Below are 243,793 nucleotides of genomic sequence, written 5' to 3'. Positions count from 1 at the left end.
AAAAAACTAATATGGTTTAAGTAATGGTCATATTGTGTTACTGTTGGTGTTTCCGGTGATGTTTGGATTTATTTTTTTAATCGGTTATTAATTATTTTAATCATATTTTTTTAATATCTTGACTAAATTACCCTTAATAGTAGGAGAAAATTACAAAAAAATAAATCAAGTTAATAAAAATAATACAGCATCAAAGGATAATTTAGGAACATAATGATTAACTTATTCTTCAAATAATACTGACTTGATCACCATAAAAATTACTGGGTTTATCTTACGTATTTTATTTAAAGTATTTCCATTTCTTTGTACTCACTTATTATTGTTGTTTACTCAAATACCCTCATGATTGGGACAAAACTGCAACAAAATCTTCTGCAAGTAAAAGTAATTAAAAGAATAGCAAAGGGTAATCATGGATTTAGAAGAAAGAGGAGATATTCTTTAATGAACTAATAGTATCTCCTTTTTCTTCTGAATCCATGATTCTCTCAGAACCGTGTGATTTGGGATCTCCATTAATTTCCTCCTACATGTTTGAGATTTTTAAGCAACGCAAGCAAAATTATCCTCTGTGTCCGCAACCACATAGTATAATTTCTTACACCATGAGGTAATTATCTCTTCTTTTTTTTAATTAATAAAAAATCAATATCTTATTGAAAGGCAAGAGACGTACTTGTCAAATGTGGGCTCTCCTAGATTTTATACTATAATCAATTTATTTAATTACAATTATATCTCTGACTTACCTTAAGATATTTAGAGCAACCATGTCCATCACTTACCTTAAGATATTTAAATTTAATATGGCCTCCGATCCCTATATATTCACCCCCTCCCCGTCCATACAACTTCACTCATAACCAAAACCTTCGAAGAGCAAAGCAGCATACTTTTCTGCAACCTTAAATTCTCTTTTTTTTCTCTTAGCAAACAAATTTGTTTCAAAACCCTTTTGATTTCTCTTAACCGAAGACTCATTTTTTGATAGCTTTGATACCATGGCTCCTCATATTACAACTGCCCTTGCTAACAGCACAAACTCTCTAGTCAAGCAAGCTAGCTTGTCGAGCTGTGCATATGTTACCTTTTTGGCTGGTGATGGAGACTACTGGAAGGGTGTTGTGGGGTTAGCCAAGGGGCTGAGGAAGGCCAAGAGCAAGTATCCTTTGGTGGTGGCTATCTTGCCTGATGTTCCTGAGGAGCATCGGATGATACTTGTCTCTCAAGGGTGTATAGTGAGGGAGATTGAGCCTGTTCATCCACCGGAGAACCAGACTCGGTTTGCTATGCCTTATTATGTCATCAACTACTCCAAACTTCGTATCTGGGAGGTCTGTATGCATGTCTTGGACTTACTTGCTAGTTGTACTTTGTGTTTCTCTTGATGAAAAAACAGAGGATCACTGTCAATTTCTTTTTTGCTTATTTTTAGTCTTCATATATATATATATATATAGCTCATAACCTTTTCGTCTTTGATTACAGTTTGTTGAGTATAGCAAAATGATATATTTGGACGGGGACATCCAGGTATTTGACAACATAGACCACCTGTTCGACATGCCTGATGGTTACTTCTATGCTGTGATGGACTGTTTCTGTGAGAAAACATGGAGCGACAGCCCTCAGTACAAGATTGGTTACTGCCAACAGTGTCCTGATAAGGTCCAGTGGCCTGCTGAGATGGGTCCTAAGCCCCCTCTGTACTTCAATGCTGGCATGTTTGTTTATGAGCCCAACTTGTCCACTTATCATGATCTGTTGGAGACCGTCAAAGTCACCTCCCCCACCCTCTTCGCTGAGCAGGTAAATATCATCTTTGCTTTGTTATCTTGTCAAGGACTTCTTAGCTGGAAAGTTTGATGTTTAATTTATTTATTCATTCTTGGCAGGACTTCTTGAACATGTTTTTCAGGGATGTTTACAAGCCAATTCCTTCGGATTACAACCTTGTACTGGCCATGTTATGGCGCCATCCTGAGAACATTAACCTTGACAAAGTGAAAGTTGTTCACTATTGCGCTGCTGTGAGTATTCTCCAAGCTCATATAAAAACCATTTTACATGCTCAAACAATAATCTTGTCCTTTTGGACATTTAAGTTCTACAATTCTAATAATGTTGTGCATTGGTTTACAGGGGTCTAAGCCATGGAGGTTCACTGGAAAAGAAGAGAACATGGACAGAGAAGACATCAAGATGGTGGTCAACAAATGGTGGGACATTTACCAGGACGAATCATTGGACTACAAGAATACTGCTGCTGCTGCTGCTGCTTCTGCTGGAGCTGAACTGCATCCATTCTTGGCGGCTCTCTCTGAGGCTGGTGTTGTCCACTATGTTACCGCCCCATCCGCCGCTTAGTGCTTGTAAATTGTGGAGCTACTAGTTTCAATCAGTCCAATTGTAGAGGAAAAACAACTTTTCTTTCAGCTCTTTTTGGTGGTTAACATCCCCTATATTGTTAACAGGGATGGGATATTGCTCTTTTGAATTTTCTAGGAAGTTTATGAGGACCTTGTATCCATCCTATAGTAAATAATATGAACAAGTATTTTCTTTGTATACACATTTCTTTTATCTTTTCTTATGTTGTATTGAAGAAGCAATAATGGGATTTGCTCTGACTAACTTCTATTTTTCTTTCATATAATTCCATCTCCAACCCTGAATTAATTCTTCATTTCATTCGAATCTTAAGAGATGGGACCTTGTGAATGGTGAATCTTTTGATTTGAAGATGGTACTGTTCGGGCCTGTGAAATGGCCTGTACTGGAGAGTTTCATAGCCGTGCTGCCTGTCCATCCTAAGTGAATGTGGGGATGCATTTATGCCCTGCTGAAAAGTAGTTTTGTTTAGTTTTTTTTTTTGGGCTGGAAAGTGAAGAAAATAAATTTTTGAGAAGTAATTATTTATTGATGTTTGGTAGTATTATAAAAAATGAATGAAAATGAGTTAAAATAAATTGTTAGTAGTTTTTTTCAAGTAAATAATAAAAGAATAAATCGAAAAAAAAATTAATTTAATAAATTATCTTAAATAAAATAAATAACAAAATATTAAAATAATAAATATTAAATGTAACAAATAAAAATGTTGAAAGATGATGAAATTAAAAAAATTACAATTTCATAAATTATTTTGAATAAAATAAATAATAATAAAAAAAATAGTGACTAAATTTGATAGATAAAAAATTTCAATTAAAAATATGATAAGAGAAAAATAAATAATAATCATAAAAATAAGAATTAAAATTGATATAAAAATAAAATTAAATCAAATTCTAAATGATAAAATTAAAGAAAAAAGATTCAAAACAAAACATATAATAATCAAAAGTTTGAGGATCAAATTTAATATAATCAACAAATAACATGATCTTTTTAAATTTTTCAAACTTCTCGCCAAAAATAAAAAGAAAAATACTTTCTTGAAAATCAAGCCATATTTTTTTTGAGTGGAAAGTATTTTTTGTTAACCAATTTTTCTAATAACAAATAAACAAAAAAATTTAAAATATAATTTTTAAAAAATAAGAAACATACGGTGTTTAGTGTCTTAAAATATCCCAATGAAGCAGCAGCTGATCCCTTCAAAAACATGGTTAAAGGTGTGCATGAGTGTTGCAACTTGCATGGATGCTCTCTGAAAATTCCAAGAAGAATGAATACGTTCCAAGGTACAAAGCACCTAGAGATGCATCAGCCTCGAACAAAGACTTGCATAAGCAAGCAAGCATGCAAGCAAATGTAGGATAATTGAGTTTTGCCTTTTCCTGAGGATTTTAGGACGCAGGATGATCCATCTGTTTGTTTTAATATTTTAAAAGTATTTTTAAAACAATTTAAATATTTTTTGTTTTTTTGTTTTAAGTTAATATTTTTTTAGTGTTTTTAAATCATTTTGATGCGTTGATATTAAAAATAATTTTTTAAAAATAAAAAAATATTATTTTAATACATTTCCAAGTAAATCATAATTCTAAACACACTCCATGAAAGATAATTGGCTTGAGGATTAAAATCAGGAGCTGTTTTTCTGCCTTTTCTTTTATTTTTATCAACGACTTCATCTGTTCTCAGCCACTGAATTCAAAACTTAAAAGGGTAAGGTTTTTATTTGATTTTTTTAATTTTGGTAGGGATGACGACTAATTGAATTAAACAAGTGGTCTAAATTTTGTTATTTTAACTTAAAAGCCTTCGATGAAAAGTCTTTGTATAAATTTTGGACTCTTCCCTGCATTCAAAAGAAAGAGAGTCGCCATAACAATTTTTTATTTTTAAATTATTTTAATGTGTTTGTATTAAAAATAAAATTTAGAATAATAATAATAAATATTATTTTAATATATTTTCAATTACAAAAACTTTTTTTTAATAAAAAATATAATGGTATATTCCAATAACTTAAATCTAGTCAAACCGACAATCTTAGCTAGCAGAAATCAAGTCCATGATTTTCTTGATTGAAGATCGAAAATTAATGGTGCTACCAAATAAAGTAAAGAAAAGAAAAGAAATATTATCGAAACTGAAGGTCGGTTATCCTAAGGTCCCACTTCTCATCAACTAACATAACCAGAAAGTTCGTCAGAATAAATAAAAGCCTCCCATCTACTCCCAATAAAGAGTGTTTGCCTGCCACGTGGAGTTTGTGGGTCCTTCCTTCATTCACTACCAGGTATATTCTTGGTTGGAAAACACAGGCCTGTAGGAATATGCCAAGTGTAGAAACCGGGTTTGCTGCCTTTAGCCGCGTTGGGCTTCCCTGTTGTGTTTATAGGCTTATAGCTGTGTGGCTAATATCTTCTCACTATTTGATGGAGAAAAAAGGGATTCTTGTTTTTTTCCAACTAAAAAATTATTCGAATATATTTTTGATGTAAAATATTTTAAAATTATTGTTAATTAACTTTTAGCCTCGACAAACACAAAAAAAAAATAATCTAAAATCCGAAACCAACTCAAAGAAAAAATCTTTTCAAGCTCAAATATATTTTTCTAAGCATTTTCAAATTAAAAAAAAAACACAATTTAAACTTTCATCATCATATGAAACTATTTGATACAAAATAGACTGTTTTGGTGACTAAAATTATCGCTTACAACAACTTTTTATCTTTGTGTCAGAATTCACCGAACCTCTCTCTTTTATAAAAAAAATAGTGAAAAATTAAAAAATTAAAAAATAAAATAAAAAATGTAATTTTTTAATATTAAAGGGAATGGTCACCTAGTAACTTAAAAGGATAAGAGACTAAAATGATTTTTTTACACAAATTTTAATCTGCCTTTATTTTACTCAAGTTTTTCACTTTAGTCCTCGGTCTTTCAATTCAACATTCACTCGCAAAAAAATATACAATTGAATATTAATTCGAGCTAAAAAGTCTAAATTATGTAAAACAAAAGTTCATGGATCAAATTAATTTTTTTTTTTAAAAATCACTAATCTAATTCACAATAATATGTGAGATGGTGAACAATATTTGTGATATAGTAAAAGAATGAGCTCTTAGTGTGTGTGTATGCGCGCGCGCATATATATATATATATTATTTTTATTTTTTAATGTGTTTATATAAAAATATGTTTTTTATAAAAATAAATATTATTTTAATATATTTATAATTAATATAAAAAGGAATCTTTCGCACAATAGCACAATACAGAGCACTACCACTAGCATAATGGTATATTCCAAGAACCTTGACGAGCAGTGATCAAGTCCATGATTTTGTTGATTCAAGATCGAAACTTAATAAAGTCAAGAAATACTATCCGAACTCAAGGTCCCACATTTCAACCAACTAACATAACTAGAAAGTAGGCCCCCATCAACTACCGATAAAGACAGGCGTGTCTGCGCATGCCACGTGGAGTTTGTGGGTCCTACCAGACCCCCTCCATTCACCACCTGGTATGTTCTTGGTTGGTAATCACAGGCCTATAGGGATACGCCACGTGGAGAAACCGGGTTTGCTGCCTTAAGCCGCGTTGGGCTTCCGTGTTGTGTTTATAGTAAGACCCAGGGCGGTGGTAATTGACCGGGTGTAATAGTTATTTTAATTACACATTTACTCTTTATTTTTTATTTTTATTTTTTATAATCTCTCTTCTGACCAAGTACCCTCACTATATAATAAAAATATTGTTTAATATAATAAGGTAATAAAATCAAGATGGAAGGGTATTCTTCTGTTTAGAAGTGAGATTCTATGACTCGATGATTCAATATCCGAGGCAGTAAAATAATTCAAATATTTTACTAAAATAATGTTATTTTTTTTAATTTAAAATTTAAAATGACTGAATTGAGACTTATAGCTATGGTTTTAAGAGATTGTTCTTCATTCAAGGAGTTAATCTCTCCTTATTTTACTCTCATATACTCCCTCTCGATTTCTTTTTCTTGGGTAGCTGCTCCTTCGAGGCAAATAACCTCAAGATTGGGATAAATCTCGGCAAAATCTCGTGCAATAAAATATAATCAAATGAATATTTTGGTTGAAGAAGAAAAAGGAAATAATATTTAATGGGCTTTATCTTGCACCGACAAATTCCATGATTCTCTCGTTCGTATCTTTGGGATTTTATCCTAAACCTCGGAGGTTACAATTGGAAACAAATGATTCGCCATGTTTTTTTTTTTTTTAATTAATATATAAATGAAAGATTCAATATTAAAACAAATAAAAATAAATTCAATATCTTATCTAGAAGCAAGAAATGGACTCGTCAAATTAACGTGGACTCTCTTAAATTTTATACTATATGCTTCTCCAACCCCATAAAGATTATTAATAATTATGTGTTCATACTATGTATCTTTCACCTACCTTTCAGACCAAATGCACGCTCGAATTTCTCTAGCTATATATACCCCCCCAGCAGCACAACTAATTCACTCATATCCAAAACTTTCAAAGTTCCAAGCAGTATAGTTCTCTGCAGCCTTGAATCTTCGCTCTTTTCTCTTAGTAAACAAACGATTCGTTTCAAAACCCTTTTGTAGCTTATCTCGTTTTCTTGATAAATTTTATACCATGGCTCCTGATATCACTACTCCTCTCGCTAACAACGCCACCACTCTTGTGAAGCAAGCTAGCATATCAAGTTGTGCTTATGTTACGTTTTTGGCTGGCGATGGAGACTACTGGAAGGGTGTTGTGGGGTTAGCCAAGGGGCTCAGAAAGGCCGAAAGTAAGTATCCACTTGTGGTGGCTATCTTGCCTGATGTTCCCGAGGAGCATCGCAAGATTCTTGTTTCACAAGGGTGCATAGTGAGGGAGATTGAGCCTGTTCATCCACCGGAGAACCAGACTCGGTTTGCTATGCCTTATTATGTCATCAACTACTCCAAACTTCGTATCTGGGAGGTCTGTATGCATGTCTTGGACTTACTTGCTAGTTGTACTTTGTGTTTCTCTTGATGAAAAAACAGAGGATCACTGTCAATTTCTTTTTTGCTTATTTTTAGTCTTCATATATATATATATATATATATATATAGCTCATAACCTTTTCGTCTTTGATTACAGTTTGTGGAGTATAGCAAGATGATTTATTTGGACGGGGACATCCAGGTATTTGACAACATAGACCACCTCTTTGACATGCCTGATGGTTGCTTCTATGCTGTGATGGACTGCTTCTGTGAGAAAACATGGAGCAACAGCCCTCAGTACAAGATTGGTTACTGCCAGCAGTGTCCTGATAAGGTCCAGTGGCCTGCTGAGATGGGTCCTAAGCCCCCTCTCTACTTCAATGCTGGCATGTTTGTTTATGAGCCCAATCTGTCCACATATCATGATCTCTTGGAGACCCTCAAAATCACCTCTCCCACCCTCTTTGCTGAGCAGGTAAATTTCATCTTTACTCATGTTATCTTGTTAAGAACTTCTTGGCAGGAAATTTTGATTTTTGATTTATATTTTTCTTGGCAGGACTTCTTGAACATGTTTTTCAGGGATGTTTACAAGCCAATTCCTTCGGATTACAACCTTGTACTGGCCATGTTATGGCGCCATCCCGAGAACATTAACCTTGACAAAGTGAAAGTTGTCCACTATTGTGCTGCTGTGAGTATTTATCCTACTCTTATATAATAATTTTATTTAATTCTTACTTTAATTATGTCCTGCTGTATATTCTAATGGCGTTACACATATATTTGTATGCAGGGGTCTAAGCCGTGGAGGTACACGGGAAAAGAAGAAAACATGGACAGGGAAGACATCAAGATGCTGGTCCAGAAATGGTGGGACATTTACAATGACGAGTCCTTGGATCACAAGAACACCGTGGTTGCTTCTTCTGGATCTGAACTGCAACCAATCTTGGAGGCTCTATATGAGGCTGGTGTTGATCTCCACTTCACCGCCCCATCCGCTGCTTGAAGCTTTTGGATTGTGTGGAGCTCGCTATTTGCAGTACTTATTAGTCCATAGTTTGCTTGCTTGACGAACATTATTTATCTGTGAGGAACTTATATCCCTTGTATAGTAATATAAGAACGTGTTTTTCTGTGTATACATGCTCCCACCACTACTAAAAAAGTAGCCTATTAGCAACTAACTAGTCCGTTGTTGCAGATAAAATTAAAATCTGTTGCTGCTGATAAAACTCAGCAACGGAATTAGCCTTCTGCAACATCATAGGCCAATAAATGCTAATCGCTACAAGTGGAACGGGATCTATGTTTATGAACTGCATGGTTCCTGAAAAGCCTACTGTTATTTCTATGAAATTAGCTGATAACAAGGAAACTACTGTCTTCTGCAAATGTTCATCTATCAATATTCGTCCAGATTTCCGTATCTCTGCAATTAATTACATGAAAGTAGTATATAAAATTGTTTTAAATAATGAGCTAAACCGAATTATTTGTTGCCCGTTTTCTAAATAATTAATATGGCAGGCTGCCTGCCTAGCTGTACATTCTTATGGGGGAATAAAGATTCTGAAAACTAAATATTTTTCTTGTCTGCATCAACATTTTTTTATTAAAAAAAATATCAACCATTGATTTATGGGACCCATACTTGCCAAATTTTCCTTGATCCATTCAGAGCATGAGATTTTTAGAAAATAATATTTACCGAGAATATTCCATTTTAATTAGTATTTTATCAAATATTATTACCATTCTTTATATAGAAAAATACTAGCCAAATTAATGGAAAAATTGAAATAAAAATCTTTCTTCTGAATAATAAAATAAAATAAAATAAAATTTCTAAACTGAAAAAAAAAATCTAAAAAAACTAGGTTAACATTACTCTAAGAATGGAGGCTTGTTATTCTCATCTTTGTCTCTCTCTCTGACCATTCTTTTAACCTGAGGAAAGAATACAAGAGATTAGCCACAATGAGTGCCATTACATTTGTAGCTTCTGTTACTATTCTCTTGGTAGCCTCTGTAATCATCTTCCCCTCTGATGGAGTCACTGAAGATATTCTGGCTGCCATTTGCTCCCAAACTCAAAATCAAGAAACTTGTGAGGCCATTTTAGAGAGTGATCCGCGTACCAGCTCAGCTGACCTCCCTCTACTGTCTCTAATATCTCTCGAGCTTTTATCGAAACAAGCTGATAAAAATCACAACAGTTTCGTGATAATTCTACAGATCCGGATTTGAAAAAGTCCCTTGGCAATTGTGGGACACATTATAATGATATGCGGGGCAAGATCAAGGTGGCTCACCAGTTGTCCCAGAAGAGACAGTACAAAAGAATTCTTGAATTAGGCCAGCTGATAAAACTGACTTACAATTGTGAAAATGGGCTCCCTTCAAACTCACCAACATCTGGCATCACTGAAACTATGCTCCTGACGAGCCAAACTGCAGTTTATGTCAATCAATTTCTGATTACTTATTTTAGCCAGCAGCCCTTGAACCTTGTTTGATTGGAACCTGTACAAGGGTCATCATGGAAAAAATATCCTTCCACCATTTTAATTGGTAAAGTAAGTTCCTTTTGTTAAGTATTCTTGTTGTATTGCTTCTGCCAACAAGAACTTGTTGGTTCCACTGTTGTGTTTCTGTTCTCTATTGAGAGTCAGATATCTGCATATTCCTCTTGATCGATGTCCTATGATTGCTTACGGGCTTAATCAAAGTCAAGTGATTTCTTCAGTTATTGCACAAATTTGCATGCTCATTATTGCTACTACAACAATGGGATGATTATTTAAATTTCGAAATAGGTATTTGAACCTATCTAGAACACAGAAAAGAAAATGAAAAAGGAAATGCTAGCTTGACATATCTGGAAATGGAAAGCTCAATGAGACCCTTTACCTGTTGTGAATTTCTGTCAGCATAATACTGATGCATTCTTTTTTCTTTTTTAAAGCAATGCAAACATGTAAAATGATGGATACGATAATGGAATCTTTTCACATTAAGGAATTATAGAATGGTCGAAGTTAGATAATCCAGTTCTAATGAAGTGATGATGACAAAGAATGACCATGATGAATTTGTTTGCAGAAACTAGGGTGTTGAAGGTATCATGGATAAGTGGCACGATAACTTACACTGCCTTCACCACTATAACACATGCAGAGAATTACATAGCTATAACAATGTAGTCGGCTTTGCAGAAATTTGAGAGTTCTAGGGAGAATCTGCTTCAAATAAATTATGAGAATGAAATAGAATATATGCCTTCATTAAACAATGGTATAAATCTAGGCTTAATAAAAAGTTTGATCGAGTCAGACTAGAGTAGACTAGTGGTTTAAAATAACAATAATATAAGATCTCATAGTTGAATCAGCTTCAAATCCTTATAAGAAATTATATAGGTTTTTTTTTTTAATATGAAAAGCCACTTCATTGGTTATCAAATTATTGGATCTCCTAAAATTAAACTCAAAAGTTATTGTTTAGATCAATTTTGTTATTTTTCCTTGATTATCTCAAATTTCTTATTTGTTTTTGGATTTCTTGCCTATAAAATACATTATAAACCTTTCTAGGAGACGAACTTGGTTTGTTACAACCCGAATCCTGGGTCTATGACCGACAATGCAGGAGTAATGCCTTGAGAGCACCACACCTACATTAAACCTCATAACATATATATCATAAAATAAATTTTATAAAATTATATAGCATTTCATAAACTTTCAAAGTATCATTCAAAACAAACAAATCATAATCCATAATATTTATTACAATATCTCAAACCAAACTACAAATAAAAAATATAATGGTGGAGAGTCTAAGACATCAAATCAAAGCTAAAAGGAAAGCCTCGCGGAAGCAAGAAAGACATACCGATAAAAAACGAAGAAGCAAGAATGATCAACAAAGTCAACCTGCTAATAAAATCTAAGGACTTGAAAATAATATAAAAATAAAAGGGCGAGTTCAACCAATTCAGTGAAGAAATACATGTCAGAGATCTGACAAAGCCATAGACTTAGATAACATACGAAACTTTTTTTTTGGATTCGAGGAAACCCCACCCCCCGAAAAGCGCACTTTGTGGGCCCAGGTGAGCGAGTAAAACCCCGACTGTCCCAGGCTCTTACAAGAGGTGCACGCCCTGACTCGAACTCGAGACCTGCTGTGTAGATCTCAAACTCTTTATCATCACGTTACGCCCCTTGGGGACATACGAAACCTTAGGTTCTAATAACAAATGATGTTTGTGGCCCCGGTCACTATGGAAGGATCAGTCGCCACATATTGGTGTCTCTCTAATCAGTTGGGTATATAAAATATTATATGTATATATAGACTAACTACTTTATGTTAGTATGGAGTTCGTAATAAGATCCCGGTATCAAGATATAACAGATATTCATATATTTATCAAAGCAAATGAATATTATATCAAATAAAATTTAATTCAACTGAATGTGAACGTAAATTCAAGAAGTGATGAATACTTGGAAAATAAAGCAACATATATAAATATTCAAGAGAATAACTAGTTGTACTTGTTATATAATAAACATACATATCTATTTATATCACATACATATTAAATATTATTCCACTCACTCGAAAAAACATAGCAAAAAACAAATAGATGTAGAATCGGTGACTACTGAGGATCGCTAGTAGGAACATTACTAGAACTTATAATGGATACATAAAAACAATAAAAAACAACTATGAACCAAAAAAAATAAAAGAATAAAACTCTAAAATTAAAGATTAAATTGTAAATATAAAACTAAATGGACTCACCTGATTGATTCTGAATATATCTCAAATCAATCAAAACATATTTCAAACTGATAAAACCTAAAAATACCGATCAAAACTCCACTGCTTAATCAATTAATTGACCAAAATGACAAAAAAAGGTTTTATTAGAGAGGCAAAGATAGTGACATAACCACATTAATAGATATCCACTACCATCCTAGCATCAAAACATCACATAAATAACAATATTACAAACACATTAAAGGGAGTGTTGCCTGCAATATCTCCATATATAACCATATACTAGGAATCAAAATCGCTTTCTCTCTCCTTTTTTGTGTAAGAATATCTTCTTTCTTATAACCATAGTTATTATTTATATTTTAAAGTTAATGATTTGATTAACGAAGTGTTGGCCAAATATATAATTTCTCTTGCATATGGGGCTTGATCATGCTTTCCTTTTCCTTTACTTGCAAGATTTTTGAAACTCTTAGATTTTATTTTTCACTAGATTAATTTCCCACCATGAGAATATATATATATATATATATATATATATATATATATATATATATATATATATAATCATCACAATCTCTTTTATTATATCACATCATTATATATGTTCTTGTTTTAAAAGCAGAAAGATGGCATTTTCTCAATGTTTCTCCTCTGTTTTTCCTGTTCTAGCCATCTTCCTCTTGACCAACCCTACCTTGAGTGAAGCCCAAAGCACCCAAGATTTAATCGACAGAGTGTACGTGTCGCCAGATGGAAGAGTACGGTTTCTGCAACAAGGCATTCCATGAAAACATGAAAACCCCTGCAACAGACTATGTTGGCCTCACAGCAATATATAGCAATAGACCTGGCAATAAAATTAAAACGCAAGCAACACCTATGATTATATCGTGCTTCTCGTGAAGAACACAACTAACCCTTCAACGAAGGGTGCTTATATGGCATGCGAGAGTGCTTATGGTATGGTGAAGTCGTCCTTCCAGACTGGCTTGCAATATTTTAACAGTAAAGATTATGCTGGTATGCTTAAAGGTTGAACATGATATACCAAGAACACAAGCCAACTGTGAAGCTCGATCGTTTGAGCACACCGCCAACTCCAAATCCTTTGGCTGATAGGAACAGGCAAATGAGGATTCTGATTACCATGGCCTTAGTCACTGGGCATGAAATGCCGCATTGATGTTGTTGTCATTGCTCTATAATATTATTGTTTGTAACAGCATGCTAGCAACTCGATCTTCTCTAGTTCAATCTTACACGCAAATCGATCTTATGGGTGTAATTAATCCCAGAAAATAATAAAATTTGAACCATTCATTTATTTTGAGTCTTTCTCTTCACGATTTCTTCTCTTTTTGAGTTTGTTTTGGAATTTGATTTAACAACTCACGAACCAAAACCCATATAGCTAGGTGGATCATCGAGTGAGTTCTGAAAACTGTGCTCTGCATTGTGACAGCCCATCAATGAATATGATCACAAAATAAGCTTCGATGCTGTCTTAATTATTGGTCCAAGCCCATTTTCCTAGCTCGCACCAACTCTCTCTCTCTTACCAAATCCCTCATTTTCTGAAGTTTAGTCATTTGCTTTAGGACAAAAACAACGTTTTCACTGGTTTATTTTAATATTTTAAAAGTATTTTTTAAATTAATATTTTTTTTTATGTTTTTATATTTTTTTTATTTTCTGATATAAAAAATAATTTTTAAATAATAATAATAAAATATTATTTTAATGTATTTTCGAGCAAAAAAATACTTTGAAAAACAACTGCTACTATACTTCCAATCATCCCGTTGCAGTTTAACCTAAACCATTAAACTTGAGATTTCAATTAAGAAGATATTGTGGTTGTTGTTTTTTTCAAACTTATTTAAAAATATATTAAAATAATATAATTTTTTAAAAAAATATATTTAATATTAACACATTATAATTACCTGAAAACACTAAAAAAATAATATAAAACAAAGAAAAAATATAAAAAAATATTTTTTTTTAATATTTTTAAAACATAAAAACAAACAAACTCGTTGTTCAAGGCTAGCTAGATGTTTTAACAAGAAAAAAAAATGTAATATACAACATTTGGGATAATATAATATAACTTGTTTAATTCAACACATATTATTAGAAAACATTTCAATAAAAAAAATCGTACATTCATACATACATTGATCTCTAATTTGCATGAGGAAAAAAAATAATGAAAGAATTTAAGTATTATAATCTATGTCCTGCTGTGTGACTGTATCTCCTTCCTTTTAAGAAGCGCTGCATTCTGGAGGAAGTCCTTGAGGAAACCTCTTAGCGTCTGTGCAGTAATTGTATATCATGTAGTTTTTTTTGACCCATTCTAGCCTCTCTTGACTTGTTGAACCAAGCTCTTCTGAAAGCCAAGCGTTGGTGGTGGAGGAGGCTGCAGCAGCAGAGGAATTTGTACCACAAGAAGATGCACCATTGGACCAGACACAAGCATCCTTAGCATTGAAGTTCTTATAAGAAGCAGTGAAAGGAGCTTTTGACCAATCAGTCTTCACTAAGCCACCTCTTGTAGCCCAGTCATCTGCATTCCATAAACTAGAGTAAATTCTCATTGGCTGATTCTTTGGGAATGGAACACCTCTTGATTCCATGTTCTTGAATTCTCTAATAGGGGTGCCATCTACAGAGAAACTGGTACAAAAGAGAAGAAAATGTTACAAGAAATCATTAATTTTGAACTCTAAATTAGCCTGGTAACTACGGATTTAGTTATGGGATAGGTAGGAGTGGCTAGCTTACATGATTCTTTGTGGGTTCCAGAGGATGGAGTAGGTGTGGAAATCAGTAGTTGGATCAAACCAGAGGTAAAATTGTTGCTCCCTGTTGCCTTTGCCTTGGCTAAACACATTGGTATGGAGAATGTAAGGATCGCCACTCAAGTTCCCCAAGAACTCGAAGTCTATCTCATCCCATGTTGACCCTTTTGATGACAACTGAAAATATAAACACACAGATTAATACTAAGAGCATATGTTAAACTTTCTTAATCAAAACAGTAATTAATTAATATCAAGAAAACTTACATAATAGGCAGTTACAGTGCCAGCGGAGTTGCCAGGGACAAGCTTGAGTTGCATATCAATCTTTCCAAATAAATACTCGTTCTTGGATTGGAATCCTGAGCCAGAAGCTTTGTCAAGATTGAGAGTAAGAAGCTCACCATTGTTGAGTATCTTAGCACGGCCATCTCCCCATGTAATATCAAAGTTTTGGTAGAAGTTACCAAGAGATGACCCCATCAAAGAACTGACTGTAAAAGAGACCAAGAACATTAATAACATCGGAACACTTGAAGAAGCAAGCAGAAAAGCCATGGATACAATGAAATGCAGTTTAGCAAGTTGTTTGGAAGTGAGGAGATGTGTATTGTGCATGTCTTGGTGGGAATTTATAGTACGAGTTTTGGTAACTGATGAGTTGTGCATTGATAGGAAGGAAGTGTGTAGGAAGGTTCATTGCAGCTGTGGCCAGTTGGACAAAGATAGTAATGAATTGAGTGTAATCAATGACATGCACAGACATAAATTATGATACGCGGTTTTGCATGGGAATATTTGATAAAAAAAGAAAGAAAGATGGAGATTTGGTGACACCAGATGAGGCCCAGTTTTCTCAATGACATGCACAGACACAAATTATGATACGCGGTTTTGCTGCTTTTGCATGGGATATTTGATAAAAAAAGATGGAGATTTGGTGACCCCAGATGAGGCCCAGTTTTCTTCCAGCAGCAGTCACCTGGTTGTTGCTTTGTTGGTCCACCACTTCCTATCACCATGCTTTTTTCTTACCTAAACCCACTACCGTCACCATTGAGTCGGTGGTGGTAAGGATTGTGTATGGAGTCGTTAGCATCAAAGCTGTTACTGTGTACACGTAAATGATATTTTATTAAACTAGGCTGCTAAGCACGGCAAGTTGACCTTGTAATTCACCGATCCAGTATCTAGCCCAAATTAAATTTTATGTTAAATTAGTTTCCTAGTTAACTCGGTTAAACTTCATCTAGCTAGTTAATCTAATAAATCCTAATTTTTTTTATATTTATTTCAAAGTATTAATCAATTGAAAATTATTTCTAAAAATGATTTAATGAAATATTTTATGCAAGAATAGCATTCCCAAAATCTAATATTGAGAGTAAATTCAATTTATTGCATCCCAAATTTTTCAGAGATATTTCGGAAACATAATAGATTCTAATTTGACCATCGTTGCTGTAAAAGTCCTCAGAGCACACATGTCATCCCCATGCAACTCATCTATCCAATTTCTAACAAATACATGGCTTATGTCCTTGGCCATTCTTTCCTGTTTTCCTCAGTGCTGATGCTCTTCTTGATTCATTCTGCACAATTTGATGTGCAAACCAAAGAACTGCCGCGAAACTCAGGACCATAACCTTTGCATCAAAATTTTCAATGACAGCATCGTGTCTCCATCAATAGACCTTGTTGGCCTGACTCATCTGACTATTGGCCTAGCTCTGAAAAGTACGACCGAGACCTGTGTTTATACTCACACTCCTTAATCAAGCTACTACTCCAGAGGTTAGAAAGGTTATTGGTGAACGTGTAAAGGATTATCAGCTAGTTGTGGAGGGTTTTCAGCAAGCATCTATGGACCATGGCCTTCGCTGGAAAAAACAATTAAAGTATATGATGGCTAAGGAATCAGCAACACCAGCAGCAATATCTGCCTTTGAAAGGGGTATGCCTCCTGCTTTCCCAGTGAACCCATATTTCTTTTTAATTGAAAGGATTAAGCAGTTGGACATTCTCATCTCCGTGTCTGATTTTGCTGGGATAACATCTTTGTGTCAGTACAGGCACCTGCTGAAATCCTGACTACTTCGTTGAAATTGCAAGTGTGTTAAGGCAACAAAAACTTTTTTGGAGGATGGGATGGATCAGTATCTTTTTTTCTCCGCTGTTTACATCTTTTTTTCTCGAGTCATTAATCAACACTACCTTAATTCATGGCTCTACAGATTTATATAGAAATCATTCATGTCAAGTTGTCAAACTCCACATCTCATCTGCTATAATGCTATAGTCCTTTACATGCAGTCTCTCCTACAATCATTTTCACCTAAGATGAACAAGAAAATGATTTCAGGCTTTCAACTCCTGCTCATTTCCTAGGACTTCTTTAGCAGTCACATTCTCTTTATCAGCGCAGACTGAACTAACCATTGAACCAACTCTTGAACACCGATAGCGCAACCGATCCAGAATTTATAGAAATCCTTAGTGAGTATATGGCTATGAAGATGTGAGTATATGACTAAAGATTGCCGTGCAAGCATTTCTGAAGGTATCTACAGGAAATTACAAAGGACTACTGAAAGCATGTGAATCGACAGCACTGAAGTATCTATCCGTTTTGCCGAAGCAGCTTCACCTTTGCCCCCTCCAGACCAATGGATGAGTGTGAGATTGTCTTTGCACTTCGATTATTTTTATTTAATTAGATTATCTCAATCTTTCTATTTATTATTCTTTGTTAAATTTATTATTTAATGGTCTTTCTATTTTTTATTCTTTGAATATAAATAATACATCTAAGTTTAAACCATATTAACCAACTTATTTTTATTTTATGATAAGTGATAGCAAACTTATTTTTGTAATAACAATGAATCTCCATCAAATCTTTTTTTTTTCTTTTTTCTTCCAAGTTTGTTTTTCAATTTGTCTACTATTATTGTCTATAGTTTAAATAAAATTATTAAACTACCTGATATAAAACTTTTCTTGCTTTTTTAAAATAGCACCGTCGTCTCAGCTTCCTTCTGTACACTCAAAAATTTGACCGGCCCGTAGAACTACATTACTTGAGAGAATGCAATGAAACAATGGCTGGTCATTGAAAGAAGCACAGTTCTTCAAAAACTCCACTAGCATAAAACTTGAATCAAGATACATTATGTTAAAAACTGTGAATCATGAATTATTTTAAAACCTATAGGGATAATTTGTCAATTTCTATTACAGTAACAATATCTTACACAACCAAACATACATTCTCTTGACAATTACAGGATTAAAAATCTGAACACCAAACAACCTAGCACGATTCCCAATTTGAAGTAGAGTGCTATCCAAAAAGCTGCAGAAATCGATCCATCTCTTAAGCCTGCCACGATTCAGCAGACAATGTTACATCGAAGAAAACCCAAAGATTTTTTATCATTATGTCTTACAAAACACGAGTTAGGACCTTACCTTGCTAGCAATGTTGTTGGAGAGCCAGTCCAGTCCCTCATAGAGACCTTCACCAGAAGTGGCACAGGTGCTCTGGATATACCTGCAATAAACACACAGCTCAGTCAACATCCATGCATATTTATATAGCAGCAAACTATCAAGAAATTGGCGATGGAGATGTTATCAATTACCAGTGGCGTTGACGGAGTGAATGAAGACCAAGCTTATCTGTAATTTCAGCAGCATTCATAGCATTTGGAAGATCTTGCTTGTTTGCAAACACAAGTAGCACAGCATCCCTCAATTCATCCTATTCAAACAATAAATTTCCATTATTAAAAAGCATATAGCCACAAAAGCAAAAGTAAGAAGTGAGAGTTAAAGCTTATGACTACCTCATTCAACATCCGGTGCAGCTCATCCCTAGCTTCAACCACACGGTCACGATCATTGCTATCAACCACAAAGATGAGCCCTTGAGTGTTTTGGAAATAATGCCTCCACAATGGTCGGATCTGTGCAAATTAGAAAAGCAATTTGAGAAAAAATAATCCTTATACCAAACATGAGATATGAATACAAGATATTGTATTCTGAGTTCTGACAGCAGAAGTTGAGTAGGTGACCCTGTTCATAAACTGGCAATTCTAAGTTCATGCTTCCAACAACTAGAGCTAAAATTAAATCCTTATTTGATCAGCATAAAAGACAAGACAACAAACACAGAAATAGCTTAGGACTTCCAAACCATGACAGAGAGACTGGCAACTCGATTATTCAACATCAAACAATTTCTTAAACATCTGTAAGGATGCTATTACGGTCTGTGCAAACACAAATAAATGCATAGGGAAACATTTAAGCACTATCATTAGTGATTGTGCAAAGTGAAGACCAGATACTCTCAGAAAGGCAAAGGAAAAATTGAGACAAGGTGGCTTTAGTAATGTAGCTTATGAATTCGTTCATGACAAGCATATTGATTTTTGTTGCTTATAAATGAATAAGAGTAATATATAAGCATACCCATTTATGATTGCTATTATATAGTTTATGATAATGCTATATAGTTTATGATAATGCACGCCACAGCTGGGATGTCCTTTCCTCACAAAGATAAAGGAAAAAACTGAAAGACAAGGTGGCTTCAGTAGTGTAGCTTATGAATATGTTATGTGCTGGTGGAGGACCAACTAACCAGCATAAGACCGTCCATAAGCACAAGCATCAGCGAAAACTTCAACCACTCACAGCAACAAACAATGAAATATAAGATGGCTCTAGTCATTATAGGTTATGTTTTTGTTGCATGCTAAAGAAAAGCATCTAATCAGCACGAGACCATTCATAAGCACATATATATAACCAAAGACAAACTTAGACAGCAAAGGTGTGTGCACGTGCTTACAATTGTAGAATTTCAGCCATGCAATGGATAGCTTCCGCTCATAAGAAAAAGAAAAAAAAAATGTAACACTAAGTAGCTAAATCCATGTAGCTTATGTTTTTTTTATGTTCTGATGAAGCAATATCTAATCAGCACAAGACCTTCCATGGCACAATTTACAATCAAAGACACCAAGTAAAAACATAAACGCACATCATGTCAGGTTAAGTCAATGATTAAAGCTGAAATATTAATGAATCAGCAACTCAAAAAGATAAAAATTAAATAGTTTTCCTAATGCCACCATTATATTCAAAGTTCTCATCACAGTATAGCAGAAGTTTCCATACCTTGTCCTGACCACCTACATCCCAGACAGTGAAGCTTATGTTCTTGTATTCCACAGTCTCCACGTTAAACCCTACAATGAAATCCACATATAAGCATCCCTTACCCAAACCAAACAAATTCAGCACTAAAACAACCCCGAAATACCAGTAATATTTCGAGAGCATACCAATTGTTGGAATGGTGGTGACAATCTCTCCGAGCTTGAGCTTGTACAAGATGGTGGTCTTACCAGCAGCGTCAAGACCCACCATGAGAATTCGCATTTCTTTCTTGGCAAACAGACGGCTAAAAAGTTTGGTGAATGAGAGCCCCATCTTTCCTTCTCACCTGCATCAAAAACAAATCAGTAAATCAAAAACTCCAAATTCAGACTTAAATAAAAGAAAAATCATCTCACAAATCATAGAAAAATCAACAGATCCAAAAGATCCAAACTTTAACAAATTAAAAACCCCATTCCTTTCAATTCCTTCACTTCCCTTCCATTATTTCATACTAAACCCAAGTTCTATAGATTCATGATCTCCCTTATGCTGATACCAACTAACAAAACAAGCATAAGGGTCGTCAAAAGATTCAACAAACATCCCAAAACAGATCTAATCTATCACGGGTCAGATCTATGAACCCTTTAAAACAAAAACAAAAAAACAAACTTTAGAACCAAAATAAGACCAATCAAGATCTACAGTAATAACATCAACAATATATATATAGAGAGAGACGACTTACAGAACGAAGACGAAGAGAGAGGGCAGGATCTACTAAGAAGCTGTGCAGAGATGGGAGATGAAAGAAATGAGAAAGAGAAGGGGATATTTATCTATGTGCGTATAGAATCTAGCCATGGACGTGAGTTAACGCCGTTAATGACGTTAGTGTCAAAGTGAGATTCAGTTTCTGGACCGTACTTTTATTTTGGGACGGTGGATGTATTATATTTCTAATTACTAGTTTCATTTATTATTTAATTTGGCAGAAATATTAAATTTTACCATTGTGTTTGTGTGCATTATTTATTTTTATTAATGTATTTTAAATTTAATTAATTATTTTTTGTGTTATCTTTGATTACTTAGTAGCTAACTTCTGTCGATTTTTAATATTAAATTGAGTTCAATTGGTAAGAAAAAAAGAAAAGAAAGAAAGGAAGGAAAATGTTCATTGATACCTCTAACCATGATTATAGAACCTTAAGATTTTGATCACGAGTAAGTAGTGTTAATTGAAACTTCTGACTAATAAAAAAAATTAAATTAAGATTTAGAAAAATTATTTTTTTATATTAAAAATAAAATTGAAAGAGGTATAAAAACAGTGCGGCATCAAGAAAATAATAATAAAAAATAAATAAAAAAAGGAAGGAAAAATCATATTATGCTTAAGAAGAGATAAAAGAGTAAATTAGCTAAAAAAGAGGGGATTCTCTTCTCTTCCGGCAACCGCAAACAAAAGGGAAGATAGGAAAATTCTAAACACCTAATTAAAAATCAGAGAAGCAGAATAATCAAAGCAGAGGGGTTGCATAGTCACGATAACAAGGAAGAAATTGAGATTCGAAGACTTGAATAATATCTTATAGGGGATTCTAGATCTACTTCAGCAATTTCTTGCAATTTGAATAGTATTTCAAGTAGAAATCATGAATTTTAGATTAGAAATTTAGAAGAAATACAAATTAACTATGAATTGATTTAGATTGGGTTATGCTGGATATTAAATCTATTGGAATTGATAAAATAAAATAAAAAACATTGAATCGTTAATAACGCAAGTAGCTGGCCGGCCAAATAGGAAAAGTTAGGCTCATGATGTAGAGAGGCACAAACTGAAATTTCTCTCAGAAGTCGGTTCTTTCCATGTTACTTTTCCTGGTGCCATGAACAGAATCTAGATGTAAATACATGCGTGTCTGAAGACTGGCAAGCTGTCAACACGGGAGATGTACATGCATTCGGTCAAAGTTTTACAGCATTATTGTAATTTAAAATGGCAGCCGCCGGAATCAAGCAATGGCTGGTCAATGAAAGAACCATACTCTACAAAAGCCCCAATAGCATGAATTACAGAACCTGACTTGAATCAAGATACATCATGTTAAAAACTGTGAATCATGAATTATTTTAGTATCTATTAGGGATAATTTGCCACTTTCTATTACGGTAACAATATCTTACAAAACCAAACAAATACATTCTTCTCTTAACAACCTCACAGGATAAGGAATCCTTGAACACCAAACAACCTAACAATGTCTCCCAAATTGAAGCAGAATGCTGCCCGAAAAGCTGCAGATATCGACCCATCTCTTAAGCCTGCCACGATTCAGCAGACAAAGTTACATCCAACAAAACCCGAAGACTTTTTATCATTATTTCTTACAAGACACGAGTTAGGACCCTACCTTGCTAGCAATGTTGTTGGAGAGCCAGTCCAGTCCCTCATAGAGACCTTCACCAGAAGTGGCACAGGTGCTCTGGATATACCTGCAATAAACACACAGCTCAGATGACATCCACGGATATTTACATAGCAGCAAACTATCGAGAAATTGGCGATGGAGATGTTATCAATTACCAGTGGCGTTGACGGAGTGAATGAAGACCAAGCTTATCTGTAATTTCAGCAGCATTCATAGCATTTGGAAGATCTTGCTTGTTTGCAAACACAAGTAGCACAGCATCCCTCAATTCATCCTATTCAAACAATAAATTTCCATTATTAAAAAGCATATAACCACAAAAGCAAAAGTAAGAAGTGAGAGTTAAAGCTTATGACTACCTCATTCAACATCCGGTGCAGCTCATCCCTAGCTTCAACCACACGGTCACGATCATTGCTATCAACCACAAAGATGAGCCCTTGAGTGTTTTGGAAATAATGCCTCCACAATGGTCGGATCTGTGCAAATTAGAAAAGCAAATTGAAAACAATTCCTTAACCATCAAACATGTGACATGATAAAAATGAAATGCCCAAAATATTTAAGATAGAACGACGGAAAATGTCTCCTGGGTGACAGACAGCACATGAGCAGGTTGTTTTTTATATACATCATTCCAATTCAACTTTAATTACATCCTTAATTGATCAGCATAAATGATAACACAGCCAAATTCAATGTAAGCACAAATACATGCATTGCACGAAATATAATCATATGCATTAACAGCAGGACAGTGGATATAAGATTTATGATGATGTACACCGCACTGTTGAAAGCTTTCCTCACAAAGACAGGAGAACTGAAAGACAAGGTGGGTTCATTAATGTAGCTTACGAATATGTTATGTGCTGGTGGAATTCAACTAACCAGCACAAGACCGTCGATAAGCACACAAACAACCAAAACTTCAACCACACAACATTTACAACCACAGACAACAAAACATCTGCCATATCATGGGTTGTCATTCCTCATTCCAACAAGAGGAAAAACCATGAAAGACAAGATGGCTCTACTCAATATAGCTTATGTATTTGTTGTGTGCAAATGAAAAGGCATCTAATCAAATTCAACTTTAACTACATCCTTGATTGATCAGCATAAAAAAAATGCAACCAAATTCCACCTATGCACAAATACATGCATTGCACGAAATATAATCATACACATTAACAACATGAAAGTGGCTATAAGATTTATGATGTACACCGCACCGTTGAAAGCTTTCCTCACAAAGACAGGAGAGCTGAAAGACAAGATGGGTTCATTAATGTAGCTTACGAATATGTTATGTGCTGGTGGAATTCAACGAGCCAGCACAAGACCGTCGATAAGCACATAAACAACCAAAACTTCAACAACACATCATTTACAACCACAGACAACAAAACATCTGCCATATCATGGGTTGTCATTACTCATTCCAACAGGAGGAAAAACCATGAAAGACAAGATGGCTCTACTCAATATAGCTTATGTATTTGTTGTGTGCAGATGACAAAGCATCTAATCAAATTCAACTTCAACTACATCCTTGATTGATCAGCATAAAAAAATGCAACCAAATTCCACCAGTGCACAAATACATGCATTGCACGAAATATAATCACACGCATTAACAACATGACAGTGGATATAAGATTTATTATGTACACCGCACCGTTGAAAGCTTTCCTCACAGACAGGAGAACTGAAAGACAAGGTGGGTTCATTAATGTAGCTTACGAATATGTTATGTGCTGGTGGAATTCAACGAGCCAGCACAAGACCGTCGATAAGCACATAAACAACCAAAACTTCAACAACACATCATTTACAACCAGACAGCAAACGCTTGCTCATTCCAACAAGAGGAAAATCCATGAAAGACAAGATGACTCTACTCAATATAGCTTACGTATTTGTTGTGTGCTAATGGAAACATAGACTACAAAGGCATGTATAAGTGTGCATCTGCAACTACTAGTAAAAATTCAGCAACACAATTGTTAGCTTCTCCTTTCATACAGAAAAAGGAAAATGGCAACATTAAATGGTTAAATCCATGTAGCTTATGATTTGATTATGTGCTGATGGAGCCAATCTAATCAGTACAGGACAGGCACATTTACAGCAAGAGACAAGCACAAACACTTTGATACATATAGACAACAATTTGATAAATTTTAATAATATCAATGACACATATGGACAACAATTCGATAAATTTTCCTAATATTGTCATTATAGCCAAAGTTCTCATTACAATCTACAACATGTACATACCTTGTCCTGGCCACCAACATCCCAGACAGTGAAGCTTATGTTCTTGTATTCTACAGTCTCCACATTAAACCCTAAATAGAAACAGACAATTAACCAAACAATACAAGAGTGCACGATAAATTCAGTACTGAGATAACTATAAGGTACTGGTAAATTTCCATACCAATTGTAGGAATAGTGGTGACAATCTCTCCAAGCTTGAGCTTGTACAAGATGGTAGTCTTACCAGCAGCATCAAGACCCACCATGAGAATTCTCATTTCTTTCTTGGCAAAAAGACGGCTAAAAAGCTTAGTGAATGAAAGCCCCATCTTTACTAAATCAAGCCTGCATCAAAATCCCAACAATCAATCTTCAAAAAAAGATGCCTTTAATACCTTCCATAACATTCTATTGATCACGTCAATCAATCAAAATAAACAATACATGCAAGCAAGAAAGATCTTAACCAACATTTACAAACACAAGAAAAAACTTTTCTTTTTCATACTGTTTCACAAACAACATGTTCAACCTATCAGAGAATTTAAAAAAACCAGTAAATCAAGAGATCCAAGCTTATATACATGATAAAGTCTTCTTTTCAATTCCTTTATTTTCATTTCAATATTTCACACCAAACCCGAATTTTATTGATTCATGAAATCTCTTAAATCAACACCAGCAAACAAAACAAGAAAAAGGGTCATATAAAAACTCAACAAACACACAAAAAACAGATCTAATCTAACATGGGTCAGATCTATGTACCATTTTTAAGAAAGAAAAAACAGACTATACAACCAAAACAAGACTAATCTGACCAAAGCCCAGATCAAGATCTACAATAACGATATCAAAATCAATAGGAACAGAGACATGGCGATGGCTTACAGAGAAAGGGAGGGAGGGAGAGGGCAGGGTCTACAGAGAAGAGAAGCTGCCCAGAAAGAAATGAAGGATATGGAAAAGATACGGGCTCTATTTATGGATCTTTGCTTGATGGAAGCGATGAGTTAACGGCGTAGTGATTTAACGAGGTTAGGGTAAAAATTGATATTCAATTTGTAGACCCCACATTTTTTGGTTGATTTTCGAAGGACCGTCTATCTTCGTGTTTCATGCAGTTTTTTAAAGTGATTGTTTTAAAAAATATTTTTTATAATTTTGATATAATGTATTAAAAACAAAAAAGATCTAAAAAATTAATTAAAAATTAAGAAAAAAAACATTAAGCGTTGTAAAATATCACAACAAAAGAAGTATCGAAGAAAAAAAACCGAAAAGAAAGGCATATTGGAAGGTGGCAAATATGTGTGGCTAATTAGAAGAATAAGGCACTGTTTATTTTTGTTTTTAGATTATATTTAAAAGTGTATTTGATTTAAAAAAAATACAATATTGATGTTTTTAATGGTTTTAATGTTTTGATATTAAAAATAAAAAATAAAAAAATATTTAATATATTTTAAATAAAAAATATTTGTAAGTCATTACCAAACACGTATTGAATAGCCATTCTCATCTTCCTGTTGGTTGCCTCACTATATATTTAATTGATTCTGTCTCACGATAACTTGGCTTTATCAACATCTCAGCCAACGAAAGAGACATTCATTTGCGTAGCCGTAGCTTAACCAATGAGATTCTGTTGCTTTCTTAATGGGTTTTTGTAACAGTGTGGTTTTTGTAACGGTGTGTTTGGATGAGATGTAATTTGTGTTTTTTTCTAAGTAAAAAATATGTTTTTTTAGTTTTTAAAAATATAATTTATGTTTAAAAGATGTTATATTCTTTTAAAAAAACCATCATACCTCTAATCCAAATATATTCTTAATCATAACTGTAAACTCTCTCAAAACTAATATCTGAAAATATATATATGAGTTATTAAACATCTTGGGAGTGTTTGAGTTCTTTAGTTTTATCAAAACAAGTTTATTTTATTTTTTTTATATTGATTTAACCAGGTTTAGATTAGATTTGACTAGATTAACCGAACTTAATTAAATCAATATTTAATTTAATTTAATTAAAAATCTAAAATGAATCAAGTTTTAGAATTTTTCAAGTTAATTTATTAGGTGGTATTGAGTTTAACAAGTATAATTTTAATATTAATAATAAAAAAAATGGTAAGCCCTGTTTTTGGAGTCCATAACCTTACGATTGGGTCTGAAATCAACATTACCTCACTGCCAATCCAAGGATGATGATGAAATTGGAGTCCATAACCTTACGATTGGGTCTAAAATCACTTGGAATTTCTATTTTAATATATTTAGATTCTACACATTTAAAATTTTATTTTAAAAAACAATTAATATCACACTTTCAAACACTGTAAACTCGGTAGAAAAGATATGTGAGCTACAGAATCAAAGTGAGTATTGATAGAATGAACATCATAACATTTTTCATATCAGATCTGCAATGAAAGACACTGCTATGCAAGTTGGGATGGGATCCAGTGCATAGAAGCAGCTGATTCGACTACAGCCTCCAAAGCGCCGTCGATGGCTCACTCTTCCTTCACCGCATACTCCATTTGATTTCTTTCGCCGATATTGATCGGCAGCCAACAAGGATGATACCTCCATGCAACCTATCTAATTACTCTCTAGAGACTTTTGACAATGGCACCAACCGGAAGTATGGCGCAGCCTTTGACAGAGAAGATTTTGCATTGTTCTTGAAATTGTAAACATGGCAACAATAGTAAGTTGGATTGCCCTTCTAATAAGGAATCTTCTCCAAGAACCACAAGCAATTCTCCTGTACACACCTCCAGGAAAATTCATTATCTTTCGCCTTCTTGAGAAGAATGATTGTCACTGAAATTGGATGTGTTAGGAAGCCACTAGTCATATATAGCAAGCACAGCAACTATTAATAATCACTTAATAGTAACCATCTAGGTGGTGGCCCAGTGATAAAAGCTTGGGACTAAGAGGTTTGCTCCCTCTGTGGTCTCAGGTTCGAGCCCTGTGATTGCTCATATGATGACCACTGGAGGCTTACATGGTCGTTAATTTCAGGGCCCGTGGGATTAGTCGAGGTGCGCGCAAGCTGACCCGGACACCCACGTTAAACTAAGAACTAAAAAAAAAAAAATCACTTAATAGTAAATAATTTATCGTTCAATCGCCTATTATATTGTTGGTCAAATTAAATTTTTTTAATATAAAAAAATAATATCTAGATATTACTAATATGTTCTACAATAAAAAAAAAATTAAATGATGTGGAGTTGTTCTGATATGACTTGGTCAACTTGACAAATATAAAAATCACTTAGACAACCCGACTCGAAAAAATTTCAAACTGACATCATTTTTTTTAATGTCTAGATAGCATTATATTGGATCAACTCGGATTAATCTAACAAATTCGTAATCTTAGTTCTAATACCGTGATAATTTTATAAAAAGCAAATTAAAATAAATTATAAAAGTATAATTCCTAATCAACTTAATATTAAAGAATAAAATTAAAAAAAAAATTAATTAAAAAATAACCAAAAAATAACTTAAATCAACTCGGATTAACTTGTTAAATCTACAACCTATAGCATGAAACTATGATAACCATGTAAAAAACAAATAAAAACAAATTATAAAACTTAAACCTTAATAAATTCAAAATTAAAAAAAAAGTAATTAAAAAAGAAAAGAAAAAAGAAAAGGAAAAAAAATAAAAATAAATCAAAATACCATTCCGTGAAACAATGTTTCGTGAGAAGAAAAACGATGAATTCACCTTTTATTATCTTTTATTTAATATGTGTAAAACTTACAAAAACCATTATTATTTCTTGTTCATTTTATTTTATTTTCGGGCAGCTTTTGTTCTGGTCCGTTGGCTAAGGACAGGTTGCATTCCATTAATCATGGCCCAACACTCTTTATATTAAACCCTTATTATTTCTAAGTTTTTTTTCCAATACTTTTTTTTTTTTTATCATTCTCCACTTAATGAAAATTAAATTTATTTTTCAAATAAATTTATTAAGTATATTTCTTACATTTAAAAAATTCTTATAACACTATAATATTTTAAAACTTGAATAGATCTGATAAATTAACTCGAGATCCAACTAAATCATAATTTATATTAATCTGAGTTGAAAAAAATAAAATAAAAAAACTTAATTGATTCGGTTTAAAATCAAGGTTAAATATTTTATTGAATTTTTTTTATTAAAATAATATTTTAAATTTATTAAGATTAGTTTCGTAATATGTGTCTTGTCCTAAGTTTATTTTGTCTTAAAACTATTTTTAACTACAAAATTAAAATTTTAAAATTAAGAAAACAATAACCATAAAAACTACTTTTAAATCATTTCTAGGCCAACTAAAAAACCATTTCCACGTAAATTTTACTTTACTTTCCTACGACAGGTCACTCAGACACCACTTGTCATCTCTAGTTACACTACACGAGTAACTAACACTTTATCCCATTTTTTCCCACTGTTTTCGGCTTCCGGGCATCATCAAAATCTAAACTTCAACTGTTTCTGCCATCTGGGTACTCTAGTTTTTTGTTTATCAATGCGGTTCCGTTTGATTCCATATAGAAGTTATTTTTCAAGCTCTGCTGCAATAACCCAATGTCAAATTTCCTATTTTGCACGTCTTGGCCAAATAGACAGAGCTCGAAATATATTTGATGATTTACAAAGCAAAACAGTTACTTCTTGGAATGCAATTGTGGCTGGTTACTTTCATAACAAACGGCCAGCTGAAGCCCAGAAACTGTTTGATAAAATGCCTGAGAGAAATACGATTTCTTGGAATGGTTTGGTTTCCGGGTACGTTAAGAATGGAATGATTTCTGAAGCGAGAAAAGTGTTTGATAAAATGCCTGAGAGGAATGTGGTTTCATGGACCTCGATGGTTAGAGGGTATGTGCAAGAGGGATTGATAGATGAGGCTGAATTATTGTTTTGGAGAATGCCGGAAAAAAATGTCGTTTCTTGGACTGTGATGTTGGGCGGTTTGATTGAAGATGGACGTGTTGATGAGGCTAGACGGCTTTTTGATATGATTCCAGTGAAGGATGTTGTTGCTAGTACTAATATGATTGGTGGATTGTGTTCGGAAGGAAGGTTGAGTGAGGCAAGAGAAATTTTTGACGAGATGCCTCAAAGGAATGTGGTTGCTTGGACTAGTATGATTAGTGGGTATGCAATGAATAATAAGGTGGATGTGGCTAGGAAGTTGTTTGAAGTAATGCCGGATAAGAATGAGGTGACATGGACAGCAATGTTGAAGGGGTATACGAGGAGTGGTAGGATTAATGAGGCTGCTGAACTTTTTAAGGCAATGCCCGTTAAACCAGTTGCTGCTTGTAATGATATGATAATGGGGTTTGGATTGAATGGGGAGGTGGGGAAAGCGAGGTGGGTGTTTGATCAAATGAAGGAGAAGGATGACGGGACATGGAGTGCGTTGATCAAGATTTATGAGAGAAAAGGATTTGAATTGGAAGCGCTTGCTTTATTTAGTTTGATGCAAAGAGAAGGGGTCAGGCCAAATTTCCCATCCATCATAAGTATTCTTTCCGTTTGTGGTAGCTTGGCAAGTCTTGATCATGGTAGACAGGTTCATTCACAGTTGGTAAGATCCCACTTTGATTTAGACATATACGTCTCTTCAGTTTTGATCACGATGTATATCAAGTGTGGTGATCTTGTGACAGGAAAAAGGGTGTTTGATAGGTTCTCTTCAAAGGATATTGTCATGTGGAATTCCATTATTGCTGGTTATGCGCAGCATGGTTTTGGAGAGAAAGCCTTGGAAGTTTTCCATGAGATGTTCTCTTCAGGTGCTGCACCTGATGAAATTACCTTTATTGGAGTTCTCTCAGCATGTGGTTACACTGGGAAGGTTAAAGAAGGGCTTGAAATTTTTGAGTCAATGAAATCAAAATATCAAGTGGATCAAAAAACTGAACATTATGCTTGCATGGTTGATCTACTTGGCCGAGCAGGGAAGCTAAATGAGGCAATGAATTTGATTGAAAATATGCCTGTGGAAGCAGATGCTATTGTTTGGGGTGCTTTATTAAGTGCATGCAGAACCCATAAGAATTTGGATTTGGCTGAAATTGCGGCAAAGAAACTTCTACAGCTTGAGCCTAGCAGTGCTGGGCCTTACATCCTGCTATCAAACCTCTATGCATCCCAAAGCAGATGGAAAGATGTTGCAGAACTGAGAAAAACAATGAGAGCAAGGAATGTGAGCAAATCACCTGGCTGTAGTTGGATTGAAGTGGACAATAAAGTGCACATGTTCACTGGGGGAGGCAGTGCAAGCCATCCTGAGCATGAAATGATAATGAAAAAGTTGGAAAAATTAGGTGCATCTTTAAGGGAAGCTGGATATTGTCCTGATGGTAGTTTTGTGATGCATGATGTAGATGAAGAAGATAAGGTGCACAGCTTACGGCACCACAGTGAGAAAATGGCTGTTGCATATGGACTTCTGAAAGTGCCAGTAGGGAAGCCTATTCGTGTGATGAAAAATCTCCGAGTCTGTGGGGATTGCCATTCAGCAATTAAATTAATAGCTCAAGTAACTGGGAGAGAGATTATTTTGAGGGATGCTAATAGATTCCATCACTTTAAGGATGGCTTGTGTTCTTGCAGAGACTTCTGGTAATTACAAGCACCTTATTAATGGATTGATGCCAACTTTGGTCGTGGTTTTTGAAGCCAAAATCAGGATAGAAACCTTTCATGGGCTCCTCCTTCAGAGATTTTGGTGCCAAAAGATGTTGTATGGAGCAATCCTGCATTCAGATGATTATACTAGCAATCATTTGAATGCTGATGACTAAACTAGCAGCATTCTGACAGGAGTTCTTAAAAGCCATTATGAAGTCCAGGTACGTAGTCATACATACATTTTCTCCAGAAGAGCAGAAAAAATTGAAGGAAAAAACAATTTCAGAAGTTTTGCGTGTTAATTATCTAGGCTACAGATTTTGATGCTTTGGTGCATCTTTTGGATGTCTGTGCCTACTTCCTCATATTTGCAGTATTCGGTACATAAAGAACTGTCCTCCAATAAGCGCAATCAATACTTTTAACACTGGAAGTTTGCAAGAAATAGAGTGGACAAGCAGCCGCAAAGGATTAAAAAGTGGAAGTCTTACAGTTAATCTGACCATCTGAGATTTTTACTGTTAGGTGAAATTAATTCATAATCCATCTTTTAATATCGTTGATAACCTTGAATATGAAAGATTCATCAATATAAAAATGCAAAATTAAAGCCCACCCAACTGAGCATACATGCAACCTTGTACTCAGCACAAACTTTTATGCTTGTTTTTCCTTTCTTCTTCCATTTTGTTTAGTAGTGTGTTTTCACCAAACTTTTATGACTTTTGTTAATTGATCAGCTCCTGCCTTTTTATTGCAAGGTGACTTTGGTTGCATATTTCTACAGCCCTGGTCCAATATTCATAGAAAAATATGTCATCCAAGTGGGGACCTGGACCTGTTGTAGCTTGTGATGCCTTTTAATTTGGTCCAATGAAGATGACTGAAATGAATCAACTAGGATGCTTCCTTTCAAAGTTGCTATAAACAAGTGGTTGATTACATAACGTCATAGTATTGCGTCATTCAAGAATGTTTTTTCCTTTTGCACAATAGTTACTCAATTGTCTTCTCTGACAAGTGTCTTTGTTGTTCCTGTTGGGCTCTGTGATATCTGAAACTGTACCTGTTATTGGCTAAGCACTTTGATCCTCCAATATTTTTATCTTTGGAATTGCTGATGAATGAGGAGCATGACTTTTCAAAGCAAATAATAATAATATGATGAGACAAGTATCTAGGAAACACTGAGCATCATTTTGGCTGCCCCAGCACAAAAGAAAAGGGTGCTTTAAGCAACTGGCATGAATTATTGGTGGCCACTGTGCCGGTGGGCAAGAGAAGCATCATAAACTAATGTCTCATATCTCTTCCTGGTCCAAATTTTGTTTTGAAAGCTTTGACAAGCTGTAAAGCCTGCAGCCATTTCCACAAAGTTCTTCCAAATTTCCAAAGGTACTGCCCATAGAGTTGCAGGCTACCAAACTAGGCCTTGTTTTTGTTGGAAGGAGGTATCCACTTCTAAAGTATCTCGGACTCGTACAAGAATACAAAAACGCCACATGAGCTCTCATCGATCGAGGATCAAAAATACAAGATGAGCTTTCATCGATCAAGTGTTAACATGGCCTAGCGTTGCCACTTCAAAGAGTGAAGCTATCCCACTACTTGGAAAATATCAGAAGGAAAAAAAAAGTCTTAATTATTTCGTAGAGCCAAATAAACAAGAGAGGCAGGATAAAATATTTATGTGATAATTCAGCACAGCATTAATGCTAACAATCTAAAAGCTTGACCATCTTCTCACCATGAAAAAGACAAAGAAGAAGAAAAAGAAAAGGCCGCCCGCCCTTATCTCTACAATGAAAGCTTTAGGTCCAAGTCAGTGCCTTCTTCTCCCTTATCCTTCTTCTCTTCATGCTTTCTCTCGGAAGGACCAGCTACCTGACTACTATCCTTGCCATCCTCCGAGAAATCTTCTGGCTGAAATGATGGATTCCAATGCACAATGACTCTCTCTTCTTCCGCTTTCTTGATCTCCTCTCTCTCTTTAAATATTCCATTTGAGTTTCTTCTTATATGATCATGCATTTCTTTGTTGCGTCTCAGCAAGGCAAAGAACTTCTCCATCTTCTCTTCATCTTCATCTTCTTTCTCTCTTTCTTGTTCTGCAATACACTCCATCTTCCTCTTCTTTGTCTCCCTCTCCATGCCTTGCTAGCTTTAGCTATTTCCTCAAACAGAAACAAAAACAAAGACAGAAGCAAGCGTAAGCAATAGACTATAGAGCATATCTTAGCACATAAGCAAGTAGGCTATCCAAACCACATTAATTCTGCACTTATAGCTAGTGACCACTGAACCCAACGACTAGAAACCGTGTGAGTTGACTCGATGGGGTACTGCGCGTATCATAAGAAATCTGTGACAGAAATGGGCTTGGGGCTTCATATAACATTACAATAAGTCAATAACAAACTAACCTAAAACGGAAATAGGTCTGTAACAGTGCGAAGTACTATTCACACATCCATTATGCGCGGCAGATTGGAGCATTGTTATTTTATAATTTATTTTTTATTTTGGTCCCTAGTTTTTTTTTTCCCAACAATTGAGTCTTTTAATTGCAAAATTAATACGCAATTGCTTCATATTTTTTGGATAAGGACAAAATTGAAAGGAGACGGACCAACTTAGAAAAGGCCCTGGAAATAGGTGGTGAGTTTAAAGTTGGTGCAAAAGGTACAATTTAATCCTATAATTTCCAGACCTGGACCTTTTTGACCCCTTATGTTTTTCTAAATTTTATTTTGTTACATAACTTCATTTTTATTATTTTTATTCACTAGTTTGTGGAAGAGAGAAAGTTTCGTTGGATTCCGACATAGAGAGAAAAAGTCATTGTTTTCACATATCCTAGCCTCAAAATTGATTGATATTAGTGTCCACAAGTTTCATTTGATGAAAATAGCTTGATGATGGTTATTTAAAATATCAATATTACCTAAAAAATAAATTGAAGTCGTGGAAGAAAAATATAACCCGATTTGATTTTGTGTTTTGTGATCGTTTTTGGGGTTTCTTAGGTTAATCAATTTACTTCTAGATTTAATCCAATATATGTTCAATTAAGATCCAATCAAGGCTCAACCAGAAAAAGAATAAGGGGAAGAAAATGAAATAGATAGATCATCAACTTATTATAGTCTTGTTCATTACCCGAGCTGTAAATTTCACGTGTTAACCCGAGTTAATATAGTGTGTCGTTGTCTTTTTATTTCACCCTCTTAATTTTTTTCGATCTATTCCTTTGACAGTTCGTTGTTTCATATTTAAACTAGGGTTAGGCAAGGTTAAAACGATGAAAACATGAATTGTTTTTTAACTAGATCGTCATTTAAACTAGGTAACCAGTTAGCTCTTAACCTGCTAGATTAAACAAGTCACACCAAATTTTTTTTTATTTATTAATGCTTATAGTGGTTGATTAATTTAGTTTTATAAACTGATCGAGTTTTTAATTATCATTTCAAATATTTCATGGCTTCCGAGTAGAAATAACAATACTCATATATTTTTTATGCAATTATTAGTTTTTTATCCTACCCGCATCGAAGTACGGATCCAAATTCTAGTTTGATTTAATGTGAATGCATTAGTTTACTTAGACATCGATGCTCTACTCGGAACTCAATCAGAAAGAAATAAATTTAGTTTAGATGTACGATAACTGATTGAAGTATATTCTTATCAAGAAAAATTCTAATAATAATGACGACGGCGATGACGACGGTTTTCTCTTATCCTCTAGTAAAGATTGGATGATGTTGTAGTGGGTGCTGGGCCTGGAAAAGATTAATGGCAACAAAGTCGCTGGCTGCTGCCCATGATGGATGCTTTCTGCATAACTTCTAAACTTGATGCAAGCACCATGACACTCTAACAACATTGTGTATATTAAGGCTCTTTTTCTTCCGTGGTCTGTGCTTTCTTTCGATTACAGATTTAAAAATGTTTAATTAACTAATAAACATTATAATTTTACACGAGCATTAATGAAAATTCTCTTGAAACTTTGGTTTTTTTTAAAAAAAACTGTAATTTACCACAATATCAAATGCCCTCCGAGTCTTCCTTGGGGGCGGGCAGACTTTCTGTGAGAATACTTTGATGGCTCTGCCTCTCCTTAATTTACACGCTACAAGTCTCTTTGTTTTGTTTTCCTCTTGCTCATGGCAAGTATCCATCACAGTTGCAACTAATCAGCTATTGTCATGCGATGATCTAATACTTTGTTGGTAAGATAGCTTTGTGGTTGTCGTCTTTTAAGATGAGCACATCTTGAAACCGAACATGAAATTTGTGGAGCAAATCAAGTTTGGCTTCAGGCAAAGCTGAACTCTTTGAGAGCTACGATTAAGGGTCTATTCGGCCAGTTGTTAGCTGTTCGTCATCAAGCACAGAATTGTGAGATAAAAGCAACACCTTCCCTAATAAGAAACTTCCAACTACTTTCTTAGGAATCTGAAATTGCAATGGATAGAGATCGTTGGCATTAATAGATTCAAGAGAGGAGAGTTGGATCATATTTATTGACCTCCTTTGTATTCACATGGGCAACGGATGGTGATCTTAAGCCTTTGGATTTATGTCGTACACCTAACTGGCGAGCCAGAGTTGCCTTCTATAATTACTCAAGTTTAATATTCGTCATACTCGATCTAAGGAAAAAGACATGGATTCCCTGGATCGATCATTTTTCATGAGAACCTTCCATTTTTTACTTGGAAAGAATTTATCGGTGCAGATCTTATGAGTTTGATGGGGGTTAACAATCGAGTTTTACTAAGTTGATATAGATTGGTTAGGTTTCGATTCGCATATTCTCTGATTTAACACAATTATAGGCTTTCATGCAGAGTTAGCCGAAATTAACGCGCAAAAAAGATACCTTTCAACTCAAAATAAAAGAGAAATCCTTACAATAATGTGGTGCCTGCATTCACATTATTACTGCTGAATTTTAAACATTATGCTGTTCACACGAATATCCTTGCAATGGGCCACGCTAGGCTGGCAAATCCAAAACTGCAATGGGTCACTATTCAACTTTGTTGACATGAAAGTACACAGTGTAAAAGCATCTCTAGGGGAGGGAGAAAAGAAGTTCGCTCGATGAGCCAAATTAGTAATATAGCTTTTCTTAAATAGTATAAATATTGCATCTTTTCATACATGCATTCCAATGAAAAAAAAGCTATTTAAAAAAATCAATTGTGTTTTAATATATTTAATATTATAAAACTATTTATTAAAACAGAAGAACAGGGTATGCAAGGTTAAGGGATCAAACACAACTCAAGTCCTGAAAGTAGAGCACATCATGATATTGGAGGATACAAAGCAAATGATTGAAATTTATGGTTTCTCAAGAGCATGGAACTGAAAATCTTACATCAGAAATTGTAAGAAAAGACGGGTAGAGATCTTCAAAGCATTTCTCCATGATTTTATGGCAATTTGAAGCTTTTGAGAAGAGGCTTCAATCGCCCTTGACAGGCCATTATTTTGCTAGTCGAGGCAGCTGGACTTGGTAGCAGAAAATCAAACAGGGAAACATGTTGGTTGCGCATTTCAGTAAATTAGTGCCAACTTTACATGATATTCAAAGCATTTATTTCTTGCAGTCCAGATAGATAGACTATTGTATACAGCCTGTCATGTATCTAGTAGTTCTCAAACATCAGATTTATTGCCTTTAACAAGCTTCAGTCGTCTATCCACCGAACCCCATGTTTTGCATAAAGATAATATGGTCCAATTGGACCTCTACCTCCCACTTCATAGAGTTCTGGTGTTGCATGGTTCTTGTCTATTTCCTGTAGAATTGGAGTTAGAATATTCCATGCAGCTGCAAGCTCATCGCTTCTCATGAAGAGATGGTTGTCTCCATCAATGACATCAAGAAGAAGATGCTCATATGAATCGGGCACCTCCGCACTATACCTAGAGTATTAACATAAAGAGTATGCCAGACATCAAATTATAGAACAAAGTGGGTGCTGAATTGGCTTTGCTTAAGAAAATATGAGTTCCAACAGAACAAGTTTTACAACATGAAAGTGCTTACTTGTCCTTATAGAGCAAGTTGAGTTCAGAAGCATCCAACTGCAAGCCTAGTCCTGGAATCTTATTATTAATCTTGACCAGGATAGCTTCATCAGGTGCATCACTCAGAATCAGCTCATTAGTAGCCAGATCAACGTTATGCCCAAGGCGTTCACGATAAAGGTTTCCTGGGACATTATGGAAATTTATACGTATCTCCACTCTGCATCATGTAGTTCATCATGGTGAGGAAACTCAATATAGTGTAATAAAATAGTACACAATTTGCTTTCCCTGGTGACTATCACATAAATTAAAGACCACAAATTGCATGTGCATATATATACCCCACATAATCCCCTTGTTTCTCTAGCTTTATTCAGTACAAAATTCGAGAGTTCAGCTATGTACACCTGAATGTGACAGTTTGGATTCCTGAACCTTCGTGTTTCAATTTGAAAACACCGAAGAGCCAAGGAGAAATCAGGCAATCTCATAATTAAAGCACCATGGTTTTTAAAATTTAAATCTTCTACATATTTTATCTACAGAAGTTTCCCAGAAGATGCTGATCTGTCAATTCCTAACTTGATGCAAACTTCAAGTAAGCTCTCTATTCCAAGAGATTAGACTATATACTTTCTATATCTAAATCAGGTTTTGGTTGCCTTTTTCTTTTTCTTTTTCTTTTGGTGAGAGATCCTGATTGCTTTCTCAAGACCCATTTGGAAGACAAATCACTAAACACTAAATTAACTTCAAGGCTGAGTCAAAATCAAGTCTCAAGCAATGCACAAAAAGTAGGCATGACAATTGGTGCCGCAATTAGACAACAATCCAGGTCGAGGAGCAGGTTACATTTTAGCAAAAAGACTGATGAAGCTAAGAAGTTATATCACTGTTAATTATATAGAACACAAATTCCACAATTAATTTTTCACCTGTGTTTGATGAGTCCCAGGCCAGTTTTAATTAGAAAAGGCACACCATCCCAGCGTGCATTATCGATGTATAACGCAGCAGCGAAGAAGGTTGGTGTCAAATTGTTTAAATTTACTTTGTCTCCAGAAGTAGATTTATATTGACCAAGAATGACATCACTAGGATCCAATCTGCGGATTGATCTTAGAACCTTGACCTGAAAAGAAGCTTTCAATGTGATAAGATGAATTGATGTTTGTTTTCATGATGCATGCATCTAATGATCAATTACCTTTTCATTTCTAATATCTTCTCCATCAAGACTTATTGGTGGCTCCATGGCAAGTAATGCTATTGTCTGAAGTATATGGCTGTGCACTATGTCCCTAATGATCCCATAACCATCAAAATACCTGCATAAAATAGTGAAAAATATCAAATATTGAATTTGGAACCTATGGTTGCCATAATTCACTTTACAGAGCACTCTAGCAAAGAAATTATTGATCATGGTAACCTTCTTGTCTGCGAGTGTAAGTCTTCTGACAAAATGATCTGAATTATCAAGAACGATTTAGTGACTGAGCAGTATATTCAAGAAAGGTGTTTCGAGGTTCATCACATCATAGATGTCAAATAAATTGATAAGATAAATAAACTGACCTGTATATTGCGTATATAAGTTCGGCTCCATAATGGCTCAAAGACCAGATTAGAGAACCTTAACACTGTGAGGTTCTCAATGAGGTTCCTTCCTAAGAGATGATCTATCCTGAAGTGCACAAAATTTAAGTCATACATCAACTAAAGTGAATAGTTACAAAAAGAAAACATGATTATTGAATGAATATCAATAAATGAAACAGGTGGCATATTCAAACACACAGAACAGATAATGTCAACCAGCACCTGTATAACTGCTTCTCCTCAAACTTAGAGAGAAGAGACTTTGTGAATTGTTGAGAAGACAGTGCATCAAACCCAAAAGGTTTCTCAATTATTATCCGATTCCAGCCCTTACGAGTTTGGGCATTATCAGCTAGACAGGATGCAACATCAAGAAGTGCTTCTTGTGGCACAGATAGGTAGAATATCCTGTTTGCTTTAGATCCCCCCTGCGTTGGTTACACTATTACAGAATCAATTATCAAATAGTCCAGTTAAACTATTGTACAGTCAACAAAAACCCTCCATAGCAAGAAATCAAATTTTAAGGTGAAAGCATGCGTCGTCAGTATACGTATACCTCAATTTGCTCCATTCTGGCATTTAGCTTTGACATCCCGACACAGTTATCATAACCTCCATTGAGATAGTAAGTTTTGCTGAGAAAAGCCTCCATTTTGTCACCACAGTTCTGTCTGAAACATTTCCAAAATTTGATCATTAATGCAAAGTTGAGCGTCTGTGATGCATGGATAACCATGAGACATAAGCATACGAGCAGTTAATTATATTCTTATCTCTAGCAATTACTTCAATTTACAGAATATCTTAATAGGCATCGTCGTGGCTGGTATTACCAACTCAATTGACAGGCCTCGGGTTTGGATATCAAATATTCTCACTATGCACCGCACTTGTTACCTAAAGCTGTGAGATTTTATGGATAAGCCACTCACTATGTTTGTATTAGTCATTTCTCAAGGAGGCTCAGAAAGACTGAAATGGTCTTTCAAATGAGTGTGGATCAACTTCAAATTGGAAGAAATAGTTACACATTTTCACCATTCTGGCACATCGTTTGAAAAAAAAATTGTAGGCCACTTGAGTGCACACAAGAAAACTCGTAAGGTGATAAAAGAACCATACTGATGATCAATGCGACAAGTCAAAGTTGAAGCTATAATGGATCTCAGATCTTCGTCTGTTAAATCCTTTCTTGAATAACCGAAGATGACAACATCCTGCATCCACAGAACCAGTCAAACTGAGAGAAAATACAAGTGCAAACTGCAGTAAAAGCTAAGTTGGTTAATTCATGTATTTCTGCCTTTCCCTTTATGATAGAGGCATACCCACATACCGGGTTTAACAGATAAAGTAAAACAAACAAAATGTACACAAAAGAAACATAAAGTATTGACATCAGAGTAAACCTCACCTCAGGTAGAAAGCCACTATAATACAGAGCAAATAATGCTGGAAAAATCTTCGCCCTTGCAAGCTCACCAGTAGCTCCAATAACTGCAATGCAGAGAGAAGGCCCTCTACCACCCTCAGTCGCATAATTCAAGGAATGACTTCGTGAAGGCACCACATTTGTGAAGGGATCAGCTTGAAGCTCGTGCAATGAACTTTCTTCAGATTTCGAAAGTCTTTTAGTCTCTTCAGCAGAATCTTCACGCAGGAAACATACTTTCACAACAACTCACATTGACACACATACACACCATTTTGGTACCAATCATCACAACAAAACACAAACTTTCGGTGCAAAAAAATCACAACCACGAAGCTACACTCAACATGCAAACTGTCACACAACTATTCAACCAATCTACAGTCAAGAAACAAACTTTCACTACAAATTCAACTAAAATTAATAATGATCACATTCAACAATGCATCTTTATACGAAACACAAACTCTTTCTTTTAGTATGATGATTTAAACACAAGTTCTTACTATAATGAACCATTAACACAATATTTCACCGCAAACTCAACTAAAATTGACAACACATTGTACTCGCAAGTAACAATGAATAACTAACCATCTGGCAAACTTTGATTCTTAATAGTCATGAACTCCTTCAAAGGTCCAAACTCCCTATTCTTTTTCCAGAGATTGAATCTTTCAATCACCCATAGCTTTAATCCACAAAAACTTCTACATAAACCAGCACCTCCTCCAGAATTCTTTGCCACCACCTAACACAAACCACAAAAAGCAACAAACTTCTTAATATACTCAAATGGACACTTACAGAATCCCAAAAAGTGTAAAGGCAAAGTATCACTAACCTGCAAGCTACCAGCAGAGACATTAAGAGAACTTGAGCATTGAGGAATGGGTCTAGAAGTTGAAGAATCCCAAGAGGGTATTGATGAAGTTGGAAAAGAAAGTGACATCCTTTCTGGGTTTTAGTGGGGTTTTGACAGTAAAGGTTCAGTTCTGTTAGCCATGATAAAAGAGCGAGAGAGTTGAGGATGGGTGAAACTGGTTGTTGTGGATTAGATTAATGTAAAGGGAACTTTTCCGGTGGTTGATTGGTTGTTACTCCGATGGGTGTGTGGATCCTACGTGGTGATGTAGTACAAAACGTGAGCAAGGAATTACAATGGGCTGTTTGTGCTTGTGGTATTTTGGAAGGTTAGTGATGATTTTTTTTTCTTGGATCTTAGTAGTGTGGCTACCATGGACATAGTTGTAAATCGACCTAGTAGGTTAATCGATGATTCGTTAACGTTTTATATCAATCAATTCTTTTTATCAAATCAAAATTATTTTAGTTAAAAAAACTAAATTGATTTATAATTTTATGGGTGGACTTTATAAAACAGAAACATTCTAAAAACTTTTTGATAGTAATTTCTTTATCCTTGCTAACTTGACTTGAATGTCACAAGCAAAAAAAATTGGGTTCGATGTAGATGATTTCTCTAAAACCTTTATTTGCTCAGAGTAGGAAGATCCAACCATCATGAAAAAGTAAGAAAAATTGAAGATTTGAGGTTTCATTAGTGGTGTTATATATAGATGAGTACTGTGGTAGTTTTTATGGTTGTTGTTTTAAAAAAGTTGTTCTATAAAAAGTACTTTTAATTGAGGTTTGTTTGATATTTATATATATTTGGTTAAAACTGTAGATGAAATTAAGGTTGAATAAGAAATAGTTTAATATGTTTGGTAATTATAATCATGGCACTGTTCACACGAACAGTGCCCATGTGAATTATCCAGGTTGGTAGATGTGAGAAGCAACTCTCAGATGTTTCTTAGGAACCGGTGTTTCAACAAAAAAATATGAGTCCCACATAAAAAGTCAGTTGTGTTTTAATGTTACCAAACATGATGTTTACGCGGTGAGCTTTAAAAGCAGAAGTTTCCGTGTAAATATACACCTTCTAGTTTATTGTTTGTTTTATGGTAAAAAAAAGTGTTTTGAGATAGATTTTGTTTTTTAATATAGAAATCATTTAATGTACAAAAAGCTACTATAAAAGCAATTTTTTGTTGTTTTTTTTTTAATTTTTGAACACTCAATTTCACTATTTAATTAAGAAATACTCTAAAAAAACGTGCGTAAAACATTGTTTCTTATGCCACTATTTATCAAGCAACAAAAATCTTCAACTCTTGGTAAGGCACCGATGAAATAAATAGCTAATATAATCTATATAATTAATTTTCATTCTTAAATAATTTAATGTACAAATGATTTCATTCTCAATGTATAGAGCAATTAATCAACCCGCATGCCTCCTTGTCCACGTCATGGCCTCATCCATAAGGTCGGCTGCATATTTAAGCATTGATTAGTCAACAAACAACCACAGACTCTTATTTCTTGCAATTTGCAAATATCTAGATTAATAAACTATGGTTTAATCAGCTGACTCCATGATTGAGCCAAGTTGATGATCGAAATATAATAAGATTAATTGAAAAAAAATTAAATTAAAAAAACAGTTAATCTGACAACATTTTGATGGTTTTTCTTTTCTTTAATGAATCACAGGGGATGGTGATCCACTATTATTTTCCTCCATTTTTGATCAATCATTATCCATTCAAGGGAAATTTTATGTTCTATCATTTTGCACTCCCTGATCATTTTAAAACATAAAAAACAGGGGAAAAAATGTTCTTTCTATTCCTTTTATCTGTCTTTTATGTGTCAAAACAGTGATCGAACTCTATAGCCTTTGCAAGGACGACCTGGCCTCTCTGTTTTCTCTTCCTCAGCACCAAAAAAAAAAGTATTCTAAGCAATAGTCTAATACATTCCAGGCATTGCCTACGTGATGCATGGAGTCTTCTGTTCTTGTAAATAAATAAATAAAAGTAAGAACTAGAGCCTATATATAGTTCTGGGGAAACCTTTGATCTAGCCCTTAAAGAGATTATTGCATCATCAGATCATGACTTTAATTAGATTATACCAATTTAATCTCTTAAACGTAATTAAAAAGAGTGATTAGCCGCTTCTAATGACAAACAAATCGACAAGGGTTAATTTTATGGGTCACGTTATGGACTGTCCCATTATATATATATATATACTCGAGGAAACTGACAAGTATCAAAGTGTTGAACTAATGGAGCAGTGTCCATAGGTCACTAAGGCTGGAGTTCCTACGACGAATACCTTGGATAACAACTTATGCATCATTAGCAAAAATCACAGCTTCTTCGAGGGCCAAAGCTTCCAAATCCTTTAATTGTTTAAACTACAGGGGTTGAAATGGAGTACCGTTGAATCTACAGGGACTAAGCATAGCTCACTCTTTGGCCCCATCTCATAGCAGCAAATAAATACTCAAACCAAATAAAAATGGATAGAATCATTTGAAGCTAATCTCATTTGATATTAAAGTAATGTGTTATGATCAGCTGAATTGAAGCTAATCTTGTAGGGTTTCGTTTGTGTATTTGTGAATGTGTCTAGATTGATGTGATGGACACCCATGCAAGCGATTGCCCTAAGACAAAGCAGCAGTGGTGGCGGTGATGAAACGGAAGAATATGAGCTGGTGACGATAAAAGCAGAGAGATTTGATGCAGAGTCTGCAGAAAAAAAAACACGACAAATCACTGGCTAGCAGAAAACAAGAAAAAAACAACAACACTCGCCGTAACTTTTATTATTCCTGCAGACCAAAGTGCCTTTTGCACCTGCGATTGGTCAATGAATGAATGAGTACACAACTTTGAAGACACCTTTCACTCCATGTGGAGCATGTGCCAGCCACCGTGCCTTTCCCCACCATTTCTTAATATTTGAGAAATAATTTTGGACCTAAACCATGTATTTTCTTATAAATATGTCATGAATCCTTAATCCTAGGTGTATAACCTATAGTTTGAGTGAGTGAGTCCACAACCCAGAAGACCCTGAGCTAAGTCCATCCTCAAGCACAAGTACCCTTCTACTCTGCCTGCTAAGAAGGTAGATTTTTGCCTTTATAGTAGTCACAATAAGTGTTATAAGATAATGAACTTTGAAGACACAGCAGGTCGTGAATTATATATATATATATATATAGTTAGTTAGTCCTTAAAACTATGGTTAAAGAGATTTGAAATTTACTTTATTTGAGGAAATTATTGAAACACAGTTACTACCCTAAGATCCAAAGCTTTCTTTTACTTGACAGTAAATTGTTTTCAAGTTAATTTGTAAATTAATCAAAAATATCATTTTTAAATGATTTTAAAATTGCATTCTCACATTATTGTGCCCGGTGATGACTTAAAAAATCTAACTAGCTTGGTTGCAAGACTTGTATCTTAGATAATCGATTAATCTATTGGTTCTATTTTTTTTTCTGGCTAAGATGGCAAAAAACGAGTGTTTGATGCTTGCAAAAAGTCATCTTTAATGAATTTAAAGACTATCTGATGATTAAGTTAATGATTTCTTGAGAGAAAATAAAGTAATATTACATAGAGATATTTTAAAAATAAATATACAATAAATAATGAAAATTTTGAACCTTTTTTATTAAAAGATTCATTGTCTATTGATGGAAATGTAATAGGTTATTAAATAATTTTTACACACTATTCTTTACATAACATTATGTTGAAGGAAATATAATGCATTTTTAGAAGACTTTTATACACCCAATGAGTGTAAAGATAGTAAGATCTAAAATATATTTGTACATATAAAAATAAGCTCTTTCTTTAAGTAGAATTCAAGGGAGTTGGGTCTTTCTTTTGGCTGCGTCCAAGAAAGATTAGGTCCTTATCTTGATTGAGTTTAAGAAAAATGATTTTTGGGTGTTTTTTGGGCCTGTTAAATCTAGGTTTACCAGTAATACAAAATTTAAATCTCAAAATTGCAACTCAAAAAATTGAGATTGAAAACAAATTTCTATTTAAAAAAGACTTGCAAAACTCATGGTCTAAGTTATAAGACCGGGACAAACCGATAAAAAAAATTAAAGAGAACTACAAAATCAATCCTTCTTTTTATAAGAATAATTTATATATAAAAAAGGATAACGAACTGTATTAACTTTTTAAACTCGTTATCCATGTCATATTAGATTAGAAGAACCACAAATAAAAAATCGCGAAGCTCAATTCTCAACAAATCAAATGTCGAAGGATGGAATTAAAAAAAAAGTCAATCATACAAAAAATTATAATTAAAACAATGAGGGTGAAAAGATATAGGCACCATCTATTTATTGATGTGTAATGTACGTGTACTAATAACTTTTTTAAATAAAAAAATATTTTTTTTAACTTAGAAAAATACTAGAATATCCTCAATGAACTTAAAAATTATAAAAAATCAATGTGAAAAATACATGTCCTGTTTTTTTTTTTTGTTAAAATAAAATAGATGAAACTAATGTATTCATTTAACAATCTTTTAATGTCAGGTGAATCTATGAAAATGATCAAACGACACCTACTACCAAGGTTTCCAATTTTTCCACGTAAAAGCAAAATAATAATTTCACTTGCTAATCCACAGTAAACTTTGTTTTGCTCTACAATGGAAAAAACCAAGTACTATATATCTCGTTAATTTTTCATCTCTTCATCTCTCTCTCTCTCTCTCTCTCTCTCTCTTATAAACTGATGGGAATCTTTATCAGTTCTTCATTAGTGTTAAATCAACTTTTTTTTTTCAATATATAACCCTGGTGGTTGAGTCATTCATTGCCCCTTTTTTCTTTCCTTTCTTACTTTCCTTCTTTTGAAGATTACGGGTAAGAAAATTTATGAAAGGTCTTATCTTTTTCTTCTTTTTGAATTTCAAGATAGATGCTTTTTAGTCCCTTCGTTTTCTTAGATTTCTGGGTTTTGATTGTTTTCTTTATATATATGCTTATCTGGTGGTCCTTGATCAGTTGTTTCTTGATTGTGAATCAACTTGAATTTTGAGTTCAGGTGGATTAACAGTGGTTTTTCTCATCTGGGTTTTTTTTTTCCTTTGAAAGTTGTGATCTTATTTAGCTGGGTGGTACTTAATTGAATTTGAATTAGACTATCAGATTTATTTGCAGAATCTTGACATGGGTTATTAGTCTTGTTCATCTTCTTTTGATCAATAAAGATATAACTTGATTCCTTTGTTGTGTTTTATCTTGATTTGAGGCTATTGGTTCTGCCACTGTAGTACTTTGGATTGCCAGTTTTTTCTTACAAAGTTACAGAAAGTTGTGAAACTTTGTTTCAGGAGTATAATTCTTCAGGTTCTAGTCATTTAATGTTTCTTAATTGAAATGCATTGCCATGGTAGCTAAATTATGTCTACAGCATGTAGTTTCAGTAATTTTTAAGCAAACATTGATAGGATTTTCGGCTTAAGGAGTGAGTCAGTTTTCGTTTTGTCACTTGCTATAACAAAGTATTAAGGCATTGTAATTTGTTTTAGAATGGTGATGATAATTGTAAATGTAGTAGTTCTATGTTCTATCATTCTTAACTGATTCTAATAGTGTGGCTGACGAACTCAATTTTTTGTGTTGTTTCCTGCAGGTGCTTGGATTTCAATTTAATTTTCATGCTATAGTAACTTTTCGATCAAGTAAATCTTAAAAAAGTGAGTTGTTAATGGGGTCTGAAGGACTTCCAGCTGTAACAATCCATGTGACAGGATTCAAGAAATTCCATGGAGTAGCTGAAAACCCAACTGAGACAATTGTTAGTAATCTAAAAGAGTACATGAAGAAGAAGGGCATGCCAAAAGGTGTGGTCCTGGGGAGTTGCAATGTTCTTGAGGCTGCAGGACAAGGCGGAGTTTCTCCACTTTACCAGACATTTCAATCTGCCATAAACTCAAAGGATTATGAATCTTCAAGTCCTGGAAGAATTATTTGGGTAGTTATCCATATATCTTTTGAAATCATTTCTCAGCTTCGTGCATACTGCTTGTCTGACTCTTTCCTAGGTCTTCGGTTTTCTGCATGCCGCTTGATTGTGTTTTTGTGACATGGTTCATTCAGCTACACTTCGGGGTCAATAGTGGGGCAACAAGATTTGCCATTGAGCATCAAGCTGTCAATGAAGCTACTTTTCGCTGTCCGGATGAGATGGGATGGAAACCACAGGTTAGACTTATCATTAAGATCTTTTATTTTAGTTGTTCCGAGCCTTTACATTTTTCTTTGTTCTGTCTTCGTTTTTAAGAGTTCCATTGTTTTGGTATGCAGAAAGTACCCATCATTCCTTCAGATGGTGGAATTTCACGAGTTCGAGAGGTATATTTGTGTTTCAATTCACTCTTTCTTTTCCCTTATTTCTCAGGCAAGCTGATGCTATGTCGGCTGGCAAACATAAATAATCAATCCATTAGTGCTTTGTTTTTTGGTATCTTATTATGATATATTTTTTCTCCTTTTCTTTGGAATTGGACCGTGTTTTTGGTATCCAAGGCTACTTATTTTCCATGACATCCTATCTTTTCCATGGCACCTAAGTTGCAGAATGTGCCATGACCAATCTTTTCTTTTCAATGTTCCTTTACTTGTAAAGCAGAGGTATTAAGAGCGTGTGTATTGATTTTTAGTTTAATAGAAGCTGCCTTTTCTTAATCTTTTTTTATTTACTACAAGCTGCCTTTTCTTCTTTGATTGGAGGCCCCAACTTTGACTTTGGAATGATGTGCTTTATTCAGTTTGAAAGCTGACAAGACTTGGGACTTCCTCGTCACTATGTTTACGGTGTCAAACTGCTATCGATTGATTGTTTTCTTGGGGCACTTTTTTATTGTCCATCTATTTCTTGGAATGTTTTAGGGCTGAACCATCACAACTTAAACTGTCTTGATACTAATTCGCTGTCCAATTGCTATTGGCAAAGGAAACATAAAGAAATTTGCAGTGACAGTGGATATCGATCCCTATATTTCTTCTCTTTGCAACTTTTTTGGCATTAAGAAGAGAGATTGGATGAGGGGAAGCTTATAACTATATTATATAGTCTATGTAAACTAGAATCTATTTTATTATATATGGGAGTTGCCTTGACAGAACCAGATTAAGTAAATGAAATATAGAGAAAACTATCCTCTCTTCTTGCAGCGTCTTTTCTTTTCTTTGTTTGGCAATTTTTTTAAGCTGGCAGATGCTTTTTGTTGCAAAAAATACCGTACTGGGTTCTAATGCTGCTGTTAGGTAGGATGTGGAGATATCTGGATATCTTTGAATGCATTGTAAAGATGCTGCTACTCTCACTAGAATAACTATTTTAGCACTTTGTTTATTCTTACCATTGTTCTGCTACACTTACTAAAAGGTTTCTTCTTTTCGCCGCATGCAGACTACTCTTCCTGTTGAGGAGATCACAAAGTCCTTGGCAAAGAAAGGTTATGAGGTGATGACATCCGATGATGCAGGCCGATTTGTGTGCAACTATGTTTACTACCATTCCCTTCGGTTTGCAGAGCAAAATGGGACAAAGTCTCTCTTTGTGCATGTACCTCTTTTCTTGACCATAGACGAGGAGACGCAGATGCAATTTGCTGCTTCCTTGTTGGAGGTACTTGCTTCTTTGTATTAGTAAGATCTGTTAGCATCCATCTTGCTCTTTATCACCACAAGCATTTGAGCTTATCCTGTTATCGACAACAATTGTTAAGATGAGTGCCTGTAATGAAATGTTCAAATAAACAGATGAGTGTATGGTGAATGAAAAAGGTGTATTTATGGTTGCACAAAGACTTTTCATGTACTTTCTTCGACCTTTTCCAAAAGGTTTTGGCTACTGATTGAAATGTTCTTGAATCTCAGTTTACTGTGTGAATTAATAAGATTCCAATTTGCTATTATCTTTGTAGCAATGCACATGTTACTTGTCTACTACCTCCACTGACTTGTGCTTTGCTCCTGAAAAGTTAAAACAATTACTCAATATCTCGATCAGCGATCTTGGATATGAGCTCCATTGGCATCTAAGCACTAAGCTTACTCAAATTACAACATAATATTAAAATCAGACAGCTGCATGCTTATTGCTGCAATGTTCGCAAGTTACATAATTGATACATCAAGTAATCAATACGTTAAAATTCACAATCAATTCTTTGAAATCACAACCTTTTCTCTTTTAGATCATAACCCGCATTGCAGTTTTGTTGAGCCATCATCCCAATTATGTTACTCGAAGAATTATACAAACTGCTTGTCTGTCTTCCAATATCAAGAAGCACCACACTGACCCCTCCAGCAAGTCGAAATTGTCGACTGGTTTGATTTGCAGTTGTCTTCATGGGATTCTCAGCATGGCATACTATCCTACGTGGAAGGTTGTTGCCAATGTCATGGTTGCTAATTTTGGTACAACTCCATCATCGACGGAGAAATTTGCCCAGTCTCTAGCTCACATGGCACTAATTACCATAGTCAACCACCACTATCATTACCCCCGAATGTATGACTAGACCCAATAACACAGTAGCTGAACCGATCTACTGTGATTTTTTTCACAAAAAACTTTTGTCAAGACTAATGATACTATGACCAATAATATATGTATGGCCATTTTTCAAAGAAACAATATTTGGAGGTGGAAAAGCATAAAGAGATGATGAAGATAAAAGAAATGTATCAAAGTTGTACAACAAATGAGAGGAGAGAATGCTGTTGATGATTATTAGAGGGGGAAAAGGGTTTTAAAAGCTTTGTAGGAGAAGAAGTGCATGAGGTACCTGCCCTTGTAATTTCTTGAATCACACCACGAACCCTCCAAAACAAAACGTAGTTGTACCAATTAATTAAACTACTTTACTTAGAGTAATTAATTAAATTATTTTACTTTAGACTTAATCGATAATTTATGAAATTTTTGTGGAAAATTTGATAAAAAAAATTTATGGTGGCAAAATTAAAACTACCTATATAAAGGGGTTCGTTTTTTATTAGGTTTGCCTCGACAAAGTTTTTTTTTGGTGGAAAAAAGAAAAAATGGTTTTCATGGGCAAATCTTTAGACATGGTTATGCTTGGATTAATTGTAGTCTAAAAATTCATCAATACAATTGGATTGGAAGACTTGAACTGATAGCCAATAGTCACCGCACTTGTTTGATGCAACTCGATCTTCAAGAGGTTTCATATAACATGGATCAGGGTGCAATTTTCTTGAACTAAAACCTCTAATTCCATGTTATGCAGTGATAGCCTTCTCTTCTTTGACAAGTAACTACATCTAGCTACTTTTACATACAGGTCTAATACAAATTATTCTGACAGTACTGATCTATAGTGTTTTGCCCTATGTATTGTGGGATTCCATCCAGCAAGCAAGAAATTGGCGGGATGGTAAGATTCTGCATTGCCCCATAAGCATTCCAGCAAAATGGATCTGCCACAAATTGGCCATGAGCAGGAAGCAACTCTATTTCTGCTAACTCGAGGTTAGTGCATGGGACTGAATCACTGCAAGCCAAGTGCAAGGGTGGACTCCTAACATCATATGTACCCTTAATGCTTGTGTACAAAATATCAGATATGTGAACTGCACTTGTTTGGTTAGTGCAGTTCTTGGTCTGGCAGTAGTATTGGTCTATGATTATTGGATTGCGGACCGTTTCCATGTTAATGTTGTGGAAAGAGATTTTAGATACAGAACCATATCCTCCCTGCCATGTCTTAATCCGGACACCATTATCAGAATGCTTGATTACCGAATCTCTCACCGTGATGTTCGACACGCATGCCCTCGAGTTGCCGATTCCAAGGCTGCCAATGCTGCAGCAACAAAATCAGAAACCAATTGTTGGCCAAGTTTTTTGAACATCTCTTGATAGAATGCTAATAAACGACTCTGTCAACTCATTAAATTCTATTCCTTCATCGCTGCTAGGCCGATTTCCCTCTTTTATTTTCGTGGAATTTGTTGCCGGGTCTAATTGATTAGATTAGGGGGTTAATAAGCATTAAAAATCTTGGTCCACCATAAGTTGAAGCTAGTAAGTTGAAATTTGAGCTTAAGTATCCCTTTGAAGGCGCCTAACTTTTGTACTCATCTTTTGTGAAGATAGTATTAATTTTGGCAAGAGCTTAAACTAAATATTACCTTATGCCATGGCTTGGACCACAGGTAATGTTCTTTATGTCGACATTATGACAACCAGCTCCAATTGATACACAGTCATCACCTAGAGTAGAAAACAGAGGAAAATTGGCATGCACTTAGAGAGTGATTCATAGAAAAGATGAAAAACAACTCTCAAGTGCAAAAGGACATGTAATCAATTACCATTGGATATGACTGAATTGTATATTTGGACATTGTTTGTGTTCTCTATGTGAATCCCATCTGTATTTGGGCTTAGAGGTGGTGATTTAATGCTGAGCATTTGTACAGTGACATCTTGACAGTTATCAAACCGAAAATGGAATTGGGGACTGTTCTTCACTTCAAGTCCTTGGACTATCAAATTAGAGCTCATGAAAAACCTCATAGCCTGCATTTTTCGATAAAAATAAAAGGGTATAGAACTTTTCATGAAACCCTTGATGAAAAGAATGCATTGGTTTTGTACTTACAACTGGGCTATCACAAGGGCCAGGAAGTGTTGCGCCATTAGGCCCCTAAGTTCAGCAAGTTAGCTAGAGAAATTGAAAAACACAGAACTACTCAAGAAAATAATTTACTGACCAAGAAATTGAGTAAAATGGCTTACTTTGTGAGGCTTGCAGGGTAGATTCCACCATTTCTCTCCTCTGCCATCTATAACACCACCTCCTTGCATTGACATTCCATCGATCTTGTAAAACACTAGCCATTGTCTCTTGTTCGTCTTACTTGGCCATGATTCAGGCCCATCTGGTGGCATTATAGTTCCATCAATCTTCTCATTACAGGCAAAATACTCAATCAGTTTTTTCTTCTGCTCATGAAATTAAGTACTATATTGAAATTCAATTCAATAACAAATTTTTTACCTGGAACACAAGGCTAGTTTTACAAGGTCCGGTAAAGACAGTAGGCTGTATCATGAAAGAATAGTCATCAGGAGCAAGTAGAATGGCTGGTTCATTCTGAAAGCAAGCAGTGTCCCAAGCCATCTTGAATGCTTGTGTATCATCTGTGTCACCATCACCAACAGCACCAAAAGATAGTACATTGTAGACGTTGGCAAGACTTCGAACAAGATTAGGGCTAGGACCAGGACTTGGAGAATCTGTATAGTAACTTGGACTGGCAGCCTGAGGAGCAGGGGCAGGAGCAGGAGCAGGTGGTAGTGAAATGAGAGAAACAATGTGCAAGTGTTTTGGTTTAGTTTTTCCATGAACTCTTCCTTCAATGTATGTAAAGAAGAAAGCGAAGGCCAAAAGGAGAATTTTAGACAATGTCATGGTTGCCATACTTGATGAGGGAATAAATGTAAGCACAAGAAAAAAGATGGGCTACTTATAGAACAAACAGATTCAACTTGAGTACAATAGAATAGAGGAGGCTTTGGTTTTGATTACTACTAGGTGTACCCAAGTTCATGTTCACGCTCTGGACATTGAATTCAAAGAAGACAAGTTGAGTTTTGAAAGATTATGGAACTTTTTTAACGAGTGGAGGAAGAGATTAGGAGGAGATAAAAGAGAAGCAAGGCACCCACGTTTGAGGGAGTTGAAAACAGTTAAATGACGTGTGTTGTCTGCGGTGTGTGACCACTTGAATTACTATTACAACTTGCTAGAGGACTGGACTTGGTGATAAGGTGGGGATTACGCGCATGGTACTTTGGAATTATTTCAACTAAGGATGCGTTTTATACTAGGAATTCTCAGTGGAAGCTCCTTCTGGGAGGGGTTCTTGTGTATGATACAGTGAAGGCATGAGACCGACCAGTTCTGTCAAAGAACCATCTCAACTCAATAGCTTAAGCTGTTAGGTGAGGTTCCAGGATATGATTTATATTATTCTTTAACACACCCCCTCAAGTTTCAAGCCCTTTTGGGCTTGAAACTTGCACAGGTCCACATTACCTTGTGCTTGATTTTTATCAAATAAATGGGGATGGTGAGATTCGAACTCGTGACCGCTTGGTTATCAAGGCTCTGATACCATGTCAAAGAACCATCTCAACCCAATAGCTTAAGCTGTTAGGTGAGGTTCCAGGATATGATTTATATTATTCTTTAACAAGTTCCATTTAGAAATGACTTTCCTTTTCAATTTGTAAGAGGTGTAATTGGATTAATTTGCACACAAATTGAGATTGAAATGGAGATAACAAGTAGGGAAAAGACTTATCTTTTTATACTTTCTGTTAACATAAAGTATAAAAATTAACTTCAAAACTATATTATAAACATATTTATTTTATTTCTTTATTTTTATCTTTTGTTGTTTTTGGTTAAAGAATACGTGAATTCTAATTATCTTGTTGAAATGAAATAAGAGTTATATATAAGATTAATAGAAAATCAGAACATTCATATTCTGCTAATTTTGAGTTTAACTTGATGGACTCAGCGGATCAATCCGGTTGACCAAGACAAAATTCATTGATTTTGTTTTTTTAAATGATGTCAATTTACTGTTTTCTTTTTTGTATTGGGCGGCAGGACACAGTCAAAAGGGGCTTGAAATAGTAGTATTTTATCTACATCGACTGATAGCATGCACCCATTAGTCTATTATCTAGATACTTCTCGAGACAGTAGCTTGTAGCATTTCAGTTTTTCTAGTTAGATTTGTCCAAGTTTTTAGTAGTGAAGGATTAAAGTGATTATGTTTGGTTATTGGAGTCATTTGGATAGCATTTGGTTAAAGACAGTGAAAATAGATAGGAAATCCATGTATTTCCTGTTTTAAAACTAAGAAATCCGTTCAAAAACGCTACTTTAAAGATGAATTTATTTTATCAAACATTCTTGACCCGGCCTTATCCCGAGTTGACTCTAAGGACGGGTTTTACAAGTATGATCTCAGTCAACATTTTTGTTTCTGCCAGGATTGATTTAGAAAATGTGGAGAAACAAATCATAATAATAAGAAAAATCATTCAGGGTTTTGTAGGTAACAACTAGCCAGCTAGTATTACAGTTCAATGGTCATTATCATTGCTAAACAAAGTGAATGACCTGGGAAACATGCAAAATTAAAGAAAACCTGGACTATCATTATTCCTTTCAATGTAACAGTCTGTCCTCATCTCCTTGTCATCATTCTGCCTCCATCTTCCACTTGGCGTTTCTCCAGCCGCCTTTCACAATATATAGAACTGGTGATCTAGTGAGTTTATATTATTCAGAGAGATCTGACTTCCACTTCGATCAGCAGAATATTAAAATGTCTGTAGCAATGCCATGCATGAATCTTCACCTCTCCTAGGATAATCATTTCTTCTTAAGACTTAAAAGACTCTCTCTTCTCTACAACTTGGATAGACTCAAAGTGCCATTTGCTTTTGAGGTTCCCAAAATGACCAATCAGTTGAACTCTCATCCAAGCTTCATGTGGTGGGCTCGGGATGATGCCAAATTTAGTGAACCTCCATCAAGAACACCATCTTTAATTGGTATCGAACGTATTCCTCCAACAAGAAGACCGTCTCCAGTTGGTAGTGAACATGTTCCTCCGACAACAAGAGAGTCATCAGTTGATAGTGAACATATTTCTGTGATAAGCAGACCGTCTTCAGTTGGCAGTAACCATATTTCTGTGGTAGGAGACAGTGTGATAACATTGCCAACTCAAGGCACCGTGACACCAGCTACAACAAGGGCTAATACGCCTGTATTCTCAGGCGGGGCATCACCAGAAATAAGACGTAAGATTGCGAATGCATCACCTGAGACAGCTAGGCATGTCGCACTGAGAATGTATGAGAGTATGAAGAGGCATGGATTGAGAGAAGAGGCTGGCAAGGTTGTTGGTAAGGAGGAAAACGAGATCGAGGAAATAAAAGAGGGGGGAGTTGATAGGGTTAGGAGGAAGAGTGAAGACCTTATGGGAATGGATTATTTGTTGAGAGATGGCTTTGTTAGTTATCTTCGTGATATGGCAAAGATTACACCCCCTATCCCCCAACAGGTAATTAGTTTTCTCTATATATCCCTTATCTTGTAGGGTGGCTCCAGGATTATCAGAAAGGTACCAGATGACGCTAAGAATCCTAGCTAGCTCTTGAGTCTAACCATATCTCACAGTGATTTCTAAAAAGTCTAACCATATCTCACTGTGATTTATAAGAAGTTAATGAAATAACAAGTAGCAACATTCTTCATTTTCCTCGGAAGAATCAGAAGGAAACTTGTGTTCACTAACAAGGGTCAGTTTTGCTCTGCAGTCTGATGAAAATCACAAGGACTGAAATGTAGTTTCAAAGGTTGCAGGTCTGTGAACATGAAGCATTCATTTGCCTCATTTCAGATCATGTTTCCATCCATGGTCTGACAGACTCTTAGACTTTATGTTAATGTCCTTGAATGCACTAGCATTACATTTTTGTAGATGAATGATCTGCTAATAAGGTGAACAACCACATCAGTTATTTTTCTTGTTATTGCTAGAAGTAGACAAGAATGTGAAACATTAGATTAGAATCTTCATTTTGGATGTCCTGGAGCTTCTAGTTTTGTCTCTTTCAGTTCATGATGATCTTACAATTTTTCTAAAGATGCCTCAGAATTTGACTATGTTTAACAGTTGAACTTTGTTAATTAATTAATTAATCAAAAACTTGATGACTTATGAGTTGATTCTACCCTTGTTATTTAGATGTCTTTTATTTAAGAGACAGACAAAAAAAATCATAAAAAGATTTAAAAGAAAACTCCTATACCGTTTTCCTAATGTAACAGTGTCAGGCCTGTACAACCTGACCATTGACACACACCTGGTCAATAAGCATGTAGTTTAACAGAAACTGGGATGTGTTGCAGGCAGTCCGGTTTTCCAATATAAAGTTGACAAGGAAGTTTCGGGTTTCCGATGGCACATACGAAACATTTGGAAATAAGGTGGTGGCATGCTTTGTTGGACCCATAAAGACTCTTCTGCAAGAACAGGATTCAACATGGTTGCAGGTTCTGAAGGGCGTGGATGGGTATATTATGCCTGGCTCAATGACCCTTTTACTTGGTCCACCAGGTAAGCCTACAAAACCAGATGAATGTGACAAGCTAGGAACTTCATGGTGGAAGTAGTCAAAATTTATGCTCTCATCAAACAAGTTACAAAGTAAAGTTGATAGTAAAAAATCTCAATTTTTTTTTCGTTTCATGCAAACCATAGGAACGTAGAAAGACACTGAGCAAGGATTGTTGGTAATATCCTGAGCACAATGACACTCAATGTGTTGCGGTAGAACAGAAAACTGGAATCTTAAGACTGTCACAAAGTAATTAGCATAGTTTACGATGCTTACACTGTTTGATGTTCCTTTGCCAATGAAATCTTACAGGAAGTGGAAAGAGCAGTCTACTTGAAGTCATAGCAGGGAGAGTAAAAGTGACTAAGAACTTGATCTTGGAAGGAGCAGTGATGTACAATGATAAATATGCCTCTGAGATTTCTCTGAGCAGACTTATTGCATACATAAATGGCCAGCTTAACAAGTAAGTTTCCTGTGACCAAACAACAAAATTACATGAACATGTGAAATGATATGTTCGGAGACAAAAGCAACAAGAAGCAGATAAGCATTTCACTTCAATCTTGTACAATTGCAGGCACATTCCATTTCTTTCAGTTAGGGAGACACTCGAGTTTGCAAGGGACTGTACTCAGGGCATTCGGCCAGAGAACTTTACTCCTAAGATGAGAAAATTCTTTGCACATGCACTTGTGGAAAGGCAGGATCCTGTACTAGAGTATGTGCTTGAAATTCTAAGCTTGAAGGAAATACAACACAAACTAGCAGGAGAAGAAATTTCTGACACTGACCGCCAAAAGCTCACAACAGCCGAGTTAGCTCTTGGAACATATTCTGTCATGCTTTACGATCAACCATTTTCAGGTTCTGATTTAGCGGCTACATATGATCTAGTGGACACCATAAGAACCATAAGCAGGATTCAGCAATCTTCTGCAATCATGTCACTCACCCAACTTTCACAGGAGGTGTTTGATCTTTTTGATAGGATCATATTACTTGGTGATGGGCATGTCCTGTTCCAAGGTCCTCGTCAAGATGCTATCCCTTACTTTTCCAACCTTGGGTTAGTCTGCAGAGTATGCTTAGTTAAAGCTGAGTGAAATTGATTCCTACATGCATAAATAAAATTCTCATAACAGCAATATATCCAGCATAATGCTAAAAACCAATATCTTTCATTTTATAGGTACACTAAGCCCTCCCATGTTGAGTCCAATGAGTTTCTCGAAGATATTGCAGCTGGAAATGGTTACCAGTATCAGGAACAAGGAACAAGACCATTTACGCTAGATGAACTTGTGGCGTGCTATAAGATTTCAGATCACTACAACGATATAATAAGAATTGTTGATGAAGTTGACGTGAAGTATACCTATTGGGTAGAAAGTGAGCCTGGACTAGGATTGTCCCTTAAGAGACCATCCAAACACCACCTCTCAGCTCATGCCCAGTCAAGTCGAGAAACAGGTAAACAAGCTAGTTGACAACGAATCAGGAAACTGTTGGTATAAGCTCTGTGCAATCCAATTTGACACTCATTAGAACACACCATACTTACAAGTTGAGTGGTTGCAGAATTAGTAGTTGCCAAGCTCTCCAGAAAGGTAGGACATTCAGGGGGGATAGAGAGTACAGGAAGAGTACAGATTGGAGATGTAGTCACAGGAATATCTTTGAACAAAGAAGAAATGCAATACCTTTCTGTTGTGCCCCAAAGAATCCAACACGAACGCGCCTCACATGTATACTCTATGTTGAAGCAGGCAAAAGGTTGCATTCGTCTCCAGGTGGAGCGTTACAAAGAAAAGGTAAGTGCAAACCACTCAACAACAAAGAGGACCAATGTGAGGAAAATATGATTATTAAGCCCCATTAGTTAGTACTATGGCAAAAAATTACAGCATACTTGATATGAGAAATCAATCACAACATTGCTTGATATGATATGCCGGAATGATCTGTTATGTAGGAAGAGGAGTACCAATCCCAATGGGAGCAGTTTCAAAGGCCTTTTGTTCAAACATGGTGGAAATCCACCAAGACTCTCGTCAAAAGGCAAATCAAGATCACCAAAAGGCTTCATGCTTTAATCAAATTAAGGCTTCTCCAGGTTAATACTACCATATGCTCCATAGCTTTCCTGCTCACGCAGATTAAAGGAACTTATCTGACCATGTCAATCTACAGTATCCACAACGATTTAGAGTATCATACGTTCTGCATCTTACTTAGAAACTAATTCATCCTTGAACTTTACAGGTAGTTCTGCTAGGCATTTTTGCAGGAACACTATTCTACAAACTAGGGGGTCAATACAACCAACAGAAAATGAACTCAATAAGGGCTCTTGGGTTTGTATCCACAATGAGCATAATGCTCATAAACCTGGTGCAGCTTCCTCTGTACATGCTCCAAAGGCCAATCTTTTACAAGCACAAGGCACAGAGGTTCTTCAGAGTTTCATCGTACATAGTTGCCAATTGCATAGTCAATCTCCCACAGACCCTCCTAGAAGTACTCTTCGTTGAATTCTTTTCCTCTGCTGAATCAATCATGGCTCTCATATAACCTAAATATCCTAATCCTTGCAGGCATTGATATACACTCTCTTTGCTTATTTTCTTGCCGGGCTATCAATGGCAGGAAAAGGGTCACCATTATTTGCATATCTGGCCCTCCTATTCTTAGTGGCATACTTCGGTTCATCAGTCTTCTTCTTTCTAAGTACCATCTCTTCAATTCCAGAGGTTGGGAATGCTTTGGCAGGTACTGCATTTATCTTGACAAAAGGCGTTCACTATTTATTTATGTAGTTCTCCATTATCTACTATCCATCTAATACCTGAACAGCATACTTTCGTTACCATGCCAACTTTTTCTCTTTTTCCTCACATCAGGACTTCTAAAGACATGAGGCAAAGGTCTTCATGCTGTATTTAATGAAGGCAATTCAGCCATTCACAAACATGTGTCCTCGACATAAAGTCTTGGGGGAAAACTGCCATGTTGATGCAGTCAGAAAAAAATAGCCATCTAATGCAGTTGCATTTACTTTCTTCAGGTCTTCTAGTCTCAATCTTCCTACTCTTCAGTGGATTTGTGATCTACCCATCCAACATGCCAAATTACTGGAAATGGCTCATGTATGTGAACCCAGTTCACTGGGCTAACGTCTCCTTCTGCAGGTTCCAATTCATTGAGGGTTACCCAGATCCTTGCTCCAACTACCTTGGCCAACTCCCATTTTGTGACCAATTCCCAACAATGACAGTTGGGAAAGCATACCTGGCCTTTCATGAGCTTTCTGAAGATTCTAAGAGACCTTGGCTACCTTATGTCATTCTGCTAGGATGGATTGCCTTTGCTAATATCTTGACACTATTAGGGCTAAAGAACATAGAATTTGTGGAGACAAGCCAGTCATTGCCCTATGTCAGAAAGTCCACCACGGTTTACAATTATGAAGAAGATGCAGACAGTGAATCTCAATCTAACTACAGTTTCAGTCAGAATTCTGAAAAATATGATGCTTCCACGTATCCTTCACCGCAAAATTCAGGGACAATTTACAGAAAAATGAAGAACAACGGCACAGTTGATGCATGGATGGAGGAATTTCGTGTGGATATAGAGAGGAACGGGCTAGGAATTCCTGTGGAGCCAGTGACTCTCCTATTTGAGGGTTTGTCATTCACAAGGTGAGCTTTATCATCCATTTGAAACCAAAACTCCATATCTCAGCTCTTTTCATGGTGCTCCTAAACCATCTCCAACTTGGATTTTTTTTAACTAATACATGATCATCTAAAATATTAAACCTAATAAAAAAACTTTGAAGTAGAAAACGAAAAGGATGGTTCCTGCATTCCATTTATATGTATTGACATGATAATTCATCCATCAGGTACAATGAGGGAAATAAAGAAAGGAGCTCAGTTTTCAGCAATATCACAGGCTATGCCGAACCCCAGAACATGCTAGCTTTACTAGGTGGTACAAGAACAAATAAGGCCACACTGCTCAAATGCCTGGCTGGTAGGGTCCCTTGTACAGGCAACCTACAGGCAAATGGCTTCAGACCAGGAGCTCCCTTTTGTCGGTTAATTGGGTATGTTGAGAAGCTTGATGCCCATCAACCTTACCTCTCTATACGTGAATCTCTTCAATTCAGCGCTGCACTCCGTCTAGGAAAAGAAGTTGGCTCCATGATGCGTAACATCCATGTTGAGCTGGTCCTCAGCCAGCTTGGTTTACTTCCGTATTCGAACCAACTTGTAGGTTCCCTCTGCGACTCCACTGGAAAGACATTTGAAATAGCCAAAACGTTAACAATTGCAGTTGAGCTGGCTGCAAATCCAGGCATTCTCCTTCTAGAAGAGCCAATGTTGGGCCTTGATACCACAGGAACTTCGACTGTCCTCAATGTTCTATCTAAAGTGTCCCGTTCTGGTCGAGTCATTGTCGCCTCTCTTACACATGCTAATGGACGGATACTGTCCTCTTTCGACCTGGCTCTCATCTTAACAGAAGAAGGGCATCAAGCATATTTTGGCCCGGTAGGATATAACTGCAATGAGTTGCTGGAGTATTTCACATCAATCCCGAAGGCCCCTCGTTACTCTGAAAATGCAACTCCAGTTAACTTTGTTATGAGAGCTCTTGGCTTAGGTATACGAAAGGGGCAAACTCCGCAAATAAATTACGCAGAGACATATCAAACTAGTTTTTTGCAGGAGATCAACAGCAAAACAATCAGCAATGCAAAGAAATTGATCAAGGAAAGAGCATCAGAGGATCAATTTTCTACTTACTCAGCTCCATATTCACGGCAAGCCATTTGGGTTTTGTTAAGAACACAGAGATTCTTGTGGAGGAATGTGCAGTACACATATGGTAGACTTATAGGCTGCATAATGATTGGACTCTTGATGGGATCCTTGTACTATCAAATTGAATACAAGGACACATATGGTGCAACTTCACGTATGCTATACATATACATGCAAGTTTTACTCATCGGAGTGATCTCAGCCAACAATGTTATTCCCCAGATTGGCACAGACAGGTTAGTCTATTTCCGGGAGAAAAGGGCTGGAATGTATCTTCCAGTATTTTACCCGGTATCATGGGCAGTTGGTGAGATCCCATATATTTTCATTGCTACACTTGCAGTTGTAGGGATAGGGAATGGTATGGCAGGAATTGGAACAGGATCCATGGCAGAATTCCTACAGTATTGGTTAGTACTCTTCATTTTTACTTTGTGTGTAACATATTTCGGGATGATGATAACTTTCCTAGCACCACTGCCAACACTAGCAGCATTTGCAGTGTCAATTGTGACATCAATGTGGGTGTCAGCTTCTGGTGTAGTTGTTGTCCTATCCGACATAAGGTTCTACCGATGGATGTATTGGAGCAATCCATTCCAATTTGCAATGAATGTGATGACCTCTATCAGTTTCTACTGCAATACAAAGGAGTGTGCAGCAAATTGTGGTTGCCCAAGGTTTCCAGATGGTTCATATGTGTGGGATAAATTGGCATTGTTAAGAAGCTTGGATCATGGAAGGATGGATACAGACATACTCAAATTGTCTGCAATGTGTGTACTGTTTGCCAGTCTAGCCTTCATCTTCTTTATTGTGCTGAAGCACAACTCACCTCCACAATCATAGATCCATTGTAAGAATCAGATGGAGGCAAGTTCACTGAACAAGATTCTCCATGTATATTTTTTTAAAACAATATTCATTTAGTCTAGATGTATCCTTGTCCACAACCCAATGCCTGCCTAATCTCCAATGGAAGCTGGCTAGAGAATGTGCATATTTTGATACCATTAATAAATCCAAATATAACCACTAAAGCCAAAAGCATTACATGAGAAAAACAGGAAATGGATGACATCTACGAAAGATCACTAAAATTATTGCAATCCACAAGAGACTTACAAAGGAGAAGATGAAATCATATTCAAATTCCAGTTATTGTAATATATAAGCAATTAACATTTTTACACAGCAAAGCATACCTTGATGCAATCAAGGAACTATGCAAACGATGATGATACATCAAGTAGTTGATAGGTAAAAATTTACTTTATCATAACCACAAAAGAAAAAAAAAAAGCAGTGCCCAAATCAGAAAAAAGACCTATCCCCAATCCACGAACGGAAGAGGCGGATAACCACCCTCTGGAGGAGGCTTTAGTGATGGAGGCAGGTTACCCCAGGACATTCCCATGCTCTCTCTCACCGCAACACCTGCTAATCAGGACAATGACAAAATTAAGCTGCAAAATCAGTAACGAAAAGAAGGAATTTATAAGGCTTAGATATAGCCAGCATAATTGTCCATTATAGGAAAACAGCGACAGTGATACAATGCGATTCACACCCGCATCATCATCACTAACATATATATTCTAAAAATTCAATCTTTAAACATGGTTCCATGCAACACAAGATTCAATCTTTAAACATGGTTCCATGCAACACAAGATTCATTCTTTAAACATGGTTCCATAAAACCTTGAATAAAATAACCAAGTAGATTCAACAGCAAAAGATCATGAATTAACAATCCTCCAAAGCTTAGTTCCAAACGTACCTGGAAAAGAACTGCCCCCAGCCAATTGATTTCCAGGCATAGTTGGTGACTGAACATTATCCTTGAAAGCAGTTCCTAAATGTCAAAACAAACACATCCATAGACACTAAAAAGATCCCATCTTTTTCCATGACAGATTAATCACTTAATTCCCAGCTTTATAATACTCCATAAAAGCAAAAATTTTACCTTGACTAGTAGCAAAATTAGTATGCAAATACTTGCAAGAATCTCCATAAGGACAAAAACCCTTCAAAACCACCAAGAAGCACCACCATTTTAAATGAAAACAAGAGAACACATCAAAGAATCCAACCAACCCAAGATTGATCATAGCAAATGCAAAAGAATTGAACTCGTAAATTTCAAGAAAATATAAAATATAATAATACCGTTTTGACAAAGCGGTTGCAGAGTCCCTTAACAAAGCCACCAGCATCAGTGTTATTGGAATTGAGGGTGTTGCTGTTGCTGTTTCTGCTGAACCAGAGAGATTTGGCGCGTAAATGAGAGGAGCTTTGAAGATGGCGCTTTCGAGCATGTGGGGTGTCTTGGAATTGCTTGTCGCAGTAGTCGCAGTAGTATTTCCCTACGGGCATTCTTTCTTTCTTTTTGTCTCTACAGATTCAGAGAAAGAGAGCTAAGCAGCCTTTGCTTTTGCTGTGCTGCCTGGTTTTAACCACTACTGCTCATTTGTTTGCAGGAAGAAGACAGGCTAGGTCCGGTCTCCTCTTGGGCTTTATAGTCCTTTTCTTTTTTATAATCTTTTTTTAATTCTCGGATCATCTTTTTTAAAAAAAATTAAGGTTTCAATTTGGATGGAAATTTTTTATTTCACTTAAATTTTTTAGGGATATTTTATCATTTATTCGTATAGATTGGGAGGATTCTCTCACTTTGTAGATAAAAATATCCCTTAAACCACTAAGAATTTTTTCTTTTAAAATTTACAAAAATGATAATTTTATTTTCAAAACAAAAAAACACCTAGAAGGAAAAAAAATCTGGAAAAATAAAGATTTCTAGCATCCTGAGAAACTTGAATTGTTCTATCATCATAATTACATTGAAGTTATTTATATTCTGCACAATATATATATAGAAGTATATTATAAGAACATTATAACATAAAGGTATTATTTTATTTAACATCTAAAAATATATTCAAATCAATTTTAATGTTATGTAGACCGTAATATTATAATGTCATTAGTATGCATAATATTATAATATTGATTGATTAAAGTGAGATAATTTTATATATATTTGGATGATTAGATTGAAAAAATGAAATGTCGATTTTAATAAGTATAAATTAACATAAAAAAATATTTCATATTTATATAGTATTTGTTTAATATTGTAGTAGTAATATTTTTAAGTGTGTTTTTATGATTTTGATATTTTAATATTAAAATTTTTAAGAAAATATAAAGGAATTATTTTAATATATTTATAATTAAAAAATGTTTTTTTTTTTAAAAAAAGACATATGGACCCCACCCTCGTTAAGAATTTTGGCCTAAAAGTTTAAAAGGTTGGAAAGTCTAGATTTTGAACTAGGGTTGTCCCCTGTAAGGCTTATATATTATTGTCCAAACATGCCTCTCATTGGGTCCCACTGCACATCAAAGCATCCTTGCCTAACCCTCCCTCCCATCCCAGCACCCATTGACTTTACGCACGGCTTTTTAGCCTCTCTTTCTTTCAAGGGTAGAATTGTGTTTTCCTTTATGATGGCTGCCTTTGAATGTGAGAACTGTTGTACTTTACTTGCCCTTGTATGGTGCTCAATTTTGTCAAAATCTTCTTTTTTTTTCCCTTCAAAATTCCAATTATTTCCATCGTCCAATCAACCAAACCAAAAAACATAAATAAATAAAACGCAAGTTTCATGCAAACCAAAAATAAAAAATAAATAAATAAGCACTTGTCAATGCTACTCATTTTTGCTCCCATTGCATTTTTCAGTGTAATTTTTTTATTAACATAAATGTCCAGACTAATTTGTGTGTATCTCGATTAATTTTACAGGCTTTGAAATTAACGACCATGTAAACCTTCAGTGACACTGAAGTTTGTGAGACTCGAACTGGTTATCTCTAGAAAGTAAATTTAAAATTTAATTAGCTGAGTTACACCCCTCAAAATTATTTGTCAATATAATTTATTTCTTCTAAAAAAATATCATGTATTATTTAATATGTTTGTTAGATATTAAAAAGTCAATCTTTTCGACTCATAATTTTTTTTTGTTGTTATTGATGGAGAGGACTATTCGAAATTATAATGGACTTGGATCCACCAAGTACAAGGCATCAATTGTGAATAAAATGGGTTGATTCGAATTAATAAAAAAGAAATTTAAGAGTTTCTTTTGAAACTTTTTTAAAAAAATTAATTAAGTTTTTAATTAGAATTTAGAGATTTAATTAGTAGTAAATTGATCAAATTAATTATAATTTAATTTTGTTAAAATCAAACTGAATTTAATAACATTTGGGGAAATGCATTAACCATAAAAAAAAGAGAAAAAAATTAACTAAATATAACAAATACAAGGAAAAAAGAGAGGACAAAACACACTAAATAAAAATAGAAGGAGAAAGAAAGCACTTTCTATAGTGTATTGTATTGGAAGGCATCTGCTTATGTTATTGCCCACAAAAATGGATCTATTTTCCCCACTTTCTCTTTCCATTGCCTGACCTCTCTTCTTCCTCCTCTTATTTTCCAAAACGGCTTTATTGGTATTATTTTTGTTGCCTGTGTTGCTTTTGTTTTTTCAAAGTCTGCATCTATTTTTTTTTATTCAAGCATGCAAAGATTGAAACTTTTTGGGGATTTTGAGATAATTTGTGTGTATTGGCTTCTGGGTTGTGTTGGATCTTGTTGAAGCTTTGATTTTTGTATCCGGTTTGGTTTGTCTTGTGTTTTTGGAGGGGTAATTTTAGATTTTCTTTGTGGATTATGTTCATGGGCTTTGATTTTTTTTGTTTAATTATTGTCTTGGGAATTTTTTTGGGATGATTTGTTTGTTTTTATTGTTAGATCTTAGTGGACTTTGTTTGCTTTAATGTAATTTTTTTAAGTATATTTCGTGGAGATCAAAATACTTTTACCGGTTTCATTTGCTGGTCATTTCTTCAAGTGATGTTTTCTTTTGATGTGTTAATTTATCTCCTGTTTCTTTGTATTCTGCTGTGTTGGTGTTTGAGCTTCTTGATTTTGAACCTGGGGAAGGAATTTACGTGTAGAACCTGACTTGATCTGTTTTGTTATGCGTATTCATCAGTCATTAATTTTTATGCAGTGAAGTGGATAAACTTTAGAGTGTGAATTTATTGTTGAAGTACTAGCTTTTTGTAATTGACCTTGAGTTTTATTTCGTCGGTTTTGGTTTAGTTATGTTACATTGTGGAAGATGAATGGATTGATATCATGTGTTTTGATGCAATTTCAATCAATTAGTTGAGAGTTCTAACATTTTTCGATTGCTGCAGGTAATGTTTAATTCCACTGAAGTTCGAGAGTAAGACAGAATAATTTATTTTTGTCTAACAAATGGCTTCTGCGGGGGTGGCACCTACCTCGGGTTTGAGAGAAGCTGGTGTCCATAATGCTGGCGTGGACAAGTTACCTGAGGAAATGAATGACATGAAAATTAGGGATGACAAAGTATGGTGATTAGCACATCTTTCCTACTTATCACTGGTTTTGCCACTTTTTTTTGTTGTCCTTAGTGGATTTTGGATATAGTCTCTCAACTCAGGCATGTATTTTCAGGACATGGAGGCAACAGTAGTGGATGGTAATGGTACAGAGACAGGTCATATTATAGTAACAACAATTGGTGGTAGAAATGGCCAGCCAAAGCAGGTATAATTGTCCGCCTTCTCCATTAATATCTTCTAGCAAGTCAAGAGCCCCTTGCAATTTGAGGGTAATTTTCAGGATGTAGCGTGATGGGGTTTAAAATGACTGGCCCAATTTGCTTCCTGACTGGGAGAAGTTCATTTCACATATTCCATCCTATACATTATTCTCCGTTTCTAATTAAAGATGATGAATCAGCAATTTAGTTTGTTTATTAGGGGATGTCCCATTCTCTTGTGTTGTATTATATTTCTTTTTATCGTAATCAATATGTCTTTCTTCTATTTAAACTATGCAGACAATAAGTTACATGGCTGAGCGTGTTGTTGGGAATGGTTCATTTGGAGTTGTTTTCCAGGTATGCTGTCTTAGACTATAGTGTTTTGCTGAATATTTCTCGATAGTGTATTGCTACATTCTTTCTAGATTGTCACCGAGTACTCATGTTTCCATTTTGCCTTTCTGCATACTTGGTTTTAGGCAAAATGCTTAGAGACCAGTGAAACTGTTGCTATAAAGAAAGTTCTTCAAGATAAGAGGTACAAGAACCGTGAGCTGCAAACCATGCGTCTCCTTGACCACCCGAATGTTGTCTCCTTGAAGCATTGCTTCCTTTCAACGACTGAGAAAGATGAGCTTTATCTTAATCTGGTTCTTGAGTACGTCCCTGAAACTGTTCATCGTGTGATTAAACACTACCGCAAGTTGAATCAGAAGATGCCACTAATATATGTCAAACTCTATACATATCAGGTATGGAGCTATTCAATTGAATTGGGTTTTTACAGTGGTCTGTGCTTAAGATGTCAAAAATTTAGATATCCTTGTTCTTGTGGACCCATTTTCTTCTTTTTACTTCTTTTATCCATTACTTTGTTATTTCTTTCTCCCAAGGCACCTAAAGTTTTTGCCTCAATACTTGAAACAGTATCATCTCGGAGGTATTGTTTATTAGAAACATTGGCAAGATGTTAACATGTTGATTCTTGGCAGATATTTAGGGCATTGTCATACATCCATCGTGCTATTGGGGTGTGTCATCGTGACATTAAACCTCAAAACCTTTTGGTAAGATTTTGTGTGCATTTTATGGCTTATACGTGTATATGTTTAGGTGTATTCCTCTAGTCCACCATCACCAATTTATCATTATTTTCTTTTTGGGGAATGAAAACGTACAATGTATATGTGATACTTTAATTGTTGTGGAACCTTAAGTAGTTCTATACATCTTCAACAAAAGTTGATTAAAAAAAATATAAATATTTGGTTGTAACCTGTCTTATGCAAGTAAAGTGGTCATCCTCCTTGATTGGAGGACACAATCTTTTGTTTTGTTTATACACTCATTTATTTGATGTCACCAAGCATTTTTTTAAAGTTAGTTTCAAAAATTTTCTTGATGCAGGTGAATCCTCATACACATCAGGTTAAATTATGTGATTTTGGCAGTGCTAAAGTCTTGGTATGCTTTGCTACTTGTTATTTTTTACTGTTTGGTCTTCACATTTGCTTTTATTTTTTTACTGGGATACTGTTTCTTCTGACAGGTTAAAGGGGAGCCAAATATATCTTATATCTGCTCTAGGTATTACAGAGCACCTGAACTTATATTTGGAGCAACTGAATACACCACAGCTATTGACATCTGGTCTGCTGGCTGTGTCCTTGCTGAGCTATTGCTTGGACAGGTAGGAAGCTTTTGTAGACAAGGTTTTTTTTTTTATTATTTCTTTCACATTATGATCTCGACAACAAGCTTTAATAAATGTATCGATTATGTCAGCCTCTATTTCCTGGTGAGAGTGGAGTCGACCAGCTTGTTGAGATTATCAAGGTAAGTTTAGTATCTTGAACCTTCTAATTGCTCTGTCTACACATTAAGTGGAGTTTTTTTTTTTATCACATCAAAGAAAGTTGTCTACTCTTTGGTAAAATATACATTTCTTCTGGGACTGACATTATCCTTCATTGATTTTAATTCATAAAATGCTCTATTTTCCAGGTTTTGGGCACTCCAACAAGGGAGGAAATTAAGTGCATGAACCCAAATTATACAGAGTACAAATTCCCGCAGATTAAAGCTCATCCTTGGCACAAGGTATTATAAATTCTAGATTTGTATTTTGTGGTTCATGCTATTACCTTCTTATCATCCATTAACTTCTGTTTGTTTCATGCTTAGATATTCCACAAGCGCATGCCTCCAGAAGCAGTTGATCTGGTTTCAAGATTACTGCAATACTCCCCTAACTTGCGGTGCACAGCTGTGAGTGTTTTTCTGGAATAATACTCTGCTCCATATGACCATATAATTTTGTGAATGTATCATAACCTTCTTTAAATTTCTATGTTTCTTTCCCTAGCATTGCTTTTTACTATTTTACTTTGAAAGCCTGATGTTTAGATAAAACTGTCACTTGAACATGGACTTGTGTCCGTTGCACAATTGTAACTTTGTTACTGCTTGATTTTGATCACTGAAGCTTGTTAGATATTTTTACCTGGTGTTGATTATATAGAACGGAGCTTGTTAGGTGCTCATTGTGATCACTTCCTCTGGGTTTGTTTAATTTTTTGTTTGATTCGAAGCTATCTTACTACTATTTGCTTACTCTGGTTTCAGTTGGATGCCTTGACGCATCCCTTTTTTGACGAGCTCCGTGACCAAAACACCCGCTTGCCAAATGGGCGTTTCCTTCCACCATTATTTAACTTCAAATCTCATGGTATGAAATTATTATAGAGAAATTTTTTTTTCACAAATCTGAGTTCATAATTCGTTAATCTCGTGTACTTACTTTTGTTGTTTCTGCTGCTGCTGATATTCAACTAGAATTGAAGGGGGTGTCAGTTGAGATGTTGGTCAAATTGGTACCCGAGCATGCAAGAAAACAATGTGCCTTTCTTGGTTTGTGATTTTATGTAATGTTACAAACTCAGCAAGTGTTGTCCCAATCTGGAAAGCTATGATTGTTCTCTCGTATCTATGCTGCTTGGTTCCCTGTGCATCTTTGTTGTATCCCATTTATATTATGTAAACGCAGATTTAGAGACAATGGTACTTGATGTTTGCCCTAGCCTCCATTGGCGGGCTGATTACTCTCTGTACCTTGTAATGTTAGTGAACAGCTAAAGATCAAATGTGAGTTATAGTTTTTTGTTATTTTTTAGAAGTGTTTTTTTGTTTGAAAGTTTAATTAGAAATATATTAAAATAATATTTTTTTTAATTTTTTAAAATTTATTTTTGATATCAGAATAAAAAAACACAAATTATTTTGAAATAAAAAAAATTATTTTTTTCAAAGTATTTTTTTTAAAATGCAAAAATAAATAGCCTCTTAGTGTTGATGAAGAGGGCTTCACAGTTCTCATCTGTTTCGACAAACAAGTAGCTAGCCAATGTTTGTGGTTATATGCTCTTGGACTGAGTTCTTCGAACTTGGATGCAAACTGTGGACAAGGACTCCAGTCCTGTGGAACAAAGATTGTTAAGAAAAACTTCGAATGGATTACCGTAAACCTTGTTATCCTGAAAATGTACATTGCCACCCCTAACATATATATATATATATAAATGCCAGATTTTTACTTATTGGGGGTGAATTTCAATCTTAAACTAACCTTAAATTGATTTATACACATGGTAATTGAGATGTCGATTGGCTGGAAAGTGCCTAACAGCCATTTTTTGGCTTCTGAATAGAGGAAAATGCATTAAACAAAAAGTAAATTTTCTGTAAGCAAATGAATATGTGAGAGTGAATATTTTTTTATTGACACATGCACATGAGAAATATCCATAGAAGAACCTTGCATATAATTACATATTTTCCACAACTTGATTGATTTGATGACCCTTTTGGCCTCTTTAGCTCCCCCTCTCTTCAGCTTCCCATCTTAATCATTCCTCATTGTAGCTGTCATACATTAATCACTCTCTCTGTACCTCTGAATCCCCCATGTAGAAGCAATCCATTTGTCGTTGTCATCCATTTCTTTCTAAAAAAGTTCACACCTTTGACCTCGAGTTTTCTCTTGTGAATCATAAGATAAACATTCCATAGGTGCCTACAAGTGGTAAATCTTTAATTTCAATCTTTTTTCTATCTGGGTTTTGTTTGTTATTTCATAATTCAATGAATTCAAGCACCAGATTTAGCTCCAGATTCTGACCTTTTTTTGTGGGGGGTTGTGTAGCTGGTTCTGAAGATCAAGACTTTTGATTGCAGAAGTTGAGATTTGTTACCTTTTTATTGGATGCGTGATTGCTTATTACTGAATTGAGGTTTGAGATTTTTCAGATAGAGGAGGTGATAGAGCAATCTTTCTTTGATTACTAGTATGATCAATGGATGTTTCTGGATGTGAAGTTATTGACGATTTTTTTTTTTTCATTTTTTGATTTCTGAGTGCAGGAATGTTCTGCTCCTGCTACAGGGAAGACTGAGATATGTAAGCTCTAATCCAATTCTTTGTTTGGGTTTTGACAAAATGAATGAAAGTAGAAAAGAACTGTAAATTTTTTGAATTTAGAATATTTCCTTATCTGGGAATGATAGGCTTAAACAATGAACTTAAATCCCAAAATCAGATCTTTCTCAAATTGAAAAGATGGAGATGTGCATAGAAGATTCATCAACTGTAGTTTATGAATTAAGATCTGATAGCTCATTAATCTTAGTATCAAGATTCAGAACATATTTTAATTTCTTGCAACATTGGAAGTTCTGATTGTTCTAGTTTCTCTGAAATATTTTGCTGGTTTCTGATTTTGCATATTGTTGATCATGGCTAATCAAAGTGTATCCAGGTCAACGTTTTTCCATATGGAGAGAAGGAAATGAACTGATGAATATTTGTTATTTGTCAGTGTTTTTGCTGATCATCTAGCGGGACTTGCTCAGTTGTTGAGAAATCAAGATCTGTTTTTGAACTACATGCAATGACTGAAAATAGGAATGCTAATGCAAAACCCTCAAATGGGAAGCCTACAGGAGCTGCCAGTCCTTACGCGATAGATTTGGATAACTTCACCAAGCGCTTGAACATGTTGTATTCACATTGGAAGGAACACCATAGTGACCTATGGGGTGCTTCTGATGCTCTTGCTATAGCAACACCTCCGGCTTCTGAGGATCTCCGGTATCTGAAGTCATCAGCACTGAACATTTGGTTGGTTGGATATGAGTTCCCAGAGACGATTATGGTCTTCCTGAAGAAGCAGATCCTTTTCTTATGTAGCCAGAAAAAGGCTTCTTTGCTTGATGTTGTGAAGAAGTCTGCCAAAGAGGCTGTGGGTGTTGAGGTTGTGATACTCGTGAAGACCAAAAATGATGATGGAAGTGGTTTGATGGATATCATTTTTCATGCTGTCCTAGCTCAGTCAAATTCTAATGGGCATAATACTCCTGTCATTGGGCGTATAGCAAGAGAAAGTCCTGAAGGGAAGCTTTTGGAGACATGGGATGAAAAGGTAAAGAACGTTAATTGTGAACTAAGAGATGTAACAAATGGGTTCTCGGACTTATTTGCTGTCAAAGACAGCACTGAGCTTACAAATGTAAGGAAAGCAGCGTTTTTGAGTTCTTCAGTAATGAAGCAGTTTGTGGTGCCAAAGCTTGAAAAGGTCATTGATGAGGAGAAGAAGATCTCCCATTCTTCATTGATGGGTGACACAGAGAAGGCAATATTGGAACCTGCAAGAATTAAGGTAAAGCTGAAGGCAGAGAATGTCGATATTTGCTATCCTCCAGTTTTTCAGAGTGGAGGAGAGTTTGATCTGAAACCGAGTGCTGCAAGCAATGATGAGAACCTCTACTATGACTCTACTAGTGTGATCATATGCGCAATCGGGTCTCGATACAACAGCTACTGCTCAAATGTTGCAAGAACTTATCTGATTGATGCCAATCCGATGCAGAGCAAGGCATATGAGATCCTCCTTCAGGCCCATGAAGCAGCTATCAGTGCATTGAAGCCTGGGAACATGGTCAGTGCTGTGTATCAAGCAGCGCTCTCTGTGGTTGAGAAGGATGCTCCCGAATTAACTGCAAACTTGACGAAAACTGCTGGAACTGGAATCGGCCTTGAGTTTCGTGAGTCAGGGCTTAGTCTTAATTCCAAGAATGATCAAGTTCTGAGACAAGGGATGGTTTTCAATGTGTCTCTTGGCTTTCAGCATTTGCAGGCAGAGACCAAAAACCCAAAGACCCAGAAATATTCTGTCTTACTTGCAGATACAGTGATTGTTGGTGAGAAGTTCGCAGATGTGGTGACTTCAAAGTGTACTAAAGCTGTTAAAGATGTGGCATACTCATTCAATGAGGATGATCAGGAAGAAGATCGGCCAAAAGTCAAGCCTGAACGTAGAGGGAGTGAGACCACCTTGTCTAAGGCAACACTCAGGTCAGACAACCATGAAATGTCAAAGAAGGAGCTACGAAGGCAGCACCAGGCAGAGCTTGCCCGCCAAAAGAATGAAGAGACTGCGAGGAGGCTTGCTGGTGGGGGTTCTGCTGCAACAGATAATCGAGGTGGTGCGAAGACAATCGGTGATTTAATTGCATATAAGAATGTCAATGATCTCCCCCCTCCTCGAGACTTTATGATTCAGATTGACCAGAGGAATGAAGCCATAATATTACCAATCCATGGAAGCATGGTTCCTTTCCATGTTGCCACTGTGAAGAGTGTGTCTAGTCAGCAGGATAATAACCGAACTTGCTACATACGGATAATATTTAATGTGCCTGGCACCCCTTTTAACCCTCATGATGCAAACTCCCTTAAGTTTCAAGGGTCAATATACTTGAAGGAGGTTTCGTTTCGTTCGAAGGACTCTAGACATATAAGTGAAGTGGTACAGCAGATTAAAACACTACGTCGACAGGTAACTTCCAGAGAATCTGAGAGGGCTGAGAGAGCGACCTTAGTTAGTCAGGAAAAGCTTCAACTCTCATCTTCCAAATTCAAGCCAATGAAATTGTTAGATCTATGGGTCCGTCCTCCTTTTGGTGGTCGTGGAAGAAAATTGACTGGTTCACTTGAATCCCACACAAATGGCTTGCGCTATTCAACTTCAAGGCCTGATGAACGTGTTGATGTAATGTTTGGTAACATTAAGCATGCATTCTTTCAGCCAGCAGAGAAGGAAATGATTACTCTCCTGCACTTTCATTTGCATAATCACATAATGGTGGGGAACAAAAAGACCAAGGATGTGCAATTTTATATCGAGGTAATCGATGTGGTCCAGACAATTGGAGGGAGTAAAAGATCAGCCTATGACCCTGATGAGATCGAGGAAGAACAACGCGAGAGGGATCGAAAGAATAAAATAAACATGGACTTCCAGAACTTTGTGAACCGGGTGAATGATGTATGGAGCCAACCTCAATTCAAAGCACTTGACCTTGAGTTTGATCAGCCTTTAAGAGAGCTTGGGTTCCATGGGGTTCCCCACAAAGTTTCAGCTTTCATAGTTCCAACATCGAGTTGCTTGGTTGAGCTGATAGAGACACCTTGTGTGGTGATAACTCTGAGTGAGATTGAGATAGTTAATCTGGAGAGAGTTGGCCTTGGACAGAAGAATTTTGATATGACTGTTGTCTTCAAGGACTTCAAACGGGATGTCCTTCGAATAGACTCTATCCCCTCTACATCACTGGATGGCATAAAGGAGTGGCTTAACACCACTGACCTCAAGTATTACGAGAGTAGATTAAATCTCAATTGGCGACCTATACTGAAAACTATCACTGATGATCCGGAAAAATTCATAGAGGATGGTGGGTGGGAATTTTTAAACATGGAAGTTAGTGATTCAGATTCTGAAAACTCAGCAGACTCAGACCAAGGGTACATGCCTTCAGATGTGCAATCTGACTCAGGTTCCGATGATGAAGATGATTTAAGTGAGTCTTTGGTGGAATCCGAGGATGATGAGGAAGAGGACTCTGAGGAAGACTCAGAGGAGGAGGAAGGAAAGACATGGGAAGAGTTGGAGAGGGAAGCAAGTTATGCTGACAGGGAAAAGGGGAATGATTCAGATAGTGAGGAGGAGAGAAAAAGAAGGAAGATCAAGGCATTTGGCAAGGCTCGAGAGCCAGCTCGAGCTCCCACTCGACCATCAGCTCGGCCACCAGCTCGGCCACCAGCTCGAGCTCCTGCTCGACCATCAGCTAGGCCGCCAGCTCGGCCAGTAACCCGACAACCTGATAGAAGAAATGTGAGCAGCGGTCTTCACAAGAGACCCAAGCTAAGGTGACCAAAGGTGTCTATGCCTCTATGCCTTGTTAAACTAGCAGCTGCAGCTCTGTAGGTGGTAGTTACATAATCTAGCCAGAATAATGTCTCTTGCAAGGAAGCATATGTTTCGGATTTCTCTCCTCTCTGTTTCTTGGTATTGTTATTTTATATGCTCGTTGGACAAACTGGTTGGATTATAGACTCTTTACTTGTAAACTAGTTTTGAAACTCACAGCCATAACAATTCGTTTACTTGTAAAATAGTGGAATCCAAATTCAGAGCTTTCCGTATATTTTTTCTGCTTCTTTCCATTTTTACCTTGAATCTCCTGCTTGTGAATGCACTCCTCGGATCATTTCCTTTCCAGCGATTAGAATATGATGAGTTGCGTTTGGATCTTCAAATTTAAATTCCACATTTTGGTTTCCTCAAATGTTACTGATGGCATCGGAGGCAAGATCAACCACATGTGGCCAAAATGGGGACTCCTGTACAGTTGGTGGTGCTGAGCGTGTTGTGTGTAAAACCCCTCTTTTTTTGTCACAGAGATGGAGGTTTCTTTGTCACGCAAACGGATACACCAAATGCGAAGACAGTGAACAAGAGAAAGCATTGTTCTCGAAATGGGTTCTCGCACAAGAACTCAAATTCATACTTTATTACTATATAATTATCTCTTGTATATTCTCTCACCTTTCAAAATCAAAATCATATATAAAAAAGAAACACAACATAAAATCTGAAATTAAACTGGAAAAAAAAATAGCTCAAATAACATCTTTCAAACTTTGAGGTCTTCACCCTTTTATAAAACTAGACCTGTAAAATTATTTGGAAAAAATTAAACCTAATTCAATCATCAAATCAAAAATGGTATTTTCTTGTCAAGATGTTCCTCTGATGTGAAGAGATCTCTTCTTAATCTTAGCTTTGTCTCATTGAGTAATAAATGAATTTGCTAAGCTTTCTATATAATTCGTTCATGAAAGATCCACACCTGATTATTCAGAACTATCGTATTGTTTGAACTCGCCCACATCATTATGTTTCGCAGCAAGTCATTGGTTCCCATGTTCTGCTTTCTCTGGTTCATAGCATGGCATGGAGCTGTTTTCTGTTTTGAAAGAGTTGATCTTATTTTACTTACAGATTTGCTGCGTCTTTCAATCCGTGCATCCATCATGATAGTTGTCTGTTTTGCTATGCTAAACATGAAATCAGCAACGTGCTCATGTTTTCAGAGATGGGTATGGCTGCATTTGTTCAAGGCTTTTTTTCCCAGTTTTCTCTTTGATTTTATGATGGATGAAGTGTTGCTTTCTTTTATTGTATACTATTTCCATTATTATGTGTCACTTAGCTTGGATAATTAAATTATTTTTAAATAAAATTTGTATCTTACCATTACCCTATTAGTTCTTTACTCTCTCTCCTGTTTAAACCATTGTGATGAGGTCCATGCATGCATCAAAGATAAGAGGCGGTTTGGGTTTTGGGACATCATCATAACATCTTAACCAGGCACTCCTTGCCAAACAAGGATGGAGATTAATGCAAACATGAAGACTCTCTAGGCACACATCTTCTGACCCAGATACCATCCAAGGAGCTCGTTCTGCCACACAAGTCTAGGAAATTGTTCGTGCAATCCATGGCGTAGCATTTTTTAAGCTAAAAACAACTACTGGATCATGGTCTGCTGTGGAGGATTGCATTACAGTGCACGTAGGAACATCATGCAAATGAAGTTGATAGCAGAAAGATACTGATAACAGACGCAAAGATTAAGTTTGTTAGGAATTGATCTTATTCCCAACAGAAACTACTTAACGACCAAAAGGCAATAGATAGATAACAAAATCGTAAAAACTACCACTACCAATGGTTCTAACCCCAAGTAAAAGGCCTGCATTCTAAGGCAGCAGCTGTTGCTACCTGCTAAACAGATAATAAACATGAATAACAAAAGAACACGAGATTTCCTATCAAATCTACCGGAACTTGGGTCTCTTGGGCATGCTACCAGGGACGGTCCTGGGAGGGGGTCTCGGGGCGGGTCTCGGAGCGGGTCTGGGGGCGGGTCTCGGAGCGGGTCGAGACTTCCCAAAAGTCTTCACTTTCCTTCTATTCCTCTCCTCCTCGCTGTCTGAATCGTCACCCTTTTCCCTGTCTGCATTGCTTGCTTCCCTCTCCAGCTCCTCCCATGTCTTACCCTTTTCTTCCTCGGAGTCTTCCTCATCATCCTCCTCCTCATCATCCTCAGACTCCACAAGTGATTCACTGTCAGAGACATCATCTTCGGACTCGGACTCAGGTTCTGCATCTGATGGTATGTAACCCTGGTCAGAATCCTCTGAGTTGTCAGAATCTGAATCGCTAGCTTCCAAATTCAGAAATTCCCACCCGCCATCATCAATGAAGCTCTGTGGGTCATCAGTGATTGTCTTCAGTATCTGTCGCCAGTTAAGATTCAATCTGCTCTCATAATACTTGATGTCTGTTGTGTCAAGCCATTCTTTGATGCCATCAAGTGAAGTTGATGGGATGGAGTCAATCCTGAGAACGTCACGCTTGAAGTCCTTGAAGACAATGGTCATATCAAAGTTTTTCTGTCCAAGACCAACTCTCTCCAAATTGACTATCTCAATCTCACCCAGGGTGACAACAAGGAAAGGAGTCTCAACTAGCTCAACCAGGCAGCTTGAAGTTGGGACAATGAATGATGTGACTTTGTGGGGCACTCCATGGAAGCCAAGCTCTCTCAAAGGCTGATCAAACTCAAGGTCCAGTCCACTAAATTGGGGTTGGCTCCAAAGGTCATTCACCCGATTCACAAAGCTTTGAAAATCCATATTGATCTTATTCTTCCTATCCCTTTCCCGCTGCTCTTCTTCAATCTCATCTGGGTCATAGGCGGACCTCTTTCCACCTCCCAAAGTCTGGACCACATCCATCACCTCAACATAAAACTGCACATCCTTGGTCTTCTTGTTTCCCACCATAATGTGGTTGTGAAGATGGAAGTGCAGGAGAGTGATCATTTCCTTCTCTGCGGGCTGGAAAAATGCATGTTTGATGTTCGAAAACATAATATCCACGCGCTCCTCGGATCTGCTTGTAGAAAATCGGAATCCATTAACATGAGCTTCAAGAGCACCAGGCAACTTTCTTCCACGGCCAGTAAAAACAGGACGAATCCATAGGTCAGTCAACCTTATCGGCTTGAATCTATTCCCTGCAAGCTGTAGTTTCTCCTGGGTAACCAAGGTTGCCCTCTCAGCCCTCTCTGACTCCCTGGCCACAACATGCCGTCTAAGTGTCTTGATCAGCTGTACCACTTCACTTATGTGCCTAGGATCCTTTGAACGAAAGGACACCTCCTTCAAATAAATAGCCCCTTGGTGCTTCAATGAATTGGAGTCATGCGGATTAAAAGCTGCTCCAGGAACATTAAAAATGATTCGAATGTAACAGGTCCTGTTGGTATCCTGCTGGCTGGAAACTGTCCTGATTGTGGAAACATGGAAAGGCACCATATTCCCATAAATAGGCAAAAGCACAGCCTCATTCTTCTGGTCTATCTGAATCATTAGGTCTCTAGCAGGAGGAATGTCATTCACATTCTTGTAGGCAACCAAATCAGTTGAAGTCTTTGAAGCAGCACGATTGTCTCCTTTAGCACTTCCTCCACCAGCAAGTCGCCGAGCAGTTTCTTCATTCTTTTGGCGGGCAAGTTCTGCTTGATGCTGCCTCCGAAGCTCCTCCTTTGAGATCTCCCCGTTATCAGACCTCAATGTTGTCTTAGACATCAAGTTCTCCCCGCCATTCACCTCAGCTCTAGCTTTAGGTTTTTGTTCTTCCTCCTCGCCTTCGTTAAAAGAGTAAGCCACATCCTTAACAGCTTTGGAGCTCTTCGAAGTCACCACATCCGGATTTTGATCACCTGCATTTTCCAGACCATGGAGAAGAATGAGAATTTAAAAAAAAAATCAGAATTCAATGTAATAATAGCAGTTTAGAATGTAACATTAGGGGAAAAAAGCATTTTAAGGAATAAAAGATAACAAAATTCCTCTATTGTCATAAAAATTGATATGCAATTGGGAAAAACAATAGGGTGTAAATGAAGAAAAAGCAGCAGAGCATCATGAGATTACCTACAATAACTGTATCTGCAAGCAACAATGAAAAATTCCGAATCTTGGGATTATCAATCTGATTTTGCAAATTCTGAAAACCAAGAGACACATTGAAAACCATTTTTGCTTTCACAACTCGATCATTCTTGGCATTAAGATTCAGTCCCGACTCACGAAACTCAAGACCTATGCCTGTCCCAGCTGATTTGCTCAGATTTGGAACCAATTCAGGAGCTTCCTCCTCAACCACTGACAGGGCAGCTTGATAAGCAGCGCTTACTTTGTTCCCAGGCTTCAAAGCACCAATAGCAGCTTCATGTGCCTTGAGAAGAACTGCATAAGCCTTGCTCTGCAAGGGAGTGGCATCTATCATTAGAGTCCGGGCAACATTTGAGCAGTAACTGTTGTATCGAGACCCAACAGCAATAATGATTACACTGGCAGAATCATAGTACAGGGGCTCATCATTGCTTGCAGCACTAGGCCTGAGATCAAACTCTCCTCCGCTCTGAAATATTGGAGGGTAGCATATATCAACATTATCTGCCTTCAACTTTGCCTTAGCTCTAGTGGGATCCAAAATGGCCTTCTCTGCCTCGTCCATCAAAGCAGAATGGGTGATATTTTTCTCCTCGTCAATAACATTCTCAAGCTTTGGCACCACAACATTGTTCATTACACTAAAAGTCAAAAAAGCAGCCTTCTTCACATTAATGAGCTCATCAGCATCCTTAACAGCAATCAAATCAGACAACCCGCTAGTTACATCAGCAAGCTCAAAGCCCTCACCCTTCAATTTCTCAGCCCAAGTTTCTAAAATAATTCCTTCAGGAGCCTCTCTCGCTATGTGTCCAACAACAGGTGTGTCTTTCCCATCAGCACTCGACTGAGCATAAATAGCATGGAATATAGCATCCATCAGACCAGTCCCATTATCAGTCTTCGCCTTCACATGCATCACAACATCAACACCCACTACTTCCCTAGCAGGTTTTTTCACAACTTCAAGCAAAGAAGCCTTCTTCTGGCTACACAAGAAGTGAATCTGCTTCTTCATAAAAACCATTACCGTCTCTGGAAACTCATACCCAAGCAACCAAATATTCAAAGCTGACGATTTCAGATACCGTAAGTCCTCGGAAGGTGGAGGTGTTGCTATAGCAACAACATCAGAAGACCCCCATAAATCAGCCTTGTTCTCATTCCAATTCGAATAAAGCGCCTTGAGCCGTGTTTTAAACTTCTCCACATCAATAGCATATGCATTTCTTGCAGCATTTGAAGGCTGCCCGGTTCCATTCCTCTGATCAGCCATCTTTAACTGTAGTAACTCTACAGCCAAACATCACAAATAATCAACACAAAGGGCAACAAACAAAGTCTTGATCAAACTTTAAGCTTACAAAGACATTCAACCAACTTCAAATTAGATTACAAATTTATTTTTTTGAGAATAAAAAAATAAAGATATTCAAGATGGATATGATAGTAACTACGAGAATAATTACTATAGAAAAATCTCTAGGCATATACAGTTAGCTCAAAACCTTTTAGTTTGGCAAGCTGAAAATAGAAGAAAAGGTTATGCATTTCAGTTCATGCCCAATCCACCCCCTAAACCAATGGTCACAATTAGCGTTTTGATTCTTTCTTATGATGTAAAACTAGCAAGTTCAAAAGATAAAGCAACTGCAAAACTTAGTCACCAGACACAGATGAAACAATAACAACCCTTGGCAAGAGACAAAGCAGAGTCACGAGACCTTCAAAATTCAGCCTCTTGCATACTATAACCCTGATAAGCCAATGACCAATTCTGTAATTTTTTTATTAAAAAAACCCTTCAAATTACAAGCCGAAAGGCCAAATTTTCCGCCTTGATAGACAACACCCAAAAGCACCCCGAATCAACTTCAATTCCACTTCAAAACCCATTAAATTACAAGCCTAAAACCCAATTTCTCAGCCCTAATCGACAACAACAAACCATCAACACATAAAAAAAAAAACAGTCTCAACTTCAATTCCTCTTCAAAACCCTAAATCCCTTCGCTACCAACCATTTTTCACTCAATAACGACGAAACAACACCAACCCACGTCAATTTCACTCAATTAAAATCCGAGATCACAACTTCCCCAACTTCAAAACACTATCACGTACAGTAAAAAACGAACAGAAACCCTATAAAAACTCACCTTCTTTAAATCCCTCGCAGCAGCAGTGCTGAACCAGAGCAATCTTCAATCAATAAAGCGAAAAAATTCGCGGCCAATTCGGCTTATAACTCATGTAGCAAAGGCCCTACAAGAAAGGAAGAGAGTGAGAGATAAACTAGGGTTTTGAAACGAAAGACAAAAACATAAAATGTAATGATTAGACATGAGAAAAATCGATTAAAAAACAAATATAAAAACCCTAAAAATTAGCTCAATAAAGAGATTTTGAAGAGTAAAGGAGAAGGAGGGGGGGAGGGAGGGGGGGGAGCTTACAAAAATTGATCGAAGAAAATGAAGATTTTTTTAGAAAAAAAATTGAGAGCGCGAAGAGACGTCGAGCTTTCTAGAGGAAAATATATGGGGGGTTTTGTCTTTCATATTAAGTATTGGGGGTTAAAAATATTACAAGGATGCCATTCCTTTGGTATGGTGAATTACTTTTGTGCCCTTGGGGTGAAGGTGGACGCGTTGGGTGACCACAACACAACTGTAAAACCGACCTCGACTACACAAAAAAATAATTTCACAGGTGTGGATAAAACTATGCATGGATGGATCTCTGTCTGTAAATTATGAATTGTCCATTTTTTATAAATAATTTTATTTCCTTTTATTGAGTTGAAGGGAGGGTAGCGACGGTGTCGTTTTTTCGTGAAGGAAAATAGCGGGAAATAGAGGAGAGGTGTGTTCTTTGTGGCGGGAAGGGGTTGATTATTTGATTTAACTTTAATTAAATCACATTTAGAGTTGTGGGTCGTGCTTGCATGTTTAGGATTAAATTGATCTAATTGCGTGTTTAGGATTAAAATTAATTGATCGTGTTTTCTTTTATTTATTTATATGTAAAAAAAATCCTTGGTCTGGGAGCTGGTTTATTGCTTTCCTTGAGTCCTCGTAAACTACTTGTGATAGGATTAGACAGACATTGAGTGTTTTAGTCTTAAGAATAAATAGTCAAATCCTTAACAACAACACCTTTATTTATTTGTTCAAATATTTATAGCAAGCACACTGGTTCTACATTAATATATATATATATATATATATATATATATATATATATATATATAAAGAATTTTCACCCTGCCCATGCATGAAGCGACCTACCATTTATTTTATATCATGCAAGGAATAACAATGTTCCAAGGAAGGCATGCATGTGACCAACAAGACCTTTAATCCTTAACAAGGAACTGTCTCCTTATAATTTTATTAAATTAAATATTTGAGTTTGAATCTTATCTTAAGAAAATAAATTTAATGATGAGTATGCAATTGATTATATTTTTATATTTATTTAGTATGAAATAAATATAAAAACCAATAAATTTACAGCCCTTCTTTCTCCCATGGTGATATATCAAGAGATATAATCAGGATATGAAAGATTTTGAACCAGTAATGGAATGGAAACAAGATCCTATAACTTTTTTTTTTTTTTTTTGTATGTTCCTTGTGAAGGCTTGTTAATGAATACGTGACTAAATAAAAATAAAATAAAAATGAATGTGTGATTTTTATAGAAATTAATACTTCTTTAATTAACTGGGGTAAAACAACTGTAAGTCACTAGCTAGGTGCGACGCCACAAACATCGATCATGCAGTCCTTTAAAGAATTCTAGCTAGCAAGGTCGGTCGATCCCGCTACAAGAGCATTATTAGGTGATTAAAAATAAAATTAATTAAAATAATAAAAATATGAACATTTTAAAACAACACGAGGGCAGTAAACCAGGTTGGAGAATGGCCTGTGCTTGTTTGTTTTAGCCTAGAAACTGTACTTGATTTTCTATCTTTTCATGTTAATTTTCCAACAGGCTCTAAAGAGGAACAACTGAAACTTACACAGTCGACATCACTGCGTATCCTCAGAATCAGTGGAGAACGCCCCCTTGAATCTTGATCGTGAATATTTAAGTTTACAGGGCATTTGTAAATCCAACGAAAGTAATGAGAGCAGATTTGATGGAGAACGAATGCCCTTAATTTACAGGCAACGAGTCTGCGTTGTGATGTTGCAACCAAACCAGGGACTGAGCCCTTGACTGCAGTAGGCAAATCAGGGAAACTTTCATTATAATAAGACATGTATTCAAGAACCGCGACGACGATCAAATGTTCTTTGCCTGGAACGAGATAAAGGGATGCCTCGTCGAAGCAAGTTGGGTGCTACTTGTCTCGACTTCAGAGCTGACAGGGCTCTTGTGTTTGCGGATGCCAGTGGAGAATATTGCTACTGTTCATGCGATGGATGATGAGCTCGTAGCATGTTATGCTTTGTTGGTATTTTGGCAGCCTGATGATAAAAAAGCAGTGAAGAAGAAACGGGATTGCGTTTTCGAGTGCCAATGAGCAGTGGTTTCCAAGGGATTTGAAGATAAAAAATAATAATAATAATAAAAAAAGTCCCTGGCAAGCAAGACTAGAAGAAAGCCTTCGATCATTTTGGTCTTTTCATTCCTGAATAATAATAATAATAATAATAATAATAATCAAAGTCTTGTTTGCTTGGATTCTGATTTCTGATTCGGCTGCCTCCAATAATCTATAACTGGTGGGCTAAGGACCATTGGCCAAGGAGTTGAAATTCTTAAATGAAATTATTGGCAATGATATGCTTTGAGAAAATAACATTTTTTATTCTCAAAATAATGTTTTGAAACATTTTACAATTCTTGCAAGAGTTAATTGCCTTCCCCATCCTTTAAAATGACCATCAATATACTTTTCCTCTCCTATTTTGAAAAAAAAAAAAAGGATTTTCATCATAAGATTAACGAAGTTCACCTTTTTCTTCTAAAATCTTTGAAATCCAAAAATAGCCTTTGTTTTTTAAATATAATGGAAAATATTGCACTTTTATTTTATTGCTTACATTTCCTCTTTTGAAAAAAAATATTGTAATTTAAAAAAAAAACTCTTGCAACTAAGTCTCTCTCTTTTTTCCCTAAAGAAAAGCTTATGTTTTTTTTTAATATTCATGTAATTTATTCTTAGAAGCATAGATACCCTTAAATAGTATCACCAAGCTTTTATGTATTGTTTGGTTATTATATTGGATCACAAGAGATAGAAAAATATAAAGGTAGAGATGTGTTTGGTTGAAAAAATAAAAATATAAAATATAATAATTATCGAGACAAATTTCAGAGTTAATTTCTGTACTTTCAAAATAAGATGAATAGATAAAACATTCTCTAGAGATAATATTTATTACTTTTTATTCTTAAAACATCCATGTAAAAAACTTTTAATTTTTAAATTGTTCAGCTAAAACATGTAATGATAAAAGTGGTTGTTATCGTAATTTTATAACCTGACCCGGGGTAAGGCCAATGTCATGAGTTAGGAGGGACAACTCGAGTTAACCTAAAAAAATAATTTAAAAGGATCAAAACGACTTTGTCTTGAACAATTTTTTTTTCCATAAATTTTTACCCTCGGGTCGCGGGCAGATCGAGTTAGGTCGGGTTAATCCCTCCTCTATTTTTCTTAAATCCAGAGTCTTGGGTCCACTTGTCGTGTCCCTCTTCTATCTAATTATTTTTTCAAACATGTAAGTTTTATTATGCATAAATTATATCTTTTTATATTTTATTATGTTTTATCCAATATTAACAGAACAAGATACAACGATAGTCACTTTATCTGATATAATATATTCTATCTTTATTTCTTATTTTGTTTTGTCTCTTATATTCTCATTATTTTTATCTTTTTTATTCCAAAACAATAATTAAACCCTAATTTAATTATTATTAATTACATTAGCGATAAATTTTTGAGTTTCAACTCCGAGTAAACAATTATGTCCTCTCTAAATCTATAAGAGAAATATCAAGGTGTATCTTTAAAATTATTTGAAAAATAGTTAATCTTTATTGATCACCAAGTTAATATGAGAATACCTTAACAAGTTTCTAAAGAAAACATAAGCAATGGATCAACCACTTTAATAATTTCCCATTTCATGAACTCACCCAAAGTGACCATAATAAGTATACTGTAAAAAAGAGGGACCATATGAAAAACAACCACCATTCTCATTTATGAACAGTTGGAACACTAGTGCATGCTTGTGGGCACAGTGCACATGATGATTTGAGTAGTTAGCTGATTGGATAAAGTAACAAAACAATTATTTCAACTTCTCCTCCTCTTCCGCCTCGTGGAATTCGCCTACCACCACACCCTCCACCAAACACCAACCAACCAAACCCTCTCTCTCTCTCTCTCTCTCACAAGACACAACCTTGCTGTTGTTTGGTGAGTTTCAAATCTTCTGTTACAAACAAAACAAGATCATTCATTTCATTAATTCATTCAAGATTTTGTTTCTTTGCTGATATAAAAGCAGAGGGTTGCAATAACATAGCGCTAGCAAATTATACGTTGTTTGTTTTGTAGATCATCTTTGAATTGTTGAAATGGCAAGAAAGAAGATAAGAGAGTATGATTCCAAGAGACTCCTGAAAGAGCACTTGAAACGTCTCTCTGGTATTGATCTCCTGATCCGCTCTGCTCAGGTACATACTTACCTCTAACCTATTGATCTCTCTTTTTATCCTTGTGTTTTGTTTGCGTCGTGTCGAGTTTTGGAAATGATTTGTTCTGATCATTTGGTATTCTATGCACTTATCAAGTTTGAATTTGATTACATTGATTGGAATTTGGATCTTATCTGATTAAATTTTGCAACTTTAGCTTGATTTTGGTTGGATCCAAACTGGGTTTTTGACATGGTTTCAATCTTCTACTGGGTTTTTTGAAAGTTCTGTTTTGGAGGTAGTGATTAAAGTTGGTAACTTTAGCTTGGTTTTGATGGAAATTCTAGTTGTGTTTACCCATAATTGCAGTTTCTTTTTTACTTGGTCTGTTGAAAATTCAATCCTGGTAATGGGATTGGTGTTGCTTTGGATTTGATGTTGCAAGTAACAAGATAGTTTGTTATTGTGTCTAGGTGACAGAAGGTACAGATTTCACGGAGTTGACGAACCAGGAGCCATGGATTTCATCTACAAAATTGGTTGTGAAGCCCGACATGCTATTCGGAAAGCGTGGGAAGAGTGGTTTGGTAGCTTTGAATTTAGATCTAGCTCAAGTTGCTGACTTTGTGAAGGCACGCCTTGGCGTTGAGGTGATTATTGGATCAAGTTGCATGGCAAATTCTTGGTTTTGTTTGTGTGGTTAGATATTTTATTGATGGACAAATTGGATCTGGTTTATTAGGTTGAGATGGGTGGCTGTAAGGCACCAATAACTACCTTTATAGTCGAACCATTTGTTCCACATGACCAAGAGTTTTACTTTTCAATTGTCTCTGAAAGACTCGGCTGCACCATTAGCTTCTCAGAATGTGGAGGTATTGAAATTGAGGAGAACTGGGATAAGGTATGCCCACAATGTAAATCTTCTTCATTTCTTCTCATATTATTACTTTTGGATCTCATTACTGTTAGAATTTAAATACTGACATGGTTTTGGTTTTCTGGCCTTGTGCAGGTTAAGACCATATTCCTCCCTACTGAAAAGCCAATGACACTGGAAGCATGTGCTCCTTTGATTGCTACACTTCCTCTGGAGGTGAGTTTGTTTATATTAAATTTATCGACGATTTAATAAATTCTGGTGATGAGTGATCCAGCATATTTCACTAATCAAAATTATTATAAGGTTAAAAATCTGATTCTTGCTGATAAAAAATAGTTTCCTAGGTTTATTAATTGATGGTGCATGTTTAATGCCTTTAGATTCTAGTTACTCTTTGATTTAATTACAATATCCTCTCTGATTTATTTAAAATATCTTAGTGTTGAAAGTTCTTGTTACCTGGCATTCTGAATCGTTTCATATATATTTGGAATTTGCTGATACAACTTTAATACTATATCTCAGATTCGAGGAAAAATTGTTGATTTCATCATCTGTGTCTTTTCTGTGTTTCAAGGTGAGCGTGCTCTTGCCACATTCATTTAAAGTAGGAAATTACATGACTTTGTGAACAAAATTCTAATCACATGCACTTGAATCTTATTAAAATTTATGGTATATGAAACAGTAGAATAGAAACTAACTATTTTTTTATCGAGGATCTGGAAAGGGTTGAGAATAATCTAATACTTGCTTTTATATGACCTCGTTGCTGACTTGTTACACCAAATATTATTCATGCTAGCAATAAATTCACTTCTGATTGCTTTTCTTGTACTTCATAGATCTGGACTTCAGTTTTCTAGAGATGAATCCATTTACACTGGTGAATGGGGAGCCATATCCACTGGATATGAGAGGAGAGTTGGACGACACTGCTGCTTTTAAGAACTTCAAGAAGTATGTATACATTCACACCCTCTTTTCAGGAAACCTTCAGTTGACATGAGATTGTAGTTAAGGTATATTACTAATATATTTTGTCTCGCATCCAAAATATTTTGGTACATTCAGGTGGGGTAACATAGAGTTTCCTCTGCCTTTTGGAAGAGTTCTGAGTTCTACTGAAAGCTTCATCCACTCACTGGATGAAAAGGTAATTACGTGAATGCCTGTTTCACCATACTTTTAATTGCCTATACCTTCAAGCATGGACATGGAATCCATGTGGACATGAATTAGATGCATTAATCATATTCATGTGTCTACAGACAAGTGCATCTTTGAAATTCACTGTTTTGAACCAAAAAGGAAGAATCTGGACGATGGTAGCTGGAGGTGGTGCCAGTGTCATATATGCCGATACTGTAGGTGCTCCATGGCATATGCTATAATCTACCTGCCTCTCATCTCATTTTTGGCATTATTTGATTGGTTGGTGCAAGGTCTGTGCTTGTTGATTTTACTTGTAAGACTCTTTTTTCCCCATTAACTAGGTTGGAGATTTGGGCTATGCATCAGAGCTTGGAAACTATGCAGAGTATAGTGGAGCTCCAAACGAGGAGGAGGTCTTGCAATATGCAAGAGTTGTCATTGATGTAAGAGACAATAAATTTAAGCCTTTTCTATTTTTGCATCCTTGCTCACAATTATGCTGTCTCTCATATATTCTGTAACAATATTCCTCGATCATTAATGTAGTGTGCAACTGCTGATCCTGATGGTCGCAAAAGAGCCCTTCTCATTGGAGGAGGCATTGCTAACTTCACTGATGTTGCTGCTACTTTCAACGGTATCATACGAGCATTGAGGGAGAAGGTTTGTCTAATTGAATCAATTCAAACTGCTGTCAATGGTTTCCTGGTTTAGGTTGCCTGTTTCTACGTTTAACTCTTCCTCTTCTCGTAGGAATCCAAGTTAAAGGCAGCAAGAATGCACCTCTATGTCCGAAGAGGCGGTCCAAACTATCAGACTGGTTTGGCCAAGATGCGCACTCTGGGAGAGGAAGTGGGAGTACCTCTTGAGGTACGAAATGACTATTTTTTCTGTAGTTCTTTGGGCATTAGATTTCTTTTGAGTTTGTGGGCTATTGGTTTTTGAATTTAGATAAAACTGTAAGCAGCTGAAATGCATACTGTTAATTGGAGAAAAGTCACTTCATCTTCAGTATTGTTTAGTAAAATTGAAACCCAAGGGTCCTAAGTGTCACTGGAGTTTTTAACTATAAAGTTCAATTGCCCACAACCTTGAAAAACATGAATTAATTCGAATAAAACACAAGATCCTCTATGTGCTTGGAGAGTTTTCTTTCTTTTCCATTCCTTCACTTTTGAAGAATCAGATCCGGAAATCCTCTGTATTTGTTATATTTGAAGCTGAGCTGTGCCAATTTCTTTTGTTTTCAGGTTTATGGACCCGAGGCCACAATGACAAGCATCTGCAAGCAAGCCATTGATTGCATCATGTCTACGGCATAGTCTCACAACTGGTTTTTCTCCTTTGTCAGCGTGAATCAAGAAAATGTGTGTGGCAAGGTGTGCTGAGAAAATAATTTAGTGTAGAAGGCGCAAGCTGGATTATTGCAGACTTAGCATCAATTTTTCCCTTATGATAAATAATCTTGAATCAATGTTTTGAAATATGCATGACACGATTTAAACTCTGTATAATTGCATATTATCAATTTATTGTTGGAGCAAGTCACTTTTGTTATTTTCCTATGAAATTCCCAAGCCACATCTCTTCATGCTTTCAAATCTTATATTTATTGAATTTATTCTCATTCTTCTCCGATAAATTGTCGCATCATAGCATAGCAGAGTCTTGCCTGCTTTCTGTTGGTTCTCAACCCAATGGCTCATGAGAATAGAAAGTGGCTTTCCAAGTCTAATTTATGTTTGCCGACAGACACTGGTACATGAGGGTCGAACGTGCTTGTATGTTGATTCATATGGGCTGGATTTGTTTAAGGAAAAAATATGTTTGAAGGGTTCTGGGAGAGTAAGGGAATGTAAAGGTGATCTTATAATAGGTCCTAGACTCGAAGTTCACCAGGGAGACCGAGAAAAGTTCTTGCACTACCACCAAACTCTCTCTCCCAGTTTTCTAGCAACAAATACCACCAACCCCATTTTCGTCTGGCCAGTTCAGTTTCCTGTCATGGCTACAATATAACTTGTTCCTCCTTCCCCTCTCTGTCAAAGCGGGTAGCAGCTGGCAAATGATCATGGCAAGGGAGTGGTAATGGCAGTGCAGTTCGTTTCCGATGGACTTTCCCTCCAACAAAGATCCATACCAACCTAATATTTTACAGTTCATGTCACAAATTTACGAGCTGCCTTCCTTGCAGTGAAATCCTTTTGTAGAAATGTATTAGTAGTGAGTAAATGCGAACCATGGAGTAGGAAAATGGAAGGTTGCATTAACGACAGAAAAACAGAGGTCTTGCATTTGAAGGGCCTTTATAGCTTCTAGTTTTTGTTAGGTAAGGCCCGCATAAATTCAAAGACTAATGCCTTCACTTCAGGCTTAAATTTACAGTTCATAACTTTGTAGGCAGCTCAAGTCTTTGAGAAATGGAAGAATCTCGATACTCAGAGGACCACGTTGCCCTTAAGTGTAGGCTGTCGTAACTTCCAACACAAGATGCTTTAATGCTTTAATGTTACAGACCAGAAAGCTCCCATTTGCAGCGGTTGGTTAGTAATTAATTAGTATTTAAGGATTGTGAACTATGATTCTTGAGAATTAGGAATAGAAGACAAGCTTCAATAATGTTCAGAAAAAGTGAAGGTTATTGAAGTATTTTTACATGATTTGAGCTGGTGAATGGATGATGGAGTAATTTTTTTGACAGTGATGGACCCAAGACTTCAATTTTGTATCTACATATGTAGTAACTATCATATCCAACTATTTTCCATGTTTACTACTATTTGTAAAAGAGTTGGTCATACACTTGCTTAAATTAGAAACCTCGGGTACTATAAGATGGGTGGGGATGGCTAGGGTTCTTTACATTGCAAGTAAGAGAGAAAAGTAGAGAGTGTCTATGCCAAGTGTTGAGAGAAGTGCTAAGATGGAGAGAACTCAAAAGATGCTTCTGATCCTTGCCATTTTCATGTTGGTTCTTGCCTCAAATGTTGGAGCAGGAAGGAAACTGAAGGACACCAAGGAGAAAGTTGACCACCCTCAGAACTATCTAGGGGGCTTCGGTACCAGTGGTGGTTTTATCCCAACTCCTAATGGCCCAGTCTTTGCATTTGGGCCATCAGGGTTTTGCTCTTACCCTGGGGTTGGTTGTGTCAGGATCCCAGGTACTGGTGTCATTGGCTCACCACCATGAACAAGAGGCCTGACCTAGTTTTGTCTGGTGGTCTGGTTTGAGGCTGTCATTCAGGGGTTCGAACCTGATTTAGCTGTGGAAGTTTCAATAAGTTTGTTTCTCAGTTGATGTCTTGTTCTTTTGTTTGGTCTTGTGTGATTGTTTTGAAGATTATGGCTCTTCATGCATTAGCATCTACGTTTCAGGTTTGCGAGTCTATGTTTCTGGTCTATCATTAGCTAGTTGCTCTATGAAGAGCTTGCCTTTCAAACTAGTCAGTACTATGTAAACAAGTCCTATCAATAGATGATCCATGTTAAAGTTATTTCTAGTTCTTGACATCCTCCTTGATGGTGTTGTCTTTGAGGCATACCCCCCCCACTTCACAGATCTTGACAGGCAAGAAAAGAGAAGCCTTTTCTCTCTTCTCTGTGTTATAATCCATACAACATCATGCAGACACTTGACTGAAAAAAAGAGAAGAAAATCACATGAAAATACACATCCCATTGCCAGTTACAGAATTGTTTCAGGATTCCTTGCTGGATGGAGCGGAGCCATGCCTTTTCTCCTCTCTATAGACATATGATTTTTTCTAACCTTGCACGAACAGTTACAGTTAAATAGGAGGCTTAAATGCATAATGCACAATTGCATACCTAATTTGGGTCCAATTGATCTCAGATACGGGTTAACTAATCAATTTAAATTTAAATTATTTTTTTAAAAAAATAATATGAATTTGATAAAAAAAAAATATATTTTTAAAATCCTGAGCTAAATTTTAAATTAGCATATTAATAAGTTTAGCTATATTAATCGAATGAAATTGTGAAACATCTTAATTATATCTAATTTTTTTAATATGTTTTATAAAATTTTTAAATATTATTAGTAGTTTCGTACTGTTGTTTTTTTTAAAATATTTTTAATTAAAAATATATTAAAATAATATTTTTTAAAAAGATTTATTTTTAATATTAATATATTTAAAATTTAAAAAAATAAAAAAATAATTTTTTTCAAAAAAATTTCAATTTTTTTTTTGAAACGCTCTAATTCCAATCCTAGAGTCAAGTGATTACACGAACGACTAGTCGTCCTTACACCATTTCCCCATAAACATATGCCCTGTCCCCTGCCTGTTCATTTTCTTTGCAACTCTCGATCAATTTCTGTTTGGCTTCCCGAAAAAGAAAAACACCAAAAAACCCATAATATTCTCTGCATCAAAATCAAAATCTTTCAACTTCCCATGAACATTGACAACAAGAACAAAAAATAAGAAGCCCATTTTGATTTATTCACAAATTTGATCAAAATCTCTCTGCACAGATCAAAAAATGGATGATACTTGTGCTGTTTGTGCTGATACCCTTGAATGGGTTGCTTACGGACCATGTCTCCATAAAGAAGTCTGTTCTACTTGCATCATTCGTCTTCGTTTCATTTGCAATGATTTCTATTGCTGCATTTGCAAATCAGAATCCAACACCATCTTTGTCACTAAGGCTAGTTATTTCATCTACTATGTGTCTTTTTATTCCTGGGTTTTTATCTTTTGCTGAAAAGTGTCGGTCTTTTTGTTGTTTATGATGGTTTTAATATCTGGGTCTTGATTTATATACTGTGAAGTTTTGGTCTTTTAAATTTTTGGGTTTTGGTTTTTTGTAGGCATTAGGGGATTATACAAGGATGATAAGTGACTTCAAGGGTTTAGGAGAAATTAATGGAAGTGAGGGTAAAGCAGGGGAGTATTGGTATCATGAAGGGACAAAAGCTTATTTTGATGATTTTGATCATTATAAGATGATCAAAGCTATGTGTAAGTTATCATGCAATGTTTGCAACAAGAAGAATGGAGGGTCAAGGGAGTTTAATAGCGTTGAGCAATTGAAGGCTCATTTGTTTCACAGGCATAGTCTGTTTATGTGCAGTCTGTGTTTGGAAGGTAGGAAGGTGAGAGATGTTTTTCCTTGTATCCATATTTTATGTGATATGATGATTTATTGTTAAACTTTGCTTCTTAGCTTGGTATTTGAAGAATGAGCATCAATGGAGAGTTGAAATATGAGATTCTGAAATGGTTTATGTTTCATAGCTTTATGAGACTATTCAATGTAGAATGTACTGTAGGATTTGATTGTCTCGTATCAATGGAAAATTTTAATTCTTGATCTCTGCTTTGGTAGCCACACTTGTGTTGTCTGACTTAACTAAGTTTTGAACCAGATATTTATAAGTGAGCAGAAGTTATATAATAGAGAACAATTGACTCAACATGTGAGGACGGGTGACTCAGTGGTTGATGGCAATGAAAGCGAAAGAGGTGGATTTACAGGACATCCTATGTGTGAGTTCTGTGAGAATCCTTTTTATGGAGATAATGAGCTTTACCTGCACATGTCCACTGATCATTTTACTTGCCACATATGCCAAAGGTAAACCCATGCATATTTCCTTAGAAAAGTATTCAAGTTATTTAGCATTTTGTTCTATCAAATGTACACTTTCATATGTCCAATTTATTTTGTTCAATGCAGGCAGCATCCTGGACAATATGAATACTTTAACAATTATGATTACTTGGAGGTTGATTATATTTTGTTTGCACATTTCTTAGTCACTTGCTTTTTACTGTATGTCATGGTTACTCCTAGTTTTTTAATTAACATACGAGACTTTATGTCTCAGATCCATTTTCGTCAAGAGCATTACTTATGCGAGGATGAGGCTTGCCTTGCAAGAAAGTTTATTGTTTTTGCAACTGAATTCGAATTGAAGGTGATATCTAGCAGAATTCATGATGCACAATTTTGTTTTGGCTGTCAATATTTAAAATTCAGTTTTTATGTTTTCTAGAGTGTACTATATGACTAAGAAGACTTGTGTATTTCTGATATTGGTAGAGGCATAATGCCATGGAACATGGAGGGCGCATGTCTCGTTCTAAGCGCAGTGCTCTACTTCAGGTGTGTATGGATCTTTTGAATTCTTGTACGTTACCAATGTTGTCGGCTTTTTCCGTGTTCTTCATTTTATGTTGAAGTCTACCACACCTGAGCACTCTGTAGCCATTTGTGATCATTTAATGATTTTTATTCTTTATAATGTTGATAATAACATGCCACTTCCATTTTCTACATCCAGATACCTGTGAGTTTCCAGTTTCGGCAAATTAATGAACATGATCGGCGTGGTGGTGGTCGTGGTAGTCATTCAAATTCGTCAGGCTATCAAATGAACATGGCCATTGAAGATAGTCTTGAGCCTGCCAATGCTGAAAGGTCTTGTGATATTTCTTCAAATGCGCAAACAGTTTCTACTCATAGAGAGGAACATGAAATTGATATGATTGTTAACCCTTTTGAGTCATTAGCCACCACAGATTCTGAGCCGCCTTCAAGATATCATCATGTTTTAGGATGGAACACTAGCAGAGCACCAATGGAAGAAACATCCTTTCCCCCACTTCCTTTGGCTCCAAGAAGCAGCCAACGGAGATCCAGAAATGGTTTGGGAGGGTTGAGTGGGAATACAATGGCTGCTCACCTCAGCCGCCAAAACATGGTAAAAGTTCTTAATTCTTCTCGGGCTTTGCCAGCAAACAATCATCCTAACTCAGTAGCTAGTATTTCGTACCAGTCAAGACCTGTGTCGGATTCTAGGGTTTTATCTTCATCCAGATCTCCGAGTTCATCTGTTCTATCTACTTACACGAGCTCTCCTCAGGCTGGGTCATCAAGGGCTAATGGACTTCTTGTATCTTCTAATTTTGCAAGTTCATCAAGGACTTCAAATAGTAACAGCAAGGTCAGCCAAGCTAGCGCTGCTCCAAATCCTGCAGACAGGACTTCTCACAAATCTCTTTCAAGTTTTCCCTCTCTGTCTGCCACTCAAGTGGACAATATGTCTACAAGTGCCTCACCTATGCTGAAGGTTGAGGATGTTCAATCTGCTAATAAGGCTCTAGTGGAGAAAATTCGTGCTGCATTAGAATTTGACAAGGACAAATTCGCTGCATTCAAGATAATATCCAGAGAGTATCACCGTGACATAATTGATGTTGCAGAGTATCTTGCCTATGTGCATCAATTTGGCCTGTCACATCTTGTCCTAGAGCTGGCTAGACTTTGTCCCAAAGCTGAGAAGCAAAGAGAGCTTGTTGAGATTTATAATTTCAATGTGGGGGGGAATGGTTTGAGCATTGACAATGGTCCATCCAAAAGCAAGAAATGTTCGAAGAAAGGCAAAGAGAAGTGTGATGATAATGTTATCAGTGTCTCTGAGAACATTTTTTCAGATAGTCTTAGGGTGGAGATCTTACCAAAGGATGGGAATTGTGGTGGAAAAGGCAAATCAAAGATTTTGGTTGACAAACAAGCTAACTTGGATTTGTCAAGGGAGCCAAAGAGTGAACATGCTGCTCAGGCAGCTGGTGTCAGCTTGAAGAAGAATGTGGGGGCCGGGGGAGGAGGGAATAAACCTCGGAAAAAAACCACGAAGTTCATGAAGAACCGTCTCGGGGGTACTTCCACTGCCTCACTGCCAGATGCTAGTAATTCTGATGCTGGTATTGATGAAAAAGAAGAGAAAGCAGATGTGAACAAAGATATAGCTGTGGTGTTGCCAGTTCATGGAGTTTGGAAAAATGGGGGAGGTCGAAAGCTTGTGGTGATGACCCAAAACAACCGCAACCGATGAACTTACATGGAGGCTTGGTGGAAGTGCCAGTTTGTGAGTATAGAAAGAGCCAGCACCAGACTTAATTAATGCCTTTTTGTGTGGATATTAGGGCATGTTGCTACTAGCATACATATTGTCAGTACATTAGATGATCAGAGGTTTATCTCCCTCAAAAATTAACTAGGAATGTTTCAAGCTTTTGGAACTTTAACTGTTTTGTTTTAGGAAAATGGCAAAAAAAACTTGGTTCCTTTTTCCTTTGCCAAAATACAACTTTTTGAGTACAATTTGGTTGAGTTGGAAATATCATATTAATATACTATTCTGCGTGTGGAAGTTCAAAAGGAGGATTCCTTGCTTGCATTATATCCCATTAGATAGCCCTTTTTCTTCCTTTATTCGCCGCAGGAAGAGATTCCTTCCAGCTATGCTTACCTCTAACGAAAGGACTGGAATCCGAGCTCCTATACAAAATCTTGAATACAGGTTTCTATTATATATAGCCTATTAAATCAAGGACATTAAATTCAAATGACCTTTCTTCTTCGTTAGCCAATGTGCCTACGCATATATCTACGTATTTCTTTCTTCAACAGAACAGATTAACTTTCTTTTTTAGCATATGCAACACTGTCTCAGCAAGCAAATAGGAAACTACTATTCCTATTTCCACCGTTCATCTTCTATTTAGACTTGGATTTTTTCTCCCTTTTTATTTTTCTTTAATTCTCTTATAACTATTAATCTTTCCCATTCCCATCACATTTTTTGACTAGATCACTGTCGAATCATGACTTATCTTAGATGGATTTTAAAAGATGGATTATTTAAGCTCATAAACAACCAATATCCAATGCCACACAGAATAATAATGTCGTCACTTCACTTGCAGGAACCACAAATCATAGTAGTAGTTCTTGTTTAGTAGATATATATTATAAATTATAAGATGAATGAGCGTGAAGGCGGGGATAGCTCAGTTGGGAGAGCGTCAGACTGAAGATCTGAAGGTCGCGTGTTCGATCCACGCTCACCGCATTCTTCTTCTTTTTTCCCCAGCGGTTACGCGCTGGCGGTTATAATTTAATCAGTTAGTTAATAGCGTTTTTTCCCGCCAAATCCAGTTAGCATCGTGTCGGCTTATCCCCTTCCCGCCTCAATTCTAGATTCTTCGAGCTCCAACACCCTAGCTAGAGTGGTAACAGTTTCAACAAGAATAGAAACAATCCGGCCACCCGTCACCTTCCGGGGAAATATTGCCACCACGCCTGAGCTAGTTTGGCAGTATGATAATGGTTGCTTTTTAAATAGCTTTTCGTGCCGAAATACATGCCAATGATATCTTTTTATTTTTTAAAAATTATTTTTGACATCAGCACATCAAAACGATTCAAAAAATACAAACCGCACTCAATTTTAGCCAAAAAAATAATTAAAATTTAGTCAAACACAGGTTCAACCGCAGAGCCAAACAGGTAACACTAGTACCAGTCCATAATATACTACGGTGGTTAGCAGCTATTTTGATATGGACCGACTAATTAAGCTTCGGAGATGAGAGAGGGAACACCCTCAAAAAACCAAGCCCAGAAAGTTAAGACCCTGACAGAAGGAAGATAAAGCAACATGCCAGCCCAAGAGCAGAAGAACTTTAAGATTATCTTTGGGTAATTCAATTTATCTCCCTAGGAATTTTCTTTTTTTAATTAATGATCCTTTCGTTGTTCGAAAGGAGGAAAAAGAATAGTTTTTCAGGTAATACAGGTGGATGTTAATTCACTGTGAATTTCTTGCTAATCCAGTATTAATGTAGCTCTCTTAACTTCACACCTTAATTAATCTGTTTGATTTAGAAACTGTTTGGCATGCGGTGTACGGTAACAAAAACATCATTTTTTTATATAATGCAAGCAGGCACGGAAGATTTCTTGAGAAAGAAAACGTGAAGGCATGCCTGGCCTTGCCTAGACATGATTGGAGTTAGAAGAGTGAGTCGGAAAGGGATAAGCTCCTATATATCCCACTCATGATTAGAGTTAGAAGAGTGAGTCGGAAAGGGACTCTGTTGATGACTCTGAATCATCTTAACGTGCTGAGATTCTGTTTGTTCTTGCCAAGTTTGCAGAGAAACATGTCTTGAAATTAACGTGGTTTTCATCTAATCATTTTAGCAGCGATGCATGGTGCATGAGCGAGATGATGAAGAAGGAATTCATCTGTTGCCATGTCACCACCTGTTTTGATATTGAGTTTACCTACTGCCTTCCTTCCTTGCTGACGCACCAAATTCACCAACCCGCATCACACGTGCTAGCTGTTTCAGATTATTATTTTTTTAAGAAAAAACGTGGTTTAATCACACACTTATAGTTGGCTTGATAAAAAACGTGTTTTTTAAGAAATGTTTTAATTTTTTTAAAATATTAAAAATACTTATTTTATCTCAACCTGTTTAATTCATAATAGGAGAGTGTTAATTAGAATAGATAATTAATTAGTTAAATCAGGTGGTATCATAATATATAGTCTTTGAATAAAATTGAAGATTTAATTAACCAATTAAGTCCTTCCCTTTACTACATTTATTTACCAACCCATTTAAAAAACACAAATAATTTGTAAAGCGATTATCTATCTTCACTTTAACCACCAACCAATAATTCTAAAAGACTTGTCACGTGTTAAACCTTTTCTTAATTTCAAGACCAGATTATACAGAAGAGAACCGTTTCTACTTCGGACCTGATTGGGAAACTGGATTACATTATAGTACTATGATGTTATCTGTTTTTGAAAAGTATTTTTTTTAAAAAAATATATATATAAAAATAATTTTTTAATTTTTATATCAGCACATCAAAATCATTAAAAAAATATTAATTTAGAATAAACACTTTCATACACTATTTGTGTATCCCAAATGGTTAAAATAGAAGTTAGAGCAAGATAATGATGTGTTGAATCAGTTTTAAGATGTATTGTGATATTTTATATAATCTAGGAAAAGTTTTGAAAAATAACACATGTTATAAAAATATTCAAAAAATAACATAATTTTAAGATAGCCACGATTCAAAATATTGGTTTTGTAACAATTGATATTGGAAATAGAGGTTGCTTACTCAATAAATTAAAATTGAAATTACTTAACATGTATAAAAATTAACATAAAATTATATAAAGATTTAATAGTCAAGAAATAAAACGGGATATAAATTGATATGCTAAGAGAGAGAAATAGCTAGGGGAAGAAAAAGAAGGGATAAAAAAATATAAATTACTAGAAACACACTGTAATTTTGTTTTTTTCACACCTGGTAATATTAAAAAAATCTCAACAAGATAATTTTAAGTTCTAACTATACAATAAAAAACCAACAAATAACGTTATAATTAATTAATTATCTTCTTTGGGGTTAACTAACCTTAAAGTATCTTAACCTAAAATTAATCCTAAATAAAACCATTAGCTAATAATGATCGCATTCTATGGTTTTTCATGACACCACCACAAAAGGTTACTATATTCTGTCATGGAAGTACTTCAGTCAAAGGATTTTCTTTTATTAATTAAATGCTTTTCTTCTTCTTCTTCTTGGCAAGACAGCATGGAAGGAACCGTCTTTCCTTTCTTTTCCCATGTGCAGACCGTAAACGCGTAACTGCATTCATAACTCTGAGTGTCGGCAGGCAGGGAAAGAACATGCATGGTTTCATGACCCCAGATTTGGACCTAAAATAAGAGGCATGGAGACGTTATTTGGAGCCATGCATATGCTCTTGACTTCACATTATATTTATTAAAATGAGAAATATTTTTAATCACCTTGGGATTCACTTGCACATCCTTTGGATCTTGAACTGTACAACATTTTTATATAAATTTGATTTGTATTTCTTTTCTAAAACGGATCTAGGGTGTAGATATTTTTTTAGTGTTTACTGTTATGATCTGAAAAAATAAATTTTTAAAAATTATAAATTGTATTTTTTATTTCTTATTAAATATTATTGATTGAAGCAAGATATAAAAAGCAGACATGTAAAGAAAGAGAGGAATGATTATAACCATCTAGATAGTGGTTCAGTGGTAAGAGTTTGAGACCAAGATGTTTGTTCTTTTTGTAGTTTCAAGTTCGAACCCTGTGGTTGCTTATATGATGGTCACTGGAGACTTACATGGTCGTTAACTTTAGGACCCGTGAAATTAGTCGAGGTACGTGCAAGCTGACTCGGATACTCACATTAAACTAAAAAAAAAACTAAAAAAAAAAAGAGAGGAACGATTATGGGTTGAAAGTCTAAGAAACAAAAAACCAAACCCACTTTCATTTTGAGATTCGGTCTCCATGGTTAATCAATACCTCGATTGGCTAATACACGGTGGAGGTCGGTGAAAAAATCAAGGAGCCATCTCTTCACCAGCTCTCTCTCTCTCTCTCCCCCTCGTAATTTATCGGTGGGTTTGTTCCCTGTCATTATCTCCACCGACTCAAATCAATCCTCACCTTCCACTTTTCATATCCAACAGCTAAGATCTCTTACATTCACAAACATGGACCCCACTCAACATCCAATAATAGACCAAAAATCTTAAGACACCAGCATGAAACTGAAGGTCCACTTGTTGTGTTCTGTCTATAAATAAGGAGCCAAGGCTTGAACGTAAGACCCACCAAAGAGTTCTTTGCTCCTGTAATATCTCTAAGATCTGTTGTTGCTCTGCTCTGCTCTCTCTTGAGTTTTCTCCTCTCATTTCAAGGGTACATTTCTTTATCTTGATTTCTTATTTTTGTTGTGAAATAAGATGCTATATATTGAGTTTTGAAGTTTTAAACTTGATGTAATGTCAAAGGGTGAAAATGACTTGGCTTTTGGTTTGATTTGAAGTAAAGTTTGTGCTTTTCTACATGGGAATTTAGATTTTGGATTGGTGATATTGAATTTTGATTCTCTTAGTTTATTTGAAGTGAATTTAGATCACTTTTAGCTTATTCTTTTATCATCATGAAAACCCTTATGGGCTTTCTTTGTAATCATTTCTTGATCTAGGAAGATGGTTGTTTATGCATCTCTAGAGATAAGAGTAGCTTTTGTTGATCCTCTAAGTATGTCAGAAGGTCTTGCTTAGTTTGATCTTTGTTTTAGGCTTTTACATGATTTGGTTGAAATTCTGTTTGGGCTTGAGCGATGGGATCTTCTTATTCTTGCTTTAATTTAATTCGAAGAAAATTGGCAGTGTTAGTGATACTTTGAATTTACTGTTGTTAGAAGATATTGAAATTTGTGTGTGGTTTTCCTGCTCTGCAGTCGAGAGAATGGAAACCTTTTTGTTCACTTCTGAATCTGTGAACGAGGGTCACCCCGACAAGCTCTGTGATCAAGTTTCGGATGCAATCCTAGATGCCTGCCTTGAGCAAGATCCAGACAGCAAGGTTGCATGTGAGACTTGCACCAAGACGAACATGGTCATGGTCTTTGGAGAAATCACCACAAAAGCGAATGTAGATTATGAGAAGATTGTGCGCAGCACTTGCCGTTCAATAGGATTTGTCTCTGATGATGTTGGTCTTGATGCGGACAAATGCAATGTCTTGGTTAACATTGAGCAGCAGAGCCCTGATATTGCACAGGGTGTCCATGGTCATCTTACAAAGCGCCCTGAGGAGATTGGTGCTGGTGACCAAGGTCACATGTTTGGCTATGCCACCGATGAGACCCCTGAGCTTATGCCCCTTAGTCATGTTCTTGCCACCAAGCTCGGTGCCCGCCTTACTGAAGTTCGCAAGAATGGAACCTGCCCTTGGTTGAGACCTGATGGCAAAACACAAGTCACGGTCGAGTACTTGAATGAAAATGGTGCTATGGTTCCAATACGGGTGCACACTGTTCTAATCTCTACGCAACATGATGAAACTGTTACTAATGATGAGATTGCTGCTGACCTCAAAGAGCACGTTATTAAGCCTGTCATCCCTGAGAAGTATCTTGACGAGAAGACCATTTTCCACCTCAACCCATCAGGGCGGTTTGTCATTGGTGGACCACACGGTGATGCTGGACTTACTGGTCGTAAAATTATTATCGATACTTATGGTGGTTGGGGAGCACATGGTGGTGGTGCCTTCTCCGGCAAGGACCCTACTAAGGTAGACAGGAGTGGTGCCTACATTGTTAGACAGGCAGCAAAGAGCATTGTTGCAAGTGGCCTTGCTCGCCGATGCATTGTTCAGGTCTCTTATGCTATCGGTGTGCCAGAACCTCTGTCAGTTTTTGTTGACACATATGGGACTGGAAAGATCCCAGACAAGGAGATTCTCAACATCGTGAAGGAAAAATTTGACTTCAGGCCTGGAATGATAGCCATTAGCTTGGATCTTAAGAGGGGTGGCAATGGCAGGTTCTTGAAGACAGCTGCTTATGGTCACTTTGGAAGGGACGACCCTGACTTCACATGGGAGGTAGTGAAGCCCCTCAAATCTGAGAAGCCCCAACAGTAAAAGTGGCATGGCCTGCGATCAATAATTTGCTTGCTCTTGGCAGCATCACTGAAACCCAAGAGTCTTCCAACTGTTTTCTCGCCTTTTGTTTTGTTTCGCTGCTTATTTTATTTATTATTTCATCCGTATGCTTTTGCCATACAGTATAAGAATACATGTGGAGTCTCGAGTCTTAGTTAAACAAGAAGAGCTGCCTTGATACTTCATGAGATTGTTTAAGAAGAGAAGAGAAGAGAAGAGAAGAGAGATGTAATACTGTAAAAGGATGAACTACAGATAAATGAATTTCACTGTGGAATAAGATGATTGCTCTAACTTCCATTTACCCGTTCTGTTCTCTTACAAATTAATAGATTGTTAGCAGACACTAATGAAATATTATCATATTCCTACTCAGTTGCTAAACTCTTTTGTCCAAAGGATAGAAGAAACAGATTGCTTTCCAACAATTTCAAACTAATGAAAAGATTTTCAGAGCTAATAAAGCTCCTCTGGGAAGATCATCCTGGCAGCCTGCTGTGCTGTGTGTATATATCCAAGCATAATTAATCGTCGCGAGGGTAACTTTGATTTTCGACCAAAAATAATAATTTTTTCTCGAGAAAATCAATTGCCCACCTTCTCTTCAATCATTCCTTGAACTCATTTGGATTTGTATATAGGTGGAGAGCACCTCATGAAGATATTTTCCAACTTCCACTCACAATTAACAATCTCTCACCAACACCATATACAGTTTATCATAAGATAGTTCTTGCGACAACAACAAATCCTGTCTTTCCCGATTAAACTTTTCGTCGAAAATAGCACTTATTAATTTTATTGGGACTTTTACCGACAAGATTTTGTCATGAAAAAACTCACTTACGCAGCTGTTATGGAAAGTTTTTCCCAAGAATTATAGTGTAACTCATAGCTAGAGTATAACCACGTTACGAACCCACCAGTCTCGGTCAGTTGCTTGCCTTCTTGTCAATGCTGATGAGCTTGGCCCAAACGGCAGGTTAGCTCGGGAATTTGCTGATCTGAAATTTAATCCGGGTTGGATTTTATATTAAACTAAGTAAGAGTTGATTCTGTAAAGTCCGGTTTAATTACTTGGTTAAACACCTAGTTTTACTTTTTAATTTCCTTTTCAAAATTTTATTAAAAAAATTCTTGAAATATTGTGGTTTTGAATTAATCTAACTAACTCATCTAATTTATAATCTAGATCTTGAACAGGGTAATAAACCAGGCAGAGTGTAATAACTTTGCTTCTTCTTAACATATTCTTTGCAATGGAGATCAACGTAGCAAAATCATTCAGTAAGGGCTAAATGGGAGAAAGAAACATGCATTTTTACAACTAATTAAGAGATAGAGGACTTGTCAAAATATTCTAATCATGCAATTGAAATTGAAACCTTAATTAATTGTGAGTCCATCATGTACCAGGTCAACGTCGTTAATTGACAGCATTCTTTTTTTAACTAGGTTAAAAACGACAAACCATAACCCACCCACCTTTCTATTTTCCCAACAAAAATAATCATTACAGTTGAATTTATGAATTTATGCATACGAAAGTAATGTCGACATTACTATATAATAATTACCAACATTAAATTTGCATGGTTATCTAATAACGAAAACTTTAAAAATATTAATTTGGGTAATTTTAAAAATCCATTAGTTTAAAAAAATAATTAATAATGAAAACTTTAAAAATATTAATTTGGGTAATTTTAAAAATTCCATTAGTTAAAAAAAATAATCTTGGTTTACCCATCCTAATCCCTTATAAGTCAATCATTTTTTTTCGGAAGTTTTCTCCTTCAATTTATTTTTTTTCTTGTTGGCTTCTTAATTCAACAACTTTCAAGGCCTCTTTGGAAATACTATAAAAGTGAGTTCTTTTAAATTTTTTTATTAAAATTTTTTTAATATATATTTTATTGTTTTGATGTGTTGATATCAAGATAATTTTTTAAAAATAAAAAAAATATTATTTTAATACATTTCTAAATAAAACATATTTTAAATTGCAACCACTATCATAATCCCAAATAAATGTTTAACCATCGTACTAACAGTTTCCGTCCACCCTTCTCGATAGAGATTCCATTCTATTTTATATGATAATTTATGTCATCTCAAAATGAAATAATATCTGAAGCTGAATATACAGTGATAATACTGACTGCTCTAGTTGGTATAAATTAATTGGTTATTTGAAATGATGATAATTAAGACTTAATGGTTTTAAATGAACTAAATTATGATAGAGTTACTAAGATGAAATACTTTCTGTTTATACAATGGTGTTCTGACGGTGAATAAAGAAAGAGACTAGCTTATCCAATTGTCGTTCTTTAATTTGTGGGAGTAATCATTCATTTCTTAAATAAAAAAGCTAAATATTAAAAGGAAATATATACTTGAAGAAAGTTATAGGTCATTCAATATATATATAGCAACTATGATAACGTTATATATAGATGATGAATCTTCAAGCTATAAAAACACATTTTGAACTATAATTAATTCCCTCTCAACACAAATTCCATCTTCTTCATTGTAATTTTAAGGTTTGTTTCTCAGCATGCATGGATTCCTCTGGAGATATATAGTTTGGGCACATATATGGTTATTGAGGGGTTTTGCTGCTAACGTGGGTCACTGCACTTCCATTAGAGCTGATCAGACGTGGGCAGTGACCAAAGGACCCTAACTTGCTTAATCGGGACGATAGGTGCCGCAAGCTCTGGTGCCGGAAGCTGATTCTAAAGTGGTGGTCCATTTCTTACAAACACAACTGGTGCCAATTATTTGTCTTTGATTTCCACGGCAAAAGAGAGTTACTTGCAAGAGATTGGGAGGTCCAAATTCGTCATGCATGAAGAGAAGCCAGTGATATTGTCCCATATTGGCTTTCAGAATTTGGTATTTCATGGTTGGTGGGAGATTCTTTTTTGGAGCTATATATATATATGATCACATGTTCCAAAGCCAAACAATTAGAGAAATCATATTCTCCTAATTTGATGCTTTATAGTAATTAAGTGGTTAATTAGGTACAACATTTTCTTCCTGACTTTTTCATTAATTTTTTTGCTAGATAGATACTTAAAATTGGAGGTATTTTATAATTTGTTCCATGCCAAATTAAATAGCACTCTTATTTTATTTACATAATTCAATATATTAGATCTTATACTTCTTCTTTTTTCCCACTTCATCTCCAGGAGATTTTTTCTGATATAGTAAATTTTCTTTTTATGTATATATATACAGGTTAATTAAAGAAGAAAAAACGTTACAATTAATAATTATTGGAATATTTGAAATATGTGAATTTTAATATGATTTCATAAATGGCATGCATCAAAAGTAATTAGTATAGACGACGACGACGACGGCATTAACAACATTAAAAGCAGGAATTAAGCCCAAGTGGGATTCTCTCCCACCCTCTCTGTATTTAATAAATCCTCAATTAGGAACAAATATTCTTGAGCTTCTCTTCCTTGTTCTATCTACAAATATCTTCCAAAACAGGCAAGCACCAACCAACCCCTAACATGGCTTCTAGTGATTATGGAAATGAAAATCCTGCCTTGCATCACAAGGTTGAGGGAAAAGAAATGATGGGTTATAGTGTGATTGAGTCGCCTGCTATCACAGATTTCAAACAAGTTGCTAAAAAGATACTTTTTTTATCTGAAAAACATTCAACAACTCATGGAGGAAGAGAGGAAATCGATAAAGAAAAAAGGGTCTCTCCTGTATTGGAGGTGAAGGTTTATTTCGGTGATCATGACCAATTAGATCAACACGTTGCTGTGGCTTTGGTTGGTGAAGAGGAGAACGAAACTAATAAACAAGAGTATTGCTCTGTACTTGATGTGTCCACTGTCAAGGGTCCCGAACAAGTCATGGCCATGGTGGTAGAGAAGAAGGAGAAAATCACAAAATAATTATAAAGGTATCTGTCTCTCCTCCAGCTATAGTCATGGACGTGGAAGGAGAGGAGAAAGACGAGGTTGAGGAGGAGGAGATTAAAAAAAGAGAGGTGGGTGGTTGAGTTGGACGATAGCTGGGACTCTAAGCGTGTAGTAGACGACCCTGAAGAATATACTCGGTGTATACAATACGAGAAAAAGGAAAGAAGGAATCTTTTGCTGTACTATCATAAGTCTGCTTCCGCATCCAAAGTAATTAAGAAATGCTTTTAACAAACAAATTGTTCTTGTTCTTGTGGTTTGAAGTTTCTCATAACTGATTGATTTTTGTTTTCTTCTTTTCTTAGGGTTTTGATATTGATTGTCCTCCTCCACCTGGCTACGTACTGTCGTGTACCTCCCATGGATCTTAATGACTCTTCTCTTCTTGAAGCTGTCAAGAGATGGCCAAATTTGCTGTTGAATATTCCGACCCAAAATATAAGGAAAAGGTCCAAGTGCAGCAATTTGGGGATTAGTTCCTACCAGATGTCTTGGTCTGATTAATTGAAGGAGGCGTCAGCAGATTATCAAAAAAAAAAAAAAGATTATCAAAAAAAAAAGGAGGCGTCAGCAGCCAGCAAGGGAACACAAAATGAATATAATTATCTGCTTAGAACTACGTACTATAAACAAAGAATTATATACCTTGACGACTGGGGTTTATTTACATAAAGCAATATAAAATTCTCTTCTAAAACAACATTATTTACATTATAAATCTAATCCTGTTTAACTATTAATGAAGACTACAAATGTGTAAAAAAGGAGACAACATTAAGAACATAATTAAGATACTCTTGGCTTTCAGAGCTGCAGCCAAGAAAAGGCAAATTATTGATCACTTGCCAATATGGCATTATTTTAATCTTGGGGTTCAATATATACCTCAATTCCTTCCGAAGTGGCCCTAAGCAGCTCCCTTCAAGACCATGCCATTTCTACCTCTCTTAAGATCCAAGTTAATGGCAATCATTCCAGGCCTGAAATGTGGAAGTTTTCTTTCACAATCTTGAGAATTTCCTTGTCCGGGATCTAGCCTGAAATGTGCGTCTACATGCAAAAATTGACAATGGTTTGATCAGAACACCACTAGCATAAGAGACCTAAACGATAAACCCGGGAGCTAGCCTACTGGCAATGATGCTCTTGGCAGCCTGCCTAATGTGTAGCCTTAATTCAGGCTAAGATATGGAGTATCAATATGAAAAACAGGTCACTATTAGCCTTCATGCATGCAAAGATATCGAAACTGCATGCAGAAAACGAAAATTCTTTTACAAACATACAGTCCATTGTTAGCCTTCATGCGTGCTAAGATATGAATGAAAGCATAAAAGAAATAAACAAGGCAGAAAAAATACCTGAATGCAAAGTAGATTCCAAGCTTTCTAGCCCTTCCTGATCGGTCTTGAGATTCAAAATCGCTTTGGTTGCTCCTAATCCTCTTTCTTTACTATTGCAATTTCCTCGCATACATCCTCAATTGTCTTAATAACACGGCGCTTTGGTGTTTCTTGTAATATGATTTCCTTAAATTCATAAAAGTCTCTATTTGAAGCATTGGTGATGTGCTTACAAAGTGTTTGCCACTCATTTGTCAGGTTTGGTATATAAGGCAATGATGTATTGGTGTTCCATGTCAAGTTTGATGGTGCATATTTCAGCATGGATTCAAACCTGATTGCCTCTGGAACCATAAGCACAATGGTTAAGAGACCGTGTGCTCGTTTCTCCTCGTATGCCTGGTCTGCTAATTTAACCTTCTTCCCTTCTTTTGATGAATGGACTTTCTTCGGTTCTTGGGCCAAATTGTGTATTGCTACCATTAATTGCTGTCTCCCTAGTTCAAAACCAAGCCTGTGGGTACGTGCATTGCCCTCCAAATCACCCTAAGAACAACCATACGGCAAAAAAGTGGAACCAGGTATCAACCTCTCGCTTGTCTTGCTGTGCTTGTCCACCTTTGGTTTAAACTCAAACCGGTGGCCTTGTTGATTTTCATAACCAATAAGGTAAAGATCAAACGTTCTGATCTTTAGAGTAATTGAGTATTTTCTTGTGCTCAAGACAATGTCAATAAGCAGGGACTTATCCTTAGGAGGAAGAACTGGCTTCTTCAAACCCCTTACTCGAATACTATCGTAGGCGAGTCTAGTACGCCACTTGCGAACAATGTCACCATAGCATTCCCATTCATCTTCCACATTAAAAGGCTCAAAATCATTTAATATAATTGGACGTGTGCTTCCACGTAGGTTCAACATCCGGAGAGAAAGAGAAAGAAAAACAAAAAATTGAGCTTGGGACCTTTCAGAATTTGGAGAGATCAGGAAAACAAAAAAAAAAAAAAAAAAGAGCTCGGGAACCTTTCAAGCTTAACAGTATTGCTTAGTTGCAGAAATGAGTGGAAATGGCAGATTGTTGTATATGATTATGGATGATATTTTTTTTCAATTTTTGAACATGAAACACAGTATTTCTGGCATTTTATATATAAAAAGTTATCAGCAAGGGAAAGACGTCCTAGCATGAACAAACATGTGCATTCTTTTGATCATCCCTTTCCTTGGAAATCAAGCAATGAAACTAGGCATTTGAAGCCTTGTAATCCCATTTATATATAATCAATATGTAATAGAATCTACTTTTCATCTTTATCATTTTCTGAAGGTGTGCATTACTGTTTCGCAACCAAAAATAGTAGTTGGAACTTTTCTTGTAATTGTCACACTATACACAATACTTGAGCTAGCAAGGTGTTTTCTTTATGCACACACAACTACAGGGTTGTGTTTTCTTTAACGGGATCTTATCCAATTCCTATCCTGTAATATTTTAGGATATATGTATCTTAATTCTGAGGTAGTCCATTAATGCAAGGGGAAAAAAAGAGAGAGGCTAAATTAACAACCATATATAGATTGCATGCATGTTGCTGTTTTTGTTTTTGTTTTGTGAGCTGAGCTATTCCAATGTGTAATAGAAGTCCTCTTCACTCTTTAGTTAGTTTCTAAAGGCCAGTTAATTACTTTATGCATTGCTGGTTTGCATGGCGGTCTTGTTGGTTCGGCAGCAAAATTAGTAGTTTCAAATTTGGAATAGCTTCCAAATCTCAGATTCATATCTATAACTATTTTTGTGTAACCAATATTGCAAAAGTCAATCCATGGAGTTATGTTCTGTATTATATAAGAAAATTGTTCAATTTATATTCGTGGAGTTATGTTCTCTGGAAGTCTTATTTTTATCCATCTAAATGCTTTGTCTGATGCCGTGTTTGCCTTAATGTAAGAAACTACTAAATTAAAGATTGCAAGCATCATGGAGAAGGGCATAGTTAGTTATGAACTACGTACCTAGTCAGGCCTACATATCTGGAAATTCTAGCACGATTAATCAACAGACACAATACATTGATTGAGGTTTCATGTAGTTTCAGAAACGAAATCAAGGCATCTTAGGTTTTTTGCATGTTTCTTTTTTTGATATTTCTTCAGATTTCATGCTTATGAAATGCAACAGTTCTCCTACGTACGTTCAGTGGTAAAATATATACGGGCAGCACAGCTTGCCCAATAGCTCTCCTAGCATCCATGATCATCATGACAAACTCTTCGAGGCACCGTCTTAAAGAAAACTAACTTTTTCAATATTGCAAATTGAAAGAATATTTTTTTCATAAGGAGTGAAAGGACCTGTTAAAGAATGTTTAAATATATAAAAGTTCGATTGTTTGATTTTTAAAGTTAGAGGGTGAAAGGACCTCTTAAAGAATCTCTAATATATATATGAAGACAACTTAATTGATTAATTGCTTTGGAAAAATTGTGTTGATGATCGATCGATATGATATCGCACTCGATCGTCTTGTGATGTTTTGAAAATTTAGATAGGAAATGATAAAAATACCCTTAGAAGAGTAAGTTTTAGTTATCTATAGCAGGTGAAGGAAATCTTAGTAATTAAACAAAGAATTAGTACGTAAATATAAAAGAAAAACAAAGAATTAGTACGTAAATATAAACGAAAGAAAAAGAAGACTTACACTTAAAGAAAGAGAGTGAACCATAAAAAGAAGAAGAGAATGAGGGAAAGATGACGCAAGAGAAAAGAGTTAGAAATTAAAATATGTTTAAAAAGTAAGAATCATGTTTTGATGTGTATAATTATCTTATTTAGCTATAAAATAAAAAAAGAAAAAGAAAAGAAAACCTAGACTAGAAGAGAGGGAACCATAAGAAGAAAAAGAGGGAAAAATAAAACAAGGAGAAGAGAATTAGAGAAAATAAATATAAAAGGTAAGATTTATATTTTGATATGTATAATTGTATTATTTAGCTATAATTTTTGGTTTTATTGAGAATTTAGGATTTTGAAAATTTTATTTTAAGCTTGATTAATGAATTAATTAGAATATTAACAAATCACGCTTAACTATTTTATTTTATTTAGTAATCATTCTTTATCTTTTAAAAAACAACTTTTTGGTTAGAATATTAAACTTTTTTTTCATATATATTACATAATCGTTTACACACACACACACACACACACACACACACACACATATATATATATATATATATATATATATATATATATATATATATATAATCTTCTATACTATGCTTGTCTTATACTTCTTTTCTCTCACTTCATCTCGAAGAGATTTTTCTTTTGATATAGCAAGTTTTTTATTTTTTTATATATATACAGGTTAATTAAAGAAGATAAAACCTTATAATTAATAATTATTAGAATATTTGAAATATGTGAATTTTAATAAGATTTAATAAATGGCATGCATCAAAAGTAATTACTATAAATAATAATAATGATCATAATAATAATAATAATGACCCCATTAACAACATTAAAAGCAGGAATTAAACCCAGGTGGGATTCTCTCCCGCCCTCTCTGTATTTAATAAATCCTCAAATAGGAACAAATCTTGAGCTTCTCTTCCTTGTTCTATCTACAAATATCTTCCAAAACAGGCAAACATGCACCAACCAAGCCCTAACATGGCTTCTAGTGATTATGGAAATGAAAATCCTGCCTTTCATCACGAGGTTGAGGGAAAAGAAATGATGGATTATAGTGTGATTGAGTCGCCTGCTATCACAGATTTCAAACAAGTCGCTAAAAAGATACTTTTTTATCTGAAAAACATTCAACAACTCATGGAGGAAGAGAGGAAAGGGGTTCAGGAGGAAATCGATAAAGAAAAAAGGGTCTCTCCTGTATTGAAGGTGAAGGTTTATTTCGGTGATCATGACCAATTAGATCAACACGTTGCTGTGGCTTTGGATGGTGAAGAGGAGAACGAAACTAATAAACAAGAGTATTACTCTGTACTTGATGTGTCCACTGTCAAGGATCCCGAACAAGTCATGGCCATGGTGGTAGAGAAGAAGGAGAAAATCACAAAAATAATTATACAGGTATCTGTCTCTCCTCCAGCTATAGTCATGGGCGTGGAAGAAGAGGAGAAAGACAAGGTTGAGGAGGAAGATGAGGTTGAGGAGGAGAAGGAGGAGGAGGAGGAGGAGGAGGAGGATGAGGATGAGGATGATGATGATGATGATGATGCTGATGATGAGGGGATTAAAAAAAAAGGGTGGGTGGTTGAGTTGGAAGATGGCTGGGACTCTGACCGTGCAGTAGAGGACCCTGAAGAATATACTCGGTGTTTACGATACGAACCAAAGGGAAGAAGGGATCTTTTGTTATACTATAATAAGTTTGCTTCTGCACCGAAAGTAATTAAGAGAGTGTTTTTAACAAAAAAATTGTTCTTGTTCTTGCTTATCTTGTTCTTGTGGCTAGAAGTTTCTAATAACTGATTTTTATTATATTTTTTTAGGGTTTTGATATTGATTGTCCTCCTCCACCTGGCTACTGTTGGGCATACCCCATGGATCTTAATGACTCTTCTCAACTTGAAGCAGTCAACAGAATGGCCAAATTTTCTATTGAATATTACAACACAAAATATAAGGAAAAGGTAAGGGCAGCAATTAGGGGATTAGTTCTTGATAATTGAATTGAATTTGCGTTATTGATTCTTAATTTTTCTTGTTGCAGGGAAAAATGATCGAGTTTGTTCTAGTTCATCATGCAAATTTCTGCAGATCCCTTCACGGTGTGTACTACATAACTTTATTGGCTAAAGACCTTATTAAGGATGATGGTGACGAGATAACTTATCAAGCTAAGGTGATCCACGATGATATTCGATCAGGAGATATAGATGTGGAAATTTTTAGGCCAAAAACAAACCCCAGTAAAAAAAAATATAAGATTAAAAAAAATGGTGATGATGTTGAAGAGGAGGAGGAGGAGGAGAAAACTGAAAGGAAATACTGGGTGGTTGAGTTGGACGATGGCTGGGACGTCTATCATGTAGTTGGAGGCGAACCTGATGAATATACTCGGCGTTTGAAATACCTTGAAAAGGAAGAAAGGGATCTTTTGGTGCACTATTCTGAGATTTATTGCGCATCCGATGTAATTACGAAACTTTTTTAACAAACAAATTCTTGTTGTTCTTGTTCTTGTGATTTGAAGTTTCTCATAACTGATCGATATTATTTTTCTTTTTTAGGGTTTTGATCTTGTTCGTCCTCCTCCACCTGGCTACTGTTGGGCATCCCCCATTGATATTAATGACTCTTCTCAACTCGGAGTTGTCAACAGAATGGCCATATTTGCTGTCGAATATTACAACAAAAAATACAAGAGAAAGGTCCAGGAACAGCAATTTGGGCAGTAGTAATCGACAATGGAGTTGGATTTGTGCCGTGTATTGATTCTTAATATTTGTTGTTGCAGGGAAAAAAGATGGAGTTTGTTCGAGTTCATCATGCAAATATCACGAGAGCAAGTCGTGATGCTTACTACATAACTTTACTGGCTAAAGACCTGATTAAGGAAGACGATGACGAGGAGAAAGCTTATCAAACTAAGGTGGTCCATTGGGAGTTTCTATCAGGAGGCGAGAGTATATATGTTGAAATTTTTAGGCCAAAAGCAAACCCCAGCAGTCAAGCTATTATATAATCAGTCAAGCATGTTTTGATGTGGCCATTCTCTAATTAATGGCTGTCGCTTATTGCTAATAATACTATCAATTATCATAATAATAATAATTAAAAAAAAAAAGCCTTTCATGGCAGTCTTCCTGAACTTCATTTGTCTCCAGTTACTTTGCATGAAAGCAAGACTTGCAAACGTAAGCAAGCAACACAAGTTGATCAGGAGGGGCTTCTTCTTTAATTAACTGTGTCTTGGTCAATGAATTAATCAAACACAAAAGTACGTAGTTGCCAGGTTCCATATATGGTGTAGAATACGGAGGAGGGATCACAGAGGGAGCTGCAAGATGTAGAGAGGGGCAGTAGAAGAGGTAGGATTTCTCCCAAGTAATTAATAACATTATTGAAAATTTGAAATAGCTAACCCAATATTTCTGTACACACACCCTAGACCCCAAGAACAGTACGGCTTCTTCAAAATACAAAGTCCATATATAGCAATACATATATAAACAAATCATCTCTCCCTAGCTCTACGACAAAGAGAGAGAGAGAGAGAGAGAGAAATAATGAAGAAAAAATAAGAAGAAAATCACTTGTCCCACCTGTTCAGTGTCCTAAATATCAACATTTTAACGTCTGAGGTACGCCGAAAAATAGCAAGAATAACCATCTCGAATTGTAAGAACTCGGCTTCATGGTCGACAACGTAAGAGCGTTGTTATAAAAACAGCATAAGTTCTTAATCGGTACTATATCCAAACCTTTTTTGCATCTAAAAATCAAATGAAACTGCAAGGAAATTAAAGCCAAGATCATTCACAGGGCGAATAAGTTCTCTTCCGCAATAATACTAACAAGGCAAAACTCAAAATGAAGCCTTTCCACCCCCAATAAATAATGGAGTACTGAACGTGGATCATCGATCCTGGTTTTACATAAATTCTGGTATGCAAAGACAATATTATGACAATGCAATCTTTGCTTTTCAAATAATACATGTCCCCTTCTAATATTCTACTTATGTCTTATGAATGAAGCTAGCAGGATTTTTCATAATTCAACTTCACAATCTCTTGGTAAAAATTAATGAAATTATGATCTCTTTATTATATTAAAAATATTGTTATTAAACTCGATTTATACCAACATTCAAGAATTTCAGAGTTTAATTTAGATTGATTTTTTAATTAAGTGAAATAAAATATTAAAAGTCGATTAACATGAACAAATCCGATTGGGTAGACATAAAAAAAAAATTTCTCTTAATAAAAATAATTTAGTGGTGGAAAATATACAGCTGACCCGCTCACATCACAATTATATTTTGTTGTTGATGATATTTGTTCAGTAATCCCGATGATGACGATCACTACTAGAAAAATTAAAAACGCATGAAATATTCTTCAATTGCTAGAACTCTGGGTCCCCTTTGCATCGGCACTGAAGAGGGTGCGATAACTAAAGCCTAAGTTTGACAACATCAAAAGACAACGGAGGGAAAGCAACAAGTACAAGAAGGAATGCATAAACGGCTTCCTGCTCTATCGCCTTGAGGGTGTTGGCAGTGTTTTGACAGCTTCGATTGACCTGACTTCAGGGCTTGGAAGCCTGTACGTGTATGATTTATGCTGCAAACACAATGAGGTGGTTTACTGAACTGGAGCAATATGGTGGTTACATTTCTATTTGGCCCTGTATACCATGAGGCTGCTGAATCTTTGCTTGTGTTCTGAATGATTGCAGGTTCTTGAATTCCTAGGGGATGGATGATGTTTGCTTGCTCCAACTGAACTGCATCAGAAACCTTCATTTTACTTTATATGTTTTGGTGTTATTTCCACTAGTACCGGACTTGTCTTTAGTTTTATAGTAGCAGTGGCCTTGTGCAAGTGTTTAACTGGAAACAATCAGTCTGATTTTTTAGGTATCGGAAGATGTTTGAGATTTGTCAAAATTAAGTGATGGTATTGAGATGCTATGTGGATGGCTTGTTAATGTATTGGCTTGCCAACTAATTATAACCTAGCTTCTCTCTTTAGCTCATTGGGACAGTTCCTTCAAGCTTAGGGTTTGATTAACTAAATGTGAGCCACATTCAACTTAGTGGAGAACTAGCACTCCTAGAATAGTTCATTCACATGATTGGTTAAGAGTTAAGAACTTGGAAGAGGAATAGTCGATGGATGTTCAGGCAACAAAATACATGAAGACTTCCGAAGGACTGTTATGCAGGTTAGCTGTTTCTAAGGGTTGAAGATCAGCTTGTATTATTTCTTGTATCAGCCTTCATTATTTCTTAATGTATTTTTTTTTTCTTAGCTTGTAAATTATATCTATATAATAGATAATCCTCAATAAAAATTGTATCAGCCTTTATTATTTCTTAATGTATTTTTTTTTCTTAGCTTGTAAATTATATCTATATAATAGATAATCCTCAATAAAAAAACACAATTTTATTCAAAAAACTCTAAACTGTGATGGTATCATAGCTTTCTTTTGTTTCCAGTCTTGAGATTAAGAAGCCTTTCCTGTCTGTCTTTCTGTATTTGATTTGTCTCGAATTAATTACTTCGCATAAAAGCAGAATTTGCAAAAGCAAGCAAGTTCAAAAATCAGGAGGGGCTTTTTTTTTTAACTGTCTTGGTCAATGAATCAAACACAGAGTAGTTAGGTTGATAGTCAGGTTCCATGGTGTAGAATATGGATCAGGAAGGAGAGGGAGAAATAGAGAGAGGCAGTAGAACAGGGAGGATTTCATCAAACAGTTTCTGAATTGCTAACCCAATTCTGTACACACCCTAGGCCCCAAGTAACATGGGTTCTTCACAATACCAAGTCCATAACAATACATAGACAAATCATCTCTCCCTATACAACAAAATGAGAAAAAATAATAAAGAGAAAAGAAGAAGAAAATCACTTGTCCCCCCTGTTCAGTGTCCTAGATATCAACATTTTAATGTCTGAGGCACCCCGAAAAAATTGTAAGAATAACCATCTCAATTTATAAGTCCCTTGTATTCCCTAAATGAGTCTCATGTTTTGTCAAATTCGCAGGCTTTCAGATCTTGAACCTGGATAGTCGCTGCGATCAGTGTCAGAATTTTCCCTTTGAGATTCAATTTCCATGCTACCTCCTCGAGTTCTTCGATGCCTACGATCCTGAAAACAGTTACAAGTTGAACTCCAAATTCAGCCAAAAGCCATGTTTCTTCGTTGTTAAATTTCATAACATCGAATTTAAAGCTAAAAGTGAGTTGCTGGTAATTCCTTCTCTAGTAAATACTGAACAAGCACAAAAACAGTGAAAGACTCGAGAATATAGAGGATCAGTGTTGATATTTTGGCTCCCATGGCCCACATTTTGTGCAATATAGCAAAAATCAAAGAATGCAATCAAGCAATCATCCATGTTCAAGCACAAAAACAGCCAAGAATTGTGAGGATGGAGGTAGCACCATCATTCATGATATCTTGGCTGCCATGGTGCACCATTTTGTGCACAAAGGATGCAAGCGATTACACATGTTCATATTCAAAAATGATTTTGGTTACAAGTGATCAGATGCATTTTGGACTGTACAAGTGAAGTCAGAAACCAACCTCTCTTGGAAAGGGATATTCCTCAGACTCGAGCATACGAACAACTTGACCCATCTTAGGTCTTTTTTCAGAATCTGGATCAACACACCTCAAAGCGGTCAACAGGGCACGTTTTAGAGCTCTTGTTGATGGCCTCGCTTCAATATTTGGGTCTGCTACTTCTTCAGACCGTCTGTTTCCGACCATCATTTTCAACCAATCCACAAGATTTACCTGCCAGTAAGATGATTTAATGATCAACACAGCTTTAAAAGCTGTTAAAAGAGAATAAAGTTCCAGCTACTGAACATATGGCCTCAATAATTACAAGGGAGGAATAATGATGCAGGACAACAATTCTAAGAGAGTCTATAATAAACTCAACTAGGCATGATCAGGCTTGAAACTGAATGAGCCTAGAAAGCTAATTTGGAAACTAGATGATGTACTAGGCTGTCAGTATCTAGAAAATTTAAATAGTTCACGTTTTTCATTCATAGGATACTAGACACGTTCATTTATTATTTATTATATTGTTACCCCTGATCAATAATAATAATAACAAAAACCAATAATTCCCTATCTCTCCCACTGGTCTTCGCTAACCTATATGGAAATAGAAATGGCATCTAATCATCCTGACTAGCATGAGTAAAGATCTGGTTAAAAAATCTTATCATGTTTTCTCTTTAACTTTTCTTTAGGGCTAAGGGATAGTAGATACAAAAGCGACAGAAATAGATAACTAGTACTCAATGTTCACTGGCTTATAGTTTAATTCATTTCTTATCATGCTTTACTACAGCACATAAATAAACAAATGAACTTCATTTCAATTCATCCAATTCTCTAAATGGGATGTCAAGTTTGTCGAATGATTGTATTGTAGAGAATGCAGTAATTCAAGAACAACACGGTTAGCCCTTATAATGCATGTCTAACGATTTTGGTTAATTCACAGGGTAATCACCGATGTGAGTTTGGCTTGGTTATGTTAGGTTAAACACTCTTTGGAGTAAAATAGCAATGTAGAAGACAGGAGTAGAAGCACTTATTCCTAGGCCTCAGTCTCTGTCACTTAGCCTAGCTATTGAGCACAGAACCAGTTATTAGACCATTTATCTAAACAGTCAATTCTGTCACTTAACCTCACCAACCATAACTCATGAAAAAACAAAAGCAATTGATAAGTGTGAAGTTAATTTAGGCTAGACTAGAACCCTAAAATTGAGTGGCATTTAGTAACCATTATAGTAAATTTGAATTGCATTGGTTTATTGATGATATAGCCAGGGACTCAAGACAGATTAAAAAAACTTGGTAGAGAATGCAAAAGTAAAATAGCCATACCTCATGAGTAGGGCGGCCATAGTCTACAGGATCTCTTCCGGTGATTGATTCTAACAGCACAACCCCAAAGCTATAAACATCACTCTTTTCATTCAAGAGTCCACTATTTGCATATTCAGGAGCCACATATCTGTAAGATTTTATTTTGTCAAGGCAAGAAGAATGGGGTTGATTTTAAAAGTGATGATCCTCTTCCATCAAAGAACAAGAGTAACAAGGAAAGAACCAGTAAGAATACACTTGCAGAAAGTACTTGCCCGAAGGTTCCCATAACTCGAGTCGTTACATGGCTTTTGCCAGCACCAAGCAACTTGGCCAAGCCAAAATCAGAAACCTTAGCGTTGAAGTCATCATCAATTAATATATTACTCGACTTGATGTCTCGATGCACCACTTTTGGCTCAATGGCCTCATGCAAATAGGCAAGACTGCAAGAAACATACCAAGTCATTTGGGAACCTGAAGGCCAACGAGGGACTAAACAGAATTGACTTACGCCTTAGCCGTGCCAAGTAGAACCTTCATGCGGGCCTCCCAAGTAAGATATCCATGCTGACGCATAGCTCCATGAAGCCACTGTTCCAAGTTTCCGTTGTTGACATACTCATAAACCAACATCCTGCAATGTTTTTATGTATTAGATCATAATGATAAGAACTTGAGCAGTTCTGCATAACAGGCAGGTAAGCTAGCAATCAGATTCTTAAGCCACAAAACAGAACCTTTCTATTGATAATGAGTTGATGCCTAAGGCATAAAGCCCAAAGTGAATCGTGTGAGCAAATGACCTCAACTCTAAACTATATAGCATCATCTGTGGTAAAAAAAAATGGTGTACCTGTGTGTCCCTTCTATGCAATATCCCAGAAGACGAACCAAATTCTTGTGTCGAACATGACCAATGGCTTCAACTTCCACCCTAAACTCCTTTTCCGCTTGGCCCCTAAAGAAGAGTTAAGAGGTTGTGATTGAAGAAAACTTAAAGTGATACGAAAAGATCAATTGTAAGAAATTTTACAAGAATCATAAAGCTAATTTCAAACTCACAAGTTGTTCAGGATCTTTTTTACTGCCACTGGAGTGCCATTGATCAAATGTCCCTGATAAACCACTCCATATCCACCCTCACCAAGGATATTCTCCTTCGAAAACCGATTTGTTGCAAGCTCAAGATCCCTCAAGGTGAACCAGTGACCCCAACCCAAATGAGAGAACTCAGGCAGACCAATCAACGGAGAAGGAGCAGTAATAGGGTATGAAGAAGAAGGTTTATATACAGTTACTGTTCCGGAACTCCCTTCTTCACCTGACTGTGATCCACAATCTTTCTCTAAATGATGAAAAGAATCTGACTTACTCATATTGCCTCCATTCTTCCCCTTCCCCATGCCTAGATGAACCAAGACCTTATCCGATTCTTTGTCACTGGACTTGTCATGAATTGTGAGAAGAATCCCATCACGAGGTACAAATTCATTTGTTGATACCTGTTCCACTCGAACTTCCTTAATTTCCTTGGAAATAGTTGGGATTTGGCTAAGGGGAAGACGGTTTCTATCTCTTTTAGATTTCTTCCGTAAAGTTAAACAGAAGGACAGTACAGAGAGGATGATTATGATAAATAATGCAACACAAATTCCAATCACTTCCCAGACCTTGAGACCCAAAATGGCAGTTTTCTTGGATAGTTCAGCGTTTAGATCATTGGCCATCTTGCCTTTTCAGATGCCCAAACCCTGCATAATTAACATGAAACACATATATATACATTAGAAGCAATCCCATCAATGCAGAATCTCACGGGAAGAATCGCGTAACTACTTCTCTACACATTACAAAATCCTTTTCCTAAAAAAAAAAAAAAAAAGCTAACCAAATTCAGGACTCCACAAACCATACAGATAAAACAATGACATTAAAACAGGCATTTCAATGAGCAAATGAACAGATTAGATAACACAGCAGAATAGGACTCTCCCAAAAAAAATAAGAGAAACATTTCATTTAGAATACAATCTTTGCTGACAAAATGAGCATGGATTAAGAGGCAGAAAAGGAAAAGAAGTGAAAAGCAAAGAAAAAGCTTGAATCTTTCTACCTCTCTATAATGAACTTCACAAAAGAAACCTTTAAAGCATAGATCTTTGAAACGCCCTCGCCATACCAACTCCTCAATACCCCAGATCTCAAAAGACTAAACAAAACCCAAAAACCAATGTCAAAAGCAACACACCTGGAAGACACCCAAATGAATCCAATTGTGAAAGGGTAAAGTTAAATAGCAAAAAAGCGTAGATTTCCTTTCAAGAAATGAAAATGTGAGCGTGAATCTAAGCTGGGGTGGAGCTTTCTGTGTGCCCCAAAGCCACAAATGACAAGAAGAAGAAAGGGGCTCTATTGTTGCTTGTGGTAAAGAGTAGGGGATGATGGACATGGAAATTTGAGATCTTTTTAAGAGAAGGGGGGAGAGAGAAAAAAGAAGAGGAAGAAGGGAAGGAGTTATCAGTGGTAGGTGATGAGTTTTAGTTTAGAAGAGTTAACATTACTACAACATTAGACCTTACACAAACAAAATACAGTCGTCAAGCAGTACAGTAAAAGAGAAGTCATGGAAATTTGTAAGCTTCTTCCTCCCTGCTATTTCTCAATCCTAGGACAGAGAGCATGATTGACTTGGTAGATAAAGTGGTTACTTGGTAAGTAAGATGGGTTTTTTTTTTTAATTCAAATTTTAAGATTAATATTTAAATAAATTATTAAATAAATCATATTAATGCAGAAACATGTTTCTAGGATTATTGGCCAAAGAAACTTAGTTTTAATCAATACATAAACTGATTTAAGAATACAACGAAAATATAGATGATGATGTTTCAATGTAATCAAAATGACTCAAAGATGATTTTGTTGTGGTCAACTAAAGGTTTTGGTTGTAATTTTAGAGAATGTTATTTGGATGTTAATAAGACTTGATTATACTTTACTTAATCAATGTAATTAGATGGTCAAACATCTCAATTAAGATAAACAAGTAGTGGCTGACTTGTGATTATGATGGTGAAGATGCAGAAAAGGGCCATTAATGTGATTTTATAATGTTTTGGAACAGCACTATCTGTCACTACTAGCTGCCTTGCCATGCTTTGCTTGGCTTGCCCTTCTTAATTAAATAAATAAATAAATAAAACTCAAGAATTGCCCCTTCTTCATAGTCTGCGGAGAAAGGAAAAGCTCTTTTTAAGCTTTTGATATTTGAAATTCAAGATTAATGTTCATAATAATTATTTTCCTTAAATATATAAAGTCAATGTGAGAGGTGTATTATTAAATATATTTTTATGGTTGAAACAATTAAAGAATATTATCATTTATTGTGTTTTATTAGTATACTAGGAAGACGGCAAAAACATAAAAAAAATCGAAAAATATCTTACATGTTTCATCTATTTTTATCCCTCCTGAATCAAAAGATTAACCAAGACAAACTAGCCAGGTTGGCTAGCTGCACCATTAACAACGATCAAATTCAAAGGGGTAAACAGTAGTTCGTTAATTTATTATTGCTGACAAGAAAGTAGTTCATCGATGAGCTGTAAATAGTTGATGCAGCTTCAAGTAGAAATTAAGGCTCCATACTAGCTAGATCACCAGCAGAAAGAAAATCCTGCAAGCCAGCTTGATTCCATTTGGCAGGTGTAAATTTGCCTTTTTAATTAGCTCACATATCGATCATCAGCCTGTAGCCATGAAGAGAACCCTATGATCTCATCTTCTCTCACAATATATTCTGCATGTGAGACGTTAAAATCTATCCATTTAAAAGCTTTGTTGTGTAAAACCCAACAACTGACTGACTACTTGAGGCAGATAAATTATTGCCCTTGTGGATTCACTTCTCTCTGATATTGTCAAGTAATTAAGATATTGTAATATCCGACAAGAAGACATGGATTTAACGCAGCTTCATTACTTGCTGTTTAAGGATTACTTCAAAACCTTGTAAGGTCGTGTCGTGCTTAATGTGAGTTTGCTAATTGTGTTGGCTGCATGAACTCTTAGAATATATACACACATGTATAAAGAATATATGCAATTAATATATCATGATCGAGCTTCTAATCACAAGCCTTGTAAAGTCAATATCTTTTATATTTTTATCTCAATTCACTCTTGAGAATATATATAAATTTTGTATTTATCAATTCTAATTAATCATGATGGTAAGTTTATCCATTTGATTGGATTTATAATGCTAGTATATAATGGTGAACTAGCCAGCTAGTTAGCTAGGTTCATATAGACTTAGCTGCATCTAACATGACCACTACAGTAATATTATATATACCACTTGCTCAAAATTTAATTACCTTATAATTTATTTTAATAAAAATATAGTACGTGCTTGGTGTTTGATATTATAATATGAATATTTTTAAAAATATATTAAAATAAGTTTATTTTATTTTTATTATCAGCACATTAGAATAATAAAAAATTATTAAAAAAATACTAATTTGATATTTTTTAAAGTAAATATATTCTTAAAATATATCTAGAAATACAATATTAAACTGTCACTTAATATAAAAATTATTTATAAAAAATCACAGTCATAGGGTAAGAATTTCAGCAAATTGTTACGTTTGGTTACCTAAATTATTGAAATGGTAGACCGGGCAGTTGATCACGAGCTAGCATTCATACTAATTCATCCGTAACTTAATTATTTAATATCATTTGAATTGAACCCTATCTTGGAGTCATTAATTTGATGCATTAATTCCTTATTCTTATTAATGGAAATTGTTCAAGAATCACGTCCTTGTGTACGTGGGTCATTAAAAAAGAAGAAAAAATCCTGATATAATTTAATTAGAAATGTGTTTGATAGAAGAAAAGGAAAAAGCTATGGGATTCATAGTATATTTTTAGCTAGTATTAAAACATCAGAGAAAAACAAATTATATCATATTTTTTTAAATTTGATTCAATTCATGAGTAGTTGTCACATAAACCGAAAACTAAACCACAAGAACACACTCTTATCCGCAAATAAATTCATATGGCATCGTAACCAGAAGGCCAGGCATTGTGCATGCAATTATATATTGAAAAAGAATTACAGTCATTGATTTACTAAATTATATATTTGTTTATGCCAATTTATTAATTTAATTGAAGCCAGTATGATACCTGTTATAAGCTAGCTGTCCATATCGATCTTGGTATGTATTTCCCCTCCATCTCAGTTTCATTATAGTAATCCTTTCAGACCATTGATTAAGGCTTTCTGATACTACTTTATTAATTAGGGTATTAACATTTAATTACTAAAAGAAATCCCCCCCTCTCCTTCTACGTACCTGTTGCTAATTGCTAGTCTATATATACCCCATATGTATATTTTGTTTTGTGCTAGCTATAAGACAAAGAAACCCTAACAAACCCAGCACTGGAGTGTGTTTGTGTGTATAATATATAGTTGGATTCCTCTTGTGTTTCCTTCCCTTGCAGGGGACACCATGTTCAAGGGACATGCATATGCGAAAACCTAGCATAGAATATCACTATAATTATAAAAATTATATATGTAGTGCTCTTGCTTGCCTTTTTTTGCTTGGCAAGTTGGCACGTCTGTTAATTGTCTGCGACCTTCAAGCTAGCTTGTGACTAATTATATTGGATTCTTAATTTATGAATGTATGTATGCATGTATCGACTACATTTCATCAAATTTATCTTGTCAGCTCGTACAGTTGCTGGTATTTATTAGCTGTTAGTTGTGATGAAAAGTGGATTTGCACTCTAATTTAACTATCACAATCTAACAAGATCAGATTGAAAAAAGAAATTATATCCAGCATCGATGCGATGAGAAAAACTTGTTTAATGGCTAAGGAGACTCGTTAGCTCGAAAGATACAACAAGAAATTAAAGATTGGTAAGTTTATCGATAAACCACCACAATATCCATCTCATTATATATAATTAAGAAGCTCGAGTAGTTCGAGTTGTGCTACTTGAATCCTTAATTTGTTGACTGCAATTCTACATTTTATAATCCTATTTGTTAAGGTATCTTAAGCCTTGTTTTCAAGGTGAGCCGAATGTGTTCTATGAGGATTGGTGATAGTATACCTACCTACCTCTGGTCTTAAAAAAGAACCCTTGAAAAACAGGCGGCCGGCCTCAGTTTAAAAAACACCCCGAGAGAAAAAAGAAAAAACGCGCGCATGCATGATATTGTGCTAGCTAGACTAGACGATAAAAAGAGAGCTACGAAAAGCAGATAAGATCGAAATCAAGCTAGCTAGGAGTGGGACTCGATCCCTGATTGGCAACCAGAAATAGGAGGCTTCATAATGTACACAAAGTGCCTGTCTTTAATCCAAGACATGACTACTTTTCTTATGTAAAGAAGTTATGCAGAGACAATTCATCAGTGTGCCCTACTGAAATGAAGATTTGGTTGTGATTTCATGAATGGTGGGTTGAAATGTACTGCCTCTATTGAACTCCTCTTTAATTCCATGTATACGTACATACCAAGATATATATGACAGTAATTATTTACCAGCCCCAGCCTCTTTTCTCAGTGTGGTGGTAATTCTTACATGCATGCACATTTTACCTGTATAATGCCAACTCCATGGTCTATATATTGCTATATATACTTTCTTCACCTTTTCTTTTAATATTCAAGTCTTCTCATTTAATTTGCGCTACTTGTGCCAGGAAAATCACAACTAAATGCAGCACAGCACTGGAGTACTGAATTGGAAGAGCAAACTTGAGTTAATAGCTAGCTTAATAACAAAATTATGATTTGATGATATGAATTAATTAATACTATCCCTCTTGCTTTATACATCCACTTTGAGCTACCAGATTTGCTAGATCAGCCAAGCCACCAGTCCATTAATGGATGTTAAAATTAATATGCGTTTGATATTGATATTGCGGTAGTTTTTATAGTTGCAATTTAAATAAAATCATGCATGCTAATTAACCAATATTTTTAAAATTGTGGTTGGAACGTACCCTAAAACTGCAATTCATGATTATCTTAATCTCTTTTCGCCAGCATCTTTCACTTATTAACCTCAGGACTGGAAATTTCTTTTCTGCAGCCTCAAACGTGGATTCCAACTTAGAACATCCATATATACCCAGCATCGAAAAACTTGAATCATGTATTATTGAATTTCATGCACGCAAAGGGTGTTCTTAAAGAAACTTTAATATTGGATTAGACAGAAAGTTTGACAGTACTGCCTTTGGTTACTTTGAGGGATCCGGAGGGGGAAAAAATCAAAGCTGAGAACTTTTACATACAAACACACAAATCTTCAACTGAGAAACGGGTCCATGTTGGATTTGATTAACGTAATTGTGATCTCGTGAAAATCATACAAGTACTAAATTAGAGAAAAAGTTATCTGCTGATGAGGCATCTACCAACTGTGAGTTATAAAGCAAGCGCTTTAGAGTTAATCTAGCTGCAATCTCTCATGTTACTAAACTTAATTTAAGCAGCCCGTGACCCATTTGCTTAAAAATCAGATTGGATTTGATTTCTATGATCCCGGTGACTATGGGACTTGATTGATCGCACTCTAGTCATAATAATTATGTGCTTAATTAAAGCTTTAAGTTTGGCTTTCTGATAATCTAGACATGATGTGTCAATATCTTGTAGCCAAATCTGGAAATGTATACATGGACCCATTATTGTCATGGCCCATGACGTGAAGAGCTGTTAAGCATCAATTGCTTAGAATTTTGTGCCCTCGAGCAAACCTCTTTAAAGAGTATGATAATATTAATTTCTCGAATCTTTTTCCCACTCCTCTATCACAACGTGCAACCAATGGCAAAGCTTAGAGGTGATAAAAAATAATTTTATTAAACCTAGTATTATAATTATTAAATCTGGTCCGGGGTTGACCCGGCTGAGGGTTCGAGTCCCGGGTTTTATGGGTCGTCCCGGGTCAACCTGGAAATATTAAAAAAAAATTAAATTTTTAATATTTTATAAGAAAAAATCAATGTAAATATAAGCTATACATATTATAAATAATAAAGCTTAAAAGAATATTTTAAAAAAAAAATTTATCCCACGTTAAAAAGATATTATGTTAAGTTTTTAAGTTTAAGTATTTAAACCAAAAAAAAAATTTTATCACACATTAAAAAAACATGGTTTTTTTCTTGTGAAGATAGAGTATATATATCAACGGGTTTCAAATCCCACATTAAAAAGATATTATGTTATCCTTTTAAGTTGAAGTATTTAAACCAAAAGGTTTTTTATTCCACATTGAAAAAACATAACTTTTTTCTTGGGAACATAGAATATATATACTAATAGGTTTCAAATCTCACATTTGAAATAAAAAAACATCGGGTCTCGCCCCGGTCACGAATTGACCCGCCGGTCTTTTGACAAACCCGGACCGGTCCAGCCCCCAGGTCAACCTGCTGGACCGGTCCGGGTTTAATAACTATGTCAGTACATAACCCTATTTATGGTTAAGGTTAGAGTTTTAAGTTGTTAACGTGAGTTCAAAAAATCAAATCAGTTAATCATTAAATTAAATAAATTAAATTTATTTTGATTTTTGTTTTTAATTTAGTATAAACCGTCAAAGAATTAATTCAACCCTATAATTTAAATTATTAGATGAGATCCCAATATATTATTTATATTATTCTCTAACACATCTTTTCAAGTGAAAGCTCTTTGGACTTGAAACTTGCACAGACTCACACTGTCTTGTACTTAATTTTTTTTTATCAAATAAATAGAGATGAAGAGATTCAAATTCGTAACCACTTGGTCATCGAGGCTTTGATATTGTATCAAAGAAATAATTTAACTCAATAACTTACACTATTAGATGAGATTTCAAAATATAATTTATATTATTTTCTAACATAAACTAGATGTTAGGTTAACAAGTCATCAAGTTAATTTATTAATTTAAACTAGGTTTAATAATATTGATACGGTGCAACTCTTGCTTGTGAACAGTGCCTAATATTTCTTAGCAGTTAATTAAGCAAGCCAAGTTCTCAAGATTTTTTTTTGTCGTCGAGGAGATTCTTACTTATCAGCATCATGATAAATCCTTTTCAAGCCTTACTTCATATGTAACAATATTAACGGTCACTTAGAGAGTTAATTAATTGCATGTATTAAGTCATGAAAATGCCATACACAATACGCATGCATGCATGCATACATGCATGGTTCAATTGTGTGCGTGTGAAGAAGTCTTCTTCCTTGCAAATTTCTATACATGTGTCCATAAATGGCTCTTTTATGCGTCCCCTGCACTTTCCTTTCCTGTCTTCTTTGCCATGGTGATATTCTCTAACTTGTCAATGAGCTACAAACGCTGTAACCCTAATTAAGACATTCAGCGAAATGGGCTCTTGTTTGTCGTGTGTGAGAAAAAACAAATATTACGATAATGATGTTTCACTTTTTTTTCCATCAAGTTAAGATGAAGGGAAGCTTAAAGCTGGTTGGTCGACTTTAATTTAAAGTGAAATTTTGAAAAAGAGAAATCATAACAAATTGTGATTTGAAGGAACTTCACCTCGCTCTAGGATTGGTCGAATTCTTTTTTTTTTCTCTTTTTTATTTAAATACAATGAAAATATAATTGCATAAAATTAACTACAAGTATATATTAAATAAAGTCGAAAAATCCAGAGACAAAAATGTTCCTTTTCACGTGCCAGAAACAATAGAAAAAATTGCACTGTCTTTAGGTGCAAGGGAACAGTGCACAGCTACATGGAAACACCATGTTTTTTTTATAATAATAATGTGTAAAGATTATATATGATGATCGACCACTTCCATTATTGGGAGAGCAAGCAAAGCAAGAGGGCATGCAAAATAAATCGGTGTGGATGGATGCTTATGTGCCCCTAACCACAAGCATTATCCAAAATAATCCATGCAATTTATAGGGTAGGTGGCTGCTACAAAGTGTCACCTTGAAATGAAATGAAATCTTGAAGTGATTGATATTTTGCTAATCACTGATTTTCCATGATATAATTAATATTATCAGTACAGCAAATCGATCCGACTATGACCCCTTTTTTTTATATATATAGAAAAAAATGGATTGTGACTTTGATAAGATTGACAAGGCTCAAGCAACCCGATATTTATATTATATACTAAGAGTATTAATTACTATTGTATAATTTATAGGTTAGGGTTCTGGTTACCCAAATGGCCCAACCCAATCTGAGAATGTAAAGGGCCGAGAGAGGCTTATTAATTTATCATCATAACCAGAGAAGGAAAGGTATAGAGAGGGTGTGAGGGAGAATTTGTTTACTGGTTGAATTGAATATCTATCATTTTTATTAAAAAAAAAGAGAGAGAGGAAAGGTTTTGTTTCTTCTTAATTAGTGATCAATTCAGTGTAATAATCAGATTGATTTGTTTAATAATCCAAGATGTTGGATTTTGATGATGATTGATCAATGTACGTAGCTTAATTTCAAAACTTGTACTCCAAGAAATTCAAGCCTATACCCTTTGAAGAATTTGTTTCAAGTAAATATGACAGTGCTCTTCTTCTAGTAAATTTCTTATTTTTTAATCTGGCCAACTGGATGTTGCTGCAAAGCCTGCAATGGCAAAGAAGCAAAAATAAAGATGGGAAGGAAGGGAAGCTGCTATCGGTAAGTGATATGTTGGCGAGTATATATGGACCAAAAATCTGATAATAAACCTAAGAAGGGCTCTTCTTCAAGCAGTACTAAGGGCAAGAACAAGTTGTCTTCGTCTTACACTGATAGCAATGATTTTCCCTCTGACGAAGACGAAGACGAAGACGGAGATAGAATCTCTGATGGTGATCAGCAGGTAGAAAGGTATCCAAACAAGCGCGGGCCAGAAGTGAAACCAGTTGATGTTGTTCTGTCTGATAAAGAGTTTAAAAAGCGTGGAAAGAGGTAACTTATTGCTATCGATCCATGCTAGCTATTGAGCTGGCGAAGTAGGAGTGCTTAAAGATGATGGTGATGCTTCCACGGTTGTTATTTGGGAGCCGGGTTTCTGTGCTTGATGGGGAAGATGGAGGTGATGCAAATGTGAAAGATATAACAGTAGAGGATTTTTGTGTCTCGGTTTTGGGAAAGGAGATACATGAAAATTCATCTATGAAGATATATATCACTCATTTTTTCCATGCACATGCTCACCCTGTCGTGTGTAGATGAAGAAACCAACTTTAACAAATTGGTATGCGCCATGTCTAAAATAGTACGGACAAGCGTTCTGAAACTAGCTGAGCGCCGTTTCAGGGCAGGGCAAACTTGCAGATTAATGCATGCCCTTTTTCCAAGCCACAGAAAGGACTGCTCTATTGCTAGTTTTCATAGCTCCTGTGTTTGCATATTGGCGCTTTGAAGCTCTTGATTCTGTTGGTATTTCTAGTGGCTTTCAGAAGGGAATGCCTTATAGGAAGGAAATCAGTGACATAGGTAGGTTGAGATGGTTACGAAAATGGTAGTTTAGGATATACCGGCAGCTCGTGTGCAGCTCAATTTATCAAGAAGAAAGTTTCTTGTGAGACTGACCAGCTCACTTATGTCTACATAATGATCGTACGTCCATTAATCTGATGCTACATACAGCAACTTTATTGACAGCATGGAGAAGAAAACTGTCAGTTCTTACTCCGACTGGGATCATCTCCCACCAATGAAAATCAATGAACCTGAGGCCAAGAAAGTACTACCTTGCATCTTATACCTGTAATTACTTTATTGTTGTGTTGGCTTTTTTGGTTTTGATAGCAATATAACATCTTCATTGGCAGTCTGAAAATTGGGATGACAAGCAGTATATATACTCTTGATCCTCAAGACAAGAAGCCAGATCAGGTAACATATTATCATATGATCTCCCTAAGCTCTTTCACTTGCGTTGCAGATGTCAATGTTTCGCAGATTTCAAGGATAAACCAGAACTTTATGTTCAACCAGCTTGAGATATATATTATATACGTTGGCATTGAAATGTGGCAGGTAATTAATGATCTTACACTCAGGGAATAGAAAAAACATTAGAAATGTCTTGGTATGTGATGACCCTCAGTATGGAAAGCATAAAGACGCGTGTTGCCTTTTCCCATTCAATTTAAATCATTCAAACTGGTGCTTTTCTTGGTATTGTTAGAGATTTGTTGAATTTGTGACAGACTGAAACAAGAAGACAGCAGGTAAAGAAAGATATAATTTCATCCTTTAATTTTAAATTCAAGTTAAAAAATTAAAAATTAAAAATTTTAAAAGTTATTCACTGGACAAGGTTTAATAACAATACCAAATAGTTTTTTATAACCTTAATATTTTTTATTACAATTAAAAAAAAATTATTCCAACCTTGTAACGCAAATATATAAACTAATTTATTACTAAATCCAAGCCTAAGTCAAATGAAAAAATTTCATAATTTTTCTAAAATCTACCTTAAAATTAAATTGAAAAATTATTAAGAATCTATTTGATATTGTAGTAGTAATTATTTTTCAAAGTGTTTTTCATTTAAAAATACATTGAAATAATATTTTTTTTTATTTTTTAAAATTTATTTTTGACATTAACATATCAAAACGATCTAAAAATACCTAAAAAAATTATTTAAAACAAAAAAATTATTTTTTATAAAAAAATATTCTAACCACAAAAACAATTTAGTACCGAAATGAATTGAATTGTTCTGGTACTTTAGTTATTTGAGGACAAAAAATAAACAACGGCGTTTTGTCACTTTCCTTATGGTTTTTCACCTTCTCAATTACAATTACAACAATAGCTAAAAGGAATCAGTGTGTTTTACTGTGAACTGCACAGTGCAGTCCACAGTAAAACACTGATTCCTTAGGCTTTTTTTTTTTTTTTTTTTTAAGTTGTCTAATTTTTTTAGCTGTTTTTTTTAATGATTTTTGGGATTTTTTTTTTTTGCTTCTTTCTTTGTTTTTTTTAATTAATTTTTTTCGTTTAGTTTAGTTTGTTAATGTTAAATTTCTTTCTATTTAGTTATTAGACTTTCATGACACATATCCCGAGTTTCACGGGTTAACCTGGTTTCACGGGTGAACCCAGTTAATTCCGGGTTGACCCGTCAATTTTTTTATTATTATTATTTTCATAAATATTTTTGTTTAATTTAGTTTGTTAATGTTAAATTTTTTTTTATTTAGTTATCAGACTTTCATGACACAAATACTGAGTTTAACAGGTTAACATGGTTTGACGAATTAACCCGGATTTTTTTTCTTTTTAATTAATTTTTTTTGTTTAGTTCAATTTGTTAATGTTCACTTTTTTTTATTTAGTTACCAGACATTCATGACACGGATCCCGGGTTTAACGGGTTAACTTGGTTTGACGAGTTAACCTGAATTTTATTTTTTTTTGCTTTTTTTTTCTTTTTAATTATTTTTTTCGTTTAGTTTGGTTTGTTAATATTAAATTTCTTTCTATTTAGTTTTTTTTCTTCTTAGAGGTTTTTTTTCATTTATTTTTTCTTTTTAATTTTATTTATTTAATTAATTTAGTTTATTAATATTAAATTTTTTTCTAAGTAGTTCTCGGCTGATGCCTTTAGTTTTTTTTTATGCCTTTGACTGTGAACTGCACAGTGCAGTCCACAGTGAAAAGGCTGATGCCTTTTTTTTTAATTAATTTTTTTCATTTAATTTAAATTGATGTTAAATTTTTTTCTATTTAGTTATCAAACTTTTATTACACGGATTCCGGGTTTGACAGGTTAACCTGGTTTGACGAGTTAGCCCAGTTAATTCTGGGTTAACCCATTAATTTGTTTTTTTCTTTTTAATTATCAAACTTTCACGATGCGAATTCAAGGTATGACGAGTTAACATGGTTTGAAGGGTTAACCCAATTAATTCATCTTTTTTTTTTCTTTTTTTTCATTAGTTTTTTTTCTTTATGTTGGTTTTTTTTCTTTTTAACTAATCTATTTAATTATCACACTTTTATGATACGACCTTGCAGCCAGACTCACGTCCAATGCTATTGGGTCTGGTATTGCAATCCAGACACTTTTATGCTAAGGGTTAACCCAAGTTTAATGTTATTATTAATATTATAAACATTACTCTTGGGTCAGGTGTTGCAACCAAACCTGAGATTCTTGGATATAACTTTGCAAAAAAACCTAACACTTTTAGATCTTGACTATTTTTAAAATGCAAAAAATAATTGACCCGCGGCATCACGTGAGGTATGTAACTAGTATAAAAACTACACGTTATCGGAGACCACTCCCGCCCAGGCATCAACTCCAACATTTCAAAACTTCCTCCCTGTAATCTCAATAGGGTATTGACAAGATGAGATCAGTAGATTCTCTGGCACGGTCTGTCAGAGCCTTTTGAGGCATAGTACTAATGATGGGTTCCAAAGCAGGTACCTTAAAATCTTCAATTTTTTACCATAAACTATCAATATAATGTAGTAGCTAGGAACACTTTTGTTGTTGTTTTAGGTGGAGAAAGAAGAGTTGATTTTTGGTCAGAAATCATTGCTGAAGAAGGAGGAGGAGGAGGAGGAAGGCAATCACTTCAAAAAAAAAAACAACCCATTTACCAAAGTAGGAGAAGACAAACACCACACCAAATTCAAATAACTTCCACAAGATGCCAACTTGTAATGTTAAATGATAAAGACTCTAGCTTTATCATTTCGGGATTCAGCAACTCTATATACAGCAGTAACAGCACCCCGCTCTTCCTTTCTTTTTTTTCTTTTCTCTTTTCAAGTTCTGCTTCAAAAGTCCAAAAGGAGCGCAGAGACTGCTGGAAACGGTTTCTCGATCGGAGGCTCGGGCTTGCTTGAACCTCTTAGATGTCTGGTACGGGGCAGGGAAGATCCATTGAAAGCGAAAGCCTTCCCTCCCCTCTTTGGTTATTCCCGTGAGGTTGGGCATTCCCCGGGCACCGGATATGAGTATGGATATTGAAAGTTCAACCCCTGCCTAGGTCAACGGTGATAGACAGATAATATTGATATAAAGATGAAACAGAAATGAAGAAAGAATAAAGAGTAGGACCGTTGATATCTTTACAAACCGGGCACGCGATTAGTGTCCTTTTTGAAACCTCCCTGGCAATATCTAGTGATCAGTGCAGGAAACAAAAGGAGGTGACCTGTCAATCAAGACGGAGGGAACATCGGTAAGGGAAAGAATCCAATAAGAGATCAGCCACTGGCTCAACGCAACTTTTTGTGGTTTTGTTTCTGGGTTTTGCAGGAGACAGTTGGAGTTGAAGGATAATGAGGAGAATAGAGTGAGTTTTGGTGGTGGTGGTGGTGATCGTGCCACTAAACGTGTCAGTTGGAATCGTTCACTTTCTACCAGGTTAATTCAACTCAATTCCCTCTTTTCAATGAACTCTAAATGATGGCTTTTTCTTGTTGATTGTGGTTCTTTTTGGTCTTGCAACGGTGGGTTGTTGAAGTTTTTTCTTCTTGTTGTTGTTGTTTCTTGATGTTTATCATCACTCACATAGGATATCACTTGTGCTATTCTAGTTTAGAACTGTAGAATTATTAGGCTTTGATGTGTTCTATTATTTGCAAGTATCCTCGTTCTACATGCTCTTTCCTTTTCACTTTCGTTTGTGCTGTGTGTTACTCACGTAATGCTAGGGAAATTCATGGCTAGTACATTTTCAGCGTTTGAGAATCGAGATGCTGTCATGTAAGCTATAATCTTTTTTTCTCAAACTTAACTAGCATGCCCCTTTTGCAATGGTATTATTTTGTGCTAGACTCAGAGGGAGGATAAGTATAGCTGTTGCTGCTCGTGTGGACAATCAGCCTCGACAAAAACAGGCTAGAAAAAAAGGGAAAACCACCCGTTCCGAAAGTTATCTCCATTATTATTTCCTGCGTGTTCTCTTATGTTTTGTTATTACCATTCTGGTTTCTTCTAGACTGCATTTGCTCTTTCAAGTTTCTAGCACTAATTTTTTTTTCTTCCTGTTCTGGTTCCTTGTAAAGTTTGTGCTTTGATTTCTGGTGTTTGAAGGGAAAAGCAGCACAACATCCCGATTTTTGGAAAGAAAAGCAATACTTAGAAGAGGTTGATGCTTTTGAGTTGCTGGAAGAGAGCCCATCTCCGAAAAGCTCTGGTACATGGGCCACAGACAATGAAACTGATGCGGTTGTTATACCGCATTTGTCATCAAGATAAGAGAATTGGCTTTATTGCGAAGAAGTTAAACTAAAGTTGTGGGCCTTCTAGATATTAGGAACTCCAACCATGCCTCCCTTGGAACCTATGTGTGGCGATGATTTGAACATTGTAGATTTGATAACTCCAGAAAAACCTGTTTTGAATACTAATTCGAAACTGCATTCTGTCCAGAGTAGAATTAAATCGTATTTACCAGGTAAAGATGTACTTGAAAGGAATTCACTTGATGAGGGTTGTGAAGAAATTGAAGGAGCAGCTAAGAAACTGTCTTCAGCTTCAACGTCTACTTTATCAGATCATGACATGAACATTGTGGATTTGATAACTCCAGAAAAACCTGTTTTGAAGACTAAATTCGAAACCGCATTCTGTCCAGAGTAGAATTAAATCGTATTTAACAAGTAAAGATGTACTTAAAAGGAATTCACCTACACAAAAGAGAAGTTCTATTTTGGTGTGTGATGAGGGTTGTGAAGACATTGAAGGTGCAGTTAAGAAACTGTCTTTAGCTTCAACGTCTACTTTATCAGATCATGACTTGAACATTGTGGATTTGATAACTCCAGAAAATCCTGATTTGGAGACTAATTCGAAAATGCATTCTGTCCAGAGTAGAATTAAATCATATTTACAAAGTATAGATGTACTTGAAAGGAATTCTCTTTCACAAAAGAGCAGTTCTATGTTGGTGTGTGATGAGGGTTGTGAAGGCATTGAAGGTGCAATTAAGAAACTGTCTTTAGCTTCAACGTCTACTTTATCAGATCATGATTACGGGGATCCATTTGCTGCGCTATTGGCAGTCTGTGGACAGTCAGTTCCATTGACATTGCTGGAAGTATTCTCTAAATTAATATTGGCTTGTTCTTTTTCCCATTGTGCAGCCGCTCTTTTCCCCTACAAGATGCTCTTACATATATTCATATTGTTTTGACTCACGAGAGGTCATTAAACAATGCATGCGTGCAAACCTTGTTCAGTTTTCTATATTTGTATGCATTTCCAAACAATATTTCTTTTCAAAGAAGCAATTATTTTATCTGGATGGTGTCTGCAGCTGTTTGGTCGGGGGTTGACTTTTACAACATTTTTTCTTACTTTGAGATGGACTGTTCATATAAAAAATCATGATGGATCAGTTCATATTTTATTTGAACTGTGTATTAGTTCCTTCCATCATTAGTTTCATTTGTTGAAAAATGAAACAGAAGCCTATCTTGGAATCAATAACTTCCAGTATGGTCTGTAGAAAGTTGTGTTGTAGCTATTTTGCATTCCCTGAACCAAAAATATTGTAATCAGACATCTGTACTTTAAAAACTTATAAAAAATTGTTGGCTGTGTCTTTTGAAAGATGAAAGTAAGACTTTTGAGAGAAGAAAAGCACATATTGTGTCAGAGTTGCCTCGTTGAGCTTTAGGTCAGGGAATTATCTTGATCATGGCACACTCATTGATTGGAGGTGGTCCGTATCATTTAAGTGATTGATCGATGTGTAATAACTGCATTACTGAAGTCAGTAATTCACACAAATTTACCTGCCAGACTTCAGTCATATAACTTATCTTTGCAGTTGTTACACCTGTTGTTTTTGTTCTTGGGTTTTTTATTCTTATTTTCTTCTCAACTCAGCACCGAGTCATTTAAATTGAGCTCCTTCATCCTTGAAACTGGTGACAAAAAAAACTTTGTTTTTGCAGTGAACCAGATAATATTGTCAAGGTGGGTGAAGGCACTTATGGAGAAGCATTTGAAGCTGGTAATACTGCCTGCAAAATAGTCCCCATTGATGGGGATATATCGGTAAATGGAGAAGTACAGAAGGTATTAAACAATAACAACATTTCCATTTATAACTTTTCTGTGAAGTCACTCATGGTCAACATATGATAGGCAGAAATGCACTCATGGTTATCATATTGACACTTTCTTCGTGGATTATTATTGCCGAAGCATTTGATTTTCCATGTTCTAGAGATCAGAAGAATTGCTCGAGGAGGTTATCCTTTCTCGAACTCTCAACAATATCAGATCACATGATTCTGACGTGGACAACGCTTGCACAACATTCATCGAAATTCTAGAGTATGTGATCCAAGTACTGCTATATTTTTTCTGCAACTGCTTAGTATCTTTTGAAAACAATAACCTGCAATAGGTTGCTTTCTTTTTAGTGTGGTCAGTAGGCTTACATTCTGGAATTGAAGAAATCCATATTGTGTTATGTTTGTTCAATGGCTTTGCTTTGCAAATTGAGCTGAGCAATAGCATACGGCTATAAGCTAGATAGACTTGGATTTGCAGAGGGTAGACTTAACTTATGAATAATATGAAAACTCATCTTTGAGTTAATTTACATATCTGTTGCAGCCTAATACTTTTACTTTCTAGATTTTCTACAGTACGTGATATCTAATGATCTCTTTTTTATCCGCAGTCTAAGAGTGTGCGAAGGTCCTTATGACCCTGCCTTGGTCAGAGCATGGGAATATTGGGATGAAAGGCATGGTTCTGAAAATGATCATCCTAAGGAGTTTCCACAGAAACAGGTTTAGCGTTGAGCTTTTATAGACATAACTGACTGCTTTCAAAAATACATCCGCTTCCTGCACGCACGATGTACATGCATGTTTTATATGTAGATATTTACATTGAATTGGCTGAAGTTGCAAAATCCCCGTATGACATCAGTGCTGCAAGTTTCTAGAGTAAGGTTTATAGGTTTTTTTACCATGTTCAATTAATTTATGCAGTGCTATGTTGTGTTTGTATTACAACATGGTGGGAAAGACCTTGAAAGCTTTGTGCTCTTAAACTTTGATGAAGTGCATAGTTTATTGGTTCAGGTAATGATGTACATTTTATTCAAGCATTTTTTGTCAATTCTTCACTGAGCTGCCACCTTCAAGATTTACTGTGTCTATCGTGCTCTGCAGGTTACAGCTGGCTTAGCTATCGCAGAAGCTGCATATGAATTTGAGCATCGTGACCTGCACTGGTTTGTTGTTTCTGGAAATAAATAATATTGTTTTTCTTGCATGAGTGCTGATTTAGGACTTTTTTGTTGCAGGGGAAACATTCTTTTGCGTCGAAATGACTCTACTACAGTGCAGTTTATCCTGGAGGGGAAGAAAATGATTTTCAGAACTTCAGGATTATTGATCTCAATAATTGATTTTACTCTGTCCAGAATTAATACAGGTGAGTTCTTTAATTTTTCTTAATATTATCCACATAAATGTTTAGAATTATACTTGATTCATGATAAGCTAACAGACCCTTATTTACACAGGTCAAGATATACTCTTCCTGGACTTAACCTCGGACCCTTATCTCTTTAAGGGCCCGAAAGGAGATAGACAGGCAAGAGCCACAATACAAGCTGTAGGTCCTGTTTATTTCAGAATATTGGCTAATTGATTCCTAACATCATGTGCAGGCAGAAACGTATAGGAAGATGAAGGAAGTAACTGGAGACTTCTGGGAAGGAAGGTGATATTGTTGATCGCTTTTCATCTTTCTTGAACGCATAAGAGGAGCATGCTGGTGTTTTTACTCTACTTCATTTGCTCATAAGGCATTAGATATGAAACAGTTAAAATCTATGCCAATTCAGCTGAACATATGCACAGCCTATTTTTGCAAAATGTAATCCAGTGCAGCACAAATATTTTCCTGATATGTTGCATATGTGGTTGCCTGTGCTGTATCACAAGCAATCATATGTTCTTCTACAACCCTAAGTCACATTTTGGAGAAATGCATTCGAGTCATTTTCACAGCTGTTTTTCCTGTTGTATCAGGGTGTCTTGGTTTCAAGCACTAGGAAAGACAAAAAAATGTTGTTCTTACTTTTTTTTCTCTTACTTGCTCAGGCCTCAGGGGCTTTTCTTCTAGCTTATCAAAACTTCATGTTTGGTTATTGGAAAGATGGTATGACTGTTTTGTCTCATTTTCTACAGCTTTCCCAAGACAAATGTATTGTGGTTGATATACTTGGTGGACATATTGCTCCTGAAGAGATCTTTTGTAAGTCTCTCTTTTTCTACTGACTATGAAATGAGGTATCTTTTTTATTTATCAAATTTTCCACGTTTTGTTGCTTAACATAAAAGCACCTCCTAGCAGTGTGTAGCATAGTCATGGCTCCTAAAAACTTTTCATACATTGAAAGCTAATATGTTCCATGAAAAAGAAACAGATGTTTTTGCTGCATCCTAATCTTATACAACCATTTTAACTGTAATTGTTAGATTTTTATGTGCTTAACTTAGTGTTAATGTGATACCAGGATCGCTCTTCAAAAAATGAGGGAGATTTGCACTCATTGAAAAAGCGTCTCAGCAAGTATAATTCAGCTAAGGAAGCTATTATTTTGGATCCCTTCTTCAGCAACTTGCTTGTTATGTAAATAAAATGAGCCGTGAGAAGGCATAAGCAATCAAAGTTTTTGTAAATTATAACATAGATGCTTGTTATGCTAGAACACATGCACCATGTTAAGTGTGCAAGTAACATAGGAAAAGAGAGTTCATGTCATTGATTTGAAGTTCACTAAGTTGATCTGATCTTTATCTGGCTGTGGATGGCATGTAGGGCTGCCCAATGTTTTATACTGTCTTTTTGGTCACTTTGCAATAAAGTTTGAATGCTGAATCACTTGACTCTGTTCTTCCTCAAAGAATTGATGGGATTCCTATGTGCACCTCTGTAGGTGTATTTTAGTGGAGTGTATCTACTTTTTCTTTCAGTGAATGCAAATGTTACATTCTAGCTGATAAAACATAGATTAGTGTTACAGAATAGATGGTTAATCATCCTACTTGTTTTGGCTTGTTCTTTTTCATTCTTAATCCTTCCGAATTGGCTACCACATGCTATGAAGTAGAAATCCTTGATGATGGGAATTACAAATGTCCTCGCTGATAGCCAAGTGCAAGTAATACTTGACATCTTTTGAGCAAAATCTGTAACAATAATGCAGAAACTAGCAAGGGACACCCTGGATTTGTAGGCAACTCCAACAATAAACTAAAGGGCGGTGGTCTCTCTCGTGCGTTATATTTTCATGAACTACCTGCAACTTGCTGTTTCTGAATCTTTTTACTGTGCACACTCAAAAGCACAGTGCAGCAAATGATGTCACTCAAGATTGTTGCTCTAATAAAAGTTACTTTAGCTTCTATTAACTTTTTAATCTTTCTTTCCCTTTCCTTTTCCTTTTCCTTTATCAAGCAAAAATATGCTCACTGGCTACCCAAAAACAACACTTGGAAGAGTATGGAAAGAATTCAAAGATGAGATACAATACTTTCTATCCTCTTAACCAGAAGCCAGCATGGTATGTTCCAAAAGGTGTGGACACACAATTTGATGAGCGTCATTAATTAGCATCTTTTTTCTTTAAATCTCTGATTCTATAGCAGCAAATGACCCGAAATGTGAGTGTCAGTTATAGGCAGATTATGCTTAGCACATCCCAGGTCTCTAATGCTTTGATGAAGGAATTTGATATGACACTGATTTTATCCGTCATTTAGAAAGTAAGGGGCAAAACTAGATTAGAAAAAGGCAATATATCAGATATTAAAGTACCAATATCTCTGTTAGGGCTTAGTTTATCTTCTCTTTTTCTTCTTTCTTCTTTTCTTTTTACCAGGGTTCATGCATGGATTCCTGTTTTCTGTCAACCTTATCACCACCAATAGGTATGACTACCCTCTTTCTCGCCCTCTCTACTGTGCTTGCTTTCGGCCATGAAGTGTTACCTAGTCAGCCAAGGTGCTTTTGAAATCATCAAAACTTGAAAGGAGAGAAGCACATTACGTTATTCCACATGGGTTGTCCCTACCCAATGGAATATCTTATATATCCCATAGAAAGTGGCACTAATAATGTTGTTACAAAGGTTAAGGCACCACTAATGTATCTATGTCACTGTGTAAAGCCATTGGTTTTCTACTTTCTACTCTAATTACACCATGTGGTCCCTCTACTATATGTCTTTGATCAACTGGATCCCTTTACTACTAATTTGATTAATAAGATCCTTCTATAGAATGTTCTCTTTACAATCAGGACCCTCATCCTATGATGGCTTTAATGATAAATGGGTACAGAAATGAGAAAACTTCAAGAATTTTATTTTATTTTTCCAAATGTTTTTCTTATTTTAATAAATCGAGTGTCTTGATTGTGAAAAGAATGTAGTAGGGGGGGTGATTAATTGAACTCCCATAGTAGAGGGACGATGGATGCAATTGACCCGACAAGCTTCTACATGGTGTTTTATTACATAGATGAATCATAAGTGTAGGCAGCTTATGTGAATGAATGCTAATTTTGTTCCTTTACAGGATGTTTTGTCTGCTAAGAACATGGTGGGCTTGGAAAAATAAAAATTGAAATCTTGTCCTAGAAGAAACTGCCTAAAAAACATGGTTGAGGTTTTAGGCCTAATCCAAAGCCTCTTTTGGCCTTCAATAAATAAAAACAATTAGTGGGATTTGTTGAGCTCAGCAGATTTGACTTAGGTATCCTCCTTTTACACAGTCCAATCAATCTCAAATCCTCAAGGTTTTGCTAAGATAGGGTGATGGATGCCGAGAGCAGCAGTACATTCTCCTTTTTCTTATAGTCTCTCAACTTAACTTTCAGGCATTTTTTTTTAGCCTACTGTGATTCTTGATTCTTTTATTATCTTTCGAAAAACTGCAAGCATTTTCGCAGGATAAATTTGCCAATTGGCATGTAAAATGCAAATGAATGGCAAAAAATGTCCATGAAATAGCATACTTTTGGATGCTATGGTTCTCAACCGTGATATTTATTATATGTTGCGGTCAAAAACCGTGAAAAAATTTTAATTGATATCGCGATTTATAACCATGATATATATTTAAATTCAAGAATAATTGATCGATTGGTTCACAAAAAAAATCACAAAACTGTTAAAATCTAGATCCTGAAGATGAGATTTTTAAAATTTAAAAATTTAACGGTCAAAGCAGTGATTCTATAACTACTATAAGGTAAACAACCTTTGAAAACTCATGTAAAAATATGAGTATGATCCAATAGTCAAATCAAAAGTGATAGTACTTTTGAGCCACCATTCTGGTCAGGCGTGATAAAACTTCCTCCTGGTCTAGACCTGACTCATTAGTCCATAAATGCATTTGTTAGGTCATCCACATAATCTGTCTAGAGTATATCCTCATCTAGTTATGACAGACCAACACCTAACTACTTAGAATCATTCATGAGAATTGTTGGGTGAACAATATCTGTTTTTCAATTTACAAGTTGGATAAAGATTTATATTTTTACTCATTAAACATTTTTGAAAGAAAAAAATCATAAAATTATAATTTTTGTATTAAACAGTTGACCGATTATGCATCTATATCCAACCAATTAGCATTTTCCGCGCTTCAAAAACGCGACATGTTTAAATGTCATTATTCTGAAGCGCAACAACTATTTCTTCACACTTAAAAATAGCGATATTTAGACACGTTTTAGAAACACAATAAGATAAAAATATGTTATTTCACCTAATCTTTTTCAATATTGTTATTCTGCCCAAACTTTTAATTTATTGTCTTAATTTTTTAAAAAAAATTAATTTTCTCATAAGTAATAATATTTAAATATTTTAGCTGTCTGCCCAGGTTCTGCAGAAGAATCTTCGCACATATAGTAAAGAAAATTTAAGCTTGTTAAGAGCTGTCAGTGGAAAACAATGGCATAAGTTCTTGTTGGACAGTGCAATATTGATGGATACAAGAAAAATGAAAAACATTTTACTGTGGTAATTTAAAACAGTAGCAGAGCATTTATGAGGGGAAACATAACAGGGCAGGTCTTGCCATCCTTGTATTGTGAAACCCTTTTGGGACAAGCAGACAAAGGCATGCCATCTTTGCTTATTATATTTGTACTGTGTAACATGCATGTGGGCGGGCATATCTTATGGAATTTGTCTTGGTGTGTGGAGGAAGATGCTTTCAGTTTTGAGCCCAATTGTGTTTTTCGGGAAAGATAAAAAAAGAAGCTATAAAAGCAGTGGTTGATCACTTGATTCTCTCTACTGTTGGGAAACAGCACATTTTCCAGTCCCATCCTTCATGCCAAAGGAACACCTTCCTTCCTTTATAACTTTCTTCTTTTCTCTCCTAACCTTTTATCTGCAACGCCTTTTCCCCTTCTATATCTCTCTCAATATTCTATGAGCATTCTCTTTTAAACAACACTCCCATTGTATGAATCTCTTTAAAAATCCATAGGGTTCTCCTCCAGCAACCCAGAAAACACCTCTCATTATAATGGCCGGAGTAGCATCAAAGTGCCTCTTCTTATTCTTCTTGTCTCTTCTCACTATTAGCTCTTCTGGTAAGTATCTTTTATTTCTTGTTCACACCTTTTCTCTCCTTAAAATTCAGTGCAAAGAAGAGTTAGAGTTTAGCCTACCCCTACCCCACTTGTGTAAAGCTGTATAGTTTTTCTTTTCTATTCTATTTTTTTCTCTCTCACATATTCACTGTTAATAAGAAGTACTAGCTGCTTGAATTCATGGATGAGCTCAAACTTTTTGAAGTTTGAATCTTTGTTGAACTAGATCATTTCTTGTTTTTTGTTACAGGAACTCTAGTGGGTTTCTCCTACAATGCCAGAGGAATCACCGCAGCTTCTTCACTTAGCAGAACAGTATCATTTCTTGAGCTAAACAAGGTCTTTGCAAGTCATTTAAGAGTTTTTGCTTCAGATCACAAGGTTTTGAGTGCACTTTCCAACTTTAATGTGTCTGTTGATCTTTATTTAGATGACAGCTTGGTTGAGAATTTGATAAATTCTAAACCATCTGCTATCTCCTGGTTTAAGACCCTATTAGTGACCTTTCTACCCCATGTGAACATCAAAAGCATCATTGTAAGCGGCAACAATGACTTGCCAAAGCTTTTATACACTTTGAAATCAATCCATTCAGTCCTGAATAGGTTTCATGTTGACAGTGAAGTTAAGGTCTCGGTAGCATTTTCGTTGTCATTCTTAGAAAATTTGGATAGAACACAAGAAAATGACCTCCATGGGATTTTGGGATCTATCAAGAGGACCAAGTCTTTTGTCACTGTAGAAACCAGTCTTGATGTGGATGTAGAACTGGGGATGAAAGATCTTTTTATTCAATCAATGATCCAAAAAGTCACAGCTGCCACTTCTCTACTTTCTCCCTATGATGTTCTCATAGCTATGACAATCAGGAGCCTTGTTGTTCCTGGTGCAAAAGAAGTAGCTGAGTTTGCTGAGAAGGTTTCAAAATCTTTAGAAAACAGTAAGATCACAGGTCAGGTAGCTGGATTGTATGCAGAAGTATCTTCGGTAGAAGATTTCATGGAAAAGGAGCTGAAGAGGGAACATGAACAAATCTTTCCTTCATCTCGGAGAGAGCTCTTAACAAACTTCAGAACTACTTTACATGATGATATAATCAATACACCTACAGTTTTTCCGACAAATCCCGGATCAACACCACCAGGGACTCTCCTGCCAGATACTCCAGCACCAACAATAGTCACTGTCCCTGCTACCAATCCTGCCAATCCAGTCACTGTAACACCGACCAATCCTGTATCCACTCCATTACCTTTCCCCTACACCACACCTGTCGATTTCCCCCCTGCAAATCCTTCTGTCAATCCACCAGTACCAATTAGCAATCCAGTCACAACACCAGCACCTATTACAGTTCCAGGTGCACAGCCAGTGACTAATCCTGTGACAACCTATCCAGCCCCAACAGGCAATGTTCCAGTCACAGCACCAGTCACAAATCCTGTGGCGCCTCCTGCAACGACAAATGCTCCAGCAATACCAGGACAGAGCTGGTGTGTGGCCAGGTCTGGAGTGACGGAGACAGCACTTCAATCAGCATTGGATTATGCGTGTGGAATGGGAGGTGCAGATTGTTCACAGATCCAGCAAGGAGGGAATTGTTACAATCCAAACTCTCTTCAAAACCACGCTTCATTTGCATTCAACAGCTATTTTCAGAAGAATCCTGCGGCAACCAGCTGTGATTTTGGAGGAACAGCCACTATAGTTAATGTGAATCCAAGTAAGAAATCTGATTGACTCACAGATTTGGGATTGTTCTTAAAATTAATATTCCGAATATTCACAGACTCACATAACATTGAAACAGGCACTGGTTCCTGCATTTATCCAACATCATCATCTTCATCAGGCACTCCATCATTGCCAGCGCCAACAACTTCATCTGCAAATCCAGCAACAACATCACCGGTTGTCGGCGTGTCAGGGTAATTTCTTTATCATCCGTGAGTTAGGAACTCATTAGTACAAATTCAATAACTCAAAAACTAACACTCTGATTTCCGCAGCACTCCATCAGTTTTGAACTCATCAACCAACCCTGCCTCAAGTTTTGGGTTCGATACTCCTCCCATTCTTAACCCTCCAGCATCCATGTCAGCTAATTTGCAGCCATTTATTGGTTGTGCCATTTTGGTAACATCATTTGTTGCCAGAACAATCATTCTAGACATGTAGAACAAAGAATTTCTTTATGTACACCAAATGGATTGGAAGCTCATGCTTTCAGCAGAAGATCAGAACTGCAGCAGTTTCCAAGTTCTGTACAGAACCATCTTTCATAGAAAAAGAAACTAGAGGGAAGTTCCAAAAGAATGAATTACAACACCAACATCCTGATAACATTTTCTGGCTGGCCGGAAGTTGCGCAGAATGTAAGACTTTACTGCCGAAGGTACAAATCAACTTCTATGTTTACATGTTTAGTATTAGGCTGAAAGTAGTGAAATTTAATGAGGCTGGGTAGTACTAGATGTACGATGGCAATTTTGTTCCTGTACATTTTCACAAAGTTGCAGAATTTGTAGTTTAGAGTTTCTGATTAATCTAGTTAAATTATTCACATTTGTGATCACTTATTTTAGCAATTTTATCGGATGGCTGAGGAGTGCATGGTAGGAGCAGGGATACAAGAAGTTTCTTAGGTGGATGATTTATGAGGATAAACCTAAAGTTTAGCTCTTACCTTTACAGGGTAAGAACCTATGGAGGCTCAGTTCAGATGGTAAGTGGATCTGCTTCCCATGCTAGCGTCCAAGCTTCAAATCCATATGATCAACCTGTTTAAAACCAAACTAGCAAGCAAGAGACATGGTCTTTGCATGCAAAAAGATTTATACAAGGTGAATTAGTTTCACATACGATGGATACAAGATTTTCTCGACTGTCAAAATCGCCCCGTGACTTCTTTGGCAAAAACCAAATTTACACCAGTTAACATATTTGTTAAGATGCTCTAATCGTTCAATTTCCATTCCAGATAGGAAAAATGCTAATTCAGTACACAAATTAGTCAAAAAGTTCACCCCATATTTCCTGGGAAAAACAACAAAGGCCGACCCCGCCAGAGCCTGAATCATGCCAGGTGATGAAAAGCATCTCCTAACGGCTAATAGGATTAACGAGGACTTGATGCTCTAATGCATTAGATGCCAATTTATATTCTCAAATCATTTTGTTTAGAATATGCACCAAACGCTTGACTTGAATCAGGACACAGCATCAGCTAGCTAGCCTAGCTTACAGTTGAAAATCAGATGACATATTCTGTTGGTAGCATGATCTCTCCTGTCCCCACAATATTAATAATGTCCTGGTTTGACTACAACTATATATATATATATATATATATATAAACCCAGATTTTAATGCAAGAAAAAATGATAGCAAAGCTTGCACAAGGCAGGTTATAATCATGCCATCCAGCTGGTAAAATCAACAGCATAAAAGAGCTAATCTTTTTCAAGTCATGGGTTCAAATATGGAAGCCAAACGGCTGTACATAGATTTAAAACGTACAGCATAACTAGAGGACTCTAGTTCTAACGGGAACAAAAAACGCACCTTTGACTAGACTGCACAAGGAAAAGGTACTCCACTCTAGGCTATCTCTACAAGCTAAATGGCTTCTGAAGCTCCCCAAAACCTATGATAACAAGACATTTACAACAATCTAGCCTACTATTTCATCGCTTTGAGAACACAACCAAGATCAACATAGACAAAGAAACTACAATCTTGAAGTTAGATGTCTCCCAGAAATTTTGCTTTTCATTGTTTCCCTCAGATACAGCCTGCTGTTTTGCTGCTATCTGATCTCGGAGTTCTTTCAGAGCTTTGTCCCTTCGCTCTCCCATCTGTTAAGATGAATATAAACACAATTAAATAATAGTACATGAAAGTGCAATCTAGCAGTGGAAATAACTTGAGCATATTGAAAGAACATGACCACCAAAAACTACAGAGAAAAAAGGACTCGTCTAATATCAACAGAAGAGCACAACAATAACCACTCAAAAAACTTTGATGTTGTAAAACGTTCAATTAATTTGAACCTAAATGAGCCCGTGTCAAAATGCAGCTACTTGCGCACGACAAGTATGCATTGATGTGGTTCACTTAGTTGATGAAACAGCTAAATACTGCAAGGAGGCATCTGAACATTTTCAAGCATGGTGCTCTTCTGATATGCAAAATGATAAGGTAAAGCCAACAACACAGGAGGAAGTCTTATTCACAGCAGTCAATGCAACCATCCAGTTCCAGGCAAAAGAGTAAAGACAAAAATTACCCTCTGAAGCCTTCGAGTCTGAGCGCGAGCTTCCTGAAGACAGAATTCCAACTTCAACACCCTCTTCTTCAATTCCTGATCAGCTCGTCGTTGTTTCTCTAACTGCCAACAAGCAGGTTGAATCTCACAAATTACCAGGTCCGTGGACCTTAAATGACAATAGAATTAAAGAGATTATAGATACAGCTAAAGATGGATGCACCTGTGATTCTAATTCCTTGGTTTTAAGCTTCCAGTGAGTGGACATAACTCTTATTTCATCTTTCAGTTTGGCTATTTCTTCATCCTTAACAACTAAAATTTTGTTCATCTTGTCAAAGTTTTTAGGAGAAACTTCATCTAATAATTTCCTCAGTTCACAATCTTTACTGTCTCCTGCCTGGGAAATAGCTCGCATAATATCATGCTCAATTCTCATAACTTCATCTTTCAGTTGCCTTTGGGAAGATTCTCTTGCTTGAAGATCCTTCTGCAAATTATCTAATTGATCTCCTAGCCTGCTTACACGCTCTTCATGCTCTTTTAATGAGCTGTTCTTTGCATCTATTTCTTTTATCAGTGCTAAACATTGAAGCTGCACTGACTGAGCTGAGGCAGCACTCGCATCTGCCGTAGCTCGAGTGGCTGCAAGTTGTGATCTGAGACCATCCAACTCTGTGAGGTACTGTGGCCAATTAAAAGAATAAAAATCAGAATAACTGAAGTTTTAACAAGCAAGAAGCTTGCAGATGATAAAATATAAAAATGGAAAGGGTTCATAATCCAGAGATGGTTATATTGCAAATCATACAGTAACACAACTACCAATGAGCAATCTCCATTAAGGCGCCATTTAGAACTAACTGCATTCCAAACAGCATTTCATGAAAATTTAGGGTTTTTTTTGCTTAAAATTAAATATTTTTTTATGTTTTCGGATCGTTTTGATATGCTGATATCAAAATTAATTTTTAAAAAATGAAAAAACATTGTTTTGATGTATTTCCGAGCAAAAAACATTTTAAAAAACCGCTATCACACTCCCAAACACCCCCTAAATGTCTTTTAAAACTCATCCCAATATCAAGAGGTGACAGGTATGTTAATTCTTAGATACATGAAAACTATAATGTGACACCATGTTGTAATATTCAAAAGGTTGTCTTGAGCTAGGAGCACAGAGATTTTTTCTCTTTAATTATTCCAATTCCTCAATGATCATCCAGTCAATATAAACTGTTTCATGCGTGTATGTTTTCTGAAAAGTGACATACTGTGATGTGCAAGGAGGTGACCACCAGTACATAAATGCCTGCAAGGTAATCCCTTTAAAGAGAGTAACAATGGTTGCTTAAAGATTGACTTGTTACAAAATGATGGGTGCTTAAAGATTATATCAGATCTAGAAACTCCTACTGTCTACAATAAGTCTTCAATTAAAGCTGAAGGTTCTAAAGAATGATATGCTCTAAATGAAACAATAATAAGCTGCTGTACTCTTATCTGATTGCATAAATCAATGCACAAAAGCTAAAGAGGTTTACTTTTGTACAATTCCCCACAGATAGCATCTCACATCATTGTGTTACCCTAGATTTACTAATGTCAGTCCTCTATCCTCAACCTCCATCTTTTCCTTTAGTAGCATGCTACAACTCTGGAGAAGTTACTAACACATGAAAAACTCAATGAAACTCCTATTACAAAGTGTCTCACGTGCTCTTATGAAATGTCAAAAGTAAAGAGGCAATTACAGTATCCTTGCCTACGTAAAGGGGATGTATACAATGGTTTGGTAGTTAAATTTGATGCTATCTGCCAACATGATGGTGATGGCATCAAGTGCAACCTATATGGCTTCTTTTTATGTGACAAGCTTACTACACATATATGGTAGCCTTAAATGCCTCAATTGCTTTCTATCCATGATTGGAATAGACATGTATCAAAGACATAGAGACAAACACAAATAAACAGGTCTCCTCCTACCTTTTCCTTTTGCTGTGGTTGGGAAGGGGCATAACATAAAGAGAGAGAGAGAAACTAGCCCAGGCTTAATTGGTTTGTACTGACATCTCATCACTCATCTCACCAAGTTTTACTGCAATGGTGCTGACGTGCAGAGGATCCCAATTCCCAGGATTATTTGGTATGAAGTCATCACCATTTTACATAGCCATTCAATTGGGATTTATTTGGAATAAATCACCAAAATAATTGGGGCAGAGATAAGTGCAACATAACATGGATCTTGTGATAATTTAATGATTCCAAGAGCGACCATCACCTTCAAATTTGCAAATGAGATATTTCGTTTACTGTTCAACTAATCTTCCAAGAATTAAATATGAAATCTACATGATTTCCTTAAATTACATAGTCAATTAAAGTTTCAATTAATGCAGCCCCGTCAAGAATCACAGCAATCAATACACAGCCTAATGAAAGTGGTAGCTAAACTAAATGATATTTTGAACACCGTCCAAACAAAGCATTTTGTCTTAAGAATATCCTAAAGAAATTGCAGGAAGCTGTTTTGACCAACTTTCTAATACAATCCATAATTTTGCAAAATAAAAACCTAAGAAGTTGGGTCGCCGACAACAACATAACAAAAGGTTATCTTAAAGCATTCACGCTAATAGATTACAATGGGGGACAACAATAAAAAAATTGAAACATTCCGGTGACCTTTCCCCCTTAAGGCTCGACCCAGGAAAACAAATTGAAAGGGCCAAAAGGTCAATAGCCATCCAAAAGGATGAGGATCAGATATGTGGATTGTGTGTTAAGATGCACAGAAAAAAACACCCTCACAGCCCAGATCAACTTACTCCGTGAAGCAAATAACTCCAATATGATAAGTACTCATGTTTGAATTTCAGATCAAAGGAAACTAAAAAGTGAAGTCAAAGCTGGGATATTGAGTGGAACCTTCTCAGCGGTAGAAGCTGTCACCTGAAGCTGGCCATTTTTCTCCTCCAATCGCTCCTGCAATCTGCTAATCTCCACTTCCATGGTTTTAGCCTTATTTTCTGCTTCCTGTTAAAAATCAAAACACACACAAAAGCACTGCTTCCTGTTAAAAACACACAACCACTGATTAATTGACTCCAAAAAATAAACAAAACCCCTAATGACCCCACAATCAAAAGGACCACGAAAAGAAAGAAAGCAATGATTAAATCTAAAGAACTCAAAAAAAACATACAAAAAGAAACCAAAACCAGAAATCATCTACCTGTCTAGTTACTGTTTCTTTAGCGAATGATTGCTCTTGAGATGCAAGGCGGTTGCGTGCTTCCTTTAACTCAGCAGCTAAAGAAACAACATTTTTCCTAAAACCTTGCTTCTTCTCATTTAAATCCTTCAATAAAGGATCAGTCTCTCTTACAGAAGAAGATATTGATGATGGTTTCTCCAAAACTGACATCAGTACTTAATGGTGATTTTGATCAAACAGCAACTACACTGAATCTTTGCTCAAAGATCTGATACAGATAACACATGCATATACTGACTCAAAACTTGCTTTCTAAAGAGGAAAACAAAATCAAAGATTTATGATTTGGTCTATGCAGTGCTTGCAGCGAAAGCTATGGCCTTTGGTGTCTGCATGTGAAAATATTTAATTTGAAGGGTACCCCATGAGTTCAAATTCATAAATAACCACTGTATTCAATTTCAAATACTTTGCCTTGATCTAGTCCAAGAAAAATAAATAAAATTGAAATTTATTATTTTATTTTTTATGGCACAAAATAATGCATAATATCTCGACCAAATTTATAATGGAGAGAGAGAGGGGCACGTAAAGGGTGTGTCGCTTTCAACTAATAAATAAACGTAGAGAGAGAGAAATAAGGAATCATCTAAGGAAGGTCTGCTTAAAACACAAAAAAAATTCAAACTTTAAGCTGGATTCAAGCAACCTAGAACACAACACACAACCAAGTCAAGACTCGAAGGGGTCTCTGCAAAGAAATGAACTTTCTTTAAAAAAAACTTATCTTTACCCACAGGACACAGGATAGAGATCACAGAAAACATGTCTGCTTAACAAAACAAGAAGAAAGAAAGAAAACCCACCAGCAGCAAAAGAGAGACAGGAGACAGGAGAGAAACGACATGGAATGTTTTTTTTGGCAAGCTTAAGGTTCTGTTATTGCCATGTATGGATCGTCCAGCGATGGTGATTGGGAGTTGGGTAAAATCAGACGGAGAGCATGAATTTAGGGTTTTAATTTTATTGTCAATTAGTGCAAGTAAGAAAACAAATCCAATCAAATCAAAGCTGTTTTTTTATTATTGTTGTTTTATAAAAAGACATGTCTGAAACAGAGACAAGCTAGAGAGAGATAGTGACAGAGAGTTTAGGTTCGGAGTGAAACCGAACCTTGGGTTTGCTGAAATGACAAAAGCCGAAGCTAAAAACAGGTGTTTTCCATTTGATTCCCTCGTTTGACTTTGAGCGCGGCAAATCCAAATGTTTTAGCTAAACTGTTGTTGTTGTGACACGTGGGTGTGTTTTGACCGTAGGATTTTTATGGGTCGGCCTTATTCCTCTATTATTTTTAAAAAATTATAACCGTAAATTAAAAGTTTATGCAAAGTAACATTTTTAAAATTAAAAAAAGTGAAATACTACAATTTTACCTTGTTGTTTTTCTAAAACGATATATTTACTCAATATCAATATTTTTAATATTTCTAAGCACGAGAAAATAATTATTACTCTTTATAATAACAATATTTAAATATATTGTACTTTTAAAACACGAAAATTGCTAATTAATTGGCCGGTTGGATATTATTGTGAAATCGATCGACCATTTCACATAGAAACCATAATTTAAAAAAAAATCATTCAAGTATATTTTGTGAGTAAAAATACACATATTTATCCAACTTGTAGACTAAAAAACAGACTATGATTAAAAAATTTAAAAAATTATTGTTTATATAGTAATTCTCACGAGTGATTTTGAGCAGTCAGGTATGGGTCTATCATAACTGGATGATGATATATCACTGATGTATTATGTGAATGGCCTAACATATGCATTTATAGACCAATGACATAAGTTTAGATCTAGAAGGAGGTTTGGTCTCGCCAGACTAGAATGATGACTCAAAAGGACCGTGACTTTTGATCTGACTGTTGGATCATGCTCTTACAAGAGTTTGTAGAGGCTATTTTTTTTGAAATAGCTAAGGAATCGCTGCTCCGACTGTCGTATCATTAGATTTCAAAAATCTTGCTTTGGGGCCCTAGTTTTGATAATTTTGTGATTTTCCTTACGAATCGGTTGACTGATTTAATGAACTAGTTAACCAATTAGTTTTGAATTTAAATAGATGTTGCCGTTGTGAATTACAAAACCAATTAAAATTTTATTATGTTTCACAATCATGACATCCAAAAATATACTATTTCACTAAAACTTTTGCTTATATTTATATTTCACCATTTATTTGCATTTTACATGAATTAGATTGGAAGAACCCTAAATTAATGTTTCTTCCCATATTGGCAATAAGGTGACGGAGCAACCTTGAAGGGTAGCTGAAAGTCAAGTTTTGGGTTTGCTTTTCAATTGTCACGAGTTCGAGTCATTTAAGAACCACTTAAGGCTTACATAGTTATTAATTCAGGGCCCGTGGAATTAGTCAAAGTACACGCAAGCTGACCCGATCATCAAAATTAATTAATTAATAATAATAATAAGGTGAGGGAGGCAACCATGTCGCAGATTCTCATGCCCTTCAAAATGAATGCTTTGACAATGTGAAATAATCATTTAATTTGATGTTCCCAGTTGAGTTCACACTCCAAATGAAGAATTTAATTACCAATATCTGGTTATTATCTTCAAATAAAGCCAATGACAATGAAAACAGAAAATACATATTTTTTATATATTTTATTTTAATAATACATAAATTCACTGTGGAATTGTATCAATTTTATTTTATATTTTTTTATTATTTATTTAATCAAACATGTTTATATCTTTATTGTTTTTATCTTTTCTATTCATGTTTTTCATTTTCATTTGTTGGACTTTAAATTTGATGTTTTAAATTACAAAAATCCCAACACTCACTTTTTAATTTTCACTTTACTAAATGTGTATATGAGAAAGCATTAAAAAAACAAATAGAGTTTAGTGTTTTATCATGGAGCATCTCATATTTCAAAATAGAATGCAATTACTTAAATGTCCTTTAAAATTAAACTTTATGGGCTTTGAATGCAAGGGCGCCTTCATCAATTCATTTTGGATTTTTTTATTGTTCTCATGTGGGGTCGGTGTAGTTGACTCTTTTAATATATATAAAATATAATTAAATAAAAATTTGAGGAGCGCAAGGCTGTAAGAACTTTTAACATCATCTTCTGGCATGGCATTTGATGCTCGTCGTCCCCATCACACTATCACAGTGGTAGGCGTGTGCCACCGTATGATTTGCGGTTGAGCTTCGACTGTGTGTTTTTTTTTTTCTCCTTTTCCTTTTCAAAAAATATGGTGGGCATCATAGAAAAACAAAGAAGGCTACTAATTTGTTTATGGAATCAAAATAAATTTTTATTTTTTTGATTGTAATGTATTTTATCTTGGATTCTTTATATATATATTTTTAATTTCATATCTCTTGACATTTGATTTTTATAACAAATCTAATCACTATTTTTTTTATTGTTATTTATATTTTTATTATATTTTTTTAATTTTAATTTGATTTTTTTATTATATATATATATATATATATATAAAATCCTTGGTTTAGTTCATCAGAACATGGAGCGGGATGGAGTGAGATGGTGCTTCTCCGCGTCGGAGCCAGAAAATACTTTCAGCGAGGTCAAGATTAGAAATTGTTTTTCCAGAGGGGCTAAATATTAAATACTACTACTTAAGTCTTGGCCCTTAGAAATTTAAATTGTCTAAAGAAGAGCCTTGAAAAAAAAAACAAATATAAAATATAATTTCCATGCCTTGACTCGTTATCATTGCCAAATTACTGGATTGTTTAGTGGTGTTTTTGTGGACCGATCTGCCATCCATGCTTCTACCAGGTACCTTCGTATATATTTTTCAATCTTATGATAATTTAGTTTAATAAAAAATCATAGGTGAAAGAACTCAACATGGCATTAAATATAATCACCTATATATGATCTATAAATAATAGCTCGAAAGATTTTGAATGCAAATATATACATCACTTGCCGAAAACATTACGAAAAAATTAACTATATATTAGCAAATTAAAACAATTAAAGAGACCACAAAAATTAGAAGATTTATCTGTTTATAAAGAAATATATAATTATCATCCCTGTAAGAAGGATGCATATTCCTTTGACATTTTTTTTTTCATAATTGTTGGTAGAGATATTTTCTTGATTTTATAGATTCTGAAAAAACCACAACGAAAAATAATATATATTATAACAATGCTTTATGTTGGACCCATGCAGTAGGGTCATTCATAAAATTCAAGTTTTCCGCATGTTAAGACCTCTTATCTTTGATATGATCAAGAGGATGATAGTACTGTTGAAACCTCGATCGGGAGGTACAAGTGCATGATCACACCTGAAGGGAGGCTAACTCTTGTGCAGAATTAGTACTAGATTTCCCCTTCTCTCTGTAACAAAGCAAAGCCAAGCACAGCATAGATACCAAAACCACATCATTATCATCATCACCCTCTAAATCTCTGCTACCAAACCCACCCGTGATTATCGTAGATCTATGTCAGCCATGGGCGGAGGAGGAGGAGCAGACGCACAGTATGTGAATGCCAAGACATCAGTTTGGTGGGACATAGAGAACTGCGCCGTACCGAGAGGCTGTGACCCTCATGCCATAGCACAAAACATAAGCTCAGCTCTTGTCGAGATGAATTATCGTGGTCCTGTCTCTGTTTCCGCTTATGGTGACACTCATGGTATCAACTCAACTGTTCAACAGGCTCTTTCTAGTACTGGGATTGTCCTCAATCATGTCCCTGCAGGTATGTTGGTCTCACTTGTACTCTTGAAGTCTTTGCTTCATGGGGTGCTTGGTTTTTGGTGGATTAGTCAAGAAAGATTGGATCTTGGTCACTATTTAATTTGGCTTTTCTTGGTGTTGTTTTGATTGCTTTTGTGACGGGGTTATGCAATTTGTGTAAGAAACTGAATTGACTGAAATAGAAAGGGTTTGTTAAGATTCGCAATGTTGTAGAGAATTATAAAGAAACAAAGAGGAATTGGCAATCTTTTGAGTCAAGGATCATTTCTTTTATTAGATCTCAAGTTTTGTTATTGAAATGGGAGAAGTGCAGGTGTTGCGACATCAGCGGGATATGTTTTGGTCTGCACGTGTCGTTATCTGAATATTGAATTTTTTTTTTGTGTTGTTTGTGTGTTATGATGTAAGAGAGTTGATGTTCATGATTTTATATGTTCATGATGAACAGGTGTTAAAGATGCAAGTGACAAGAAGATTCTTGTTGATATGTTGCTCTGGGCGGCGGACAATCCTGCGCCAGCAAATTACTTGTTGATTTCTGGTGATCGAGACTTCTCCAACGCTCTTCATCAGTTGAGAATGAGGAGATACAATATTCTTCTAGCACAGCCCAAGACAGCATCCGCACCCCTTGTTGCGGCTGCAAAGAGTGTATGGCTTTGGACGAGTCTCTTGGCTGGAGGAAGGCCACTCGCTGAAGGTGAATTACAACAACATGGTAGCAAAAACTACACGTCCACTTCAGACACGACACAGATTCCAGCGTCCGATACCGCTCAAATGAAGGAACCAGTAGATTCCTATTCTGAGAAACCGTATGTGGCTAATCAGAAGTCTCCTTCCACATCAAGGCGTGCTAGAGTGAGAGCGAACGCAACCCTAAGAAACCCGAGCCAAACAAATGAATCAAAAACAACAAGCACGCCTCTTGACCCCGGTGCGCCTCCTCCAATGCCTGCCAGACCCAACGGAACCAGCTCCACCTCTGCACCATCTACAAGAGTGCCTGCTTTTGATAGTTTGAACAATTGTGGACACCCTGTCAGCTCTAGCTCTGTACAACGAAATCCAGAGCTAAAGCATGATCCCAAGAATAAACCAGACAGTAGAAACAAGAAGAAATCAAAAGTTGAAAACTCAAAAGGGTCTGGCGAAGGAAAAGGACCAGAGGTAAAACATGATCCCCAGAAGAAACCAGAGGGTGAAAACAAGAAGAAACCAGGGGGTGAAAACTCAAAAGGGTCTTGTGATGGAAAAGGACCAGAACTAATACATGATCCCCAGAAGAAACCAGAGGGTGAAAACTCAGAAGGGTCCTGTGAAGGAAAAGGACCAGAGCTAATTCATGATCCCGATAAGAAACCTATTGGAAGAAAACTAAATATTAGCCGATTCTTTAGCTTCAGATATCCGATATGTAAAGGATTAATATACCAATATCTTAGGAGAAAGATATGCCTTCCTTATAGGATAAAGATTGTCGGTTTTCCTTGCAATCTTAGACTTCTACTCTGTATTGTACTCTCGCCTCTGTTTTGTAAATGTATGATACATCACATAATAAAGAATTGAATGCTCTGGCGTTTTAAAGCAGTGGCTCTGTTTATTTTTTAGTTTGCTGGTGGTTGGTAGTCGCAAGCATGACAATATAATTTTGATTTAACTATCATAAATAAAATAAATTTGTATTATAATAGTGAAAACCAGGTCGAATTCAAAAAAAAATTTCATTTAATTTTCTTACAGCATACAAAAACGAGAAAGAACGGGGAATTTGAATGAAAAATTCAAGAAACAATAATTATGAAAATAATAAATGGATATGTCATTAAATCAGTTCAAGGATCCATACATTCATTCCTATAAATCTCTTGATCATCAAAGTAAAATAAATATTCTTTCACGTCAAACAAATGAATTCGTTATCCCTTAAAGCAGAGGGAAATCGATGAGATTACGAGTACATTAATTAGAAAAAGCTCTCCAATCAATTTCTTACCATCAAGCGAATGTAATATTGAAAGCAATTTTTATTCACTTGACAATAGTCTTAGGAATAAAATATGTGCATTTATTCTAAGCAAATATTCAAAAGCTTGACAATTTTAACTTAGTTTATTCTTCCATAATAAATCAAGATGAGAGTTGCAGCAATCAAATTAATTCTTTTGCTTCTTACTCTAGTCCCTAACATCAATTATGAATTGAAAGAAACTAGAAAGCATACATGTCATCTCAAAACAATTCAATAAGCTTGAATAACGATCGATAACATAATTCTGAACAAGGAAAAATAAATATTTGAATATGAAAGAATTACAATGATAACGTTACTTCTCACAACGTGCTCTTGAACTGAATTCAGGAGTTTAGTTCATGGTTGCTGGAAAATTGACAAAAGCAGAGAAGAAATGAATGTTTTTCCCGAACCGTTTCAGCTGTGTTATACTCTCTTTACCCTCCTCATTTGCTACTGAAATCTTCATGATTCTTAGGCTAATTAGGAGTCTTCATGATGCTAAATTCTTTCCTTCTTTATCTGGTCTTTAAGGTTGAATAAATCTCTTAGAATTTGTGTTGAAATCTGCTTCTGCTGCTGTCACAATTTTATTATAATACCAACTCTGTTGCAGTTTAGACTTTGATTTTGACTTGGTTTCTTGCAATATCCGACCATCCCAGTTATATTCTTTCATTCATGACATGTTAAATGATTGATTTGCACCTTTCTTGGATCCTAAGACCCACTATTTTTATCTCAGACTCTTAGCTGTATTGAGATGCTCAGCACTGTTAGTTTCCGAATATGATCAAGGGACCCATTTTGACCAACCAGATTGCGTCCGGATTCTGTCCTTCCAAAACATTTTATCTGACTTGGAGTTCATCATGAAAGTTGTAGTCCTGGATGTGTAGATGAATTTGGGTTTTTGAATCGTCTGATTTCGATATCAGAGATATTTCCATTTGAATATCTAATGTGAAAGCAGAGAATTCTGTTGTGAGAAGGATTCTGACCCGAGTTTGCAGGTCTCATTCGAGGTCCAAATGAGATCAGATTTTTCCCATAATACCTTTTTGAAAAGCTTGACATGTGTACTTCAACTTAGATTAAGCCTGCCTTCTCATTTTGGAACTCTAACTTGGAAAAAAACCTGTCACAAGAAGTTAGGTTCAAAATGTACAATGCAGAATTTCTTATCTTTTAACGATTAATTCACAAAGTCTCTTCTGCATGCCATACTCATTAAAATAACTTCCAATCAACTTGAATAAGTTCAAAATACCTTAAAAAGCATAGTATAGAATGAATAAAAATATATGTATATTTTGCACTTATCAAATGCCCTCACACTTAGCTTGTGCAAGTCCCCGGACAAAATTTCAATTTTACTTTTCCAATGTAAAGAATTGTTTATTGTTTATCAAGCATTTTTACTTTAGAATAAAACAACTAAATCGTAGACCTCACAAGAATAATCGCTCAATTCTCATGTGTTTGAAATGTTAATGTTTCACTCCAATTCATTTCAATGGAAATGATCTACCATAAGTTTGTGAATCATCTCACTCTCCACCATTTAGATTACATGCATTTCACAAATCATAAGGTCTTTCCAAGAGTTATATTGTGACTTGGTTCAAGGTATGAAATCTTTGGTAAGGTAGTTTAAAAGCCGTCGAAACTAATGAAACAAAATACCCCTAAAACAAGACATAGAATATTAAACACTCCCTCTAGCCATTTTGAACTTAACAAAAATTAAAGCTATGTTATCCCTCTTTATTGGAAGATTGATTGTCCAACAGAACAAGTTTTTGGTTCAACTAAATGATGATCTTTTATATTTTTGGAACTTCAAACCTTCACAACATCGTTTATTTAAATTTCCTGATTGTATTTTTTTGGCACCTGACACATACCCTTTGAATTTATAACACTCTCACACTTATTTCATGTATTCCCATGCTTATATAATAATATATCATGCTTCATTAGTTTTACAGCTTGAGTGAGATATTGTATAGTTTTTGACTTACAATGTGGGTTTATAATCAAAGAAAAAATAAATCAGCTCTAAAGGGGTCTCGAGGGAAAAATTTATTCAAAGGTAGGTTGTTATGCTATATAAGGTACATAACAAATAATGCCTTAATCATGTTCATGTATGCACGTAACAGTATGGTCTTGATTAGAATCAGAGCAAGTTCTAGGAGAATAAAACAATGGAAGAAAATCATACATGAAAGGAAAATAAAGATTGATATGTATGTGTCGGTCACAAGGCTCAAAATCTCACAGACTTGTGTCTACTAAATCAAGTTACTTTAGTCCATAAAACATAGCTTGACTAAACAATCTTAAGAAGCAAGATCACCATTCAATCATATTCAATCATGTTATGACTCAATTGAAAATTCGTTAATGATATTAACATTTAAAATATTTTCAAGCATAACAACTTTTTATTTTGCTAGAGATGCACAGGTGCATTTTGCAAAAAAAACATTTTCCATAATAGAGCATTATTTCATCAAAATAAAAATACGAAAATCAGAGCACGTTGCTGCTAATAGAAACAACCTCTAACATAGCAAGAATCAGAACATTAGTTCATCAAAATAAAAATGCTAAAAACAGAGCACAATGCCGGATGAATAAGAGTAGAGACGTTTAAAAAATTTAAACCTTGAAAAAGAATTTAAAGGGCCCTGGCCCCTGCTATCCTCCCGTGGCTCCACCCTGGTGCTACCTATCTTAAAATAATATAAAATATAATTTCCATATCTTGACTCGTCATCATTGCCAAATTACTGGACCTGCCATTCATGCTTCTACTAACTACCCACGTGTATATTTTGTCAATCTTATGACATGGAGATTTATTGTCTTTATCGAGTCAAGAAATTCTTGTTTATTTGGAATCAAGAAACTTATCATATGTACACATGATCTAGTAATAATTACAGCAGCTTTAATTATAAAAATAAATAAATGGCATCCCTACCAAATCCCATGTGGAGCAAAGATAAACCATCAAAGTCTTGCTGTCCTTCATTCTCAATGTGTAATTAAGAAGATACATGGCAAGTTCGTATCTAAATTACAAGGCATATTGTTTATTTTCTCAGAAAAGAAAATATCCAAGAATCACAGTAAGTCCAAGCTTAGCTTAAGAGCTGTAGACATATCAAAGGAATTTGAGATGCGATTATATTCTCCACGTTTTAACATCCCTTCGGCTCTGGAGGGCCTTCACTTCCAATATTTATTCAAGCTCCAGTACTGCCTTCGAGAGCTCTACTTGAGCAGCCACTAGAGTTATGATGGAAATGCCTCGTATTTTCTTGGAACTAGATTTTTTTTATCACTGCTTTCGACGAGGCCTGCAAAGGACATAGAAAATCACATAAACTTTCAGTGTTCTGATCCCTGGTTCAAAATTGACACTGGACATGTATCTATCTATAAATCTTTGAGATTTTTTTTCATGGGAAATGCATACCTTTTTGCTACAGCACTGATAAAATGAAAAGAAAAAAAAAACTTGATCCATGATATATAATAGACAGGATTAATTGTAAACATTTTCCGTGACAACTCAAAGTTATCTGCTGCCCTACCACCAAACAATGCAGGCCAAGATTTAATTCGCAAGCCATTTATGCATGCTTTAATAGTTTCTGTAAATGGAGCAGTGGTCGTAGAACCGAGCTTTGCACACAGTAAAATTAAGATGGATAAAAAGCAGTCATATAAACAAGGACACTTTATATATAGTTAACAGTTCACACTTTATACATCTATAACAATGCTTTATATTGGACCCATGCAGTAGGGTCATTCATAAAATTCAAGTTTTCCACAAGTTAAGAGCCCTTGATATCAAGAGGATACTGTTGAAACCTTGGGAGGTACAGGTGCATGATCACACCTGAAGGGAGGCTAACTCTTGTGCAGAATTCTAGCCAATTAAGAATGCTGGCGGCAGAGGGATGGAAAGGTTTCAGATTTGGAATCATCCAACTCCAGGACCGAGCCATTTGCTCCCAGCAGATTCTTTGACAATCTTGTTCATTAGATCCTAGCTAGTTGTCTTGTTTGTTTCTTTTCATTTGTACCAAAAAAAAAAAGAGATGGGGTAGGAAGAAAGAGACATTCTATGCTTTATATTATAAATTGTTAGATGATATACATGAAGAAACTATAGAGAGAAACCATGTTTCTTGCCGCATGTTATCGTTGATGATGCAGTGCAGATGAAGCGTTGCAATGCATCAGTTAGAAGAAGGATGAGCTTGGTAGAAGATTAAAAATAATAATGCGAAGTTAAAAAATTAAGAATAAAAAAAATAAAATTGAGAGGAAGGTATTTTTTTATTAAGTGTTTTTTTCAAAGCTCTTTTAGCTTCTTCTTTTCTTGTGTTTATATATAATGCTAATGTTGAATTACAAGTCCTTTTATAAGCATAAAGTTCTAGACAATAAATGAATTAAACTAATACAAAGAGATTTTAATTTTAACATGAAAAATATTTTGTTGACTAAACTAGAAGATCGATTCAACTTATTCTAACCGGTCGATCAATTCCTCTATTTTTTAAAACCAAAATCTAGTTTATTTTCAATATCCTTTTAATCTTGATTTCTTCGTAACTCTCAACACGCCTCTCGTTTTGATAAAAAAAACATTATATTTGAGTGGCTTTGTGAATATATCAGCAGATTGATTTTGTGTCTTCACTTTCTTGACTTCAATTTTTTTATTTATAATACAATCTTGTAGGTAGTAAAATCTTGTGTCAATATACTTACTTCTATTATAAAATACATGATTTTTTTTAATGCAACAACTAATAAGTTATCCATATAAATTTCAATAAGTTTTTTTTATGGAATTAATTTATAATCCCTTCAATAATTTCCTAATTAGTCATATAAAATAATAAACATATAATAAATATAATAGCCGCATATTTACTTCACATGTTGACAAACATTAATAGCAATATCTGTTTTTAGGGTAGTGTGGTCAGATTTGTTAAAAATGAGTAAGTGGGGCCCTGGGGGTGTGGTTAAATTATTTTTTGTTGCTAAAATTATACGGAAACCCCTAAATTATTGATAAATTACTCTCTTAATTAAAATATAAGTACAAGTGATCATTGTTTGATTTGTTGTTAGTGAAAATTAGATTTTATTTTTCAAATTATAAAGGAATTACGTCATTAAAAGTATTGTAATATATACCTTCAAATTTCTTTTAATAAAATCGAAATTGTTTTTGATAAAGCCAGTAATAATAAAGATGCACACCAAATTTCATAAGAATTCCCTTGGTCCCATGTCTTCTCCTTCTACTCATGGCTCTGCCTCAAACTTCAAATTTCTACTAATGGTCTTTAAGGTTGAACAGAGTAAAGTTTCGTCCTTTTTTACTCTTTTTTCTTCCATCGAGAATTAGGACAAAACCTCAAACTTCCGATTGGCTTTTACTTTTCCGCTCCCATGTTGTTGCCTCTGCAAATAAATTGTTTCTTAAATCTTATTCTTGCTCTTGCCAGAATTTAGATCGTTAACCATCTATATTTTGAAAGTTTAGGTGTGAGTGGTTTTTAAAGTATTTTTTATTTAAAAAAGTATTAAAATAATATTTTTTTATTTTTTAAAAATTATTTTTAATATCATCGCATCAAAATATCTAAAAACACTAAAAAATATTAAATTAAAGCAAAGAAAAAAAAATAAAAAAATTTAAATTTTTTCAAAAACGCTTTTGAAATATAAAAACAAACAGGACTCGCTCGAGAGAATTGCACTGTGCATTGATTGGACTCCCTATTGACATAGTTTTTTGTTTTTTTCATCCTAATATGCTTCTTTTTTTTTTTAATTTCACTATTTATGACCTAAATTGATGGCAAATTTAAGTAAGATTGTCAAGAAAGAATAAAGTCAAAAGACATGGGTCCAAGGTAAGAAACAAAATAGAGAAAATGAGTGGTGGTTTTAAAATTGGAAAAAAGTTAACTTTGGTTCTTCTACTTTTTCAATGATGCATTTTCAGTCCTTATAGATTTTTAAAACTTATTTTTGGTATAAAACTTCATTTTTTTTTTATTTTCTGGTCTATGTGTTAAAGAGAATAGAGGAATTCACTGGATTCCGGATGAAAAGAAAGAAAATCATGATTGCCACAATTCCAACCACAAAAAAGATCGAATTTGGTATCAATAGGTTCTGTTCAACTAGAAGAGTTTGATAATGGTTGTTTCGAGTCTTAATATTGCCTGAAAAAACAAATCTAGGTTGAGAAAAAAAATTCTTATCTAGTTTGACTTGGTGTTTTTGGTGTTTTTTAAGTTAACATATGAGTTTTTTTTTTACTTTTATGTTACAGGGTGTTTATTAAATATTTTTAAATGAAAATATTTTTTTTTGTGCCAGAAGATGACACATCTTTTACCTTAGTTATATATATATATATATATATATATATATATATAATGATTACATTTTTTTATAAAAAATATAAGTCTAGGCACGCAGTTCTAGATTGAGAGGCCCGTGTGTTTGGGTATTTTTTTTAAAGACCGTGCGTGTTGGGCCTCTCAGGCTAAGCCCACCCACTCGAGCTTGATCTTTTTATTTTTCCCTAGTTATATTATTTTTTTAATTATTGTTATTATATATCTAGCAAAATAATAATAAAATAATAATTTTATTAAACTCAATGAAGTCCATGACTCGAGTTGCAGGTTTGACAGGTAGAGCTATGAAGCTCATGTCGATTTAATACATTGTTGCTCACACACATAAACACATATATAAAATAGTTGCATGTTTAAATTTTTATAAATCATTTATTTTATTTTGAATTGATCTTCGTGATATATGTTTAATTTGTTTCAATTTTCTTTTTACATAATTGATTATTATGATCTTATGACCCAGATTGCAGCTAAGCATGAACATATGATTATCATTGTATTTTATTATATGCAAACATCTTTTTTTTAATTAATACTTATATTTTTTTGATATTAAAAAATATACCAATAGCACCTCCATGATCTTTCTTTTGCTTTGAAAGAAAAATTATCTATCCGAGTAGAATAAAAGTATTAACATTTTTTTTTTGCATTTATTGGATCAATTATTTTTTATTTATTTAATTAAAAATACAAATGAGCCTTTAATTTATACTTGTGATTTTTTTTTTGTTGTGAAAAAAAATGTTAGAGAAACCTCCATTCTCATTATTTTTTCGGGAAAAAAACTATTCGGGGCGGGTCAAATAGATAGTCTCCTCTATTAGTAGTAGAAATATATTTATAAGGATGATATATTAAAAACATAATTTATAGGGATAATTGATTAATTTTTTCCCGAATTGTTCTAACAAGTGAATTTGACAATTCTTTACGGTGGAGGCTGCATCATATACCCACTAGCTACTCCATAAACCGGTGAAGATGCTGACGCCAATTACTTGATCCTCTACCGTCAAAGTGATCGTCTCCTCTTTCCTTTTGTTTGTAATCATTCTTCTGTCCTCCAGAATCTAATCTCCAGTCTCCAGATGGAATAATTTTTCGACCTGAAGACTAACCATTCGAGTTCGGAGAAAGCACAATATACGAAGCACAGTCTTCACTTGCAGTCCCAAAATTAACTTCACTAATAAAACTCTCCAACTTCTCTGCATCAAATTCAGTAGCCAGTGATGTATGCAATTCAATTTTAGCTTCACTTCTCATCAAATACCATTGCCTCGTGCTCTTTAGTTTCCTCCACCATCTCTACCAGAAAAAAGGAAAAAGAAAAAAAGGAGGAAAATCTTTACCTTTTGAAGACATGCCTCAAAAATACATAAATAAACACTTAGCCCCCTTAAGTTTTCCATCTACTCCTCCTTTAAACGTACCAATCACAACCTTGTAAAGTCACCAATGACCAAACCACAACACACACAGGAATGCATAAAGAGGTCGTCTTTCCCCCTTCTCTCTGTAACAAAGCAAAGCACAACATAGATCTGATAAAAAAAAGAAGCACAACATAGATACCAAAACCACATCATTATCATCACCACCCTCAAAATCTCTGCTACCAAACCTACCCGTGATTATCGGAGATATATGTCAGCAATGGACAGAGGAGGAGGAGGAGGAGGAGCAGACGCACAGTATGTGCGTGCCAAGACATCAGTTTGGTGGGACATAGAGAACTGCGCTGTACCGAGAGGCTGTGACCCTCATGCCATAGCACAAAACATAAGCTCAGCTCTTGTCGAGATGAATTATTGTGGTCCTGTCTCTATTTCCGCTTATGGTGACACTCATGGTATCAATCCTGCTGCTCAAATGGCTCTTTCTAGTACTGGGATTGCTCTCAATCATGTCCCTGCAGGTATGATGATTTTACTTGTCCTTTTGAAGTTTTTGCTTCATAGGGTGTGTGGTTTTTGGTGTTTTTTTTACTAGCCAAGAAAGATCGGATCCTGTTCACAATTTAATTTGGCTTTTCTTGGTGTTGTTTTGATTGATTTTGTGACGGGGTTATGTGACTGGTGTAAGAGACTGCATTGACTGAAATAGAAAAGGGTTTGTTAAGATTTGCAGTGTTGTAGAGAATTATAAAGAAACAAAGATGAATTAGAAATCTTTTGAATCATTGATGATTTCTTTTATTAGATCTCAAGTTTTGTTATTGAAAGAGGAGAAGTGCAGGTGCTGCAACATCAGCAGGATATGTTCTGGTCTGTAATGGTTTTTTAATATTCTAGTCTTTTTGTGCTGTTTGTGAGTTGATGTTCATGATTTTATATGTTCATGATGAACAGGTGTTAAAGATGCAAGTGACAAGAAGATTCTTGTTGATATGTTGTTCTGGGCGGTGGACAATCCTGCGCCAGCAAATTACTTGTTGATTTCTGGTGATCGAGACTTCTCCAACGCTCTTCATCAGTTGAGAATGAGGAGATACAATATTCTCCTAGCACAGCCCCAGACAGCATCCGCAGCCCTTGTTGCGGCTGCAAAGAGTGTATGGCTTTGGACGAGTCTCTTGGCTGGAGGACAGCCACTCCCTGAAGTTGAATTACAACAACTCCGTAGCAAAAACTACACGTCCACTCCAAACACGACACAGATTCCATCGTCCGATACCGCTCAAATAAAGGAACCAGTAGATTCCTATTCTGAGAAACCGTATGTGGCAAATCAGAAGTCTCCTTCCACATCAAGGCATCCTAGAGGGAGAGCGAACGCAACCCTAAGAAACCCGAGTCAAACAAATGCATCAAAAACAACAAACACGCCTTTTTACCCCAGTGCTCCTCCTCCAATTCCTGCCAGACCCAACGGAACTAGCTCCACCTCTGCACCATCTACAAGAGTGCCTGCTTTTGATAGTTTGAACAATTTTGGACACCCTGCCAGCTCTAGCCCTCAACCACGAAATCCAGAGCTAAAGCATGATTCCAAGAATAAACCAGACAGTAAAAAAAATAAGAAATCAAAAGGTGAAAACTCAAAAGGGTCTGGTGAAGGAAAAGGACCAGAGCTAATTCAAAACAAGAAGAATCCAGAGGGTGAAAACTCGAAAGGGTCTGGTGAAGGAAAAGGACCAGAGCTAAAACATGATCTCCAGAAGGAACCAGGCAGTTCAAACAAGAAGAAACCAGGGGGTGAAAACTCAAAAGGGTCTTGTGAAGGAAAAGGACCAGAGCTTGAACATGATCCCCGGAAGAAACCAGAGGGTGAAAACAAGAAGAAACAAGACGGCAAAAACTCAAAAGGGTCTGGTGCAGGAAAAGGACCAGAGCTAAGTCAAAACAAGAAGAATCCAGAGGGTGAAAACTCAAAAGGGTCTGGTGAAGGAAAAGGACCACAGCTAAAACATGATCTCCAGAAGGAACCAGGCATTTCAAACAAGAAGAAACCAGGGGGTGAAAACTCAAAAGGGTCTTGTGAAGGAAAAGGACCAGAGCTAGAACATGATCCCCAGAAGAAACCAGAGGGTGAAAACAAGAAGAAACAAGACGGCAAAGACTCAAAAGGGTTTTGTGCAGGAAAAGGACCAGAGCTAAGTCTAAACAAGAAGAATCCAGAGGGTGAAAACTCAAAAGGGTCTGGTGAAGGAAAAGGACCAGAGCTAGAACACGATCCCCAGAAGAAACCACGCAGTCGAAACAGGAAGAAACCACGCAGTCGAAACAAGAAGAAACCAGAGGGTGAAGACTCAAAAGGGTCTGGTGAAGGAAAAGGACCAGAGCTAAAACATGATCCCCAGAAGGAACCAGGCAGTTCAAACAAGATGAAACCAGGGGGTGAAAACTCAAAAGGGTCTTGTGAAGGAGAAGGACCAGAGCTAAAACATGATCCCCAGAAGAAACCAGAGGGCGAAAACAAGAAACAAGAGGGTGAAAACTCAAGAGGGTCGTGTGAAGGAAAAGGACCAGAGCTAAAACATGATCCCCATAAGAAACCAGAGGGTGAAAACAAGAAGAAACAAGAGGGTGAAAACTCAGGAGGGTCCTGTGAAGGAAAAGGACCAGAGCTAAAACATGATCCCGATAAGAAACCAGAGGGTGAAAACAAGAAGGTGGCTAGAGCAAGAAAAGGAGTTTCATTGAAAAAATCAGTAGTTACAAGATCAAAAAGACGTGTTAGCCTAACAAAACTGGACAAGGGAAAGAAAAACCCACTTTGCTGCGAAAGTAGAAGGGGAATGACAGCAAGCTGAAGCTCTTGATGCTTGCTATATATAGTATGGCAGGAGCACCATCCATGCCACAGGGCTATTTGTGTGCAATGGATACCCGTGTGCGAGTTTGGTACCAGTTTCTTTTGTCTAGGGGTTTGGGGAGACAGAAGAAGGTAGGGGGGTATTTACGGTTTTATACTCGTGTTTTAATAGCCAAAAAGAAGGTGCCGAATTTTCTTTTTTATTTTATTTTATGCTTGCCATGTAAAAATACAAGTTTCGGTATCTATCATTTTTATTTTCTAGCAGTTCCTGGCTATTGTGGCGGCCGCTGCTGCGAGTTCATTCTGAATTTTTATCCTCTTTTTTTCCATAATTAAATTAAATATTAATAAGAGTTTGAAGGGTTTAAATTTTAGAGAAGAAAGTGTGTTTTTTAAACAGAATTCTGTTTGTTTTTTATTTTTATTTTTATTTACGTACATTCTCTTAAGAAACATGCATTTTTTTTTTATCAAGAGGTTTTTTCTTGGCAAAAGAATGCAAGATGATCAAAATAAATATTTGTGAAAATCTTAAATTATTAAAACGAATATCTAATGATTTAAATCCAGGAGAGAAAGTATTTCTTGAGGTGAAACTCCTGTTTTTTATTCATTTAAATCCCAAAAACTTGAGGTCGACGAGCAGTTTTTGTGCTTGCCGCAGGTATTTCAGCTCCAAGCAAGTTTGCCTTCGCCATCAAGAGTTCCACCACCGGACAAATCAAAGCTATCAGTCACACTCAATTGAAAAGGAACTTTTTATAATTCTTTAAGAAAGAACAAGTGGAGAGTCATTTTCAATCCACACACAATTCTACTTAATTTCCGTTATCTTCCTGGTGGGTCATGGTTTCTATAAACCAACCCCGTTTAAAAGACATCTCACGAAGTCACAACTCAAAATAGTGCTATGTGGTGCCCAATCGAACCCCGCCCAACTCCAAGTTAAGTAAAGGCACATCCATGTCCAGTCCCACTATTAGGAGTGCGTCCACACCGAGCCCTATGCTACGCTAGGAACCCATCCCACCCAACTTCATATTAGGTCATGGCATGTCCGCGCCCAATTCCAAGTTGGGTAAGGGCACATCCACGCCCAGGCCCACTATGGGCCAGGGATGCATTTGTGCCCAGCCCCCTGTTGGGTCAGGGACACAACATCGTCCACCTCCACGTTGGGCTATGACACGTTCGTCCCTGACCATTCTTGAGTACAGTTACAAGCTGAACCCAACTCATACTGAAAAAGTGTATGAGTTGAACCCAATGCCCCTCAGGTAGAGTGTACGGCTGAAAAGTAACTCCACACTAAGCATCTCATACTCTGGATCTGGGTTAGTAATCATGATACCCACCAACACCCCAGGAAACTTTATGCAGATATTTATTCAGGAAAATTAATAACACCCTGAGGAGATCTATTAAAAAAGAAGCTAGTGTAGTCTTGAAGTGAAAATCATAAAACATACTATAAATAATATGCAAGGATCTCTAGAAATAATTTATCCCATGATATTTGAGTGATTTTTGTAACCTCATCACTTCCTATGCACAATTATTCTCCCTTTCTATTTCCTATCCTTTGCCTGAAGCTGTTTGTAGTGGAATAGAGAGATTCCAAGCTCTCATTCGCCCTTGTTGCTTCCTTTAATTATATGTAGTAAGAGCATCTCCAATGGAGAAGCCAAATGGATAGCTAAAAATAAAAAACTAATATTTTAGATTTTCTTTGCTTGTTTTGCACACTCCAAGGGAAAAGCCAAACAAAATTCTAAAATGGCTTTTCTCTCCCACAAATGCTATTCCTACATATCTCTTCAAAGAGTCAAAACCAACAAAGTGAAGCCACTAAAAAAATAAATTAATTAAATGTAGACATGTGGAAAAAAAAAATAACATCAAATTTATTAAGAAATAATAAGACACTTGTTTCGTCCACTCCAATATAAATGACTCTTCAAATAGCTTTTTTCCATTGGAATAGATATAGTAAAAAAAGCTATATTTACACTATTCAAAATGCTATTTTATTAATTTAGCTTTTCCAAATAGCATTTTGCATTGGAGATGCTCTAATGGCTAAACACTCGACCGACCCCTTTTTAGCCACAAAGCTTTTCACTTTTCCTGTAGCAAATTCTTAATTGTGAAGAAATAGGTTTTGGAGGGGTATTTCAACTTCTGCTAGTGTTTTAAGGGTATGGTTTTAGTTATTTTTTAAACGGTTTTTTTATTTAAAAATATATTAAAATAATATTTTTATTTTTTAAAATTTATTTTTGATATCAATGCTTTAAAATATCTAAAAACACCAAAAAAAATATTAATTTAAAATATTAAAAAATTAGATTTTTTTCCAATATATTTAAAAAAACAGAATAATTTACATCATGTACGGTTGATATTTGGAATGGAGATGGCTAGTTTTTTTTTTTTTGTGTTGGGTTTGGAGATCTGAGTTTGGGTTAACATGGTGGTGGGTTTTTTTTTTTTTTTTTAAAAAAAAAATTCAATTCAGTTGCAAACTTGTAATAATCATCAAGGAATTTATACAGATCATTCTCCACCTCTTTGACAACAAAAGTGAACTAGTCGTTTCCAGGAAAATCAATCAGGAAAATAATATGCATGCATGACAAGACATCTTTGACCGACAGGAAGATGTAAGATAGCAGTCTTATGGTTTTGTCAGATAGCACAAAGTCCAAGACTCCTTCCTTCTCCCCTAAGACTTCATGGTTTTGTGCTGTTTACTTTAGTTTAGGCAACCGATTTCTTTACCCTCTCATTTGCCAATATTCAGATTCTTTTCTCAACGAGATAGAAAATTTAATTTAATTTAATTTAATTTTTTTTTTATTTACGTGGGGTGTCCGGGCCAGCTTACGCGCACCACGACTATTCCCCACGGCCCACTGGACATCCTGCAAGCCCAGGAGCAGGTAAGGCACCGCGGGGGTGACAGACGTGCACATAGAGAGTCGAACCCGGGACGGGGGCGGAACAAGTCACACGAAAATTTAATTATTATTTTACACGCTTGATGTTCTTATGTATATAAATACTTGGTTTCTATTTATTTATGCTGTCTACGCAAATAAATTATTTCTTTAATCTTATGTTTGCATTTGCCAGAATCTAGATTATCTCCTCCGTTAATAGGAATAATATAAAGACAATTCATTAAAAACATACTTTTTATTTGTTATACTTTTCACCTTATTGTTTATACAATTAATTTCAACTTACATGCTATATATAGTTTAATTCCGTTAGTAAATAATAATAAAAATAAATAAATAAATAACATATACTAAGATAAATATCTAAAATAGTTTATAAATATTTAAAAGTTTTACCCAGATAATAAATACAATCGCGAATATTTATTGCACACCTGCATTTAATATGCGTTATGACTTAAAACGTACCAAACACAACCTTGACTTAAAGTCACCAAACCACGAACACACACAGAGGAATGAATAAATACGTCGTCTCTGCCCCCCCTCTCTCTAACAAAGCAAAGCAAAGCAAAGCAAAGCACAGCATAGATATCAAAACCACATCATCACCCTCTAAATCCCCGCCACCAAAACCACCGTGATTATCGGAGATCTTCGTCAGAAATGGGCGAGGGCGGAGGAGGAGGAGCAGGGGCACAGTATGTGAATGCGAAGACATCAGTTTGGTGGGACATAGAGAACTGTGCTGTACCGAGAGGCTGTGACCCTCATGCCATAGCACAAAACATAAGCTCAGCTCTTGTCGAGATGAATTATCGCGGTCCTGTCTCTATTTCCGCTTATGGTGACACTCATGGTATCAACTCAACTGCTCAACAGGCTCTTTCTAGCACTGGGATTGCTCTCAATCATGTCCCTGCTTCAGGTATGTTGGTCTTACTTGTACCTCTTGAAGTCTTTGCTTCATGCGGTGCTTGGTTTTTGGTGGATTAGTCAAGAAAGATTGGATCGTGGTCACTTTTTAATTTGGCTTTTCTTGGTGTTGTTTTGATTGATTTTGTGACGGGGTTATGCAAGTTGTGTAAGAGACTGAATTGACTGAAATAGAAAGGGTTTGTTAAGATTTGCAATGTTGTAGAGAATTATAAAGAACAAAGAGGAGTTAGCAATCTTTGGAATCATGGATCATTTCTTTTATTAGATCTCAAGTTTTGTTATTGAAATAGGAGAAGGACAGTTGTTGCGACATCAGCAGGATGTGTTCTGGTCTGTGATGGTTTTTGAATATTGAAGTCTTTTTTGTGTTGTTTACTTGTTTATGTGTTATGCTGTAGGAGAGTTGATGTTCATGATTTTATATGTTCATGATGAACAGGTGTTAAAGATGCAAGTGACAAGAAGATTCTTGTTGATATGTTGTTCTGGGCGGTGGACAATCCTGCGCCAGCAAATTACTTGTTGATTTCTGGTGATCGAGACTTCTCCAACGCTCTTCACCAGTTGAGAATGAGGAGATACAATATTCTTCTAGCACAGCCCAAGAGAGCATCCGTACCCCTTGTTGCGGCCGCAAAGAATGTATGGCTTTGGACGAGTCTCTTGGCTGGAGGAAGGCCACTCCCTGAAGGTGAATCACAACAACTCGGTAGCAAAAACTACACGTCCAGTCCAGGCACGACAGAGATTCCAGTGTCTGGTGCCGCTCAAACGAAGGAACCAGTAGATTCCTATTCTGGGAAACCGTATGTGGCAAATCAGAACTCTCCTTCCACATCAAGGCGTGATAGAGGGAGAGCGAATACAATCCAAAGAAACCCGAGTCAAACAAATGCATCGAAAACAACAAACACGCCTTTTTACCCCAGTGCTCCTCCTCCAATGCCTGCCAGACCCTACGGAACTAGCTATACCTCTGCACCATCTACAAGAGTGCCTGCTTTTGGTAGTTGGAACAATTTTAGACACCCTGTCAGCTCTTGCCCTCAACGACGAAATGCAGGGCTAGAGCATGATCCCAAGAAATCAAAAGGGTTTTGTGCTGGAAAAAGACCAGAGCCAAGTAAAAACAAGAAGAAACCAGAGGGTGAAAACTCAAAAGGGTCTTGTGCAAGAAGAGGAGCAGAGGTAAAACATGATCCCCAGAAGAAACCACGCAGTGAAAACAAGAAGAAACCAGAGGGTGGAAACTCAAAAGGGTCTTGTGGAGGAAAAGGACCAGAGCTAAAACCTGACCCCAGTAAGAAACCAGAGGGTGAAAACAAGAAAGTGGCCAGTGCAAGAAAAGGTGTTTCAATGAAAAAACCAGTTGTTCCTAGATCAAAAAGACATGTTAGCGTAACAAAACAGGACAAAGGTAAGAAAAAACCACCTGCTGCGAAAGCAAGAGTGCGAAAGTAAAAGGGAAATGACATGGAAAATGTTTTGATGGCTTGCTACATCGTATGGCAGCACTATACATGCCTGCCACAAGGCTATTAGTGTGCAATGGCTCCCGTGTTTCTCTTGTCTTGGGGATAAAGGAGAGGATGTTGGGGGTATTTACGGTTTTATCTTATTAGCATGAAGAAGGTGCAGGATCTTCTTTGTGCTTACTGTAATGTAATCTTATATGTTTGGCGTGGGAAAAACGCAGGTTTCTGTATCTATCATGTCGTTTTTATTCCATTGTTTCTGGCATTTTATCCTCAAATAGTTTTTGGGTTTTTTAAAATTTTAATTTGGAGATGTGATTCGACGGCAGTCCAAGCACACCTTCGGAGTTCGGAGGAGTTAGCTGACTGCTGTTATTTTGTCGCTTCGGGGGACACTCATGGACGTTCACGTGCTCTCTGTCAGCACTTCATATATAGTTTTTATTATTCTATCACGTTTTTTTATTTTTTTTAATTTGAGAGGTAAGAGGTTTTGCTTCGGGGAAAAACGCGTGGAATTATTGCTGTGTCCGTGCATGCATTTCTTAGACAGACATGATCCTCTCCTAAAACTAGGTATCTTCGATTCCGTACGGATACAACAATTTTATATATTCTTGTATAGTTTTATTAAGGGGACTCTTTAATCCAATTCTATATACACACGTATTAAAAAAAAGCTAGATAAGGGCAACACCTCATTCCATTGACCCTCCTCCCCATGAGGTGGTGGCCCTAACCAAAGAAAACATTGTTTTGAATCAACACTACACATCAGTCAGGCAACCGATGAAATGACCCACAAGTCCCTTTCCACCTCCGTGAGATATTCACAGCTCCTGCCTTCTTCAGTCATCGGATGCATGATGAGCCAGTCAGCCTGTGAACTCAAAATATTATGATTATATGATTTTTTTTAATTAATCTATATCTTCCTTCTTCTTCTTTTTTTAACCCAGATGACTTTTTAATTAGTTATTTATGGATATTTTAGAAAGTTGTAGAATATATATAAACAACATACATTAAAAATTTAAATTTACTTTATTAACAATGATAATAAATGGAATTGAGATAAAATTCGTAATACAATTTAAGATTTAGTTCAACTTATATTAATAAAAATAAATCAGAATAAAATAAAAAGATACAATCAAGATTCTTATTGTAGATACAAATTATGATACCGTGGATTGGTGTAGGATGGATTGGAATATGATGATTGAGGACTAGGTCAATATAATAAATATCATATAATAAAGATGGAAGACCATAAATGTTATTATATGTGTAGCCATATGTGGTAGTATAATCATCAACAACGACGGCTGATGCTATGACAGTCGTGAAAATAAGGGTCACCAAGAACCATACAACATCATATAGAGAGAAGAACTTCACGATCCCAAAAACTATAGAGCGCCCTACGGAGGATCAAAGAAAAACAAAATCTCAGGACTTAGAAAATAACCCATTAATTAATAATTACTAGTATTTAATTATAATCAGATCTTATCACATTAATTAATTCTAGCTCGTATATGTATATACCTCACTGGTATCTCTCTACAGCAGCTGCACACAAGAATTAGTGCCAGACGAAGAGCTCTATATATATGCCTATATATCTGATCTTTATTTAGCAGATTAAGCTGTTCGCTGCATCATTTGCTTCCCTGAGAACAAGGCAGGCAGTAGCTAATAAAAACTGACTCCAGATTCCTGGCTTGGTTTTGAGATAATTTGCAGTCTCTGTATATATATACGGTCTATATCACCCATGCACACACCCCATGTATGATCACTGCTGGTGAATATTCATGAATTAATTTTGCAATGAACATGATCCAGTACAGTACTAGTAGGATTAGCAGACCATTTTCATTTGCCAACTCCTAGCTCAGTGGTTTCGTGGCTTGTGGACACATTAAAGTGCTAGTTGCCTTGGCTCAAATGTTTTGTGTTAGTCAAAGCTCAATAATTTAAATGAAATTTAAATATCCAATGATAATTTTTTTTTAAAAAAACTTTTTAATAAAAAACCTAAAAAACCCAAAATGAAACTAGATCCGGGTCACGAAACCGGGATTACTCTGTAGAAAAAAAAAACATGAAAAAATCACAAAGTAAAATTTCAAATCATAAAAAAATTAACAACAAAACAAATATTAATCAAAACAATGATAACCAGATATAGTAGAAAAACTAAATAAAAAAAGAAATTAAAATAAAATAAATCAAGAAAAAAATAATAAAATTAAAAATAAAATTAAAATAACAAGAATTAAAATTGGTTGGTGATTGAGGCAATAGTATACTGTAAAGTCACCTTTTTTGCTTCGTTTCGTGGAATCGAAGGGTTTTATATATATATATATATATGGCAAGGGTATTTTGGTCTAATTTTTGTATGAAGAAATAAAAAATAGTTAATTAAAAAAATATATAGAAAATTTATAATACTAGAATAAAGAATACATATTTTATTCTTATTGAATATTTATATACAGATTTGTTTATATTAGATTCATATATAATTATTTTTAAATAATTGCTAATATTATTATAAGAAGTTATAGTTTTATTTACACAGTATGACATAATTAGGTGATCTTTCAAAGTGTTATCATAGTTATTTATTTTAAAATATAAAAAATAAAACAACTTAATAAAAAAAGTGAAAAGCAAAAAGAATCAAGATCTAATATACCTAGTTTTCTTTTTTTAATAAAAGATCATAAAAAAACTTTGAATTTTCATAAACATTGCGCTGTATAGTAAACAGCGTAGCTCTTTTATTTTATTTTTAATTTAATAAAAGAAAGTGTCATGGCCTTCCTTGGCTTTGCACGTTGAGCAGCCTCTGAAGGGACTTTTAAACAAAGTCAAGTTCCGTCCCTTTTTTTTTTTATTTTTTTTTGCTTTCCCTTTTCCTTCCTGAGAAGGAGACGCGAGTTTTCCTTCGCTGTTAAGACTAACAATTTCTTTCCCAAACCTTACCCCTCCATTTGCCGACGTTCAGATTCTTTCTTCCCCTTATTAGTTAATAAACCATAGGGATAATTAAGTCAATTGCAACGCAGGATATTAGCCAATCAAGATGGAACAAGTAAGAATGGAAAGGAGGACTTCCTACCCGTCTTATTCCTCGTCAACGCCTAACATTGCTCAAGACTTCTTCTCTTGTGTCGACGTGGCATATGATGATTGGTAATTCATACATGTCGAAGCATGATTCATTGGTTTCTTAGACAGAAAGTCATCATCGATGCATGATAATCTAACAAATACCACGAGCACAACACTCCTAAGTGTAAGTGTTCCTGTGGGAGTGGAGTTGTTTTTATTTTTATTTATTTTTAAAAATATTAAATTAATATTTTTTAATAAGAAATTGATAAAAATCCTCCTTATTTCTCCAACCTCTCGTATTAACAATAAAAGTCCACCTTTTTTTCTTTTTATTTGTTAATAAATATGTTTTCTGGATTAATTTATGCTTCAATCAAGTCTGCATTCTCTTGATGGGGGGGATTAAGGCATGCATTCATATTAATCTAATGTATTTAATGAAATAAGTTCTTTTAAATTCTGACTTTTTTTGTAAAATATAGAAGAAGGAATAAACTTTTTTAAAATATTGTGGAATTTTAAAGGTAAATAATTATTTATTTCCTAACTTAGCAACTACCCCTGTAATTTCCTCATTGTCAGCTACTAGTGAAAGGATACAAGCGTAATGTAACCTTTCCTCCTCGAATCCACTACTTAGCTTAAAGTCACCAAACACACCACAAAACACTAAAGCAATGCACCACTTTAGTAGATACCAAAACGACATCACAACCCTCTAAATCTCCGCCAGCAAAGCCACCGTGATTATCGGGGATCTTTGTCTGCAATGGGCGGAGGCAGAGGAGGAGGAGGAGGAGGAGGAGGAGCAGAGGCACAGTATATGACTGCCAAGATTTCAGTTTGGTGGGACATTGAGAATTGTCATGTTCCCATGGGCTGTGACCCCCATGCCATAGCACAAAACATAAGTTCAGCCCTTGTCAAGATGAATTATTGTGGTCCAGTCTCTATTTCTGCTTATGGTGACACCCATCGAATCGATTCTGCTGTTCAACAGGCTCTTTCTAGTACTGGGATTGCTCTCAATCATGTCCCTGCAGGTATCTTGATTTTACTTGTACTCTTGATGTTTTTGCTTCTTGGGGTTTTGGTTCTTAGTGTTTTTTTTTATTAGTCGAGAAAATGGGATCTTGGTCACTATTTTGGCTCTCTTGGTGTCGTTTTTATTGATTCTGTGATGGGGTTATGTAATTTGTGTAAGAGACTGAATTGTCTGAAATTGAAAGGGTTTGCTAAGATTTGCAATGTTGTAGAAAATTATAAAGAAACAAAGAGGAATCAGCAATCTTTTGAATTATTGATGATTTCTTTTATCAGATCTCATTTTTTGTTATTAAAATAGGAGAAGTGCAGGTTGACTATATATGAATTTGCTACAACATCAGTAGGGTGTTCTGGTCTGTAATGGTTTTTGAATATTGAATTTTTTGTGTTGGTTGTTTGTTATATTGTGTAGGAAAGTGGATGCTTGGATATTGTTTTTATTGTAGTTCATAACTTTAATATGAATGAACAGGTGTGAAAGATGCAAGTGATAAGAAGATACTTGTTGATATGTTGTTCTGGGCAGTGGACAATCCCGCGCCTGGTAATTATTTGTTGATTTCTGGTGATCGAGACTTCTCAAATGCTCTTCATCAGTTGCGAATGAGGAGATATAATATTCTTCTAGCACAACCACAGAAGACATCCGCATCCCTTCTTGCAGCCGCGAAGAGTGTATGGCTTTGGACGAGTCTTTTGGCTGGAGGACCGCCGCTCACTGAAGGTGAGTTACAAAAACTTTGTAGTAATAACTATATGTCCACTTCAGACACGAAACAGATTCCAGTGTCTGATGCCGCCCAAATAAAGGAATCAGTAGATTCCTATTCTGAGAAGCCTTATGTGGCAAATCAGAAGTCTCCTTACACACCAAGGGGTCATGACAATAAACAGAAAGGGAAAAACATTCAAAGAAACCCGAGTCAAATAAATACATCCAAAACAACAAGCTCGCCTCTTTGGACCCAAGAAGATCATCACAACTCAAACTCTCACCAACCTGGTCCTTCTTTCCCCAGAGTTCCCCCAAGTGGACCTGGCCTGGATTTTGTTCCTGGAAATAATAATTTTACTTGGAGTGACAACACCCACATCAATGGCAACTACCAAAATCATTATACACAGCAATTAAGGCCAAACAATCCTGGTATGCGACCTGAATTTGCAGCAGGTGGTTTGTATCCTCCCCATCCTAATCTTCATCCTCGCGCCCCTCCTCCAATGCCTGTGAGACCCAATGGAACTAGCTTTACCTCTGCACCATATACAAGTGCACCTGATATTGGTATTTTGAACATTCCCGGACACCCCGTCAACTTTAACCCTCAACGACGAAATCCAGAGCTAAAACATGATCCCAAGAAGAAACTTCCCAGATCTGTAAGCTTAAGTAACTCGCAAAATGGAAATATGGCACATAACTCGCCATCAGTTTACCGGGACGAGAAGCCAAACCATAGGTACCCTGGTGGTCCAGAATATCCACCATCATCCTCACATGCAATGGGAGCCAGTGTTGCTCCAGGGAGTGATAAATGGGGGAGTCAAGGTTGCCCAAAACCTTCCGAATATGTTCAAGGCCTTATAGGAGTGGTCTTGCTTGCCTTGAACACCCTTAAAAGTGAAAGGATAATGCCAACTGAAACAAATATAGCTGACTGCATCCGCTATGGAGATCTGAAGCACCGTAATACTGACATTAAGAAGGCCCTTGAGAGTGCCATTAAGCATCAGATGGTAGCAACTCGGAGTTTAGGTGCTATGCAGTTGTATGTTGGTAAAAATGAGAAACTGTGGAAATGTGTCAACCCTGTTGGTGGTAAAGCTAAACAAATCCAAAAAGCAACATGGAATGAAATTCATCAATTTCTGAGATCCTCTGCTGGACGATCTGCAATCTTGGCTTCTGAGTGCAGGTTAAGCTCACCATTTTCTTCAACTCTGTTTGATTTCCCGAGTTTCAATTCTAACTGTGAAAATGCTGTTGTATATTGTACAGGTATGAAGCAGGCACTATTTTAAAGAGTAAGTGCTTGAAAGAACATGTTCTGGGTGATGTACTTCAGATCTTGAACATGGTAATTGGCTATAAGAAATGGATCATACCTCATCAATCAGGATGGAGACCACTTAGCATAACAATAGCAGAAAAGGCTAACAGCGATTCAGGCTCCACAGAGGGCACATTTGGCTCCACAGAGAGCACATTTGGCTGGGATACAGGCTCCACAGAGGGCACATTTGGCTGGGATACAGGCTCCACAGAGGGCACATTTGGCTGGGATACAGGCTCCACAGAGGGCACATTTGGTGGGGATTCAGGCACCACAGAGGGCACATTTGGCTGTGAGTGGGGTTGATTTTAAAAGAGGCTTCTTGCCCTTAGAATTAGAGAATAGGTAGTAATGGTTAGAGTTTGTTTATGCTGGTATGTTTAGTGCAATGGCCATCTTATATTAATCTTAAGTTGCCAGAGAAGATCTCCCAGGTTTATCCTGAGGGAAAGTTAAAAGAAGTGCTTCGACAACCTAAGTCAAGGTGACAGTTTTTCAGGGGGCACATTTTTCTAGCTGCTACTATGCGCGGTTAGGTCTTCCTTTCAAAGTGGACGTAGTGCAATGGGGTGGTGGTCTTCATTCTGTTCTCGGACATCTCTCACATCTCTGGGATTTTGCTTTGTTAGTATGAAACCTGAGCTTCAATTCAACCCATCTACAGAAACTGTGGTTGAAGATTATATATTTTTCTAGCATATATTCCTTTTAACAAGTTTACATACAGAAGATGGAAGTTAAGTGATGAAGGCGCCAAGTTACTCAGCAAAGAAATATGAAATTATTATGCAACTCTGCAAATTTGGAAGTTGTCTACCAGAAACTGACCTATCACATTTTGACCATGATTAGTCATGAAGATATGAAGTCAGAATGGGAGAACTCAACAAATAATGATGGGTGTATGCTGCAGGGACTGGATGCTAAGAATTATATACCTCAAAGCGTTGTCGAACTTGGTCATTGCAATTTGCAAAGATGATGTTGATGCAACTTCTCTGGTTTTCAGATCCTTGAGCCTTTTTTTTTTTGTTTTAGTTTTTTTTTAATCTTTCCACTGTTCGGTAAGTATGTGTAAACCTCAAATAAAGAAGTTTGAATGCATGCTCGCGGAGCCGCTTGCGAAGCATTTTGTGGGTACCTCTAGTTCTGTCTGGCTTGTGTAATTTTGATGGATGTGTAAGCATTTAAATGAAATGATATTAGCCGAGTCTTTCCTCGTTATCATTCTCTTTCAGAGGTCTCTCTTTCTGGCCCCTTTACTCTTCTAGATGTCACTGCCATAGTTCTGGTTCCATATGCTGGGAACTGAGTAATGCTGTATTCTATGTCTATGTAATCCTATAAACAAACGAGCAGACAAGGAAAATGAAACCTTTTAGCTGAGCTGGCTCTTGCTATGCTTAAATTCTCTCTCTCTCTAATCTTTTCATGCTGAAAATGAAAGTTTTGGCCATCGCTTGCTCGATGTAGCCGATATTTTTGGTTTGAGATGCCACTGGTTTCCTTTTTCTAGATTCCACTTTCGAGACTGATCACCGTCTTCTGTTTCTTACATAGCTGACTTCTTCACACTGCAATGCAGAGAACTCAGACATCGTACTACCATTTCTTCTACCTTCTCCCTGTCCTTTTCAGTTATATAAGTCAGACTCCGTGTTTCAAAAAGTCTAAATGTCCGGTGACTTTGACTTTTGTGCTGTCAAAGACACTCAAGAGTCAAGACCGACCGCATCTTGTTGGATAACTCTCTGTTGGAACTTTGAGCATCCCTTTTGCTTGCTGCCTTCTTTCTTTCTTAAAATCATTCCTCAGGGGCTTACCTATCAATTAACAAACTCAAGGTTTTTACTTCAAGCGATAACTTTTTCACATTGTATATATTATTCATATATAGAAGTTCAAATAACTTAATTGAAATATTTTAATCTCTATGGTATATTAATTTTTGAAATTCATGGGTCTTCTTGTTAGACCGATCACTGTGTATAATTCAGGCGTTATCTTGAACTTAACCTTGTCTTATCAATTCATAAATATGTCTGCAAAACTATCTACGTAACCCAGCTGTAGCAGATCCGTAACTGACAGAAACACTTGCATCACTAGGTCTCACCACCGGCTATACCTGTTAATTTTTGTTTAAATCCATCGGCACTTGCCCTCTCTTAAAATTCCTATATGCAGTGATAGTTGTTTTCATATTGCCTATGGTTTGAAATCAAATCAAATTGTTGCAAGTTGTACGGATAATCAGTACAATTTCATATCCGAAGCTGAGGTTTTCACACCGAGTACAGGTGTGTGGACAGATGTTGAGGATGTCAACCCCAGTATTGGTGAATATGATACGTCAGCACTCTCGCTCGCTAGACTTGTGTAGTTGTGAATGGAGTGTGGTATCGTAAAAGCTTTTCAAGCTCAGTGTTGGAGATCGACTATTCTATTGTTCAACATGGGTGATATTGTTTTCCTGGAGACAAAAACAACCCTTCCGTACAACGATTCTGAGGTGAGTTACCTGATGGAGTAGGAAGGATTATTTGCTACGATGGTGGATAAAAAGTTATAGGCCTTTTCATCATGCCAATCACCCTGCACGACTCAGCCTTGACAATAAACATTCTTGCAAAGCTATCCACGTAGTCTAGTTATGGCAGATCCATAACTGGCTGATTAGAACCACCTGCATCAAATTTAGGATGAAGAAATTATACCAGGGGAGATGGACGACGAATCTTGTTTTCACTTGCAATTATACAATCTTGTAGCTCAAGAATTGGAACGGAGGATTCCCAAAAATAAAGCTACTTCTTGGTTTGATATGGCTCTTGATAATTACGAGAAGAGTCTTGTTTCAGTTTACTGTGATCAAGTTGTGATGAAATTGTAGGGAGTTCATGATCCTCAAAACTGAATTTACATATGTCATCTTTATGAATTTGGATTATGCTAGTATTGCCTAGTTTTGGCTAAAATAACAAATTAAAAAAAGAAATGGAAGCAGCAGAAACTGTAAGAGAATGGCAAGAAAATGTTATGATGAGGAGACAGACCACCACTATCCACCTCAATTATGAAAAAATAATAACAACAAACTACTACATCACATTAATTTCTGCTTCCACAGCTGGGAGAACGTCTGAGAAGAGAGTTTTTGTGTAGCGATCTCTTCAGCATTCTTCTTCTTCTTCTTCTTCCAGGGACTGACAAGGACCGATTTTCTTCTGTTGGGATGGTGGTGGTGGGAGGCCGCGGGAGGGAGGGGATTTGGTTTGTGACTGTATGTACTTTTTTTGGGGATTTTTTTGTGTGATAGGGCGAACCTTTTCCTGGTCCAAGCAAACTAAATAAGAAGATATTAAGTGATTTTTTTCCATGACTTGACATTATTTTACGTCATTTCGAGGTTTTTAGGTAAGATCGAGATTAAAATAGAGTAAAGAACGTTAATCATAGCTAAGATTTTAGTGAGTGTAATTGTTAATAAGGATTGTTCAGTCAGCAGAATAATTTCTAGCTAGAAGTATCGTATTCCTTGTGCCATTTTATCATTGGAGATGACCATCATCTAATTTCTACAGTTGACTGCAGGCAATGCAAAGATTCATCGTCGTTACCATTTGAGTTAGATAACTTGAGATTTGCTAAGCGATGTATCTCCAAGTTTTGACATGCATAAGATTCTGATGTTTGTTCGATAAATTAATCATTGGCTTTTGTACTTTCATCTCAAGAAATTGATGTATTTATTTTTCACTGAAGTAGATGTATGCATGGTACAGATTTCCTTCTTCCTCCCTCTTTATCCTTGGATTTGATCCAGTAATCTGCCTGCTGCCAGCTTTAGAATTACTAATCTTCCCTGGAGACTCTGAACTGTAACAGTCCATCATATTTTCTTGTTTGGCAAGATGATGGTTTTTGTCTAATGGAATGGCTTTGTTCTTGCTTTATTAATTGTATTTGTCTTTATATGTTATGGAACTCTTGGTGCTGCAGGTTATTAGGTACTCCAGGTGCGGATATGTGACCAGGAGTACGCAGCCTGTTCACCTGGCTTGAATATTTTGTTTTTTCAATCATCTTCTCTCTCTCTCTCAAATCCTGGTGGCTGTCATAGAAAAAAAGGAAGAGGATGCTGAATTGCTCAGTTCGAGTTTTCCACCTATCATGGTCCTTGCTATGGGAAGGAGAAACGACTCTTTCCTTTTCAAATAGTAAGACCTCTATGCCATGTATGTGTTGCAACAAAATGGTGACACAGAGCTTTCCTAGACAAATGATAGAAAAAACAAAAATAAAATCTCCTGAAAAATCTCCAGCTTTGTGAATCGTGTTATTTCTGGTTTTCCAAACATGTCACAGCAGCTTAAAGCCAAAAATAAAAAATAAAAAAATTCTGCCGAGATTGAATGAGACAACTTGATTCAGAATTTCAGTCCCCCCCACCTCTCTGTTTATCTTGGTCAGAGCTAAACTTGCTGCCATACTCCTTTAGTAAAAGCACAAGAGAAGAAGATGTGATCACGACATTCATTAGTACTGCTGCATAATCACAAATAGGACTGATTGCTTCCTCCTCTTCAATTGTCTGTACTTGGTAGGGAGTCTACTAAAATGGATAGCCAGTTGATAAAGCTGAATCTGAATTACGGGGTATGCAATGGCCTCCAAAAAAACTTGTACTACTTTACTTTGACCCACATAATACTTCCGAGCTTAAACAATTCCTTCCAATTCCAAGAGCAATCAATTTGCTGTGAACCGTCCATTAGGAATTGAGAAAAATAGACCCGAACCTGATCAAAAGAAACCAACTGAAGATTTTAAACAAGCAAATTTAGCTACAAATACATCTGGAACCGCCTGCAAACTAATGGACATGAAGATCCGAGAAGCTGGAGATAAGAGGAGAAAGAGGGCATCCTCGAGCTTGAATGCAAGTTAGATGAATTTCTGAACAGAAAATATCTTTAGCTTGTAGGCAAGTCTATTTTTCTTCCATATGCTGTGTTGACACCCTGCATGTTTCACAGGACCAAAATCAGTGTCGCAGTCTAGTCTCTATATCCCATCACATAATCACCAAGAGACTGCACTCATATAGGAATCCAGAAAGGATTGGAATGTGACCCTTCTAATGCATTTCAAGGCTAGATATGACAACTGGGTACATAAGATTTTACAACCCCTAATAAGCTATGTTGCTTTGGCACACAAAAGGATTGGGGAAAAAAAAGCACTTGGTTGCTCAAATATATAATGAAGATGCAGTGAATTTGTACAATGCTAACTTATTGTTGAGCATAATTTTTTAAAGGAGCAAAAATATCGACTCCTTACCTCACAGGAACCAATCCCTACAAATTCAACTGAAATAGAAACAAAAAAAATGCAATTTTAAAATCGTGGTGATTGTAGATTTAGGCTCTGGCAACCTGCTGTTTTAGGCAAAATAGACAAATTACCAAGGGAAACTAAATTAGCACAATAACATAAACGGATCCAAATCAAGCAACAAGAGGGAAACATAATTTACCTAATTAGACAGCCAACCAAACACCAAAAATAAATTTACAAGCAAATGAATTTGCTAAAAATTTAAACAACCCCTTCCTCTTGACCACTAATGAATCTTAATAATGACATGATAACTAGGCAATTTACAAAATACAATGACAATAAACAACCCCCTTCCCCCCCAAAATGGATAAAACTACTGCGAATGCAGACAAAGCAGAGGAGAAAAGAAAGAAGAAGAAAAGGAAAAAAGAGGTAGTAAGAATTGAAGAAACCAAAACAATGAAATGATAAAAACAACAGCCAATGAGAAATTGGGACCTTGAAAGCCACCATTGTATGCATAAGAACATTACTTAGGTAACCAAAAGAATGCACAAGTTAAAACTACCAAAATAGCACAAAAATCAAGTGGAAATTTGAAAAAAAAAAAAACCAGGTAAAGAATCTTCAAATCAGGCATTCAAATGGCCTCAAAAAGTTGGAGGTGAATAACCATCAAATCAAGCATATAAAGAAATTGGCACTAATTATTTATTGTCATGGCAAAATCCCAGATAAAAAGAACAAACTCACCAAGCAATGATACTTGAGAAAACCGGAGAAACTCAATCATTTCATTCAATGCAAAAGCGAAAAAATATAAAGAGAGAAGATCAATTTACCTAGCTCTAAAGATCCATCATCTCTCCTATTTGCAGTCACCTTCCAAGGCACCTGAAAACATCAAAACAACCCATAGTGATTAGTCCATCTATCATGTGCGAATTGCCCTGGTCATGAGTTGCTAGTCCACATTAGAATTATAGTGAATAAGAAGGCAAAAAATGCAAATGCAGATTGATTCTGAGTTCTTTTTAGAACATAAGATGCCGTTTATGCAATAACTTTTTTTTATTAAGGTAGAAATTCTACAAAATTTTGTTCTGTAAAAAGGACCACAGTTTTTTGAGTTGTGTACTTTCATCAAAAAGAAAAGAAAAGAGGTGATTCTCAGCAAGTGTGGGTGTACACGACTCCATGGCATCAGATGAAGCCAAAAAATAGTATAGATGATGTTCAAGATGAAGATGAAGATGAAAACAGTGTACAAAATGCCACAGGTTTCCCTACTAGGGAAACAATAAAATTAACCACCCAGTTTATGATATTTGCTTCAGAAAAGTCTACATTCTATCTAGTTACTAATGGAAAAATACAAATTTTCTTGTCACACACAAGAGAGAGAGAAAGAGACCCTCATCTGGATGGGAAAGGTGACCCACATTTGTGATTGATAGAAGCAGGCCATGCAACACTATCAAAATGAAGAGTTTTTTGGATATTTTAGATGCAAAAATTGAATAGCATGGAAGTAGAAAATACAACAAGAAAATAAAGAATAACAGATTCATAAGAGAAAATAAGAAATATCATCACAAAGACAAAAAATTACCTTTGCAGGCTGACCATTTGGGCTCAGCAATGAGTCAAAAATTGAGATCTTCTATCTTTCCAAAATTCAGTGGATGCAGATTCATGTTACACCCAATCCCTCAGCTAGTATGTGGCTCGCAAATTATTCCTCCAACTAACAAAGACGTCTTGGCAGAATTGCCACATATGAAAGGAAGGGGAAGTACTTAGCATTCCATTCACCTTAAAAAAGGCATTCAGTGAATGCAGATTCATGTTTCCCCCAATCCCTCGACTAGAATGTCACTAACACTATCTTTGATGCTATCAATATATGTCAATTTCCCCTTACCTGTCCCCTCCCTATTACCAGAGCCAATCAACAATCCATGGGTCATAGAATCTGGGACCCAACCCTTCTCCAGCATCAAGTCTAACAGTCGATGAGCCTCATTTTTGTTGCCCTCTTTCCACAGACCATTAATAAGTATGTTATACATAGCTGAATCTAGAACTTCACAGTCAGAAACAAGTTTATCAAGTGAAAGTGATATCAAATACAACTGAGAATGATTGGCCAAACATGACAGTAGCTTATATAATGTGTCTGAATCAGGTACCAAGCCCTCATTAACCATCACATTGAGAAACAAAGTGCAATCCTTTATTTGTTTCTGTGCAATCATGCTCTGTATCAAAATGCAATATGCTTCCATATCAAGATTGGTACCCTGAACCAACATTTGTGAGAGAAAAGCAAGCATGTGTTTTCCCTTGTCTGATTTAGACAATCCAAGCATTATATAATTGCATGTAGCATTGGAACAAGAAGTGCCAGAATTATAACCCAACAATTGTAGCCTGACAGCTTCATTAAGCATTCCCATGTTACAAACACCCTCGATCAGCATATTAAACGACAAAGACTGAAGAGAACATCTGTTCTCAGACATGTAGCAAAACACTTTAACAGCTTCTAGATACTTTTCTCCCCTGCACAGTCCTTCAATTAGCTCAGAGTAAGAAGCAGGATCTAAAATCCAGAACTTGGCATGAAGCTGAAGAAATAGCTGTAGAGCATCTTCATACTTGCTTAATCTACAATTGCCAGCAACAAGAGCGGAATATGTGGCACAGTCAGGAATCAAAGAAGATATAATCATTCTACCTAGAAGTTCATATGCATTCATCACTCCCACCTTCTCACAAAGCCATCTGATAAGAATGTTCCAAGAATCACAATCATCGATATTTCTCTCAGACATCTTCTCAAGGAGACCTTTGGCCATGAAGAATTTATCAGCATCACAACAACATCGGAGCAATGCATTGTGTGGAGAAGTTACGTGCACATGTTTATCTTCCAAGAGCTTAATAGCCTCATTTATCTTCCCTAATTTACAAAACCCATTTACAATATCCACAAAAACATTATTATCAGGTGTTAACCGACTTTCCATCATCTCTTCAAGAAGGTTTGCTGCCTCATCCAACCTAAGGTGCTTGCACAAACATTGTATCAAAGCTCCATAAATAAAGGGATCCGGGGTAAAATTAGAATCTTTCATCTTCCTAAACAACCTTATCCCCTGTTGCAGTCTATCTTCCCCACAAAACAAAAGTATTGTAGATCTAAAAAATCTCAGTTCAGGCAGGCATCCGAGTTCCAACATCTCATGCAAAATGGTAACTGAATCATCAACTCTATTTTTGGCAATGAGACCTTTTATTACTATCTCAAAAGTTCTACTATTAGGAATACAACCTTTCTTGTTTATTCTCCTATATTGATCCAAAGCAGAATCAACCCTATCTGTCTCAAACAAAACCTCCAGCAAATAATTCAAAGTATCAATACTAGGTGCCACTCCTGCTTTCACCATCTCCTTATAAACAAAAACCACATCTTGAAACCCTCTCTTCTCTTCCACAAGTGCGCCCAATACAAAATTAAACACATCAATTGAAGGCTTAATACCAGCCAAATTCATATTAAAAAGAACACGCAGTGCTTCATTAAGCCTACAATTTCTAACAAATGCATCAACCAATGAAAGAAGAACATCTTCTACACCCGGGCACCTATCTTTCACCATATTTTGACAAAACCCCTCCATTTCCTCAACATTTTCAGCCATGCCCAACTTGAAAATAATCCAATAATAAGTATCATCAGTGTGGTTAAACCTTCTTTGAAGGGAAGCCCATTTGAATAGCTTAACAGCAGAGTTAATATCACTGGTGCTTTTCAAAACCTTGATTAAGTAATCTGGGCACAGTTTATTTCTCAAAGATTGAATCTTTGCATCAAAATCAGTAATATTTGGTGCGTTTTGATTGATTTCTGGGTTAATTTGGATGGCATTAGTGCAAGATACTGAAGAAATGAATGATTTTAGATTGAGCCATTTGGGAATTGCCTTCGAAAGTGTTGAAGGAGAGAGCATTGCAGTCAGTCACAGCTACAACTTTGTTTCTTTTTAAGCTTGATGAAGGCAAAAATAATGTGAAAGCATGTTACTTTTTACTAAACACCAGACAATGAAGACTGACAAATGACTGACCTGAAAAAGGGAAGCACCAGAGACTGATCGGCTGTGTTTGTTTGAGTTGAGGATGTCCTTCCTTAGCTCAACTCCTTGCAATTGAGGACTTCGTTTATGACGAGATGCTTAAGGGTGTTTGTTACTCGCCATTTGTTGAGAGTTTCACCTGGGCTATTGGTCTACCCTCGTTCTAGTCCCCCAACTATTACCAAGATCTTAATTTGGTCCCAAAACTATATTCTTTATCAATTGGGTCCACAACCTGTACAACAATCCTTCATCAATTCCTTCTGTCTATACAAACAGTAAATCCTCAACATAAAAGGTTAAGTTATCTAAAAACGTTTTCGTTTTATTGCATAAAATCGGTACTTTAGATAAAAAAAAACAAATTATAGCACAAAAAGTTCTGATTTTTTCAATAGTATAAATTAAATTTTCTAAATATACAAGAACTAAAATATATAATATTTTAAGATTCGTTAACCCTTCCTTCTCTCTGGAATTTAAATCTTAAACAATAATATGAATAAATAATTTATTAACTAGGCTAAGTACCTGTTTATTAATAATACTGTAGGTTGTGCCATAATAGAAACATGAAACATGAAAATCATGTTCTTATTGCGATGCAACTTATAAGAACATCACAATACCAAACATAGCAGTTTCCAGGGTGCTTGAGTGATATTAACTCTACAAAATCATTATTCCACCACTTCTGATAACAAAGAAGGTGAGTGATTAACCTTCTAGATGGTGATTAGTGGTAAGAACTTGGAATCAAGAGGTCTGTTCTCTCTGTGGTTTCAGGTTCGAATCATGTGGTTGCTCATATAATGACCACTGGAGGCTTACATGGTCGTTAACTTCAGGGCTCGTGGGATTAATCGAGGTGCACGCAAGCTGATTCGGACACCCATATTAAACTAAAAAAAAAGAAGGCGAGTGATTGAAACTTTACTAGAACCTTAGTAGGTCAACTGAGAAATGAAAACATACGATAGGGATGGCTAATATTGAACATTTTGGGGGCTCATTAATAATTCACCTAAACTGCAAGGATAAATCTGAAATTACCATTAAGAAAAAGCCAAATGGTTTGCTTAGGATTGCATCGTGCTCTATATATAGAAAGCCGGATGTTTCTTCGCAAAGCTTTGATCTTTTCTTGAAACAAGTTCATTACTCTATTACGTTTAAGGGGTTCAGGGTTCAACGCTTCAAAAGCCCACAAGGTTAGTTTCGTTTTTTATTCTTCTAATTTTTGCTTAATAGTTTCTTATAATTTCAGTTTTTGTGAAGGATTGGGTATCTGGGTTTTTGTTAAAAGTTATAAATTTTTGTTTTCTGGGTCTTAATCTAATTCCCATGTGAGTAAATATTGTTTCTTTAACTTATCCTGTTGTCAGTTTGAGTTAAAAGTAAGATACTTTGGTATTGTGTTTTGTTGTTTTTGCAGAGAATCTTTTTTGTTTTTATCTTGGTTCGTGTTATTTTGCAGGTTCTTGTAATCAATGGATGACAAAGAGATTGTTTATCTTGTTTTGTGTTATTTTGCAGGTTCTTGTAATCAATGGATGACAAAGAGATTGTTTTGTCATACAAGGATGTGGTTTTGAGAGTTTCAGATTTGAATATCCTTAAAGGACCATGCTATCTTAATGACCAAATTATTGATTTCTATTTTGCTTACTTATCTTCTTCTTATAACGCTGATGCTAATGATATCTTGTTAGTTCCACCTTCCACATCTTATTGGTTCGCAAATTGCCAAGATCAACAGAGTCTTGTCAATGATTTTGTGGAACCTCTTAAGTTTTCAAGTAAGAAACTCATTCTTTTTACTGTGAATGATAACGAAGATTTCAGTGCAGCTGAAAGGGGAACACATTGGAGCTTGCTTGTTTATGATAGGAGCCAGAATTACTTTCTGCATTTTGATAGCTTGCCGGGGATGCACCGATATCATGCCTTGAAGCTCTACAAAGCTGTAAAGGGATTCATGGGCACAGCCAGTGAATCATCATCAAAAGATGGTGCTAAGACTCTGAAAATGAAAGCTGTAGGGTCTGCTGCTGTTCCTTTCTTTAAAGAAGCTAAAACACCACAGCAGACAAATGGATTTGACTGTGGGCTTTATGTTATGGCCATTGCTGAGGTTATTTGCCTATGGCATTCATGTGAAAGGAATGGCAATGATGGTGACTGGTTGTCTGCTGTTGAAAGGGAGGTTAATGCATATCTGGAGACAACAATGCGGGGTGAAGTGTTGAAGCTTATTGAAGATCTGAGGAAACAATGACGTGGGGTAGGGTCCTTTTCTTTTTCTTTTTGTAGGAATAGATGTTTTAGTGATTCAATTTTGTCACTAAGAGGAACATATGTTTTAGACTTAGTGACTCAAATTTCAATTGAGGAAATGTTATTAAACTTATTTTTCATGTGTAAGCTAAGATTGTTCTTTCCTTTACCATTAGAAAACAACTTGATTTTCGTGATTATCATGATATCATCCAACTTTGCTGCACTTCGGATCGCCCATGGCTTAAAGAATGGGATAAAATGGTGCGACGCCAAGCCATTTTTTATCATATTTATTCCATAGATGATAACTCTGTTCTCTCAGGATTATGTTGTTTATTATGCCAGTTTCCATTGGCTAAGCCATGAATTCTCCCCCCATTTTCAGTCAATTCCTATAAATTGTGTGGGGGTAAGAGTGCAAGCCATTGCCGTTGCCACCTTCAAAAGTAGAGCTACATGGTTCCCATCCATCTTGAACCATACCATTCTTTGCAATGGAAGCGTAAAGTTTCATAAGTCATGGCCTATGATTTTATCCCTGTCATCCACAAACAAGAGCACGAACTAATTCAAGAACAAAGTTAACAAGAAACACAGATGGGATAAGCAGCAATGCTGTATCCTCGTCTGAATAGAGTTGAAACCTAGATGAGCCTTTTCCCATATAACAAATCTGAGCATAAATACTATTGTTTACATCAGCAACACGCGTTCCTAGCATTATTATCACGGTCATTGCACTCTTGTTCAAACTAGTAAGAATTTCCGAAAGAAATAAAGCTCAAAGGCAACACCAGATAAAGATAAGCAACCAACCGTACAAAACTAAAGGTCTCACAATTCAAGTCACTTAAATCAAGCATTTTAATAGGTCTTTCTGGCCCTTCAAAATAGTTGTTACATGTACAGATTCTGATGCCTCTGCTTCTTGATGTCATCCCTGTTAATAAAACACAAGGGCATTGATTGGTTGAATGCAAACAACAAAATTCAAAATTAGATGGACAGGTAGGCGTTTCCCAGAACAATATTCACAGATAAGGAATTGAACTCCACCACGTCATGTAAAAACATGAGGTGGCAAATGTGAGAGTGTATGTGTGCATGTATATAAAGTGATGGAGCAAATACTCATGTCAACATCTTGACAAGTTGAAATGGCAACCAAAATTTTTGCAGAAGCATGTAGCAGGTATATGACTGTATGCCTGTGGAAAAGGACATAACAAAATGTATACGCGGAGCCATGCCAAGAAACATAGATCAATTTCTGGGTATATGGCCTTGAAAAATAGGCATACAAGTTAAAAGCTCTGGGTGTGGTTAAAAACGTGGAGTAAGTAAAAATTGAAATCGCTTATCATGAAAGAGGTAAAACTGCATTGCATGGCAAAAGCTAATACTTACAGCACCTAACACTTTACAAAAGCTCTTCTAACACTCTACAACTTTGCAAGTGGACTTGTTGTGCCCAAGACCCTTGCATCTACTGCACTGGAGCTGACGTTTGACTACATCTTGTTGTCCATATTTCTTTGTGGTAGGCCGGCCTGGAGGACGCCGGGTCGGAGGAGGGGTTACAGTTACTGCAACCTGAGAAGAATCTTTCTCAAGAGGCATGTCCACATTGGGTACAGGGTGAACAGACTCCGAATACGTCAATCGGTAGCTTTCAGTTGTGAAATATCTTGAACAATAATCATATGGACTCCTGCCAATACAACCAATGACAGCAAGAGCATGGCAACAAGGTAAACCAGAAAGCTGCCAATCTTTGCAACTACAATCCCAGCGGTCGATATCAACCACTTCAACAGATTCTCCACGAACCTCAAATATACTACCAGCTGACAGCAGCACCTGAAGGGAATGTACTTTCAAACTTTCCTTCTCTAGCTTTTCCTCCGCAGATGGAGTTAATCTTGTCAGCCACTGGTTGGAATCTGCCCGCCTTGTATAAATCAACTCCATAATCTTACCCCGTATCACATCAACCATCTGTGTTATTGGTAACTCATGTGCATCTGATACCCAGCTGTAGAACATCTCTCCAAAGTTAGATGTCATGTAATTGTATCTTGCACCCTGAAAAAATGAATTCGCCCAACTTTGCGGTTCACTTTGGAGGATCCAATTGTAAGCTTCCAGTGAAATACTTTTGATGCTCTCCATGCACCTCTGGAAGATTTCAGGCCTACATGCATAGGCAGCAGCATTTAAGTCTTCAATCATTAGTCGCTTAACCTCATGAGAAAACTGCCCCTTCAAGTCCTGAATAAGTTGCTCAGACAAATACCGTAGGCAATAGCCATGGAATGAGCCCTTGAATATCTCGGCAATTGATTCCTTTAAGCCCTTTAGTTTGTCTGCCACAAATGTTATTGGACAAGAAGTTGACAGTGCAGTTTTCATTTGAAGTAAGAACCAATGCCAATTATCATTAGTTTCTGCATCTACTAATGCAAAAGCAACAGGAAACACGCTATCATTCCCATCTGCAGCTGTTGCAGCTAATAATGTACCTTGATATTTTGAATTTAAAGGTAAGCTATCAAGGAAAAGAAGAGGTCTGCAACCTTGAACAAAACCATACAATGAGGCATGGAATGAGACAAATAGGCGCTCAAAACTTGAGTCATCCTTTGTGGTGAATGTTGCCAGGCTACCAGGATTTGTCTCCATTATCTTGTCACAGAAAAATGGTAACTGATTATATGCCTCTTTGTATGAACCCTGAAGCTGCTCCTTTGCAATTTCTTTCCCACGCCATGCCTGGAAGTAGTTTAGTTGGATTCCATATTCATGTTTGATGTCATTGACAATATCCTTGGGCTTGTAATTTGGGAAAACTTTCAACTTTTCCTTAATAATACTAGCTACCCAGCTCCGAGTTGCCTGATGTCCTGTTGTCACCACCGACCCTTCACATGTATGAGTTGGATTCATCTTCTTGATGCAAATTAGTTGAGTGGTCGACAACCTTGACGCATGAATTCTCCAGGGACAACCTTCGGCTTTGCATTTAACTGTTACACGATGGCTATCGTTCTTCTTATATCTAAATGCAAACTGGTGTGCAATGGCATATTTACGCAATGATTCGCGAAATTCATGAACACTGCTGAATCTTTGACCTACTCCAGTAATAGTATTCTGCCATTGCTGTGCACCTTTAGCATGTTTCTCATCATTGGAAGCAAGAAGAGGAAGAATGGGTGAAATTTCAAGTGGATCAATCTGCTGATCTTCAATATGAATATCAACATTATTGGTATCATCTACAACATCAAGATCAAGAGGTGCCACAAGCGAGTTATCAGGCTGAGTGATATCCTCCAAAATGGCAAGAGGAGCATCAATAGGAGGCACTGCTTCAGACAGAGTTGTTCTGCTTGATCTACAAAATCAAGAATTGATAAAGTGACTCCAACAGATCAATAAATTGACCACAGTTATAGCTTAGCATCAAGAAGACTACCTACTGGCAGGCAAATTTGAGACACCAGGCAGAAAATTATCTTCCAAAATCACATAAACATCTGCAGTGACAGAATCCCCGTGAAATTTTATCATCCGCTTCAAGTCCTTGTCATTAGAGATGGTAATAAGAGTCTTCTTATTGCCTGGAAGAAAGTATTTGAGAGACATGGTATTGACACTGCAATTAAACATCTCAGCCACCTCCAACTTGAAGTCATTGAACTTAATTTGGTCATCAATGTCTATAGCATGAGCATCACCACCTCTATACGACAAAGTACCATCCTTATCCGTCACAAATTCACCACCCAACTGACAAATAGCTATCATTTTTATCTCCACCATTACCTGCCTAAAACAAAAAAAAAAAAAACAAAAAAGTAAAAAATTGGAACCCAAAATGTAATCCGCTATGAGAAACCATAACATTTACAGATAACTAACAGAGCACAGGTAGCTCAGTAAGCTTGGCAATTCTTCAATACCTGTGAGTATGTAAAGAATGGACAGAGTTGATTCTAAAAAATTCAGTCATACACACCCATCTTTCAATTATTGCGATCAACCAAATGGACGAAAACTCCGTGTTCAGTTACTAAAACAATGTAGACAAAATAAATTAAAGATTTCATGTTTAGGCTTGCAACCTCATCAAGTAAACAGGAAACCAATAAAATTTCACTCAATTGTACCTGATGGAACTATTCAATAAGCTGCAGCAGGCAGAAAGATTTAAAAGAAGATAACTTCCATGTCACTATCAGCAAAATATTAAACTAAAGAACATTGGTGCAATGAAAACAATCAGGTATTTAATATCAGGTTTTCGGAATTTCAAAATCCCAAAACCATAAAGGGCAAAAAAATTAATCTTTTTGGTCAGCCTCAACCAAATAAAAGGACCCAATTCCTAAAAAATTAATAAAAATCAGCTAATTTCACAACATTCCGGTGGAAACCCAGAAAAGAAATTACAAAGCAATTTCACTAAGAACCCAAAATAAACAATAAAGTTCGAAACTTTATCCTCGAACAACTAACAAATAATCTAAAAACAATCAGAATTAGCAAAAAAGAGAGAATAAAAGAACCCTAATGAATTGAAATAATAACATGAACAATAAAATAAAGAGAAAAACGAAAGAAGTTGGTACCTTTATTACAGAAAAAAAAAGGAAGAGAAAGTTGCTGAAATTGGCTCAATTTCCCACCCTAATTTGTACAAGCAGGACTTGGATTCAAATTGGCCCCTCAATCAGAACAAAACCAGAGAGAGAGCATGTGTTCGTGTGTGGTGGGTTTTTGTGTTCTGATACAATAAAAAAAAAAGAGAGGTACCAAGTGTAGGGAATCTCCCAAGAGTTAGATGCTGTCAGCCAATGAATTGTTACGGCTAAGTTAAAACCAATCCTTTTACTTTAAATAGAATGTTATTTGAGCCTACCAATGCTATTCTTGCATTAATTAAACGGGAATGAGAATTCTATGTTGTGATTTAATTGGGTGAAGGGTCTGAAATTGCCTTTCATGGAGAATATAGCAGTTGATTTGAGTATATGTGTAAAGAAAAGGGACCATGATTGATCTTAACCCTTTCTCACCTTTCATGTCTTAGCTTTTCATGGGTTACGGCTAAAAAAATGGAATTCAGAGCCGATTTGGGACCCGTTTTGGTTGCTGATCTGATCCTTTTTATGGCGAGCCGAGCTCCCCCTTCCCAATCTCGTGCAAAGTCAGTTTCTTTTATTTGTTTGCGTACTAATAAAACCCGAGATGATCTCGGTTTAGCTTATAACCTGGTTTAAAGTTCACTTGTAGCTTATAACAGTGTTGGTTAGTAATAGTGATTAGCGATGTCTATATTTCCCTTATCCTTGTCGGTATCAATTATCCGTATTGTTCATGCAACTAAAAACAATTAATTAACTTTTTTTTAATAACCAATTTAAGTGTTGATTGAGTCATCATTCTTCAGCAGTAGTTCCTGTTTTTTTTCTTTCTTTTTGGCACTTCTTACTTTTGGGAAAGGATAAGCAGTGAAGAGCAGAGGCAAAAACATCATCTCTTTTTTTATCTATTTCGGTGGACTCATCACTTTCGCCTCCTCCAACAAATAGTATGAATGCATGACGTGCAAAATCTTGTAAGCTAGCCAATGCTGCCTTTCTGGCCCACTTTCCTCTGGATGTGCCTTTCTTGGTTTATCCTTTGCCTGCAGCAACAAAATGATGGAGGCTGGCCGACTGTCATAACTCATAACACTACACAGAGTTCACCTACCATGAATGCTACCGACTCCAGCTCCCAACTTTACTTTACGCTATCGTTTAGCAAATTACTCGGTTTCAAAAAATATGTTTAAAAAAATATGAAATTAAGTTTTTTTTTTTTTTTTTATTTTAAAAAGAGTTTTTAGTTAAAATATGTGTAATATGGGTTAATTAATCAAATATTTTTAAAATTATAATAGAGGTAAAACACAATTCCATCGTACTATTAAAGCAATGTTTGTTTTTGTTATCCAACCTTTCTTTTGAAAAATTTTGATTTTTTTTGTTTCAAATTATTTTTTTAGTATAATGTGCTTATATAAAAAATTAATTTTTTTTAAAAGATATTATTTAAAATTATTTCCAAACAAAAAAACAATTTAAAAAAAATATCTACACCTTTCAAGCCGAATAAAAACAAACACAAAGGAGACCTAAATACACCTTTCAAGCCGGATTGAAGTATATTTGAAGAGAACAATATCAAACCTGGTCCCTCACATTTACAAAAACATAAAAAAATATAAAAATAGAGAAGAAGACAGTAGATGCAGAGGGAGGAGAGTGATAATGTCAATGCAATCCTTGTATATGAACACCAACACCATCACCATCCTTTGTTAAGTTAAACACTTATTCAATTAGTTTGTAGGTGTAGAGGGAACAAAACAGGATTTGAGGTAGCCAAATAAGTTGTCAATAATTGATATTAACGAGCAATTTTATGATGCTAAAAAAATAACCGATGATATAATATATTAGTTACTCTACAATCTCCACAGCATATTGGGTTAAAAGCATGCTGAAAATAGTTTATATTAATTATTTGGATAATATTTACATGAATATCCTGGGAGAACAACAGACAAGTTCATCTCCTCTACAACTTCAAATGATTAGGAAAAAAAAAAAAAAGGGGTAAAGAAACAAACTTGGAACTCTGATACTCATCATCAATCTCAAGTTTGTTTGTCAACTTTTGAGTGTGGTACCGAAACCATGATCACTGGCTGATGGTCATTGGAAACGTTTCTACTGTGCCTCATTGAAGATTGAACTGCAAACTAACAGAAAATTCCAGGTCAAGGCAGCTTAAAAGAAGCAAAATCAAACTAATACGTTATTCCACAGATTTCATCAGCACAGTAAGAACTGAAAAACTGCAGATTGAAATGCAAACATGGTTTATAGTTTTGGTTAATGAAAAATGCAGGAAGAGAAATGATTTGTTCCTCGCAGCGTCCAACTGCAAGAGCACAGAGAAATTTATAATTCCACATGCACCAACCATTAACAACTCTAAAGACTGAATCCTACTACATCATTAAAATTATATCCATAAAAAACATAGACTTTGTTCCCACAAAAACAGACATATCATTTTTTTTTCCCCATTAATGGTCAAGTCTGATGAAGGAGACCAATGCGTGGATCTTCCTGTGCGATGAGGATCTCAATGAGCCACAATTAATCAGATAGTTACCTTATCCAATTATCATGTTGTTTACAAAACAAACTAGAAGGGAGCCCTAATTTGCATATGAGCAACTCTTTTCCATTTTTTTTTCAATTCAGAGGCCAAGGTGCTGCAAGTATAGTAACATGAAGGTCATTAAGGATGAACAAAAGAAGCACCAAACAATCACAAGGGGACAGCAAGATTGAGATATTCATAGAAGCAAAGAAATTTAGCAGCATGAAACTTGTGGAGGATCAGCAACTACTATCTTAAAATCATGCTCTATAATTTCATTCGATCGATTTAAATATTTGTGTCTATGTATTCAGTAAAAAAAAGCACAACTTCCACACATCAATCCCCTGCGCAAAATTCCGCTGTTGATTCAATAACAGGAGAAGGAATGGCAGGGAAATCATCTATCCAAAGACTAACATGTTGACAAGACATTCCAGGGATGGTCCTTGAATAGATACTGTTTTGCTGGTAATCCCAAACCAGACCCCTAATAAATACCCTGAATCACAGCCAAGATACCCTTTCCAGTAGAGTACTAGGAAATCAAGACAAAAGCTAGGGAATTTGACATGGACCTGGGGGAGGGCTGTCCCAAACTGGAAAGGTATCACTGCTCTAGGAAAGTAAACCTGTTATATCATTGTGATAGATTGATAGACAGTCTTTGACTAATAAGTCGGAAAACAAGACAAAAATCATTGGAATAGATGTTTATTTTATTGTAGACTCTATCTTTAACAAGATCAGATTCATTTTCACAGATCTTTACTAATTGATTCAACACGAGCTCGATATTGGTTAAAGCAAGTTGTGTTTCTGTATTCTTATTCTTCATAATTCTACTCATGAAAATTTCTTGAAAGGCCAGTTGCCAGTTTCCATGGTTTAAATGTAAGGAAACAACCTAAAGTTTCACAACTGATTTCATCCCCAGAAAATCTGAAAAAGGCATTACTCCTCTGCATTATCATGATGGACAATAACAGAACCAGCAGAGTTCATTGAACTTTCTGAGTTGGCAAGCAACAAAAGATTCGCTCCATAAAAACATTCTGCAATCTGATTGATTTATGGGAAATTTCACGATTACGCTCAAATTTAGATGTGCATATTCTGAATCACAACAGCGTAACGTATTCGAATCAGTTCCAAAACTTAGGCTAATCACCTAGCTATCACGGATTTAAAAGTGGAGTTTTTTTATAAAAGAAACTGATGGATTATCTATCAATGGATTAGCAAACGAAAAGTGCACATAGATTGACAATGTGAGTAAACAGGCACAGAAAACCCTCGTCATGATCATCAAGATAGCTTTTACAAACCCTGCAGACAATTCGGGACAGGGCATACCTCTTCAATTAGAGAGAGATGCACAAGTGAAGCCATCACTGACCAATTGGTTAACTGCATCCCTAAACCTGTAATAATCCTCAACCTTGTTGTAAACTTGATGAGAAATGCGAGCATAGCCAGTAATTGAATCAACTTCTCCATCAACTGGAGCCCTAAAATAAATAGGAACTTCAACCTGGAAATGCTCTCTCAAGTGTGACCTTAACTTCAAAGTATCCAGATCATTCGAAATCCCCAAACAAGCAGGCAATCCAACCATAATCATACTCCCACACATCTCCGGTGGAGACCCAAGATTAGTCCCCCAAGCTTTCACCAGCATCTCCCCCATCTCCACAACTTTCTCATGATTCCTCTTCTTAATTCCCTCAATCCCACCTTCAAACCTATTAAAAAACTCCAAAACCGCCGGAACCACCAACTGAGCACTATAATCCCTAGTCCCAATCCAAGCACTCTCTACAGCCAATCCATTACCATACTCATGAGACACAACAGGGTGATGCAGATCACCCCCTTTACCATCCTCTCCTCTCTTCCTGCAATACAAAAAGGCAACAGAAGGAGGGCAAAAAAACCACTTATGCAAATTACTAGTATAAAAATCAGCCCCAATATCTCTCACATCAACATCAACACACCCAATTCCATGAGCAGCATCAACAAAAACCTGGTCAACACCTTCCTCTCTACAAATTTTAACTAATTCTTTAACAGGAATAACAACACTAGGCATCGAAGTAACATGATCAATCACAGCCAACCTGACTTTCTTCTTCCCATTTTCTTTCCCTCTCGCTAAGGCCTTTCTAAATTCACTCACAATCTCCTCCTTTGATGCAACAGGGAAGGGCAAGTGTACCTCAATAACTTCCCCTCCAGCGCGCGTGACATAAGCCTGAACAGACTTCTTGACAGCACCATAAGCATAATGCAACATGACAGCAACATCTCCCTTGCTAAACCTTCCTTCGTTGAAACCCCATGCACAGTTTTGTAACACAATAGCAGCAGCGGTGGTGGCGTTGTCTACAAGGGAGATTTCATCAACAGAATGAGCGTTTACCAAAGATTTGATTAAGGAGCGTGAATGAAGTATAGAAGGTTTGAGGGTGTTGAAGTAGAAGTTATCTGGCTGGCGGAGGAACTGGAGCTGGAGGTTTTGTTGGGCTGAGATGACAGATTGAGGGCAGCTCCCAAAGCTGCCGTTGTTGATCCGAGCGATGGTTTGGTCATGGTGGGAGAATTCTGATTGGATTTCAGAGTCAGAAATGAAAGAAAGTTTTGTTCTCTTGGCGGGGGTGGTGAAGCCGTTGAGGGAGTGGCTTTTATGGTGTTTTAAGGAGGAGGAAGCCATGGCATGGAGGAGGAAAAATGGAGAGAAGGAGAGGGAGAGGTAAGATGATGGCAATGATGAAGGCAAGGAAGAGACGAAAGGAGAAAAATAATGTTTCGGTGACATCTGGAAAACACAAACTTCACTAAACTTAAACTAGTTCGATAATTACGTGACACCACATCCCAACCCTAGTGGCCAATGGAACTAGATACCTTTGTTCTTGTCTTGGTAACTTTGTGTCAGATTTTCACTCACAAAATGCTTCGACTTTGTTCAATGTTCACCATGACCGGGTCCATTTCAAGAAAAAAGAAAATGGTATCTCTGTAAGAAACAACGGGGACGATCTTGTTGAATCTTTACTCAAATGAGTGTGTCTTCAATGGATAACAAAGAAGAAAAAAAATAAAATGTTCGAGTGTTACTCACACGAGCATTGTAAGAAACTCCAATGTCATGGAATATTTGAAATGTTCTTCTACTTATATTATATTGCTCGATAACAAGGAGTTAAGAAACCGTTTGTGCACCGCAGATTGCATCGCAATAAAAACATTATCTTTGATGTTCATAGTACAGGTGAAACGAAGCCGCGTTATCAAAGAGGCAAAGAAGTAGAGTTTGTGCAAAGTCCAAAAGAGAAGTATTTTTATTGACAGTACGATAATCGACAGTAGAGATAGAAAAGTATTTTTATTGTATAAAATAATCTAAAATAATAATAATAATATTCATGTTTAATTTTTTAACAACTAATGAATCAGCATAAAAAACTAAAATACCTTCATATTTTAACTTTTTAATTTTTCTACGAAGAGATACAAAGGTAAATTTATTGTAACAATCAATAATAAACTTTATCTATTACTATTATGAATTCATCACGCATTTTAAAATTTTATTAAATGTATTATTTGATTATTAATTTAGCTACAAAAATCTTTATTTTATTCTAAACATAATCTAATATTAAACAATGCTGACGCTCCATCAATTTTCTGTTAATAACTGTTTTTTTTTAAAAATCTTTGTTTATGCTTTCATTCAAGGCATGAAAACAAACCATAGTTTTAGTCGACAGTTATAGAAAATTTTCTCTCCACTTTCCTCTTATATAAAATAATGAAGTAGCGAGGAGTTTATCATGATTTAATGTTGAAAGTATATCTATGGTGGATTTTAAACAGTCGCTAATAGTGGATGAACAGAGAGGGTGATATTGTCTAATTTCGGGACATAATTGATAAAATCATGGGATTTAAAATTCAATTGATAATAATATCAAACATTAGGGACTAGTCGAGGTTACTTATAATTTATTAATTTATATCAAAGATTAGCTGGCGGACATTTTCAATCAAGAAAAACGTCCTTTTCTTTTTGTATCAGTGTTACTAGTTAGAGGAGGAGGAGGAGGAGTCATTATTCCCCTAACAAAAGCCGATTCTAATGATTTCTTGCTTGTCATTTCAAGCTGTTTTCGTTCCTCCCTCGTACATACCAAAGTGTAATTTCAATCTCGTCAAAGGAAGCAAGCATCTACTCTGTTGAATGGTTTTAACTCTAGGCTCTGTATTTTTTTTTACGTGTTCTGTCGTAAATTTTAAAATATTTGCCATCACCTCCAGGCATATATATATATATATGCCTGGAGGTGATGGCAATGAATTATTATTAAGAGTGATTAGACCTGTAAATACGTTGATCTTTTGTGATTTGTTTATGCCCACTTGTGCTCTGCAACTAACAATTTTAAAAGCTTCTGTTCTGTCCTCCATTCGACCTTTGCTGATACTAAAAGGCCAAGCTTTGTGTTAAAAAACCTCTGAGAGTGAAGCCGAGAAACCATTATTGTAATGTATTCTTAATTCAGTGCTGCGTTCTTACCAATCCGGCACGACAACCAATTTTGGACTGTTTCAAGGGAATTAAAGCGGGGCTTGATAGAAGATGGTGCAAGAAAAAGGAGCGCGTCATGTCAAAAGAAATTTGGAGCTGTGCATGATCACTAGACAGACACCCTCCTATATGTACGCGTAATTGATCATCTGCCTTTAGTTGAATGGGTTAAACTCACAAGTCCTCAACAAAAGAGGATGAGCTAGCAGAAGCAGCAGGCATGGTGGTTTTCATGGACAATTTGTGATGCAAGGGAAGTAGTCCTCCATTTCCACGGAAAGCAAAGTTGAACGATAAGTTTAGTATCAACATCAAATGAAATGTTTCAAATCACTCACTCACTCGTTTTGTTTTGTTGATGATGATCAAATAAATCTCAAGTCAAAACCAATAACAAAAAGTTGAGATTTTTAACTTTAATTTACTTCAGATACATACATATATAGATGCGTGTTTGTGTGAAGCAAAATCATTCAGAACGCTTTGTCACATTTCTACCCTCTACTGACTTGTTTCATGTTAAGCTAGCTATAAGATTATGTGTACTCTTGTTGGGTTCTGGTTTGCCTCTAAGAAGTCTAGGCTAGCTATAATTTTGCATAGAGTCAAATTACAAGTCACTTGATCTCTTGGAAAAAGGCTACAATATTTATCCTAGCTAGTTAGAATCTAAATCATCTACATGTGTTTCCAAGCTTGTGATCCAGCTTGATGCCAAATTGTTTACAGAAAGTGTAATGGAATTCCATATATACAAGAAATTAATAATCAGGCTAATACGTCGCCTTGAAGCTCCCGGAACAAAACTTGCTGAAACTTCCTGCTATCTCTCAGGTGTGGTTGCACTTTTTAAAGCACCTATCCCACGTCCAACAATTAAAACAATATAATAGATCACTCATCACAAGACTTGAATTTTTTGGATGAACCCAGACTCAACTATCTTATTCAATACGGTAGTGAAGCCTTAAGGAGGGTCAACGGCCTGGGAAATATCATGTAGTATCATCACTCGATGTGCCCTAAAATATGTGCTGCAAGTGAGAGGAGTGTTAAAGAACCTTTCCCAGATCGAATAATCACAAGAATATTAAACAACATAAAAAATTGAGAATAGGCCTCCCATCAATAGCTATTTTACCTTTCCAAACATTGATAAGAGCTACGGCTCTGCTCTGTCTCGAATCCCTATTCTAAAAGTATGTTCTCTTCTGACTCCAGCCTCTCAGAGGGGGCTGATTCAAGACTCAATCAGTCATTTGATAAAAAAATCAAACTATTGGACAATCAGGCACTGCATGAATTCGGTCCTGGTGGTCAACCGAGAAAATGTATTGTCTCAAATTGCTCATTTACCACAGCATAATTCAACCCTCATGGGTAACCTATTGCCATTTTACTTTGTCATAAAGCAGCTATATTCTGGGGTTCACATTCTGGGCTGAAAAGGCGGACCAGCAGAGCAGAAGTTGAACTCCAACATACAGCTCCACAAGCAGCCCACCGAGAAGACTCCTAGGATTTGTAATTCTAGGACCTGCATGAACAATGATAGGTGAACATTGAATGTTTAGTTGAATACAGAATATGAAATGATAAAACCATAGCTAAATGTGTACCAAAATTGAAAAACAGGCTACACAACTGGAAAACAACAATGGACTAGAAATCCTTCCAAATGCACATATCAAAATATCATTTAGCCTGTCTTATGATCAACGAAAAGCTGAAAAAAATTAATTCAGAAGCACCAAATCCAAACTGCTTCAGAAAGACGCATTGTAGCTGCAATTCCTCGCATCATGCAGTTTCCAATGCTTTGATATACGTGATGCTACTTTTAATGTTCTAGTTTTTTACTTGTTTTTCCGTATCTACAGTATGTTGTACCTATGACTTGGGTATCGAAGCTGTTTCAACAGCACACCATGAAACTAACTCAAGATTTTACCACAACTCAATCTTTAAATATTTCAACTTACAATCAACTCAAGATTTCTTCAAAGATCAACACGCTTGATCTCCAGGATATTGCCATGGTTTGACAAACTTTTAACACCTTTCTTTGATCTTTTCGCATTTTAATAGGTTTTTATATCTCCATTGCAACAGAGACAGTCATCTATATGACCTTAGTCATATCAGGCATATCATCTGAAATTCCAGGATGCTTTACTGGATAATGTTCGTAAGATTACACACTTAATAGATTAAGTTAGTAAAACAAGATTGCGTCAATAAAATGAGAATACCATTTGATTCAACCCCAACACACGCATGAGATCCCCTCAAATGATCCCAGTAGTTTCTTTAAGAAGGAACACCAATTAGATTAAACCCTTCCATTTACAAGTCTTCCCCGAGTTTTTCATGACTGCCCATCTTTAAATACTAGTTTAGTATCGTCAACGACTCTCCTCCAAGACCAAGATACAACCAATAAAGACTATCATCATGATCACAATTGTATGTTGTGATATTCGGTTTGATGGCAAATTATGGCCAATCTTTCATGTTAGGATGTCAATTCGTATGCTTATTTTGGAAACGAAGTGCTCAACTTTGTCTGGAAGATCACTAAGTTCAAAACCTCCTCCAACAATACAAGGCACGAGCTTTATGCAACCTCATTTTCAAGACTTGATCGTATATGACCTTTACAATCAGTAACATGACAAATATCACCAAAAGCAAGATGATGATGCATACACGCATTTCAGTCATTTAACAACATCAAAAGCATTATACTGAAACAGAGCAAATGCCAACGAACAACGTAATAGGGACAGTAGAACATACCATAATGCAACCTACAGAGAATCTAGAAACCAAAAGCTCCTACAACACTAAAAATTCCAGCTGTTTGCCTCATTAATCTAGAGCAAGGCTTACAAACTGACCGCATCAACTCCCCTTCTGAGAACCCAAATAAGCGCCTTAATGCCATCTATCACACACTGCCGATTCAATTCAATGTCCTTAATACCTGAAATATAATAGAAGGTACAGGCTTTTTATCATGCTTCAAACATATCAACTCTCTAGAGTCTAGCCCATCAAAAAACAAAATCAAGAAAAGCCCAGATACAAGAACGCTTATTCCTTTATGTTCCTTAATAATAATAATAATAATAATAATAATAATAAACATTACTTGGAAGTTATTTGGTGCCATAACAATATATCTTTTTTTCATGAAAAAGAACTTTTTTGATTGAAATCAACTACTCCTAGCAGGAAAAAGAAAAGAGTACATGTTGGAGCTATATACCTCGTTCTACTACATTTATCTGACTTGAAAGTTAAAGCAAGCAGCTTAAAGCACTAATAAAATTAAAAGAAGAAGAAGAAGAAGAAGAAGAAGATGAATGAGTTTCTCTCTGTGTCATTTTGCAGAACAGATGGCGGGCGGGCGAATAGATACTCTAAAACCAACCAAACACATTACATAATGATTGAAGTATGATAAAGATGTGAAATTTATTTTTTAAAATTTATTTTTTTATATTTTGAGATGAAATATATTAATATCAAAAATAAATTTTAAAAATTAAAAAAATATATAGTTTTAATATATTTTTAAATAAAAAATATTTTAAAAAATAATTGTTATTGTAAATACCAAAAAGGCTTTTTAAATGTGTTTGATAGTGTGGTAACAGTTGTTTTTAAAAGTATTTTTTACTTGAAAAAATATCAAAATAATTTTTTTTTATTTTTTAAAATTTATTTTTGGTATCAACACATAAAAACTATTAAAAAAATACTAAATAAAATTAATTTGAAGAAAAAAAATCAAATTTTAATAAAAAAAGTTAAAACTCACTCTCAAGCATCTACTAAATATCGTGACATCACATTCGCATGTGTTTTTCTTTTGGATAAAAACTAGTTTAAAGGCTAGATCAAAACATTTTTGAATATGAAAAAAAACATACCATTTATAAATAACTACTTGATATTTTTTTTTAAATCTAGCTTAACGAGAGTTAATTTTAAAACATCTTAATCTAACATTTTTGAATATGAAAAAAAAACATACCATTTATAAATAACTACTTGATATTTTTTTTTAAATCTAGCTTAACGAGAGTTAATTTTAAAACATCTTAATCTAATTTTTTATCTAGTTTATGTTTAAAATTAAACTATATGAAAGTTTTTTCAACATGATCAGTAGGTTTGGCCAATCCAAAGGCATCTAGATCGATTATTAAAAAAAGAAAGGATGGAATTTATAAAAAAATAATGAAATTGATATAAAAAACCTTCTACTTAACTTCTTGTCTTGTCCTGGTTTAAAATTAAATCGTGTAGGAGTGACTCCAACGCGACTTTATCAACTTGACCTGTTCAAAGATAACCTAGTTGGCCGATAAAAAAATCTAAAGACAAAATTGAGAACAAAAGGATAAATTAACCAAAAAAAACCTCTTAACTTGACTCTTTACTTAGCTGAATTTAAAAGTAAATTATGTGAAAGTTATCTCAATATTATTTAGTTGACTTGATTGGTTTAAAGGTATCTTGAGAGATCATGAGATGAAAATGAAAAAAAAAAATTAAAAATAAGGAAAATAAAAAAATGAAGAAGCTGAATTGAGAAAAAAAAAAGATCAAAGGAAAATATCATTTTAGAGTTTCATTAATAGTTTTTTTTTTTATCCTTTTATGTAAGCAATTAGAAAAAAAGATTTTTTTAAAAAATATCAATGAGAAAGGAAGAATGAGTATTTGGAGGTGTGGTAGCAATTACTTTTTGAAGTATTTTTTGCTTAAAAATATATTAAAATATATTTTTTTATTTTTTAAATTATTTTTGATAGTAACACATCAAAATAATTTAATAACATTAAAAAAAATAAAAAAATAAAAAAAATAAAATTTTAATTTTTTTTAAAATATTTTTAAAACATTAAAATAAGATATTCATTAGCATTTGAGTCAGTACTCTTAAGAGTAGACTTCACCGTTTTGATGGATGAATGCTCTGCTACTACATTTTTCGGCTTAGTATACTGCCAGTCTAGTACTTTAGCTAGGAAAGAGCACAGTTCATAAAAGATCAAGCAAGTATACATATGATGTTCAGCTTGATTGGGCAAGACACGAGAGGTTTGGTTTGGAAATTTGTGGAACTTCCAGGCAATTTCCCTAGTCAAGACAAACAAAGACTATGAAACATTTTTCTTGTGGATTGTAGATGGACCTGACCATTCACGGAGAAGCTAATTTGAATGAAGCAGCAACCAGAAAGAGTTAAGGGTTGTTGTCAATCAAAATGAATCCAGACACAACCATGTGTTGAGCAAGTACCTCTCCTGCATTAAAGGGTGTTTCTTCTTTCTAATAATGTGTGTCTCCTCCCAGAAGAGCCTTTAAGAGGATACTAGGAGTATCTTTTCTCTCCTATGTCTGCACTTGATTTCTACACTCTCTTCAGGCTCAACAGTACACAGTCTCTTCAATTTTCTTGGTTCAGCTCAGGAACACAGTTGAGCTGTCCAACTGACTCTGTTTTTTTTTTTCGTTCTTTCTCGCAGGCATATTGCATCCACGTATGGGGAATAAAATTCTTCTCAAGGCTTTCTGTTTATGGGCTTTGACATGCTTCCTTCTTCCTGCTAGCTCTAATGGCCTGGTGAGAATAGGTTTGAAGAAGCGCCATTTGGATCTTCAGACTATTAAGGATGCCAGAATTGCTAGACAGGAGGGAAAAGCAGGAGTAGGTGCAAGCAGCAGGGTCCATGATTTAGGCAGTTCAGATGGGGATATAATACCCCTTAAAAACTATTTGGATGCTCAATACTTGGGAGAAATTGGAATTGGCTCGCCCCCGCAGAACTTCACTGTCGTATTTGACACTGGAAGCTCCAACCTCTGGGTTCCATCATCAAAATGCTACTTTTCTGTGAGTTCTACTGGTTTTTAATATACTGTCCTAAATATGAGATGAGATACTGACTCACAATCACCTGCAGATTGCCTGCTATTTCCATTCCAAGTACAAGTCAAGCCGGTCGAGTACATATACCAAGAATGGTAATTATTTGAAGTTAATTACTTGAAGTAGATGTTGTAGACAACATTGACTGCTATGTTGCGAGGTTGAAACTCAAATTCTTCTTTTCAAATTGCGATTCAGGGAACTTTTGTGAAATACATTATGGATCAGGATCAGTTTCTGGTTTCTTCAGTCAAGACAATGTTCAAGTCGGGGACCTTGTTGTCAAAGATCAAGTGAGTTATCTGTTCCATTTTACGTATATTTGGAGAATCATTTATCTTGTTCTTGCAGTACTGTGTGTGTGACTTTTGTAATCCAGGTTTTCGTTGAGGCTACAAAAGAAGGAAGTCTTTCATTCATATTGGGGAAGTTTGATGGAATACTTGGGCTTGGTTTTCAGGAAATTTCAGTTGGGAATGTTGTCCCATTGTGGTATGTTTATGTTTGTACTGTGGTTCTTAGTTAGTGACTCCATGCTTCTTGGAAGCAAGAACTTAGATTCATCATGTCTGCAGTTCTTTCCTCTAGTACCTCGGATAGAATGATTCATGAAAAGAGTGCAGGTACAATATGATTCAACAAGATCTTGTAGACGACGAGGTCTTTTCATTCTGGCTCAACAGAAATCCTGAGGCGAAAGAGGGCGGCGAGCTTGTTTTTGGAGGGGTTGATCCAAAACACTTCAAGGGAAAGCATACCTACGTTCCAGTTACCCAAAAAGGTTACTGGCAGGTACAAGAATTTCATCTTTGGACCAATTTCTAACCTTATTATCATGTGCTAATTTCGAAGAGGGAAAACTCAGTTACACTGTTCTTTCCCATTTTCAGATCAATATGGGAGATTTTCTTATAGGAAAACATTCAACAGGTGATCTTCAGTCAACTTAAGCATTTTTATATTTATGTTATCTATGCCCTTTTCTCCATATAATTCTGTATTAGCAGAGTAAAAACTGCAGTGGATACTCCCTAAAATGGGAACTGCAAACAGCTTGAATCCTATTATGAAATTATGAGTCAGTAGTCACTTCTCTTATAAATTGCCACATCCTAACATCTAATTTCTCTACATGGCCCGGCTCCTGTGTTTCCGAGCTTGTGACTCAGCTGGATGGCAAATTCTCACATGAAGTCTAATGGAATTCCATATCTGTAGAACCGGGATAATAAAGCTCTCACAATAAACCCTTTATTTCTCAGGTCTTTGCGAGGGGGGTTGCGCTGCAATCGTGGACTCTGGAACCTCATTGCTTGCTGGTCCAACAGTAAGTTTCTTCACCTCCTTGGTGACTGGCTTCTTTCCAAGCAGACCCCTTGCTTGACAGTTTAATTTTTCTTTCTTCCTTATGTTCTACTTGTTTCAAAGATATACTAAATAGCTATCATTTTCAGCCAATCATTACGGAAATCAATCATGCCATTGGAGCAGAAGGGCTTGTGAGCGCTGAATGTAAGGAAGTGGTTTCTCACTATGGAGACTTAATATGGGAACTCATAATATCAGGGGTGCGTTTGTCTTCAAGTTTCTTATTTCAAGAACTTTTCTACTTTTGTATATACCAGAATTTTATGCTGTGGACCTCAGGTACAACCCAGCAAAGTATGTACGCAACTAGGTTTATGCATTTTCAATGAGGCTAAGTCTGCAAGGTAAGGAGAATTAAGTTACATGCTGGTTCATGATCTACTTGCTTGGCACAGAAACTTTGCACAAGATTACTAATGAGTTTGGTATTTTGACAGCTTTTGCGGTCTATTTAAAAAAATAGATTTAAGAAAACAACTTCTAGTGTGGTTTTTTTAAAAAAATTTAAAAACATATGTTTGGTTAAAATTATCATGAGATAAATTTTTGCATATAAGATAATAAAAAGCAGGTCTCCATGAATAAAAAACAGGTTATTTTAGTTTTATAAAATCAAGATTTGAAACTCAATTATATATAAGAATAGTGCAAAAAACAAAAATTATTTAACTAACAAAACTGTTTTTTCTGTTTGGTTGGGCAAAAAGTAGAAGCTAATGCAATTTTCATGTCTTCAGTTGTTTTAATCACAGTATTTCCATCAAGATTTCAAGTAGAGTATTTGATAGCAGTGTGTGGTATTGAAAGTGAACATTATAGGATACTGGGGCTAAGTGCAAGTGCATGAGTCATGATTATCGCACTGCGAGGAAATTCTGTGATTCTGCTGACCAGTTCCTTCTCTTTTTTTCTTGTTGCAAAGGAGTTTTAAGGTCCTTATAAGATGATTAAAAAACTGCCTCAGCAGTGACTCTGATTGATTTTAAAACCTGATTTCTTGTACAGAACTGGTATTGAGTCAGTGGTTGAGAAGGAAAACAAGGAGAAATCATCTGCTGGTAATGATCTTCCATGCACTGCTTGTCAGATGCTTGTTATTTGGGTCCAGAATCAACTAAGAGAAAAGGCAACAAAAGAAACAGCAATCAACTATTTAGATAAGGTAGGTTTATATCAAAACCCTGCCTCTTTTTCAGAAGCTCAAATCTGTGTGCTAAGTTTTGGTTTTTGATCCTTCACAGTTATGCGAAAGCCTACCAAGTCCAATGGGACAGTCATCAATTGATTGCAATAGCATTTCAACCATGCCAAACATCACATTTACCATTGGAGATAAACCTTTTAGCCTCACTCCAGAGCAGGTTAGATTTCCATTGTCTTGTCGTCTATGAAGCATACAATTTGAAGTATCTTTATTACCTTCAATTCTTTATTTCTATATTTCTAAAGTCACTTATTTGTTTTCAGTATATTCTGAAAACTGGAGAAGGCATTGCTCAAGTTTGCATCAGTGGGTTCATGGCTTTGGATGTGCCGCCTCCACGTGGTCCTCTATGGTATGCTATCTTAGCCCTCATTTTATAGCTTCAGTTTACATATATACCTTTCTTTTCCGCTGTTTTTGTTTGAGTTTAAGCTGAAAATGCATGATTGCAGGATTCTTGGTGATGTATTCATGGGAGCGTATCATACCATCTTCGACTATGGTAACCTGGAAGTTGGTTTTGCAGAGGCTGCTTAGTGATTCTTTAGCAATGTTGTTGAAATGTTTTGATCAGATGTTCCTATGACAATTGCTGTTGCAGAGTACTTAGTAACGAAATCGCTCGTAAATGTCCGTGCTGTTTTAGGCATATTAGGACTATGCTTTGATAATCTGTTTCCCCTACCATCTACATATCGAAAAAAATATTTAATAAGTTCAGTTCATTATACACAGCAATATCAGAGGAACGATAATATAAAAATTTGCTCTTTATTGATTAAAAAAACTATAATTAATATTGTTGCTTTCCAAATAATACATTACAATTTTGATTAGTAAGTAATGTGCGATGATAATCACGCAAAACTTTGATTCATAGATACCAAGTTATCAGTAAGGCCACCCACCTTCATGGTGGTGAATGGATACTGCTGCAAATCAATTGTGCCATAATTATTGGAACTGATTGTTTTACATAAAATGGATTCATCATCGTAAACAGCATGTTCTAATTCATGTTATTTTTTCTTCTCTTTCTTCAATAGAGTAGATTTTTATTCGCAAAATCATGAGTTTACATGCCAATAGTCAATTCATAAGAGTTTCCAATCTCCCCTTTTAAACCGTCTTCGTTACATATGCGGCAAGTGTTTAAAAACATAAGAGCATGTCATTTGAAATGCATAACATATAAAGACCTTGAGTATTCCAAGGCACAGTATTGAATTACGGATGCACAGTGCACAGCTGAACTTCACTGTTCTTCATCGCTATCATTGCTGAAAACAGAGGCTACAGCTGATTTCGGCTTCTTTGCAGCTTTGGCAGAGGAGTTCTGTAGAAGGAATGAAAAAGCGTCACAAGTTAAATGGTGAGCATATAGATTATTCAGTCATCAAGTAATGATTTCTTTCACTCAAATTACTACAACATTGTGGTATTACTTATAGAAGCAGGTGACCAATTCAAATGGATACCAATTACAAGGAAAGAAAAGGCCATGTAACTCCCATTCTACGTTGAAAAGAATCACAACTTGTGTCATAATCCAGAAACAATGAATGCAATCTTGACGCATTCAACATTACTTTACAGAATGCCACATACAAGAACGGAACATAGTATTGTTACTTTTGTTACTGTAAATCCACGACAGTAGAATATTTCCATGCAGAAATAATATATTTCTCAAAGGTTCTTAACAAAAGCAGCATTTATCCAGAAGGGCAAAGCATTTTATGAATTCAATTAATCATAGGGAGTTTTTTGCAAGTTAGACAATCCTAGGTAAGTGAGAATTTCTGCATAAATGAGAGACAACAATTCATCCATGCTCGCTGCAATGCATAGAGACCTCAATTTATCCAGGTTATAAGAGGGAGAAGGAGATAAGGACATTTGAATAATCTACCATGTTATTATCATATCACAACAATCTATCTTGTCATGGAACATATGGCAGTTCATTTACACATACATAAGCCATGAAAACAGCTTCTAAGAACACATACAAGACTTATAATGATATAATTCTAATTCTTCAGTTGCATACCTTTGAAAAGCCCCCTTTAGAAGAAAACCCAAATTTTAATGCCTTCCGCTGATCCTGATCCACAAGTGCAGTTGCACTTTTCTGCTGAGCAGATCCAGATTCTTCCTGTTGCTGCAGCTGCTGCTCCTGTTTACGAGCATCTGCCCTATATTGCATAAAACAATGTAAAAACAAATGTGGCAAGGAAAAGATTTTAAAGACAATAAACACACAAGGAAAAGCTTGAATTATCAGATGCATTTGTGAAGGAAAATAAGAATGCTTACATCTGTGCAAACTTAGCCATCTCCCTCTCCTGTCGTTGTAGTTCCCGCTTTTGCCGATCATCACGACTGCTTGTACCATGCATCTCTCTCATTTCCTTAAATCGCTGAAACAATCATCCAAGAGTATTAAGGATATAGGAGAAAAAAATGGAAAGTAATAGCATTCACAGGGGTTGAAAAGAAACTCATCAAATGCTACGACAGTTTGTGTACCTTTCTATGATTATGATCGTATGAACTCAGATGAGCTTCAAATTCCATCGCCAATTTGTATTGCTTGTTGCAAAGATCACAAAAGAACACCTTCCTTATCTCTTTCACCTCAGTTTGAATTTTCTGCTCCCGTTCAGCTAATACCTGAATTTTCATAATTTGCACGAAGCAGGCAGTAGAAGCCACCAGGTAATAAAAACTGCAGGAAATTCTCAAGAGCTTCGAAAGTTGATGTTCCCCTATGATAATACCATTCCCGTCAAAAGACACGCATATATGCTATATGCTGCCTTCTGTTATTAGATGTGGGTTTCAGAAAAACAAAAGCATCAACCTCAAAATTTTATCTACCAGTCCAAATATTAATAATGATCTCCTACAAATTTATAAGCATACCTCCCGCTTTTTTGTGTCTTCCTCAGTTTCTTCAACCTCGATGTCAAGTTTCCTTCGCTGAATATTTTCTTCTGCAGTAAAAAAATCATCTTCTTCTTGTTTTCCAATTCCTAACTTTGGATCTCTAATTCCAGACTTTATAGGCTCAATGATTCCTGAACATAAAACCCAGAAGTTACTGTTAAAATTACAACATCATAGGTGAAGCAAACATCCCACAGAAATCCATCTCATCGATGTTTCTCATATCATTCAGACTAAAGGCAAATGATAGATTAGAAACTCTAACCACTTCGCTCTACTTAGCAGGATAGTTGAGCAAGAATAATTGTAGGTTACAAATGGGCCAGTTAGCATACAGTTCAATAAAAAAAAAAATCGACAGCAAGTAAATATATCTGCACGTTTAACAACTTGCAACCTATGACATTATATATCTGAGTTGTAGCTGGTGATCTTACAATCAAAACTATATTGGCAATAGAAGGTTTAAGAACATCAAAAGGCAGGAAATATGGATTCATCGATCACTGTAGCTGAGGAAAGGTTTTTGAGATAACTGTTTAGTTTCATAGAAAATCGAGGCTTTGAGTACCAAACACAAGCATTATGATTCAACTTCAATGAGTTCAAGATCACGTGTCATATTGCAAATCATCTCAACTAAAAGACTAAAAGTCACAAGAGGCTATGGGTGTTGCGATGGTGAAAGGCTTGTGCTTGAATAACAAAAGTTTAGGTTCAAGTCAAATAAACATGAAATGTTTTTTTAAAAAAGGAGAAGGATACCACTAATGTTCTCCCTCTTACAACCCCTACATCAATGAGGTCATAACTAGAGGGTGGCATGCAAATCCAGTACAGCCATTAGGCTCAACTAATGACATACCTTGCTCGTCCTTTCCGAGACCCTTTCCTTTCCATCCCATTTTCTGGAGAAGCCTAAAACCAACGTTTGATGCTGTCAACTTTGTGTCCAGTGATGCTTGTTCAACATTGTCGAGATCAACATTTTCAGTGGGTCTGTGATTTTTCGGCAATCGAAAATCCTCTGTGAAATCCTCAATAAGCGAGTCCTGTCAAGCACATACCACAAATCCAGATGATAAACATCACTACACAAGATTAAATGATGCTCAAGTATTCATGTAAGCACAGGCATAAAGGAAAACTCCATTGACACAGAAACATATAATCTTTTTATACCAAAGCAATTAATCAAAACTTAAACAGCGATCTTCAATTTATCAATAACATGGACCCAGTTCATGAACTTAAATATTCTCTAACCCTTTCCAAGCTGTACTGAATAAGCTATCTCCCATGCAATCCATCAGATAAGAAGAAAAAAAAAGGATTGGAAACCTAGAATCACCTGCTCTCTGTCAAGTTGCTGTTCATTGCGGGTGCTTGTTTCCTGTTTATCAATGAACCATCTGCAATCCATTTTCTACCACCTAAGAAAAAATCAAGAAGTAAAATAATAAAAAGGTTCGTTTCGGAGGAGAAGTGAAAAAAAAAAAAAAAAAACATGCTAGTTAAGAATAAGTGAAAAATATCACTAAAATATAGTCACAGCACACACTCCATGAAAAATATCAAAGACCGAAAATGCTAGCTATTAGCTTATCAGTTATGAATATCAAGATGCATAATACAAATAAATGCAGATTTTGGTTGCCAGCAACAATGAGCATAAAATTTGAATTCACAATCTTTATGCTCGAACCTGATTTAGTCTATAAAATGCAGAAAAAAATAAAAAGTAAGTCTAAAACTCAAACAAGAACATCCCTTTTTGTAATCCTAAACTCCATAAATACTATGCAAACATTAAGAAAATTCATTTTACATACGTGCTCTACATCCACAGGATCTCCTCAACAGTGAAAAAAACAACAACAAACAAAGCTAGCTTTTTTCACTGTTTTCTCAAAGTTTTAAGCTGATTCCTCAAAAGGGTCTCTCGCAACAAACGCTAAAAAACCAAATCCATGCCATGCCCTAACAAACTCTATTAATTATGAAAAATCAAAGTGATCTCCTTGAAATCGAAACTAAACTCACCAACACAAATCCCACAGAAAACATAATCTGCATCTCAAAATCTTATGAAGTGAATAAGATTCAAAAGCCCTAAATTTAAAGTCTGCTAGAAGTAAAGACCATGAATAGCAAGCAAAAAAAACAAAATTTTGGTTCAATATTGTCGGGAAAAAAAAGAAGAAGCTGATTAAATTTGATAAAAGTAAATTATATTTACCTGATTATTAATTAATGGGATAGAAGCTGAGAAACCAAACACCAACAAAGTCTTTGCCCTTTGATCTTCTGTCTCTGTGGTTTCTGGTCAATGAATCAAACCCCTTTATGTTTTGTCTTCAGACAAAACTCAGAACGCAAGTGTGTCCCATGGAACAAAAACACGGGCTAATTATTTTTTAAAGCTTAGCCCAATTTAATTTGTGTTTGGGCCAAAATTGTGAGCTTGCTCGGCAAAAAGAAGAAAATAAATAAAGAGATTTAATTTTCATAAATATATAAATTGAGCTAAACATATTTTTCATGATAAAAAGATTAAATTAAAATAATTCATTTATCATGAAGAAATTAAATTATGATATGATTAAAAACTAAAATGAGTCATTATATTTTTAGCTAAGAAAGAGAGTGATATCGAGGAAAGTTTTAGGGAAGGAAAATGTATTCAATTTCCATCACCACCTTTTCTTTTTCAAATATACATCCCAAGATTTCTTCACTCTTACTTTGTAGGGAAATACCTTCCTAATTAATGAATTTCCTTGAAAAATATATAAGATTAATTATGTGACGCGTGAAGAATTTATTTCTTGAAAAATATATAAGATTAATCATGTGAAATTATATTTTTTTTAAATGCATGAAGAAAAACAAGGAAAAAAATTATTCCAGAGAAGGGAGACAAACTTTTTCTTACGAGGGAGATCATAATGATAAGGTAATTATTTTATCGATCATGTATAAATATATTTGAAAATGTTAATCACCTCTCTTCCATTAATTATGAGACGAATTAAACTCAACAAGAAGATCATGAAAAGATGTGCTGCTCAAGCTTCAAATTAAAGTGAGGTAATTAAGAAATTAAATTGTTCCATGTAATTAATTACACAATATATATCCTTGAGCAAGATCAACGTAGAAACTTCTTCCTTCAAACATACGCACCTCACCTAAATCTGCCAAACTCCATGCTTAATATTTTGGTCAATGTAAGGAAGATTAATGGCCTTGACCAGTGGCGGAGGGAGGGGGGTTAGCAGGGGCCCCGCCCCCTGCAAGGAAATGCCCCTTCCTTGTAGGTGAGTGTGATTATAGAGAGTATCGTTAAGAAAAAAATGCTCCAGATGAGTCAAATGACTTAACTTTGTAGAGAGAAACTAAATATATATATTATTATTATTTATAAGGCCTGATTGCTGCTTCTAAAGCTTGCGACTATAATCATCTCAACATTAAATTTTAGAATTTTGTATGATTTTTATCCATTGAAAGAGTTTTGAGTATTACTTGAGATTCTATGTGGTATTTTGAGATTAATGGCGAAGTTCAAGATTCACACGTGGTTTGAGATATTGTAACTCTTAGTTTAACATTAGAAAATTTGTGTTGTTTGCGCTACTTTAAAGATCAACATTCAGTTTTTATGCTATGGCCCCTTTAATTTTTTTTTCTTGCTCCGCCCCTGGCCTTGACCAAGTTGAATTCATGTTCAAAAATCTTTTCAATGTATAAAACCTTAATTAGGAAGAAGTGCATGAACCAAATGGTTCAAAATTAAAAGAAATCTTCAAGTATCAATCTTTTTGACCCTCTTTTACGCACGCTTTACATTTTTTTTTAATACCTTTCTCCCTTTTCTTTTTAATAAATAAGGTATTGCTTATAATATGAGTAGGATTTAGAGTTTAGAAATACGATCGAACTCTAATTGCTTGTTTAATTAGCTTAATTGTTTCTTGAGTAATTAAGTCAAAGTCTAAAACCACGATAAAAAGAATTAAAAAGTACAAAACGTGTCTTAGTTACTCTTAATTAACTTAATGTCATATTCAGAGGAAGTTATCTAGTGAATTATGTATAGACTTTCTAAAGAGTACGCTAATCCAAATTCTAGTGTATTAAAATGAATAAATTATACTATAAATTATACACATATTCTGCTAGATATTTGTTGTGATATTCCTTATCTTTACAGCGAATATATATATAATATACGGCCAAGAGAAAGAAATTAAAGAAAGCTTATTTTACAATGATTAAGAAAAGGTAGTCATGGAAAATGTTTTTTTTTTCCCACTTTATGGAGAAGGAGGATATATAGTTGGTACATATGAATATGAGAAGAAGGAGAAAAAAAGGGATCAAATTGGCAAGTTGATTGGAGTTGTGAACAAATAAAATGGTAATGAATTATGAATGCTTGAAATTATAAACTGAAAGGATAATATGTGCTTGTGTCCCTGAAAAAAACTGAAAGGAGATGAAAAATGCTAGGAAGGAAGGATTCCCCGAGAAAATTAGGTATTCGACAGCTAACAAAGTTAAAGGTATACGAAACGAAGGCAAATTCAAAGGAGGAGAAAGCACAAGGAAGAAGAAGAAGAAAACTAATCGACAGCCAACCGATTGATGTTTGCTTTGAGTCGTCGATATTGGCCAACATTTAAGTTGCGGACCACATTCTTTATGCTTTGCCCTTAAGTTTTACCAAAACAGTAGCTAGAGAGTACTTACGAGCTGGGTCAAGATCTCTCTCTCTCTCTCTCTCTCTCTCTATGATATTTCATCGTGCCATTCCTATGTATCAATCACGGTGACCCTTGAATTCTCCAGTCTAGATTCTCCACTAAGATATATATCGAAAGATACCTTCCTTAATTAGCTAACCAAACCCTCCCTCCCTCCCTCCCCTCCTCCTATAAATTCAATACAGAGGCCTTGCATTCCTCATTTCAAAACCAACAACTACTACTTGTGAACACACTAGCTAGCTAGCTAGAGCTACTTCTTACTTAAGCCTTAATCCCCTTCTCATCACTTCATCAAATCATGGTTGGCAACAAGCAAAAGAAGTCCTCTTTCTTCAGCTTTCTCAAGGGTAGAAGGGCTCGACGAACAGGTGACGATGCATCCTATGCTTACGATGATGAAATGAGTGCAAGAAAAATCCTGCCGTTCGACGACGACAAAGGTCCACTTGTCTCTGTGAAGCCCGACCCCCGTATCGACTCCAAAGCTTCTGTTTTCATTGCCAACTTCCATGCAGCTCGAATCTCAGAATCTGAACGCCAAATCTTTCAGCAAGCAGCTGGGAATGCAGCTTAACGTAGCAAGTTGTCAACTTGTTAATTAAATTCTGATCCACATTGATCAAACAAAATGTCCATATTGTAATATCATTTGTTTAAATCTATGTATTATGTATTCTTAATTCAGTAGTTTGTCTCATGAATCCAAAGTAATTAATATGAATGGAAGTTAATTTACTTATAAAAAAAATTGTTATTTAAATGTAGCACTCTTGTTTCATGCACACACCTTATTCTCTTCTATATTATAATCTGTTTCGTTAATCATTTCGGAAAGTAATTGTTTGGGTACATCATTAGTGGGAGCTCTGTAGCAATACAACTATCATGTTCGCGAGGCTCAAATTTACTAACAGCGTTGAAAGTATCTTTGAACAACAAAAGTACAAATATACTTTAAGAGGAACCTTTTAAATTTATGAACCAGTTGCAGTTCATTAATAAACAACATACATATTTCCACTTAATCTCTGTGGTTAATGTCATGCAGCATCTTATTGATGATTATTTGTTATTAGCATAGAAAATGGTATTTATCCTGATCAGTACAATTAAATTATATGCAAGTCTGTATGTGCGGCTCATGTAAACCTAAAAAAATGCATAAAAATTAAGGTGTATTGGGTAAGATTGAACAGACCAAGTCAACATCAAGTTTGGGGTTAGTTTTTACCTGAAAATCCAGCCATTTAGCCAGGAAAGAAAATGTTCCAACGGTTTGGGCAAGCTTCAAATTAAGGGTGGAAAAAGTGATTCTAATTTTGTAAGGGAAAGATTCTTCTTTCCTCACTTTTTTTTTTGCCTTCAATGTAGCATCAATTTCCAAGTTATTTCTACACTTGTTTCGTGTAAGATGCTAGCTAGCTGAAATGAAAGACGATCGATGGATAGAATATCTAAAGTGAATTTAATTCCGGAATCTAACATATTTCCAAGAAGAGGGGTTGTGGTTTCTTGATTTATGCAATTATTGTCCATAGTACACAATCTTCCTTCTCAATCTTTATATATTTTGTACTTTATTAATGTCTGTATGACAGACCTCCTCTCACTTTTTATTCTTTTCCTTTTCACCCCACTTATAGCTTAACCATGAGTTTGCTAAAATTAAATTAAGGAAGGTATAGAGGAAGAACTTTTCAAAGGCCTTGAGAGCGACTGCTGTACAAATAAAATAAAACTATAAATTAGACCCCCAGAAAAAGATACCTCATAAACTTTTTATATTGCGAATCTTAGTCTGAAAATACTATAACGTAGATTGAGAAAATATAATGAAATTTCTACTTTTTGATGTACCAATTTTGTATTGCGACCTTTTGAGTTACTTTTCTCTGCCATATCTTGGCTTTAAGTACTTGTATGCTTATGGGAAGAAAAAACCTTCAATCTTGACCTAGTGTGTGTATATATATATATATACATACAAACACGTCAAAATGACATTATAATGTTTAATTATGATATTGATTATAATTAAAGCATGCATGCACATTTGCCTAAAGTTGTTCATGATCATATGCAATGAATCAAAAATAACTGTCTCTGAGTACATGTAGCTAGTCAAAAGAAAAGGATCGATGAGGGTTGCTTTGAAAACTTTCAGAATGATAATATCACTGCGTGCGTACCATTAGAATTCAAGGAGAAATGCAATATCGATGAGCTAGGCATCTCTTGATAACTACAAGACATGTTCGATATATTCTCAATGTAATGAACTAAACTAGCTAATAAGAGACCACCCCTCCTGCACCCTAGGGTTCCTTGCCAGGTATCCTTCCCTGCTAGTACAATATTCTTCTATCTTTTTACATAGAGTGTCAGACATAATTATTAGCTGATATATATATGTATATCCTAGCTAGCTGTATTTAATTTTCTAACAATTAATTGTTAGTTGTCTAGCTCAATGCCTTCTTAACAGAGGGTTTAAATGGAAGATGCTTTTTGTTAATGGGATCAAGGTATGCATTATTTACTTTATGATCATAAACCAGATTATATATTTGAGGCGTTCATTGTATACAGTGCATGGGAGTAATTCTGCTTAACTCTCCCTCTTGAACGGTTCTCTTCTGCCTCTGATCTCAAATAACGTAATTGATTGATAATTAATGAAAAGAAGACAAAGCAAAACGTATGTTGCAGTAAGTTGTATTGATGCCAGGCTAGCTAAAGCAAAGACATTGGGGTCTTTAGCTTGCTTTTTTGTATAGCTGTAAGGAATGGCAACCATCTAATTAGTAAAAGTTGAACCCTTTTTTTTCTCTTCTTCTTTCGTTGTCTGTTCAGATATATTCCTCATAACAAGTCCCCTTTTGATGGTTCCACCATATGCATGTGCTTGCTGCTCTATAAACCTTCCAAATTCAAACTTTGTACTCCAGTATATGCCTTGGCTACATCTTTTCACTACTTTTTTTATTTCCCTGATTCCACTTTCAATTTTCTATCTTTTTAGTTCAGTTTGTACTCATCTTAGACCTAGACCTGTATGTTTTTGCAACTACTCGGTCAGCCTAAAAGTAAACAAAGTCTTAGTGCATATTTGGTGTTGTAATAGCTTTTGCGATTGCAGTTTAAAAGAAAAAAAATAGATTGAAGTGAATACTTTTAGTTGCTATTTAAAAAAAAAATAGATTTAAAAAAAATATATATTTGGTTAAAAATATTATGAGATAGGTTTTTTTCATGTAAAATAAATGAAAAGTATATCTCCATAAATGAAAAACATGTTATTTTAAAATATACAAAACTAAGATTTGAAACATAATTATATGAGACCCAGTACAAAAAATAGAAGCTATTTAGTTAACCAAACTGTTTTTCCTTTGTGGTTGAGAAAAAAAAAAAGCTACCACAATACTAAACGATCTCTTAGTTACAGATAGCTAGTCAAGAACACTATTTGTTGCTACTGCTTAGTTTGAAAGTAGTATAGTACTAGATAGGTGACCAACGCTACACTAAGGGTCAAGTCAATTTTCTCCTTGTTAAATAATATTTATCTAGTCTTATTTATTAAAGGTAGAATAATATTTTCAGTTTAACCTATATATAATTTCTTTGTATTTAGGTTAACTTAGCACTCATAATAAACATATTATTGAGAATTCTAGTCTCCTTTTATGTTTGATCTGAATTACTTTAACATGGTATCAGAGCCTGATTGATCAAACCCTTGGCTTGCTAATTTTATGGAACTCGCTGCCTCTATAGAAATCATGTTCGCCAATGTCAGAGCAACTACTGGTATCAAAATCGTTATCTTCATCCACTTCATTCCAAGTAGGATGTTCCAGCACGCTCAATGCATTCCTTTGAAGCTTAACTTCATATCCATTTTTCAAAACATTAGATATGGGTTGTTTGACCAATTAAAAGATATAGGATGAAGATCAAGTTTTGTGCTTGCGGTTGAAGAATTAATATCTGAACATTTATTTTGGATTCTTTAGCTTCTGCAATTTGATATTTCTGTTATGTCTCTGCAATTGTTTGGTATTTCGTCTTTTTTTCAGTTTCTGCAATTTGGTATTTGCGTTTAGTTTCTGCAATTTGGTATTTGCGTTCAGTTTCTACAAAAAAATTTTAGAGTGATATTTTGTCTTCCGCTTCTGCAAAATCTGGTATTTCGACTTTCCTTCAGCTTTTACAATTTGGTATTTCTGTTCTGTCTCTGCAATTGTTTTGGTATTTCATCTTCTCTTCAGTTTCTGCAATTTGGTATTTGCGTTCAGTTTCTGCAAATTTTTTTAGAGTGATATTTTGTCTTCCGCTTCTGCAAAATCTAGTATTTCGACTTTCCTTCAGCTTCTGCAATTTGGTATTTCTATTCTGTCTCTGCAATTGTTTTGGTATTTCATCTTCTATTCAGTTTCTGCAATTAGGTATTTGCGTTTAGTTTCTGTAATTTTTTTTGGAGTGATATTTTGTCTTCCGCTTCTGTAAAATCTGGTATTTTGACTTTCCTTCAGCTTCTACAATTTGGTATTTATGTTCTGTCTCTACAATTGTTTTGGTATTTCATCTTCTCTTCAGTTTATGCAATTTGGTATTTGCGTTCAGTTTCTGTAATTTTTTTTTAGAGTGATATTTTGTCTTCCGCTTCTGCAAAATCTGGTATTTCAACTTTCTTTCAGCTTCTGCCATGTCATCTACTACCAAAGAGATTGTTTGGTTACGTTGGTTACTTGCTGATATGAGAGTTTTCTTTTCTCATCCTACTCCTATGTATTGTGACAACAAGAGTTCTATTCAGATTGCTCACAACTCGGTTTTTCATGAGCGAACTAAGCATATTGAGATCGATTGTCATCTTACTCGTCATCATCTCAAGCATGACACCATTACTTTGCCTTTTGTTCCTTCTTCCTTGCAGATTTCTTTACCAAGACGCATTCCATCTCTCGTGTTCATTTTCTAGTTGGCAAACTCTCGATGCTTGTAGCTGCCGCATCGTGAGTTTGAGGAGAGATATTAAATAATATTTATCTAGTCTTATTTATTAAGGGTATAATAATATTTTCAGTTTAACCTATATATAATTCCTTTGTATTTAGGTTAACTTAAGCACTCATAATAAACAGATTATTGAGAATTCTAGCCTCCTTTTATGTTTGATCTGAATTACTTTAACACTCCTGACGTAAAAAAAGATGTTCAACCAACACCAATGTTTTTAAAGAAGAAAGAAAAATCTAAGACTCAAGTCATTGACTTAATTACGTTCAATAAGGTCAGTCAATTTAATAATATGATTAAAAAAACATCAACAATAAATAAAGCGGGGAAAAAAACAGTAATAAAGCGGGGGGTGGAACAGTAATAAAAAAAGCATACTCGAGAGGATAAGAAAGGAAAACTTGTTGAAGACTTATCATTGCTATGTCATACTCACCATAAAAAAAAGTTCACTAAGATGATTTTAACATCACTGTGAAAGGTTGCTCGACAACACCGAAAGAGGTTGCATGTGCTATAAAAGAAACGAACCGAAAAGCAAACCAAATAAAATATCTTGAAGCAAGCATCTCATGATTTGATCAATTAATTTAACTTAATTTAAAAATAAGATTTCTTTTAAAAAAGCTAAATTTTGACAAAGAACGACAAATAAAAATACCTTAGATAACCCTGATCACTTTCAAAATAAGTGAAAATCATATAGAAAACAAATAAAAATAATAATAGAGTTCAATCTCCCATTAAATAAATGTTAAAGGAAGAAACTAAAAAAAAACATGAGCTTAAAAAAAAAACAAGTAACATGTGAAATCCTAGACCCATATTTAATCAAGAAGCTTAATTTCCAACCAATTTAATGTTGAATGATGAAATTAAAAAAAAATATCTAAGTAAAAAAAAAAAGCAATCAAAATAATGAGGATCAAATTTAACAGGAATAAAATAATGGAGGATGAAATTGTAAAAAAAATTAATTTTAAAATTTATCTAAAAAAACAAGTACCAATAAAAAAAGGGACAAAATCTAACAAATTAAAAAACTAAAGGAGGGTGAAATCAATTTTTTTTTTTCAATTTAGTAAATTATCTCAAATAAAAAAAATAATCAAAAGGCCATAGACCAAATTTGAAGGAAAAATAATTTGAGTGGTTGCTTTGAAAAATTAGAGGGTTAAGCATGAGAATCAAGAAGAGAGAATATATATATATATATATATATATATATATATATATATATATATATATATATATATATATAAAGATCGTTGGCATCAAACCAGAGATCTGTTGGCCACATACGCCGCTCAAGAATGGCAAGGTTGCCAAGACGATTTGAATGTCACCACTGAAGCTTGCTTTTGGCTACTGAACAATGTCGCATGTGTTGCTTGAATGACATAGAAATGATCGACACATTGACGCGTGTCAGCCATTTTATGAAAAAAATAATATTTTCATTTGTTCAATTACCTATAAGTCAACCTAATTATAACCAAAAAAACCATATCAAAAACTTGAAAAAGCCCTTAAACATCATTTAAGTAATTCTTGCTTCCAAGGAGAATTTAGTTATTTACTATATTTAAAAAATTAAAAATACTAAAAAAAAAACTTGTGGATGCTAGTTTAGTTATTTTTTCTTTTAAGAGTAACTAAATCATTTCATTGTGTTAAAAAGATCATTTATTAGTTGTAAGAAGATCGATTTGTCCTAATCAATATGATAATGATTAATAGATCTTAGTGAAAAGACTATTTACTTTCAATGACAAGTTTATTGTTTTTGTTCTGGAATGGTAAAATCATCATTACACTATAGCAATTCACGATCTTATAAGTCTTTATGTATAGTAAAACACTAAGGCCTGTTATTTTTTTATAATATAATTATTTTTTATTTGAAAGTACTAATTAATTAACAAAATACTTAAAATGCAAAAGCTTTTCTGCAACATGATAGTATATGTTTGCCTGGATTGATATATGTGCTTAATTCTTATTAGTGAAGCAAGAATCTAAGGATCTACTAGTTGATAATTATGAAACTATAATTAAATAATTACACTGAAAGATTTAACAGTGTTTCAATTTATTGAAGTTTGAGGCCTTCCTAAATGTATTTGCTCTTGTTTACCTGCTGGTGCGCACTGATTTTCGATCCTTGCAAAGGCTTTTGGAGTAATTAATTTCTTCGACTTTCAAATGTACTGTGCTTAATTAGTTCTTATAATTTGATTAGAAACTATTATAGTAGATTAGAAAAATATGATTACACAGAATAATATAATTCATCCTCTTTATAATTAATTATAAAATCAAATAACTTATTATTGAAATCGTGCATTTCGAATGCATGCATGACGTTTTTCTCCTTTATGAAAATGGATTAACTTCTTACGAGAGAAAAAAAAATATGTGTGTAATTTGAAAACAGAGAAATAGAGAATTATTTGTAATATGTGCTTCTGTCCCTGACAAAAACTGAAAGGAGATGAAAAATGCTAGGAAGGAAGGACCCCCCGAGAAAATTAGGTATTCGACAACTAACAAAGTTAAAGTTATACGAAACGAAGGCAAATTCAAAGGAGGAGAAAGCACAGGGAAGAAGAAGAAAAAAACTAATCGACAGCCAACCGATTGATGTTTGCTTTGAGTCGTCAATAGTGGCCACCATTTTATCAAGTTAATTCAAGTTGCGGACCACATTCTTTATGCTTTGCCCTTAAGTTTTACCAAAACAGTAGCTAGAGAGTACTTAAGAGCTGAATCAAGATATCTCTCTCTCTCTCTCTCTCTCTGATATTTCATCATGCCATTCCTATGTATCAATCACGGTGACCCTTGAATTCAAGGAGAAATGCAATATCGATGAGCTAGGCATCTCTCTTGATAACTACAAGACATGTTCGATATATTCTCAATGTAATGAACTAAACTAGCTAATAAGAGACCACCCCTCCTGCAATTTAGAGTCGTCAATATTGGTCAGGATTTTATCAAGTTAATTTAAATTGCGACTTGTTAAAAAATAATATAAATTATATTTCAAGTTTTAAAAATTTTTACTTGAAGAAATATACTAAAAAATAATATGTACCACATTCTTTATGCTTTGCCCTCAAGTTTTACCAAAACAGTAGAGTACTCAGGAGGGTCAAGATCTCTCTCTCTCTCTCTCTCTCTCTATGATATTTCATCATGCCATTCCTATGTATCAATCACGGTGACCCTTGAATTCTCCAGTCTAGATTTTTCACTAAGATATATATCGAAAGATACCTTCCTTAGCTAACCAAACCCTCCCTCCCCTCCCACAATAAATTCAATACAGAGGCCTTGCATTCCTCATTTCAAAACCAACAACTACTACTTGTGAACACACTAGCTAGCTAGCTAGCTAGAGCTACTTCTTACTTAAGCCTTAATCCCCTTCTCATCACTTCATCAAATCATGGTTGGCAACAAGCAAAAGAAGTCCTCTTTCTTCAGCTTTCTCAAGGGTAGAAGGGCTCGACGAACAGGTGACGATGCATCCTATGCTAACGATGATGGAATGAGTGCAAGAAAAATCCTGCCGTTCGACGACGACAAAGGTCCACTTGTCTCTGTGAAGCCCGACCCCCGTATCGACTCCAAAGCTTCTGTTTTCATTGCCAACTTCCATGCAGCTCGAATCTCAGAATCTGAACGCCAAATCTTTCAGCAAGCAGCTGGGAATGCAGCTTAACTTAGCAAGACGTTGTCGAGCTATGTGCCAAATTGTCAACTTGTTAAATTCTGATCCATATTGATCAAAATGTCCATATTGTAATATCATTTGTTTAAATCTATGTATTATGTATTCTTAATTCAGTAGTTTGTCTCATGAATCCAAAGTAATTAATAATGAATGGAAGTTAATTTACTTATAAAAAAAATTGTTATTTAAATGTAGCACTCTTGTTTCATGCACACACCTTAATTATTCTCTTCTCTATTCTAATCTGTTTCGTTAATCTCTTTTCAAGAATTAATCATTTCGGAAAGTAATTGTTCCCCATGGAATCAAAATAATAAATAAAATCCATGTTTATATTCATCAAACATAAAAAGAAAACGTGATGGCCATCAATTAATTAAGGGTACTTAATATTCCTACGCCTTCATTGTTATTATCTGGCTGCTAATTATCAAAATTGCAGGAAGACTTCTTACTGAATCCTTCACTTATAAGGTAAAAATAAAGTGTATAAGTATCAATAACTCATAAAATTAATCTAGATTGATTGTAAGGATAATATATAGTCTAACATCATATATAATCCTTGAAATATGTAATTAATTTGATACTATGATATGATCAGTAACACCTAGACATAAACTATTTTGGGTTACCTCACTGTCAACATCTTCTAAATCTCGACCATAATTACCATATATCACTATTAATTATTAAATTACATGCTGATTGAGGTTCTCATAGATCCTTCTTCTTCCTCTTTTCTTTTTATTTTTCTATCATGATGTAACAAATAGAACTGGCAGGTAGGGGTGAGTGAAAAGCTAAAAAACTGATTAAACAGAAAAAAATCAAAAAATAAATTAACCAAAAACTAAACCAATAAAAAAATATAAAAAACTACAGTGGGGGAATGCTTTGAGGTGTGAGGGCTAAAGTTCTAGAGCTGATCATGAGGAAAATAGTATTTCTTTTTTGATTTTTGTGAATGCTTGCTTTGTTGATATCATATTGTAAGGTTAAACTCTCTGTGAGTTAATTGACAACTGCTTTATGTGGTGATTGTGAATTTGTTATGGATGGATTTGATGAATTCCTAAGGTGACTTTCGTGGTTAATTTATCTAAAAAAAGAAAATTAGATTTTGCCAATTTTTGTTTAAAAAACCCAAACCAAATCAAAATCAGTTGATTTGAATTGATTTTTAGTTTGGTGCAGTTCTAATCTTGATCATTAAGATAAGTGGAAGAGGTTCATTAGTTTGGACATATACATATAAGTAAGTGTTGTTAAGATTAATGAATCGATTTTGAGAATAAATTTTTAACCAGTGCATGAAATAACTTTAATTTAATATATGTTTTAAATACATATTTTATTTAGTTTTCCTATATATGAATCCCATAAAAGTGTTAATGAATCCAATATGATGGGATTATTTTTTGCTTAGATTATTTAGGAATTCAATATAAGTATTTGTAAGATTGATCGATCGATCATGAGAATAAAATTTTAGATAGTTGTATGTGATAACTTTATTTTAATATATTTGTTGTACGCATGTAATTGTTTAGATTTTCTATAAATGAATCTCATAGAAGTGTTTATAAATCCAATATAATGGGTTTATTTTTTGTTCATATTATTTATGAATCTCATATAAATATTTGTAAGATTGATCAATTGATCATAAGAAGAGAATTTTAGATAGTTGCATGAGAGAATTTTAATTTAACATATGTGTTGTACATACCCATTATGTTTAGATTTTCTAAATATAAACCTCATAAAAGTTTATATAAATATGATATAATGGGATCGTATTTTATTCAAATTATTTATGGATCTCGTATAAGTGTTTGAAAGACAGATTGATTGATCATGAGAGAAAATTCTAAACAGTTGTTTCAAATAACTTTGATTTAATATATTCATTATACATATGTATTATGTTCAAATTTTTTATATATGAATCTCATAAAAATGTTTATAAATCCAATATAATGAGATCGTATTTTGTTAAGATTATTTATGGATCCCATATAAATGTTTATAAGATTGAATGATCAATCATAAGAAGAAAATCTTAGATGGTTGTACGAGAAAACTTTAATTTAATATATATGTTGTATAAACATATTATGTTTAGATTTCCTATATAGAAATCTCATAATAGTGTTTATAAATCTGATATAATAGGATCTTATTTTGTTTAGATTATTTATAGATCCCATGTAAGTGTTTGTAAGATTAACTGATCGATTAAGAGAAGAAAGTTTTAAACACTTATATGAGATAACTTTAATTTAATTTATTTGTTGTACATAAGTATTTTGTTCAAGCTTCCTATATATGAATCCCATAAATATGAATCCAGTTGTCGCACGTGTGCGGCGTCACGACGATCGTCCATCATCTCAGGGGAAAATGGTATAAGGTTTATCTGACAAATATGGAGAGACAAAGAATTATGTTCTCTTATCAGTAAAATATGGACTGGGAGTCGCCACCTAGTATTCTGGTCACTAGGAACCCTAACTGGTCTCAGAGATCGGGTACGGAGACTGGTTGTGTAAAGGGAAGGTATTAGCACCCCAACTACGCCCTACCTAAGGTAAGCTGCATTGTTTTGTTGTCTAATAAAAACTATGGTCTTATTACGTTTTCTAATTATTGGTCCGTCTAAAGGGTCAAGAAAAGCCCTCCTTAATAAGGAGGTTCTTATCTTAATGAAGTAAAATCTAACCGTTTTACGTTTGAAAAAAAACAGAATTTAATATCTAGAATACGTATTACATGTAATGTCGTACCCCGGATACTAAAAGACAAACAAAATAAAATTTTTGTTGTTTTTGAAATTTTGGCCAGTGTTCTCTTCACTTTAATAAACTGTTTATTAAAGCCAAAATGCATGCTAAACATTGTTTTTTGGTGTATGAAAAAACACAATATGATTTTTTTTTAAGCTTTGAGACACTTAGCCGTATGCACAAAAACATTGTTTTCATTTTTTCAATTTTTTTTGTATTTTTGAAAGTTTTGACGAAAACCGGGTATTTTAATACCGGATTTGTATTTTTGAAATGACAAAAAAACAGACCGAAATTAAACAAAACATAAATAAAAAAGGGGGGAAATCACAAATATTGAACAATTTTTTTTTTTAATTTTTTGGAAATGGGTCGGACCGGCCCAAATACATGGGCTGGGCCGCACCTGGCCCAACTATGTGGGCTGGGCTCAACTCAGCCCAGCCCGTGTGAATAGTGCCCTCCACTGTTCACATGCTACGTGAATAATGGAGGGCAGGCAGGGACGAAGCCGAAGAAAAAAAAAAGGGAAGAAGGGCTTACCTGTGGTGGTTGCTGTCGTTGGCGGAGTTGCTGGAGGCGACTGGCAGCGTCGCTGGTGGTTCGCGGCGGCCAGCGGTGCTGCTCCTTCTTCTTCCTCTCTCCTCTGTTTTTCATTCTTTTCTCAACTTTTTTTTTCCGGTCTTCTCCCTCTATTCTCTACTCTTACTCTCTTCTCTTTTCTCTCCGTTTTTTTTCTCTCTGCCCTCCTCCCTCTCTCTCATATCTCGTTTTTTTTCTTCTCCTCCCCTGTTTTTATAGGCAAAAACAGGGGAGAGACATGGCTGGGTGGCCATTGTGCTGCCTCCCCTCCACCACCCCTCCAACACGTGGAAAGTTTCTCTTTGGCAAGTGGGGTTGGTCGGCGTCTTTTTGAAAGGGAGTCGACGTCTTTTTGAAGGGAGAGATGACGGTGACAGAGGAAGAAAAATCTTCTTCTTCCCCTGCTTCGCGCGTCCAGGGGAAGAAGAAGACCCACAGTGCCGTCAAAACGGCACCATTTCGGTCCCTTCTCTTTTTTTTTCGTGAACAGTGCATGAAACGACGTCGTTTTGGACAACACGCGCTGTTTCATTTAAAAGGAAAAGGCGGCAAAAACATGTCAGAGTTCACATTGGTCCTCAATTTGTGATTTGTTCAATCAAGTCCTAAATTGCAATTTTGATTTAAAAATCAATGCAATTGCATCCCTGCCAAAAATCAAACAGCGGCCCTAAAGTTGGCTGCCCTTTTCACTTTGGTCCTTGGTCTTGAATTTATGCAATTTGACCCTCAATTAAGCAATAAACTTCTAATTTCTTCAATTTAGCCCCTGATCCGGTTTTAATTACAGCCCCTGTATTTACGCGCCTTTTCCAATTTGGTTCTTGGTTTTGGATTTCTTCAATTAAGTTCCTAATTGGCCATCAAACTTCAATATTTATGCAATTAAGCCATTGATTTGACCAAATTAACTCTAAAAAATTATATTTTGACCCCAGAACTTTAATTTCTTCCGATTAAAGCCTAAATTAACTCCAAAATCAATTTTTCTTGCAATCAAAACCTCCATAAATTCAATTAAACCTTCAATAAAATTTAATTGAGTCCATAAACATATGATTTTGGACTTTTCTTCCTTAAATTGAATTTTCTTTGTCAACAGGGCTCTCATCAGTCAACAAAATACTGCCAAATTTTAATCTTTGTAATTTTGAACCTCCTCAACCACTTTTTAACCATTTTTTGAGTGTTCTGACATCCTATTTTCACTGTTATATTTTTTTGATAATGGATATTTTTTTATTTTCTTTTTTTTTATGCGGGGACACAAAACTGGGTTACAACACCAATAAAAGTGTTTATAAATTTGATATAATAGGATATTTTTTTGTTCATATTTAATTATTTATGATTCTCATTTAAGTTTTAGTAAATTTAGTATAACGGGAGATGAACTTTTTAGAGAGTGGTTTGAAATAAAAATAAATAAAATAATAAGTAGATATATTTGTTGTACATACCTTTTCTTGTTCAGATTCATCATTTATAAATTTCGCATATCTATGTTTGTAAGTCCAACTTAACGAGATAAACTTAAATGAGATTCTCACATAAGTGTTTATAAATCCCATATAATGAGATCATTTTTTGTTCATATCTCATTTCAGTTTGAGTAAGTTTAAAGCAACAGGAGATGAGTAAGTCCAACAAAACAAGATAAACTTAAATGAGATTCTCACATAAGTGTTTATAAATCCGATATAATAGGGCCATTTTTTGTTCATATCTCTTTTAAGTTTGAGTAAGTTTAAAGCAATGGGAGATGAACTTTTTTAAAGAATGATTTGAGCTTAAAAATGAATCGACATATTTGTTGTACATACCATTTCTTGTTCAGATTCATTATTTATAAATTCCACATATCTATGTTTGTAAGTTCAACTTAACAAGATAAACTTAAATGAGATTCTCACATAAGTGTTTATAAATCCGATATAATGGGATCATTTTTTATAATTCATATCTCATTTAAGTTTAACTAAGTTTAAAGTGACAGGAGATGAACTTTTTTAGAGAGTGGTTTGGGATAAAAATGAATTGTTATATTTGTTGTACATACCTTTTCTTGTTCAGATTTATTATTTATAAATTTCACATATCTATATTTGTAAGTTCACATAACGAGATAAACTTAAATGATATTCTCACATAAGTGTTTATAAATATGATATAATAGGATTTATTTTTTTCATATCTCATTATTTATGGATGTCATTTAAGTTTGAGTAAGTTTAAAGCAACGGAAGCTAAATGTTTTTAGAGAGTGGTTAGAGATAAAAATGAATTAATATATTTGTTGTTTATAACTTTTCTTGTTTAACCAAGTTGAATTCATGTTCAAAATTCTTTTCAATGTATAAAACCCTAGGAAGAAGTGCATGATCCAAATGGTTCAAAATTAAAAGAAATCTTCAAGTATCAATCTTTAATTTTGACCCTCTTTTTTTAATACCTTTCTCCCTTTTCTTTTTAATAAATAAGGTATTGCTTATAATATGAGTAGCATTTAGAGTTTAGAAATACGATCGAACTCTAATTGCTTGTTTAATTAGCTTAATTGTACTTGAGTAATTAAGTCAAAGTCTAAAACCACGATAAATTATACTATAAATTAATTATTCTGTTAGTTCACCTCAAGAACTGAGAAGAAGAGAGAACAGTGGACACAGCGGGAAGATAAAGGAAAGCAGTTGAACGAAAGTCACCACCAGCGTTGCAGCCATCTTCGCCACTCCAGAAGCAGGTACGCCAGCTCTTCATCCCTTTGCGTTCTTTGAAATTGAATGATCAAAGAACACTGTGCGAAGGTAATTTAATTACCTTCGCACAGTGAATGCACGCGTGGTCCACATTTTGCCCAGCCGGATCGCTGGTTTCGGCCAGTGACCGGGCCGGGCTGGCTGGGCCCAGTCCAAAACAATAAAAAAATAAAAAAACAAAAATTTTTGTATGTATAAATATGCAAAAAATAAAATAAATTTATTGGTTTATTCACTAACACCAGAGTCGGGAATAAAAATATTGATGTAAATTTATTTTATTTTATTGTATTTTACTTTTATTTAGCTACATAAAAAAATAAAAAAAATTGTGTATGCGTAAAAATAAATTTATTTTATTTGTTTATTCACTGACGTCAAAGTCAGGAATAAAAATATTGATTTAATTTTTTTTTGGTTTTTATAGCTACGTAATATTTACCAACGCCAGAGTTGGAAGTATCCGTACTTGAATATTCATTGGCTTCAGAGTCAGAAATATTACACGCAAACCATCATAGTATAAACCAACAAAACATTAGCAATTTATTATAAAATCAGCAATACAGACTTAAGGGGTGATAATATCTTTCTTTTTATGTAACCAGTCTCGTATTATAGAATTTCTGCTAACCAGTTAGGATTCCTAGTAACCATAATACTAGGTGGCGACTCCTTAAATAAGACAATTTCCCATCAAAGAATAGAATGCCATAAATCCGTTCTTTCCAAAGATAAATTTTTAAGGCCGTCGCGATATCCGGTGCGACAAATATCATGCGTTTTCAAGCACATGATGTGCTGCTCAAGCTTCAAATTAAAGTGAGGTAATTAAAAAATTAAATTGTTCCATGTAATTAATTACACTACATGCTTAAGCAAGCAAGATCAACGTAGAAACTTCTTCCTTCAAACATACGCACCTCACCTAAATCTGCCAAACTCCATGCTTAATTTGGTCAATGTTAAGCAAGCAAGATCAACGTAGAAACTTCTTCCTTCAAACATACGCACCTCACCTAAATCTGCCAAACTCCATGCTTAATTTGGTCAATGTAAGGAAGATTAATTGCCTTGACCAATAATTGTTTACTCATTAATTAGCGATTAATTAAGAGCCAAGCACACAAAAGCAAGCATCTCTTCTAGGGCCATGACTTCAATACAATAATACCATTCATCAAAGAATAAATGGTTTCTACTTTATGGAAAAGAGGATAGGTGGTACGTACATATGAAAGTGAGAAGGAGAAAAAAAGGGATCAAATTGGCAAGTTGATTGGAGTTGTGAACAAATAAAATGGTAATGAATTATGAATGCTTGAAATTATAAAGGAGATGAAAAATGCTAGGAAGGAAGGACCCCCCGAGAAAATTAGGTATTCGACAGCTAACAAAGTTAAAGGTAAACGAAACGAAGGCAAATTCAAAGGAGGAGAAAGCACAATGAAGAAGAAGAAAAAAACTAATCGACAGTCAACCGATTGATGTTTGCTTTGAGTCGTCGATATTGGCCAACATTTTATCAAGTTAATTCAAGTTGCGGACCACATTCTTTATGCTTTGCCCTTAAGTTTTACCAAAACAGTAGCTAGAGAGTACTTAGGAGGGTCAAGATCTCTCTCTCTCTCTCTCTCTCTCTATGATATTTCATCGTGCCATTCCTATGTATCAATCACGGTGACCCTTGAATTCTCCAGTCTAGATTCTCCACTAAGATATATATCGAAAGATACCTTCCTTAATTAGCTAACCAAACCCTCCCTCCCTACCTCCCTCCCTCCCTCCCCTCCTACTATAAATTCAATACAGAGGCCTTGCATTCCTCATTTCAAAACCAACAACTACTACCTTGTGAACACACTAGCTAGCTAGCTAGAGCTACTTCTTACTTAAGCCTTAATCCCCTTCTCATCACTTCATCAAATCATGGTTGGCAACAAGCAAAAGAAGTCCTCTTTCTTCAGCTTTCTCAAGGGTAGAAGGGCTCGACGAACAGGTGACGATGCATCCTATGCTAACGATGATGGAATGAGTGCAAGAAAAATCCTGCCGTTCGACGACGACAAAGGTCCACTTGTCTCTGTGAAGCCCGACCCCCGTATCGACTCCAAAGCTTCTGTTTTCATTGCCAACTTCCATGCAGCTCGAATCTCAGAATCTGAACGCCAAATCTTTCAGCAAGCAGCTGGGAATGCAGCTTAACTTAGCAAGACGTTGTCGAGCTATGTGCCAAATTGTCAACTTGTTAAATTCTGATCCATATTGATCAAAATGTCCATATTGTAATATCATTTGTTTAAATCTATGTATTATGTATTCTTAATTCAGTAGTTTGTCTCATGAATCCAAAGTAATTAATAATGAATGGAAGTTAATTTACTTATAAAAAAAATTGTTATTTAAATGTAGCACTCTTGTTTCATGCACACACCTTAATTATTCTCTTCTCTATTCTAATCTGTTTCGTTAATCTCTTTTCAAGAATTAATCATTTCGGGAAGCAATTGTTTGGGTACGTCATTAGTGGGAGCTCTGTAGCAATACAACTATCATGCATGTTCGCGAGGCTCAAATTTACTAACAGCGTTGAAGGTATCTTTGAACAGCAAAAGTACAAATATACTTTAAGAGGAACCTTCTAAATTTATGAACCAGCTGCAGTTCATTAATAAACAACATACATATTTCCACTTAATCTCTGTGGTTAATGTCATGCAGCATGTTATTGATGATTATTTGTTATTAGCATAGAAAATGGTATTTATCCTGATCAGTACAATTAAATTATATGCAAGTCTGTATGTGCGGCTCATGTAAACCTAAAAAAAAGCATAAAAATTAAGGTGTATTGGGTAAGATTGAACAGACCAAGTCAACATCAAGTTTGGGGTTAGTTTTTAACTGAAACTCCAGCCATTTAGCCAGGAAAGAAAATGTTCCAACGGTTTGGGCAAGCTTCAAATTAAGGGTGGAAAAAGTAATTTTAATTGTGTAAGGGAAAGATTCTTTCCTCACTTTTTTTTTTCTTTCAATGTAGCATCAATTTCCAAGTTATTTCTACACTTGTTTCGTGTAAGATGCTGATAGAATATCTGAAGTGAATTTAATTCTGGAATCTAACATATTACCAAGAAGAGGGGTTGTGGTTTCTTGATTTATGCAATTATTGTCCATAGTACACAATCTTCCTTCTCAATCTTTATTTTGTACTTGTTTGAGGCGTTCCTAAATGTATATCCTAGCTAGCTGTATTTAATATTTTCTAACAATTAATTGTTAGTTGTCTAGCTCAATGCCTTCTTAACAGAGGGTTTAAATGGAAGATGCTTTTTGTTAATGGGATCAAGGTATGCATTATTTACTTTATGATCATAAACCAGATTATATATTTGAGGCGTTCATTGTATACAGTGCATGGGAGTAATTCTGCTTAACTCTCCCTCTTGAACGGTTCTCTTCTGCCTCTGATCTCAAATAACGTAATTGATTGATAATGAATGAAAAGAAGACAAAGCAAAATGTATGTTGCAGTAAGCTGTATTGATCGATGACAGGCTAGCTAAAGCAAAGACATTGGGGTCTTTAGCTTGCTTTTTCGTATAGCTGTAAGGAATGGCAACCATCTAATTAGTAAAAGCTGAACCCTTTTTTTTCTCTTCTTCTTTCGTTGTCTGTTCAGATATTCCTCATAACAAGTCCCCTTTTGATGGTTCCACGATATGCATGTGCTTGCTGCTCTATAAACCTTCCAAATTCAAACTTAATTTGTACTCCAATATATGCCTTGGCTATATCTTTTCACTACTTTTTTTTATTTCCCTGATTCCACTTTCAATTTTCTATCTTTTTAGTTCAGTTTGTCCTCATCTTGGACCTATATGTTTTTGCAACTACTCGGTCAGCCTAAAAATAAACAAAGTCTTAGTGCGTATTTGACGTTATAATAGGTTTTGCGATTGCAGTTTAAGAGAATAAAAAGTAGATTTAAGTTAATATTTATAGTTGCTGTTTAAAAAAGAGATTTTAAAATATATGTTTGGTTAAAATTACTATGAGATGAGTTTTTTTCATGTAAAATAAATGAAAAGTATATCTCCATAAATAAAAAACATGTTATTTTAACATATGCAAAACTAAGATTTGAAACATAACTATACATGGGACCCAGTACAAAAAATAAAAGCTATTTAGTTAACCAAACTGTTTTTCCTTTGTGGTTGAGAAACAAATAAAAGCTACCTCGATACTAAACAGTCTTTTAGTTACAGATAGCTAGTCAAGAACACTATTTGTTGCTACTGCTCAGTTTCAAAGTAGTATAGTACTAGATAGGTGACCAACGCTACACTGAGGGTCAAGTCAATTTTCTCCTTGTTAAATAATATTTATCTAGTCTTATTTATTAAGGGTAGAATAATATTTTCAGGTTAACCTATATATAATTCCTTTGTATTTAGGTTAACTTAAGCACTCATAATAAATAGATTATTGAGAATTCTAGTCTCTTTTTATGTTTGACATGAATTACTTTAACATGGTATCAGAGCCTGATTGGTCGAACCCTTGGCTTGCTAATTTTATGGAACTCGCTGCCCCTGTAGAAATCATCTTCACCAATGTCAGAGCAACTGCTGGTATCAAAATCGTTATCATCATCCACTTCATTCCTAGTAGCATGTTCCAGCACGTTCAATGCATTCCTTTGAAGCTTAACTTCAGATCTATTTTTCAAAACATTAGATATGGGTTGTTTGACCAATTAAAAGATGGAGGAAGAAGATCAAGTTTTGTGCTTGCGGTTGAAGAATTAATATCAACCTTGAATTCTCCAATCTAGATTCTCCATTAAAAGATGGAAGATGAAGATCAAGTTTTGTGCTTGCGGTTGAAGAATTAATATCAACCTTGAATTCTCCGGTCTAGATTCTCCACTAAGATTTATATCAAAAGATACCTTCCTTAATTAGCTAACCAAACCCTCCCCCCCCCCCCTCCCTCCCCTCCCACAATAAATTCAATACAGAGTCCTTGCATTTCTCATTTCAAAACCAACAACTACTACTTGTGAACACACTAGCTAGCTAGCTAGTTAGAGCTACTTCTTACTTAAGCCTCAATCCCCTTCTCATCACTTCTATCGCACGTCAAATCCGCGCGGCATCCGCTGGCAATTTTTTTCTTTATGTTGATTGCTTTGATTGGTTTGTTGGAGTCGCCACCTAGTAATTTATTGAAGGCTACTAGGAAACCGGATGTACTGGTCTTGTCAGAGATTCGCGGGTAAGGAACTGGTTGTGGTTAGGAAAGGTATTAGCACCCCTAACGCACCCTACCTGAGGTAAGCTGCTTCGTGGCTTTGATGTGTTAAAGAAGTTTTAAAAATTTTGTCTTTTCATCGGGTATTAGAAATACAACTTACGTATAAGTTAATAATTCTTGACCGTGATCCAATCAAAATATTAGATTCTTCTTTAATCTTTGCAGTTCTATCATAAAAAAAAATATACATATAAAAAATAAAACAAATACAAACACACACATTCACTTTTCCTATATTTTTTTGTTTCTTTTCTTTTCTTTTCTTTTCCTTTTTTTTTACATCCACAATACAAAATACAAATTCCAAACAATTAAACAAAAATTACGTTACAATTACAATAATATCCCCAAAACAATCTAAAATTACAGGGAAGCCCTTCTGCAGGCCGGAACAGCGCTAAGGAAGGTTTCTGGGCGCAGGAACAGTGGCGGCGTGTCTCCTCCACGCGCCGCCGCAAGCAAAAATAGGAGACAGAGTGGATTTGGTTCGGCTTCTCTCCTTCTTCCCTTCCTCGCCGGCAGTGAAGATCACCTTCACCTGCAACCAAAAGAAAACGCACAGGCAGTCTGTTTTAGTTAATTTTTTTTAGATCTGTTTTCCTCTGCTTTCCATCCTTATCTACTTCACTTTCTTCTTTCTCAGGTCTGTTCTTGGGGCTTCGCCGTCTTCTCCTCTGTTTCGGGTGGCAGATCGGGCGACACTGCAGTGTGTAGAGGGCGATGGTGGATTTGTGGCGGCGCTGCTGTCTGACAGTCTGTGAGCACTGTTGAAGCTGGGTCGGCCGAGAGAGGGAAGAACGGCGACTGGCCGAGAGAGCAAGAAGAAAAGGGAAAGTGCTGGGAGCAGGGGCCTTAGATGTGGCTGGCAGCTGTGGCTTGGAGGCGGTGTCGCTCTGTTCGGCGGTGAGAGGAGACGCTGGTGCTGAGGGTGAAAGGAAATGGGGAAACAATGGAGGTCGGTCTGAAGATGGAGAAGAGTGTTACCCGGCGCTGCCGTTTGTGGGTTGCTGGCTCACGGCCGAGGACGACGCTGCTGGCTCCCTGGTGAGGACGGCGCTGCTGCTGCTGCTGCTGTCGTCTGTTCGGCTGGCTTCGTTGTGGAGAAGAGAGCAGCTGTTGAGCAGGGAGGCTGAGAGAGGAGGGGGACGATGTAGAGGTGAGGGAGCGGCCGATTTCTGGTTTGTTTTGGGATGAAGGGAAGTGACTATGAGAGGGGGATCTTGGGTTAGCTAGGGAAAAGGAAAATGTCAGATGGCCGGGGGAGAATGAGATGCTGAGGGGGGAAAGGGAGAGTGGCTCTCCTGTTGTGTGGTCTTGGCCGAGAACCAGAGGAAGATAGCGGTGGCTGGGGGAGAGGAAGAAGAGAAAAAATATCAGAGGGGGAGGGGGCTGCGGCGGCTGCTTGGAGAAGAGATAGATTTAGGGTTTCAATTTCTTCTTCTTTCCAATCTTTTTTTTTCTTTTCTTTTTTTTTGCTTTCTCATAGCCTTCCTCAAAATTTTCTTATATGCCCCCAGTCTATGTGTTTTCTTTCAACCCTCTCTCAATCATTGGACTTTTGTTCTAAGCCTTCTCCTTTATCCATTAATTATATCAATGTCTTCAAAATATCTCTCACACTGGTCTATTTTCACGGGCGACCTGCCCACACACACTCAAAGTGGCCTATTTTCAAGGGCGACCGTCCCACGCACACTTACTCAAAGTGGTCTATTTTCAAGGGCGACCTTCCCACACATACTCACAGTGGTTTATTTTCACGGGCGACCTGCCCACACTCACACTGGTCTATTTTCACGGGCGACCTGCCCACACATACTCACTTTGGTCTATTTTCAAGGGCGACCGACCCTTTTGATTGGGTTTACCTGAGATCCCATCTGGCAATCTAACAAGAAATCAGTATGCAGCTCGGTCAACCTGAAATCCCATCTAGTGATTCCCTTTAACCGAAGCTAAATTCTGCGTGGTTAGGCTAAACTGAGATCCCTTCGCCGATCCCCTTTAACCAGAACCAAAATCCTTTGTAGTTAGGCTAAACTGAGATCCCTTCGCCGATCCCCTTTAACCAGAACCAAATTCTGTGTGTGGTTAGACTAAACTGAGATCCCTTCGCCGATCCCCTTTAACCAGAACCAAAGTCTGTGTGTGGTTAGGCTAAACTAAGATCCCTTCGCCAATCTTCTTTAACCAGAACTATAATCCTTCGTAGTTAGGCTAAACTGAGATTCTTTTCGCCAATCCCCTTTAACCAGAACCAAAAATCCTGTGTGGTTAGGATAAACTGAGATCCCTTCGCCGATCCCCTTTAACCAGAACCATAATCCTATGTGGTTAGGATAGACTGAGATTCCTTTCGCCAATCCCCTCTAACCAGAACCAAAATCCTCTATGGTTAGGATAGACTGAGATTCCTTTCGCCAATCCCCTCCAACCAGAACCAAAATCCTGCATATGGTTAGGATAGACTGAGATTCCTTTCGCCAATCCCCTCTAACTAGAACCAAAATCTTCTGAGGTTAGGATAGACTGAGATTCCTTTCGCCAATCCCCTCTAACCAGAACCAAAATTCCTGCGTGTGGTTAGGATAGACTGAGATTCCTTTCGCCAATCCCCTCTAACCAGAACCAAAAATCCGCTGTGGTTAGGATAGACTGAGATTCCTTTCACCAATCCCCTCTAACCAGAACCAAAATTCCTGCGCGTGGTTAGGATAGACTGAGATTCCTTTTGCCAATCCCCTCTAACCAGAACCAAAATCCTCTGCATGTGGTTAGGATAGACTGAGATTCCTTTCGCCAATCCCCTCTAACCAGAACCAAAATCCTCTGTGGTTAGGATAGACTAAGATTCCTTTCGCCAATCCCCTCTAACCAGAACTAAAGAATGTGTGTAGCTCGGTCAAGTTGAAATCCCATCTGGCAATTCCCTTTAACCAAAGCCACATGAGATCCCATCTAGCGACCTCCTTTAACCAAAACCAAAAAAATGTAAAAAGTGGTCTCATTGTAATGGGTGACCTACCCAGATGAAAGAATGTTAAAAACGGTCTCATTATGATGGGTGACCTACCCAAATGAAAGATGGAAAAAATTTGAAGCGGTCTCATTGTTATGGGTGACCTACCAAAATGAAAGATGATGGTCAGATTATGATGGGTGACCCACCCGAATGGAAGATGATGGTCTTATTATGATGGGTGACCTACCCAGGTGGAAAAATGTGACTTACCTGGCAAAAAGACTTGACAGACGAAGTCCTGACAGGATAAGGCTGACAAACAGCGCTTCCTGATTGTAGGGTTGACTTGAAGACTCCTCTTGATGATAGGGTTGATCTCCTCGTTTCTTTGAGATTCTCCTACTAGCAGGGTTCATCTCATTCTCTTCTCGTTCCAAGATCTAAACCGATTCTTTGTTATCATCAACTCAATGATTCTTTCTTTGTCAACAATCTTGCTGGACTTCATTGAGGATCTTCCTGTAACAATCACAAGTATGTGCAGTGCTTTGAGGTTAGATGACATACATGCATCCTTACCTTATTTGAAATATAGGTCCCCCCTCTTTGATGATCCATCGTCATAGGGTGCCTTTGTTTGCATTCCAAAGCTTTCTTTGTTCTTTCGATGCATTGGCTCATTTGCGTGTTAGCCTTCCATTCAAATGCAAGTACAATGCCCATCTTAGGCTGTCCACGGCGATT

The 243,793-nt window shown here is 35.6% G+C and overlaps 31 protein-coding genes, 2 long non-coding RNA genes, 1 other non-coding gene and 1 pseudogene across 73 annotated transcripts; 19 read left to right on the top strand and 16 right to left on the bottom strand.

Moving 5' to 3' along the window:
* The first annotated feature begins 854 nt into the window (after positions 1-854).
* Positions 855-8,797, top strand: LOC7465228 (galactinol synthase 2). Of its 5 annotated transcripts, none has more exons than XM_052446591.1 (5): positions 855-1,154; positions 7,209-7,391; positions 7,554-7,874; positions 7,959-8,093; positions 8,196-8,797. In XM_052446591.1, the coding sequence occupies exons 1-5, from the start codon at positions 1,005-1,007 to the stop codon at positions 8,409-8,411; spliced, it is 1,005 nt and encodes a 334-aa protein (XP_052302551.1). In that variant the 5' UTR covers positions 855-1,004; the 3' UTR covers positions 8,412-8,797. The 5 variants fall into 5 exon arrangements, with proteins under 5 accessions (XP_052302551.1, XP_052302552.1, XP_052302550.1 ...); XM_052446592.1 differs by lacking the exons at positions 7,209-7,391; positions 7,554-7,874; positions 7,959-8,093 and adding exons at positions 1,492-1,812; positions 1,899-2,033; positions 2,146-2,162 and having other exon boundaries at positions 855-1,337; positions 8,213-8,797; XM_052446590.1 differs by lacking the exon at positions 7,209-7,391 and having other exon boundaries at positions 855-1,337.
* Positions 8,798-14,305: 5,508 nt separating this feature from the next.
* Positions 14,306-15,631, bottom strand: LOC7478884 (probable xyloglucan endotransglucosylase/hydrolase protein 23). Its single transcript, XM_002318900.4, has 3 exons — positions 15,280-15,631; positions 14,996-15,189; positions 14,306-14,887 (listed from the first exon to the last, which is right to left on the bottom strand). Exons 1-3 carry the CDS (start codon positions 15,628-15,630, stop codon positions 14,476-14,478), a joined length of 957 nt encoding a protein of 318 aa, XP_002318936.2. The 5' UTR covers position 15,631; the 3' UTR covers positions 14,306-14,475.
* A 2,508-nt stretch (positions 15,632-18,139) lies between these two features.
* Positions 18,140-21,095, bottom strand: LOC7478883 (ADP-ribosylation factor). Its single transcript, XM_002318899.4, is given in 8 exon segments — positions 18,140-18,394; positions 18,484-18,521; positions 18,523-18,565; positions 18,657-18,775; positions 18,861-18,980; positions 20,203-20,273; positions 20,370-20,530; positions 20,936-21,095. Coding segments are annotated over 7 exon segments (687 nt in total). The 5' UTR covers positions 20,518-20,530; positions 20,936-21,095; the 3' UTR covers positions 18,140-18,246.
* Positions 18,140-25,952, bottom strand: LOC7465227 (ADP-ribosylation factor). Of its 3 annotated transcripts, none has more exons than XM_052446463.1 (7): positions 25,788-25,952; positions 25,078-25,241; positions 24,915-24,985; positions 22,985-23,104; positions 22,781-22,899; positions 22,608-22,689; positions 18,140-18,394 (listed from the first exon to the last, which is right to left on the bottom strand). In XM_052446463.1, exons 2-7 carry the CDS (start codon positions 25,223-25,225, stop codon positions 18,389-18,391), a joined length of 546 nt encoding a protein of 181 aa, XP_052302423.1. In that variant the 5' UTR covers positions 25,226-25,241; positions 25,788-25,952; the 3' UTR covers positions 18,140-18,388. The 3 variants fall into 3 exon arrangements, with proteins under 3 accessions (XP_052302423.1, XP_006375716.1, XP_024438824.1); XM_006375654.3 differs by lacking the exon at positions 18,140-18,394 and adding an exon at positions 22,244-22,518; XM_024583056.2 differs by lacking the exon at positions 18,140-18,394 and having other exon boundaries at positions 22,596-22,689.
* Positions 25,953-29,262: 3,310 nt separating this feature from the next.
* On the top strand, positions 29,263-32,663 carry LOC7478882 (pentatricopeptide repeat-containing protein At1g56690, mitochondrial). Its single transcript, XM_052446650.1, has 2 exons — positions 29,263-31,787; positions 32,328-32,663. The coding sequence occupies exon 1, from the start codon at positions 29,450-29,452 to the stop codon at positions 31,559-31,561; it is 2,112 nt and encodes a 703-aa protein (XP_052302610.1). The 5' UTR covers positions 29,263-29,449; the 3' UTR covers positions 31,562-31,787; positions 32,328-32,663.
* Positions 32,664-33,363: 700 nt separating this feature from the next.
* LOC18104006 (protein NIM1-INTERACTING 3) lies at positions 33,364-33,717 on the bottom strand. Its single transcript, XM_024583799.1, has one exon. It carries the CDS (start codon positions 33,715-33,717, stop codon positions 33,364-33,366), a length of 354 nt encoding a protein of 117 aa, XP_024439567.1.
* A 3,178-nt stretch (positions 33,718-36,895) lies between these two features.
* Positions 36,896-41,901, bottom strand: LOC7465226 (inactive glucose-6-phosphate 1-dehydrogenase 4, chloroplastic). Its single transcript, XM_024584058.2, has 12 exons — positions 41,502-41,901; positions 41,252-41,408; positions 40,640-40,875; positions 40,348-40,442; positions 39,782-39,896; positions 39,445-39,650; positions 39,199-39,307; positions 39,053-39,090; positions 38,828-38,948; positions 38,556-38,752; positions 37,637-37,837; positions 36,896-37,512 (listed from the first exon to the last, which is right to left on the bottom strand). The coding sequence occupies exons 1-12, from the start codon at positions 41,607-41,609 to the stop codon at positions 37,275-37,277; spliced, it is 1,821 nt and encodes a 606-aa protein (XP_024439826.1). The 5' UTR covers positions 41,610-41,901; the 3' UTR covers positions 36,896-37,274.
* Positions 41,902-46,213: 4,312 nt separating this feature from the next.
* LOC7478881 (uncharacterized) lies at positions 46,214-49,492 on the top strand. 2 transcript variants are annotated; one of them, XM_002319434.4, is made up of 5 exons: positions 46,214-46,430; positions 47,203-47,544; positions 47,670-47,774; positions 47,877-47,924; positions 48,985-49,492. In XM_002319434.4, exons 2-5 carry the CDS (start codon positions 47,278-47,280, stop codon positions 49,222-49,224), a joined length of 660 nt encoding a protein of 219 aa, XP_002319470.1. In that variant the 5' UTR covers positions 46,214-46,430; positions 47,203-47,277; the 3' UTR covers positions 49,225-49,492. The 2 variants fall into 2 exon arrangements, with proteins under 2 accessions (XP_002319470.1, XP_024439928.1); XM_024584160.2 differs by lacking the exon at positions 46,214-46,430 and adding an exon at positions 46,468-46,611.
* Positions 49,493-50,700: 1,208 nt separating this feature from the next.
* LOC7465225 (polygalacturonase At1g48100) lies at positions 50,701-53,350 on the bottom strand. Of its 2 annotated transcripts, XM_002318896.4 has the most exons (6): positions 52,613-53,349; positions 52,351-52,518; positions 52,214-52,258; positions 51,924-52,131; positions 51,741-51,822; positions 50,701-51,412 (listed from the first exon to the last, which is right to left on the bottom strand). In XM_002318896.4, exons 1-6 carry the CDS (start codon positions 53,033-53,035, stop codon positions 50,893-50,895), a joined length of 1,446 nt encoding a protein of 481 aa, XP_002318932.2. In that variant the 5' UTR covers positions 53,036-53,349; the 3' UTR covers positions 50,701-50,892. The 2 variants fall into 2 exon arrangements, with proteins under 2 accessions (XP_002318932.2, XP_024438724.1); XM_024582956.2 differs by lacking the exon at positions 52,214-52,258 and having other exon boundaries at positions 52,613-53,350.
* A 1,744-nt stretch (positions 53,351-55,094) lies between these two features.
* LOC127904200 (pleiotropic drug resistance protein 3-like) lies at positions 55,095-59,686 on the top strand. The gene is made up of 10 exons (XM_052446501.1): positions 55,095-55,706; positions 56,558-56,765; positions 57,079-57,232; positions 57,347-57,835; positions 57,959-58,239; positions 58,348-58,580; positions 58,742-58,882; positions 59,032-59,286; positions 59,364-59,538; positions 59,670-59,686. The coding sequence occupies exons 1-10, from the start codon at positions 55,095-55,097 to the stop codon at positions 59,684-59,686; spliced, it is 2,565 nt and encodes an 854-aa protein (XP_052302461.1).
* A 64-nt stretch (positions 59,687-59,750) lies between these two features.
* Positions 59,751-62,559, top strand: LOC7478880 (pleiotropic drug resistance protein TUR2). Its single transcript, XM_024583311.2, has 2 exons — positions 59,751-60,470; positions 60,677-62,559. The coding sequence occupies exons 1-2, from the start codon at positions 59,776-59,778 to the stop codon at positions 62,448-62,450; spliced, it is 2,469 nt and encodes an 822-aa protein (XP_024439079.2). The 5' UTR covers positions 59,751-59,775; the 3' UTR covers positions 62,451-62,559.
* A 163-nt stretch (positions 62,560-62,722) lies between these two features.
* On the bottom strand, positions 62,723-64,106 carry LOC7465224 (zinc finger CCCH domain-containing protein 3). Of its 2 annotated transcripts, none has more exons than XM_024583312.2 (4): positions 63,777-64,106; positions 63,574-63,634; positions 63,385-63,459; positions 62,723-63,041 (listed from the first exon to the last, which is right to left on the bottom strand). In XM_024583312.2, exons 1-4 carry the CDS (start codon positions 63,981-63,983, stop codon positions 62,929-62,931), a joined length of 456 nt encoding a protein of 151 aa, XP_024439080.1. In that variant the 5' UTR covers positions 63,984-64,106; the 3' UTR covers positions 62,723-62,928. The 2 variants fall into 2 exon arrangements, with proteins under 2 accessions (XP_024439080.1, XP_002318931.1); XM_002318895.4 differs by having other exon boundaries at positions 62,723-63,038; positions 63,777-64,103.
* A 1,859-nt stretch (positions 64,107-65,965) lies between these two features.
* Positions 65,966-70,426, top strand: LOC7465223 (shaggy-related protein kinase alpha). 2 transcript variants are annotated; one of them, XM_002319432.4, is made up of 13 exons: positions 65,966-66,134; positions 66,888-67,062; positions 67,171-67,263; positions 67,559-67,618; positions 67,741-68,013; positions 68,254-68,328; positions 68,669-68,725; positions 68,811-68,951; positions 69,047-69,097; positions 69,266-69,361; positions 69,446-69,529; positions 69,887-69,989; positions 70,097-70,426. In XM_002319432.4, exons 2-13 carry the CDS (start codon positions 66,949-66,951, stop codon positions 70,177-70,179), a joined length of 1,230 nt encoding a protein of 409 aa, XP_002319468.1. In that variant the 5' UTR covers positions 65,966-66,134; positions 66,888-66,948; the 3' UTR covers positions 70,180-70,426. The 2 variants fall into 2 exon arrangements, with proteins under 2 accessions (XP_002319468.1, XP_024439784.1); XM_024584016.2 differs by lacking the exon at positions 65,966-66,134 and adding an exon at positions 66,159-66,328.
* A 568-nt stretch (positions 70,427-70,994) lies between these two features.
* On the top strand, positions 70,995-75,803 carry LOC7478879 (FACT complex subunit SPT16). Of its 2 annotated transcripts, none has more exons than XM_002319431.4 (4): positions 70,995-71,342; positions 71,463-71,575; positions 71,681-71,717; positions 72,136-75,803. In XM_002319431.4, exon 4 carries the CDS (start codon positions 72,208-72,210, stop codon positions 75,529-75,531), a length of 3,324 nt encoding a protein of 1,107 aa, XP_002319467.4. In that variant the 5' UTR covers positions 70,995-71,342; positions 71,463-71,575; positions 71,681-71,717; positions 72,136-72,207; the 3' UTR covers positions 75,532-75,803. The 2 variants fall into 2 exon arrangements, with proteins under 2 accessions (XP_002319467.4, XP_024439782.2); XM_024584014.2 differs by having other exon boundaries at positions 72,067-75,803.
* Positions 75,804-77,297: 1,494 nt separating this feature from the next.
* Positions 77,298-82,237, bottom strand: LOC7465222 (FACT complex subunit SPT16). Its single transcript, XM_002318894.4, has 4 exons — positions 82,145-82,237; positions 81,851-81,956; positions 79,671-80,984; positions 77,298-79,456 (listed from the first exon to the last, which is right to left on the bottom strand). The coding sequence occupies exons 3-4, from the start codon at positions 80,965-80,967 to the stop codon at positions 77,505-77,507; spliced, it is 3,249 nt and encodes a 1,082-aa protein (XP_002318930.3). The 5' UTR covers positions 80,968-80,984; positions 81,851-81,956; positions 82,145-82,237; the 3' UTR covers positions 77,298-77,504.
* A 3,648-nt stretch (positions 82,238-85,885) lies between these two features.
* LOC7465221 (ATP-citrate synthase alpha chain protein 2) lies at positions 85,886-91,892 on the top strand. Its single transcript, XM_002319430.4, has 13 exons — positions 85,886-86,139; positions 86,281-86,399; positions 86,834-87,010; positions 87,103-87,264; positions 87,376-87,456; positions 87,769-87,820; positions 88,089-88,203; positions 88,318-88,399; positions 88,515-88,610; positions 88,740-88,841; positions 88,945-89,061; positions 89,152-89,268; positions 89,649-91,892. The coding sequence occupies exons 2-13, from the start codon at positions 86,301-86,303 to the stop codon at positions 89,718-89,720; spliced, it is 1,272 nt and encodes a 423-aa protein (XP_002319466.3). The 5' UTR covers positions 85,886-86,139; positions 86,281-86,300; the 3' UTR covers positions 89,721-91,892.
* An 815-nt stretch (positions 91,893-92,707) lies between these two features.
* On the top strand, positions 92,708-96,597 carry LOC7465219 (E3 ubiquitin-protein ligase HEL2). The gene is made up of 7 exons (XM_024583897.2): positions 92,708-93,078; positions 93,242-93,526; positions 93,800-94,008; positions 94,111-94,159; positions 94,262-94,351; positions 94,477-94,539; positions 94,718-96,597. Exons 1-7 carry the CDS (start codon positions 92,911-92,913, stop codon positions 96,269-96,271), a joined length of 2,418 nt encoding a protein of 805 aa, XP_024439665.2. The 5' UTR covers positions 92,708-92,910; the 3' UTR covers positions 96,272-96,597.
* A 621-nt stretch (positions 96,598-97,218) lies between these two features.
* TRNAF-GAA (transfer RNA phenylalanine (anticodon GAA)) lies at positions 97,219-97,291 on the top strand. The gene has a single exon. It is a non-coding gene; the product is annotated as a tRNA-Phe (tRNA).
* A 3,561-nt stretch (positions 97,292-100,852) lies between these two features.
* LOC7478878 (S-adenosylmethionine synthase 2-like) lies at positions 100,853-103,078 on the top strand. The gene is made up of 2 exons (XM_002319427.4): positions 100,853-101,016; positions 101,564-103,078. The coding sequence occupies exon 2, from the start codon at positions 101,572-101,574 to the stop codon at positions 102,751-102,753; it is 1,182 nt and encodes a 393-aa protein (XP_002319463.2). The 5' UTR covers positions 100,853-101,016; positions 101,564-101,571; the 3' UTR covers positions 102,754-103,078.
* A 9,755-nt stretch (positions 103,079-112,833) lies between these two features.
* LOC112323870 (uncharacterized) lies at positions 112,834-113,988 on the top strand. Its single transcript, XM_024583690.2, has 3 exons — positions 112,834-113,250; positions 113,348-113,488; positions 113,575-113,988. The coding sequence occupies exons 1-3, from the start codon at positions 112,834-112,836 to the stop codon at positions 113,800-113,802; spliced, it is 786 nt and encodes a 261-aa protein (XP_024439458.2). The 3' UTR covers positions 113,803-113,988.
* A 2,547-nt stretch (positions 113,989-116,535) lies between these two features.
* On the bottom strand, positions 116,536-121,374 carry LOC7465217 (probable receptor-like protein kinase At5g18500). Of its 2 annotated transcripts, none has more exons than XM_024583433.2 (8): positions 120,949-121,374; positions 119,763-120,451; positions 119,554-119,658; positions 119,212-119,334; positions 118,973-119,143; positions 118,716-118,845; positions 117,387-117,599; positions 116,536-116,945 (listed from the first exon to the last, which is right to left on the bottom strand). In XM_024583433.2, exons 2-8 carry the CDS (start codon positions 120,425-120,427, stop codon positions 116,829-116,831), a joined length of 1,524 nt encoding a protein of 507 aa, XP_024439201.1. In that variant the 5' UTR covers positions 120,428-120,451; positions 120,949-121,374; the 3' UTR covers positions 116,536-116,828. The 2 variants fall into 2 exon arrangements, with proteins under 2 accessions (XP_024439201.1, XP_024439200.1); XM_024583432.2 differs by having other exon boundaries at positions 120,814-121,373.
* Positions 121,375-133,072: 11,698 nt separating this feature from the next.
* On the top strand, positions 133,073-139,687 carry LOC18104004 (serine/threonine-protein kinase haspin homolog; annotated as a pseudogene).
* A 3,366-nt stretch (positions 139,688-143,053) lies between these two features.
* LOC7478876 (uncharacterized) lies at positions 143,054-146,230 on the top strand. 3 transcript variants are annotated; one of them, XR_002977322.2, is made up of 5 exons: positions 143,054-143,373; positions 143,624-145,096; positions 145,184-145,301; positions 145,383-145,768; positions 146,068-146,230. XR_002977322.2 is itself a non-coding variant. In XM_024583431.2 (4 exons), exons 1-4 carry the CDS (start codon positions 143,307-143,309, stop codon positions 145,549-145,551), a joined length of 1,827 nt encoding a protein of 608 aa, XP_024439199.2. In that variant the 5' UTR covers positions 143,054-143,306; the 3' UTR covers positions 145,552-145,948. The 3 variants fall into 3 exon arrangements, 1 of the variants encoding a protein (XP_024439199.2); XR_002977323.2 differs by having other exon boundaries at positions 145,959-146,230; XM_024583431.2 differs by lacking the exon at positions 146,068-146,230 and having other exon boundaries at positions 145,383-145,948.
* Positions 146,231-146,803: 573 nt separating this feature from the next.
* On the bottom strand, positions 146,804-151,982 carry LOC7465215 (nuclear envelope-associated protein 2). Of its 2 annotated transcripts, XM_024583435.2 has the most exons (6): positions 151,733-151,976; positions 150,885-151,134; positions 150,578-150,685; positions 147,867-148,328; positions 147,665-147,766; positions 146,804-147,230 (listed from the first exon to the last, which is right to left on the bottom strand). In XM_024583435.2, exons 2-6 carry the CDS (start codon positions 151,074-151,076, stop codon positions 147,060-147,062), a joined length of 1,035 nt encoding a protein of 344 aa, XP_024439203.2. In that variant the 5' UTR covers positions 151,077-151,134; positions 151,733-151,976; the 3' UTR covers positions 146,804-147,059. The 2 variants fall into 2 exon arrangements, with proteins under 2 accessions (XP_024439203.2, XP_024439204.2); XM_024583436.2 differs by having other exon boundaries at positions 150,602-150,685; positions 150,885-151,982.
* A 3,158-nt stretch (positions 151,983-155,140) lies between these two features.
* On the top strand, positions 155,141-168,806 carry LOC7465213 (uncharacterized). Of its 5 annotated transcripts, XM_024583429.2 has the most exons (3): positions 165,677-166,081; positions 166,366-166,430; positions 166,515-168,806. In XM_024583429.2, exon 3 carries the CDS (start codon positions 166,553-166,555, stop codon positions 168,416-168,418), a length of 1,866 nt encoding a protein of 621 aa, XP_024439197.2. In that variant the 5' UTR covers positions 165,677-166,081; positions 166,366-166,430; positions 166,515-166,552; the 3' UTR covers positions 168,419-168,806. The 5 variants fall into 5 exon arrangements, with proteins under 5 accessions (XP_052302278.1, XP_024439197.2, XP_024439195.2 ...); XM_052446318.1 differs by lacking the exons at positions 165,677-166,081; positions 166,366-166,430 and adding an exon at positions 155,141-155,668; XM_024583427.2 differs by lacking the exon at positions 166,366-166,430.
* On the bottom strand, positions 164,984-165,940 carry LOC112323835 (uncharacterized). Its single transcript, XR_008057059.1, has 2 exons — positions 165,792-165,940; positions 164,984-165,679 (listed from the first exon to the last, which is right to left on the bottom strand). It is a non-coding gene; the product is annotated as an uncharacterized LOC112323835 (long non-coding RNA).
* A 3,079-nt stretch (positions 168,807-171,885) lies between the features above and the next one.
* On the top strand, positions 171,886-174,078 carry LOC7465211 (uncharacterized). Of its 2 annotated transcripts, none has more exons than XM_002319421.4 (2): positions 171,886-172,314; positions 172,765-174,078. In XM_002319421.4, exons 1-2 carry the CDS (start codon positions 172,053-172,055, stop codon positions 173,784-173,786), a joined length of 1,284 nt encoding a protein of 427 aa, XP_002319457.4. In that variant the 5' UTR covers positions 171,886-172,052; the 3' UTR covers positions 173,787-174,078. The 2 variants fall into 2 exon arrangements, with proteins under 2 accessions (XP_002319457.4, XP_052302284.1); XM_052446324.1 differs by lacking the exon at positions 171,886-172,314 and adding an exon at positions 172,344-172,655.
* A 3,513-nt stretch (positions 174,079-177,591) lies between these two features.
* On the top strand, positions 177,592-181,257 carry LOC7478875 (uncharacterized). Of its 6 annotated transcripts, none has more exons than XM_052446323.1 (4): positions 177,593-177,975; positions 178,452-179,895; positions 179,979-180,169; positions 180,269-181,257. In XM_052446323.1, exons 1-4 carry the CDS (start codon positions 177,702-177,704, stop codon positions 180,337-180,339), a joined length of 1,980 nt encoding a protein of 659 aa, XP_052302283.1. In that variant the 5' UTR covers positions 177,593-177,701; the 3' UTR covers positions 180,340-181,257. The 6 variants fall into 6 exon arrangements, with proteins under 6 accessions (XP_024439198.2, XP_052302283.1, XP_052302280.1 ...); XM_052446320.1 differs by having other exon boundaries at positions 180,203-181,257; XM_052446322.1 differs by having other exon boundaries at positions 179,979-180,235; positions 180,302-181,257.
* Positions 181,258-184,339: 3,082 nt separating this feature from the next.
* Positions 184,340-189,660, bottom strand: LOC7465210 (pentatricopeptide repeat-containing protein At1g63330). Of its 8 annotated transcripts, none has more exons than XM_052446316.1 (5): positions 186,992-189,660; positions 186,794-186,853; positions 186,222-186,273; positions 185,380-185,477; positions 184,340-185,057 (listed from the first exon to the last, which is right to left on the bottom strand). In XM_052446316.1, exon 1 carries the CDS (start codon positions 189,396-189,398, stop codon positions 187,224-187,226), a length of 2,175 nt encoding a protein of 724 aa, XP_052302276.1. In that variant the 5' UTR covers positions 189,399-189,660; the 3' UTR covers positions 184,340-185,057; positions 185,380-185,477; positions 186,222-186,273; positions 186,794-186,853; positions 186,992-187,223. The 8 variants fall into 8 exon arrangements, with proteins under 8 accessions (XP_052302276.1, XP_052302275.1, XP_052302277.1 ...); XM_052446315.1 differs by having other exon boundaries at positions 185,380-185,474; XM_052446317.1 differs by having other exon boundaries at positions 185,380-185,408.
* A 522-nt stretch (positions 189,661-190,182) lies between these two features.
* On the top strand, positions 190,183-192,001 carry LOC7478874 (NEDD8-specific protease 1). 3 transcript variants are annotated; one of them, XM_052446326.1, is made up of 3 exons: positions 190,183-190,233; positions 190,442-190,735; positions 191,002-192,001. In XM_052446326.1, the coding sequence occupies exon 3, from the start codon at positions 191,074-191,076 to the stop codon at positions 191,800-191,802; it is 729 nt and encodes a 242-aa protein (XP_052302286.1). In that variant the 5' UTR covers positions 190,183-190,233; positions 190,442-190,735; positions 191,002-191,073; the 3' UTR covers positions 191,803-192,001. The 3 variants fall into 3 exon arrangements, with proteins under 3 accessions (XP_052302286.1, XP_052302285.1, XP_024439404.2); XM_052446325.1 differs by having other exon boundaries at positions 190,186-190,233; positions 191,061-192,001; XM_024583636.2 differs by lacking the exons at positions 190,183-190,233; positions 190,442-190,735 and adding an exon at positions 190,757-191,001 and having other exon boundaries at positions 191,061-192,001.
* A 435-nt stretch (positions 192,002-192,436) lies between these two features.
* LOC7478873 (uncharacterized) lies at positions 192,437-196,648 on the bottom strand. 4 transcript variants are annotated; one of them, XM_024583635.2, is made up of 4 exons: positions 196,439-196,648; positions 195,283-195,632; positions 193,212-195,201; positions 192,437-192,744 (listed from the first exon to the last, which is right to left on the bottom strand). In XM_024583635.2, exons 2-3 carry the CDS (start codon positions 195,627-195,629, stop codon positions 193,239-193,241), a joined length of 2,310 nt encoding a protein of 769 aa, XP_024439403.2. In that variant the 5' UTR covers positions 195,630-195,632; positions 196,439-196,648; the 3' UTR covers positions 192,437-192,744; positions 193,212-193,238. The 4 variants fall into 4 exon arrangements, with proteins under 4 accessions (XP_024439403.2, XP_024439402.2, XP_024439399.2 ...); XM_024583634.2 differs by having other exon boundaries at positions 195,283-195,636; positions 196,439-196,647; XM_024583631.2 differs by lacking the exon at positions 196,439-196,648 and adding an exon at positions 195,770-196,387 and having other exon boundaries at positions 195,283-195,636.
* A 1,692-nt stretch (positions 196,649-198,340) lies between these two features.
* On the bottom strand, positions 198,341-202,066 carry LOC7465209 (probable L-cysteine desulfhydrase, chloroplastic). Of its 2 annotated transcripts, none has more exons than XM_002318888.4 (2): positions 200,385-202,066; positions 198,341-198,611 (listed from the first exon to the last, which is right to left on the bottom strand). In XM_002318888.4, exon 1 carries the CDS (start codon positions 201,847-201,849, stop codon positions 200,389-200,391), a length of 1,461 nt encoding a protein of 486 aa, XP_002318924.3. In that variant the 5' UTR covers positions 201,850-202,066; the 3' UTR covers positions 198,341-198,611; positions 200,385-200,388. The 2 variants fall into 2 exon arrangements, with proteins under 2 accessions (XP_002318924.3, XP_024439710.2); XM_024583942.2 differs by having other exon boundaries at positions 198,341-198,618; positions 200,385-202,062.
* Positions 202,067-204,312: 2,246 nt separating this feature from the next.
* On the bottom strand, positions 204,313-207,090 carry LOC112323850 (uncharacterized). Its single transcript, XR_002977334.2, has 4 exons — positions 206,897-207,090; positions 206,425-206,611; positions 204,767-205,162; positions 204,313-204,659 (listed from the first exon to the last, which is right to left on the bottom strand). It is a non-coding gene; the product is annotated as an uncharacterized LOC112323850 (long non-coding RNA).
* Positions 207,091-208,616: 1,526 nt separating this feature from the next.
* On the top strand, positions 208,617-212,815 carry LOC7478872 (aspartic proteinase). 2 transcript variants are annotated; one of them, XM_002319418.4, is made up of 14 exons: positions 208,617-209,020; positions 209,169-209,536; positions 209,607-209,667; positions 209,771-209,865; positions 209,952-210,064; positions 210,196-210,364; positions 210,463-210,502; positions 210,835-210,899; positions 211,027-211,140; positions 211,220-211,284; positions 211,946-212,102; positions 212,182-212,301; positions 212,408-212,496; positions 212,597-212,815. In XM_002319418.4, the coding sequence occupies exons 2-14, from the start codon at positions 209,186-209,188 to the stop codon at positions 212,679-212,681; spliced, it is 1,524 nt and encodes a 507-aa protein (XP_002319454.2). In that variant the 5' UTR covers positions 208,617-209,020; positions 209,169-209,185; the 3' UTR covers positions 212,682-212,815. The 2 variants fall into 2 exon arrangements, with proteins under 2 accessions (XP_002319454.2, XP_024439741.1); XM_024583973.2 differs by having other exon boundaries at positions 208,617-209,076.
* A 319-nt stretch (positions 212,816-213,134) lies between these two features.
* Positions 213,135-217,503, bottom strand: LOC7465208 (uncharacterized). The gene is made up of 8 exons (XM_002318887.4): positions 217,336-217,503; positions 216,448-216,529; positions 215,962-216,148; positions 215,073-215,227; positions 214,677-214,820; positions 214,464-214,567; positions 214,198-214,342; positions 213,135-213,480 (listed from the first exon to the last, which is right to left on the bottom strand). The coding sequence occupies exons 2-8, from the start codon at positions 216,517-216,519 to the stop codon at positions 213,400-213,402; spliced, it is 888 nt and encodes a 295-aa protein (XP_002318923.1). The 5' UTR covers positions 216,520-216,529; positions 217,336-217,503; the 3' UTR covers positions 213,135-213,399.
* Between the last annotated feature and the right edge of the window lie 26,290 nt (positions 217,504-243,793).

The sequence above is a fragment of the Populus trichocarpa genome, chromosome 13, assembly GCF_000002775.5.
Source record: "Populus trichocarpa isolate Nisqually-1 chromosome 13, P.trichocarpa_v4.1, whole genome shotgun sequence".
Classification (NCBI taxonomy): domain Eukaryota; kingdom Viridiplantae; phylum Streptophyta; class Magnoliopsida; order Malpighiales; family Salicaceae; genus Populus; species Populus trichocarpa.
This window is presented reverse-complemented; position numbering and strand designations above follow the sequence as displayed.

What these genes read in the sequence shown, in the direction of transcription:
- LOC7465208 (XM_002318887.4), bottom strand. Translation starts at nt 216,519, where the DNA reads ATGGATTGCAGATGGTTCATTGATAAACAGGAAACAAGCACCCGCAAT. An exon ending in TCTCGGAAAGGACGAGCAAG is followed by an intron (nt 215,228 to 215,961) that starts GTATGTCATTAG and finishes TTTTATGTTCAG; the next exon opens with GAATCATTGAGCCTATAAAG. An exon ending in CTAAAGGGGGCTTTTCAAAG is followed by an intron (nt 213,481 to 214,197) that starts GTATGCAACTGA and finishes TTCCTTCTACAG; the next exon opens with AACTCCTCTGCCAAAGCTGC.
- LOC7465222 (XM_002318894.4), bottom strand. Translation starts at nt 80,967, where the DNA reads ATGGCTGATCAGAGGAATGGAACCGGGCAGCCTTCAAATGCTGCAAGA. An exon ending in TGCAGATACAGTTATTGTAG is followed by an intron (nt 79,457 to 79,670) that starts GTAATCTCATGA and finishes TGGAAAATGCAG; the next exon opens with GTGATCAAAATCCGGATGTG.
- LOC7478872 (XM_024583973.2), top strand. Translation starts at nt 209,037, where the DNA reads ATGTCTGCACTTGATTTCTACACTCTCTTCAGGCTCAACA. An exon ending in CAATCAACTATTTAGATAAG is followed by an intron (nt 212,103 to 212,181) that starts GTAGGTTTATAT and finishes GATCCTTCACAG; the next exon opens with TTATGCGAAAGCCTACCAAG. An exon ending in CCTCCACGTGGTCCTCTATG is followed by an intron (nt 212,497 to 212,596) that starts GTATGCTATCTT and finishes GCATGATTGCAG; the next exon opens with GATTCTTGGTGATGTATTCA.
- LOC7465217 (XM_024583433.2), bottom strand. Translation starts at nt 120,427, where the DNA reads ATGGCCAATGATCTAAACGCTGAACTATCCAAGAAAACTGCCATTTTG. An exon ending in AAAAAGATCCTGAACAACTT is followed by an intron (nt 119,659 to 119,762) that starts GTGAGTTTGAAA and finishes ACTCTTCTTTAG; the next exon opens with GGGCCAAGCGGAAAAGGAGT. An exon ending in CTACTTGGCACGGCTAAGGC is followed by an intron (nt 119,144 to 119,211) that starts GTAAGTCAATTC and finishes TGTTTCTTGCAG; the next exon opens with TCTTGCCTATTTGCATGAGG.
- LOC18104006 (XM_024583799.1), bottom strand. Translation starts at nt 33,717, where the DNA reads ATGGAGAGGGAGACAAAGAAGAGGAAGATGGAGTGTATTGCAGAACAA.
- LOC7478881 (XM_002319434.4), top strand. Translation starts at nt 47,278, where the DNA reads ATGGGGTCTGAAGGACTTCCAGCTGTAACAATCCATGTGACAGGATTC. An exon ending in GTCCTGGAAGAATTATTTGG is followed by an intron (nt 47,545 to 47,669) that starts GTAGTTATCCAT and finishes TGGTTCATTCAG; the next exon opens with CTACACTTCGGGGTCAATAG. An exon ending in AGATGGGATGGAAACCACAG is followed by an intron (nt 47,775 to 47,876) that starts GTTAGACTTATC and finishes TTTGGTATGCAG; the next exon opens with AAAGTACCCATCATTCCTTC.
- LOC7465210 (XM_052446316.1), bottom strand. Translation starts at nt 189,398, where the DNA reads ATGCTCTCTCCTTCAACACTTTCGAAGGCAATTCCCAAATGGCTCAAT.
- LOC7465209 (XM_002318888.4), bottom strand. Translation starts at nt 201,849, where the DNA reads ATGTCACCGAAACATTATTTTTCTCCTTTCGTCTCTTCCTTGCCTTCA.
- LOC7478879 (XM_002319431.4), top strand. Translation starts at nt 72,208, where the DNA reads ATGACTGAAAATAGGAATGCTAATGCAAAACCCTCAAATGGGAAGCCT.
- LOC7478880 (XM_024583311.2), top strand. Translation starts at nt 59,776, where the DNA reads ATGTTGATGCAGTCAGAAAAAAATAGCCATCTAATGCAGTTGCATTTA. An exon ending in GAGGGTTTGTCATTCACAAG is followed by an intron (nt 60,471 to 60,676) that starts GTGAGCTTTATC and finishes TTCATCCATCAG; the next exon opens with GTACAATGAGGGAAATAAAG.
- LOC7465219 (XM_024583897.2), top strand. Translation starts at nt 92,911, where the DNA reads ATGGATGATACTTGTGCTGTTTGTGCTGATACCCTTGAATGGGTTGCT. An exon ending in ACACCATCTTTGTCACTAAG is followed by an intron (nt 93,079 to 93,241) that starts GCTAGTTATTTC and finishes GGTTTTTTGTAG; the next exon opens with GCATTAGGGGATTATACAAG. An exon ending in ACAATTATGATTACTTGGAG is followed by an intron (nt 94,160 to 94,261) that starts GTTGATTATATT and finishes TTTATGTCTCAG; the next exon opens with ATCCATTTTCGTCAAGAGCA.
- LOC7465228 (XM_002319437.4), top strand. Translation starts at nt 1,005, where the DNA reads ATGGCTCCTCATATTACAACTGCCCTTGCTAACAGCACAAACTCTCTA. An exon ending in CCAAACTTCGTATCTGGGAG is followed by an intron (nt 1,338 to 1,491) that starts GTCTGTATGCAT and finishes CTTTGATTACAG; the next exon opens with TTTGTTGAGTATAGCAAAAT. An exon ending in TTGTTCACTATTGCGCTGCT is followed by an intron (nt 2,034 to 2,145) that starts GTGAGTATTCTC and finishes ATTGGTTTACAG; the next exon opens with GGGTCTAAGCCATGGAGGTT.
- LOC7478874 (XM_052446326.1), top strand. Translation starts at nt 191,074, where the DNA reads ATGGATGACAAAGAGATTGTTTTGTCATACAAGGATGTGGTTTTGAGA.
- LOC7465215 (XM_024583435.2), bottom strand. Translation starts at nt 151,076, where the DNA reads ATGTCAGTTTTGGAGAAACCATCATCAATATCTTCTTCTGTAAGAGAG. An exon ending in AAGAAACAGTAACTAGACAG is followed by an intron (nt 150,686 to 150,884) that starts GTAGATGATTTC and finishes GATTTTTAACAG; the next exon opens with GAAGCAGAAAATAAGGCTAA. An exon ending in AGACTCGAAGGCTTCAGAGG is followed by an intron (nt 147,231 to 147,664) that starts GTAATTTTTGTC and finishes TCATCTTAACAG; the next exon opens with ATGGGAGAGCGAAGGGACAA.
- LOC7478875 (XM_002319420.4), top strand. Translation starts at nt 177,702, where the DNA reads ATGGGCGGAGGCAGAGGAGGAGGAGGAGGAGGAGGAGGAGCAGAGGCA. An exon ending in TCTCAATCATGTCCCTGCAG is followed by an intron (nt 177,976 to 178,451) that starts GTATCTTGATTT and finishes ATGAATGAACAG; the next exon opens with GTGTGAAAGATGCAAGTGAT. An exon ending in ATCTTGGCTTCTGAGTGCAG is followed by an intron (nt 179,896 to 179,978) that starts GTTAAGCTCACC and finishes TATATTGTACAG; the next exon opens with GTATGAAGCAGGCACTATTT.
- LOC7465227 (XM_024583056.2), bottom strand. Translation starts at nt 25,225, where the DNA reads ATGGGGCTTTCATTCACTAAGCTTTTTAGCCGTCTTTTTGCCAAGAAA. An exon ending in CACCACTATTCCTACAATTG is followed by an intron (nt 24,986 to 25,077) that starts GTATGGAAATTT and finishes GTTTCTATTTAG; the next exon opens with GGTTTAATGTGGAGACTGTA. An exon ending in TCACTCCGTCAACGCCACTG is followed by an intron (nt 22,690 to 22,780) that starts GTAATTGATAAC and finishes TGTTTATTGCAG; the next exon opens with GTATATCCAGAGCACCTGTG.
- LOC127904200 (XM_052446501.1), top strand. Translation starts at nt 55,095, where the DNA reads ATGACCAATCAGTTGAACTCTCATCCAAGCTTCATGTGGTGGGCTCGG. An exon ending in CCTTTTACTTGGTCCACCAG is followed by an intron (nt 56,766 to 57,078) that starts GTAAGCCTACAA and finishes GAAATCTTACAG; the next exon opens with GAAGTGGAAAGAGCAGTCTA. An exon ending in TCAAATTAAGGCTTCTCCAG is followed by an intron (nt 58,883 to 59,031) that starts GTTAATACTACC and finishes TGAACTTTACAG; the next exon opens with GTAGTTCTGCTAGGCATTTT.
- LOC7465221 (XM_002319430.4), top strand. Translation starts at nt 86,301, where the DNA reads ATGGCAAGAAAGAAGATAAGAGAGTATGATTCCAAGAGACTCCTGAAA. An exon ending in GCTTTTAAGAACTTCAAGAA is followed by an intron (nt 88,204 to 88,317) that starts GTATGTATACAT and finishes TGGTACATTCAG; the next exon opens with GTGGGGTAACATAGAGTTTC. An exon ending in GTGTCATATATGCCGATACT is followed by an intron (nt 88,611 to 88,739) that starts GTAGGTGCTCCA and finishes CCCATTAACTAG; the next exon opens with GTTGGAGATTTGGGCTATGC.
- LOC7465213 (XM_024583427.2), top strand. Translation starts at nt 165,811, where the DNA reads ATGTCAGCAATGGACAGAGGAGGAGGAGGAGGAGGAGCAGACGCACAG. An exon ending in TCTCAATCATGTCCCTGCAG is followed by an intron (nt 166,082 to 166,514) that starts GTATGATGATTT and finishes CATGATGAACAG; the next exon opens with GTGTTAAAGATGCAAGTGAC.
- LOC7478876 (XM_024583431.2), top strand. Translation starts at nt 143,307, where the DNA reads ATGGCCGGAGTAGCATCAAAGTGCCTCTTCTTATTCTTCTTGTCTCTT. An exon ending in TATAGTTAATGTGAATCCAA is followed by an intron (nt 145,097 to 145,183) that starts GTAAGAAATCTG and finishes ACATTGAAACAG; the next exon opens with GCACTGGTTCCTGCATTTAT. An exon ending in CCGGTTGTCGGCGTGTCAGG is followed by an intron (nt 145,302 to 145,382) that starts GTAATTTCTTTA and finishes TGATTTCCGCAG; the next exon opens with CACTCCATCAGTTTTGAACT.
- LOC7478878 (XM_002319427.4), top strand. Translation starts at nt 101,572, where the DNA reads ATGGAAACCTTTTTGTTCACTTCTGAATCTGTGAACGAGGGTCACCCC.
- LOC7465211 (XM_002319421.4), top strand. Translation starts at nt 172,053, where the DNA reads ATGGGCGAGGGCGGAGGAGGAGGAGCAGGGGCACAGTATGTGAATGCG. An exon ending in CAATCATGTCCCTGCTTCAG is followed by an intron (nt 172,315 to 172,764) that starts GTATGTTGGTCT and finishes CATGATGAACAG; the next exon opens with GTGTTAAAGATGCAAGTGAC.
- LOC7478873 (XM_024583631.2), bottom strand. Translation starts at nt 195,819, where the DNA reads ATGACTGAATTTTTTAGAATCAACTCTGTCCATTCTTTACATACTCAC. An exon ending in CATTCTTTACATACTCACAG is followed by an intron (nt 195,637 to 195,769) that starts GTATTGAAGAAT and finishes TTTTTGTTTTAG; the next exon opens with GCAGGTAATGGTGGAGATAA. An exon ending in TCAAATTTGCCTGCCAGTAG is followed by an intron (nt 195,202 to 195,282) that starts GTAGTCTTCTTG and finishes TTGATTTTGTAG; the next exon opens with ATCAAGCAGAACAACTCTGT.
- LOC7465226 (XM_024584058.2), bottom strand. Translation starts at nt 41,609, where the DNA reads ATGTCACTTTCTTTTCCAACTTCATCAATACCCTCTTGGGATTCTTCA. An exon ending in GAATCAAAGTTTGCCAGATG is followed by an intron (nt 40,876 to 41,251) that starts GTTAGTTATTCA and finishes TCCTGCGTGAAG; the next exon opens with ATTCTGCTGAAGAGACTAAA. An exon ending in ATAGTGGCTTTCTACCTGAG is followed by an intron (nt 40,443 to 40,639) that starts GTGAGGTTTACT and finishes CTGTGGATGCAG; the next exon opens with GATGTTGTCATCTTCGGTTA.
- LOC112323870 (XM_024583690.2), top strand. Translation starts at nt 112,834, where the DNA reads ATGATCGAGTTTGTTCTAGTTCATCATGCAAATTTCTGCAGATCCCTT. An exon ending in AGATTTATTGCGCATCCGAT is followed by an intron (nt 113,251 to 113,347) that starts GTAATTACGAAA and finishes TTTCTTTTTTAG; the next exon opens with GGTTTTGATCTTGTTCGTCC. An exon ending in ACAAAAAATACAAGAGAAAG is followed by an intron (nt 113,489 to 113,574) that starts GTCCAGGAACAG and finishes TTGTTGTTGCAG; the next exon opens with GGAAAAAAGATGGAGTTTGT.
- LOC7478884 (XM_002318900.4), bottom strand. Translation starts at nt 15,630, where the DNA reads ATGCACAATACACATCTCCTCACTTCCAAACAACTTGCTAAACTGCAT. An exon ending in GCACTGTAACTGCCTATTAT is followed by an intron (nt 15,190 to 15,279) that starts GTAAGTTTTCTT and finishes TTATATTTTCAG; the next exon opens with TTGTCATCAAAAGGGTCAAC. An exon ending in TGGAACCCACAAAGAATCAT is followed by an intron (nt 14,888 to 14,995) that starts GTAAGCTAGCCA and finishes CTTTTGTACCAG; the next exon opens with TTTCTCTGTAGATGGCACCC.
- LOC7465225 (XM_002318896.4), bottom strand. Translation starts at nt 53,035, where the DNA reads ATGGCAACCATGACATTGTCTAAAATTCTCCTTTTGGCCTTCGCTTTC. An exon ending in GCCCTTGTGATAGCCCAGTT is followed by an intron (nt 52,132 to 52,213) that starts GTAAGTACAAAA and finishes CGAAAAATGCAG; the next exon opens with GCTATGAGGTTTTTCATGAG. An exon ending in CAATTCAGTCATATCCAATG is followed by an intron (nt 51,823 to 51,923) that starts GTAATTGATTAC and finishes TTTCTACTCTAG; the next exon opens with GTGATGACTGTGTATCAATT.
- LOC7478882 (XM_052446650.1), top strand. Translation starts at nt 29,450, where the DNA reads ATGCGGTTCCGTTTGATTCCATATAGAAGTTATTTTTCAAGCTCTGCT.
- LOC7465223 (XM_002319432.4), top strand. Translation starts at nt 66,949, where the DNA reads ATGGCTTCTGCGGGGGTGGCACCTACCTCGGGTTTGAGAGAAGCTGGT. An exon ending in TGAAAATTAGGGATGACAAA is followed by an intron (nt 67,063 to 67,170) that starts GTATGGTGATTA and finishes ATGTATTTTCAG; the next exon opens with GACATGGAGGCAACAGTAGT. An exon ending in CTAACTTGCGGTGCACAGCT is followed by an intron (nt 69,530 to 69,886) that starts GTGAGTGTTTTT and finishes CTCTGGTTTCAG; the next exon opens with TTGGATGCCTTGACGCATCC.
- LOC7465224 (XM_024583312.2), bottom strand. Translation starts at nt 63,983, where the DNA reads ATGCCCGTAGGGAAATACTACTGCGACTACTGCGACAAGCAATTCCAA. An exon ending in TAATTTTGCTACTAGTCAAG is followed by an intron (nt 63,460 to 63,573) that starts GTAAAATTTTTG and finishes TTTGACATTTAG; the next exon opens with GAACTGCTTTCAAGGATAAT. An exon ending in TGGGGGCAGTTCTTTTCCAG is followed by an intron (nt 63,042 to 63,384) that starts GTACGTTTGGAA and finishes TGTCCTGATTAG; the next exon opens with CAGGTGTTGCGGTGAGAGAG.